The sequence below is a fragment of the Pseudophryne corroboree genome, chromosome 3 (assembly GCF_028390025.1).
Source record: "Pseudophryne corroboree isolate aPseCor3 chromosome 3, aPseCor3.hap2, whole genome shotgun sequence".
In the NCBI taxonomy this organism is placed as follows: Eukaryota; Metazoa; Chordata; class Amphibia; order Anura; family Myobatrachidae; genus Pseudophryne; species Pseudophryne corroboree.
In genome coordinates, this window is record NC_086446.1 from 393,273,656 (window position 1) to 393,517,448 (window position 243,793).

Sequence of the window (243,793 nt, forward strand, 5' to 3'; positions counted from 1 at the left end):
TAGGAGACTTCATCTGGTTGTCCACCAAGAATTTGAAGTTGAGACAGCCATCTCATAAGTTAGGCCCCCCGGTTCATCGGCCCTTATAAGATCACCAGGGTTATCAATCCGGTGGCATTTCAGTTAGATCTGCCCCGTTCATTGGGTATCAATAAAACATTTCATTGTTCCCTTTTAAAACTGGCGGTTAGTAATCCTTCTTCCAGTGGAAGACCTTCTCCTCTTCTGATACGGGGTCAGAGGAAGTTTGTGGTTGAAAGGGTTCTTGACTCCAAGATGGTTCGGGGTCGGCTGTCATTTTTGGTGCACTGGAAGGGGTATGGCCCGGAGGAGCGGTCGTGGGTGCGCAGTTGTGATCTTCATGCCCCCAGACTGATACGCTCTTTCTTCTCGCAGTTCCCCGATAAACCCGGTGGTAGGGGTTCTTTGACCCCTCATCAGAGGGGGGGTACTGTTAGGATCTCCTGCTCTGTGCTGCCACGTCGCCATGGCAACCGGGAGGCAAGTGTTAGCGAAGTAACCTGAGCGCAGCTGATACTCCGGTCCGGGTTTTTATTGTATAGTGGTTACAGGCTCTGTGCACGGCAGGGAATCCGGCGCTGGTTTTGTGCTCACAGTCTGTGAGGTCTGAGTGGGGCGTGGACAGCACCTGCTATATAAACCATCCTCTCAGGCTAGGCAAATGCTGCTGAATCTTTGTTTGTTAGTCAGTTCCAGAGAGTTAGCTAGTACTGTGTGACTTTGTATTTACTTGTTGCTTACTGCGAATAGGCCTTGGGATTCGGTACTTCATTCTGCCAATCCGGACCTAGCAGTAAGACTGGAGTCAGTTGTTTGACCTGCTGGGGTTCTTTTGCTATTCTGTGAACCCAGCAGGTTTGCGGCTGTACTCTCAGACCTGCTTGCTTAATTCTCCCTCACTGTGCAGGGCGTCCAGGTGTCAGTTTAGTGGCAGTAAGCTGAACCTGTGCCCTGCAAGTGGGGGTTAGGATTGTGGATACTCTCCTTGTGTCTATATTTCTACCTCTGACCAAGGAGTTTATTCCCACACCCGTTGGTAACCCTTTGGGGTTTTTTCTGTTGCTCTTAGCAACATCATTTCAGGTGCTCCACATGTGAAATCACTACACATCGCTTCATTATCCGCTCTATTCCATCTGAGCATTCCTGACACTAGGGAGACACCCAATTCCTGAGCCTTTGGGCTTCTCCGTTCACTTTGTGTTTATTAGTTATTCCATCACCTCCTGTGTATGTTATGTTATACTGTCTGTGAGTTCGTTTGCTTCGCTTCCCTCTCTGTTCATACACCGGTATACTCCTGTTAGCACTGGTGTGCGTAACACTGGGTAGATGCATTGCCTCCCGCAGCAAGAACAGCAGCGGTGGCACCAGTAGCAGCATCTCGCAAATGCCAACTCGTTCCTAGGCAGGCTACGCTTTGTATCACAGCTTTCCAGAATAGGCACACAGCTGAAAACCTCTTACGGCAACTGAGGAAGATCATCGCAGAATGGCTTACCCCAATTGGACTCTCCTGGGGATTTGTGACATCGGACAACGCCAGCAATATTGTGCGTGCATTACATCTGGGCAAATTCCATCACATCCCATGTTTTGCACATACCTTGAATTTGGTGGTGCAGAATTATTTAAAAAACGACAGGGGCGTGCAAGAGATGCTGTCGGTGGCCCGAAGAATTGCGGGCCACTTTCGGCATTCAGGCACCGCGTACAGAAGACTGGAGCACCACCAAACATTCCTGAACCTGCCCTGCCATCATCTGAAACAAGAGGTGGTAACGAGGTGGAATTCAACCCTCTATATGCTTCAGAGGATGAAGGAGCAGCAAAAGGCCATTCAAGCCTATACATCTGGCCACGATATAGGCAAAGGAGGTGGAATGCACCTGACTCAAGCGCAGTGGAGAATGATTTCAACGTTGTGGAAGGTTCTGCAACCCTTTGAACTTGCCACACGTGAAGTCAGTTCAGACACTGCCAGCCTGAGTCAGGTCATTCCCCTCATCAGGCTTTTGCAGAAGAAGTTGGAGACATTGAAGGAGGAGCTAAAACAGAGCGATTCCGCTAGGCATGTGGGACTTGTGGATGGAGCCCTTAATTCGCTTAACCAGGATTCACGGGTGGTCAATCTGTTGAAATCAGAGCACTACATTTTGGCCACCGTGCTCGATCCTAGATTTAAAACCTACGTTGTATCTCTCTTTCCGGCAGTCACAAGTCTGCAGAGGTTCAAAGACCTGCTGGTGAGAAAATTGTCAAGTCAAGCGGAACGTGACCCGTCACCATCTCCTCCTTCACATTCTCCCGCAACTGGGGGTGCGAGGAAAAGGCTAAGAATTCCGAGCCCACCCGCTGGCGGTGATGCAGGGCAGTCTGGAGCGAGTGCTGACATCTGGTCCGGACTGAAGGACCTGCCAACGATTACTGACATGTCGTCTACTGTCACTGCATATGATTCTCTCACCATTGAAAGAATGGTGGAGGATTATATGAGTGACCGCATCCAAGTAGGCACGTCAGACAGTCCGTACGTATACTGGCAGGAAAAAGAGGCAATTTGGAGGCCCTTGCAGAAACTGGCTTTATTCTACCTAAGTTGCCCTCCCTCCAGTGTGTACTCCGAAAGAGTGTTTAGTGCAGCCGCTCACCTTGTCAGCAATCGGCGTACGAGGTTACTTCCAGAAAATGTGGAGAAGATGATGTTCATTAAAATGAATTATAATCAATTCCTCCGTGGAGACATTCACCAGCAGCAATTGCCTCCAGAAAGTGCACGGGGACCTGAGATGGTGGATTCCAGTGGGGACGAATTAATAATCTGTGAGGACGGGGATGTACACAGTGAAAGGGGTGAGGAATCGGAGGATGATGATGAGGTGGACATCTTTCCTCTGTAGAGCCAATTTGTGCAAGGAGAGATTGATAGCTTCTTTTTTGGTGGGGGCCCAAACCAACCAGTCATTTCAGTCACAGTCGTGTGGCAGACCCTGTCACTGAAATGATGAGTTCGTTAAAGTGTGCATGTCCTGTTTATACAACATAAGGGTGGGTGGGAGGGCCCAAGGACAATTCCATCTTGCACCTCTTTTTTCTTTTCTTTTTCTTTGCATCATGTGCTGTTTGGGGACAATTTTTTGGAAGGGCCATCCTGCCTGACACTGCAGTGCCACTCCTAGATGGGCCAGGTGTTTGTGTCGGCCACTTGTGTCGCTTAGCTTAGTCACACAGCCACCTTGGTGCGCCTCTTTTTTTCTTTGCATCATGTGCTGTTTGGGGACAATTTTTTGGAAGGGCCATCCTGTCTTGATTGACACTGCAGTGCCACTCCTAGATGGGCCAGGTGTTTGTGTCGGCCACTTGTGTCGCTTAGCTTAGTCACACAGCCACCTTGGTGCGCCTCTTTTTTTCTTTGCATCATGTGCTGTTTGGGGACAATTTTTTGGAAGGGCCATCCTGTCTTGATTGACACTGCAGTGCCACTCCTAGATGGGCCAGGTGTTTGTGTCGGCCACTTGTGTCGCTTAGCTTAGTCACACAGCGACCTTGGTGCGCCTCTTTTTTTCTTTGCATCATGTGCTGTTTGGGGACAATTTTTTGGAAGGGCCATCCTGTCTTGATTGACACTGCAGTGCCACTCCTAGATGGGCCAGGTGTTTGTGTCGGCCACTTGTGTCGCTTAGCTTAGTCACACAGCCACCTTGGTGCGCTTCTTTTTTTCTTTGCATCATGTGCTGTTTGGGCAGTATTTTTTTGAAGGGCCATCCTGCCTGACACTGCAGTGCCACTCCTAGATGGGCCAGGTGTTTGTGTCGGCCACTTGTGTCGCTTAGCTTAGTCACACAGCCACCTTGGTGCGCCTCTTTTTTTCTTTGCATCATGTGCTGTTTGGGGACTATTTTTTTGAAGGGCCATCCTGCCTGACACTGCAGTGCCACTCCTAGATGGGCCAGGTGTTTGTGTCGGCCACTTGTGTCGCTTAGCTTAGCCATCCAGCGACCTCGGTGCAAATTTTAGGACTAAAAATAATATTGTGAGGTGTGAGGCGTTCAGAATAGACTGGAAATGAGTGGAAATTATGGTTATTGAGGTTAATAATACTATGGGATCAAAATGACCCCCAAATTCTATGATTTAAGCTGTTTTTTAGGGTTTTATGGAAAAAACACCCGAATCCAAAACACACCCGAATCCGACAAAAAAATTTCGGTGAGGTTTTGCCAAAACGCGTCCGAATCCAAAACACGGCCGAGGAACCGAACCCAAAACCAATACACACAACGCGAAAAATTTCCGGTGCACATAACTAGTATTGGGAGAGCCAGACTAACAGGGATGTATATATATATATATATATATATATATATGGATGTGGTGTAGACCTAATTATGCGCTATTTGTAAGCTACAACCTTATGACGTACTCTCTGTTAGCTAGAGTACAGATAATAGAATACAAAAATACAGAATGTCAAAGGGAGCTGTTTGTGTTGATTATATAATATACTCTTCCAGATTATGACCACAAAGTGATAAAAAACGCTTGGTTTATTCACATATTATCTATGCACATTAAACTTAGGTGAACATAGATTACCATAAAAAATCAAATAGTAAACATATTTAAAATACAGATTCCAATTTTGCTGAAGACATGATATAATCAGTGTGTTCCATCCAATAGTATTTTATACAGGATGTCTGATGTTCTCACAGAAAAAAACATACCCAGGGTATGGTTTTTTCTGTGAGAACATCAGACATCCTGTATAAAATACTATTGGATGGAACACACTGATTATATCATGTCTTCAGCAAAATTGGAATCTGTATTTTAAATATGTTTACTATTTGATTTTTTTATGGTAATCTATGTTCACCTAAGTTTAATGTGCATAGATAATATGTGAATAAACCAAGCGTTTTTTATCACTTTGTGGTCATAATCTGGAAGAGTATATTATATAATCAACACAAACAGCTCCCTTTGACATTCTGTATTTTTATATATATATATATATATATATATATATATATATTCTGCAGAAAATGGTACGTCTAGGAGTCTAGGAGCTTTTAATAATGAATCCACATAATGGCATGTTGCCTGGTTGGTGTGTGTATATGTATTATATATACACACATATACATACACACACAAACACACTATACTTGCAAACACACATATAGCATACATACACACAACATGCATACGCTATACACACAGAATACATACAAACACACACACACACATACACAGCATACATACAGTAGACACACACAGTAGCATACACACACATACACAAAGACACACAGTATCTATATAGCCAACACACTCATACTATACACACACACACACACACACACACACACATACCTCTTCACATTAAGAAAAATAGCAATTATGCATCAGCCTGGAGCCACCATAACTTACCGGCCAGCATCATTAAAGCCCCCTCTTCCCCCTCACCGCGGCGCACCCCTCCCCTCCCCGTAACATACCTGCAGAGCGTAGATCAGTCTCTCATTAGACGATTACTCTGCACCCAGGCAGCCCGGGCCGGGAATGCCTGAGAGCCGGGGCTGTGCACTGCAGCTCCCTTTCAGGCAGGCAGCCAGCCGGCCCCAGCACGCGTACAAGGGAGCCAGCTCTGACCCGTTATTCCTGCGCTCCCGGAAACCCTCCCTGCGTGCGCGAGTGCCTCCAGAGGCAGCGGCGCGGGCGGGAGACAGGCGGAGGCCTGACAGCGCGTCTTGCGGGATGGGGGGGGGAGAAGGAGAGGCGCTCAGGGACCAAGAGAGACGGCGCTGGACTCTTATAGCGAATGCTTTCGGCCGGGCGGGGGGTGCTGCCGATGGTGCGCCTCCAGTGCATGTGCGCTGTGGGCAAGGCACCATCGGCACACACCTAGTTACGGCACTGGTTGCCATTACTTTAAAAAGACTCATTCATGGTGAGCCCATGTTAATACATTTTCGGGGTTATTCAGGTTTGTTAGCAAACCAAAAGAGCACACTAATGGGCAAAACCATGTTGCACTGCAGGTGGGGCAGATGTAACATGTGCAGAGATAGTTAGATTTGGGTGGGTTATATTGTTTCTGTGCATGTTAAACACTGGCTGCTTTATCCACCCAAATCTGCATGTCTCTGCACATGTTACATCTGCCCTACCTGCAGTGCAGCATGGTTTTGCCCATTAGTGCAATTTTTTGGTTTGCTAACAAACCTAAATAAGGCCTTTTATGCGTTAAATTGCATTTTAAATGCATTCCTTTACGTGATTCATGATATATATCTTTTAAAGGAATTCTTAAAAGGTATCTACTACCTATTGCAAATAAAGTACTTTGTTAATAAAATTAAAGAGTGTTAATTTTCCCTATGTATGGAATGTTCTCACATATAAAGACATAGATTTAATTTTGAACTAACCTAAAAAAAAGTCCTTTTGTATGTTAAGACATATGCCCTTTTTACTATTTTTCATGTGTACCATTACACAAACCTAGCTTAGAATATGCCGGGCTCCCTGATTTATACATGTACACTTTGATTTCCTGCACATTGGTTATGGAAAGCCTGCAAAAAGTATACTTTTTGAATGAGGTAAAAACAAAAGTAATGTACAGACCTTAGTCTACAGCATAAAAAATCAAGGAGACTTGTACAGCACAGGCAAAAAAGTCCCTCCTTGCCAAAATACTGGGTGTGGTTTGTATAACCGGCTTGTGGTGTTATACATAATATCTATTTGTTTTATATTATATTTAACAAAATACATTCAACTCAGCATTGACGTAACATTTCTAATTTGCATACTATAAATATATACAGAGCAGCTGCTTAGTTGCCATGGGCAACAGCTCCATTGGCTCACTTCTCCACTTTTATCACTGCTTAGTACATATCCCCCTTAGTACTGGGTTCTTTGCTTTCACACTAAGCAAAATCCTAGGTTGCTGCGCATGTATGTGCAATGATTTTGCTTCTAGCGCAAAGCCCCTTTCAGACATAAGATACACGTTCACTTGCGAAAACCCTGGCTTTAGGCTTGTATCTGAAAAAGGTATAAAAAGGGTATAAATTATTTTTTTTCCAGTAACAAATGCATACCTCTGATTGTTATACATTACAAAGAGCTTAGAGCCCAAGATACAGGGGTAGACTGAGCCGGGAGACGTGCTAGAACCTGTTCTAAATACTCTGGGACAGCTTTAGGTTTGATAATTCATGAGGCAGACATGATCCACAAAAAAAAGGGGTATTGGGTACTTGAACATATGGCTGAAAAGTCCCTTTTTTTCCCAGTCAGCATTACCGATTGAAGTGGAGCTGTTCTGACTTGGGAATAGCGTGTATCGTTGTGGCTCTGCCAGTGGTGCAAGTAGAAAAAAATTCTTAGTGGTACTGTGTGCGCATGCCTAAGAGGCGCGTGCCAAAAATGGGTATGGCCACATGCCACATGGGGCGTGGTCACTGAAAATGGCGGGAGTGATACATATATGACCCCAACAGTGCAGTGCCAGATACAGATATGCCCCCAATACTGCCAGATACACATATGCCCCCACAATGCCAGATACACATATGCCAGATATGCCTCCACAGTGCCAGATACACATATGCCCCCACAGTGCCAAATATGCCCCCAAGGTGCGAGATATGCCCCAACAGTGCCATATATGCCCCAACAGTGCCAGATACACCCAAACAGTGCCAGATATGCCACCACGGTGCCAGATATGCACACATGGTGCCAGATATGTCCAAACAGTGTCAGCTATACCCTAATGGTGCCAGATATGCCCCCACAGTGCCAGATATGCCCCCACATTGCCAGATATGCCTCCACATTGCCAGATACACATGCCCCCACAATGCTTGATAGGCCCCCACAGTGCCAGATACACATATTCTGCCACAGTGCCAGATATGCCCCCACGTTGCCAGATATGCCCCACATTGCCAGATACACATGCCCCCACAGTGCTAGATAGGCCCCCACAATGCCAGATACACATATTCTGCCACAGTGCCAGATATGCCCCCACATTGCCAGATACACATGCCCCCCACAGTGCTAGATATGCCTCCACAGTGCCAGATACACATATTCCCCCACAGTGCCAGATATGCCCCCACGTTGCCAGATATGACCCACGGTGCCTGATACACATGCCCCCATGGTGCCACAAATGCCCCCAGCAGTGCAACTCACCATTGTTGCTGAAGCTGCCGGCACTGTCTGCTGCTGCTGTCAGGGAGAGGAGAGCGCAGCACGCGCCTCTCCTGCCCCTCTCCTGCCCTCAGTCCACTCCAGTCACCTCCTGAGGCGGTGGTGTCCTGTGTCTCAGACCTGGCGCCAGTCGCAAGCCAATTAGAGCTTGCGGTTGGGCAGCAGCGGCGGCTCCTGATTGGCTGCTGTTCCGTGAGCTCTGATTGGCTCCTGAACCGGCGTTTGAGTGTAACACACGCTACCGCCACCGGACTCAAAGAAGGAGAAACCTCCGGTCACCTCCAGACTCCAACTGACTGGGCAGTGTGCAAGTCAAATTATTTTCTAACAAATATTTAAAATGCCAGCTCTAATATATACTGTGGACGCCTGCGCATCTTATTACCATGTGCTATGAATGTGCACTATACATCGCAAAACACTGCATCCCATAAGAGAAAAACAATACACCCACACATTATCTGAGTTCCAAAGCTCATTGATGTATATATTTGTTATTAAAAGGATAGGTATTCAATATATCACAATGTACAGTATATATATAGTTACATGGTTACAATTTACACAGTAAGAAGTTATTACAAACTAATTCAAATACAGACACGGCCAGCAATACAATTACCATATTTTGCTCAAATGCTCACTACACTCCATATCACTCTCTCTCTCAGTAAAATCATGCAGCCACTGGACAGACAGCATCTCCACCATCATCTGGGACAAAAAGGGCAGCCGGCTCTGGGTGTGATCACCTATACACTGAGGGGTATATTTACTAAGAATCGTATTTTTCTGAATGAGGCTAAAGTGTAATCACGAATGACATCGAATGTGTGATTTTGCAACTTTTTGAATTTATTACGCCTCATTTACTATGCTGTCGTGTTTTGATTATTATCATTTTTCGATGTCGATGTCATTCGTGTTTTTACAAGGTAGAATGCGGCCGATTTTGTGGTTTTGCGGCCGTGTTCTCAGGTTTTTTTTACGATTGCGCCATTTTTCAGTTACGGCAGTGTTTTCCCGTTCCCAGCCTTTTTTTTTTTCTAAGTTTCGTTTTGTCACTCGTCCGTGATTGGTTTGATTCGTGATGGAGGAGTGTCTGTGCTCATTACTATAAAACCGCCCCAAACCGTCCGCACCTCGTGGGTTTAGCTAGTGGAGAGGTGAGAGGAAGGTGTGTTTGGAGTTGGTGAGTTGTTAGGAGTTTTTGGCGGTTTTGAGGAGGTTCTTTGCGATTACTTGAGTGCTGTACTGTGTGTGTAAGTAGTCTTGTCATACTTGTTGTGTAGTTATTTAAAAGTCTGTCTAGTTTTTGGTCTTTGGTTTTTATTTACGTCTATTGTCATTGTTTGTGAGTGAGTGTGTGTGTGTGTGTGTGTGTGTGTGTGTGTGTGTGTGTGTGTGTGTGTGTTTGGTGTGTGGTGGTAGTGGAGGAGTGTGTTTACTGTTTTTTTTTCTCAGTGTTATTTGTTGTTTGTCCTGAATATGTCCCAGTCAGAGGTGAGTGTGGTGGGGGAGGTGAGTGAGAGGGAGGAGGTGAGTGAGGTGGAGGAGGTGAGTGAGGTGGAGGCGGTGAGTGAGACGGAGGAGGTGAGTGAGGTGGAGGAGGTTAGTGAGGAGGAGGGGGAGATTGCTGCTGCGGCCACGACTGATAGTGACAGTGATGGTGCTGTGGCTGCGCAGCCACGCACCACTACAAAGACGGGCCGCAATGTCAAATTCAGCTACGCAGAGAATATGGCATTGGTGCGGGAGCTGATGAGGCATCATCAACAGCTGTTTGGCCATGATGCTGCAAAGGTTTCTTCACGCAGGAAGAGTGTTCTGTGGGGTAAGGTCATTGCGGCAGTTAATTGTGAGGGTGTGGTGAGGAGGACCGAGGACACGTGTCGTAAGCGATTCTACGACATCAAGCGCCGTGTCAAAGCTAAGATGTCTAAGGAGGCTAAATCAGCCCGCCAAACAGGGGGTGGACACCCCTTCCGAGCGTCATATCGGGACTGGGAGGAGCCTGTGCGTACTCTGATTCCGCCAGAAGTGGTTGGTGCGACTCATGTCCGGGACTCGGATCGCCCAAGGCAGGATGGTGAGTTGTTTTTTTTGGTTTCTTTTTAATTAAAACATCTGTGCTTTGTCCTTAGTTGTCTGAAATGTCTTCTAGCTAATTGTGATTGTAAGTTGGTTCATTCTTCTAATGTGTTGGTGATGTAGTTTTGGGTCTGGGACTCCAGGTCGACAACAAAAAGGTCAACACACCTTAGGTCGACACCAATTGGTTGACACACCTTATGTCGACATGGACAAAAGGTCGACAGGAACAAGGTCGACATGGAAAAAGGTCGACATGAGTTTTTAATGTTTTTTTGGTGTCGTTTTTTTCGTAGAGTGACCGGGAACCCCAATTAGTGCACCGCGTCCCCTCGCATGGCTCGCTTCACTCGCCATGCTTCGAGCATGGTGCCTTCACTCCGCTCCGCTTCGCTCGGCACAGATTACCGTTCCAATCGTAGTCCACGTGGATCGTTAAGTATGAAAAGGTTCCAAAAAAGAAAAAAATTGTGAAAAACTCATGTCGACCCTTTTCCATGTCGACCTTGTTCCTGTCGACCTTTTGTCCATGTCGACCTTTTGTCCACGTCGACCTAAGGTGTGTCGACCAATTGGCATCGACCTAAGGTGTGTCGACCTTTTTGTTGTCGACCTGGAGTCCGGATACCGTAGTTTTAATCAAAAATAGTTATGTTTTTATCCTTTGTATTGTCAATTTAGCAGGTGGCCTTGGGCTTTTTCTGGTGTTTTAATACAAAAGTAAATTGTTGTTGGTGTCTTTAAAAGAAGTGTGAGTCATGTGTTTTAGCAATTTTTAAAAAAAAAATTTTTTCAATGGACTTACGGTTATTGGCCCTCATTCCGAGTTGTTCGCTCGGTAAAAATCTTCGCATCGCAGCGATTTTCCGCTTAATGCGCATGCGCAATGTTCGCACTGCGACTGCGCCAAGTAAATTTGCTATGCAGTTAGGAATTTTACTCACGGCTTTTTCATCGTTCTGGAGATCGTAATGTGATTGACAGGAAATGGGTGTTACTGGGCGGAAACAGTCCGTTTTATGGGCGTGTGGGAAAAAACGCTACCGTTTCCGGAAAAAACGCAGGAGTGGCCGGAGAAACGGAGGAGTGTCTGGGCGAACGCTGGGTGTGTTTGTGACGTCAAACCAGGAACGACAAGCAGTGAAATGATCGCAGATGCCGAGTAAGTCTGGAGCTACTCAGAAACTGCTACGAGGTGTGTAATCGCAATATTGCGAATACATCGTTCGCAATTTTAAGATGCTAAGATTCACTCCCAGTAGGCGGCGGCTTAGCATGAGCAAATCTGCTAAAATCCGCTTGCGAGCGAACAACTCGGAATGACCTCCATTGTGTGTTGTTCTGGGTTGTCCTTTGTGTGGTTGATGTGATTTTTCATGCATATTTGTTTTTGATGCTTACAATTTAGCGCATATATTTGAGGATAGTGTTTGGTTGTTAGTAGCAAAAAAATGTAAAATACAGAGCAATATTCTGGTTGTGTTAAGCTATCACGTTTGGGTTTTAAGTAGTATAATATTGTGAATTCTGCACCTTTGTGTATGGATTGGTTGGTGTAATTGTTTCATAATTGAACTATACACACCCAATGAAGTCAGGCAGAAAAGCATAAGCATAGTTTTGTTTACTTCTCATCAGGTTCCTCATATGTTTACATCACAATAAGGATTTTGCATAAACATATAAACATAATAGTATGTTCATAAGGTAATTCTTCATATTTCTACAGTACGAAAGAGACGCAGCACAGCCAGGCCACATCCCACACTGCCAAGAGATGCAGATGCTGGCAATGCAGGTAAGAATGTAGTCTATACAAATATTCGGAAAACACATAAAAAAGCAGAATGTTAATGTTTATGTTATCACATAGGTCCTTCTTCATCAAACCCCCCTCCACTAAGGCGCCCATCACAGGGCTCGGATACTCTCCATAGGATGCCTACCAAGAGACGCCGTCTTGAGGCTGAATCTCCAGCAGCATCCTCACCACCACAACGGCGCATCTCCACAGTGTCGTCCCTGCCACCACAAGCCATTTTGGCCAGTCCACAAAGCGAGGATCCATAATCCCCTCAGCAGTCTGGTGAGTAAACATAAAAATTAATTGTAAATAAGTTAAAAAACAGTGTGGTAGATGTATTAACCTGGAGAAGGCATAAGGAAGTGATAAACCAGTGATATGTGCAAGGTGATAAAGGCAGCAGCCAAACAGATCCTAACTGTTAATTTACAGATTGGAGCTGTTTGGCTGGTGCCTTTAACACCTTGAACATATCACTGGTTTATTACTTCCTTATGCCTTCTCCAGGTTAATTCATCTGCCCCACTGTTTGTGCACAGCCAAAAAAAATGTGTTACAAATAAAAAGTCATCCTTGTAATAATCACCAACAGCAAGCACATGGGGGTAACGTTATTTTTTTTGTTTCATTTTCAGATGTGATGTTGGCCATAGCAACCAATTTAAAAAAAAAAAATATTTGCTAGAAACAGCTACATAAATGTTAACTCTAATCCAATTGTTTTGCATGCCCAACATCACCAGTTCTAAACATAGGCCACCTTAAGACATTTTCAACCATTTTTAAAGATTTCATTTTTTTGCACTATATTTGTTAAAGTTTTGGCCAGACCACTGACTGCCTTGAACAATGTAAGTGTATTGCTCAACACATTTATTGTATTGTGTGTGTTTTACAAAAGGAAGCTTCATACACAATATGTAAATGTAGTAATTTGTAATTGTTAGAGTTCTTCGTGTTCGCACATTAATTATGGCTCAGAGTCCAACAATTCCCTCAAACATTTTTCAACTGAGTAGGGAACGTTAGAAGCCACATATTTCTACAAAAAGGTGAGCTACATAGTTAAGTTTAGGCCACAATCTATTGATCATTTCCAACATGAATATTAAGAAGTAATGCATGTTGACGTAAAGCTATAAAAAGACCAATGCAAAATATTTACTAAATAATGGCTGTCTTCAACCCCATACAGAACCACCCATCATGCCCGAGGATGCCCAGCAGGAATCTGACTTGCAGGATACGTACACACTACACCTGCAAGCGATAGATCCTACCCAGCCAACCACGCTGCAGGACATAACCCAACCACCCCAAACATCCCACAGCCCCCAATTGAGCCCAACACCACCCCAGCAACAAATGGCTCCAGAGTTTTGGAGCAGTTGGGCCACACAACAGGCGCAACACTATGCCTGCCTGAACACCCACACCCAATACCTTGCCAGTCTGCCCCATCATCTGCCTAGATTCAGTCGGAACTCAGGCAGACTGATAGTTCAGGTTGGCAGAATTGCCAATTCAATGGAGCAGATGAGGGCAGACAACAGCCAAATGCAAGCCAATTTGCTACGAATCATGGATGACCAACAGCGGCAGCAACAAGCCCTCATTCAAATTATTCAACACAACCAACTGATAAACGAAAACCTCTCCCGAATTATTGCCAACAACACTGCCGCTAATACACAACTGACTGCAAGCATAAACAACCTGAGCCAAAGCCTTAATGTGTTGGCATCACACCAACTAACCTCAAGCTCGGGAACAACCACACCAAGCCAGACCCCAGTTACCTCCCCAGTTAGACGCTCCAGCAGAACACGGACCAACGAACCAGACCAATCCTCTGCACCCAGCACACAAAAAAATAAAATGATGAAGGCTGCAGCAAATAGTTCTTTACAAATAATGTTTTGGGAATTGTTTCACAAAAAATGCCTGTGTTCAAGGTTTAAATTATTCACACGCAATATGTGTATTGTTTAATTTGCTAATGAGTGACAGTGTAAAGGCCGATACACATTAGACGATGTCACTCTGTGAGCGACATCGTCTAACGTTTCCCCCTCCCGGGCCGGCCGGTCGGCGGCCGCCTGTATGCACTGAGCGATATGACAGCTCATATCGCTCAGTGACGTCACGCCCCCGCCAGCCCTGCATGAAGGTCGTGGACGACAGTCCACATCCTTCATGCATGCCCTACCGACAGCGACGATCGTTGCCGACCCGCGGGGCCGCGCATCGGTCGTCGCTGGCGGCATACACACTTAACGATAAAATGAGCGACGTCGCTCAAGGAGGGGGAAAATGAGCGACGTCGCTCATTATATCGTTAAGTGTGTATGGACCTTAAGTTATACATTTTATTGCCTAACTGTAAACAACATGAGAAATAACAAACAATAACGCAACACAAACATAATTATGACCTATAAAACATTTTATAATAGTGGTTAGGCAAGGTTATTTATGACTAAATAATACTTACCGTTAAAAAAACGCAGATTCACTTCTTGCCTTACCTGCCTCCCTACATCTGTACTCACACTGTCGCCAGGTGTTTCTAAATCACCTACTTGCTGACTGTTTTCTTCATCAACAACATGTGGCAGATGTTTGCGCACACACATGTTATGAAGAAAACAGCAGCAGAACACAATCCTAGTCACCTTTGAGGGACTATACAACAAAAGCCCTGCAGACTTATCCAGACACCGAAACCTAGATTTCAGCACCCCAGAACATCTTTCTATCACATTCCGCGAGGACTTATGTGCATTATTATAATTGTGTTCAGCAGGAGAATCAGGTTGGGACAATGGAGTAAGGAGCCAAGAGTAGCAGCCATAACCACCATCACCTGAAAGACAGATATAGGCAAAATTAGGACATGTGGTTTATGGGAAATAAAATTAAAAAATAAGGAGGTTGAAGTTACCACACATACACACAACACACTTGGAACATACCCAGCAGCCATCCATCAGGCATTTGTCCGGCCTCAAACTTATCATAGAGGGATGACTGACTGAGGATGAAGGAGTCATGGCAGCCGCCAGGGTAACCCGCAACAACACTCATAATTGTTAGATTTGCATCACAAACCACCTGGACATTAGTGGATTGGCCCAGATGTCTATTGGTATACATATATTGACTGCCCCTAGGTGGGCTCAGCTCAACATGTGTGCAATCTATGGCACCCAGCACATTGGCCATGCCAGCAAGCTCACAGAAAGCTACCCTGACTGCATGCCACTGCGACTCCTGGGTAGGGAAGCAGATAGAGGCATCTATGTGGGCATCCAAGACATCCAAAATCTGAGTGGACATTACAAAATATAAGGTGAGTGTCATGACCTGTAATCAATACTATACTGTGTTATATTACATAACAGAAGCACCACTTAGACATAGACGTGTATGTATGTTTTAACTCACCTGAATTAAATATTTTGAAAAGGTGGGCTGTGAGATACCAATTACATCGCCAGTCACAGCCTGGAAGCTGCCAGTAGCCATAAAGTGCAACACAGCCAGGAGTTTGTGCAGGCCTGAGACAGAGCGAGAGCGTGCTATCTCAGGGTCTAGGTGCAGTTTGACAAGGTCATACAGATGGAAAATGTTGTTTCTATTTAGCCGGAACATCTGTATAACCTGGTCATTGGCCAATGCGTTCAAGTTTAAACGCCCCATAAAAAAACGAGGCCTCCGCAGCCTCCGCGGAACCTCTACAACCTACTGACCATGTTCACTTTCCTGGCCCTGGTTTATTGTTGCCTCAGGGAGCAGTCTCAGGTATCCCCCAGCAAACAAGAAATCAGTACTACACACGGCAGCAGCCATTTCAGAGTGAGAGATGTGAAAAATGTTCTTGGGTCTCTTTTAAAGCTCAAAAAATGCAGGTGTGAGTAATGTATAATTTGTAACACATGTAAACACGCTTCTCAAAAGCAGGTCTACTTTTTTTTAGGCTTTTTTTTATGATTTGTATTTTTTCAAGGCCGCACATGCATTTTCACGGTAGAGATTTCAAATACGAATGCATAGTAAATGACCGAGTTCTATACCTAAACAGCCGCGTTTGACCAATGGTGTATTCATTCGTATTTTTACTACACAGCCGTAAAAAAAATACGAATGCCCTCATCACTGCCGAGATTTGAGTTTAGTAAATTCCCGAGATGACACTTTGAACAAAAAACACCAAATCGGTCAAAATCGGCAGCTTAGTAAATATACCCCTGAGTCTCTTACGGGCGTGCACAGATCTCTTGTTATTAAACTAGGGGAGGGAACTTTCTCATTCATGATGAGTCACTGGTCAGTGTTTGGGCTTTTGTTCAAGGTTGCTGGTCGACTGGTTTCCTGTCCATCACATGCTTTAAATGGAATGTCCATTGTTCTCTTCAGAATTGTGGCTTTATATTCCTACATTCAATCATAACTACTCATTGCAATGTGCTACAATCTAACCACAGGCACCAAATTAACACACTCATTAATCTGATTACTTTGACACCAACCACGACATGTCCATCTTGCTCCACTCCAATAATACACATACATGACGTTACTCCATTATATAATTTAAAACATTATGATGTCTGGCACTTGATATGTTCAATTTATGTGCTGTATGAAATATGTGTCAAATCTATCTTTGTGGCATGTCTGTGTAAATGCGTATGTTACCATATATTGCGGTGCGCGCTGTGCGTATTCGCAAGTATAGCGACTCATAATGTGTGGAGTCTGTATGTTCTCTCTATGTAATATTTTTGACTTTGACAGCAGGCAGGAGAGGCGCATGCTGTGCTCTCCTCTCTCTGACATCGTGTCTGCAAGGTGGCGGCCCGGCGGTACTGCATACCAGCTGGGAATTTCTTTACCGGTACGCTTTACCGCCCCGTACTGCCCCGGACCACCATACTTGCAGCACTGGGCTCTATCCTCTAGCTAGGGGCTGCATATGTTACGCCGGCGGTATCCTGACAGCAGCATCCCGCCCGCAAGAATGCTGTCAGCAGGGCGAGCACTAAGAGTCCCCTTGTGGGAATGGTGCAGGCACAGTGGCTTGCTGTGCTTGCCACAGGATCTATTCCCACTCTATGGGTGTCATGGACACCCAAGAGTGGGAATAGCCTTGGTGAGCCGGGATTCCCGCTGTTGGCATTAACGGCTGTTATGATTTCTGCAATGGTATCCTGAACACCAGGATCCTGACAGCCGGCATTTTAACTCTATCCCTTTAGCTAGTGTTATGTCACACTCACACTAGTGTCTTTACTGGCTTTGTCCCATTATACACCCTTGGCGTAGGGTTTTGCATTCACAGTACAGAGGCAGAAGAGCACTACTGCTGCATCCTGCATACACCAATGTAGTTTGCTGCAGAACTGGTGAGTTGGCTCAAGGGCATTGTGTAATAAGAAATAATCATTTTAATTGACAGGTAAAACAGTGCAAGATGTGATAACACAGGTTCAGACAGGCAATTTAATTTACTATAGCAGAGTGTCCCAAACTCCACCTTTACAAGGATATTTACACTTGAGTACAGATGATTAAATCAAATTGATTGAGGTACTAATAAAGACACTCTGTTCAAACATGGATATTCTTAAAATCTGGACTGTAATGGCGGCATTTGGGAAAACAGCAGTGTAGCCCCTTGCATGCTACACAAAAGAAACCAAAATATGCCTTTACGTTGCTTTGATGTTCTATGGCCATTCCGCCAAAGTTTATATGTTGAGTGAAATATAAAATCAACTCTTCATCAAGGATTTTTTACATTCCTTGCGTACATTCTATTTTGTACATTCGCTTTTGTCTTCTCTCCTTTGGGAATATAGTGTTAATTCCAAATAAAAAAAGGATGATCCTCAAGCTTTATTTTGAAATCTTCCTATTATATTTTTTCTACATTTGGTTGGCTCCAAACAGGGAGTGGAGAATCTGACAGCCACAGCATCTGAAAGCTGTTGTACACGTCTCTAATTCACCCACATTATGTACAGGCTACAAGAACTGTACAAAGAAACGCTTTCCCATACTGACTAGTGAAACTCCATTGTGCCGAACATCTGTCCATTGTGATTGTGAATGTAGAATTCGGACCAATTTTCCTCATTACTCGTCATCTCAACGCTGCACACGCGCTCTGTCAGTCCTTACACATATTCATATACAGAATGAATTACGGGATACTTCTACTAGAATTTATACTAGAATATAAAACAAACAACAACTGTGGCCCAACCAACTGTCTTTAGTTGTGTGCAAACATTTTCTATGTTGTGTGACATCCCATTCCATAAGAGTACGCATGATTGCATCATGCAAATTGGCTTATTTGTAAGTAAATATAACTCCCTGTTTCCAAGATTCTCCCAATCTCTAATCACCAGAGAGCTACATGACACCAACCACCACAATTTATCAGGAGTGTAAAATAAATTATCTTATTCTATCCTTATAAGAAATAACAAATGTATGTTAATGAAACTAACTACCACACTGCAAGGTTTCTGGACTATAGATCTACACTAAAAAGGTCTACAGTCAATAGGTCTACCACTAATGGTAGACATGCATTAGGGCGACAGTGTCAAAAGGTTGATGGGGTCAAATGGTCGACATGTAAAAGGTAGTTCAAAAGGTCAACAGAATCAAAAGGTCATCCTGGTCAAAAGGTCGGCATGACAATGCTCGACACACATATGGTAGACAATGACATACGCCGCACCTTGTTTCTGGGGACATATGCAAATCACTCAGAAATGGCCACGCCGCCCATTTTCCTAGTGATTTGTGCCCGCACTGCAGGGCTGTTGCCACGGGACTTCGGAGAGGTAAGTAAACTCTATGGGTGGAGTGTGTGCACTATGCTGCGTGTCTACACGGTTACTCAGAATATCGATGATTGACCAATGTGCGTTCGTTGGTTGCATCATCACACCCAAGCCGCGGGTCTGAGATACTGCCAGCGGGTGTCTCAGTACAAATCCCGGCAGGTGTGACATTTGCATAATTCCGTGCATCTGCTGCGTATGGGATTGCAGCTAGATGGCAATTGCGACTGTCTTTGAATCAAGCCCAGAGACTGAGTATTATATCCTGGCACCTCCTTATTACATTCATTAGACACAGTTTACAAGTATTTTCTTGCACAACTACATTGCCAGCAACCTGGCACTGATAACTGATAACCTGACACTGCAGCATGTGCACATGGCAAGATTTGGAAATCTGGTGTACAACTGTCTGGAAGGACAACACAGCAATATCTGACTACAAGCTTGGTAATTATAACAATGACTTTATTGCTGCACTGGGAGTTGCACTATTCCCAACTGGCTTTTACTTAATGGTGCTTTAAGTGCATTGTTGTTGTGCTTACTGCTAGCAGATGGGAGATAAGTGCTACTACTGTGTATTTATATGGACTTGTATTAGACCCTTTCAAAGTGTTCAAAATAAAAATTGACAGAATAGCTAAGAGTGGCAATAAGAAATTATAATTATGGGATATTAAACCCAATGATTAACAAATGGGTCCGAGTTCCTTATTGAAGAATGATAAACAGGTTTGCCAAAAGGAATGTCACACCCTGGTGCAGCAGCTTATAACCTTTTCACGGGAGGTGGTTGATAGACAGTCAAAAAGGTCGACACCATAAGGTCGACAGTCAAAAGGTTGACAGGATCAAAAGGTCGAAGGCAAAATGCCGACTGTCAAATGTCAACAGGGTCTTAAGGTCGACAGAGTCATATGGGCGACACATTTTTGTTTTAGTTTTCCCATGTTTTTACAACTTTTGTTGCATTTACTATCCATGTCACAAACTATTACCTTTAGTAAACTTGTGGCGAGTGAAGCGAGCCACTGACCCTGAAGCGTGACGAGCATAGTGAGCCCACGAGGGGATGCATTTGAACAAATTTACTATCCATGTCACAAACTTTCACCATTAGCAGCCTTGTGGCAAGTGAAGCGAGCCACCGAGCCCGAAGCATGGCGAGCGAAGCGAGCCTGTGAGGTGACGCATTTCAACAAATAAGGGTAAAAAATGTTTCAAAACACAAATAACATCCAATTTTTGTGTGTGTGTCGACCTTTTGACCCTGTCGGGCTTTGGACTGTTGACCTTTGGACCCAGTCGACCTTTGGATGTCGACCCTATGGTGTAGACCTAATGACTGCCTATCTTTTTAATGTCTATCTTCTGTATCACACCCCCTTTTTACACCGCTGCTTCGACCCAGGAATCCAACCCAGGACATGGTGCAGTGTGAACGGATAACCCGAGTCAATTGACCCGGGCCCCTTTAAAACTCTATGAAGAGCCAGCTCTCTGGCGCTTGAGATGGTGTCATCTCTAAGTGCCAGCAATTGAGAAGAACCGACAATAACCCGAGTCCAGCCTGCAGAGTGAATGGGTAACTGCTGTGACACAGCTTAAAACTAGAGATGTGCACCGGACATTTTTTGGGTTTTGTGTTTTGGTTTTGGATTCGGTTCCGTGGCTGTGTTTTGGATTCGGACGCGTTTTGCCAAAACCTCCCTGAAAATTTTTTGTCGGATTCGGGTGTGTTTTGGATTCGGGTATTTTTTCTTCAAAAACCCCTAAAAACAGCTTAAATCATAGAATTTGGGGGTAATTTTGATCCTATAGTATTATTAACCTCAATAACCACAATTTCCACTCATTTCCAGTCTATTCTGAACACCTCACACCTCACAATACTATTTTTAGTCCTAAAATTTGCACCGAGGTCGCTGGATGACTAAGAAAAGCGACCCAAGAGGGCGACACAAACACCTGGCCCATCTAGGAGTGGCACTGCAGTGTCAGACAGGATGGCACTTAAAAAAAATTGGCCCCAAACAGCACATGATGCAAAGAAAAGAGAAAAAGAGGTGCACTGTGGTCACTGGACAGCTAAGCTAAGCGACACAAACACCTCAATATCACAGGAATTATTCGTTCTAATCAATGGTATTATTGGTCCAAATCACTAGAAGAAAATGACAAAATCACTGGAACTATTCGTTCTAATCAATGGTATTGTTAGGGTCTCCTGCCCTGTGCTGCCACGTCGTCATGGCAACCGGGAGACAAGTGCTAGCGGAGTAACCTGAGCGCAGCTGATACTCCGGTTCGGGTCTTTTGCTGTGCAGTGGTTACAGGCATGGGATCCGGTGCTGGTTTTTGTGCTCACAGTCTGTGAGGTCTGAGGGGGGCGTGGACAGCACCTGCTTTATAAGGCCTCTTCTCAGGTTAAGCAGATGCTGCTGAATCTTTGTTGGTTAGTCAGTTCCTGAAAGTTAGCCAGTACTGTGTAGCTTTGTATTTTGTTGTTGCTTACTGCAAATAGGCCTGGGCATTTGGTACTACACTCTGCCAATCCAGACCTAGCAGTAAGACTGGAGTCAGTCGTTTAGCCTGCTGAGGTTCTTTTGCTATCCTGTGAACCCAGCAGGTTTGTGGCTGTACTTTCAGACCTGCCTGCATAATCCTCTCTCACTGTGCAGGGCATCCATGTGTCAGTTTAGTGGCAGTAAGCTGAACCTGGGCTCTGCAAGTGAGAATTAGGATTGTGGAGACTCTCCTTGTGTGCTGAAATTGCTCGAATTTTGCGTCCCACCACCTGTGATCTGGACCCAGCCTCAACCAAGCTTCTAATAGGTTGTATGGATATAATTGGTCCTGTCTTTACAAAAATTGTTCAATGCTCTTTGCAGACAGGCATTTTTCCTGGACCCCTAAAGGAAGCAATTGTTAGACCGCTTCTTAAAAAACCTAATTTAGATCCCGACTGCATGACCAACTACAGACCAGTATCAAACCTTCCTTTCCTAGGAAAGGTTATTGAGAAAGTCGTTGCAAATCAACTGGAAACCCGCCTGACAACCCATGATATTTATGATCCATTTCAATCAGGATTCAGGAGAAGACATAGCACTGAAACAGCCCTGGTGTGTGTGTTAAATGATCTTCTGATGGCAAAAGACAGAGGTGACTGTTCAATATTAATCCTTCTGGATCTCTCGGCAGCATTTGATACCGTGGACCATGGGCTTCTGATTGAGCGACTGATACATTTCTGTGGTCTGGATGGCACAGTCCTAAGCTGGTTCAAATCATTTCTCACAGGCAGGTCACAGAGAGTATCATCTGGATTATACTCATCACCACCAGTGCCATTGCCATGTGGTGTCCCACAAGGTTCTATACTATCCCCCATGCTTTTTGCAGTATACATGCTCCCATTGGGCGAAATAATCAGGCGCCATGGCCTGGTCTACCACTGCTATGCAGATGATACACAACTGTACTTGTCCTTTGCTCTGGGCACTGATAACCCAATAGCAACCCTAAATGGCTGTCTAGCTGAACTACAGGAGTGGATGAGCGCCAGTTGGCTGCGACTGAACCCGGATAAAACAGAGGTCCTTTTGATACGACCGCAACATCAAAGGACAAGACTGCAGCATAGCCAACCAACTGGACTTACACTGGGGGATTCAGAATTACAGACCAGTGATCGTGTGCGGAATCTTGGCGTTGTCCTGGATGGTGGCTTGACACTTAAACATCAGATATCAGCCACAATCAAATCCTCATTCTTTCACCTGAGGAACATAGCCAGAATCAAGCACTTAATTCCCTCAGATGACATGCCAAAAGTCATACATGCATTTGTATCATCTCGTTTAGACTACTGTAATGCCCTCTACCTTGGTCTACCAGCAAAAGAATTGCTGCCAGGCTATTAACTAACCAGCCCCGTTCTAGCCACATAACACCCATCCTCTACTCCCTTCACTGGCTGCCTGTAAGATGGCGAATCATCTTCAAGATTGGCTTACTGAGTTTCAAAGCATTACATGACCAAGGCCCAAGGTACCTGAAACAGCTTCTGACCCCATACTGCCCCACTCGATTACTGCGATCTGTAGATGAAGTACTTTTAGCAGTACCTAGAATCTACCGTAATTCATCTGGGGGTCGAGCTTTTAGTCATGCGGCTCCGACTCTATGGAACTCATTTCCCCGCACAGTGCGAGAGGCCCCAACTATAGAATCCTTCAAAAGTAGACTCAAGACTTTCCTGTTTACTCAAGCATTTCCATAGTGTCCCTTTTAGTATCTTCATGCTTCTGTATTTTATGAAAATGTACTTCATTATTTTCTGTACTATATTATGCTATGTATCTGTTAAGCGCCTTGAGTCCTATTGGAGAAAGAGCGCTATATAAATAAAATTATTATTATTATTATTATTATTATTATTCCATCTCTGACCAAGGAGTTTACTGCCACACCCGTTGGTAACCCTTTAGGGTTTTGCTGTTGCCCTTAGCAACAGCATTTCGGGTTCTCTACGTATTAAAACACAACATCTTGCTTTTTCCATCTGAGCATTTCTAATACTAGGGAGACACCCAGTTTCTTAGCCTCTGGGCATCTCTGTTCACTCTGTGTTGGTTTTGTTACCCTATCACCTTCTGTGTACGTTATGTCATATTTCCCAGTCTGTCTGTGAGTTCATTTGTTTTGCATCCCTCTCTGTTCAGACACCAGTACATTCCTGCAGGCACTGGTGTGTATAACAGTTCAAACACCAGTACATTCCTGCAGGCACTGGTGTGCATAACATATTCAGCAGCCCAATACTTCTGTTGAAATTTTGTGGGAATATGGAGCATACCCCTCAAAATACGTTGCAACAGGTGGTCGATCAGGTGCAGGTCCTGACTCGTCAATTTAATGATTTGTCCATTAAAATGCACACCTCCCAGGCCGCTGGCGGAGCTCCCGCAGCAGCAGCACCTTCAGGGGTTAAGGAGCCGAAAGTAAATCTTCCGGATCGTTTTTCTGGAGATCGCTCGCAGTTCTTTTGTTTCAAGGAGAGCTGCAAGTTATATTTCCAGCTTAGGCCTCAGTCTTCTGGGTCAGAGATTCAGCGGGTGGGCATAGTGATTTCCTTGCTACAAGGAGACCCACAGGTCTGGGCATATGGGTTGCAGCCTGACTGTCCGTCGCTTAAAAGTGTTGATGCTTTTTTTACGGCACTGGGCATGTTGTATGATGAGGCGATGTACAGTTCCTCCAAGGTCCTATCTCAAGGCTATCTTCTACCGGATTCAACTCGAATGGTCCCCGAATTCATATGGAGAGGAAAAAAAACCATATAGTGTAGTACATACAGGTAACCAGTGATATATAAACTGTGAAAGGTCTCTTCCCAAAGTGACACCTGACCAGTGGTGTACGGAACAGAGACACTAGCCCAATTACCAGATATGTGAATTCAATCAGGCGTGTAACACTATCCCTTTCAATCGATCCAGATGTTAACTCCGCAGAGCCCAAACCCAGTACTTCTCAGAATTTCAGACCTCTTCCCCAAATAGCTCTATACACAATAGCACACTGATAGTGTAAAATGGCTCAATTACCAGACTCAAATGTATATTCAGCATGTGTCAACGTCCTTTGTGATGTTCATGGACGACAATTTCAACAAACAAACCGGCCCGGAACCAGCATCAATTCATATAAATAAAAAATATTTAAAAAAAAACGCATAGCATAATACGTTTTTTTATTTCTTAAAAAGGGGTTAAAACAACTGCTGGACTGATTCCCAATTGGAATCCGAATTTATGGTATATACAATTACCAAATAGAATGTGTGTATCAAACAATTAAAAACTGTATCCTCCGCTCCTTATCCCAAGCTCATCAGATGACATAGGTGACAATAGGATTGAATCAATTACCAGAAGCCACGAGTATATAGGTATGTATACTCTGGATGGTGTGGGGAGAAGATGTCTTCCCAGTTCGCGTTCCGGATCGCTCTCTGGACCCCTCACCTGTCCTGGTTATAAGAAACAAACACCGTGCCACCGTAGCCGTCCCTCCACCAACGCGTTTCAACCCGCACTCGGGTCTTTCTCAAGGTGATGAGCATGTCCCCTCCTTGTCCTGTATTTAAATTCCCTTTATCCAATCAGGGGCCTTCCCTATCCCCCGGTAACTACGCTCAGCTGAACACCCTCCTAGCTCCCCAATCCGTTGTCATGGATACCGGCCTCAACTTCCGGTCAGTCAGATCCGTTGCCATGGATACCGGCCTCAAACTTCCGGTCACCCAAATCCCCGTAATGGCTTCCGGCTGCTTCCCGTGACCGCGGGTCCACGTTGTTCTGAATGTCCCGTCATCTGAAGCTGTCCCTCCCCCTCCTGTTTTCAGACAGCGGTAATCCTTGAATATCCATACATCTTTAAACTTCTTTCTTCATTCGGCATGGTCTCCGTTTACACCGCTTCCGGTTTGGCGTGATCTCCGTCTACGTCACTTCCGGTTCGGTGGTTTCCATGGTGACCGCTCCGTGTATGGTAGAGAGTCCTCCTCCTTTCCTTTCAGTTTCCATGGTGATAACCTTCTCTACTATTATCAGCTTTGCAGTGTGTTGCTGTCGACTTAGATATCTTCAAAATATACGGGGAATCGTGAATACAGAAATCCTATTCCCTTCTTGCTCGTTTTAACTTGATTTTCCTTTCATCAAAGGCTTATCCTCGAGGCAAGCAAAGATGGAAATAGTGATTAGTGACAGGTATGGTGTTGAGGAAATCTGACAATAAAAACCTATTCTAATATGAAGTATGTATGATGTATGTGTATTATGGTCAAGATGGGTAAAGCTATACAGATGAAGTTTTGTAAAGTCACAGAAACCACTTCAGTTCAAAATCTAAATTGAGTCCATGTGGTTTCAATGTGTTCAGTTCATAAATGAGTTTCATCTCCGCCTTGGCCAATTGTGTACCTATGCCTTTTTGCCGGATATGTCCCTCAATAAGTTTGATCCCCACAAATTGTTTGATATGGTTAGTGGAACAATTGTGAGTGTTTTTAAAATGACTTGATAGGGAATGTGTCTCCAATCCCTTCTTGATGTTACGGAGGTGTTCCCCCATGCGAGTTTTAAATGGCCTGGTGGTCCTACCTACATAAAACAAATTACATGAGCACTCTATTGCATACACTATATTACAGCTGTTACATGTAATAAATTCATCTATTCGATGTTGGATCCCGTTAATTCTGATATCCTCTACTTTCCTCTGGTCGCTTTTTATATTTCTGCACCCTAAACACATCCCGCATCGGTGGAATCCTTTGGTGCGGATGCTTCTTTTAATTTGAGGACCCGTGTGGAGGCTTCTCACCAATTTGGAGCCCAGATTTGCTGCTCTTTTGTAAATGAAGACGGGCTTCTCCGGTATTACTCCTCCCAATACTGGATCTTTTTTTAAGATACCCCAGTGCTTCCGGAAGGCTTTTTCCACTACTTTATGTTGTGCTGTGTAATTTGTAATGAATGCCCATCGGAATTGGGTCTGTTCTTGTTGTTCATTTCCGGTTCGTTCTTCCAGTAGTGTGTTCCTATCGATTGTTTTGACTTGATCTAATGCTTTTTCTATGACACTTGGAGCATATCCACTTTTAGAAAATTTCTGTGTTAATGTTTCTGCTTGTTGGTGATAAACACTGTCGTCTGTACAATTGCGTCTGATGCGTTTCAATTGCCCTCCTGGTATGGAGCTAAGCCAATTATTATGATGACAGCTGGTGGAGTGGATATATGCTTGTGAGTCCGTTGGTTTCGTAAACGTTTTAGTTTTTATCTCGCCCCTGTCAATATAGATCGTAAGATCTAAAAAGTTTACAGATGATGAACTGGTGTCAAAAGTGAATTGTATATTGAGCACATTGGTATTCAAGTATTCGAGGAATTCATCCAGTAGATCCTTGCCGCCTCTCCAAATGAAGAGCACATCATCTATATAGCGGACCCAGGTCACCAGGTTCGCCCCAAATGGGTTGTTATTCCATACATGGTCCAGTTCCCACTGGCCCATGAAGATATTGGCATAGCTTGGGGCGAACCTGGTGCCCATCGCTGTGCCCACCTTCTGCAAGAAGAAGTCTCCCATAAACATGAAATAATTGTTATTAAGGATGAAGGAGATCCCTTCAATGATAAGTTCTTGTAGTCCCTTCTCGATGTTACTGGACTCTAAAAAATTTTTAACTGCAGCCACTCCCGCTACGTGGTCTATTATTGTATAAAGGGATTTGACATCTCCTGTAACCAAGATGAGCTCTTCTTCCCATAGAACTTTAGATAGTATCTGAAGTGTATCCCTCGTATCCTTTATATGAGACTTGTTCATGAGTACTAGTGGTTGGAGATGGTGATCTATGTACTCAGAAAGGTTAGCAGAAATGGAATTAACACCTGCCACTATCGGTCTCCCTGGTGGCTGTAGAGGATTTTTGTGTACTTTTGGGAGAACATAAATCACTGGTATTGTGGGTTCCGGGTTCCATAGAAATTTTGTCTCTCCTTCCTTGAGTATCCCTTTCTGCTGGTAATTATGGATCAGGCTTTGTAGTTCCCCCATGATCTTCTTTGTGGGATCATTCCTCAGTTTTTGATACGTGATCCCGTCGTTTAGTTGCCTGAGCACCTCCCCCTCATACCAACTTTTATCCATCAAGACTACTCCACCCCCCTTGTCTGCCGGCTTAATTACTATGTCCGTATTGGATTGAAGTTCTTTGAGGGCTTTTCGTTCTTTATTGGTTAGATTCTGTTTTACCCCTTTACTTTCAATTTTCTTAATGTCATCATGCACCATGGTATAAAAGGTGTCAATCTGACTTCCCTTTATGTGGGAAGGATAGAATATGGACTTTGGCTTGAAAGTACTGACCTCCCTAATATCCGTATCGACTTGCTCACTCTCTTTGGATAGGAAGAATTTTCTTATGCATAATTTTCTTATGTACTTGTTGATGTCTATAAACAACGTAAATTTGTTTATAGTGGCAGTGGGCGCATATTTGAGTCCCTTCCCTAGTAGACTGGTCTCTACCCCTGTTAACACATGCTTACTGATGTTGAAAATTTTGACACTTTCCAGTTGTCCTTTGTTGAGGGACTCTTGTGTTTTGTCCTGCTCTGTTGAGGCGATATTCCCTTTAGTTCTTTTATGATGTTTCCTTCTCTCTTTTTGTTTGATCCTTTTAGTCTCAGCTCCTCCCCTTTTCCCTCTCTTAGTTTTGTTCTTTGATGTCATTAAACCCTGTAAGGGGGTCTCCTGTCTCTCAACCCTAAAAAAGGGGACCTTTCCCTATAGTTGACTAGGGGAGCAAATCTATTGTTCGAATTTCTTTCATTGTAATTGATGTAGGGGTCTTCCATTCTAGTCCTTATTATTCTATCGTCCCTCCAGGATGGTCTATCTCTCCAGTGCATGTTTTCTCTTTGGTTGAACCTCCCTGTTTCGATTTCTGTGGGATGCCTGCGTTGATGGTATGCTGTGGTCTCTTCCCACCTTCTTCTCTGTTGGTATGGGGGTGTTCTCCTTCTTCCTCTCATATTCCTCATGGCGTTCCGTTCCACATTGGATGACTCCCAGTGTACACTAGTTCTTCTTTTCTTTAGCGGAGTGACGTCCCGTTTGTTATCCTGTCTTATCGGTGATGAGGTAATCTCCTCATCTTCCGATACGGAGTCATAGGAACTGTACATCGCCTTGTTATACCGCAATTAAGGGAAGTTTCCATCCCACATTTATTCTCTAGAGTTAGCGCCTACACATCTATTGCTTAACACACATACAAATCTAGAACCAGGGGTTTTGGAGGGATTCCCCTATTTGCAATTAGAGACGGGCTGCTAACAATAAGCGCACATTAGGACAACCCAACATCCTTTATATACACTAAACTTCATAATCCTCCATCAGGGTTGTCCAGACGTGCAGCTAGGATGTTCAAATATAGGGAACATAGAAAAACAGTATTAGAGAAATTATTTGTCAATGAAGGAAACCATATTGAACTCCTAGATGAGAGTCTTGTGGATATCATGGGAAAATTGGAAAAGACCCTCCTTAAAGAAAATAAAATATGGTGGGAGACAGTTACCCTTGAGAAATATATTTCTAACCAAATTATACCAAGGGGCCTACAGATCCACAAAAAAGCATCATTCGAAACGTCATCTGAGCACTTCAAAGAGGAATGGAATAGGGTCATAAAGGAATGCTCGATTTCATTGATGGGTCTTATAGTGGAAGAAAGAAAAAAGGAATTGGCCAAATTAGACGAACAAATTTTAATATACAGAGACCTCGTTATCCCCTATAAAGATATGAGTGAATATAAAGAACTAGAAGACAGAATTGACTACACTATCAAGAAAAATGAAAAATCACTGATAGACAGGAAAGTTAGAAAATTCATCAGGGACAAGAAAGAGACAACCAAACAAGAACGAGTGGGGATAGATCCCTATGACTCCGTATCGGAAGATGAGGAGATTACCTCATCACCGATAAGACAGGATAACAAACGGGACGTCACTCCGCTAAAGAAAAGAAGAACTAGTGTACACTGGGAGTCATCCAATGTGGAACGGAACGCCATGAGGAATATGAGAGGAAGAAGGAGAACACCCCCATACCAACAGAGAAGAAGGTGGGAAGAGACCTCAGCATACCATCAACGCAGGCATCCCGCAGAAATCGAAACAGGGAGGTTCAACCAAAGAGAAAACATGCACTGGAGAGATAGACCATCCTGGAGGGACGATAGAATAATAAGGACTAGAATGGAAGACCCCTACATCAATTACAATGAAAGAAATTCGAACAATAGATTTGCTCCCCTAGTCAACTATAGGGAAAGGTCCCCTTTTTTAGGGTTGAGAGACAGGAGACCCCCTTACAGGGTTTAATGACATCAAAGAACAAAACTAAGAGAGGGAAAAGGGGAGGAGCTGAGACTAAAAGGATCAAACAAAAAGAGAGAAGGAAACATCATAAAAGAACTAAAGGGAATATCGCCTCAACAGAGCAGGACAAAACACAAGAGTCCCTCAACAAAGGACAACTGGAAAGTGTCAAAATTTTCAACATCAGTAAGCATGTGTTAACAGGGGTAGAGACCAGTCTACTAGGGAAGGGACTCAAATATGCGCCCACTGCCACTATAAACAAATTTACGTTGTTTATAGACATCAACAAGTACATAAGAAAATTATGCATAAGAAAATTCTTCCTATCCAAAGAGGGTGAGCAAGTCGATACGGATATTAGGGAGGTCAGTACTTTCAAGCCAAAGTCCATATTCTATCCTTCCCACATAAAGGGAAGTCAGATTGACACCTTTTATACCATGGTGCATGATGACATTAAGAAAATTGAAAGTAAAGGGGTAAAACAGAATCTAACCAATAAAGAACGAAAAGCCCTCAAAGAACTTCAATCCAATACGGACATAGTAATTAAGCCGGCAGACAAGGGGGGTGGAGTAGTCTTGATGGATAAAAGTTGGTATGAGGGGGAGGTGCTCAGGCAACTAAACGACGGGATCACGTATCAAAAACTGAGGAATGATCCCACAAAGAAGATCATGGGGGAACTACAAAGCCTGATCCATAATTACCAGCAGAAAGGGATACTCAAGGAAGGTGAGGCAAAATTTCTATGGAACCCGGAACCCACAATACCAGTGATTTATGTTCTCCCAAAAGTACACAAAAATCCTCTACAGCCACCAGGGAGACCGATAGTGGCAGGTGTTAATTCCATTTCTGCTAACCTTTCTGAGTACATAGATCACCATCTCCAACCACTAGTACTCATGAACAAGTCCCATATAAAGGATACGAGGGATACACTTCAGATACTATCTAAAGTTCTATGGGAAGAAGAGCTCATCTTGGTTACAGGAGATGTCAAATCCCTTTATACAATAATAGACCACGTAGCTGGAGTGGCTGCAGTTAAAAATTTTTTAGAGTCCAGTAACATCGAGAAGGGACTACAAGAACTTATCATTGAAGGGATCTCCTTCATCCTTAATAACAATTATTTCATGTTTATGGGAGACTTCTTCTTGCAGAAGGTGGGCACAGCGATGGGCACCAGGTTCGCCCCAAGCTATGCCAATATCTTCATGGGCCAGTGGGAACTGGACCATGTATGGAATAACAACCCATTTGGGGCGAACCTGGTGACCTGGGTCCGCTATATAGATGATGTGCTCTTCATTTGGAGAGGCGGCAAGGATCTACTGGATGAATTCCTCGAATACTTGAATACCAATGTGCTCAATATACAATTCACTTTTGACACCAGTTCATCATCTGTAAACTTTTTAGATCTTACGATCTATATTGACAGGGGCGAGATAAAAACTAAAACGTTTACGAAACCAACGGACTCACAAGCATATATCCACTCCACCAGCTGTCATCATAATAATTGGCTTAGCTCCATACCAGGAGGGCAATTGAAACGCATCAGACGCAATTGTACAGACGACAGTGTTTATCACCAACAAGCAGAAACATTAACACAGAAATTTTCTAAAAGTGGATATGCTCCAAGTGTCATAGAAAAAGCATTAGATCAAGTCAAAACAATCGATAGGAACACACTACTGGAAGAACGAACCGGAAATGAACAACAAGAACAGACCCAATTCCGATGGGCATTCATTACAAATTACACAGCACAACATAAAGTAGTGGAAAAAGCCTTCCGGAAGCACTGGGGTATCTTAAAAAAAGATCCAGTATTGGGAGGAGTAATACCGGAGAAGCCCGTCTTCATTTACAAAAGAGCAGCAAATCTGGGCTCCAAATTGGTGAGAAGCCTCCACACGGGTCCTCAAATTAAAAGAAGCATCCGCACCAAAGGGTTCCACCGATGCGGGATGTGTTTAGGGTGCAGAAATATAAAAAGCGACCAGAGGAAAGTAGAGGATATCAGAATTAACGGGATCCAACATCGAATAGATGAATTTATTACATGTAACAGCTGTAATATAGTGTATGCAATAGAGTGCTCATGTAATTTGTTTTATGTAGGTAGGACCACCAGGCCATTTAAAACTCGCATGGGGGAACACCTCCGTAACATCAAGAAGGGATTGGAGACACATTCCCTATCAAGTCATTTTAAAAACACTCACAATTGTTCCACTAACCATATCAAACAATTTGTGGGGATCAAACTTATTGAGGGACATATCCGGCAAAAAGGCATAGGTACACAATTGGCCAAGGCGGAGATGAAACTCATTTATGAACTGAACACATTGAAACCACATGGACTCAATTTAGATTTTGAACTGAAGTGGTTTCTGTGACTTTACAAAACTTCATCTGTATAGCTTTACCCATCTTGACCATAATACACATACATCATACATACTTCATATTAGAATAGGTTTTTATTGTCAGATTTCCTCAACACCATACCTGTCACTAATCACTATTTCCATCTTTGCTTGCCTCGAGGATAAGCCTTTGATGAAAGGAAAATCAAGTTAAAACGAGCAAGAAGGGAATAGGATTTCTGTATTCACGATTCCCCGTATATTTTGAAGATATCTAAGTCGACAGCAACACACTGCAAAGCTGATAATAGTAGAGAAGGTTATCACCATGGAAACTGAAAGGAAAGGAGGAGGACTCTCTACCATACACGGAGCGGTCACCATGGAAACCACCGAACCGGAAGTGACGTAGACGGAGATCACGCCAAACCGGAAGCGGTGTAAACGGAGACCATGCCGAATGAAGAAAGAAGTTTAAAGATGTATGGATATTCAAGGATTACCGCCGTCTGAAAACAGGAGGGGGAGGGACAGCTTCAGATGACGGGACATTCAGAACAACGTGGACCCGCGGTCACGGGAAGCAGCCGGAAGCCATTACGGGGATTTGGGTGACCGGAAGTTTGAGGCCGGTATCCATGGCAACGGATCTGACTGACCGGAAGTTGAGGCCGGTATCCATGACAACGGATTGGGGAGCTAGGAGGGTGTTCAGCTGAGCGTAGTTACCGGGGGATAGGGAAGGCCCCTGATTGGATAAAGGGAATTTAAATACAGGACAAGGAGGGGACATGCTCATCACCTTGAGAAAGACCCGAGTGCGGGTTGAAACGCGTTGGTGGAGGGACGGCTACGGTGGCACGGTGTTTGTTTCTTATAACCAGGACAGGTGAGGGGTCCAGAGAGCGATCCGGAACGCGAACTGGGAAGACATCTTCTCCCCACACCATCCAGAGTACACATACCTATATACTCGTGGCTTCTGGTAATTGATTCAATCCTATTGTCACCTATGTCATCTGATGAGCTTGGGATAAGGAGCGGAGGATACAGTTTTTAATTGTTTGATACACACATTCTATTTGGTAATTGTATATACCATAAATTCGGATTCCAATTGGGAATCAGTCCAGCAGTTGTTTTAACCCCTTTTTAAGAAATAAAAAAACGTATTATGCTATGCGTTTTTTTTTAAATATTTTTTATTTATATGAATTGATGCTGGTTCCGGGCCGGTTTGTTTGTTGAAATTGTCGTCCATGAACATCACAAAGGACGTTGACACATGCTGAATATACATTTGAGTCTGGTAATTGAGCCATTTTACACTATCAGTGTGCTATTGTGTATAGAGCTATTTGGGGAAGAGGTCTGAAATTCTGAGAAGTACTGGGTTTGGGCTCTGCGGAGTTAACATCTGGATCGATTGAAAGGGATAGTGTTACACGCCTGATTGAATTCACATATCTGGTAATTGGGCTAGTGTCTCTGTTCCGTACACCACTGGTCAGGTGTCACTTTGGGAAGAGACCTTTCACAGTTTATATATCACTGGTTACCTGTATGTACTACACTATATGGTTTTTTTTCCTCTCCATATGAATTCGGGGACCATTCGAGTTGAATCCGGTAGAAGATAGCCTTGAGATAGGACCTTGGAGGAACTGTACATCGCCTTGTTATACCGCAATTAAGGGAAGTTTCCATCCCACATTTATTCTCTAGAGTTAGCGCCTACACATCTATTGCTTAACACACATACAAATCTAGAACCAGGGGTTTTGGAGGGATTCCCCTATTTGCAATTAGAGACGGGCTGCTAACAATAAGCGCACATTAGGACAACCCAACATCCTTTATATACACTAAACTTCATAATCCTCCATCAGGGTTGTCCAGACGTGCAGCTAGGATGTTCAAATATAGGGAACATAGAAAAACAGTATTAGAGAAATTATTTGTCAATGAAGGAAACCATATTGAACTCCTAGATGAGAGTCTTGTGGATATCATGGGAAAATTGGAAAAGACCCTCCTTAAAGAAAATAAAATATGGTGGGAGACAGTTACCCTTGAGAAATATATTTCTAACCAAATTATACCAAGGGGCCTACAGATCCACAAAAAAGCATCATTCGAAACGTCATCTGAGCACTTCAAAGAGGAATGGAATAGGGTCATAAAGGAATGCTCGATTTCATTGATGGGTCTTATAGTGGAAGAAAGAAAAAAGGAATTGGCCAAATTAGACGAACAAATTTTAATATACAGAGACCTCGTTATCCCCTATAAAGATATGAGTGAATATAAAGAACTAGAAGACAGAATTGACTACACTATCAAGAAAAATGAAAAATCACTGATAGACAGGAAAGTTAGAAAATTCATCAGGGACAAGAAAGAGACAACCAAACAAGAACGAGTGGGGATAGATCCCTATGACTCCGTATCGGAAGATGAGGAGATTACCTCATCACCGATAAGACAGGATAACAAACGGGACGTCACTCCGCTAAAGAAAAGAAGAACTAGTGTACACTGGGAGTCATCCAATGTGGAACGGAACGCCATGAGGAATATGAGAGGAAGAAGGAGAACACCCCCATACCAACAGAGAAGAAGGTGGGAAGAGACCTCAGCATACCATCAACGCAGGCATCCCGCAGAAATCGAAACAGGGAGGTTCAACCAAAGAGAAAACATGCACTGGAGAGATAGACCATCCTGGAGGGACGATAGAATAATAAGGACTAGAATGGAAGACCCCTACATCAATTACAATGAAAGAAATTCGAACAATAGATTTGCTCCCCTAGTCAACTATAGGGAAAGGTCCCCTTTTTTAGGGTTGAGAGACAGGAGACCCCCTTACAGGGTTTAATGACATCAAAGAACAAAACTAAGAGAGGGAAAAGGGGAGGAGCTGAGACTAAAAGGATCAAACAAAAAGAGAGAAGGAAACATCATAAAAGAACTAAAGGGAATATCGCCTCAACAGAGCATGACAAAACACAAGAGTCCCTCAACAAAGGACAACTGGAAAGTGTCAAAATTTTCAACATCAGTAAGCATGTGTTAACAGGGGTAGAGACCAGTCTACTAGGGAAGGGACTCAAATATGCGCCCACTGCCACTATAAACAAATTTACGTTGTTTATAGACATCAACAAGTACATAAGAAAATTATGCATAAGAAAATTCTTCCTATCCAAAGAGGGTGAGCAAGTCGATACGGATATTAGGGAGGTCAGTACTTTCAAGCCAAAGTCCATATTCTATCCTTCCCACATAAAGGGAAGTCAGATTGACACCTTTTATACCATGGTGCATGATGACATTAAGAAAATTGAAAGTAAAGGGGTAAAACAGAATCTAACCAATAAAGAACGAAAAGCCCTCAAAGAACTTCAATCCAATACGGACATAGTAATTAAGCCGGCAGACAAGGGGGGTGGAGTAGTCTTGATGGATAAAAGTTGGTATGAGGGGGAGGTGCTCAGGCAACTAAACGACGGGATCACGTATCAAAAACTGAGGAATGATCCCACAAAGAAGATCATGGGGGAACTACAAAGCCTGATCCATAATTACCAGCAGAAAGGGATACTCAAGGAAGGAGAGGCAAAATTTCTATGGAACCCGGAACCCACAATACCAGTGATTTATGTTCTCCCAAAAGTACACAAAAATCCTCTACAGCCACCAGGGAGACCGATAGTGGCAGGTGTTAATTCCATTTCTGCTAACCTTTCTGAGTACATAGATCACCATCTCCAACCACTAGTACTCATGAACAAGTCTCATATAAAGGATACGAGGGATACACTTCAGATACTATCTAAAGTTCTATGGGAAGAAGAGCTCATCTTGGTTACAGGAGATGTCAAATCCCTTTATACAATAATAGACCACGTAGCGGGAGTGGCTGCAGTTAAAACATTTTTAGAGTCCAGTAACATCGAGAAGGGACTACAAGAACTTATCATTGAAGGGATCTCCTTCATCCTTAATAACAATTATTTCATGTTTATGGGAGACTTCTTCTTGCAGAAGGTGGGCACAGCGATGGGCACCAGGTTCGCCCCAAGCTATGCCAATATCTTCATGGGCCAGTGGGAACTGGACCATGTATGGAATAACAACCCATTTGGGGCGAACCTGGTGACCTGGGTCCGCTATATAGATGATGTGCTCTTCATTTGGAGAGGCGGCAAGGATCTACTGGATGAATTCCTCGAATACTTGAATACCAATGTGCTCAATATACAATTCACTTTTGACACCAGTTCATCATCTGTAAACTTTTTAGATCTTACGATCTATATTGACAGGGGCGAGATAAAAACTAAAACGTTTACGAAACCAACGGACTCACAAGCATATATCCACTCCACCAGCTGTCATCATAATAATTGGCTTAGCTCCATACCAGGAGGGCAATTGAAACGCATCAGACGCAATTGTACAGACGACAGTGTTTATCACCAACAAGCAGAAACATTAACACAGAAATTTTCTAAAAGTGGATATGCTCCAAGTGTCATAGAAAAAGCATTAGATCAAGTCAAAACAATCGATAGGAACACACTACTGGAAGAACGAACCGGAAATGAACAACAAGAACAGACCCAATTCCGATGGGCATTCATTACAAATTACACAGCACAACATAAAGTAGTGGAAAAAGCCTTCCGGAAGCACTGGGGTATCTTAAAAAAAGATCCAGTATTGGGAGGAGTAATACCGGAGAAGCCCGTCTTCATTTACAAAAGAGCAGCAAATCTGGGCTCCAAATTGGTGAGAAGCCTCCACACGGGTCCTCAAATTAAAAGAAGCATCCGCACCAAAGGGTTCCACCGATGCGGGATGTGTTTAGGGTGCAGAAATATAAAAAGCGACCAGAGGAAAGTAGAGGATATCAGAATTAACGGGATCCAACATCGAATAGATGAATTTATTACATGTAACAGCTGTAATATAGTGTATGCAATAGAGTGCTCATGTAATTTGTTTTATGTAGGTAGGACCACCAGGCCATTTAAAACTCACATGGGGGAACACCTCCGTAACATCAAGAAGGGATTGGAGACACATTCCCTATCAAGTCATTTTAAAAACACTCACAATTGTTCCACTAACCATATCAAACAATTTGTGGGGATCAAACTTATTGAGGGACATATCCGGCAAAAAGGCATAGGTACACAATTGGCCAAGGCGGAGATGAAACTCATTTATGAACTGAACACATTGAAACCACATGGACTCAATTTAGATTTTGAACTGAAGTGGTTTCTGTGACTTTACAAAACTTCATCTGTATAGCTTTACCCATCTTGACCATAATACACATACATCATACATACTTCATATTAGAATAGGTTTTTATTGTCAGATTTCCTCAACACCATACCTGTCACTAATCACTATTTCCATCTTTGCTTGCCTCGAGGATAAGCCTTTGATGAAAGGAAAATCAAGTTAAAACGAGCAAGAAGGGAATAGGATTTCTGTATTCACGATTCCCCGTATATTTTGAAGATATCTAAGTCGACAGCAACACACTGCAAAGCTGATAATAGTAGAGAAGGTTATCACCATGGAAACTGAAAGGAAAGGAGGAGGACTCTCTACCATACACGGAGCGGTCACCATGGAAACCACCGAACCGGAAGTGACGTAGACGGAGATCACGCCAAACCGGAAGCGGTGTAAACGGAGACCATGCCGAATGAAGAAAGAAGTTTAAAGATGTATGGATATTCAAGGATTACCGCCGTCTGAAAACAGGAGGGGGAGGGACAGCTTCAGATGACGGGACATTCAGAACAACGTGGACCCGCGGTCACGGGAAGCAGCCGGAAGCCATTACGGGGATTTGGGTGACCGGAAGTTTGAGGCCGGTATCCATGGCAACGGATCTGACTGACCGGAAGTTGAGGCCGGTATCCATGACAACGGATTGGGGAGCTAGGAGGGTGTTCAGCTGAGCGTAGTTACCGGGGGATAGGGAAGGCCCCTGATTGGATAAAGGGAATTTAAATACAGGACAAGGAGGGGACATGCTCATCACCTTGAGAAAGACCCGAGTGCGGGTTGAAACGCGTTGGTGGAGGGACGGCTACGGTGGCACGGTGTTTGTTTCTTATAACCAGGACAGGTGAGGGGTCCAGAGAGCGATCCGGAACGCGAACTGGGAAGACATCTTCTCCCCACACCATCCAGAGTATACATACCTATATACTCGTGGCTTCTGGTAATTGATTCAATCCTATTGTCACCTATGTCATCTGATGAGCTTGGGATAAGGAGCGGAGGATACAGTTTTTAATTGTTTGATACACACATTCTATTTGGTAATTGTATATACCATAAATTCGGATTCCAATTGGGAATCAGTCCAGCAGTTGTTTTAACCCCTTTTTAAGAAATAAAAAAACGTATTATGCTATGCGTTTTTTTTTTTATATTTATATGAATTGATGCTGGTTCCGGGCCGGTTTGTTTGTTGAAATTGTCATCCATGAACATCACAAAGGACGTTGACACATGCTGAATATACATTTGAGTCTGGTAATTGAGCCATTTTACACTATCAGTGTGCTATTGTGTATAGAGCTATTTGGGGAAGAGGTCTGAAATTCTGAGAAGTACTGGGTTTGGGCTCTGCGGAGTTAACATCTGGATCGATTGAAAGGGATAGTGTTACACGCCTGATTGAATTCACATATCTGGTAATTGGGCTAGTGTCTCTGTTCCGTACACCACTGGTCAGGTGTCACTTTGGGAAGAGACCTTTCACAGTTTATATATCACTGGTTACCTGTATGTACTACACTATATGGTTTTTTTTCCTCTCCATATGAATTCGGGGACCATTCGAGTTGAATCCGGTAGAAGATAGCCTTGAGATAGGACCTTGGAGGAACTGTACATCGCCTTGTTATACCGCAATTAAGGGAAGTTTCCATCCCACATTTATTCTCTAGAGTTAGCGCCTACACATCTATTGCTTAACACACATACAAATCTAGAACCAGGGGTTTTGGAGGGATTCCCCTATTTGCAATTAGAGACGGGCTGCTAACAATAAGCGCACATTAGGACAACCCAACATCCTTTATATGTTGTATGATGACCCTGACAAGACGGCCTCAGCCGAGGCTCAGATTTCGATCCTTAAGCAAGGGCGAAGGCCAGTTGAGGTTTACTGTACGGAGTTTCGGAGGTTGGCCCATGATACCCAGTGGAATGACCCAGCCCTGAGACACCAGTACCGAAGAGGTCTTTCTAACCAGATAAAAGACCAACTGGTACAATATCCCTTGCCTGATAGCTTGGATCAGCTCATGCAGTTATCCATCCGGGTGGATAGACGGCTGAGAGAGCGTAGGCTTGAAAGGGAGACCGAGGTTTCCTTCTTTCCCAAGGGAACCTCAGACTCTGAGGAATTTTCCGAGGAGCCTATGCAGATTGGGGCTACCCGCCTCTCCTCGCGTGAGAAGACGCGGAGGAGACAGCAGGGGTTGTGTTTGTACTGTGGGAATAAGGGTTATGTGGTAGTATCATGCCCAGAAAAGCCGGAAAACTTCAGGGCCTGAGGGTGATGGGAAATATCCTGTCAGGCCAGAAGTCAGAATTTCCCAAGAAGACTTTTATCATTTCGGTGACCTTGAAGATCCTCGGTCAAACTGTCAAGACTGAGGCCTTTGTGGACAGTGGGGCCGACGGTGTTTTTATGGACCGCCAATTCGCCCTGAAACACTCTGTTTCCTTAGTACCCTTGGCGTCGGAAATTGAGATTTGTGGGTTAAACGGGGAACCATTATCCCAGGGTAAAATTACCTCTTGCACTAGCCAGATTTCTTTGTTTATTGGAGCCACACACTCTGAAAAATTGTCCTTTTATGTGACTGTCTGTACTTTTGCCCCATTGGTGTTGGGGTTACCCTGGTTAAGGGCCCACAATCCTCAATTTGACTGGGTCTCTGGGGAGATTCTTAGTTGGGGTACTGATTGTTTCAGGAGTTGCTTGAGCCTTCCAGTCAGGCTCTCGCAGCTAAGTTTGCCAGGATTGCCAGGGTGTTATGCAGATTTTGCGGACGTGTTCTCCAAAAAAGTTGCAGAGGTACTACCTCCCCATCGCCCCTATGACTGTGCCATTGATTTGTTGCCGAATGCTAAGCTTCCCAAGAGCAGGTTGTACTCCCTGTCACGTCCTGAGACTCAGGCTATGGCAGAGTACATTCAGGAGAACTTGGCTAAAGGATTTATCAGACCTTCACAGTCTCCAGTTGGGTCGGGGTTCTTCTTCGTGGGTAAAAAGGACGGTTCATTGCGACCCTGCATCGACTTCAGGGAATTGAACCGTATCACGATTAAAAACTCATACCCACTGCCTCTCATTTCGGTCTTGTTTGACCAGCTTCGTACTGCCACCATTTTTTCTAAGATTGACCTACGCGGTGCGTACAATCTAATCCGAATAAGAGAGGGGGATGAATGGAAGACTGCCTTTAATACCCACTCAGGGCATTATGAATATTTGGTGATGCCTTTTGGGCTCTGTAATGCCCGGCAGTCTTCCAGGATTTCATGAACGATGTGCTCAGGGAATATTTGGATAGATTCTTAGTTGTATACTTAGATGACATCCTAATCTTCTCCCATTCCCTGGAGGAACATCGGAAGCATGTACGCTTAGTCCTCCAGAAACTCAGAGACCACCGGCTTGGGGCGAAGCTGGAGAAGTGCGAATTTGAAGTTCAGCAAATCGCATTTCTAGGATATATTATCTCCCCAGAAGGTTTCCAAATGGAAGGTTCCAAGGTACAGGCAGTCCTGGATTGGGTGCAGCCCACTAGTTTGAAGGCGCTTCAGCGTTTCCTGGGCTTTGCAAATTTTTATAGACGATTTATCTCTGGATTTTCGTCTATAGTGGCGCCCTTGGTGGCACTCACTAAGAAAGGGGCGGATGTTGCTCACTGGTCTCGTGAGGCCAAAGCGGCTTTTGCCCGTCTCAAAAGGGCATTTGTCTCGGCCAAGGTGCTGCGACACCCAGATCCAGAGCGTCCTTTTGTGGTGGAGGTGGATGCCTCTGAGATGGGTATTGGGGCAGTGCTCTCTCAGATGGGAGTGTCTGATAATCGCCTTCATCCCTGTGCTTACTTTTCCCGTAAATTTTCGCCTGCCGAGATGAATTATGACGTGGGTAACCGGGAATTGTTGGCTATTAAGGATGCACTCGAGGAGTGGAGACACTGGCTTGAGGGGGCTAAGTTTGTGGTCTCAATTCTCACCGACCATAAGAATTTGACATATTTAGAGTCAGCGAAGCGTCTCAATGCCAGGCAGGCACGATGGGCTTTGTTTTTTGCTCGCTTTAATTTTTTGATAACATATCGCCCTGGGTCAAAAAACATCAAGGCTGATGCGCTCTCGCGGAGTTTTGCTCCAATCCAGGAGACCACCGAGGAGCCGTTGCCCATTGTGTCCCCATCATGTATTAAAGTGGGCATTACCCAGGACCTCTTGTCATTAGTCCTTAGAGCACAGGAGCAGGCTCCTCCAGGCCTTCCGGTAGGTCTTTTGTTTGTGCCTCCTAGGTTAAGACAGCGAGTGTTCCTGGAATTCCATGCCAAGAAGTCGGCAGGTCACCCGGGTATTGCCAGAACTCGGGAGTTGCTATCTAGGGCGGTGTGGTGGCCCTCGGTGGCTAAGGATGTGGATCAGTGGGTTCGGGCATGTGACATCTGTGCCCGAAATAAGACTCCTAGAGGGGTTCCTGTTGGCCCATTACATCCACTCTCTATTCCATCTAAGCCATGGACCCACATTTCAATGGATTTTGTTGTGGACTTGCCCAAATCCTCTGGGATGACAGCCATCTGGGTTGTCGTTGACAGGTTTTCGAAGATGGCGCACTTCGTTCCACTGGTTGGGCATCCATCGGCCAGACGCCTGTCTTAATTATTTATGCTGCATGTTGTGCGCCTCCACGGGTTGCCACTTGATGTGGTCTCTGACCGCGGATCCCAGTTTGTGGCCAAATTCTGGAGGGCATTTTGTTCCGATCTCCAGATTTCTGTCAGCTTGTCGTCAGGCTACCATCCGCAGTCTAATGGGCAGACTGAAAGGGTGAACCAGACCTTGGAGCAGTTCCTCAGGTGTTATGTCTCCAAGCGTCAGACTGACTGGGTTGCTCATCTGTCAATGGCGGAGTTTGCCTATAACAACGCGGCTCACTCTGCTACAGGGATCTCTCCCTTCCTTTGTGTGTATGGGCATCATCCTAAGGCCAATTCTTTTGACCCCCTGGACTCCACGCCTGGTGGTTCCTCTGTCGTTTCGGTCCTTAGAGGTATTTGGAGGAAAGTGAAGAAAGCCCTTGTGTCTGTGTCATTAGTGACCAAAAGGGTTTTTGATAAGCGGAAAAGACCCTGCAGCTTCAAATTAGGAGACTTCGTCTGGTTGTCTACCAAGAATTTGAAGTTGAAACAGCCATCTCATAAGTTAGGCCCCCGGTTCATCGGCCCTTATAAGATCACCAGGGTTATCAATCCGGTGGCATTTCAGTTAGATCTGCCCCGTTCTTTGGGTATCAATAAAACATTTCATTGTTCCCTTTTAAAACGGGTGATTAGTAATCCTTCTTCCAGAGGAAGACCTTCCCCTCTTCTGATACGTGGCCAGAGGGAGTTTGTTGTTGAAAGGATTCTTGACTCCAAGATGGTTCGGGGTCGGCTGTCATTTTTGGTGCACTGGAAGGGGTATGGCCCGGAGGAGCGGTCGTGGGTGCGCAGTTGTGATCTTCATGCCCCCAGACTGATACGCTCTTTCTTCTCGCAGTTCCCCGATAAACCCGGTGGTAGGGGTTCTTTGACCCCTCGTCAGAGGGGGGGTACTGTTAGGGTCTCCTGCCCTGTGCTGCCACGTCGTCATGGCAACCGGGAGACAAGTGCTAGCGGAGTAACCTGAGCGCAGCTGATACTCCGGTTCGGGTCTTTTGCTGTGCAGTGGTTACAGGCATGGGATCCGGTGCTGGTTTTTGTGCTCACAGTCTGTGAGGTCTGAGGGGGGCGTGGACAGCACCTGCTTTATAAGGCCTCTTCTCAGGTTAAGCAGATGCTGCTGAATCTTTGTTGGTTAGTCAGTTCCTGAAAGTTAGCCAGTACTGTGTAGCTTTGTATTTTGTTGTTGCTTACTGCAAATAGGCCTGGGCATTTGGTACTACACTCTGCCAATCCAGACCTAGCAGTAAGACTGGAGTCAGTCGTTTAGCCTGCTGAGGTTCTTTTGCTATCCTGTGAACCCAGCAGGTTTGTGGCTGTACTTTCAGACCTGCCTGCATAATCCTCTCTCACTGTGCAGGGCATCCATGTGTCAGTTTAGTGGCAGTAAGCTGAACCTGGGCTCTGCAAGTGAGAATTAGGATTGTGGAGACTCTCCTTGTGTGCTGAAATTGCTCGAATTTTGCGTCCCACCACCTGTGATCTGGACCCAGCCTCAACCAAGCTTCTAATAGGTTGTATGGATATAATTGGTCCTGTCTTTACAAAAATTGTTCAATGCTCTTTGCAGACAGGCATTTTTCCTGGACCCCTAAAGGAAGCAATTGTTAGACCGCTTCTTAAAAAACCTAATTTAGATCCCGACTGCATGACCAACTACAGACCAGTATCAAACCTTCCTTTCCTAGGAAAGGTTATTGAGAAAGTCGTTGCAAATCAACTGGAAACCCGCCTGACAACCCATGATATTTATGATCCATTTCAATCAGGATTCAGGAGAAGACATAGCACTGAAACAGCCCTGGTGTGTGTGTTAAATGATCTTCTGATGGCAAAAGACAGAGGTGACTGTTCAATATTAATCCTTCTGGATCTCTCGGCAGCATTTGATACCGTGGACCATGGGCTTCTGATTGAGCGACTGATACATTTCTGTGGTCTGGATGGCACAGTCCTAAGCTGGTTCAAATCATTTCTCACAGGCAGGTCACAGAGAGTATCATCTGGATTATACTCATCACCACCAGTGCCATTGCCATGTGGTGTCCCACAAGGTTCTATACTATCCCCCATGCTTTTTGCAGTATACATGCTCCCATTGGGCGAAATAATCAGGCGCCATGGCCTGGTCTACCACTGCTATGCAGATGATACACAACTGTACTTGTCCTTTGCTCTGGGCACTGATAACCCAATAGCAACCCAGCAGGTTTGTGGCTGTACTTTCAGACCTGCCTGCATAATCCTCTCTCACTGTGCAGGGCGTCCATGTGTCAGTTTAGTGGCAGTAAGCTGAACCTGGGCCCTGCAAGTGAGAATTAGGATTGTGGAGACTCTCCTTGTGTCTATTATTCCATCTCTGACCAAGGAGTTTACTGCCACACCCGTTGGTAACCCTTTAGGGTTTTGCTGTTGCCCTTAGCAACAGCATTTCGGGTTCTCTACGTATTAAAACACAACATCTTGCTTTTTCCATCTGAGCATTTCTAATACTAGGGAGACACCCAGTTTCTTAGCCTCTGGGCTTCTCTGTTCACTCTGTGTTGGTTTTGTTACCCTATCACCTTCTGTGTATGTTATGTCATATTTCCCAGTCTGTCTGTGAGTTCATTTGTTTTGTATCCCTCTCTGTTCAGACACCAGTACATTCCTGCAGGCACTGGTGTGTATAACAGTTCAAACACCAGTACATTCCTGCAGGCACTGGTGTGCATAACAGGTATTACTGGTCCAAATCACTGGAAGAAAATGACAAAATCACTGGAATTATTAATTCTAATCAATGGTATTATTGGTCCAAATCACTGGAAGAAAATGATAAAATCACTGGAATTATTCATTCTAATCAATGGTATTATTGGTCCAAATCACTGGAAGAAAATGACAAAATCACTGGAATTATTTGTTCTAATCAATGGTATTATTGGTCCAAATCACTGGAAGAAAATGACAAAATCACTGGAATTATTCATTTTAATCAATGGTATCATTGGTCTAAATCACTGGAAGAAAATGACAAAATCACTGGAATTATTCGTTCTAATCAATGGTATTATTGGTCCAAATCACTGGAAGAAAATGGAATAGATGGATACTTGCAGTGACACAGAGCTGCAAGATACAGCAATGGCCTACTGTACAACTATATACTGTTAGTCACCAAAATGCTGCACTGTAATACTAGAAGCTATAGAAAAGTATATATATTATTGTATATATCAGTACAGACAGAGCGGTGTAACTGTGACCCATGTGTCCTGACAAGCAGTATAGAAGCTATAGAAAAGTATATATAATATTACTGTATATCAGTACAGAGCAGTGTAACTGACACATGTATCCTGACAAGCAGTATAGAAGCTATAGGCGCATCTTATTACCATATACGATAAAAGTGCGCTGTACATCGCAAAACACTGCATCCCATAAGAGAAACAATACACCCACACATTATCTGAGTTCCAAAGCTCATTGATGTATATATTTGTTATTAAAAGGATATGGATTCAATATATTACAATGTACAGTATACCTATAGTTACATGGTTACAACTCATACAGTAATCAGTTAATACATACAGTTACAGCTACAGCTACAGTTACAGTTACAGCATACAATACCCCTCTTGCTGCCAACCCCTCTTGCTGCCACAGGTTTAAACAATTTGTATGTCTGACCCTTTGTTTTCAGGATTTTATCAGACATATCCTTATCCTTAAATTCTGCAGTACCTCTGGTTCAAAGCTGCCCACCCTAGGGAATGGTACCCTATCGTTGTCAGTCATACATACCCATTCATCATAAAACTTCCGTGTGTGAACCATATTTTTCACACATGATAAACCTTGCTGACCCTTTCGGCCGCAATTCTGACCTTCTTGGTCCTAACTCTTCTGCCTGAACCCTGCCTACCATACGTCCCTTAGTTGAGCAACTGGCTCCCATAATTTGTGGGTCTTGCCTTCTCGGCTATTCCCACAAATACCAAAATACTCAATATAAGGCGACGGTGAAAGCTCTCCGAGCGCTTCCACCCACTCTCGCCCACGTTGGCTGGTACTACCAGACACTGTCAATAGCGAAGGCGATGTACCCAACTTAGGGCTCCTATCAGACCTTACAGCACCGTAATTTCTTTCGGTGGAAGCTCTGTTGGAATATTTTCCTGAGAGAGGCAGCAAAAAATTCCTTTTCGGTATCTTTCAACTGGAATTGTTTGTAGGGTGAAAAACAGAGAAATTAGATAACTATCCTTCACCCTTTCCAGTGAAGCCCACCAGGGAGATTTCCCGATGTTATAAAAAAAAACCTTTGTCTATAAAATCATGTCTGCGTATGCTTTTCCACAGCGCATATGACACAATGGTATCACGTTGTGCTGTGCAGAACACACGGACATGCGATGCAATAGCACAGCCTATAGATACTAGTTATCTATATGCCCTACGATTGCTGTAGACCACTTAGCCTAGACCACTCCAGACCACTTAGTTGTATGGGATCACTAAGACCACTAAGACCACTTAGTTCTAATCACGCAAGGTAGCGAACCCTACGCCACCGGGCCTCTACTAACCCAGTGTTACCACTCCAGCCACTTAGACCACTTAGTTCCTGGGTTCAGCTCCACTCACTCCGCTTTCACTCACTCAAATACGCTTTGTTTTTCTGTACAGAAAATTTTCACTCGTTCTGATTGGCAGCTTTACCCCCAGAGGCAATACAGTTTAATCAAAAGTTTTATACTAATCTGCTTTAGAAACCGGGTAGTTTTGTGCTATTGTAGCATGGCTACTATACCACCTTAATTGAACAAATATCGTGTGGTTTTATTATGCGCACACAACCCTACACAAGCTTGCGTAATTACGCAACCGTGCGTACCCCTATGCCACGTGTGCGGCCTTGCGCCACATGCACGTTTTTGTACGCTGTCCTCATGTTCCATACCACGTGTACCAATGTGCGTATGCAATTCAACAAACAACACAGTCTCTTTAAATGTGAGCAATACTAACTATAATCGCTCACTTAACACAACACCCAGTTTTTTCCTGTATAAACCTTTAACGACCGGGCCAGACTTGCATGTTGTGCTTTATATTTACTTCCTTAAACACTGTTATTTCAGTTTTAACTATATAGCAACAAATGTATCCGGTTTCACACAGATCTAAATGAATCTAGCAATAATCAATAATTTAAATGATATGATTCAGATTGGATAGCTATCCTGCAGAACATACACTGATATAAATATACACATAATTATTATAATAATATTATATATATGTACCATTCACTGGTCTCCTATGAGACACCTTACCTCTTATTTGCATATCAAAGCTATTTGCTTTTCACTGCTAAAAAGAGCAGTTACACAGGGTAATTTGCATTTCAATGGCTATCCTATAGCAAACAGAGAGTTAACTAAATCCTGGGAAAGAAGAAGAAGAAAAAAAAAGTATTTTTCTTTTTGTTTTTTTTTGTGTGCAATTTCTTACACCAAGCCAAGCATTTATCTCACCATTTACTCTCACTAGGCCCAATTGAAACTATTTGTAATTGACTATGGCATGGGTTAAATAAATGCACTGGTAACTCATAAATTGTGCTTGATGTGACGTAGGGAAACTGATTGTTCTGAGCAGACTGAAAATCAGCTATTTAGAAAGTGACTTTCCTAAACTGGCCACTGCTCCTCCCCCTTCCACATCCATGAGGTTTACACAAAATGGTGGACAGGCCATGTGGTTAGTCCAAAATGGAGGACAGACCATGCGGCTTCCTTTGTCACAAAGAAATCACACATTATACAAGCACCAGATGTTATTTTAGGCCTGAGTTAAAAAAAACTATATCAAGGCTATGCAGCAACTTTTAAATATACTTTTAAACCTACTTAACAGATAAACAATCCAATCTGAATCAAACACAATATGACTTATTTGAACTTTATTTTGCAACAATAAAAATACATTTTAGCATCTTAAATATTATGAGAAACACATTCTCCCTTGAATTTTCATATCATTGGCTTACTGATAACACAACAGAACACACGGATATGATTTTCTCAGTTTCACGATGTGTCCACCACAAGCTGATCGACCACAGCGTTGCGTTTATAATGTACAGTGCATCATTAAGACCATGATATCCCGGACGAGCACCCATCTGTAAATACCAAATTGCTTTCTAACAAATATTTAAATGCCCACTCTAATATATATTGCAGACACCAGGCGCATCTTATTACCATATACGATAAAAGTGTGCTGTACATCGCAAAACACTACATCCCATAAGAGAAAACAATACACCCACACATTATCTGAGTTCCAAAGCTCATTGATGTATATATTTGTTATTAAAAGGATATGGATTCAATATATTACAATGTACAGTATACCTATAGTTACATGGTTACAACTCATACAGTAATCAGTTAATACATACAGTTACAGTTACAGTTACAGCATACAATACCATTCCTTTCTCATATAAATTCGTCTCTCCATATCACTCTCTCTCTCTCTCTCTCTCTCTCTGTAAAATCATGCAGGAGCTGGGCAGACAGCATCTCCATCATCGTCTGAGACAAAACAGCAACTGAGAACTGTGTCTCTGCAATGTGTTATCTAGTTTTGGGGGAGGGAACTTTCTCAGTCATGATGAGTCACTAGTTTATTTGTATCCTAAACAGGTTCAACCTTGAAGACATCAAAAGGGGCTGGCCTGAGCTTCCTGTCCACCATCCTAATAAGAGTGATTTTAGCTTTTATACATTTAATCATAACTCCTTGTTGCAATGTCCTACAACTTAATAACAAGTATCAAATGAATCTACACATTAATCTGGTTGCTTTAATAGTAAATATGACAGGTCTATCTTGCTTTGTTCAAATAATACACATACATGACATTACTTCATTATGTAATATTAAATCATTATGATGTCTGGCGCTTGATATTATTATAATTATGTACTGTATGAAATAAGTGTTGAATCCATCTCTGTGGCATGTCCATGTAAATGCATTTGTTACCATATATTGCTGTGCTCGCTGCGCGTATTTGCAAGTATAGTGACTTATATGTGTGTAGAGTTTGTATGTTCTTTCTATGTAATATTTTTGACTTCGACACTATAGAAAAGTATATATAATATTACTGTATATCAGTACAGAGCGGTGTAACTGTGACACATGTGTCCTGACAAGCAGTATAGAAGCTATAGAAAAGTATATATAATATTACTGCATATCAGTACAGAGCAGTGTAACTGTGACCCATGTGTCCTGACAAGCAGTATAGAAGCTATAGAAAAGTATATATAATATTACTGTATATCAGTACAGAGCGGTGTAACTGTGACAGATGTGTCCTGACAAGCAGTATAGAAGCTATAGAAAAGTATATATAATATTACTGTATATCAGTACAGAGCGGTGTAACTGTGACCCATGTGTGTCCTGACAAGCAGTATAGAAGCTATAGAAAAGTATATATTATATACTGGTGGTCCCAAGTCCCCACAATGCAGCACACTGATCGGATATTTGCAGCACACTAAGCACAGATATGGAGCGTTTTCAGGCAGAGAACGTAGATATTTTCAGCACACTGAGCACAGATTATTTGCAGCACACTGAGCACAGATATTTTCAGCACACTGAGCACAGATTATGGAGCTTTTCAGGGAGAGAATGCTGCCACGTCCTCTCCGTTCAATCTCCAAAGCACGAGTGAAAATGGCGGCGACGCGCGGCTCCTTATACTTGCGAGAATCCGACAGAGGGATGATGATGTTCGGCCGCGTTCGGGTTAACCGAGCAAGGCGGGAAGATCCGAGGCTGCCTCGGAACCGTGTAAAATGGGTGAAGTTCGGGGGGTTCGGATCCCGAGGAACCGAACCCGCTCATCTTTACTTAAAACCCGTCTTCAGTGACCCATCCTCAGTGACCCAGGCTGGACCTGGGCTCTTGGTTTGATAGGGGTATTTTTGAGCCACCAACCCTTTCTGAGAAAAAGTTGGCCTTACTCGCACAACATGAGTGTGACTGTGTTGGAAAATTAGACCAATCGCACACATTGAAAAAACACTGGGGAGTTACTTCAATAACTGCTTTGTCTGTTTCATATGGATTAGCATTAAGAGGAATGCAGTGAGGAATAGCCGTCACTTAATCTAAATTTCGCATTAGCCTTATAGGAAACAGGTAGAGTGGTAAGAAGAGACAGGAATATACTGTAGTCTGGGACTGTTCACTATCTCATACACTACAAATATTTTTATTTCTTTTTTCATTCAAAAGTAAAGTTTTGGTTGGATTTAACCTTTAACTTAACCTCCTGCTCACCAGTGAACAGGTTACATAAGAGGAGTTTTCCCCAATGAAAGCTGCTGTGAAAGCCACCAAGAAGAACATGCATTCACCAGGGACGTGCGGTGAGGTAAATGGCTCAGGAGGCACTGACTAGTAACAGAGCCAATTTACATACAATATATAAGCCAAAGGGATCATGTGGGCATTATGTAAAGATTCAGCAGTATATACAGCTGGAATTTTGGTGAGTTTTGATCAGAGATGTGCAGAAATGATAGGTGCCTATTTTACATATACTTTATATAGTCAGAATTCTGGTTTAAACGTTAGTATGACAGTAAAGGCTTGGCCTCACCTGCTTCACCTCACCGCACGTCACTGGCATTTCCCTGAAGTCACTGCCGGAGGGTCCTCGGGAGAAAGATCCATTCTAACAGTAATTTGCCTGAGAGAGGCCACTGGATCCTAGTGGAACCTGGTCCAGTGAGGTAGTGGCAATCCCTATGGTTCCTGGCACTGGAGAACTTGAATCGAAAAAGATTAAATCTTGTCTAAATGGAAGCCACGGACCTTTTTGCCTGTTTTTCTCTTTAGTATGTCATGTGCACCGCTCATAGCAGTGACTTAAATTAGCTACCCAAATGATGGCGGAGAGAGGACCCTCAAGCAAGTCCCAGCAGCTGTCACTCGGTCCTTAGGCTGTCCAGTCACGGTGTTCTCTTTCAGAGATATCAGTGTGCCGGGCCCTAAGATTTCTGTTGTTAGCCCTGTTTCTAAGCATAATTTGTAAACATTATATGGGACTGGGGTTACTCTATGGTGAACTTAGATGGCTACCAGGGACGTGCACGCAGGGGAGGCAGTGCCTCCCCTGTGATTAATTATTAAAATTATATAAAGAAGATACTTATGACACATATTCTGTGTCATAAGTATCTTCTTTATTTTATTCTAATAATTGTAGGTCCTTCAAGTACTTTGGGAGGCACTGATAGCAGTGCCTCCCGTGGATAATGGGAATGGGATAGAGCGGGGGGGGGCGGGGCCAAGCACGGGGCTGTAAAAGCCCATAAAAAAATATATATGGAAAGCGGCACTTAAACAAGTGCCTCGCTGACAGGGACACCACCCCCATGTCAGCGAGGCACCTGTGATTGGACAGCGGATCCAGTGCTAGATCCGCCATCCAATCACACACATGCGGCGCTGGAGTCGGCGGGTCCCGGCGGTGAGTATCGCTGGAGGTAGCCGGGAGGGAGCAGTGGCCCTGGAGTGTGTGCGGTTCTCCTCCGTGCTCCCGCTGACTCGAGTGGTGGTGTGCGGCTCTCCCCCTCCCGCTGACCGGAGCTACTCTCCCTCTCCTCCGGCAGCGCACCCCTACATGCGTTGCCTGATACTATTTTTTTTTATTTTAAGTAACTCAGCTGCCCGCACACAAATGAACTATGCTGCCAACGGAAAAACACATTTTTCAAGCTGCACCCCCCCCCCCCCCCCCCCACACACACACACACACACACACACACACCTTCCTGCATATCCCTGTCATTTGGCATGATCCAAACCCCTGGCGGTCCTTGCTGCGTTGTTGTTGAATTACATTGCAAAGTCATTGCGCATGACTCTGCACCAGCCCTTGTCTGCTTTTTCCTGCTGCTGCGACCTGGGCCACCTAAGAAGAGGAGCTGGCAGCCGTCATGGAGAACCGCCACTTGCTGCATCTATTACAAGGTGCTAAAGTGCTGGTTTATTGCTGTGTTAGCCTTTGTGTGTGTGTGTCTTTCCAGCTCAATATCTTTTCCCCGTATTTAATTAACCCCCAGCCTGCCACGCTGTCACTTGCACCTGTTACACGTGACTTATGCATGATACCTGCTCTCATAGGTAGCCTATTGGTCCACTGCGGGCACCGTATGTACGAACGTACAGGACCCATCACCTCCGATCATTAAACAATGGCACATATGCCTGGAGGTGACGGGTCCTGTACGTTCGTACATACAGTGACCGTGGTGGAATAATAGGCTACCTATGACAGCAGGTACCGTGACGAAGAAGTCACGTGTAACAGGCGATGCGGAAGCAACTGACAGCGCAGTAGGCTGAGGATTAATAGAACATACGGGGAAAAGACATCGGGCCGTTAACAGGTTTTACCACTATATTACTGCTTAGTACATCCTGCCCTCACACTCTCTCTCTCTCTCTTTCAGTTTGTAAGTATAATGTTCATTTTTACAGGTACCCTTACCCTATTGGATTCTACTGGACAAGTGGACGTGATCGGCGTGGGATGTAGGTAAGTAATCTCTCTTTCATTTTTACAGGTACCCCTATTGGATTCTACAGGACAAGTGGACATGATTGGCGTGGGATGTAGGTAAGTATGTGTGAGTGTGTGTGTTTTAATAAATTTTTACTTTCACGGTGTGTGAGTTGTGTTTTTATTTGGGTATTTTTTGTTGTTGTAGAACTACAGGTATCTGCGGGCCCGTTATTTCCCCGCATGCTGGTACTCGAGGTTCTCCAAGTACCAGCAAGCGGGGGAGGCTTGCTGGGCCTTGTAGTTCCACAACAAAAAAACAATATTCTTTTTTTTACACACATGGCTATCAGCCCGGCACCCACCGCCCAGGGGTGCTGGGGACAGCCTCGGGCTTCACCTCTGGCCCTTGGGTGCCTGGAGAGGGGGGGGGTGACTCCTTGATTTAAGGGGTCCCCACTCCTCCAGGGAACCCCAGCCAGGGGTGACTAGTTTGGGGGGTAATGTCACGTCCGCAGGGACCTACATAAATGTGTCCCCCGGCTGTGGCATTATGTCCCTGGCTAGTGGAGCCCGGTGTTGGTTTCAAAAATACGGGGGACCCCTACATCTTTTGCCCCCCATATTTTTGGAACCAGGACCGGACTAAGAGCCTGGTGCTGGTTGTCAAAATACGGGGAACCCCTGTCCAAGTTTTTTACCAGTATTTAAACAACCAGGACCAGCTCAAAGAGCCCGAGGCTGGTTATACTTAGGAGGGGGGACCTCACGCATTTTTTTTTACATTTTTTAAACCAATTCAGACCCTTCTCCATTAAGTTAATGGAAGCCCTGGACAACAAAATTGCCAATTTTTTTTTTTTCTATAAAAATGTACAATATACAACAAGTATGATGAGCAGGCAGGCAAAAGGCATTGGCGGCATCGGACTGAGATGCAAATTAGTGGAGGAGGCCTGGGTCAGTTGATGGTGGGCGAGTTTGTAAGCCATTGGCGGTGGCAGCGGGCATCGGCTCAGAGGCAGTAGCGGGCATTGGCTCGACGGCGGTAGGGGTCATCGGCAGGATGTGGCAGACATTATGGCTGTAGTGCCTCACCAGCCACTGACCTCACCGCACGCCACTGATGGCTACCTAGGTATAACATCACTCATCCAGTCTTTTCATGCCCCCCAGAGTACCGCTACATGAAACACTGGTCACTGATATGGAGAAAAAGTAGATGGCCTATAGATTGTAAGCTCCACTGGGGCAGGGACTGATGTGACTGGCCAAATATTCTCCGTAAAGTGCTGCAGAATATGTGTGCGCTATATAAATAACTGGTAATAAATAAATAATGGCATTTTCTTACTTGTGAATGTCATCATTATTCTGTGAGTGTAGTGCTTGGCTATGATGTCACAGCTCAGCTAAGATAAAAGCAATGAGGGTTGGGGTGTGTCCTGCGAACACCCTTGGTCATGCATTGTTCCTGAAATTAGTGTCACTTTGAGTTTTAGTATCCCAAAAAATTTACCACCACAGCTTTTCTTAGAGATAAAGAGTCTATTTAAGGGATACATACTATTTGCCGGCAGACGGCATCCCGGCTGTTATGATCCCGACAGTGGGATCCCATCCGCCAGAATGCCGGCAGCAGGGTGAGTGCTAGAAAGCCCCTTGCGGGCTCGCTGCGCTCACCATGCTGCTGACATGGTGGGTCGCTGCACTCGCCACAGGTTATTTTCTCCCTGTATGGGTGTCGTGGACACCCACAGAGGGAGAATAGCCTGTCTCGCCGGTATTCCGGCGGTGGCATTTCACCCCGTCGGGATTCCGGCAGCAGTATTTTGACCTCCCGATCCCAACTGGCGGTATTGTAACTGCTTCCCATATTTAAGTGTTTGAAATTCTGTTAGCCTTTGCCCACGCCTGTATCCAACCTCATTTGCTTTTTATAAAAAGCTTTGAAACTACAAATTACATAGTCCGTTGAAATGTCTAAACTACTCACTGGATATTTCTATAAACTAGAGATACGCAGGTCCAGTTCTTGGAGAACCGGACCCACCCGAACTGTGGGGTACGGATCCGAGTTCAGCTCGGGGTTTCCCACCAGAGTCAAAGCTCAAAACGAGGCAAAACATTATCATCAGATTCTTGCAGTGTTTTGGATTCTATAAAGGTCCCGGTATTCGGCGCAATTTTCACTCCGGCTGAGGAGAGTGTACTAAATGGACGTATCCATCTCAGTGCTGGGTTGTGTGGTGTGAGGTGTGGGTCATCTGTGTACATCTAGGGGCTGGTGTGTCCTATCAGTATCAGTCCAGGGGTGCTCGGTCTGTCCTCTGCTATATCTGACAAGGGGCTGCTGTCTCCCCCAGGGGTGCTCTCTCCACATAGGGGTGATCTGCCCATACATCCAGGGGCTCTGTTCCAGTGTTAAAAAAATAAAATGTATATTTTATTAATTTAAAAAAGAAAATATATTTAATTTTGTGCTGTACCCCAGTATACATCCAGGGGCTGCTGTGTCTGTAGAGGGGTACTCTGTCCATCCATCCAGGTGCTCTGCCCCAGTGTTAAAATAATAAAACTAATGTTTTATTAATTTTTTTTGTGCTACACCCCAGTATACATCCAGGGGCTGCTGTGTCTGTACAGGGGTACTCTGTCTGTCCATTCAGCTGCTCCGCCCCAGTGTAAAATTAAAATAATAAAAGCTAAAAAGCCTAAAATATAATTATTTAAAAAATAATATTTTTTTTTGTTTGTGCTGTACCCCAGTGTACTATCCAATTTTTATTTTATTTTCATAAGTGCTGTGACACTGCCAGTCAGACTGCAGAATATTATTATTTAGTTCTCATACACATATTGTGCGACACTGTGGGTGAAAGTGGTACCACAGTAATATATTTTATTTTGTACTCATACACATAATGTGACACTGTAGGTGGTACTTTTTTTGTACAAATTGTGGTGTGTGCTGTACCCCACTTGGTTTGTGCTTGTTGATAGATATAGAGGATGAACAATTGACAGGAGAGCAAGAAGCACATACTAGTGCTGCAGGTGCTGCCACCAGTCATGATGATAGAAGTCCATCAACGTCATCTACTAAGGCAGATGCCTAAGGGTATAGACCGCTTAAGTTAGGAGATGTAAAGTCAGAGAAAAAGTAAAAGTCAAATCAGTAAAATTCGGATCAGTGCAATAAACAATAAAATTGATGTCTGTACAATAAAGACCATCACCAATGCTCCCAATGATTCATTTAATTTTTTAGAATCTAACAAATTAAATAAAATTACTAATCAATCCTTCCTTCCACTACATAAATATTCTACCTCCCTTGGGCCCTGATATAGTTAATTAATTAATTAATTAATTCATACAAAAATTAGTTGTGAATATTGGTCAAAAACATACATATTTACAAAATGGTACATACTGTGTGTAAAGCTGGCTGAGGCAACCTAAGGCAGTCCATCCATTGTTGACAAACAATTTCCAGCAGGCCTGGCAAACAGCATGGATCTTGGAAGTTATAGTTCAGCTGGAGAGCCACAGGCTGTTTTTTTCTGATGTAGAACAGCAAATCTTGGTCCCATTATCCCCGACAACCACCCTGAGCACAAAATAAACATCTGTTTACAGTGTTTACTATTAGCACCTCCACAAACAAGGCCACACCTTTCTATTAGATGTACAAAAAATATATAGCATAGCTGTCACTCATTCACACTGGCAGCAGCCATTTATGGTCTGCTCACTGTGGTTATCAACATTCATGAGGAAGTGGCACAAAATGGCTGCACATACTGTATGTTAGCAACAGGTGCTCTGTAGATGGTCAGGTTTCAGATGGTTGGTTGAACTTGGTTAACACAGGATTGGACACAAATTGGCTTCAGTGAGCCTGCTCCAATATACGCCAAACAAGGTACAAACAAGTCAAACAATGCATGTTATCTTCTGACAAACTTTCCACACTCGAATAGCGAACCTTCTCCAGGTCAAAGATGTCTTTCAGGAACAGAAGAACTTAATCCTACATTGACATTGAAAAAATAATTTTAATGGATGATTAGCGAACTTTCTCCAGGTCAAAGATGTCTTTCAGGAACAGAAGACCTTAATCCTACATTGAGGTTGAAAAAAATAATTTTAATGGATGATTAGCGAATCTTTTCCTGGTCAAAGATGTCTTTCAGGAACAGAAGAAGTTGAGCCTACTTAAAGTTGAAAATAATTTTAACAGATGATTACAGCATTTAAACATATAGGGTGAAATTCAAATGTTTGAAAAGTTGGTTTGGTGTCTGTTTTTTCCTGTCTGTGAGATAGGAAAAAACAGACTCCCAACTGACTTTCAAACATTTGAATCTCCCCCATATTGTTAACTGCCATGTGTTTGCTGCCCACTGCTGTTGCTTAGCTTAGTCAAAATGAAAGATAGAGCTGCGTTAATAGAAGTTGTACCACTATGGCTGAAAAAATACTAAAACCGGTTCAATTCATAATGTATAGAAGAGCTGCTTCAAGTCTCCCTCTTCTCTATGTAGTGAGGGAAGGGGCTCCCACCAGTACCATCGGTTCCATTTCCCCCTATAGAGGACACAAAAAGGGCTCCAGGGCTTACTGTATAGTTTTCACGCGGCTCGAATGTCCGGACCAAATGACCGTCCGTGTCTGTGTGTGAATGTGAAGCCGCACGTGTATTTCACCTTGTGTAGCAGATTCCCAGAGGAGATCCGCAGTGAATATGTATCGCAGAAACATGTCTTCTAATGCATTTTGCTCAAAGGAGTTTAGGAAGCCAGCAAGTTTGGTGCAACCTTTTGGCTTAAACTGGATTAAATTAGTATTGTGAGCTGCAAAATGGTCAGAATAGAGAGGAACTGACTGGAATTGAAAATAAATGTTATTGAGGTTAATGATACTGTAGCAACAAAAACAGCCTCAAATTCTGTGATTTTAGCTGTTTTTATGATTTTTTTTTTTAATACAAATCTAAAACAAAAACCTGCAAGGGCAGTTTTGGCAAAATCAATACACATCCAAAACACGAAGAAGATACAGATCCAAAGCCAAAACCCAAATCCTAAGATTTGGGCTGGCACACATCTCTAATGTAAACCAATGATTCGACTGCATCCTCTGGCATACCTATAATGGGCACTTGTTGTGCAGTGCACCCAGGCCCCTGGGTCAAGAACAGATAACCCTGCACTAAAATGGTTATGCCTGCTTGATACTTTCAGAAAAGTTGGTGCCAGTGTATGTGGTAGTAAATACTCTGATACTGTGCCAGAGCCTTTTATATCCACTGTTCATGCACCTTTTCCTGAAAATATCATGGAAGATGGCACCAGCAAAGGTAGGGGTGACCCTTACTGCATGGAGGCAGAAGGGCTCTGCCTACAGACCTGAAGGTGTTAATAGTCGCTGACTACATCAAACGTATAGTTATTTTCTTGACGGTGTACACCAAGCAAAATACAACTGCCAAGTTCTGCAAAAGCTTTATATACATATATATATATATGTATATATACAAAACTAAAGTGTTGGTTTCTTGACTTTAGTAATTTTTCTTTCTCTAATGACTTCAGTAATATGGTTTTATTGATTTCAGGGATATTATTTTTCCAGTAGGCAGTAATGGCTTATCTGTTTTAAGCAAGCACACATATTCAGGAGAACAAAAGTTGTTTAAATTGTGGTAACAGTCACATTGGTATATTAGTATCAAAAATACTCAAAATTATCTTTCATCGATCTGTGATGTCTGACCATACAAATTGTTTAAAAAAAAATGCAGATATTTTGGCAATTCTATCAAAGACAGACCAAATAATTGAAAAAAAAATCTGCATAGGTTTGAAATGAATAATGACTTGGGTTTAAGGACTGTAGAGCAATGCTCTTTATTGCATTCTCTGCCCGTGCTTAAACTGTCTGTTGCTTGGGATGAAGAGTGTAATATTTACATTGGATTCTGGGCATGAGGACAGCAACATGATATAACACAGATCTAACTACTTTCTGCCACTTTGAGCTAAAGTGAAATAGAGTTTGCTGTTCTGGAATAAACCATAGATATATCCTTAGACTTTACATACCCCAAGTCTCTCATCAGCCATCACATAAATCAAAACACTGACAAGTTTATTTTGCATAATGCAAGGTCATGCTCAAGATGTGTTTTGGAAGCAGAAGAGCTTAAATTACATAATATATAATGTGCATCAATTATGCTACGAAAAACCTTTATGAAATATTTCTATTAGTTTTTATGCACAGAACACTTTCCAAAAGGTATGGTAAAATGGTTTGCCAGTATGATAATACTGCTTGGGTCAACATCATAACTATGGAGGCAATGTATCAATCCTCGTGGAAAAACTTGCCTGTAGCAAGTAATCAGATTATCACTATCATTTATCTACAGTGTGCATTTGTTCTCAAACTCTCTAAACAGCTGAGACTGTTTCGATTGTGACTTCTTGGTATGAAGTATTGGAAGGAAGAAGAGGACTTGGAGCTGCTTAATGTGCAGGAAGAGGAGGAGATAAAAGCGTAAATAACAAGCACTTTGAAGGATGCTGTGGTGTATGGTATCATTTCAAAGATCCTGTGTAGCTGAGGGGTGAAGAAGATCCAAGTAGTTAGTAAGCTGAAACAGTGGCGTAAGTTTGCCCCTTTTGCCCGGAGGCAAGATAAATGTTGGTGCCCACCTATATATATATATATATATATATATACACACACACTAACACCATATGTAGATATCCGGTACTTCCCCTAGCTGCAGCCAGCTGTCAGCTCTCTGTGGATATGAGAATAGGCGTGCGCAGTATATTACATTACTGTGTGCAACACTGGAGTCATCAATCCACTATCACACAGCTCTATTCCCTGACACGGAACTTACCTGGATACATCCTATACCTGACATGGCTCTTATCCCTGTCACTGCTTTACCCCCTGACACAGCTCTACCCCTCACACATCTTATACCTGACACGGCTCTTTCCCCTCAAACATCTTATACCTAATACGGCTCTTACCCCTCACACATCTTATACCTAATACGGCTCTTACCCCTCACACATCTTATACCTGATACGGCTCTTACCCCTCACACATCTTATACCTGACACGGCTCTTACCCCTCACACATCTTATACCTGATACGGCTCTTACCACTCACACATCTTATACCTGATACGGCTCTTACCCCTCACACATCTTATACCTGATACGGCTCTTACCACTCACACATCTTATACCTGATACGGCTCTTTCCCTTCACACATCTTATACCTGATATGCCTCTTTCCATTCACACATCTTATACCTAATACGGCTCTTACCCCTCACACATCTTATACCTAATACAGCTCTTACCCCTCACACATCTTATACCTAATACGGCTCTTACCCCTCACACATCTTATATCTGATACGGCTCTTACCCCTCACACATCTTATACCTGATACGGCTCTTACCACTCACACATCTTATACCTGATACGGCTCTTACCCCTCACACATCTTATACCTGATACGGCTCTTACCACTCACACATCTTATACCTGATACGGCTCTTACCCCTCACACATCTTATACCTGATACGGCTCTTACCCCTCACACATCTTATACCTGATACGGCTCTTACCACTCACACATCTTATACCTGATACGGCTCTTTCCCTTCACACATCTTATACCTGATATGCCTCTTTCCATTCACACATCTTATACCTGATACGACTCTTACCACTCATACATCTTATATGGCTATTACCCCCTCACACTTCTATCATCCAGAACTGGAATAAAATAGGTCAATGCAATCAGTAGTTTATGCAAATATTGGAATAATTACATAAAAACAAAGTTGTGCCTAATAAAATGGATGCATGGGATTGGTGACTTACCCACTTATTCTCTAGGACAGTTTTGTTTCTAACATGTAATTAGTAGGAAATGCTGCATTCTGATCCATGCAGCGTTTTCCTACCAATCTTGGGCTCTGCGTCCTGCTCAGTACTCCTCCTCCTCCTCCTCCTCCTCCTCCACCACATGAGGGTCCTGTGTCAGTCCTCACTCCTCTCAGGGACCGTGAGACACCTCAGTGGGCAGCAGGAGAGACAGACGATGTCACTGTGTGCTCTCAATCCTGGCACCAGCGTTAATAGAGTGAGACTGGGGAGGCAGGCAGGCTATGGTCAGTATTTGAAGGTGAGGTGCGGGGAAGTGCAATGACGCCAGGCGTGGAGGTGAAGTGACAGGCGGGGAGGTGCAGTGACACATGGGGAAATACAGTGATTGGCGGGTAGGTGAAGTGACAGGCAGGGGGGTGTGCACTGCAGTGACACGCGGATCGGCGCCCAGCTGGCCAGCCAGGCAGTTTCCTTCCATCTGAAAGTTCTGCACAGAATGTGTACAGGCAAGGTGGCCCAGCTGGCATGAGGGGGTGCCCGACAAACCCCCTGCGCCAACCGCTGGAAACGAGGAGGCAACTGCTTTTTTTCCTCCATTTGAAAAAAAATTATTAGACAAAAATAAGTTGAGGCGATGGAACAGCGGGCAGCGGGAGACAATGAAGGAGATGTGCCCCCTTCAGGGCAGGAGCCCGGCTGCAGCCGACTCCATTGCCTCCCACAGTTCCGCCACTGAGCTGAAATCATTAAAGAAACAGTGCAAATCAATAAATCATTAAAGATCATTAAAGAAATCATTAACAAAACAGTATTTTATAGAAACAGTATTGTGAGCCAAAAAAGTGTACCCTTTAAATGACAAAACACTAAAAAAGCAGGGCAGACCCGACTTACAGTATGGGCCTAATTCAGTAAGGCCTGCATAAGTGCTGAAATCGCTATTAGGCGATTTCAGCACTTCTGCGCATGCACGCACACAGGTGCGCACATGTGCAAGGTCTTAAACTGGGATCACAGGCGATCACAGTCTAAAACCTGGAGATGGCGGGAACGTGGAATCGATGCCACATTTTGTGGGCGTCGATGCTCCATTTAATGGGCGCAGTCCGAACAACGTAGGCTTGTCCGGACCATTTGCTAGGACAGACCTCGATGGCTGACGTCACATGCAGCTGCTGCGACCCAAAAGATGGCGGCCCTCTGACTGCTCATAGGCAGGGGGTTATCTTAATCATGAGAGCTCGAATGTTAGCAGGGGTGCAGGACACGGCATGGGGGGTGGCATTGCCCTGTGCTGTGCTGGGCAGCCCCCCGCATGTTAGAGAAGCGAGTTGTAGTTTTACGATTTTTTCGCAAAACTATAACTCAAGCTGAATTAGGCCCTATGTCTGATAGGGGTTAATTTGGGAATTTTGCGGGTCTGAGGTAATTTAATTCTCCACCTAGCTAGTTACAACATTACCCTTTTGATACATAACAATGTTTATTAACAGTTTATCTAATAATACAGATACACGTTTGAAGGGTAATTCTTCCAACATAATGCTAGTGCAGCTGTGTACAAAACTATTATAAAGAAACTGCACTGAATAGAAGACCCAGGGGAGACTGAAGTGGTAAATCCGCTCAATGGGCAAGGTGCAGGAGAGACAGAAGAGCTTTGCAGGCGGTCCCTCAGCATTCCTAGTCCTTTCATCCAGCTACCCCTCTGGTGTTACATCACACCTGCTGACACAGATGTCACATGATTCATCTATAATGAACATTTTGTTTTATATATATATATATATATATATATATATATATATATATATATATAAAACCAGAATTGTGAATAGATATGAGTGATTTGATTTCCAGATTATTTGTTTCATTTATTATAAAAACTTAAGCCCAGATTTATCAAGCCTTGTTCAGTGATAAATTGCATGGTGATAACTTGCCAACCAACCAGCTCCTAATGGTCTTTGTCATTTTTTTTTTTCAAACCCAGCCTGTAACATGGCAGTTGGGAGCTGATTGGCTGATACTTTATCACCGTGCAATTTATCAAGGCTTGATAAATCTGGGCCATAGTTCAGACTGGCACACTAGTTGCTAGTTCATTGGTAAAAGAAAACCAGTATTTTCCCACAACCCTAATAGAATATAATCTCAGCTATACATAGAAGTTTTGATGGCTGAGAATATACACTAATAATGCCAAATTATTTACCATTTTCCTTACATGTAACACATCATACACATACATTTATTTTATTAACAGTTTCTTATATGGCGCAGCAAATCCCATTACACTTAACAATTGGAACTCACTAACACACTGATACTCAAAGACCTATACATTAACAGGCTGCAAGGATGTTACCATGCTGCAATAAATTATACTTCATAGACACATGTAAAAAAGGAGAAAAAAAATAAAATTAAATAAAAAATAATAATATATATATATTATATATATATATATATATATATACACACACACAGTGTATGTATATATATATATATATATATATATATATATATAATTGTATGAAAATATTATCTCCTCCATACACATTGTGCAGTATACAGGGCAGTAAATGGGTTAAATAAGCTGGTCACTCATTATTAGCCATGACAGTAACATTGGGATGCGCCAACTGTCTCCATGGTAACACAGCATCGCAAGCAGGGACAACGCCTGCGGCCTTGATAGAGGAGGCATCCAGAGGGGCACTGTCTCTCTGCTTGAAGCTGGCAGGAGACATTTGTCAGGGGCTAAACAGCAGGGAAGCTGTCATCTCCCTCATGCTGTCCAACACAAGGACAATGTAAGAGAATAAATAATAAACAGGTTGATATAGAGAAAACATCTAAGACCTCGCCACATAGCCTGCAGCTGGCCCTTTCTAACCCGTGTCTGGTGAATCAGCGACTATCCTGCATATCCATTTGATTTGCATCCTGATCATATCTTGAAGACTTGGGTTAAAGAAAATATACGCAAGAGGACAGTTCACATTCTAGAATATCTTTTTTATTTTTTTTTAGAAAGGAAAAAATGCAGTAAGAGCACAATGGAAAATTCATTCTTATGATGAAAACAATTTATTAAATATAAGATTTCTTCAGCTGTGGCATTAACCATTATTGCAATAGTAAAAATCAAAGAATTTATTATGCTGTATATAAGCTTAGTTACACTCTTTACCAGATGTATTTGATTATTTTGAATTTCCCATGTCGTTTTTTCCATAGTGATTCAGTCATCTATCATTTCCTAATGTCATCTTTATTATATTACAGTCAGTAAACTAATTCTATGTCCATAACTGTGTACTATTGTCAGTAAAGAGGATCTGTTACAATGTAACAGTCTTGTGTTTCTCTACACGTTTACAAACAGTCACAGACATGCTCTTATAAAACAAAAAACATTCCCCTGACTTAATACACATGTGGACAAGATTTTAGATGCACATGATCATAAGAGACACGGCACCTAACTGCACACAGATATGTAAAGCACACTAATAAACAGGGCTGAACCTATTACATACTGCAGGGAACAACGGGTGTAGTATGGTATGCCGGCGGCCGGGCTCCCGGCGACCAGCATACCGGCGCCGGGAGCCCGACCGCCGGCATACCGACAGTGTGGCGAGCGCAAAGGAGCCCCTTGCGGGCTCGCTGCACTCGCCACGCTGCGGGCACGGTGCCGCGCTACGCGCGCCACGCTATTTTATTCTCCCTCCAGGGGGGTCGTGGAACCCCACGAGGGAGAATAGCTGTCGGTATGCCGGGTGTCGGGATCCCGGCGCCGGTATACTGTGCGCTGGGATCCCGACATTCGCCTTACTGAAGACCACCCGGGAACAACATCAACAGGAATTTCTGTATTCTTCAATAAGAATTCAGAAGTAGATTTCTTAAGCCTGGTGAAGTGATAAACTGGAAGGTGATAAAGCACCAGCCAATCAGCTCCTAACTTCCAGGTTACAGGCTGGATTTGAAAAATGACAGGAGCTGACTGGCTGCAGCGTTATCACCTTCCACTTTATCACTTCACCAGGCTTAATAAATCTGCCCCTCAGTTCAGTGCGATGTGCCACCATTATGGTCGTCTGCACACATTTCAGCTTAATATGGTAGTCAATAATAATATGGTAGCCAGACATCTTACACAAGTATATGGGGTAAAGGAAAAATCAGTGATATTACCGGTCACAAATTGCCTGTGCCCAACCATTCTGAAGGCACGTCACAGCAATCTGAATATAATCATTCCTTTACAGAGATATACAGAAGCCCCCAGGTTTGTCCTGGGGGTCCTGTATTTATTTAGTAGGCCAGATTCCCTAGGGAATAGAGCCAATGTGGACCATAACTATCATAGTCTAGTGCAGGTACCAGTAATTCTGTGGGGGCCGACCCACACACTTTCCATCTCCCCAATGTTGCTAATACCAGCCTACAGCAGGCTAGCAGCACTATAGCTTGGTTTTCCTTTTTTGGTGACAGTGAGGGGAAAGCACTTTTTTCTTTTCTTTCAGTTCAGCGCAGCGTGTTCCTGGACTGCACACATATTGGAAAATTATGGTAGCCCTGGCATTGCTGGTTTTCCTACCCAACTCTATAGGATACTAGGGGAGGGGTGTGGTTCATAGGGTTGACCACAAATAGGTCGACAATGTATAGGTTGACCACTATTGGTCAACAGTGACTAAGTCGGCACCAAAAAAGGGTCAACAGAAGTATTAGGTCGAAATTAGCAATGTCGACTTGACAAAAGGTCAAAATGAGTTTTGAAAAAAAAAATTGTGTTGTTTTCTCCGTAGAGTGACCTGGAACCCCAATTAGTGCACCGTGTCCCCTCGCATGGCGAGCGAGCTTTGGGCAAGGTGCCTCGCTCCACTACCACTGCGCTCGGCACAGGTTACCGTTACCAATTGTAGTCCACGTGGATCGTAAAGTATAAAAAAGTAAAAAAAATGTATAAAATTGTGAAATACTCTTGTCGACCTTTTGTCATGTCAACCTAGTACATGTCAACCTAGTGACCATGTCGACCTAGAAACCCTGTCGTCCTAATGCATGTCGACCAATAGTGGTCAACCTAATGACTGTCGACCTAAGTGTGGTCGACCTAGAGACCGGATACCCTAGGGGAGACTTGTCCTGTATAGAATTCCCTCTTGTTTTAAAAAATGGAAAAAGCTTCCCAACGCCTGATCTTCCAGCATAATGCTTTCCACTTACTTGCATTATACTGTAGAAATGTAGTTTGTTACATAGAATTTGCGCAATGGACTACACAAATATGTACTGTTCAAAATGGGATGTAGTCAGCATACCAATGCCGGGATCCCGCCACCAGGATACGGGCAGGGGGCCCAGGGCTATTCCCACTCGTGGGTGTCCACGACACCCATAGAATGTTTCATAGGACCTGTGTCGGGGGGCGCAGCAAGCCACTAAGCCTGCAGCAAGCCCGCAAGGGGCTTTGTTGCGCTCGCCCCCCTGCTGGCATCCTGGCGTCACCCCGGTCACCCAAATCCAGCCCGTTCAAAACACCTCTGTATGTGAATGATAATATAAAGATTACGATTAGTCAAGGGAGACCCAACTCAAATTTTTCATGTCCATAATAAAAATAGGCTATGTATGCTGCGTAGGAATAGGCTTGCACAGGTTCTGTGGTTGGCTGACTACAAGACTGCATTTCACCTGGTTTTAATCAGCCACAGAACCTGTGTAATCCATGAGCATACACAAAAAAACGATGGGATGGGAACCTACTTGCGGCGCAAAAAAACAAATTGTGTGGTTACCTAGGCACAGCCGAAACAGTCAATTGTCCTTTACAAACAGTGGTGGAGAATCCAGGAACTTCTTATGAGTGGTTCTCATGAATATCCAAAGTCATAAGGTTATATGCAAAAAAACACAAATAGTATACACCAGTTCAGAAAGCAATCCCAGATTGATATTTCTAATAATAGTAGCTTCTTCCAGGGTTCCTTGTATTATGGTGTCTAAGGGAGGTGTTGTTCTAACTGTACAGGTTCACCTCGGTGTGGAAGGTAATAGGAGCTCCTCACATGTATGCTTACTTTCACATACCCCCAACAAAACCTATAAAGGTTTCTATAGAGCCTTTAAGTGAAAACTTATTATGCCTAGTAGCAGATGTTATCATAAAATCCTTAAAAGTGAATGCTCACATTCGTGCTTACTTTGAAAGACGCCGTTCTTCCATGTAACGGTTTCTTTATAGGCAAGCCATCCTGTCGTACTCATATACTTCCTCGCTTCGTATTAGGCTCGGTAATAAGCATACAAACGAAGGGACGTATGAGGATTCGTATAAATTTATTATAAAAATTATTTAAAAATTGTTAAAAAAACAAACAAATAGGTAGAATTACCACAATCAAGAAACCAGTGATACAGATCTTATACAGCACAGTCCGACAGTGAAAAAAAGATGTTACCCCGGGAAATCTCACCGCTTTCTAGCTGGAAAAACTGGTAACAGTGGTATAAGATCTGTATCACTGGTTTCTTGATTGTGGTAATTCTACCTATTTGTTTGTTTTTTTAACAATTTTTAAATCATTTTTATAATAAATTTATATGAATCCTCATACGTCCCTTCGTTTGTATGCTTATTACCGAGCCTAATACGAAGCGAGGAAGTATATGAGGACGACAGGATGGCTTGCCTATAAAGAAACCGTTACATGGAAGAACGGCGTCTTTCAAAGTAAGCACGAATGTGAGCATTCACTTTTAAGGATTTTATGATAACATCTGCTACTAGGCATAAGAAGTTTTCACTTAAAGGCTCTAAAGAAACCTTTATAGGTTTTGTTGGGGGTATGTGAAAGTAAGCATACATGTGAGGAGCTCCTATTACCTTCCACACCGAGGTGAACCTGTACAGTTAGAACAACACCTCCCATAGACACTATAATACAAGGAACCCTGGAAGAAGCTACTATTAATAGAAATATCAATCTGGGATTGCTTTCTGAACTGGTGTATACTATTTGTGTTTTTTTGCATATAACCTTATGACTTTGGATATTCATGAGAACCACTCATAAGAAGTTCCTGGACTCTCGACCACTGTTTGTAAAGGACAATTGACTGTTTCGGCTGTGCCTAGGTAACCACATGATTTGTTTTTCTGCGCCGCAAGTAGGTTCCCATCCCATCGTTTTTTTGTGTATATTCCCTTTAGGTGTGTGTGGTGACACATCAGGGTAGGGCACCACTAAAGGCTGCAATTAGAGTGCGCAGGATTTTACCTTTAATCATATTTTAGTAATCCATGAGCATTCCAGTTTAAAGAGATAGTATGGTAAGTCTACCTGGGAAGCCAATATTTAGGTATCACAAAAAACACTAAATGAGTGATAAAATAATGTCATATTGTCACTCATAAAGAGCCTGATTCAAAGTGGGATGCTGTGTCTGCTTAAAGGCTGATGTTTCAGTCTGCACATGCATCCAAGCCACACTGTGCATGTGTCCCAATAGTTAGTGCTCTGAGACACAGATCGCAATTGCATACAGATCCATGCAATTTCTGGGTGGTAACTGAGGGATAGTGTACAAGGCATGGGCATGGTGGACTAGAGCAGCCTGGTGGGGTGTACAAGGCATGGGCATGGTGGACTAGAGCAGCCTGATGGGGTGTGTAAGGCATGGGCATGGTGGACTAGAGCAGCCTGATGGGGCATACAAGGTATGCGCATGGTGGACTAGAGCAGCCTGATGGGGTGTACAAGGCATGGGCATGGTGGACTAGAGCAGCCTGATGGGGCGTACAAGGTATGGGCATGGTGGACTAGAGCAGCCTGATGGGGTGTACAAGGCATGGGCATGGTGGACTAGAGCAGCCTGATGGGGCGTACAAGGCATGGGCATGGTGGACTAGAGCAGCCTGATGAGGCGTACAAGGCATGGGCATGGTGGACTAGAGCAGCCTGATGGGGCGTACAAGGCATGGGCATGGTGGACTAGAGCAGCCTGATGGGGCATACAAGGCATGGGCATGGTGGACTAGAGCAGCCTGATGGGGCATACAAGGCATGGGCATGGTGGACTAGAGCAGCCTGATGAGGTGTACAAAGCATGGGCATGGTGGACTAGAGCAGCCTGATGGGGCATACAAGGCATGGGCATGGTGGACTAGAGCAGCCTGATGGGGCATACAAGACATGGGCATGGTGGATTAGAACAGCCTGATGGGGCATACAAGGCATGGTGGATTAGAGCAGCCTGATGGGGCGTACAAGGCATGGGCATGGTGGATTAGAGCAGCCTAATGGGGCGTACAAGGCATGGGCATGGTGGACTAGAGCAGCCTGATAGGGTGTACAAGGCATGGGGATGGTGAATTAGAGCAGCCTGATGGGGCGTACAAGGCATGGGCATGGTAGATTAGAGCAGCCTGATGTGGTGTCTCAGTAGTATGCCCACTGGCAGCAGCATTAGCATAAAGATGCAATAGCGCTGTGTCAAAAGAACCTCTGGAAAAGGCCCAAAGTGTTTTTAATGTCCCTGCAACACTACCACCACACAGAGAGGCAGATGCTGACATAAAGGAGAAATAGGCAGCAGCTTCCTATCTGTGAAGCTGCTGCCTTCTGCTCCTCTGTGTCAACATTACACAGGGATTGTGGCACTTGACTATATATCAGCGAAGCACCACACATCAGGAGGAGAGAGGAGGTGAACCCCCAATGGTAGGATTAGCTCTGTATGTATGGTATTGCAAACCAGACTTTGGGCCTGACTCAGATTTGTATGGTATTGCACAGCCGTAGGGAAGCAGAAAATGTAAGTGTAGCAGGTGGCATCTATTTCCTACAGATGCCTCCTGTGCATTTGCAATTGTTATCCGAGTGGTGCGTCTGAATATGCAGCATCGGATCACTATTAGAACCCCTCTGCCAGGTCCAGGAAGTCTATATCTAACAACCACAGTACTGTAGAACACTCCCGGATGCCACCCCCCAAACACCACAGAATGTCAGTCATGCTGCTTCTAGAGGGTACTGCAAGCAATCATACAAGACCCGTTCTGCACGGATGCACAGATCTCAAACCATCAGCTTTGTATGTAAACCACCGGGCTTGTTACAAATACAAATCAGGCCCTTAGTTGGGTAAAGTATCCACAGAGCAATATACTGTATAAAACAAAAGATAATGCCTTAAAACAATTCATGGTATGAAACAGAGGCATACGAGGGGCGTGCAATAAGTTTCTGGATGCACTAAAAGTATTTTCATTTTTTCTAAGTATTACATTACATTTTTTCAAAGTATTCATAAAGGAGTCTATACAAAGTTGCATGCGCTCAAACCACATGGTGAAGCTGCTGGAACAGTCCAAAGCAGGTATGTCTTTTATATGCCGGATGAAGGTCTCCACTGCAGCTTCTGGTGACTCAATACCAATCCCATGCATCTTGAGCTTGATTTGTAAAAACATGAAGAAGTCACAGGGGGTCAGATCTGGACTGTAAGGCAGATGACCAAGCTCCTGGATGCATTCATGGGCTACACAATCCACCACTTTCCTGGACTTGTGGGCAGGTGCACAGTTCTTGGACGGCACCTGGAAATGTCTTCCAGCACTTGCAGCTGGCATTGGTTTGAGTATCAGTCCCCAGTGACAGTGCACTGCTTCACTAGTGGTACGGTTGCTGTATGACCAGTCTTAGCTCAAAACTAGCCACCATCTGTTTGGCCACGCTGTTCACGTCAGAACTTCTGTGGTGAAGCACCCCCAAATGGTTTCCACTGAGCCAACCTTTGGTCTCGGGGTCAAAACTGTAGTTCCAGGATTCATCACCACTGATGATCTCCCAGGCAGACTTTGAACAACTGCAAACAAACCTGGCCAACATGTTGCGTCACCAAGTCACCCGAGCCTCCTTCTCTGTTCTCAGCTGATGGAGCGTGTAGAAACCTTGCTCAGGTCAAGATTTTCATAGTGTCAAGCGGATGGATCCCGGTGAGATGCTTATCTCCTTTTCTAACATGGTCATCCACCTCCACTATGGTCCGCATGGCAGTAACGTTGTCCTCGGTGATGATGGACACAGGTCAGCTGCATCGTTCTTCATTTTCCAGGAACCACCTCCTGCGCAAAAATTCTGTAAATCACTCAAACACAGGGGGTGATTCAGAGCTGATCGTAGATGTGCTAAATTTAGCCCATCTACGATCAGTTTCTCTGACATGCAGGGGGACGCCCAGCACAGGGCTAGTGCACCCCACATGTCAGGCCCTAGCTCCTCCCACACGGGTGCGAAAGCATTACACACACCCACCAAGTAGCTCCCTAGCTGCATAGCCTAGCTGCGTTGGCAGGCGGCTATCCACTGTATTCTGGGTCACAGCGGCTGTGTGTGACGTCGCGCAGCCACCATGGCCCGCACCCACTGCGGTCCGGACACGCCGGTGTTGTCCGTACCATGCCCCACTAACGGCGTTCTAATGCCGTTGTCACGTCCCCCTCCCATCCCGCGACTGCCTCTGCCATTGCAGCGATCGGGTCTGAATTAGGCCCAGAGTACTTACTCCCCAAAAGCAGCTCACAGTCAGTCAAAACACACCTGCTGTCACAGACCACTCTTGTATTCGTAGAAGATCCAGTGGCCTCTGTTGAGCTCCCTAATAAGTTTGTGAAGGTAGTGAATATGCTGACTTCTTTGGTGTGCAGTGCTGCTTATATACAGTTCTGTGCTTTGATATTTCACAGTAGCTGGTTGGCTGGTACTTTATCTCCATCCACTTTATCTCTCTCCAAGGCTTAGTACATAGACCCCTCTCTGCACATTTGAAATCTGCCATACCTGGAGTCGGTGGCGTAACTTCATCCTAGTTGCCCGGAGGCAAGATACATTTTATTAGTATTAAAAATTATTAGTATTTTAACTGACTCCTCTACACCCGCCACTATATTACTGACCCCTCAATACCCGCCACTACATTACTGATCCCTCTGTAATCTACAAAAAAATCACCTCCTACACTAAATTGCCGACACCTCTGTACCCTACACTACTTTCCCCCATTATACCCGACGCTACATTACAGACTCCTCTATACCCTACATTGAATTGCTGAACCCACTGTAGGTAAGAATGCACACAAATTGGCACAGATAGGAAAAAAATAACACACACACCCATTGGCACTGACAGAAAAATAATAAAACACATATGCCCCAACAGGAAAATAATAAAACACATTGGCACTGCCAGAAAAATAATACAGTACATAGACCACCACAGGAAAATAATACAGCACATAGGCCACCACAGAAACATAACATAGCACATAGGCCACCGCTGGAACATAACATAGCACATAGGCCACCGCTGGAAAATTATACAGTACATAGGCCCCAGTAGGAACATAACACATCACATAGGCCACTGTAGGAAAATAGTACAGCATATAGCCCCCCACCGGAACCTAATACAGCACATAGGCTGCCACAATAAAAATAATAAAACACATTAACTTCACATGAAAAATAACCAACACATTGGTGCTGATAGGGGGAAAAAAGTACTACATCACTGAGCCCTCAATACCTGCCACTAAATAACTGACCCTTCAAACCCTGCCACTACATAACTGACCCCTCTGTTACCCTACACTAAATGACTGACACCTCTATACCCTACACTAAACTAAACTATTGATCCATTTATACCATACACTAAATAACTGACCCCTCTGTACTCTACACTGCATTACTGACCCCATACATTACAGACCCCTCTATACCCTACACTGCATTACTGACCCCATTGTACTGTAGGTAAAAACACATACAGTGACGCTGCTAGGAGGGAAAAAACACACACACATTGGCACCGATAATTTTTGAGCTTTGTTCGTTCATGCCTGCCACAGAGCTAACCAATCAGTGTGAAGAGGAGGCGTTCCCCGGCCAAGTTAGGGTGTCCTTGCAGGGTGTCTTGTACTAAACTTCACCAAATAATAGCTGTTTGTATTTTGGCTGCAGCAGTGGCCATTTTAGCCCGCTGGAGACGGCTAGCACGAGCCGTCATCTGACATCCGGGAGAAGCCGCCAGCGGGGGAACAGCTCACAGTACAAAGCGGCTAGCATCAGCTAACCGCCGCACAGGTACAAAAGTTAGGGAGAGGTAGAAATAACCAGTACCTGCTTGTCTATCAAAGGCTTTCAATTGGAACCCCCTGTCTTCATGTGGACTTTTCTCAAAACCTCTTAAAAGAGCTGTAAACATGCTTTTACTTAACCTTTTTCTTTATGCCCCTTCCCCTGGCCCCTCTGTGAGTCATGACCCCATTCCTGCCTGTGTCTCTCAGTTACACCCTGCACCTCTCAGCCACACCATGATCTCCTCCTTGTGCCTCACAGCCACAGCATCATCTCCCGCCTGCATCTCTCAACCGCACCATCATCTCCTCCCAGCATCTCTCAGCCACACCATAATCCCCCCCCCCCGCTTCTCAGCAACACCATCTTATCCTCCGAGTCATCTCTCAGCACAAATCCTGCTCCCCATTCACTCTGTGCCTGCCCCCTTCACTCTGTACCTTTTAGCCTGCAAACCTTCACTCTGTGTCTCTCAGCCTGACCTCACCCTCACTCTGTGCCTCTCAGCCTATCCCCCTTGACTCTGTGCCTCACAGCCTGCCCCCTTCCCTATGTGCCTCTCAGCCTGCCCCGCTCCACTCTGTACCTCTCAGCCTGCCCTCTCCCTCACTGTGTACCTCTCAGTCTTACCCATTCAGTTTGTTCCTCTCAGCCTGCTACCTCTATCTCTCAGCCTGCAGCCTCTCCTCCCTCGCTCCCCTCTGTCTTTCAGCCTGCATCTCACCTCTCTCTCTCTCACCAGTGAGCCAGCAGACACACAGTGAGGGCAGCCACCACATCTTCTCGACAAGATCAGATAGGGCAAGGATCATGTGTGGCTGTGATGTAATGCGGCGCCGCGCCCCCATCTAACGGCAGCATGGCATGGTAAGACTAGGGGAAGCAGCGGTAAGGCGGTGGGCCTTGCAGTGTGCAGCGGGGCTGAACTTTAACCACTGGCCCCAGCCTTAACATTAGCATACCCACGCTTGCGTGTGGTGTACATGAAGGAGTCACGTGCCCCCTTCAGGTCTGGAGCCCGGCGGCAACTGACTCTGTTGCCTCTGGGAGTTCCGCACCTGCCTGGAGTGCATCATGATTCTATCATAGTGCAAAATTGCGCCTTCTTTTTGCTTTGCTTCCTAATCTGAATCAGACCTATGGTGTGTATATATAGGCATGATATGTTCAGCAGTGGCAAACACAGGATTTAGTGAGGGGGGTTTCCGTGGGTGGGTGGGTAGGTGGGTGTGTATGTATATGTGCAGGTATGTGTAATAAATATATATATAGATATATACACACAAACATACATATATATGTATGTACGGAGGCAGGACGGCACTCATTGAGACTGGTAAACCATAGAAAATCAGCACAGGATGCTGAAGCTGTTTGTCAATGTTTCAGAGTTAGACTCCTTTAAAAGAGTCTAACTCTGAAACGTTGACATACAGCTACAGCGTTCTGTGCTGATTTTCTATGGTTTACCAGTCTCTATGAGTGCAGTCCTGCTTCCATACATATTATCTGATTCTGACGGGCTCCGGAGCATGTTGTGCGGTACTAGTAAGGAGTGCCATTCATCATTTGCAGATATATATATATATGTATATATGTATATATTTGTGTGGTTGTCTGGCACTCTGGATGATAAAAAGCAAAGATGCCAGGGTGCCCTCCTGAAATTAATATAACCGGTAATCCTCCTTGGGGGGTTCACTACGGCTGGCCGGCGGTCGGGCTCCCGGTGACCAGCATCCCGGCGCCGGGAGCCCGACCGCCGGCTTACCGACAGCTTGGCGAGCGCAAATGAGCCCCTTGCGGGCTCGCTGCGCTCGCCACGCTACGGGCACGGTGGCGCGCTACGCGCGCCACACTATTTTATTCTCCCTCTATGGGGGTCGTGGACCCCCACGAGGGAAAATAATTGTCGGTATGCCGGCTGTCGGGCTCCCGGCGCCGGTATACTGAGCGCCGGGAGCCCGACCGCCGGCAAACAGAAGACCACCCCTCCTTGGGTCCTGTGATAGGACCTCTATTGAAGAAAAATAGGAGGGCACTCCAAGGACTTAAATAAAGTCAAACTGTATTAAAAAAAAAAAAAATTATGGCGCAAAATAACAACGTTTCAAGGCTCAACAGCCTTTCCATCTGGTTATGCATTATAGGTGAGGTGAAAAAAAACAGAGGTATTTTGTTTATTGTTTTTGACCTCACCTATAATGCATAACCAGATGAAAAGGCTGTAGAGCCTTGAAACGTTTTTTGCACCATGAAATTTATTTTTTGAATACAGCTTGACTTTATTTAAGTCCCTGGAGTGCCACCTATTTTTCTTCAATAGAGGTCCTATCACAGGACCCAAGGAGGATTACCGGTTTTATATATACATATACATCACACATTTATATATATATTCACAAAATCACACATGTAAACACACATACATACACTCACACATGTAAACACACATACACACATACTGTACATACACAAGCACACACACAAACCCACATACATACATACATACATACATACATACATACATATCATACAAAAACACACTTAAACAATTATTTAAAACTTACATACAGAGGGGCAGCCGCGGCAGTGTGAGGACAGAGGAAGCTGCTGTGGCTGAGCATGCGCAGTCAGCAGCTCCCCCGGCACCCGGGACATTCTCTAAGCAGAGAGCTGCATAGCTCTCTGCTCTTGCTTCAGCTCTGTCCACGATCGCGGTCGCGGCTTTTGCTTTTGTTGAGATGGAGACAGCTGTGTCTCCATCTCAAAACATTTTTGGGGGTCATCAGGAGGGGTTTGCAGGTACTCGGAAACCCCCCCTGCGTGCGCCACCGCTCAGCCAGAGCTGAGGTCACTGCAACATCTCTCAAAATAGAGATCATTAATGACTAAAGTGAACCAACGTTTCTCCAATGCTTGACTTTTAGACACAACAAGCATCAGGCAGGGCCGGCTCAACCATTAGGCAGCTTTAGGCAGCTGCCCAGGGTGCCTGTATCTGTGGGACACCACTGAGTCTGCCTATCACAAAATTAAGGATGTCTCTGGAAGAAACTTCCTTGTACTTAATGCAAGTGGTGGCCGTGGCTGTGAAAATTATTAGTCGCACTTTCCTCTGAAGGGCTGGGAAGTGGGAATTGGTATTGGTTGGGGGTAGTAGACTAGTCTGAAGTTTTACCTAGGGTGCTGGGAAACCTTTCATCCGGCCCTGACATCAGGGGTACAGTATGTACATATAGAGGGTCTGCAGAAAGCGATTCTAGGAACCACTTGGGTTACACTACACAATAACAATTGCCTTATTTTCTGAATTACTTTACAAATGATTCAGTGAGTAAGTGACTTGCTGAGATCTGGATACCAGATTTGTTACTGGGAGGAGCGGAACTAGTAAGACAGTGCCAAGAATTAAGGAGGGTCTGGTGTCTAGAGACTGTTACATGAGCTTTGGGTGGATCATGATTATACTGAGCTGAACACGATGAAAATTGAGACGAGGAAAAGATATACATAAAATCTTTAAAATGATAGAGATAAAAACTTGGATATGATAATAATATTAGTATATGAAAGTTAACAAAAGTGAGACTAGCACAAAGGTATAATGTACAAGCTGCTAATTTCTATTACACAATGTCAGTGTTGTTGACGTGTCAAGTCATTGGTGTACATTTGGAATGCATTTAAGGAAGCCAAAATAAATAGTTAATCTAAGGTACTAGAATCAATGTCTATTTACCATATAAATCTATGAGGCAGTGTGCTAGGGCACAATTGTTCAGAAGGGGATGTAATCATGTTACTGGTGGTTGGGATCCCGCCGGTCAGTATACCGACCCTGGAATCCTGATCGGTGCACTCCCTCCCCCCCCCCCCCCCACACCCTTCCCGCCAGTGATCTGGCGACCGGGATCCCGTCATCGGTATGTTGACCACCGGGTTTCTAACCGCCGGTCACCCGATCCCAATCCTTCAGAAGGAAGCATAAAAAGCTTCATATGTGTTTCTTTAGCTTTCTGTTATTGTGCCAGGTGCAAAAACTATTGTCGTTAAGTCTGAAAGTGAAATATGAAAGCTGGGGTTACACCTTTTGTACATTACCCGACGAAGGTCAGATAAAGCAACAGGCAGCCATTGTTGGTATACAATGGCTAGCACTTGCATAAGTGAGTAAAACTCTCATTGTCTTTCCCCAAACAAAAGTATTCATTATATTAACAGTTTTTCTTTAAATTACACCTAATTGTGTCAGTGGGTATTAGTATACTTACTGTACCCTTGCAAATTCTTCCCACATAACTGGGATTTGAGCTGGGTATACAATTGTCCAACTCTCATCCAATCCAACCTCAGACCAAACAGTCAGACATTGGGGGGTCATTCTGACCTAATCGCACGCTGCGATCAGGTCAGAAGTGCGCATGTGCCGCAGTGCGCCAGCGCATGGCTGACAGCCGACGGCTGTCATTGTCTAACGATCACCTCTGCCTGATTGACAGGCATAGGCGGTCGCTGGGCTAGAGGGGGGCGGCGCGGAGGCATTCGGCTGCGGTTTTATGGGCATGGTCCGGCCAATGCAGGCGTGGCCAAACCATGCGGGGGCAGGCTGCAGCGGCTGCTTGACATCACACGCAGCTGCTGTGACACGTGCAGCGACGAGTAGCTCCCGGCCAGCACGCAAAAGCTGCGCTGGCCGGGAGCTTTTCCTGAAGTGCAAAAGCAGCGCCGCTGTGCGATGCTTTTGTACTTCTGCAGAGGGGGGGGGGGGCGGGCCTGACATGCGGGGCAGACTAGCCCTGTGTTATGCTACGATCAGGTCTGAATTAGGCCCATTGGTAGAGTGTGTACGCTCACACAACCTCTGGTTTCAGCTTGGTCGTCTGGTCTTGTCAAAAGATTTTTAAACCTGATGAAATATCAGGTGACCAAATCGCCAATCATCAAACCTATTTAGATTAGTGTATATGTTTCTGAGACTGGTTTGTCCAATTCTTCTCCTAATTCATTCATTCAGCTGGTCTGCCAAAGATTGAAAGAGTGTGTACGTGAGATACAATCCTTTCTACAGATTGTTTTTGCAGATGCAAATTGAAGATCTTGCACAAAATAGGAAAAGATTGGATGTAGTATCTGTGACTAGGCCTCTAGTAGGATTTTATAAACATCTGGTCAGGAGTTGGATTCCTGAAGGATTTGACAAGTGTGTATCCAGCTTTAGGCATGATAATCTAACTATTTCTGATTACCACAACTGCTTCACTGTGTGTTCCAGATAAAAGACAAAAGGCAAGTTTCACAAATTCACATTTGTACCCATCATTACATTTTACTTGTGCAAATACATCTTTATATTTGCCTTACATATATAGTGGTGCATATTTATATTATTATTTTGGAATTGCCCATGGAAATAAATTTTCACCTGCATGTACTCTTGCATGTCCAAAAGAAACGTGTGTAGAAAAAATTGTAGATATGTCCGGCCTCTACAATTTGCATTTTGCCCACATAAAATACTGCTAAGTTTGAGGGAACATTGGAACTTTATAAAAGTATCACTTCTTTGTGTTTGAATAATTTTTTTACATGGGTATTTGTGTACAGAAAAGTGCATGTTAGATAAATCCACCAATAACAGCCTGGAAACACAATTTCTTGGACACTGCACATATCCCTATCGCCTGGCCCAACTATGCACCACTACTGTACAGATGGGTATGTTGGGCCAAGAAACCGCAGCGACAGCTAGATGAAATGATGTCATACAATCCCTGCTTGACTTTGGAGGCCCTATCTTTCTTCCACTGAACTACTAAGGACTTGTCCTCCAGTATGTATAAAGTATGGATTGTTTCACCTACCCTGGGGAAATTATCCTATGATACCAATTGGCAACAGGAGACTGCAGTCACCCTAAACCACAAGAATTGGACAACAACGTGCCAAGACCTACCTAAATAAAATAGCTTTGCTCAGATTAAGGAAAATATCCACATAATATACTATAGGTGATATCTTGTGCCACTACAGAGGTGTTCCTTGTAAAAAAAAAAATATAAACATCACATTAAAGTCTAAGAAAGTTAGTGTTGCCTCTTTCAGTAAATAAAAATGCATAATTTATGGTTTAAATTAATCATGAGAATCAACGAGCGCATATTGGGACTGATATACATGTTTGATTTTTGCATATTGGAATATTTTATAATGGGCACAGTAATATTCTTTTGTGAAATGCAAAATGCATTCCATTAAACGTATAGGATGAGATGCAATCTGAGCTGGTACAAAGTTCAAGTGTAGTTGCAGAGTGACTTTGGCTAAACTCCCTTCTGAATACCAAGGAATGACCCTAAAAAACAAAAGCACTCTCTGACCAGTGCCCACCTTTATTTCATTTGTAAGAATCTCCTGCCACAAAATGAAATATTGTCTTTGCCAGGACTTGGAGCACATACTGTGTACAGCTTCTTAGCACAAGCGTTTTCCAACCAACCCTACCGTTTGTCACATGTAAACTCCTACCTCCCTGTTAATACTATTATGCAGTTTGACAGAAATCGAAGTTTACCACTGCAAAACAATGGATAAAGTAGTCACAAAAGAAGATTTTGCCCGGCAACTCAACTGTTCGGCATTTCATAAATGAAGCCCTAAATGTTCAGATTGGTGGTGGTATTTATGTCTTTTATTGCCAGGTTTTGCTACATTTCTAGTTTACTGCACCCTCCAATCTCCCACCTCAAATATTCATCTGGTACTAACATTGAACTCGTGACAGAGAGATATAAGATACATTGAGGGAATGGTATTGTATGCTGGCATGTAACTGTAACTGTATGTAACTGTATGTAACTGTAACTGTATGTAACTGTAACTGTATGTTTTAACTGCTTACTGTGTGAGTGTAACCATGTAATTATAGGTATACTGTACTTTGTAATATATTGAATCCATATCCTTTTAATAACAAATATATACATCAATGAGCTTTGGAACTCAGATAATGTGTGGGTGTATTGTTTTCTCTTATGGGATGCAGTGTTTTGCTATGTATAGTGCACATTCATGGCACATGGTAATAAGAGGTGCAGACATTTACAATATATATTAGAGCGGGTATTTTAAATATTTGTGAGGAAACAATTTGGCATTCACAGATGGGGGCTCTTACGGGATATCAGGGTCTTAATGATGCACTGTACATTACAAACGCGGCTGTAATCGACCGGCTCCGATGGACGCATCACGAAGCTGATGAAAATAACATTCACGTGTATTGTTGTGTTATCAGTAAACCAATTATATGAAATTTCAAGGGACAATGCGTTTCTCATAATATTTAAGATGCTAAAATTTATTTTTATTGTTGCAAAACAAAGTTCAAATAAGTCATATTGTGTTTGATTCAGATTGGATTGTTTATCTGTTAAGTAGGGTTAAAAGTACACTTAAAAGTTGCTGCATAGCCTTGATATAGTTTTTTTTTTAACTCAGGCCTAAAATAACTTCTGGTGCTTGTATGGTGTGTGATTTCTTTGTGACAAAGGAAGCCGCATGGTCTGTCCTCCATTTTGGACTAACCACATGGCCTGTCCACCATTTTGTGTAACCCTCACGGATGTGGAAGGGGGAGGAGCAGTGCCCATTTTGGGAAGGTCATTTTCAAAATAGCTGATTTTCAGTTCTGCTCAGAACAATCAGCTTTCCTTGGTCACATCAAACACCATTTATGAGTTACCAATGCATTTATTTAACCCATGCCATAGTCAATTACAAATAGTTTCAATTGGGCCTAGTGAGAGTTAATAGTGAGATGAATACTTGATGTAAGAATTACACACAGATATAAACAAAGTTTTTTTTCTTTTTCCTCCAGGATTTAGTTAAATCTGCTTGCTATAAGATAGCCATTGAAATGCAAATTAACCTGTGTAACTGCTTTTTCTTAGCAGTGAAAAACCACTTTTACAGGCAGGCAAAAGCACATAGCTTTGATATGCAAATTAGAAGCACTGAATGGGTAAATGAGTCTCATAGGAGACCAGTGAATGGTACATATATATAATATTATTATAATTATGTGTGTGTTTATATCAGTGTATGTTCTGCAAGATAGCTATCCAATCTGACTCAGATCATTTAAATTATAGATTATTGCAGTCATTATAGATCTGTGTGAAACCGGATACATTTGTTGCTATATAGGTAAATTTGAAATAACAGTATTTTAAGGAAGTAAGCGTAAAGACACAAATGCAGGTCTGCATAAAAGTTTATACAGAACAAGTTGTGTCTAGTGGGCAATAGTAATTAGTATTGTTCACATTTATACTTAGAGCTGTGTGATTTGTTTTATTGCGGACGTACGGTTTTGTACACGTGTCTCAGACAAAGTACAGGACTGCGCATGCAGCGTAAGAGACACGCACGGTTGCGTGTTTACGCAAAGTGCGTAAGAGTACGGGTGCTAAGTACAAATTACACAATAGTGTCGTTTAACTAAAAGGTGGGACAGTAGCCATGCTACAATAGCACAAAACTATCAGATTTCAAAAGCAGGTTACTCTAAATTTACTCCTCGCCTGTGGAAGTAATGCACTGGGGAGACGTCACATCCTGTAAGGGCAGACCATGAGCGATTCTGCAGAGTGCGGGCGGAAGTGACGCGGCCGTGATCGGGTCGGTTCGCGTCACTTCCGGTAAACAAGTGATGCGCCCGCGATCGGGACGGTCAGCGTCACTTCCGGTATACGGAAGTATACAATGCAGTGCTTTTTAACACTGCTAGTGTGAAAGGATCAAAGGGATGTTACCCAACTGATCCACCCACGGAGCTACCAATGTTTTTGTTCATTAAATAGTGTATTTTAAAGATTTATGTCCGTCTAGTCCACTTCCGGTTCCGGAAATGACGCGAACCGGAAGTGATTACAGTAACAGATAGACAACAGCTATAAATATGTGCATGTTGCTTGACATTGTATTCTCCTGAGGAAGCCTGAAGGGTGAAACGCGTTGAAATTGAGAGACCTGACTGAACATTCAGCCTACCTACCTGTATCACTAAGCTAAGCCTTTTATGTTTTATTTCTATGTATTAAAAATGTTATTCTTATTTTAATACAAGGGAGTCTTCCATTGTTTGATACGGATTGGATAAAGGTTTATTTGACACGTGCAGGTTAAAGATTTGATTTGGTACGCATGATTTATAGGGCTGGGACCCCTGGTTGATACACTAAGATAGTACACTATATGGCGATGTTCTATGTCTCCTGATATATAGGTGGAGAACAGCCACTGGATAAGGAATTGATAGGCCTTGACACAAGTTGCTATCTGGTACGGATCTCTCCATTATTTGTGTTTGTAAATACACTATTAACAAAATTACTGCACCATAAGGCGCTTGTTCTTCTTTCCTAGTACCATTTACTCTAAATTTAGTTTAAAAACTGTATTGCCTCTGGGGGTAATGCTGCCTATCTGAATGAATTGAAATTTTCTGTACAGAAAAAAACAAACAAAGTGTATTTGAGTGAGCGAACGTAGGAGTAAGTGGATATTCGAACCCAGGGAATTCGGGATCCCGTCGTGTGGTACATCAAGTAAGTGGAGGCTTGGTGGCGTGAGGCGGCTAACTCACGTTAGTATAAGGTTTAATACGCAAATCGTGAGGTGATTTGCAGAGGAGCATGATAGTGCATAGTATTGCGAAGTATTGAAGTAAAAAAAGGTTTTTGTATTACGCTCCGGGCTGAGGGTCGCAGTTTGTACATCGACCCGTGGTCGTACGGCAGTTAGGTAACAAGTACCTATACGCTGTGCGATTGGACCGCGTGTTTGTGGGTGTGATATATACAGCGCAACTTGATACCCCTTTTATGAGCTTTTGCGTAGAACCGCGGTATCAGTAGTGCTGTGTAGAGCATACGCAAGCGTGATTTGTGTATAAGTGTATAGGGAGTTTTCGCTGGTCTCTCTCAGGAAAATCTCCAGTGGTGTATATTCACTGGAAAAAGTAAGTCACTCCTAACACTTCCAGTGAATAGAAACCAATTAGGGACCTCACTGGGTACGCGGTGGTCACTATTGGAGTGAGTCATGGTACTCAGCGGAGAAGGAGTGGGTGAAAGCGCTCTAAGAACTTTCACCGTCTATTTGTATTGTGCATCGGGGATTGCGTAAAAAGGGGAAAAAGTCCGCGATGGGATCCAATTGCACAAGCGGTGGACGTTTTGTAGCCAGGGTTCAGGTTGAAGTGCCGCGGCCCAAGGGGTCAGCGAGGTTTGTTATGTGTGGAAAATATGGTTCACACACTGAAGACTTTTTGTCTGAATGGGTATGTATGACTAACAAAGATAGGGTACCATTCCATAAGGTGAGCAGCTTTGAACCAGAGGTATAGCAGAACTTAAGGATAAGGATATGTCTGATAAAATCCCCAAAAAAACAAAGGGTCAGACATACAAAGTGTTTAAACCTGTGGCAGCAAGAGGGGTTGGTGAGTTTGATCCTAAGGTATTGCAGGTGGTATGTCTAACCAAAGTCATATAAGACAAGAATGGAAATATAAGAACTGTTTGAACTTGTAGCAACAATAAACAAGTAGAAAAAAAAAAGAGAGAATGCAAGTACACCGCCATATGTAGATGTGGAAGCAGTTACGGCTGGCATACAAACTATAGAAAATAATAAAAATATGAAAAATATGACTGTAACCTATATATGTACTAATGAATGTTGAAGTTTTATTTAGGAGGAGAAGGTGACCTGATCGTTTTCAGCCATTTCTCATGCACCCAGAGGAGTATCCAACCGGTAAAAGAAGAGTGTAGCCTGTGGGGGAAGTGGCTGAGACCAGTGGAACAGGTAAGTATGGTATCATTCGTGTACATATATAGTAAAACCCAAAAATAAAACAAAAAATCAAGAAAGTAACGTCAGAAATGGAGAAAAACCTGTCCGCACATTAGTATTTGCCAGTAGGAAAGCGGACAGAGACAAGGTAACCCCAGGGTATTTCTTTCAGTTACCATATAAGAAGTATTTATTCCTAGTAATGCCCCTAGTCAAGATGAGCTTGGAAATGTTTGTTGGACCATGTACAGACCCTTAGTACAGGATGAGAAGGATTGAATGAATACTTCGCATGACCTAGAAGCTTGTTAAAGTTTTTTTTTGTTTTTGTCTCTTGCAGTAATAGAAAACTCTCCATCTGGATAAGACCACTGGTAAACACTAATTCGGCAAATGGGAGGTGGCTGTCTCTGTGCAAATGGACGGGCTCAATAAGGCATTGAGTGTCAGGGTGCAGACTTCTTTACAAAATTGGAAAGGGGTCACAGTAGCTAATCTTAGATAGTGTGCTATTGAACATCACAAGAATAGTGCTAGGCGCAGAGAACAACAGGTGGAAAGGTTGAGGACGGTAAGTATACTGGCACATACAGGAAAGACCCATCAGTCCAAACCCCAGATCCCTAATGGTCAATAATATGTTACACTTGTAGGAAGGAAGGGCATTTTGCCAGAGATTGTAGGAGTAGTAGGACACATAGTCAATATAGATCCCCTAGACAGAAAACACAAGCCACATTATTAAACACATAGACGGGACCAAGGGACATATAGTAAGGAATCATAAGCCATATAGAAAACACAGATTCAGCTAATGGGAAGAACAAAATAAATGCAACATTACCCTTTGACAAAACTTGAAGACTAATGTCACATTCTACTGTTCTAGATGCATGTCCATCACAGGTAGAGAAAATTAACTCACAGATACCGGGTTCCCTATGAATTTGGGATTGACAGGACACTGGATTGATGGCTGGGATAGTCCCAGTAGAGATAAGACACACAATTTTTTTTTATGGGTATAGACCAAGTAGAGAATCACTTCCCTGTAGTGCCCAATCCAGTTGTCAAATTTTTATAAAATCTTCTTCACCTCTCCAACCTCATCTGTCACCAGCCTCTATTCTGTTTCTCTACAGTTTCCTCTTCATCTTTTGCGTTCACACAGGGTGGTACAATACATGGACCCAAGTACAGTTCAAACTCCACATGCCTAGGTCTTTCAGAGTTCTGCCCAAACCCAGTATATCTCAACAGCACGATGACACCAGTATTACTGCAGTGTGCTTGTCATGCACAAAGGGTGGAGAATGGGAATACTGGTGAAGGGAAATTTTGTATAGACACTGATATGCCTGTTGGTGAATGGCAAACCTGACATTTTCATTTCCATTTTCTTTTTCTTTCTCTCCTCTAGAGATGTTTCTTTTTTTTTTTTTTTTTAGTTATGCTCATGGTACTCTACATTGCAAACACACGATAGTAAATTAAGATACAAAAATGTGTGTTCCCTACAGGAAAAGGCAGTCTGGAGGACAAAGGGGTATGGCCAGGAGTCCTCAGGACTGTGGGCAGGTGGACACGGTAAGCCATTAGCCCCCAGAGCATACCTTCCAAGTCTAGCTGAGGTGGCACACGGTCTGACTCATCTAGGCAAAGAGGATAGGTGCAGGCTGATGAGAGCCTACTGGTGTGCGCCAGGATTCTATTCTCATGCAGGTAAGAGAGCAATGACCTGTCTTGCTTGCTTGAGGAAGAATATTGGTAAAGCAATACCAAGAGAGCCATCCCATATCCCTCCTGCAGACGGATCTTTTCAGGAAATACAAGTCGACTTCGTACAGTTAACACCCTTTAGGAATTATTGTTATGTATTGGTGTGCACTGATGTTTTCTCAAACTTGGTAGAGGCATTTACTGCCACCACGGATGCTGCTGTGGTTACCGCAAAGAAAAATTGCGCCGAAATTTGTGCGTAAATAATGGTACCCCAAGAAGTAGGAGCAAAGTTTGAAATTGTACTATTGTGATCATAGATACTGCCACGAGTACTATGTAGCTTCGGAACCACTCCCAGATCTTCACTCAATAAATCACCCTCCTCGAAATTTGTTTTTGTTTTGGTATTTGTGTCTTTTTGGTTGTTTTTGGAAGACAACCTCATCTCATGATTGATCCGCACAATGATCAGAAATACACTGTGAATGCCAAATTGTTTCCTCACAAATATTTAAAATGCCCGCTCTAATATATATTGTAAACGCCTGCACATCTTATTACCCTGTGCCATGAATGTGCACTATACATAGCAAAACACTGCATCCCATAAGAGAAAACAATACACCCACACATTATCTGAGTTCCAAAGCTCATTGATGTATATATTTGTTATTAAAAGGATATGGATTCTATATATATTACAATGTACAGTATACCTATAATTACATGATTACAACTCACACAGTAAGCAGTTAATACATACAGTTACATACAGTTACATACAGTTACATGACAGCATACAATACCATTATCCTTAAGTTATATAAATTCGTCTTTCCATATCACTCTCTCTCTCTCTGTAAAGTAATGCTGGGACTCCATCTTCCTCTGAGACCAAAACAGGAACTACCTTCCTGTGTGATCAGCAATGTGTTATCTAGTTTGGGGGAGGGGACTCTCTCTCATTCATGATGAGTCACTAGTTTCTTTGTATGTGCTAATCAGGTTTGCTTTAATAGTAAATATGACAGGTCTATCTGGTTTCGTTCAAATAATACACATACATGACATTACTTCATTATATATAATTTTAAATCATCATGATGTCTGGCGCTTGATATTATTATAGTTATGTACTGTATGAAATAAGTGTTGAATCCATCACTGTGGCATGTCCGTGTGAATGCGTGTGTTACCATATATTGCTGTGCTCGCTGCACGTATTTGCAAGTATAGCGACTAATATGTGTGTAGTTTGTATGTTCTCTTTATGTAATATTTTTTACTTCAACAACACCAATGAGGTGACAGTACAGTACCTTATTGAGATGAGCCAGCATTTGAGAACTTGACAAAAGAACTTGAAACTGTTGATTGCTGTATGCCAAATACTAACTGTCTTGATTGTGAACTAAGAGACTGTGTGATTGTTCTTACGCTCAGGTTGCCTAATAGACAGGTGGGAAGGACCATACCAAGTTTTGGTGACAGCACTAGCCCAGTGAATGTAGCCGAAAGAGAGACTTGGGTCCACTCGTCCCACTGCAAGAAGGTCGCTGACCCGGAGAGAACTCGTGACAAAGTAGTTTATTGCTCACATTCATCGAGTTTGTGTAGTTTGGTAACTGTGTGTTCGAAGTGAACTGTGTGTTCCAAGTGAACTGTGTGTTCAAAGAGCAAGGTGGAGAGCAAAGTGAACTGTGTGTTCCAAGTGAACTGTGTGTTCAAAGAGCAAGGCAAAGAGATCGCAAAAGTATCACCAGAGACTCTGTTCCGTGAAGACTGAGATGCGGAACTGTTGAACACTACCTGAGCATACTAAGGGACTGCAGAAAGACCAGTCATTGTAATTGATTTGTTATGAACAAGAGTTGTTTTGTTCTATTTCTCTTTTCTCTCTTTCCCGCTGACAAACATTTTCTTTCAGGATATTCTATTTTTGCGAGGTTTTTCTATGAGGAGTAGGGTGTGGGACTGGAACTGGTTCTGTAGGAAGGAGTGATCTCCTTATAGGATCCCAGGATTAGCCGATCAGTTTGTTAAAATCAGAGAAAAATCAAAGTTCTAGTAGTTATGGAGTTCGGAGGTAATCAGGAACAATCAAACAATGGCTATTCACACATTGCAGATAAAGAACTCATTAATATATGTGGAAGAAAGGTTTATGAGTGGCTCTCCCCAAACTCCGAAGGTTTATGTTATTTAGGAAGGACACTACTTATAACCCTTGTTCAATGATTAAACAGACCTAGCATACGTTCCAGAAATGGAAACAATGTTCAGAAAATGATAGGAATATGTAGATCATGAAAATTTTATATGTCACTGTCACGATTTGTTTGTGTCTTCTTCATCTACTCAGCAGAACCTCAATCGAATCCAAACATCAGTGTACAAAGACGTAGGTACATGTATGTGTGAAATGTTCGTCGCAAATCAGACATTATAGGCCAAAGCACTATCCTAGCATACTCTATAGGTTGAATGTTGTCCCACATCTAACCAGTGGTCCCGTGACCGCCGAGTGCATATAGAGGATGTCTCGTCCTCCTCCCTGTCTTCCCCAAATATAGTCAAGTGTCTGATTTGCGAAATGCATACATACTTGTGTCTGGGTCACCGATTATTGTATGAAATATTTTTTTCTTATGTTAATAATTGATGGCAGTTATTGTTTGCTGCCAAAGTAAAAAATATTACGTAAAGAGAACATACAAACTACACACATAAAAGTCGCTATACTTGCAAATACGCGCAGCGAGCACAGCAATATATGGTAACACACGCATTTACACGGACATGCCACAGAATTGGATTCAACACTTATTTCATACAGTAAATAACTATAATAATATCAAGCGCCAGACATCATTATGATTTAAAATTATATATAATGAAGTAATGTCATGTATGTGTATTATTTGAACGAAACCAGATAGACCGGTCATGTTTACTATTGAAGCAACCAGATTGATGTGTAGATTCATTTGCTGCTTTTTATGAAGTTGTGGGACATTGCAGCGGATAATTATGATTAAACGTATAAAAGCTAAAATCACTTTTATTAGAACAATAGATATTCCAAACAGGTGGTGGACAGGAAACTCAGGCCAGCCCTTTGGATGTCTTCAAGGCTGAACCTGATTAGCATATACAAAGAGACTAGTAACTCATCATGAATCCTTCCCCCAAAAAACTAGATAACACTTGCTGATCACACAGGAGGGCAGTTCCTGTTTTGGTCTCAGAGGAAGATGGATAGTCAGCATTACTTTACAGAGAGAGAGAGAGATATAAGATACATTGAGGGAATGGTATTGTATGCTGGCATGTAACTGTAACTGTGTGTAACTGTATGTAACTGTATGTTTTAACTGCTTACTGTGTGAGTGTAACCATGTAACTATAGGTATACTGTACTGTGTAATATATTGAATCCATATCCTTTTATTAACAAATATATACATCAATGAGCTTTGGGACTCAGATAATGTGTGGGTGTATTCAGTGGCGTAAGTTTGTCCCAGTTGCCCGGAGGCAAGAAAAATATTGGTGTCCCCCCCCCCATATATCATCCGTAATCCAATAAGATGCCGTTTTGAGATCCGAGTAAAACCGAACCCGCTCATCTCTAATTCTAACTATATAAATCTACTACAAAACCCATTGCAACTAGGCAGATCTATGTAGGGGTCCAACCACACAACTACATAGATCTGCTCAGTCACTCACAATGCTGATTATTTCTCTGACAATTAATTTGCAAGTGTCATACCCAGTATTAGAACCCACAATCTTTTACACTGGAAGCATGCATCTTACTGGTGGAGATATTTGCTCTTGCATATGAAGTATGAGAATTCTAACTATATGAAGTTACTGTAATTGTCAGAGAAATAACTTCATACAGTTAGATTTCTCATGTTTCCTTTATAGGAGCAAATAGCTTCATCAGTAAGTTGTCTGCTTCCAGTGTATCTATAATAAAGAGGGTGTGATTTGTAAGGTGCAGTGACTAGTGGGGAAGTCGGCTACGGAAGAGATACCGGCTGCTGTCAATTAACTTAATTGATGAATGTCGCTGAACAAACGGAACAGGAGGAGAAGTGCCCCCCTTCAAAGCAGGAGCCCGGCGGCAGCTGACTCCGTTGCCTCCCAGAGTTCTGCCTCTGGGTGTATTGTTTTCTCTTATGGGATGCAGTGTTTTGCTATGTATAATGCACATTCATGGCACATGGTAATAAGAGGTGCAGGCGTTTACAATATATATTAGAGCGGGCATTTTAAATATTTGTGAGGAAACAATTTGGCATTCACAACATATACAGAAGTAGCAACTACTGTATAATAGAAGTGACATTTGTGTGAACCATGAAGTTGTAGCATTAGAATTTTAGCATTGTGTTATAATTGTGTCTGTCTGACCCGATGTATAAATCTGCTCATAGTGTTTGTGTGCCTTGCATGTTTTTATTGTATCAATATCTGTTTGTTTGTTTGTTTGTTTGTTTGTTTGTTTATATGCATGATGTTAACCTTTTTGGTGTTATAACACAGCTACAAACACACCTGCTATGTTATAAAAATTTTAACCACCAATGTTAGTACAATTTGAATGACTGAAAACTAAGTACATTTAAACCCACAATGTGACTTTACAAAATTAACTAAAATAGTGCTCACCTATGTAGTGCTCATCATCTTACCTGATTACCTGAATCTTTTCCTCTGACTCGTAGCCTGCAGAATTCTGGTTTCCACCACCATTACAAGTTGCCCGCTTCTTTTACCCAGCTTTAGATGCTCACCACTTCCTACCCAGCTCTGGATGCTCACCACCTCCTACCAAGCTCTAGATGTTCACCACCTCTTACCCAGCTCTGGATGTTCACCACCTCCTACCCAGCTCTGGATGTTCACCACCTCTTACCCAGCTCTGGATGTTCACCACCTCCTGTTCAGCTCTGGTTGTTCACCACCTCCTGCCCAGCTCTGGATATTCACCACCTCCTGCCCAGCACTGGATGTTCACCACCTCCTGCCCAGCTCTGGATGTTCACCACCTCCTGTTCAGCTCTGGTTGTTCACCACCTCCTGCCCAGCTCTGGATATTCACCACCTCCTGCCCAGCACTGGATGTTCATTACCTCCTACCCAGCTCTGGATGTTCATTACCTCCTACCCAGCTCTGGATGTTCACCATCTCCTACCCAGCTCTGGATGTTTACCACCTCCTGCCCAGCTCTGGATGTTCACCACCTCCTGCCCAGCACTGGATGTCCATTACCTCCTACCCAGCTCTGGATGTTCACCACCTCCTACCCAGCTCTGGATGTTCACTTATTATCCCTCAACTATTTTGCAAGACATTTGCTATATCACCTCTAAATATATGTGATACACCATGATAATGGTTGGCAATCACTGTATACTTATGACTATAACTATGTGAGTGGAACCTGAATCAGTGTATGTGTATGTACACTTGTATTGAAGCAAATGAAGCACAGTATGCCCCAAACCTGTATTGTATTATTCTACTGAATCATAATACAAAAGATTTTGTAAAAACAATACCAAGACCTAACTTACATATTAACATTAAGTAGGGAGGTACATAAATGCTATTAGGACTGTTTTTAGTGTAATGAACTGCTATCCCTGTTGCTTGTACAATATTTTTTTGTATTGGCTAACTAAGTCATTACAATCAAGCCACATATAAATGTTCTGGGTGGCATCTATCTATCTATCTATCTATCTATCTATCTATCTATCTATCTTTCTATATATTTGAGATCTGTGACTTTGTACACAGTGCCTTTGTATGCAGCTTTGTACACAGTGGCTGTGTGATAATATGCCAATGCTCCAGGAGGCATCTTGGGTAAATAGATGCCTCCTGTCGTCTTCTCTGATCCACATCAGATCATCCGCCTAAACATCCGTCATCTGAATAATGCTGGGCATACACGTTACAATTATCTGGCCAATCTGCCCGATATCAGTGGATCGGCCAGATAATTGCAGTGTGTATGTGGACAACTGATCCGGTAATATCAATTGGAGGGACATGCCAGATCGTCCAGCTTGTCCCTCTGCATCAATATTTTGAAAGTTTCAAGTTGGCTACATCGGGCAGTGTGTGGCTTGCCATGGCCGACCAACAGACATTTCCTCTGTTCCTCCACATGGGAAGGAATAGAGAAATGTCTCCTCCCCGGAGGCGGAGCACCAATATCATGGCCATTACACTGTGAAAGATCTCACAATGTATGCCTGTGATATCTGCAGAAGCAGAAAAAATGCTTATCGGTCTGACAACATTTTATCTGCCAGTCTATGCCCAGATTTACCCTCATTTACTCCAGATGGCAGGTGAATTCATGCTGCTGAAGCCAGTGAAGCTGTGTCCTTAACACTGGTGCCAGCATGCCCAGAAAACAGGGCCCTCAGTTCTGTAATGCAGCCTGTTGCAGCCCTCACTTCACACCCAAATATCAGCAGCATGCCAATCTTGCTGTGGCTTTGGGTCACTGTGAGTGACATCGCAGCTCCGAATCTGCACATGTGGAGAGCCAAAGACATCAGAGACATTGGATTTACGTACATTTCTGAATTAGGCCTGAATGTGTACTGGCATAATAGTAGGAATCTGTGTGTTCCATATTTTCTAGCTGGAGACAAAATATAACAAAATATAAAATAACATAGAAATTGAACATAAACATAAATGAAGGTGTAAGACACTTCATGCATAAGCTTTTATTAATAAGTATGATGTCTTATCCTCCTTAGTAAATGTATCTTGATTGGGGAAACAGATACATTGTCACATAATAAAAAAAAACTAATCAAACTTGGTAAAATCAAATACAATTTACTGTAACAACCTTACTAATCTCTTAGTAAATACCTAACCCCTAAACATTTGAATACACTTTATTTTTCTTTTACAAATCACCATTCTACAATATTCTGAATTTAAAGAATCTTTAGTTCGCCCACTGATTTTAGAAATAGAAAATGTATAAAAGATACCAGAATACAACACAATGGAACATTTAACTGATTTATTCTAGTCTGACCCAATGGAATAATCTTTGGCCATTCTATTCATCACACCTATACACAGTAGCAGTAATCCGGTCCTCTGCTCAAATAATTGGTTTAATAAAACAATTTTCACATAATATTTAACTCCATACACATTAATATATATGGAAATACATACTGTAGTCATGGCTCAGATTGGCAGGTACTGTATGGGAGGAAACTATGAAATTAGCCTTGGTGTGTGACTGCTGACCTGTCAGTATAATTGTGTCCCTGTGCCAGCTGTATAAGGGGATCACTGTATGTATGTATGTATGTATGTATGTATGTATGTATGTATGTATGTATGTATAGTATGTGTGTATATATGTATATATAGTATGTAAGTATAATGCACTGTATCATGTCTCTTTAATCGGGCGGAATAAAAGGCAGTCAGCTGGCAGCTCCCAGACTCCTCCTCTGTCTCCCTGTCTCAGCTGAGAGCCGGTCACTCCCCACTGGGCTGCTGCTGTTCTAATCATTGTACTGAGCCTGTCTCCGGGATAACACTGCGCTCCCCGCATCCCAGCGACCATGTCTGCAGGAGAAGAAGCGGCACCAGCCCAGCCAGAGCAGCAGCAGCCGCCGGCGGAGGAGCAGCAGCAGAGTCAGGCTGCAGAGCAGAAGAAGGAAGAGTCGCCGGTGCAGGAGGAGCAGAAGCCGGCAGAGGAGGCAGCAGCAGCCGAGGCGGCGGCAGAGCCAGCAGCGCCCCAGCAGCCTGAAGTCACATACAAGTCCCTGGTCCTCTCAGCGCACGGGGGCTATGACAAAGTCAAGCTGCAGATTAAGAAGGGAACCCCCAAGCCCAAAGCTGGGGAGCTGCTCATACGGGTGAAAGCCTGCGGGTTGAACTTCTCCGACCTGTTTGCCAGACAGGGAGTGTACGACCGCCTGCCGTCCCTGCCAACCACTCTGGGCATGGAGTGCGCTGGCATCGTGGAGGAGCTGGGAGAGGGGGTGACCGACAGGCAGGTGAGTGGCAGCATCGCTGTATACATGGGCTGTAGGAGTGGCGCTGCCCTGATGTACATGTACTGCATGGCTGGCATCCAGTGTTCTGCTGCTGTATGTATGATGAATCATGTGGTGTAATCAGGTACTGTGCAATGCATCACAACCTGCCACAGGGCTGCAATACATTGGCACTGCCAGCATCTATAGTAACACTTTACCTACCAAATGGAGCTAAGGAGGGTGTGTCGGTACGGGGAATGATCACTGTGGGGATACAGTCTGATGTGATTTGATGTAGCGTCACATTTTCGGAAGGTGGTAATAATTGCCGCAGTAACTGGCGCTGATCTTCAAGTGACGCTACTACATGGTATCTGTGTGTAATGCAAATGAGAAGTGAGTTCTTGCAGCTGAGGTGTGCTGGCGCTGTCCCTGTGTAGCCCCACGAGGGGGCGCTGGTGCTCCCGTAGTAACGGTACCGCACAGCATGGCCCTTTGCTTGGCTGTTAGTACTGGCAAATTCTTCCCCCTTTTTTATTTATTTGTATTCTGCCTACAGTCGCTGTGTGACCCTCCCGCTTTATGTCCAGGTCTAGAATAGATGACCAGTAATTGGTTACTGAGCCAGTCCGGTGCCTATTGCTGCTTTCAGCTTCATGCCTTCATCCTGTGATGATGCCTTTGTCTGGCGACCACACCCTAGTATCTTGCATTGTCTCTGTATGGGTGCCTTATTGCTCTGCACTGTAGGATAAGCCAAGGAGGACACTTCCAGCCTAGTAAGGTTTTTAGTGCACATACATCGGGTCTGAAAGTGTTTCAGAAGCTGTGCTATAAACCTGTAAAAATGTACTTGTTCCCCCCCCCCCCCCCCCCCCCCCCCCCCCCCTCTAGTAATGTAAAGTGGTGTAAGTCTGTCTGTAATGCTTGCACTACAACCAAATAAAACAGATCCTTGGAGGCGGTTTATTTATTAAATTTGTGACAACCCTTTGGGATTATGGTACAAACCTTGGTACACTAATAAAAATTGTGCTTGCAGCAAAAACTTGTTGAATAAGGAACCTGTCCTCCTTGTGAGCCCAATTAGCCAGTAAAGGGACACGTAGAACCTTGTTAATGTAGGCCACTTCACAATGTTTGTGGATGGCTCCCAGTGGATTCTACAGTATTTTTCTTTATTTTTAATACATGTTCCCAGGGTGTAGCATGGAGTTCTAAAACTGCAGGTTCCATTTTGGCAGAAGATGAGGTGCATGTTCTATTTTATAGAACTAGTTGCATCACTATAGAGGGCAGATGTACCAAGCCTTAGAGAGCGATAGAGTACCAATTACTTTGTAACTGTAAACTTACAAACATGGCAGTTGGAGGTGACTGGTGTTTTTCTCTTTCCAAAGCTTAGTTCATATGCCCTAAGTGTAAAATGCAGTGTTATGGCTAACAGTATGGCATTCTCCTAACAGCCTACATTTTTACGCTAGGTGCGCTACAACAGCTGAAATACTGGATCTCCATACAGGCCTCTTCCTGGCAGTATTTTGCTATATATGTCTAATTTGCTATCCCATGGAACTTTAGGGCACGCAGTAGTGACTTGGTGGGTGTGGCTGCCGATGGTGTGTTAAAACGTTTCAAGCTCATTTTTGTCTTTGTAAAAGCTCTTTGGTCCATGGATTAGTTTGTAATTGTGCACGAAGGGCTATAATTTGTTTTTCTCACCACAGTAAAGTGTGTTTAAAACGTGGGATTCCAGGAGCCTTGTAGCTAGATCAGATGCTTGCTTCCCATAACCACACCTCTTCTGAAAACACAACTGGGCTCTGCAGTAGGGCTTCTATGTTTAAAAATACTCAGTGTATGAATAGGAGAGGCTGTGGTTTGTAACCTAAAAGCATAATTGATGTAACTTGTGGCATTCTGTGGCTTACAGATGCCTCAGTTTCTACGGGTAGTCATAACTACTTCCTTTGCCAATTGCTGTAGTGTTTTTCATAGTTGTGGTTTATTGATGAAGCAGTACTGTGAATTGCTGGCACCCAATAAACAAAGGCTTAAATGTATATACTAACATAAAGGGCAGGATGTACTAACGGGAAAATGCGGTAAAACCCCCTTTCTCAGGAGTTTGACCGCATCTTCATATGTACTAACCCCCGGCCACTGCATCTTCACTGCACAGTATAGAAGCCTCTGGGCTTCTTGCCACCGCTGACCCCCCCCCCCCCCCCCCCCTCCTCCATCTAAGCAGCCTGGACCCAGAAGTAAAAATCCTCCTCCCCCCTAGCAGCACAGCTGGACATCCTTGTGGCTGCAGGGAGGAGGTGCCCAGGACAGCCTGCTGCTGTTTCCCAGCCTTGGAGGAGTGTGGAGAGCCCAGGGGTGTGACGGAGACCCCCCGCACACCACCTCACAGGTATTGCGAGGGGCCTCCATCACTGCATTGCGATGTTAATCGTATATTAGTACATATGCGATTAATATCGCTGTGATGTATGTTAACACATCCCGCCCAAAGTGGCTTAATTACACTATATACATGAATTCATTATACTCTGTGGCAATTTTGTCTAAACCATTGATGGCTTTTAGTAGCTAATTTTAAACTCTGGAGTATGGATGGTGTAATGGTCAGCATTACTGCCTCTCATCACGGAGGTCATGGGTTTGATTTCCACCATGGCCCTAACTGTGTGGAGTCTGTATATTCTTTCCATACTTGCGTGGGTTTCCTCCCACACTCCAAAAATATACTTAATAGGTTAATTGGATCCCAACAAAAAAATTAACCCTAGTGTGAATGTGTGCGTGTAGAATATTGATTGTAAGCTCCACTGGGGAAGGGACTGATTCTCTGTAAAGTGCTGTGGAATGTGTGTGCTATATAAATAACTGGTAAATATTCCATATTCTGTTAAACTATGTAGCAGTTGCTGGTTTTAGACCAGATATTGGAACATCAACTATCCCTTGTACTATAGTTTTCTTTGGGGTCGTCTTGCTTTATACACTGCAGCAGAACTGGTTTATGGGTCTATCTACATTTTATATAGTCTTTAAATTATTCTAGGGATTAACAATGTAACTGGTTATCCAAAGTAGTTCATGGTCTGCAGCAATCTGGTATTCACAGGAAGTACTGATCTGTCCTGATCATTCTGTGCAGCGGTAAGAGCTGAAAATGTAACAAACTAGGGGATTCACACATACTGTACCTTTCATATCTCTGAAGTGGTTTCTCTAACATGGCAAAGGCACAATTGTCCTATATGTATATACAAGCCTTCCTCCCACTCCACTATCTTGACTGCAGCAACATTGTATAATGCGTAGAGATGAGCGGGTTCGGTTCCTCGGAAACCGAACCTGCCCGAACTTCAGTTTTTTTACACAGGTCCGAGCGACTCGGATCTTCCCGCCTTGCTCGGTTAACCCGAGCGCGCCCGAACGTCATCATCCCGCTGTCGGATTCTCGCGAGGCTCGGATTCTATATAAGGAGCCGCGCGTCGCCGCCATTTTCACACGTGCATTGAGATTGATAGGGAGAGGACGTGGCTGGCGTCCTCTCCGTTTATAGAGTGAGACTACTAGAGTAGCGAGAGACACAGTATTTACTTTAGTAATTTTGGGGAGCATTAGGAGGAGTACTACTACTTGCTGAAGTGATAGTGTGACTGTATATCTGACTTGTGGGGGAGACAGTGGGGAGCAGTTGGAGTCTGAGAGCAGGAGTACATATTTTAACGTACAGTGCACACTTTTGCTGGCACTCTGCTGCCAGAGTGCCACACTGCCATTGTGACCACACTGACCACCAGTATATATTGTGATTGTCTGCTTAGGAGTACTACTTGCAAGTTGCTGATAGTGTGACCAGTGACCTGACCACCAGTTTAATTAATCACCACCAGTTTAATAAAAATATATATATATATATATATATATCACCTACCCGTGTTTTTTTTTTCTTCTTGATACATACTACTATAGTAGCAGTCTGCGGTGCTGCTGAGCTGACAGTGTCCAGCAGGTCCGTCATCAGTCATTACATAATAAATATATATACCTGTCCGGCTGCAGTACTAGTGATATTATATATACATATATATTAATTTCATCTCATTATCATCCAGTCTATATTAGCAGCAGACACAGTACGGTAGTCCACGGCTGTAGCTACCTCTGTCGGCAGTCGCTGGTCCATCCATAAGTATACTAGTATCCATCCATCTCCATTGTTTACCTGAGGTGCCTTTTAGTTGTGCCTATTAAAATATGGAGAACAAAAATGTTGAGGTTCCAAAATTAGGGAAAGATCAAGATCCACTTCCACCTCGTGCTGAAGCTGCTGCCACTAGTCATGGCCGAGACGATGAAATGCCAGCAACGTCGTCTGCCAAGGCCGATGCCCAATGTAATAGTACAGAGCATGTAAAATCCAAAACACCAAATATCAGTAAAAAAAGGACTCCAAAATCTAAAATAAAATTGTCGGAGGAGAAGCGTACAGTGATCGCAAAAACGCGCTATAGCGCATATTTTACCCTGAAACTGTCACTTGGGACCCACTTTTAGAAAATGAGCGGGTCCCATAAGACGCGCTCATTGTAAAGATCTGTGTGTCAGCGCCCTAGCCAATCAGCGGCACACAGGAGGTGACTGGCTGCTTCCCCAGCCAGTCACCTCCTGTAGTCTCCAGAGCCTGCGGTGTCTCCTCCTCATTGGCCGCCAGTCCGGCACGCTGTTGCAGCTTTGAATCCTCCTCCCGCTGCGCGCTGATCCTAGGCACCGCTGCCGGCATGTATCTGTGCTGCAGCACTGGCAGAGACTGGCCCCGCTCACCCAGCAGTGTCACCAGCGCCCTCCTCCTCTGCAACGGTGAGTGCCGCTCGAGTCTGTCACTGCTCCATGCTGTGCTGTGTCCATGCTGAGAGACAGCATGATACTCTGTGCTTTTGCACTGTCCCGGCCGGCATGCTTCTCCTACCTATAGACTGTGCCCCTGCATGGTAAGATGGGAGCGCTGCAGGGGGTAGGGGCACTAGTGATTGTGTGTGCTGTGGGGGAGCGCCGGTGACAATGTGCTGGGGGGGGCGGCGGAGGAGCGGAGTACAGCAGACTATAGGGGGGGGGGGGGGCGGGCGGGCAGCGGAGCGCAGCAGACTATATGTGCTCTCTGGCAGGGGATGTCAGGGCTGAGAGCTGGTGCCTATGTATGTGCTGCGGGGAAGGGGGGGAGTGAGCGCCGGTGACTGTTTGTGTGTTGTGCGGGGGCAGAGGTGAGAGCTGGTTGCTTTATATGTGCTGGGTGGGAGGTTTAGAGCAGGCTCCTACATATGTCACACAGGGCTCAGTGGCCTTCGCTGCAGCACCAGCGCAGGAAGAGGACCAGAGCTGCTGCACTACATGTCAGTCATCACTCCTCCCCTCGGCACCCCCACTGACACCCGTGATGACTATGGACACGCCCCTTCCCGCGCAATCACAGTGGACACCACCCTCCACCGCTGACACCCACAATCACAGTGGACACCACCCTCCACCGCTGACACCCACAATCAGTGGACACCACCCTCCACCGCTGACACCCACAATCAGTGGACACCACCCTCCACCGCTGACACCCACAATCACAGTGGACACCACCCTCCACCGCTGACACCCACAATCAGTGGACACCACCCTCCACCGCTGACACCCACAATCACAGTGGACACCACCCTCCACCGCTGACACCCACAATCACAGTGGACACCACCCTCCACCGCTGACACCCACAATCACAGTGGACACCACCCTCCACCGCTGACACCCACAATCACAGTGGACACCACCCTCCACCGCTGACACCCACAATCACAGTGGACACCACCCTCCACCGCTGACACCCACAAGCACAGTGGACACCACCCTCCACCGCTGACACCCACAAGCACAGTGGACACCACCCTCCACCGCTGACACCCACAAGCACAGTGGACACCACCCTCCACCGCTGACGCCCACAATCAGTGGACACCACCCTCCACCGCTGACGCCCACAATCAGTGGACACCACCCTCCACCGCTGACACTCACAATCAGTGGACACCACCCTCCACCGCTGACACTCACAATCAGTGGACACCACCCTCCACCGCTGACACTCACAATCAGTGGACACCACCCTCCACCGCTGACACTCACGATCACTGTGTCTGGGGATGACAATGGGGGGGATCAGAGATTGTGGCTACAATGTGTCTAAATGGTCACCTGGTGCAATGTGTATAACGCGCTGTACCCAGTGCAATGTGTATAACGTGCTGTGCCTGGCGCAATGTGTATAACCTGCTGTGCCTGGCGCAGTGTGTATAACCTGCTGTGCCTGGCGCAGTGTGTATAACCTGCTGTGCCTGGCGCAGTGTGTATAACCTGCTCTGCCTGGCGCAGTGTGTATAACGTGCTCTGCCTGGCGCAGTGTGTATAACGTGCTCTGCCTGGCGCAGTGTGTATAACGTGCTCTGCCTGGCGCAGTGTGTATAACGTGCTCTGCCTGGCGCAGTGTGTATAACGTGCTCTGCCTGGCGCAGTGTGTATAACGTGCTCTGCCTGGCGCAGTGTGTATAACGTGCTCTGCCTGGCGCAGTGTGTATAACGTGCTCTGCCTGGTGCAGTGTGCATATTGTGCTCTGCCTGGTGCAGTGTGCATATTGTGCTCTGCCTGGTGCAATATGTATAATATGCTCTGCCTGGCGCTAAGTATATAACGTGCTCTGCCTGGCGCTAAGTATATAACGTGCTCTGCCTGGCGCTAATAACGTGCTGTGCCTGGAGCAATATGTATAACGTGCTCTACCTGGTGCAGTGTGTGTATAGGAGGTTCTACCTGGTGCAGTGTGTATAAGCGGCTCTACTGTGTGGTATAATGTGAATTGGTACTATTATGTGGCCACGCCCCTTCTCCATTAAGCAATGCCCCTAATTTTTTTCGCGCACCTTCGGCGCGCACTGCCTATACTTTCGGTTCTCCATCTCCCAGAACCTTTTCACTTTCTGCCAAGGGGCACCAAAATGTCTAGTTACAGCTCTGGTGCAGGGTGTCCTGCATGCTACACAGCCCAGCAGCAGTCACCCCCATCCCACCACCTTACAACAAGATTAAGATTAATAAAAACCTTCATTCCGATGGGACCCAGAAAAGGACCGGTAGGACCCCAATTTGTAAAAGTGAGGGGTCCCTGGGACCCACTTTTTTTTGGCCTCAGCGCGATCACTGGCGTAAACTTGCCAATATGCCATTTACCACACGGAGTGGCAAGGAACGGCTGAGGCCCTGGCCTATGTTCATGGCTAGTGGTTCAGCTTCACATGAGGATGGAAGCACTCAGCCTCTCGCTAGAAAAATGAAAAGACTCAAGCTGGCAAAAGCACCACAAAGAACTGTGCGTTCTTCCAAATCCACAAGGAGAGTCCAATTGTATCGGTTGCGATGCCTGACCTTCCCAACACTGGACGTGAAGAGCATGCGCCTTCCACCATTTGCACGCCCCCTGCAAGTGCTGGAAGGAGCACCCGCAGTCCAGTTCCTGATAGTCAGATTGAAGATGTCAGTGTTGAAGTACACCAGGATGAGGAGGATATGGGTGTTGCTGGCGCTGGGGAGGAAATTGACAAGGAGGATTCTGATGGTGAGGTGGTTTGTTTAAGTCAGGCACCCGGGGAGACACCTGTTGTCCGTGGGAGGAATAGGGCCGTTGACATGCCTGGTGAAAATACCAAAAAAATCAGCTCTTCGGTGTGGAAGTATTTCACCAGAAATGCGGACAACATTTGTCAAGCCGTGTGTTGCCTTTGTCAAGCTGTAATAAGTAGGGGTAAGGACGTTAACCACCTCCAGAACATCCTCCCTTATACGTCACCTGCAGCGCATTCATAATAAGTCAGTGACCAGTTCAAAAACTTTGGGCGACAGCGGAAGCAGTCCACTGACCAGTAAATCCCTTCCTCTTGTAACCAAGCTCACGCAAACCACCCAACCAACTCCCTCAGTGTCAATTTCCTCCTTCCCCAGGAATGCCAATAGTCCTGCAGGCCATGTCACTGGCAATTCTGACGAGTCCTCTCCTGCCTGGGATTCCTCCGATGCATCCTTGCGTGTAACGCCTACTGCTGCTGGCGCTGCTGTTGCTGCTGGGAGTCGATGGTCATCCCAGAGGGGAAGTCGGAAGCCCACTTTTACTACTTCCACCAAGCAATTGACTGTCTAACAGTCCTTTGCGAGGAAGATGAAATATCACAGCAGTCATCCTGCTGCAAAGCGGATAACTGAGGCCTTGGCATCCTGGGCGGTGAGAAACGTGGTTCCGGTATCCATCATTACTGCAGAGCCAACTAGAGACTTGTTGGAGGTACTGTGTCCCCGGTACCAAATACCATCTAGGTTCCATTTCTCTAGGCAGGCGATACCGAAAATGTACACAGACCTCAGAAAAAGTCACCAGTGTCCTAAAAAATGCAGCTGTACCCAATGTCCACTTAAACACGGACATGTGGAGCAGGGCAGGGTCAGGACTATATGACTGTGACAGCCCACTGGGTAGATGTATGGACTCCCGCCGCAAGAACAGCAGCGGCGGCACCAGTAGCAGCATCTCGCAAATGCCAACTCTTTCCTAGGCAGGCTACGCCTTGTATCACCGGTTTCCAGAATACGCACACAGCTGAAAACCTCTTACGGCAACTGAGAAAGATCATCGCAGAATGGCTTACCCCAATTGGACTCTCCTGTGGATTTGTGGCATCGGACAACGCCAGCAATATTGTGTGTGCATTAAATATGGGCAAATTCCAGCACGTCCCATGTTTTGCACATACCTTGAATTTGGTGGTGCAGAATTTTTTAAAAAACGACAGGGGCGTGCAAGAGATGCTGTCGGTGGCCAGAAGAATTGTGGGACACTTTCGGCGTACAGGCACCACGTACAGAAGACTGGAGCACCACCAAAAACGCCTGAACCTGCCCTGCCATCATCTGAAGCAAGAAGTGGTAACGAGGTGGAATTCAACCCTATATATGCTTCAGAGGTTGGAGGAGCAGCAAAAGGCCATTCAAGCCTATAACAATTGAGCACGATATAGGAGGTGGAATGTACCTGTCTCAAGCGCAGTGGAGAATGATTTCAACGTTGTGCAAGGTTCTGCAACCTTTTGAACTTGCCACACGTGAAGTCAGTTCAGACACTACCAGCCTGAGTCAGGTCATTCCCCTCATCAGGCTTTTGCAGAAGAAGCTGGAGACATTGAAGGAGGAGCTAAAAGGGAGCGATTCCGCTAGGCATGTGGGACCTGTGGATGGAGCCCTTAATTCGCTTAACAAGGATTCACGGGTGGTCAATCTGTTGAAATCAGAGCACTACATTTTGGCCACCGTGCTCGATCCTAGATTTAAAACCTACCTTGGATCTCTCTTTCCGGCAGACACAAGTCTGCTGGGGTTCAAAGACCTGCTGGTGAGAAAATTGTCAAGTCAAGCGGAACGCGACCTGTCAACATCTCCTCCTTCACATTCTCCCACAACTGGGGGTGCGAGGAAAAGGCTCAGAATTCCGAGCCCACCCGCTGGCGGTGATGTAGGGCAGTCTGGAGCGACTGCTGATGCTGACATCTGGTCCGGACTGAAGGACCTGACAACGATTACGGACATGTCGTCTACTGTCACTGCATATGATTCTCTCCCCATTGAAAGAATGGTGGAGGATTATATGAGGGACCGCATCAAAGTAGGCACGTCAGACAGTCCGTACTTATACTGGCAGGAAAAAGGGGCAATTTGGAGGCCCTTGCACAAACTGGCTTTATTCTACCTAAGTTGCCCTCCCACAAGTGTGTACTCCGAAAGAGTGTTTAGTGCCGCCGCTCACCTTGTCAGCAATCGGCGTACGAGGTTACTTCCAGAAAATGTGGAGAAGATGATGTTCATTAAAATGAATTATAATCAATTCCTCCGTGGAGACATTGACCAGCAGCAATTGCCTCCACAAAGTACACAGTGAGCTGAGATGGTGGATTCCAGTGGGGACGAATTGATAATCTGAGGAGCGGGATGTACACGGTGATATATCGGAGGATGATGATGAGGTGGACATCTTGCCTCTGTAGAGCCAGTTTGTGCAAGGAGAGATTAATTGCTTCTTTTTCGGTGGGGGTCCAAACCAACCCGTCATTTCAGTCAGTCGTGTGGCAGACCCTGTCACTGAAATGATGGGTTGGTTAAAGTGTGCATGTCCTGTTTATACAACATGTGGGTGGGAGGGCCCAAGGACAATTCCATCTTGCACCTCTTTTTTTCTTTCATTTTTATTTGCGTCATGTGCTGTTTGGGGAGTGTTTTTTGGAAGGGCCATCCTGCGTGACACTGCAGTGCCACTCCTAGATGGGCCAGGTGTTTGTGTCGGCCACTAGGGTCGCTTAGCTGTCATCCAGCGACCTCGGTGCAAATTTTAGGACTAAAAATAATATTGTGAGGTATTCAGAATAGACTGAAAATGAGTGGAAATTATGGTTTTTGAGGTTAATACTTTGGGATCAAAATGACCCCCAAATTCTATGATTTAAGCTGTTTTTTAGTGTTTTTGAAAAAAACACCCGAATCCAAAACACACCCGAATCCGACAAAAAAAATTCTGTGAGGTTTTGCCAAAACGCGGTCGAACCCAAAACACGGCCGCGGAACCGAACCCAAAACACAAAACCCGAAAAATTTCAAGTGCACATCTCTAATAATGCGCTTCAATTGTTGTAATGTGTGGGAATAATGTGCATGCTGATCTGTTCCCACCATATGGGTACCGGTCCTCTTAAAGTAATTATAACAAATATAAATACTTTATAGGAACAGACAACGATTTATAACTTGTCTAGATTAGGGCTATGTCTTTATTTCATTATTAGAAGTGACTTGTTTAGAGAACTGGAGAAGTTCTGGTAATGCTAGTCTTTGGAGTTGGGGTGGAAAAAGTTGGTGGCTCTCAAAGAGTTTCTAGATCATGACTACATTGTAGTGTCCAGGAACAGCTAAGGTGCGCATTCTTGGTTCTTGACAGGAATTGTCCACCTGGGAGGCTTCCTCCATTTTTAAGAGGAATGTGTAATTCTTGTTGAAAATGCTTTTTTTTTTTGGGGGGGGGGGGTAGTACTCTATTACATGTGAAACATCGGACGCAAAGTCTGTTTCACCCATACAGTTGTGGTCATAAGTTTACATACCCTAGCAGAGTTTGATTTTCAGGCCATTTGTCAGAATATGAATAACTCACAAACTTTTCTTTCACTCATGGTTAGTGGTTGGGTGAAGCCATTTATTGTCAAACAATGGTGTTTACTCTTTTTAAATCATAATGACGACAAACTACTCAAATGACTCTGATCAAAAGTTTACATACCCCAGTTCTTAATAACGTGTATTTGCCCCCCTTTAACATCAATGACAGCTTGAAGTCTTTTGTGGTAGTTGTGGATGAGGCTCTTTATTTTCTCAGATTGTAAAGCTGCCCATTCTTCTTGGCAAAAAGCCTCCAGTTCCTTTAAGTTCTTGGGCTGTCTTGCATGAACTGCACGTTTGAGATCTCCCTAGAGTGGCTCAATGATATTGACGTCAGGAGACTGAGATGGCCACTCCAGAACCTTCACTTTATTCTGCTGTAGCCAATGACAGGTCGACTTGGCCTTGTGTTTTGGATCATTGTCATGTTGGAACGTCCAAGTACGTCCCATGTGCAGCTTCCGGGCTGATGAGTGCAAATTTTCCTCCAGTATTTTCTGATAACATGCTGCATTCATCTTGCCATCAATTTTGGCCAAGTTTCCAGTGCCTTTGTAGCTCACACATCCCCAAAACATCAGCGATCCACCTCCGTGTTTCACAGTAGGAATGGTGTACCTTTCATCATAGGCCTTGTTGACTCCTCTCTGAATGTAACGTTTATGGTTGTGGCCAAAAAGTTCAATTTTGGTCTCATCACTCCAAATGACTTTGTTCCAGACGTTTTGAGGCTTCTCTGTGCTGTTTGGAGTATTGTAAGTTGGTTGCTTTGTGGCATTTGCGTAGTAATGGCTTTCTTCTGGCGACTCGACCATGCAGCCCATTTTTCTTCAAATGCCTCCTTATTGTGCATCTTGAAACAACCACACTACTTTTTTTTTTTTTGTCTTGTATTTCAGCTGAAGTGATTTGTGGATTTTTCTCTGCATCCTGAACAATTTTCCTGGCAGTTGTGGCTGAAATTTTTGTTGGTCTACCTGACCGTGATTTGGTTTCCACAGAATCCCTCATTTTCCACTTCTTAATTAGAGTTTGAACACTGCTGATTGGCATTCTCAATTGCTTGGATATCTTTTTATATCCCTTTCCTGTTTTATACGGTTCAATTACCTTTTCCCACAGATCCTTTGACAATTCTTTTGCTTTCCCCATAACTCAGAATCCAGACACGTCAGTGCAGCACTGGATGAAAGATGCAAGGGTCTTTCAGGTGTCCAGAAACTCACTGACCTTTTATATACACACACTGATTACAAGCAAACAGATCACAGGTGAGGATGGTTACCTTTAGTATCCATTCAAACCCATTTGTGTCAACTTGTGTGCATGTTATCAGGCCAAAATCTCCAGGGTATGTAAACTTTTGATCAGGGTCATTTGGGTAGTTTCTGTTGTCATTATGATTTAAAAAGAGTAAACACAGTTGTTTGACAATAAATGGCTTCACCCAACCACTAACCATGAGTGAAAGAAAAGTTTGAGTTATCATTCATATTCTCTGACAAATGGCCAGAAAATCACATTCTGCTAGGGTATGTAAACTTATGAGCACAACTGTGTGTTTAATTTTTTACAGGATATCTTATTTGGTAAAAAATACATTGGGGTATATGCAATTGCGGTCGAATTGCCGCAAATGTCGAAAAACGGCATTTTCTACACAAAAAATTCGACAATGCAATACAGTACTTTTCGACAAAAAAATGGACGTTTCAGATTCGACTTTTTGAAATTCGACCGTTGTTAAATTCAACATGTCTGCAATCGTAAAAATGCGTTTTTTTGACAAAAGTATATTCAATTGAAAATGTCGATTCGACAACATTGCTTTTCGACAGTCATTTCGTCAATTTCAGTCCGCCTCATTTTGCTGGCGGAATCTAATAAAAATGTTTAAAAACATGTTTGTTTTTGTTGCTAATAGCATATCTATTTATATTAGAAGGGATTATCTACTTGGTTTGTCTATTAGGAGCCACAAGTATTTATATATAATTATTAAAATATATATATATTTTTTTTTGCTGACTAAAATAATATGGAGAGATCAGAGCATGTTTTTTTAGTGGGAATGGGTTAAAAATCACAAATGCGTGGGGTCCCCCCTCCTAAGCATAACCAGCCTCGGGCTCTTTGAGCCGGTCCTGGTTGTAAAAATAGGGGGGGGGGGAAATTGACAGGGGATCCCCCGTATTTTTACAACCAGCACCAGGCTCTGCGTCCAGTCCTGGTGCAAAAAATACATGGGACAAAAAGCGTAGGGGTCCCCCATATTTTAACATCAGCATCGGGCTCCACTAGCTGGAGAGAATGCCACAGCCAGGGGGACACTATTTTTTTTTTCTATTTTTTTTTCTCCTTTTTTTTTTATACTGGTCCCTGCGGCCGTGGCATTAAATCCCCAACTAGTCACCCCTAGCCGGGGTACCCTGGAGGAGTGGGGGCCCCTTAAATTAAGGGGTCCCCCCTCCAGCCACCCAAGGGCTGGGGGTGAAGCCTGAGGCTGCCCCCCCATCCAAGGGCTGCAGATGGGGGGCTGATAGCCTTGTGTCAAATAAAATATTGTATTTTGTAGCAGAACTAAGTCCCAGCAAGCCTCCCCCGCAAGCTGGTACTTGGAGAACCACAAGTACTAGCATGCGGGGGGAAACTGGCCCACTGGTACCTGTAGTTCTACTGTAAAAAATACCCAAATAAAAACCGTACACACACCCCGTGAAAGAAACTTTAATACATGCATACCGACACATACCTATGTTGACACTAGGTTCGGTCCACTTCTCAAAGTAGAATCCACAGTGTACCTGAAAATAAAATTATACTCGCCAAAATCCTGTGTAGATCGGTCCTTTTCTGTTTTGTAATCCACGTACTTGGCAAAAAAACAAACCGCATTACCCGGACCACGCACTGAAATGGGTCCCATGTTTACACATGGGACCCCTTTCCCCGAATGCCATGACTCCTGTCACAGAGGGTCCCTTCAGCCAATCGGGGAGCGCCACACCGTGGCACTGTCCTGACTGGCTGTGCGCGTCTGAGCTGTCAGACCGCACAGCCGCTCCATTATCTTCAATGGTGGGAAATTTGTGGTCAGCGGTGAGGTCACTCGCGGTCAGCGGCTGGTGCTCCCTGATTGGCTGAAGGGACCCTCTGTGACAGTCACGGAGGGTCCTGGCTTTTGGGGAAAGGTGTCCCATGTGTAAACATGGGACCCCTTTCAGTGCGTGGTCGGGTAATGCGGTTTGTTTTTTTGGCAAGTACGTGGATTACAAAACGGAAGAGGATAGATCTACACAGGATTTTGGGGAGTATAATTTTATTTTCAGGTACACCGTGGATTCTACTTGGAGAAGTGGACCGAACCTAGTGTCAACATAGGTAAGTATGTGTGTGGCAGTATGCATGTATGTAATAAAGTTTTACTTTCACGGTGTGCGTGTACTGTTTTTATTTGGGTATTTTTTTGCAGTAGAACTACAGGTACCAGTGGGCCTGTTTCCCCCCCGCATGCTGGTACTTGTGGTTCTCCAAGTACCAGCTTGCGGGGGAGGCTTGCTGGGACTTGTAGTTCTGCTACAAAAACCAATACTTTTATTTGACACAAGGCTATCAGCCCCCCATCCGCAGCCCTTGGATGGGGAAGGGGGGGTCAGGACAGCCTCAGGCTTCACCCCTGGCCCTTGGGTGGCTGGAGGGGGACCCCCGGGGTGACTAGTTAGTGATTTAATGCCAGGGCCGCAGGGACCGATATAAGTGTTCCCCGGCTGTGGCATTATCTCTGACTAGTGGATCCCAGTGCTGGTGTTAAAAATACAGGGGACACCTATGCTTTTTGTCCCCTATATTTTTTGGACCAGACGCAGAGCCCGGTGCTGGTTGTAAAAATACGGGGGATCCCATGTCAATTCCCCCCCTATTTTTATAACCAGGACAGTTTCAAAGAGCCCGGGGCTGGTTATGCTTAGGAGGGGGACCCCACGCAATTTTTTTTTTTTTTCTGGGGTTTTTTAAACCCTTTTGTGACGTCCAAAAAGTCAAATCCAGGACGCACATATCCGTCAATTGGTCCGTTTTTCGACAGCGGGACTGTCGAATCCGTTTTTTATTGAATGTCAAATTTGGGTCCCAGCGGCAGGGTGTCTGACTGTCGAATTAAAAAAACGCAATTGCATATACCCTATTGTCTCCTGGACACACAGGTTCAGTGAAATCTGTTTTTAGCTAGAAACAACCAAAAACGGGGCTGTTTCCAGGGATTTGGTTTCGGCTGCCTGAGGCAAGCTGTCGCGCTGTGGCTTTATGGGGCTAATTGAGTAACCCCAGGCGGGACAGTTAGCCACAGTAATTAACTGTGGTTAATTGGATACCCCCCCCCCCCCCCCCTTAGTCTCCTTATACACCAGGGTTTTGTTTTATCACTTGCCAAATAACTTGTATCAAGATAACTGTTAGCAACAACTGAGCAGTCTTTCAAGGCACAGGACACAGGTTTAAGCATGTCGGCACCTACACTCCACCCCCATGTATTGCTGTGTAGGAAGGCTGTCTGTGTGCACTTTCATAACTGTTCTGTGTAACAGCCTGGCAAATGCAATTCAGGTGCTTCAAGTGTTTTGCATATCTTTCTTTTTTCTTTCTTTCTTTCTTAGTTTGCATATAGACCCTTGCTATTGAAAGTCTGTTACAGGTTTAGTATACCTACGATCAAAATCCCAGCGGTCAAACTACCAACAATTGACTGATGGTCAGAATCCCAACATTTAAAACGTTGACAGTGCAAAGTCGACACTTTTTTTTTCTTTCTGCGTGTCGACATGGACACAGTAAGTGTACTGCGTCTCCTTGCATGTCTTGCAGCTTTGGGCACGGTGCCTTGCTGTGCTCAATACACTATAGTACCCCTCCAGGTCCACTGGGATGGTAAAGTATGAGCAAGTTGGCTTCAATGAAAAAAAAAAAAAAAAAAATCATGAAACTGTTTTTTTTTTTTTTTTGTTTTTTTTTTGTTTTTTTTTTTTTACCTTATTTTAAATGTTGGTATTTTGATCATGTTGGGGTTTTGACCTTGTTGGTATATGAACTCCCAAAACTCATATTGCTAATGAGTGCAATAAACAAACACAAGCTGGCAAGTGGGTACCATAATACATGTAAAACACAGCATTATTCCTGAGCCTCCGTAGAAAAGTGTAGAGCTCCTCTGGGTTTATAGGGAAAAACAAAAGCAGCAGGACTGATCCATGGCGTTGTTTAAAGGGCCCCATACACTAGAACGATAATACAAGATTTCAGCCATTCAGGCCGATATATCGGATGAAATTTGTCATTTTGGATGTGGTTTACATCCGATCCAATGCGTGGTCCCGTGAGCATCGGATCCCCTAGATTGACTGTGCTGCACTAGCGACATGTTGGGCCCTGCAGACATGGCTGGGCTCGCGCAAGATGCATCGTAAGCAAAAAGACCGCATATTATGCGATCTTGCCACCCGGGAGGTTGCCAGGGTGATTGCCTGCAACATGAGGGTCCGACATGTCGCATTAGTGTATGGGGCCCTTTACTCTGTTTGCTTTGGTTCTGTGACTGGCTTACAAGCACTGCATAGTCTCTTCAGTCGCTGTCCCTACCATTCTTCAATTAGAACGATCCCCCTCCCCTTTAAATGTTCTGGATTTGAATCCTCAGTATCTATCATCCTATGATGAACCATTAGGTCTACAGTTTTCTTGCCACTTGTCTGCCAACCATATCTTAACAGATGGCAAGCAGTCTCAAAGTGGCAATGGTGCCATCTTGTCTCTTTAAAATAAGAATTTACTTACCGATAATTCTATTTCTCGTAGTCCGTAGTGGATGCTGGGAACTCCGTAAGGACCATGGGGAATAGCGGCTCCGCAGGAGACAGGGCACATCTAAAGAAAGCTTTAGGATCACCTGGTGTGCACTGGCTCCTCCCCCTATGACCCTCCTCCAAGCCTCAGTTAGGATACTGTGCCCGGACGAGCGTACACAATAAGGAAGGATTTTGAATCCCGGGTAAGACTCATACCAGCCACACCAATCACACTGTACAACTTGTGATCTGAACCCAGTTAACAGCATGATAATAGAGAAGCCTCTATAAAAGATGGCTCACTACAACAATAACCCGAATTTTTTGGTAACAATAATTATGTACCAGTATTGCAGACAATCCGCACTTGGGATGGGCGCCCAGCATCCACTACGGACTACGAGAAATAGAATTATCGGTAAGTAAATTCTTATTTTCTCTGACGTCCTAGTGGATGCTGGGAACTCCGTAAGGACCATGGGGATTATACCAAAGCTCCCAAACGGGCGGGAGAGTGCGGATGACTCTGCAGCACCGAATGAGAGAACTCCAGGTCCTCCTCAGCCAGGGTATCAAATTTGTAGAATTTTACAAACGTATTTGCTCCTGACCAAGTAACTGCTCGGCAAAGTTGTAAAGCAGAGACCCCTCGGGCAGCTGCCCAAGATGAGCCCACCTTCCTTGTGGAGTGGGCATTTTAAGATTTTTGGCTGTGGCAGGCCTGCCACCGAATGTGCAAGCTGAATTGTACTACAAATCCAACGAGCAATCGTCTGCTTAGAAGCAGGAGCACCCAGTTTGTTGGGTGCATACAGGATAAACAGCGAGTCAGATTTTCTGACTCCAGCCGTCCTGGAAACATATATTTACAGGGCCCTGACCACGTCAAGCAACTTGGAATCCTCCAAGTCCTTAGTAGCCGCAGGTACCACAATAGGTTGCTTCATGTGAAATGCAGAAACCACCTTAGGTAGAAATTGAGGACAAGTCCTCAATTCTGCCCTGTCAGAATGAAATATTAAATAAGGGCTTTTATATGATAAAGCCGCCAATTCTGACACACGCCTGGCTGAAGCCAGGGCTAACAGCATCGTCACCTTCCATGTGAGATATTTTAAGTCCACAGTGGTGAGTGGTTCAAACCAATGTGACTTTAGGAAACTCAACACAACATTGAGATCCCAAGGTGCCACTGGAGGCACAAAAGGAGGCTGTATATGCAGTACCCCTTTTACAAATGTCTGAACTTCAGGCACTGAAGCCAGTTCCTTTTGGAAGAAAATCGACCGGGCCGAAAATTGAACCTTAATGGACCCTAATTTTGGGCCCATAGACAGTCCTGTTTGCAGGAAATGGAGGAAACGACCCAGTTGAAATTCCTCTGTAGGGGCCTTCTTGGCCTCCCACCACGCAACATATTTTCGCCAAATGCGGTGATAATGTTTTGCGGTTACGTCCTTCCTGGCCTTGACCAGGGTAGGGATGACTTCATCTGGAATGCCTTTTTCCTTCAGGATCCGGCGTTCAACCACCAAGCCGTCAAACGCAGCCGCGGTAAGTCTTGGAACAAACAAGGCCCCTGCTGTAGCAGGTCCTTTCTTAGAGGTAGAGGCCACGGTTCGTCCGTGAGCATCTCTTGAAGTTCCGGATACCAAGTTCTTCTTGGCCAATCCGGAGCCACGAGTATCGTTCTTACTCCCCTTTGCCGTATAATTCTCAGTACTTTTGGTATGAGAGGCAGAGGAGGGAACACATACACTGACTGGAACACCCACGGTGTTACCAGAGCGTCCACAGCTATTGCCTGAGGATCTCTTGACCTGGCGCAATACCTGTCCAGTTTTTTGTTGAGGCGGGACGCCATCATATCCACCTTTGGTTTTTCCCAACGGTTCACAATCATGTGGAAGACTTCTGGATGAAGTCCCCACTCTTCCGGGTGTAGATCATGTCTGCTGAGGAAGTCTGCTTCCCAGTTGTCCACTCCCGGAATGAACACTGCTGACAGTGCTATCACATGATCTTCCGCCCAGCGAAGAATCCTTGCAGCTTCTGCCATTGCCCCCCTGCTTCCCGTGCCGCCCTGTCTGTTTACGTGGGCGACTGACGTGATGTTGTCCGATTGGATCAATACCGCCTGACCCTGAAGCAGGGGTTTCGCTTGACTTAGGGCATTGTAAATGGCCCTTAGTTCCAGAATGTTTATATGAAGAGATGTCTCCAGGCTTGACCATAAGCCCTGGAAATTCCTTCCCTGTGTGACTGCTCCCCAGCCTCGCAGGCTGGCATCCGTGGCCACCAGGACCCAGTCCCGAATGCCGAATCTGCGGCCCTCTAGAAGATGAGCACTCTGCAACCACCACAGGAGGGATACCCTTGTCCCCGGTGACAGGGTTATCCGCTGAAGCATCTGAAGATGCGACCCGGACCATTTGTCCAGTAGGTTCCACTGGAAAGTCTTGCGTGGAATCTGCCGAATGGGATTGCGTCGTAGGAAGCCACCATTTTTACCCAGAACCCTTGTGCATTGATGCACTGAGACTTGGTTCGGTTTTAGGAGGTTCCTGATTAGCTCGGATAACTCCCTGGCTTTCTCCTCCGGGAGAAACACCTTCCTTCTTTCTGGACTGTGTCCAGGATCATCCCTAGGAACAGAAGACAAGTCGTCGGAACCAGCTGCGATTTTGGAATATTGAGAATCCAATCGTGCTGCCGCAACACTACCTGAGAGAGTGCTACACCGACTTCCAAGTGTTCCCTGGATCTTACCCTTATCAGGGAATCGTCCAAGTAAGGGATAACTAAAATTTCCTTCCTTCGAAGGGATATCATTTCGGCCATTACCTTGGTAAAGACCCGGGGTGCCGTGGACCATCCCTACGGCAGCGTCCGAACTGATAGTGACAGTTCTGTACCATAACCTGAAATACCCTTGGTGAGAAGGGTAAATTTTGACATGAAGGTAAGCATCCTTGATGTCCCGAGACATCATGTAGTCCCCTTCTTCCAGGTTTGCAATCACTGCTCTGAGTGACTCAATTTTGAATTTGAACCTCTGTATGCAAGTGTTCAAAGATTTTAGATTTTAAAATCGGTCTCACCGAGCCGTCTGGCTTCGGTACCACAATAGTGTGGAATAATACCCCGTTCCCTGTTGCAGGAGGGGTATCTTGATTATCACCTGCTGGGAATACAGCTTGTGAATGGTTTCCAAAACTGCCTCCCTGTCAGCGGGAGACGTCGGTAAAACAGACCTTTGGAAACGGCGAGGGGGATACGTCTCGAATTCCAATTTGTACCCCTGAAATATTACCTGAAGGATCCAGGGGTCTACTTGCGAGTGAGCCCACTGCGCACTGAAATTCATTGAGAACGGGACCCCACCATGCCTGAACTTGTAAAGCCCTAGCGTCATACTGAGGGCTTGGCAGAGGCGGAAAAGAATTTCTGTTCCTTGGAACTGGCTGATCTCTGCAGCCATTTTTCTCTCCCTCTGTCACGAGCAGAAAAGAGGAACCCTTTTGTCCGCTTGCCAACCAGGACTGCGCCTGATAATACGGCGTCTTATTTTGAGAGGCGACCTGGGGTACATCCCCTTTTTTGTTAAGGCAATACTTCCAAATGCCGTTTGGAATCCGCATCACCTGACCACTTTACTGGTATAATTGGACAATGCACTTATACTTGATGCCAGTCGGCAAATATTCCGCTGTGCATCATGCATATATAGAAATGCATCTTTTAATTGCTCTATAGGCAATAATATACTGTCCTTATCTAGGATATCAAATTTCCAGTCAGGGAATCCGACCACGCCAACCCAGCACTGCACATCCAGGCTGAGGCGATTGCTGGTCGCAGTATAACACCAGTATGTGTGTAAATACATTTTAGGATACCCTCCTGCTTTCTATCAGCAGGATCCCTAAGGGCGGCCATCTCCAGAGAGGGTAGAGCCCTTGTTCTTACAAGCGTGTGAGCGCCTTATCCCCCCTAGGGGGTGTTTCCCAACGCACCCTAACCTCTGGCGGGAAAAGGTATACTGCCAATAACTTTTTAGAAATTATCAATTGTTATCGGGGGGAAACCCACGCATCATCACACACCTCATTTTATTTCTCAGATTCAGGAAAACTACAGGAAGTTTTTCCTCACCAAACATAATACCCCTTTTTTTTTTTTTTGGTGGTATTTATATTATCAGAAGAGTGTAAACTTTTTCCATTGCCTCAATCATGCAATGTGTGGCCCTATTGGAAATCACTGTTGTCTCTTCACCGTCGACACAGGAGTCAGTATCCGTGTCGGCGTCTGTATCTGAGGTAACGGGCGCTTTAGAGCCCCTGTATGAGACGTCTGGACATGCACAAGCTGAGTAGCCGGCTGTCATGTCAACCACTGTCTTTTATACAAAGCTGACACTGTCACGCAATTTCAACAGTACATCCACTCAGGTGTCGACCCCCTAGGGGGTGACAACACTATTACAGACACTCTACTCCGTCTCCACATCATTTTTCTCCTCATACATGTCGACACAAACGTACCGACACACAGCACACACACAGGGAATGCTCTGATAGAGGACAGGACCCCACTAGCCCTTTGGGGAGACAGAGGGAGAGTTTGCCAGCACACACCAGAGCGCTATATATATATACAGGGATAACCTTATATAAGTGTTTTTCCCTTTATAGCTGCTGTATTGTTTATACTGCGCCTAATTTGTGCCCCCCTCTCTTTTTTAACCCCTTTCTGTAGTGTAGTGACTGCAGGGGAGAGCCAGGGAGCTTCCCTCCAACTGAGCTGTGAGGGAAAATGGCGCCAGTGTGCTGAGGAGATAGGCTCCGCCCCTTTCTCGGCGTCCTTATCATCCGTTTTCTTGTATGTTTTGGCAGGGGTTAAATGCATCCATATAGCCCAGGAGTTATATGTGATGCATTTATTTTAGCCATAAAAGGTTTTCTATCGATTTATTGTGTCTCAGGGTACTGCCCCCCCAGCGCCCTGCACCCTCAGTGACCGGAGTGTGAAGTGTGCTGAGAGCAATGGCGCACAGCTGCGGTGCTGTGCGCCTACCTTTATCTGAAGACAGGAAAGTCTTCTGCCGCCGATTTTTCCGGACCTCTTCGCTCTTCTGGCTCTGTAAGGGGGCCGGCGGCGCGGCTCCGGTGACCCATCCAGGCTGAACCTGTGATCGTCCCTCTGGAGCTAATGTCCAGTAGCCTAAGAAGCCCAATCCACTCTGCACGCAGGTGAGTTCGCTTCTTCTCCCCTTAGTCCCTCGATGCAGTGAGCCTGTTGCCAGCAGGTCTCACTGAAAATAATAAACCTAAACTAAAACTTTCACAAAGAGCTCAGGAGAGCCCCTAGTGTGCACCCTTCTCGTCGGGCACAGAAAATCTAACTGAGGCTTGGAGGAGGGTCATAGGGGGAGGAGCCAGTGCACACCAGGTGATCCTAAAGCTTTCTTTAGATGTGCCCTGTCTCCTGCGGAGCCGCTATTCCCCATGGTCCTTACGGAGTTCCCAGCATCCACTAGGACGTCAGAGAAAACTTAATACACTTAATTATGCAATCCTAAATTAGGAAGTTGCCCATATTTGAGAATTACTACAGACAAAAACCGTGTAATGCACGATCATACAGCAGTTACCCAGCACAACCTGCTGGTCAACTGATGCCTCGGCTTTGTTTTAATGTTGGCTGTCTATCTGATATGTTTTCTCTTACAGAGCTTATGTAACACTGCTCATAAGGGGGACTATTAAACAATGGTGGTTGTACTCAGATTTTCTGCTCTCTCAATATAGAGCACCTTATTACTTCCCATTCCCCCCCCCCAGCTGGCTAGGAGATGAGTGACCACGGGGTCTTGGTAATGACAATGTATCTGTTGCTGCAGCTTGGCAAATCTAATGGTTTCTCAGGAAGGGAGACCATGGATTACATGGCAGTCATATAACTATATGGAGTTAATAGTATCTATGGGTGGATGATGTGCTGCCTAGGAACTGTTTAAAGTGGAAAAGTTACTACAGAATGAGTCACAGATGTGCTTTCACTGCAGGGTGAAAGGTCCAGAAAAGGAGCCTGTAGGTTTGTCTTCAGTGATTCAGATGGTGTAAAAAATGGAGGGTAAGAACTTCTCACATGAGCAGTGAGTGTGCTTAGTGACACTTAGAACATGTGGAAGTCTTTCAGTTGGTGGGCGAGCTAGGAAACCATACAATACAGGTAATGCTTAAGCATGTGTAGCAATTAGATTAAGGTTCTTTCAATAAGAATTTACTTACCGATGATTCTATTTCTCGGAGTCCGTAGTGGATGCTGGGGTTCCTGAAAGGACCATGGGGAATAGCGGCTCCGCAGGAGACAGGGCACAAAAAGTAAAGCTTTAGGATCAGGTGGTGTGCACTGGCTCCTCCCCCTATGACCCTCCTCCAAGCCTCAGTTAGGTACTGTGCCCGGACGAGCGTACACAATAAGGAAGGATTTATGAATCCCGGGTAAGACTCATACCAGCCACACCAATCACACTGTACAACCTGTGATCTGAACCCAGTTAACAGTATGATAACAGCGGAGCCTCTGAAAAGATGGCTCACAACAATAATAACCCGATTTTTGTAACTATGTACAAGTAATGCAGATAATCCGCACTTGGGATGGGCGCCCAGCATCCACTACGGACTCCGAGAAATAGAATTATCGGTAAGTAAATTCTTATTTTCTCTATCGTCCTAGTGGATGCTGGGGTTCCTGAAAGGACCATGGGGATTATACCAAAGCTCCCAAACGGGCGGGAGAGTGCGGATGACTCTGCAGCACCGAATGAGAGAACTCCAGGTCCTCCTTAGCCAGGGTATCAAATTTGTAGGATTTTACAAACGTGTTTGCCCCTGACTAAATAGCCGCTCGGCAAAGTTGTAAAGCCGAGACCCCTCGGGCAGCCGCCCAAGATGAGCCCACCTTCCTTGTGGAATGGGCATTTACATATTTTGGCTGTGGCAGGCCTGCCACAGAATGTGCAAGCTGAATTGTATTACACATCCAACTAGCAAAAGTCTGCTTAAAAGCAAGAGCACCCAGTTTGTTGGGTGCATACAGGATAACAGCAAGTCAGTTTTCCTGACTCCAGCCGTCCTGGAACCTATATTTTCAGGGCCCTGACCACATCTAGCAACTTGGAGTCCTCCAAGTCCCTAGTAGGCGCAAGACACCACAATAAGCTGGTTCAGGTGAAACACTGACACCACCTTAGGGAGAGAACTGGGGACGAGTCCGCAGCTCTGCCCTGTCCGAATGGACAAACAGATATGGGCTTTTTTGAGAAAAAAACCACCAATTTGACACTCGCCTGGTCCAGGCCAGGTCCAAGAGCATGTTCACTTTTCATGTGAGATGCTTCAAATCCACAGATTTGACTGGTTTTAAACCAATGTGTTTTGAGGAATCCCAGAACTACGTTGAGATCCCACAGTGCCACTGGAGGCACAAAAGGGGGTTGTATATGCAATACTCCCTTGACAAACTTCTGGACTTCAGGAACTGAAGCCAATTCTTTCTGGAAGAAAAATCGACAGGGCCGAAATTTGAACCTTAATGGACCCCAATTTGAGGCCCATAGACACTCCTGTTTGCAAGAAATGCAGGAATCGACCGAGTTGAAATTTCTTCGTGGGGCCTTCCTGGCCTCACACCACGCAACATATTTTCGCCACATGTGGTGATAATGTTGTGCGGTCACCTCCTTTCTGGCTTTGACCAGGGTAGGAATGACCTCTTCCTGAATGCCTTTTCCCTTAGGATCCGGCGTTCCACCGCCATGCCGTCAAACGCAGCTGCGGTAAGTCTTGGAACAGACATGGTACTTGCTGAAACAAGTCCCTTCTTAGCGGCAGAGGCCATAAGTCCTCTGAGCATCTCTTGAAGTTCCGGGTACCAAGTCCTTCTTGGCCAATCCGGAGCCATGAGTATAGTTCTTACTCCTCTACGTCTTATAATTCTCAGTACCTTAGGTATGAAAAGCAGAGGATGGAACACATACACCGACTGGTACACCCACGGTGTTACCAGAACGTCCACAGCTATTGCCTGAGGGTCTCTTGACCTGGCGCAATACCTGTCCCGTTTTTTGTTCAGACGGGACGCCATCATGTCCACCTTTGGTAATTCCCAACGGTTTACAATTATGTGGAAAACTTCCCCATGAAGTTCCCACTCTGCCGGGTGGAGGTCGTGCCTACTGAGGAAGTCTGCTTCCCAGTTTCCATTCCCGGAATGAAACACTGCTGACAGTGCTATCACATGATTTTCCGCCCAGCGAAAAGTCCTTGCAGTTTTTGCCACTGCCCTCCTGCTTCTTGTGCCGCCCTGTCTATTTACGTGGGCGACTGCCGTGATGTTTTATCCCACTGGATCAATACCGGCTGACCTTGAAGCAGAGGTCTTGCTAAGCTTAGAGCATTATAAATTTACCCTTAGCTATATTTATGTGGAGAAAAATCTCCAGACTTGATCACACTCCCTGGAAATTTTTTCCTTGTGTGACTGCTCCCCAGCCTCTCGGGCTGGCCTCCGTGGTCACCAACATCCAAAACTGAATGCCGAATCTGCGGCCCTCTAGAAGATGAGCACTCTGTAACCACCACAGGAGAGACACCCTTGTCCTTGGATATAGGGTTATCCGCTGATGCATCTGAAGATGCGATCCGGACCATTTGTCCAGCAGATCCCACTGAAAAGTTCTTGCATGAAATCTGCCGACTGGAATTGCTTCGAAGGAAGTCACCATTTTTTTTACCATGGCCCTTGTGCAATGATGCACTGATTTTAGGAGGTTCCTGACTAGCTCGGATAACTCCCTGGCTTTCTCTTCCGGGAGAAACACCTTTTTCTGGACTGTGTCCAGAATCATCCCTAAGCACAGGAGACTTGTCGGGATCAGCTGCGATTTTGGAATATTTAGAATCCACCCCTGCTGTTGTAACAGTATCCGAGATAGTGCTACTCCGACCTCCAACTGTTCCCTGGACTTTGCCCTTATTAGGAGATCGTCCAAGTAAGGGATAATTAAGACGCCTTTTCTTCGAAGAAGAACCATCATTTCGGCCATTACCTTGGTAAAGACCCGGGGTGCCGTAGACAATCCAAACGGCAGCGTCTGAAACTGATAGTGACAGTTCTGTACCACGAACCTGAGGTACCCTTAGTGATGAGGGCAAATTTGGGACATGGAGGTAAGCATCCCTGATGTCTCGGGACACCAGATAGTCCCCTTCTTCCCGGTTCGTTATCACTGCTCTGAGTGACTCCATCTTGATTTGAACCTTTGTAAGTGTTCAAATTTTTTTAGATTTAGAATAGGTCTCACCTAGCCTTCTGGCTTCAGTACCACAATATAGTGTGGAATAATACCCCCTTTTCTTGTTGTAGGAGGGGTAATTTAATTATCACCTGCTGGGAATGCAGCTCGTGACTTTTTCCCCATACTGCCTCCTTGTCGGAGGGAGACCTTGGTAAAGCAGCCTTCAGGAGCCTGCGCAGGGGAAACGTCTCGACATTCCAAACTGTACCCCTGGGATACTACTTGTAGGATCCAGGGGTCCTGTACGGTCTCAGCGTCATGCTGAGAGCTTGTCCGAAGCGGTGGAACGCTTCTGTTCCTGGGAATGGGCTGCCTGCTGCAGTCTTCTTCCCTTTCCTCTATCCCTGGGCAGATATGACTCTTATAGGGACGAAAGGACTGAAGCTGAAAAGACGGTGTCTTTTTCTGCAGAGATGTGACTTAGGGTAAAAACGGTGGATTTTCCAGCAGTTGCCGTGGCCACCAGGTCCGATGGACCGACCCCAAATAACTCCTCTTCCTTTATACGGCAATACACCTTTGTGCCGTTTGGAATCTGCATCACCTGACCACTGTCGTGTCCATAAACATCTTCTGGCAGATATGGACATCGCACTTACTCTTGATGCCAGAGTGCAAATATCCCTCTGTGCATCTCGCATATATAGAAATACATCCTTTAATGCTCTATAGTCAATAAAATACTGTCCCTGTCAAGGGTATCAATATTTTTAGTCAGGGAATCCGACCAAGCCACCCCAGCTCTGCACATCCAGGCTGAGGCGATCGCTGGTCGCAGTATAACACCAGTATGTGTGTATATACTTTTTATGATATTTTTCCAGCCTCCTGTCAGCTGGCTCCTTGAGGACGGCCCTATCTATAGACTGTACCGCCACTTGTTCTGATAAGCGTGTGAGCGCCTTATCCACCCTAAGGGGTGTTTCCCAACGCGCCCTAACTTCTGGCGGGAAAGGGTATACCGCCCATATTTTCTATCGGGGGGAACCCACGCATCATCACACACTTCATTTAATTTATCTGATTCAGGAAAAACTACGGTAGTTTTTTCACATCCCACATAATACCCTCTTTTGTGGTACTTGTAGTATCAGAAATATGTAACACCTCCTTCATTGCCCTTAACGTGTGGCCCTAATAAGGAATACGTTTGTTTATTCACCGTCGACACTGGATTCAGTGTCCCTGTCTGTGTCTGTGTCGACCGACTAAAGTAAACGGGCGTTTTAAAACCCCTGACGGTGTTTTTGAGACGTCTGGACCGGTACTAATTGTTTGTCGGCCGTCTCATGTCGTCAACCGACCTTGGCGCGTGTTGACATTATCACGTAATTCCCTAAATAAGCCATCCATTCCGGTGTCGACTCCCTAGAGAGTGACATCACCATTTCAGGCAATTGCTCCGCCTCCTCACCAACATCGTCCTCATACATGTCGACACACACGTACCGACACACAGCACACACACAGGGAATGCTCTGATAGAGGACAGGACCCACTAGCCCTTTGGAGAGACAGAGGGAGAGTTTGCCAGCACACACCAAAAACGCTATAATTATATAGGGACAACCTTATATAAGTGTTTTCCCTTATAGCATCTTTTTTTATATATTTCTAACGCCAAATTAGTGCCCCCCCTCTCTGTTTTAACCCTGTTTCTGTAGTGCAGTGCAGGGGAGAGCCTGGGAGCCTTCCCTCCAGCCTTTCTGTGAGGGAAAATGGCGCTGTGTGCTGAGGAGATAGGCCCCGCCCCTTTTTCGGCGGCCTCGTCTCCCGCTCTTAACGGATTCTGGCAGGGGTTAAATATCTCCATATAGCCCCCGGAGGCTATATGTGAGGTATTTTTAGCCAAAAAAGGTTTTCATTTGCCTCCCAGGGCGCCCCCCTCCCAGCGCCCTGCACCCTCAGTGACTGCCGTGTGAAGTGTGCTGAGAGGAAAATGGCGCACAGCTGCAGTGCTGTGCGCTACCTTAAGAAGACTGAGGAGTCTTCTGCCGCCGATTCTGGACCTCTTCTCGTTTCAGCATCTGCAAGGGGGCCGGCGGCGAGGCTCCGGTGACCATCCAGGCTGTACCTGTGATCGTCCCTCTGGAGCTAATGTCCAGTAGCCAAGAAGCCAATCCATCCTGCACGCAGGTGAGTTCACTTCTTCTCCCCTAAGTCCCTCGTTGCAGTGATCCTGTTGCCAGCAGGACTCACTGTAAAATAAAAAACCTAAGCTAAACTTTTCTAAGCAGCTCTTTAGGAGAGCCACCTAGATTGCACCCTTCTCGGCCGGGCACAAAAATCTAACTGAGGCTTGGAGGAGGGTCATAGGGGGAGGAGCCAGTGCACACCACCTGATCCTAAAGCTTTACTTTTTGTGCCCTGTCTCCTGCGGAGCCGCTATTCCCCATGGTCCTTTCAGGAACCCCAGCATCCTCTAGGACGATAGAGAAAAAGAGTTTGTAAAGTCATTTTATGTGCAGAAGATTGATAAAGAGCACCTTTATAAATATGGGAATACAAAAACAGAAGTGCCAATCTGTCTCATGATCAGGTATTCATCTGTGGTCAAATATTTGTTAGTTACTAACAGTTCAAGTATGACATGGTAACAATCTGGAATGTTGCGTCACATACGACCAGTATGTGCAGTCTGGTATTGGTGATGTCCTGCAGAAATTATCCCCCACCCCCCCTGTGAATTCCCTTATCTATGTATCCCTTATAGTTATTGCAAGGACTCGTACGTTCAACAGTTTCTCAGAGTAGCTAGTAACATAAATGGCAGAACAGCTAGGTAGAATACAACCAAAGGATTGATTTATTCTTTTTTTTTTTTCTTTTTTTTTTCTTATTTAAAAGATCAAAACTTCCAACCAATGTCCTTACTCAATTATTGTAGTGTCTTTCTGTGACTGTTACAAGGGCTAGCTGTGATCTTTAAGATGCAGCCTCTGGGTTGCTCTGTACCCTGTAATTGACAAATAGATCTATAGATGAGGTAGGTGTGAGGGGTACAGCTAAGCTTTCATTTAAATAAAAAAAAAATGCTATAAGGGTTTATGTTCAGAATGACTTATGGGAAAATAAATACATCACAAATATGACGATGTAATGTGCTAGCTTGGCTGCCTCCTTATCTAGTATGTGGAGTCTCGTATTGGTGGGGCATTCTGGGAAACTGGTTTCCACGGTGACTGAAACCAATTACCTTGGCAAGCTGTCATCTTGGCAGTAAACATAAAAGGTAATTTTAGATGGGATGATGAAATGTGATTTATTCAGTGATGTCTGCATGTGGATCTGATTGTTTTGTAGATTCTTCCTTTATGGGATATTTTCATTTAAACAAAATGTAACTTAAATCTGTAATAAAGGACTATATTGCAGGTCTTTGGAACTGGCTTGATGTCTCTAAATGGAACGGTTTTAGGAGCATATTCAGGCTGGATTGCAACTCACAAGCCAACTGCAAAAAAATACAATGATGCATGCGCAGGGCCTGTCCTGTGCCTGTACCCACCCTGCAGCAAATGCCTCTGCCTGTCAATCAGGCAGTGGAGGGAGGGGGTGGCAACGCAGAGCACTGCGGGGGCGGCATCAGGGAAATGGGTGATGTGGTTGCGTGCCGCGCAGGCATCCACAATTTCTGCAATCACGCTGGGAGGCCTTTTCCTACGATGGGTGGCCCCCAGCAAGCAACCAAAAGGTTTGCAAATTCTGCTAAAAAGCAGGCTTTGCAATACTTACTGAATAGGGTCTTAATTCGTAGTGATCAATGTGCTACTCAGAACTTATTTTTCACAAAATAACTTGGAAAGTCCACGTATTCCAGAGAAATACATTGGTCACAGTTGGAGGATCTCTCCCTGACTAACACCATTATTGGGCTCGGTCACGTTGACCATAACAAAGGAAAAAAAGCTGCGGCAGCTTCCCACAAATCCTCACAGGCTTGAAAACCTTTTATATAGAATAATTCAGTGGGGGGTGCTAAATACTGCATTAAGATTGTTTTTGGGTCTAGTACGTTATGCCAGTGATTGTGTTTAACTGATTAAAAGTTTACCTCTTGCTACATGACTCATTTTAAACTTCTGAAATATCGTTTAATGCACTGAAATGTCCCCTGTTTTGGAAAGTATGTTGGGTATCCTGTAAGGTCTCGAGCAAGACCCTCTGCATTCTCATGTGAGCACTTCTGTCACCCTTGACTGTACTTAACTTGTGTTTTCATGTAGGACTCGGAACTGTCATTATGTGGTGTCTCACTAATGAGTCGGACTGGTCTTTCAGTAGTTAATGCCTAGAATGCAGAAACTGTAACCCTTAACTTTGTTGCTAGAATTCCTGCAAGCCCTGTTTCATAGACTCCTTTACTTGTTCGAGTCTTTCACACATTTTCAGCTTTGAGGTGGTATTCAATTCTCTTCACCCCCTTCCACACACATTCTGTTTCTGCTCTCTGGGGCATGGTATCATTTCAGCTGGCTACCCCTGGGGTAGCAAGGCACACAACCCGTTAGCAGCTAAACCTGATTTCTCTTGCGTCCTAGAGGATGCTGGGGACTCCTTAAGGACCATGGGGATAGATGGGCTCCGCAGGAGACATGGGCACTTTAAGAAAGAACTTTAGGTATGGGTGTGCACTGGCTCCTCCCTCTATGCCCCTCCTCCAGACCTCAGTTTACTATTGTGCCCAGAGGAGACTGGGTGCATTACAGGGAGCTCTCCTGAGTTTCCTGAAAGTATTTTCGTTTTTTTTTTTTATTTTCAGGGAGCCTGCTGGCAACAGCATCGAGGGACTGAGGAGAGGGAGAAGCAGACCTACGTCTGCGAGTTTCAAGGCTCTGCTTCTTGGGCTACTGGACACCATTAGCTCCAGAGGGATCGGTATGCAGGTCTCCCCCTCGCCGTCCGTCCCAGAGCCGCGCCGACGTCCTCCTCGCAGAGCCGGAAGATGGAAGCCTGGTGAGTATGATAAGAAAGAAGACTTCAGAGGCAGCAGAAGACTTCAGATCTTCACTGAGGTAATGCACAGCAGTAAAGCTGTGTGCCATTGCTCCCACACAGCACACACAAACGGCGGTCACTGTAAGGGGGGGCGCCCTGGGCAGCAATAAAACCTTTTTCTGGCGTGTGTATGTATCCCCAGCCAGGTTTTTTCGATATCTGAGCAGGACAGAAGCCTGCCGCCGAGGGGGCGGGGCTTCTTCCTCAGCACTCACCAGCGCCATTTTCAGCACAGCGCTGAGAGGAAGCTCCCCGGACTCTCCCCTGCTTATCCACAGTGAAAGGGTTTTAAATAAGGGGGGGGGGCACATAATTGGCGCAATATACAGATTACAGCGCTATCTGGGTAAACATATCGTGTGTTTTTTCCTGGGTCATTGGTGCTGGGTGTGTGCTGGCATTCTCTCCCTCTCTCTCCCTCCTCCCCCTTGTGGGGGGAACTGTCTTCAGATAAGAGGATTCCCTGAGTGTGGTGTCAGTATGTCTGAGGTACATGTCTGAGGTAGAAGGCTCTCCTAGGGAGGAGATGGAGCAAATGAATGTGGTGTCTCTGTTGACAATGCCGACACCTGATTGGATGGATATGTGGAATGTTTTAAGTGCTAATGTGAATTTATTGCACAAAAGATTAGACAAAGCTGAGGCTAGGGAACAGCCAGGGAGTCAACCCATGTCTGTCCCTATGTCGCAGGGACCTTTGGGGTCTCAAAAGCGCCCACTATCCCAAATAGTAGACACTGATACTGACACAGATTCTGACTCCCGGGTCTACTACGATGATGCAAAGTTACAGCCAAAACTGGCTAAATGTATTTGATATGATTATTGCAATAAAATGTTTTGCATATCAGAGGAACCCCCTGTCCCTGACACGAGGGTACATATGTATAAGGGACAGAAACCTGAGGTAACCTTTCCCCCTTATGAGCTGAACGAGTTGTGTGAAAAGGCGTGGGAATCTCCAGACAAACTGCAGATTCCCAAAAGGATTCTTATGGCGTATCCTTTCCCGGCTAATGACAGGATACGGTGGGAATCCTCCCCTAGGGTGGACAAAGCGTTGACACACTTATCCAAAAAGGTAGCGTTGCCATCCCAAGATATGGCTACCCTAAGCGATCCTGCTGATCACAAGCAGGAGGTTATTTTGAAGTCCATCTACACACATTCTGGTACTTTACTCAGACCGGCTATTGCGTCAGCTTGGGTTTGTAGCGCGGTAGCAGCGTGGACAGATACCTTATCAGGGAAGATTGAGACCCTGGATAAGGATACCATCTTATTGACCCTAGGACATATATAAGATGCTGTCTTATATATGAGATGCTCAGACATTGCTTTGCTGGGTTCTAGAGTCAACGCTATGTCAATTTCTACTAAACGAGTCCTATGGACCCAGCAGTGGACAGGTGATGCCGACTCAAAAAGGCATATAGAGGTTTTACCTTACAAGGGTGAGGAATTGTTTGGAGAAGGTCTCTCGGACCTGGTCTCCACAGCTACAGCTGGTAAATCCAATTTTTTTGTCTTGTATTCCCTCACAGCCTAAGAAAGCGCCACATTATCAGATGCAGTCCTTTCGGTCACAGAGAAACAAAGTACGAGGTGCGTCCTTTCTTGCCAGAGGTAAGGGCAGAGGAAAGAAGCTGCACAACACAGCTAGTTCCCAGGAACAGAAGTCCTCCCCGGTCTCTACAAAATCCACCGCATGATGCTGGGGCTCTGCTACGGGAGTCTACCCAGTGGGGGCACGTCTTCGACTTTTCAGCCACATCTGGGTTCACTCACAGGTAGATCCCTGGGCAATAGAAATTGTTTCTCAGGGGTTACAAGCTGGAATTTGAAGAGGTGCCTCCTCGCCGGTTTTTCAAATCGGCCCTGCCAGCTTCTCCCCCAGAAAGCAAGTTAGTGCTAAATGCACTTCACAAATTGTTTCTTCAACAGGTGGTGGCCAAGGTTCCCCTACTTCAACAAGGGAGGGGTTATTACTCAACCCTGTTTGTAGTCTGTCAGACCCATTTTAAATTTAAAATCCCTGAACCTATACTTGAAAAGGTTCAAGATGGAATCGCTCAGAGCGGTCATCGCCAGCCTGGAAGGGGGGATTTTATGGTATCCCTGGACATAAAGGATGCTTACCTTCATGTTCCCATATATCCACCTCATCAGGCATACCTGAGATTTGCGGTACAGGATTGTCATTACCAATTTCAGACGTTGCCGTTTGGGTTTTCCACGGCCCCGAGGATTTTCACCAAGGTAATGGCGGAAATGATGGTGCTCCTGCGCAAGCAGGGTGTCACAATTATCCCGTACTTGGACGATCTCCTCAAAGGCGAGATCAAGAGAGCAGTTGCTGAGCAGCGTGTCACTTTCACTGAAAGTGTTACAGCAACACGGCTGGATTCTCAATATCTCAAAGTCGCAGCTGGTTCCTACGACTCGTCTGACCTTCTTGGGCATGATTCTGGATACGGAACAGAAAAGGGTTTCTTCCGATAGAAAAGGCTCAAACTCATGACCCTGGTCAGGAACCTATTGAAGCCAAAAAGAGGTGTCAGTGCATCACTGCACTCGTGTCCTGGGAAAGATGGTGGCATCGTACGAGGCCATTCCCTTCGGCAGGTTCCATGCGAGGACCTTCCAATGGGACCTACTGGACAAGTGGTCCGGGTCACATCTACAAATTCATCAGTTGATCGCCCTGTCCCCCAGAGCCAGGGTATCTTTCCTGTGGTGGCTACAGAGTGCTCATCTTCTAGAGGGCCGCAGGGTCAGCATTCAGGACTGGGTTCTGGTGACCACGGACGTGAGCCTCCAAGGTTGGGGAGCAGTCACACAGGGAAGAAACTTCCAAGGTCTTTGGTCAAGTCAAGAGGCTTGTCTTCACATCAACGTCCTGGAGCTGAGGGCCATATAAAACGCCCTTCGTCAAGCGGAGACCTTACTTCGCAACCTACCAGTTCTGATTCAGTCAGACATCACCGGGGTGGCTCATGTAAACCGCCAAGGCGGCACAAGGAGCAGAGTGGCGATGGCGGAAGCCACCAGGATTCTGTGCTGGGCGGAAAATCATGTAAGTGCACTGTCAGCAGTGTTCATTCCGGGAGTGGACAACTGGGAAGCAGACTTCCTCAGCAGGCACGACCTGCATCCAGGAGAGTGGGGACTTCATCAGGAAGTCTTTGCACAGATTGCAATTCAGTGGGGACTGCCCCAGATAGACATGATGGCGTCCCGCCTCAACAAAAAGCTAGAGGTATTGCGCCAGGTCAAGAGACCCTCAGGTTGTGGCTGTGGACGCCTTAGTGACACCGTGGGTGTTCCAGTCGGTCTATATTTCCTCTTCCTCTCATCCCAAAGGTGTTGAGACTAATAAGAAAAAAAGGAGTACAGACAATTCTCATTGTTCCAGATTGGCCGCGAAGGGCCGGGTATCCGGATCTGCAGGAGATGCTCACAGAAGATCCGTGGCCTCTTCCTCTAAGGCAGGACCTGTTGCAACAGGGGCCGTGTTTGTTCCAAGACTTACCGCGGCTGCGTTTGACAGCATGGCGGTTGAACTCCAGATCCTAGCGGAAAAGGGCATTCCGGATGAGGTCATTCCTACTCTGATAAAGGCTAGGAAGGACATGACGGCTAAACATTATCACTGTATATTGCGAAAGTATGTTTCTTGGTGTGAGGCCAGGAATGCTCCTACGGAAGAATTCCATCTGGGCCGTTTCCTTCACTTCCTACAAACTGGAGTGAATTTGGGCCTACAATTAGGCTCCATTAAGGTTCAGATTTCGGCCTTATCCATTTTCTTTCAGAAAGAATTAGCTTCTCTTCCAGAAGTACAGACTTGTGAAGGGAGTGCTACATATTCAGCCTCCTTTTGTACCTCCAGTGGCGCCTTGGGACCTGAATGTGGTGGTGTTTCCTTAAGTCGCACTGGTTTGAACCACTTAAAACGGATGAGTTAAAATATCTCACTTGGAAGGTGGTCATGTTAGCCTTGGCTTTGGCTAGGCGAGTGTCTGAGTTGGCGGCTTTGTTTCATAAAAGCCCCTATCTGGTTTTCCATATGGATAAAGCGGAATTGCGGACCCGTCAATTTTTGCCTAAGGTGGTGTCCTCTTTTCATATGAACCAACCTATTGTGGTGCCTGTGACTACGCGAGACTTGGAGGATTCAGAGTCCCTTGATGTGGTCAGGGCTTTGAAAATTTACGTGGCCAGAACAGCTAGTCATAAAAACAGAAGCACTGTTTGTCCTGTATGCAGCCAACAAAGTTGGCGCTCCTGCTTCAAAGCAGACTATTGCTCGCTGGATCTGTAACACGATTCAGCAGGCTCATTCTACGGCTGGATTGCCGTTACCAAAATCTGTCAAGGCCCATTCCACTAGGAAGGTGGGCTGGTCTTGGGCGGCTGCCTGAGGGGTCTCTGCACTACAGCTGTGCCGAGCTGCTACTTGGTCGGGTTCAAAAACCTTTGCAAAATTCTATAAGTTTGATACCCTAGCTGAGGAGGACCTCCTGTTTGCTCAATCGGTGCTGCGGAGTCATCTGCACTCTCCCGCCCGTTTGGGAGCTTTGGTATAATCCCCATGGTCCTTGCGGAGTCCCCAGCATCCTCTAGGACGTAAGAGAAAATAAGATTTTAAACCTACCGGTAAATCCTTTTCTCGTAGTCCGTAGAGGATGCTGGGCGCCCGTCCCAAGTGCGGACTACTTCTGCAAGACTTGTATATAGTTTTGCTTACTAAAGGTTTGTTATAGTTTCATCTGTCTCGGACTGATGCGTTGTGTTTTCATACTGTTAACTGGTTAGTATATCACAAGTTATACGGTGTGAATGGTGTGGGCTGGTATGAATCTTGCCCTTGGATTAACAAAAATCCTTTCCTCGTACTGTCGGTCTCCTCGGCACAGTTTCTCTAACGGAGGTCTGGAGGAGGGGCATAGAGGGAGGAGCCAGTGCACACCCATACCTAAAGTTCTTTCTTAGTGCCCATGTCTCCTGCAGAGCCCGTCTATCCCCATGGTCCTTACGGAGTCCCCAGCATCCTCTACAGACTACGAGAAAAAGATTTACCGGTAGGTTTAAAATCTTATTTGCTATGGGTGTGATATGTGCAACAACGGGGATAATCTGAGAAAGGAGATTGGTCGTTATGTTTGAATAATGCTCTTGATATACTCTGGCCACTGTAGCTCTTAAATAAGGTATTCTGCAGAGAGGCTTCATCCACCAAAACTGTTGCTATTGTGGTCTTATCGCTAATATCTGCTTACATGTGTAATTGGATAGTAAAATAAATGAATAGTAAAAGCCTATGCTGCAGTGCGTGGGAAGGGAGGGTGGGGTTTGCATTTTTATGCACAAGTGTATGTAGAAGGTAATTTTGACTCCTGTTGCTGGAAAATGTTATGATTAAAATTTCTTTAGTGTGCCTCTGAGGTGTGCTGCTGCTTGGCCTTTTTAATGTAGCATGTACACCTTTTTAGTTCTCTGCTCCCATTTGCCAAAGGCCTTCAGCCATTAACTGCTATTCCTGAGGACACTAGAACAAATATCCTCTTGGTGCTGTTTTACCTAACCTTCTCTCCAGAAAACTGCAGCTGTGAGTATTCCTTATGGGCCTGTTAATAAATTAAGTCACTAACATTGTGTAACATGCTGTATCCTTGTGTTTGAGTTAGGTATCCATAAAATGTACTTTAAAGAGTAGGATATCTCCTCCTGCTTCTGAGAACTCTAGCTCTCACATCAGTTTTCCCCATAGATCTTTCTTACGTAGGATAACTACCCTAAATTTATGAACTGAACCTTTTTATTTTTATTTTATACCATGGTTGTTTATGAATATGCAGTGGGATTAGGATACACACGAGGAGGCTGTATCTGAGCAACGAAGACTCCAAGTCTGTATACAAAGTGCTATGCTGCTGCAGTAACTGCATTTTCCCATGCCAAGTTCTGTTGGGCTTTATACAGAATTTTGCACACAAACGTGTCTCGTATCAAATTAATAGGCATAATCTCCTTGTGCTTCCTATACCCCCTTTCACACAGCACAAATAACCTGGTATCGACCCAGTATATTGCTGGGCCACTGTGCGATGTGAAAGGGCCCATGGTGAATTCCCAGGTCACCTGACCCGGTAATTCAGCTTCATAATAAAGTAGTTATTCTTGGGTTCAGGGGCAGTGTGAATGGGTTGCCGGGTCTATTCGACCCAGGACCCGTCCACTACATAGGGAGAGGCAGCGTGGAGATGAGCGCATCCCAGCGCAGCCTCCGCGCCTGGCTCCACCCCCTGCCGCTATGGTAACCAGACCTGGCATATTGCCAGGTCAGGGAGCCAGTTGTTAGGGTCCAGTGTCAGGTCCCACCTGGTAAGGACCAGTTTACAATTACCAGGTGGGTCCTGGCATTTGCAATGTGAAAGGGGTACTAGTTGCATCGTGTCGCTACTAAAGGTGCGTACACAGTGCGATGCAGGAAATGCCCAACATTGCTTATGTGATGTTGTCAGAGCCTGGCACCACAGATGGTCAAGATTGGCTTGTGGTTTTTTTTTTCTCTCTCAGGAACGCTTATCTGCATTGCAAGCTATATGCACTATATTTTCCTGCAATATGGACTATATAGGCCATATCCCAAGGAAAATCGCGGTCTATGCATCTTGAAATTCATTTTTGGCAAAGTTTCCTGATGCTAGTGGTGCTTGCGAGGGACCTGGTGGTTCATTCTCACCAGGCATTTTGCATGGTGTATTAAGACCAGATGTATGAGGACACATCTGCATTTCTTAGAGTATTGGACTCTATATGGACTCTATAAACAATGTAGTGTTTAGCCTGGAGGTAGAGGAGAATTACTGGTGGGGTTGTAGTGCCATCCTGTCTAATCAGTTAATGATAAATAAGCATAACTGCTGCTTCAGAAACAATGCATTATTCATTTTTTGAATGGCTCAGCCACTAATGGGATGGATTGGTCTTGCCAACCAGCTGATTCAATGGTTTTGTGGGCACCCCATTTTCTCTGACGTCCTAGTGGATGCTGGGAACTCCGTAAGGACCATGGGGAATAGCGGCTCCGCAGGAGACTGGGCACAAAAGTAAAGCTTTAGGACTACCTGGTGTGCACTGGCTCCTCCCCCCATGACCCTCCTCCAAGCCTCAGTTAGATTTTTGTGCCCGGCCGAGAAGGGTGCATTCTAGGAGGCTCTCCTGAGTTTCTTAGTGAAAGTTTAGTTTTAGGTTTTTTATTTTCAGTGAGACCTGCTGGCAACAGGCTCACTGCATCGAGGGACTAAGGGGAGAAGATGCGAACCTGCCTGCTTGCAGCCAGCTTGGGCTTCTTGGCTACTGGACACCATTCGCTCCAGAGGGACCGAACACAGGCCCAGCCTCGGAGTCCGGTCCCAGAGCCGCGCCGCCGGCCCCCTTACAGAGCCAGAAGCAAGAAGAGGTCCGGAAAATCGGCGGCAGAAGACATCAGTCTTCACCAAGGTAGCGCACAGCACTGCAGCTGTGCGCCATTGCTCCTCAGGCACACTTCACACTCCGGTCACTGAGGGTGCAGGGCGCTGGGGGGGGGGGGGCGCCCTGAGCAGCAATAGAAACACCTTGGCTGGCGAAAATACATCACATATAACCCCCAGGGCTATATGGATGTATTTTAACCCCTGCCAGAATACAGCAAAAAGCGGGAGAAAAGGCCGCCGAGAAGGGGGCGGAGCCTATCTCCTCAGCACACGGGCGCCATTTTCCCTCACCGCTTCGCTGGAAGGACGTCTCCCTGACTCTCCCCTGCAGTCCTGCACTACAGAAAAGGGTAAAACAAGAGAGGGGGGCACTAATTAGGCGCAGTATAAATAAAACAGCAGCTATAAGGGGAAAAACACTTCTATAAGGTTATCCCTGTGTGTGTATGTGTATGTATATAGCGCTCTGGTGTGTGCTGGCATACTCTCCCTCTGTCTCCCCAAAGGGCTAGTGGGGTCCTGTCTATCAGAGCATTCCCTGTGTGTGTGTGCTGTGTCGGTACGATTGTGTCGACATGTATGAGGAGGAAAATGGTGTGGAGGCGGAGCAATTGCCTGTAATGGAGATGTCACCCCCTAGGGAGTAGACACCTGAGTGGCTGAGCTTATGGAAGGAATTACGTGACCGTGTCAGCTCTTTACAAAAGACTGTTGATGACATGAGACAGCCGGCTACTCAGCTCGTGCCTGTCTAGGCGTCTCAAAAGCCATCAGGGGCTCTAAAACGCCCGTTACCTCAGATGGCAGATACAGACGCCGACACGGATACTGACTCCAGTGTCGACGAAGAGACGAATGTGACTTCCAGTAGGGCCACACGTTGCATGATTGATGCTATGAAAAATGTTTTACATTTCTGATAATACAAGTACCACTAAAAAGGGTATTATGTTTGGTGAGAAAAAAAACTGCCTGTAGTTTTTCCTGCATCTGAGGAATTAAATGAAGTGTGTGATGAAGCGTGGGTTTCCCCCGATAAAAAACTGATAATTCCTAAAAGGTTATTAGCATCATACCCCTTCCCGCCAGAGGATAGGGCACGTTGGGAAACACCCCCTAAGGTGGATAAAGCGCTCACACGTTTGTCAAAACAGGTGGCACTACCGTCTCCTGATAGGGCCGCCCTTAAGGAACCTGCTGACAGAAAGCAGGAGAATATCCTAAAATGTATATACACTCACACGGGTGTTATACTGCGACCAGCAATCGCCTCAGCCTGGATGTGCAGTGCTGGGGTGGCTTGGTCGGATTCCCTGACTGACAATATTGATACCCTAGATAGGGACAGTATATTACTGACTATAGAGCATTTGAAAGATGCATTTCTATATATGCGTGATGCACAGAGGGATATTTCCCGACTGGCATCAAGAGTAAGTGCGCTGTCAATTTCTGCCAGAAGAGGGTTATGGACGAGGCAGTGGTCAGGTGATGCTGATTCCAAAAGGCATATGGAAGTATTGCCTTACAAAGGGGAGGCGTTATTTGGGGTAGGTCTATCAGACCTGGTGACCACGGCAACTGCTGGGAAATCCACATTTTTACCCCAGGTAGCCTCTCGACATAAGAAGACGCCGTATTATCAGGCGCAGTCCTTTCGGCCCCATAAGGGCAAGCGGGCAAAAGGCTCCTCATTTCTGCCCCGTGGCAGAGGGAGAGGAAAAAGGCTGCAGCAAACAGCCAGTTCCCAGGAACAGAAGCCCTCTCCCGTTTTCTGCCAAGTCCTCAGCATGACGCTGGGGCTTTACAAGCGGACTCAGGCACTCCCCTAAAGTCTGCTTTACCGACGTCTCCCTCCGACAGGGAGGCGGTATTGGAAGCCATTCACAAGCTGTATTCCCAGCAGGTGATAATCAAGATACCCCTCCTGCAACAGGGACAGGGGTATTATTCCACGCTGTTTGTGGTACCGAAGCCGGACGGCTCGGTGAGACCTATTTTAAATCTGAAATCCTTGAATACATACACAGGTTCAAATTCAAGATGGAGTCACTCAGAGCGGTGATTGCGAACTTGGAAGAAGGGGATTATATGGTGTCTTTGGACATCAAGGAGGCTTACCTCCATGTCCCAATTTACCCTTCTCACCAAGGATACCTCAGGTTTGTGGTACAGAACTGTCCCTATCGGTTTCAGACGCTGCCGTTTGGTTTGTCCACGGCACCCCGGGTCTTTACCAAGGTAATGGCCGAAATGATGATACTCCTTCGAAGGAAGGGAGTTTGTTATCCCGTACTTGGATGATCTCCTGATAAGGGCAAGATCCAGGGAACAATTGGTAGTCGGGGTAGCACTATCTCAAGTAGTGTTGCGGCAGCACGGTTGGATTCTCAATATTCTAAAATCGCAGCTGATCCCGACGACACATCTTCTATTCCTAGGGATGATCCTGGACACAGTCCAGAAAAAGGTGTTTCTCCCGGAGGAGAAAGCCAGGGAGTTATCCAAACTAGTCAGAAACCTCCTAAAACCAGGCCAAGTGTCAGTGCATCAATGCAGAAGGGTCCTGGGAAAAATGGTGGCTTCCTACGAAGCAATCCCTTTCGGCAGATTCCACGCAAGAACTTTCCAGTGGGACCTGCTGGACAAATGGTCCGGATCGCATCTTCAGATGCATCAGCGGATAACCCCGTTACCAAAGACAATGGTGTCTCTCCTGTGGTGGTTGCAGAGTGCTCATCTTCTAGAGGGCTGCAGATTCAGCATTCAGGACTGGGTCCTGGTGACCACGGATGCCAGCCTGCGAGGCTGGGGAGCAGTCACACAGGGAAGAAATTTCCAGGGCTTGTGGTCAAGCCTGGAGACATCACTTCACATAAATATCCTGGAGCTGAGGGCCATTTACAATGCCCTAAGCCAAGCAAGACCTCTGCTTCAAGGTCAGCCGGTGCTGATCCAGTCGGACAACATCACGGCAGTCGCCCACGTGAACAGACCGGGCGGCACAAGAAGCAGGAGGGCAATGGCAGAAGCTGCAAGGATTCTTCGCTGGGCGGAAAATCATGTGATAGCACTGTCAGCAGTGTTCATTCCGGGAGTGGACAACTGGGAAGCAGACTTCCTCAGCAGGCACGACCTCCACCCGGGAGAGTGGGGACTTCACCCAGAAGTCTTCCACATGATTGTAAACGGTTGGAAATAACCAAAGGTGGACATGATGGCGTCCCGCCTCAACAAAAAATTGGACAGGTATTGCGCCAGGTCAAGGGACCCTCAGGCAATAGCTGTGGACGCTCTGGTAACACCATGGGTGTACCAGTCAGTGTATGTGTTTCACTCCTCTGCCTCTCATACCCAAGGTACTGAGAATTATAAGACGGAGAGGAGTAAGAACTATACTCGTGGCTCCGGATTGGCCAAGAAGGACTTGGTACCCGGAACTTCAAGAGATGCTCACAGAGGACCCGTGGCCTCTACCTCTAAGAAGGGACCAGCTCCAGCAAGGACCCTGTCTGTTCCAAGACTTACTGCGGCTGCGTTTGACGGCATGGCGGTTGAACGCCGGATCCTGAAGGAAAAAGGCATTCCGGAAGAAGTCATTCCTACCCTGATCAAAGCCAGGAAGGATGTGACCGCAAAGCATTCTCACTGCTTTTGGCGGAAATATGTTGCGTGGTGCGAGGCCAGGAAGGCCCCAACGGAGGAATTTCAACTGGGTCGATTCCTGCATTTCCTGCAAACAGGAGTGTCTATGGGCCTAAAAATTAGGATCCATTAAGGTTCAGATTTCGGCCCTGTCGATTTTTCTTCCAGAAAGAACTGGCTTCAGTTCCTGAAGTTCAGACGTTGTCAAGGGGGTGCTGCATATACAGCCTCCTTTTGTGCCTCCAGTGGCACCTTGGGATCTCAATGTAGTTTTGGGGTTCCTAAAATCACATTGGTTTGAACCGCTTAAATCTGTGGATTTGAAATATCTCGCATGGAAAGTGGTCATGCTGTTGGCCCTGGCTTCGGCCAGGCGCGTGTCAGAATTGGCGGCTTTATCTTATAAAAGCCCTTGCCTGATTTTTCATACGGACAGGGCAGAATTGATGACTCATCCACAATTTCTCCCTAAGGTGGTTTCAGCGTTTCACCTGAACCAGCCTATTGTGGTACCTGCGGCTACTAGGGACTTGGAGGACTCAAAGTTGCTGGACGTTGTCAGGGCCCTGAAAATATGTTTCCAGGACGGCTGGAGTCAGAAAATCTGACTCCCTGTTTATCCTGTATGCACCCAACAAGCTGGGTGCTCCTGCTTCTAAGCAGACTATTGCTCGTTGGATTTGTAGTACAATTCAGCTTGCACATTCTGTGGCAGACCTGCCACAGCCAAAATCTGTAAAAGCCCATTCCACAAGGAAGGTGGGCTCATCTTGGGCGGCTGCCCGAGGGGTCTCGGCTTTACAACTTTGCCGAGCAGCTACTTGGTCAGGGGCAAACACGTTTGCTAAATTCTACAAATTTGATACCCTGGCTGAGGAGGACCTGGAGTTCTCTCATTCGGTGCTGCAGAGTCATCCGCACTCTCCCGCCCGTTTGGGAGCTTTGGTATAATCCCCATGGTCCTTACAGAGTTCCCAGCATCCACTAGGACGTCAGAAAATAAGAATTTACTTACCGATGATTCTATTTCTCGTAGTCCGTAGTGGATGCTGGGTGCCCATCCCAAGTGCGGATTGTCTGCAATACTTGTACATATTTATTGTTAACTAAATCGGGTTATTGTTGTTGTGAGCCATCTTTCCAGAGGCTCCTCTGTTATCATGCTGTTAACTGGGTTTAGATCACAAGTTGTACGGTGTGATTGGTGTGGCTGGTATGAGTCTTACCCTGGATTCAAAATCCTTCCTTATTGTGTACGCTCGTCCGGGCACAGTGTCCTAACTGAGGCTTGGAGGAGGGTCATGGGGGGAGGAGCCAGTGCACACCAGGTAGTCCTAAAGCTTTACTTTTGTGCCCAGTCTCCTGCGGAGCCGCTATTCCCCATGGTCCTTACGGAGTTCCCAGCATCCACTACGGACTACGAGAAATAGAATTATCGGTAAGTAAATTCTTATTTTAAAGTACAGGTTAGGGTACCAATACGTTGCAGTTCACATAGTCTCAGCTTGCGCCTCAGGAGGCTGCAAGCTGAAATGAATGTCTCCCTGCTGCATATGTGCTCAAACGGAGTAACCATCCAATTGCTTGGTTTGGTGCCATCTAGTGATGGCCAGGAAGACCAGCAATTGAACCCCACCCTCTCAAATTGTTAAGACAACTTGGAATGTATGGAATCTGAGCTTGGTCAGCAATATTTTAACTCCATATCCCAGCACATAACAGAATATTTAATCCTCCATATCGGTCCCTGCCCCAGGGGGTTTTACAATCTATGCTACGTACCACGTGTTCACACCAATACTCTGGGGTCTTGGGTCACAAGATGCTAGTGTTGCATGTAGTTATTTTCCCATAAATGACATAATTTCGCTCCCTATTATATTAGTTTTAAACTGGTAACTGGCTATGGGGGTAATTCAGACCTGATCGCTGCTGTGTGCAATCGGGTCTGAACTGCATATGCAATGCGCAGGCGTGACTGACCACAGCAACGGGGATTGCTGGTCAGCGACAGGATGGTGCAATAAATTCGATCGCACAGGCGTTTGCAAGGTGATTGACAGGAGGAGGAGGTTTGTGGGTGGTACAGATGGAGCCACCTTTATCTTGGCCTTTAATAGAATTAACTGAGCCAGGGCAGTCTGACTTAATCCTCTGCTGTAATTACTTAATCCCCTGATGTATTCTATCTGTATTGTATTGCAGCTGAGAACAATAGATGAAGGGCTTATGTTAATAAACCATGGTGTACCTAGGCACAGCGCAGAAGCCTAGATAACTGTGGCTCCATCTGTAACTGACAGTTTCCAGGGAGTGTCCAGACAAACGCAGGAGTGTTGGTGTCTGACGTAGGCACCAGCCCCGATCCGCAAGAAGCAATCACAGCAGCTGAGTAAGTCCTGGGCTGAGCAGAAACTGCACAAAATCTGTTTGTGCAGCTCTGCTATACATCCGTACGCACAGTGAATTCACCCTCCCCTCTGTAGACGGCGACTTTCTGATCGCAGGGCAGCAAAAATGGCAACCCAGAGATCAGGTCTGAATTATCCCCTATGCTTTTTTCCCCTCCCAGACTACCCATGATGGCAAGCAAAGCCCTTAAGCGGCTGAAACATGATGGAATACAGACTGCTCCCAGACTGTTAATAAAGCATTGTGATTTGGAGCATACCCAGATGAAACGTCACTGTTGTAGTTTGTGATAACTTTCTATTGTAAAAGAACATTATTGCAAATATTCTTTGGTTAAATGCATGTATTGTACTATACTGATGAATCTTCTGCACACATATGCAACAAAACACCAGAAATAAGACCTTGAGTTTAACTACGCTGATGTTTGCGTGACTGGCTTGTCTTGATCAACACAGATCACATGCAAATGTTTAAGTGGTGAAGCTGCAGTCATGGGATACTTCTGTACCACAAGCCCTGTTGTGGTCTCTGGATGAGTAAAATGTGAAGAAATGAACAGCAGCAAAATGGGGGAGGAGGGTGTAATGTGTTCTTCTCCTGCCATGGCGAAAAGGTTAAACAAGAACATGTCCATACTCTTGGCTCCTAATTATTTACTACTCTAATAGTCACTTGACTGGAAGCAATTTTGGATTAGTAGATACTTGGCAGTACAGTAGTTATCGTTACAGACTGTTAGATTGTTTTGAATGGGTGTCTAACGATTGAATGTTCTTCCCACGCTTCGGAGGACTATTGGTAGGTTAACTGGCTTCTGACAAACTAAACCATGTGGGGTAGGGAATACAGTTTAGGGGCTTGGACAGGGTCTGATGTGAGATCAACTTTTTCATAATGTTATACAGTGCGTAGGGAAAGTATTCACAACCCTTCCCTTTTCCCATGTTACATTACAGCCTTATTCCAAACTGGAATAATTTTTTTCCCCTCAAAATTCTACACACAATACCCCATAATGACAACATGTAAAATTACTATGAGATTTTTGTAACTTTATTAAAACTAATCTTATGTACATAAGTATTCACAGCCTTTGCTCAATACTTTGATACACCTTTGGCAGCAATTACAGCCTCAAGTGTTTTTGAATATGATGCCACAAGCTTGGCACACCTATCTTTGGGCAGTTTTACCCATTCCTCTCTGCAGCACCTCTCTAGCTCGATCAGGTTGGATGGGAAGCGTTGGTGCACAGCCGTTTTCAGATCTCTACAGAGATCATTTGGATTCAAGTCTAAGCCATTCAAGGACATTCAGAGTTGTCCTGAAGCCACTCCTTTTGATATCTTTGCCGTTTGGCTAGGAACAGTTGCCCCAGTCTGAGGTCAAGAGCGCTCTGGAGCAGGCTTTCATCCAGGATGTCTCTGTAGATTGCTGCATTTATCCTTCCATCTATCCTGACTAGTCTCCCAGTTCCTGCCACTGAAAAACAACCCCACAGCATGATGCTGCCACCACCATGCTTCACTGTAGGGATGGTATTGGCTTGGTGAGCAGTGCCTGGTTTCCTCCAAACATGCCTGGCATTCACGCCAAAGAGTTCAATCTTTGGCTCATCAGATCAGATACCTGTCTTCTGGTCAGTCCTTCAGGTTCATTTTGGGGAAACTCCAGGTGGGCTGCCATGTATTTTTTAACTAAGTGGTTTCCGTCTGTCCACTCTACCATACAGGCCTGATTGGATTGCTGCAGAGATGGTTGTCCTTCTAGAAGGTTCTTCTCTCGCCACAGAGGAATGCTGTAGCTCTGACAGTGGCCATCAGGTTCTTGGTCACCTCCCTGACTAGGGCCCATTTGCCCCCCCCCCCCCCTTCCCTCCCGATTGCTCAGTTTGGATGGATGGCCAGCACTAGGAAGAGTCCTGGTGGTTCCGACCTTCCATTTACAGATGATTGAGGCCACTGTGCTCATTGGGACCTTCAAAGCAGCAGATATTTTTCTGTACCCTTCCCCAGATTTGTGCCTCGAGACAATCCTGTCTGAGGTCTACAGACAATTCCTTTGAGCACAAACCAAGCATGAAGTCAGACATGCACTGTTAAGTGTGCCTTTCCAAGTGTCCAATCAACTGAATTTTCCACAGGTGGACTCAAATTAAGCTGTAGCAACATCTTGAGGATGATTAGTGGAAACAGGATGCACCTGACCTCAATTTTGTGCTTCATGGCAGAGGCTGTGAATACTTATGTAAATAAAATTTAAATGTATTTTTATTGCAGAAATCTGACTTCACGTTGTCATTATGGGGTATTGTGTAGAATTTGGAGGGGGAAAAATTAATTTATTCCATTTTTGGAATAAGGCTATAACATAATGTGGAAAAAGTGAAGCGCTATGAATACTTTCCATATGAACTGTATGTAGTTCCTATACTAATAAAGTGAACACCATTTTTATTTAGTTCTTAAAATGAATAACTGGTACATGGGCAAATAAGTGTTGCTGGCTCTTTGCTAGAGGTGTTCAGATTTTGTATTTGCATTTAACAGCTGGGCTTCTCCATTGCTGCCTATAGTGGGTTTTTTTTTTTTTTTTTTTTTCCAGCGGAAGAAATTAAATGAAGTTGGAATAAGGATTAGTCTAACACTTCATTTAACAAGATGGTAGCCTAATGCTGTCTCTGTTCAAACACGATGCCCCTCTGTGACAGGGCATTGTAGAGATGAAAATCTTCACTAATTCAACTGTTGATCCAATCGTTGAATATATGTACAGGCTTTTGTAAATGTAAGGCTATTGAGGGTGGGTAATCTGAATGCCCTTTGTTAGGTTTTGTTGGGATATCCAAGGTGACTGAGATGAAGTCTAATGGGGGGGAAAAAAAACTTCCCGAGTGGATGTAGAGCACAAGGAAGCCCAGAGGTGGTCCTGTTTAGTTTCAATTGCAATGTACATCCCTGATGTCCTGTGAGCAGGAAAGGCAATTGCCTGGCTTGAAATGTTAAGCATAGCCTATTGTCAACACTTGCATTTAGATTTCTTGGAGATGTATAGCTGGCTCCAAACACAGCAGGGGCAAGTACTCCAATCATAGGAATGTGAAGTCTGTACACGGGTCTGATGTGATTTGAGTTACTTATGCTGGGTACACAGAATGGATTATTTGTTGCTTTGGGACAAATCGGAACTACAAATCCACTGTTCAGTGTGTATGCACTGTTGCTCTCCTGTATGTTTTGTTGAATCTTCTCATCTGCCTGCAGTGCAGGCCAATCTGACTATAATCAACTTTTATTCAAATTGTGCAGTGTACGCACTTCCTACATATACACCTCATATCATTAATGACCTTCCGAACAAAACACAATATATCTTTCTGTCATTTGACAGATTGCACAGTGTATGCACTATATCCTTTTTCCAGGAGTTCAAGGGAAATCGGACGACCATCACATCACTTGTCTAATGTGTACCCAGCTTAAGGCCCAATTGTAAAGCGCAATGGAATTTGCTGCGCTATAGAAGACTAAGTAAATTAAATAATAAAGGCTGACTTCAGGTAAATTGGGTATCTAGCCAATTGCACAAAACAGTCTTTCTTACACTCATACAGCTTAATTGATGTGAATGTTTCACATTTCAGTGGCTATTACCCTGGGAAAATCATGTACAGTTATTTAAATGGAGATTACGTTTTGTAGGTGGAAGTGGAACCTGGGTTAATTGACAAGCCAGCTAGTCATCAGGAACTTGGTGATGGCATTTGGGGGGTGGTTTATTTTATTTTTTCCCCAAAAGGTAACCCCCCCCAATACCAAAGTTATGCCAGGATTATTGCTAGAAACAAGGGGAGGCCAAGTGTATCCAGGAACCTGCACTATTATGTGTACGGGTACATGTGGCCCTTTGTTTTCCACAGTTGGTAGCAGGAAAGAGGTGTAATGGGTAGAGTGATGGCATATTCAGTGGGTATTATATTACTCTGCCCTCACTAAATCAGGACTCTGGCTCTGTGCCATCAGTCCTAATGCTAGTGTAGTGCCAGTCGTGGTGTTAGACTCTGACCGTAGTCTTGGTGCAATTCTGAGATTCTGAATAAATTACATGCCTACTAGTGCACTTCATATACAAAGGGGCCGATTTAATTGTTATGTGGCCATCCAAACGTGTTGGGCACCCATATTCATGCCCATTAGTACCAGGTTTATCTATGCAAAGCGGCCAAACCCATCCCAAGTACAGCTTTGGTCGCTCGAGCACCAAAACCATGACTAAGCAGATTTCAGCTTGCACTTCAGAAGGCTGCGAGCTCAAACGTTTCCCTGAATAGAGCAACAATTGAATTGCTCTATTGGATGCCATCTAGAGGTGGCCAGGGAGACTAACAATTGAATTGGCCCCAAAGTGCCCACAACTGTTTAAATTGTGGTCTTTTGAAGTCTATACTTCTGCTTAACCTTTAATTTTCTATTGAAGAGCTTAAAACACTATCCATGGTTAAGGGGCTGTGAAAATGGACCAAAAAGCACATTTGATATTGCCAGATTTGCAGTAACTGGTGTAGATCCAGACACAAATCTCTTGGCTGGGATGATTATGTAAAGTGTCATACAGGAAATCTTATGTTCTCTGGATCATTTCAGCTGTTTCAGGAGTATCATAGATCGCTCCTGATCTTTATAGTGTGTATACTGTACAGGTTAAGGCTCGAACAGTGAACTATAGCCCATATTTATACAGTTTTCCACATAGAGGTTATCACAGACTTTTAAACTATAAGGTGGTTCTCTACTTGCTCTTTCATACTCTGGTACAGGGACTGTAGTCCTGTTAAATAACACAGTAGCAAGAGATCTTACCACTGTTTTAGTTGGGATCTGGTCTCTAGGTCGCCAAGACTTGGGTCGACAGTGTCTAGGTCAACCACTATTGGTCAACAGGGACTCTAGGTTGACATGACAAAAGGTTGACATGAGGTTTTTCTCATTATTTTTTACTTTCATACTTTACAATCCACGGACTGTAATTGGGAATGGAGCGAGGCACTTTGCCCTATGCGAGGGGACATGGTGCACTTATTGGGGTTCCCCATCACACTATGAAGAAAACACCAAAAAATGTAACTCGTGTCAACCTTTTTTTTTTTTTTTCAGGTCTACCTAGTCACCATGTCAACCTACTTACTGTTGACCAATAGAATAGACTTAGGTTGACCACTAACATACCACATCCATTTTAGTTAACCTATATCCAGCAATAGATGGATTTGGCTTTAAAGTCCCCATTTCCGATATCTCCAATCCCTGCAGGGTTGAAGTGGTATGCACATGCATAGACTTCGGTCTCATGTAAATGTGACTGTAACCTGACTGTAGTTAGGCTCTTGCTGAACAGGTAAGTGGTACTCTTATTCATGATCAATGCAGTGATACTAAAATATATTGGAGACAGCTATTTCAAACTATAAATGAAGCCCCAAGTCGACCCTACTACACAGCTATTCAGAAGTGAAAGCTCTAATTTCTCACTTTCATACGAGGTCTGCCATCATATAGCATTTGTGGACCAGACCAGATCTCTGCATGATAACTGACACTGCAAGCAGGCTTTAAATTTGTGCCACAAACAGTGTTCGAAATAGTTCAGTAGCTTGTCCTACAGAGCCAACACAATAAGAAAATTGGAGCTTTATTTATACTATTGTGTAGTCCTAATTAAGCTATCTGTTTGCTTGATATCTGATTAGAGCTCGCCCACTTCTATTTGCTTTATTAAGGCATGATCCATCTGTTGAGCTGTAATAATGTCAACAGATCTGTGCAAAGTACTTTTCAGGGGTAATTGGAAGGCAGCTGTAAGGTATTCATTACCCCATGAAAGTGGTATCTTGTATTTTTGGTGAGTAGAGGTCCCTTTTTTAAGCAGGTCTGATGGGTATATCTTTGAACCTGCAGCTGTATGGGACCATACATGATTCTAGCTGGGGGCTGCACACAATTGTTGAGAACAGGGAAAAGAGTAATTGGAGATTTAGGAACTCAATCTGGGGGTGAATTAAGCTTCAAAACCAGTAACTTAGAACCAGGGCAGTTGAGAGCCTGGCTGGGTCCGGGTACTCTTCAGGAGTGTGGCCTAATCACAGGAGGCGTGGTCATGCACCCTTAGAAAAAATGCAGAAGAAAAGGTATTAAGTGCCTCCATGGCCACACTACAGCTGTGCTGGTGGAAGAGAAGAGCTGCAGCTCCCAGGCAAGGGGAGTGTAATTTGTACCCCCTCTCTCTGCACCACTGCCTAGAACCCACTATGGTGTATTTTAAGCGGTACTGGCCTGAATATCAAATTTTAAAATGTGTTGTGTTTTTTTTTTTTTTTTTTTAGCTGGAACACTACTGAAAACTACGTCATAGTTAATCAAGTACTGTAACTAATGGAAACTACTTGGGTACTTTAATCTTCTAAGGTGAAAATATTAGGAAATGGCGAGTATAACTACAGTTCTCATACCACCTTACGGTTCAGACTAGATGGGCCAAGTGGCTCTTATCTGCTGTCGGTCTGTTTCTACCTTGTCTTCTATCCAATGTGCCAAATCTGGCCTGGAAATTCTAAAATAAGCACTGTACCAATATGGCTTCTGCCTAACAAGATGAGCAAATAAACCTAAACATAGTGTGGTGCAAGGGCTTGTCACCACAATTGCCCACATTCTGGTGATATCGGCTCCCTCCAAGGGAGTAGAAAACAAGACCTGCACGTTCTTGGGGCTTTCTGAATTGCACAGCTGCAACTGGAGAAACGGGTCTGGGTTTTCCAGCTCACCCAGAGACTGCAGGATGTCAGAGTCAGGAGAGAAGCTTAAGTCCTGTTCACCCAATGCACAGGTACTGTGGCCTGTTAGAGGAAATGAGTAGGGAACAGTTTGCAGTGCCAGGTACTGTGGACATTGGCCATTCCAGGAGAGCATGGCATGTGTGGCTGAAAGCCACTGCACCTGACTTAACTATTGAGTACAAGGAGTGCTAGTACTTTTTTATGTTTGCTCATTTTCAGTTATATACCTGTGACCAGGGTTAAGCCTGTGTATGCTTTGCAAAGCGTCTAATGCCAGTAAAGACACGGTCACTGGGAAGACCTGCCTCACGAGTCCATATTTCCAGTACCTGTTTTACAATACATATATAGAATTTGACTGCAGGTAAGAATACAGTCTGCCCTAAACACGTGTACACATCTACAGGGTTAACTTTTGTCATTAAGCCAATTACCCTATCAGTGTAATTTTTGGATTGTTTGTGGAAACTCGCACAAGTGTGGGGAGAATATACAAACTCAACTTAGGGCCTGTGTTGGGAATCCAACCCATGACATCACTGCTGTACGGTTAATGTACAGGCTGTGTGACTAACATCTCTTATGAAACACTGGTATAAACTATAGTGTAATACTTGTTGACCAATGAAATATACACAACTCAACACAAACTTTACATATTAAAGAGGAAAAAAAATGGGTGTTATCTGGATCCTATGGTAAGAGCATGTGCTAGTGTAATACATAGAAGTGTATCTCTTTGAAAGCTAATGTCTTGCTCCTAGTTAGATTTCCCATGGTACATGTGTTACAGATTGCAAAGTGCAGTAAGTGAACTACTCCAAGCTCTGCACTATTCTATGACCCAATTGGTCATAGCTGAATAAGTAGACACCCTAAGCTAATGGAATTTTCTGCTACACTGATCTCATTACGTACTTGTCAGTGGAAGAAAGTATTTGGAAAGTAAGGAATGGCTTTGTCTAACTCCAGCCTACAAAAATGATCTCTTGGCAAATTTATACAGGAAGTGTGTTGGCAGAGGATTGTTTCTTATAGGTGTGTGGGTTTTTTTTTTTTTTTTTTGGGGTGGGGGAGGAGGAGAAGAAGAGACTCTTGCAGACCGCTTAACACTTTCCCTGACTTTGTTTTTACTTTATTGACCTGTTTAGCAGTTAAGTTGGCAATTTGATCCAGTGTGTTAAACAAGCGGTGGGCAATTATTTCAGCTGGAGGGCCACTTAACACTTCCAGTGAGTATTCGAGGGCCACACACTATCTTGTATATGCAATATCGATCGGGTCTGAACTGTATGCACCGCAATGCTCAGGTGCATTGGTCTGCAGCAACAGGATGGTGCAAACAAAGCAATTGCACGGGCAATCGCAAGGTGATTGACAGGAAGAGACCGTTTGTGGGTGGCAACTGACCGTTTTAGAGTAGTGTCTGGAAAAAACGCAGGCGGGACCAGGCGTTTGGAGGGAGGGTTTCTGATGTTTGCTACGGCCCCAATCATCGCACTGGAAGAGTAAGTTCTGGACTGTGCAGAGACTGAACAAACTTGTTTTGTGCAGCTCTCTGCACTTGCGATCACACCTGCACAGCAAATACCCCCTCCCCCTGTAGGCGGTGACTACCTGATCGCTAGCAGGCTATTTTTGCACAGCTGCAATCAGGTCTGAATTAGGCCCATAGTTATGTACATAACTAGAAAATGTAGTGTGTAATGTGTATGTGTATAGATAGTGTATGTCAGTCAATATACAGTACATACTTTTTTTTGTTTACAGGCAAAATACAAATGTCAAACCCCCACAGTAATCCAGTAATATAAAGAAATACAGTTCTGAAAACAAACGGCATCCTGTGTAATCTCTCTCTCTCTCTCTCTCTCTCTCTCTCTCTCTCTCTCTCTCTCTCTCTCTCTCTCTCTCTCTCTCTCTCTCTCTCTCTCTCTCTCTCTCTCTCTCTCTCCCCCCCCCCCCCCCCCGAACATGAATAGCAGTCAATACCCTTTCCCCTAAGCACAGATCCCTTTTTACTTTTTTCTGGGAGCTGTGTAGCACAATGACAAGCGTCTCAGCCAGTCAGGCTGCTTGTCATTGCACACTGGTGGGGGACGGGCCTGGCAGGATCGGTTCGCGGGCCGAATGTTGCCCACCCCTATGGTAAATTCTGAATACCCGCCCCATCCTCACTAGAATTGAGTTGCCTAGTGTGTTCTCCATTGCAGGTGAGGTTGGCGGCAGTGCGTCCACACTGCGATATGCAGACGATATCGCTCAGTGATGTCATGCCATGGCCATGCATGCAGTTTTTGGACAACGGTCCAAATTTAACTGCATGCACAGCTGACGGCGAGGGTCGTTCCGCACATTGCTCGGCAGCGGCATACACACTTGGTGATTAAAGTGAGCGACATTGCTCAGGAAGGGTTAAAAATGATTGATGTGGTTTTGTTTATCACCAAGTGTATACCCACCTTTAAATCAATATTTGGTGTGACAGAAGGCAGTTTATGACGGTGAAGCATTGTGGAGATTCCCTGCAAGGTTGGGGCTGCATTTCAGCAAATTGAGTTTGGGATTGGTGTCCTCAAAGCTGAGAAATACAGGCAGGTACTATTCCATCTGATTGTCCTACTGTAGAATACATTTGGAACCAATGACCCCAAACAGCCAGCCATTGTCCTAAAGAACTATATTCCACATATAGAACGAGGAGTCCTGGAAGTGATATGGCCCCCACAGAGCCCTAATCTCGGCAACATAGGGCACGATTCAACTCAGAGTTGAATAGCGCTGGGAATTGGGTCCCAGGGCTAATCAATACAGTACCCTTTGACACCAGCGATGGGATTTCTTCTCTTGCCCGTGGTGGGATGTGAGCAGATATCTGACAAGTGCCGTTGCAATGCTGATTTCTGCTCTTAGCGCAGCTGTAACTGCATTGCGCCAGGCACTTAAGTATGAATGCCGGTTCGCCCGGTTTAGTCCGGGAGAACATGCATTCTGACTTACCATTGCGCTGTATTGAATAGCTCCAGGTGCTCATTCCAGTGCTATTTAACTCTGTGAATTGAACTGTGCCCATAGTCTGTCTGGGACTGTGAATATACAGAAGGATTTTGAGAGAGCCTACATCCACAGAAGATCTGTGGTTAGTTCTCAAAGATGTTTAGAACAACCTCCCTGCTGAGTTCCTTCGAAAACTCCGAAAGTGTACCTCAAATTATTGCTCATTTGAAGTCAAAGGATCACACCCATTTTATTTTTGGGTTTTTCTTCTGTTCATTCACTTTGCATCTTAATTCATAAAAATACTTAATACTTCTATTTGAAAGCATTCTTGCTTTACAGCATTTTCCACCCCTGCCTAAAACTCATGGTATACTTTTTACCTATTTTCTGAAATGTCTGGAGTGCAGCAGCCATTATCTAGTTTAGTTTCCCTCCTGAGATCTTCCTAGAGGGCATTTAGTAACTCCCGATGGGCTGATTCTGTACAGAATCATTCTGTTAAGTGATACGGAGCTATTATAGGTTAAGCTGATCTCAAGGTTGCTGCTGTTCTGTAAACACTATACAATTATACACTGGAATATCTCGAGCTGCAGTTGTTTGAAGCTTGTTCATTTGCAGATTGGGTTGAGCTTTAAATGTGTTTTTCTGCCAAATATTAATCTGCAATATCTGGAACAGAACTTGTTTTAGAAAACTTGGGCCTACTAATCTGTTCTCTAACCTAGTAAAACAAATTTGGTACGAGTCCTGCAAATAAAAACAGATTTACTTGGGAATTGAATGTTTTAAGTGTCGCTTCTGGTTATCTGTGCCGTAACTAAGCATTTCAGTGCTGTGTGCAAGAAACTGCATTGGCGCCCCCCCCATGCAAGTTAGGGGCAGTGCATGCCAAAAATACATAGGGGTGTGGCTTCATGGGGAAGGGGTGTGGCCACAATGCCAATTCATACTACAGTGCACAGTAATCTCCATTATTCAAATTACACAGCACAGTAGCGCCACTACACCAGATAGAGCCTCCTTTTTGCACATTACAGCAGACTGCGTCCCCCTTTTTGACCAATAATTACCATCTCTCCTTGCTGATGCAGGCTTCACGCAGCAGATCCCGGGAGGGGGACTGGAGCTGCAGCAGCGCTATGTAATTGGTAGTGGCGCCACTGCAGCTGTCCATCTCCTTCCGCATTGGCTGCCCGACGCCGCTGTGAATGCTGGGATGAGGGAAGCGCTTCCCTCATCCCAGCATTCACAGCGGCGTCGGGCAGCCAATGCGGAAGGAGAGGGACTGCTGCAGTGGCGCCACTACCAATTACATAGTGCTGCTGCGGCTCCAGTCCCCCTCCATCCTCTACCTCCGGAGCTGCTCCTCTCCTACAGCACGGCGTGCACAGGCAGCTTGTAATGAGTCGATTTGACTTAATACAAGCCGCTGGACATTGCACCCTCAGGGCATCTATGCTGTGTGCCAGGCACACACAGTTACGGATCTGGGTTATATATACTAGGTTTAACAGGTCAGATGTTGCCTGATGCTGGCTAATCTTAAACTTGAATCCAGTTTGCCTCTGAGCCAAAGTCTAAAGGGCCCCATACACTAGAGTGATAATGCCCGCTTTTCATACGATTTCGGCATTCGCCCCAAAAATCAGATGAAGTCTGGCATTTTGGAGGTGTATCCGATTCGTTGAGTGTTCCCCTGAGCATCAGATCGGATCCTCCAGATTGAATGTGCTGCACATTCAATCAGGTCCGACCTGGGGGCATGGCTGGGATCGCCCAAGATAGATCGTATGCAAAAGGACGGCATACAATGTGTTTTGGGCAATCCTGCCCTCTGGGAGGCTGCCGGGGTGATCGCCTGCAGCATGTGGTCTCAAGTGTATGGGGCCCTTTACTCAAATTTAGTTGTCTTGGGAGGACTTCTGTACACAAGCTGTTTGCTTGACATAACCATGAACTGCAAACTGGCTAGTTCATGAAGTCCATTTCACATCCCTGCCACTTGGCGTGGACGTTAGTCTAGCTGCCAATAAACTTGCTGCTTGAGTATGCTTACTCTGGTTAGGCAGACCCTATGTGCCTCTTCAAGGTATCTCATAAACTGCAATTTCTCTTGACCCCACTACTTATGCCATATGGAGTATTGCTAGTAGGCAGTAGGATTACATGTTTAATGGCAGACAGGATGCTGGCAGTATACCCCTCTGCAGCACCTTATTTGTGATTGTTACAACCTAAATGAATTGTGTTTCTCGGATTACTATGCTTAGCCTGATGCAGATTCAACTTTTAGTATTATCTGAACACAAAGTAACCTGGGTGCCTCAATCACATATTCTATTCTCTGTACACTGTTTATAAGGGAGCTGGAATGTTGCATCACACTTTGGCTTTACAGCAGTTCTGGAAATGGAAACGGTCTGTGTGTGGCCAAATGAACTCTGACCAATGACAAATTCCCAGCACTCTCCTCAACATGCTGTCTGGCTCTACAAACGAGTGCTTTTAGAAGTGGTCCTTTATTAGTAAGCCCTTAAATAACAGAATGGGGTGTAGGGTCCTAACACTGGGTTTCAAACGTTCATACACTAGGCTGTAAGTGAAATGTTGCTTTTCAACACTGCAAAATCTAGGTGAGGTAAAGTTACAATATGAACTGTCCTCTTTAAGAGACTTAAGGTGTAGGGGCCGGTTTCAAAATGCGTTGGTGACCACTTTTTTATTTTTTATTTTTCTTTCCAATTCTGTGGTGCTTAACTTGACATGTGTCAGCGTTAATGCTTGGCTGCACTAGAAAACCTAGCACTTAACTGTGCATGTCTGAGATCGGCATGCATAATCTGACATATAATTTCTTCCATGAATTCATATTTAGTTATGAAACCCTTAAACAGGCTAGATTATTCAAAGGGGGTGTGGATCATCAAATCGACAGTGTCTAGGGCAACAGTCACTAGGTCGACAGGGTTGGAAGGTTAACAGGGTTTCTAGGTCGACAGGTTAAAAGGTCAAGTGGTGTTTTTTTTTTTTTTTTTCTTCTTCTCTGCGTAGTGACCGGGAACCCAAATTAGTGCACAATGTCTCCTTGCATGGCTCTCTTCGCTCGCCATGCTTTGGGCAAGGTGCTTTGCTCTGCACAGATTAATGTTCCAATTGTAGTCCACGTGGATCGTTAAGTATGAAGGTAAAAAAAAAAAAAGAGAAAATGTGAAACTCATGTCGACCTCTTGACCTGTCGACCTAGCACATGTCAACCTTCCAACCCTGTCGACCTAAACATTGTCAACCTTCAGACCGGATCCCATTCAAAGAATACAGCCTTTATAAGAATTGTTATTGCAATCCTGAAAGTGGTAGAATGGTGTGGGAGGGGAGGGGGGACTAAAACTGGGTGTATGGGACAGCAAGCTGGGGAGATGGGGATTGGTGTTAGTGGTAGTGCTATTGCCAGAAGTAACTCCTTGTTGTGCTGCTTGAAGAAAATGTGACTAATATGAAAAGTGGCCATGCTAGTTACTTGTTATGCGCTTACCAGTCCCGTTGGTGTGTAAGATTCTGGTTTCAGGGCTCAGACCTCCAGTGATTGCGCAGGATGAAAAAAAAAAAAAAAAAAAATGTGGGTCCCAGGAAACCCTTGCTTTGAAATTTTGGGGTCCTAATTTCTGGGTCCCATAATAGAAGGGGGTGAGGGCATACATAGTTGGGATAGTGGGGTCAGGTGGCAGCTTGGGATAGAGGGGGTTAAGGGTAAGCAGCAGTTGTGGTAGAGCGGAGGGTAGAGGCAGAGAGAAGTTGGGGTGGAGGGGACTAAAGAACAGACAGGGTTTGGGTGGGGTGGGGGGCTTAGTGCAGTTAATTGGTGGTTTTCTATTTATCAATTCTATAATGTATGCATAAACCCTAAAAACAGCTGTTTTTATAGAAAAGGGAAATCCAACACTATGAACGGTGTATAATTAAAATGCAGCTATATAGTATATTATGTTAATCATTAATACACCATGTATTGCGCAACAAATTGGAATGTTACTTTAAGTAAGTCACCTGCTCACCTCCATCCCCCCCGGAGCACATACACCCTGTGTGCAAACCTGTACACAGTGGCATATCTAGAGGGGACCTGTGTGGAGTCTCCATGTGTGGGCCCCCTCCTCTCCGTCCCCTAGCCATTAGCATTCTGAGCGCTAGAGGCTCTGGCATAGTGCCTGTCTACATTGCATGTGCAGGTCTCCGAAAAAATGGCTGCTGCGCCTGTAACTTCGGCACTATGCCAGTCTCTAGCGCTGGCGGCTACGGGACAGAGGGGGTGACCACACAGACTGCACACAGGACCTTTCTCAAGATATGCCGCTGCCATAAAAGGTAAGTATAGAAGAAATGGGTGCAGTGTGGGCTCCCTCTGGACACGGGCCTGTGTGCACAGCGCGCACTCTACTCTTGATAAATACATCACTGCCTGTACATTATACACTAAAAATTGTAATTCAAGCTGTGCTACTAAATCAGACTTTAAAATAAAGCCTGTGGTAGATGCCAGTCCAGCTGATCCAGTTTATCATACAAATTAATTGTTGCTGTCGGATTTTTATTAAAAACATCCATTGTAGTTAATTTGCCAGGACTGAACCATAATTAAATTTACATTTTCCTAAAGTTAAATTAAATTTTTACTCCGATATCTTAGACCTGAATTATTTGAGGCTCAAGAGTGAACTCTGTTGCCACAAAGTTGCTAGAAGGCCATTCGCCATCCTCTCTGAACCTTAGAGCTTTCTTGCTAGTGGAATGAACTACATTCTACAAGATTACATCCACTTTATTCAGTTTTCACACCATCCTTATAGAATAAAGAGCTGCTGTGTCTAATTGAGACAGTTCAACAGTCTAATCTATTTAAAACTACACGTATTAAATATTTATAGAAACATCCCATATGCCCACATTATCCTAATGCAGTGGTTTTCAAACTGTGTGCCATGGTGCCCTGGGTTAGTGGTCAAGAACCGATTCAAATTCTGGTCAATGTAATAGGCAAAACCAGTGCTGGTGGCTCTGTCATAAAATATGTGGACAAACAGAAGCAAATCTTGTCCCTTGCCACAGAACTGACCCTAAGATGACATATAAACAACTTAATGTAATTATTTCTAAATGTCTCAATAAGAAACTTTTGGCATAGGGGTGTCATGAAGAAAAATTCGGATGCTCAAGGGTGCCGTGATTCAAAGTCTGGGAACCACTGTCCTAATGTAGAGTTCTATGTACGATGACAATAAATTGTAACTTCTAGCCGCTGTGCTCACAAATACCTATTCATTTGAACAAACTTGCAGACTTCTAGGCCAGCTGCTGGTATATACACACAGGTACTAGCAAGTCTTCCACAGCATAATGGCACTTGTAGAGCAGACACTGATTAGTATAGTAGTTTAATGTAAAAAAAAAAACCTACCTATCTTTCACCAGTTTATTACAAAATGGCTCATATTCTCCATTTTAAAGTAGCATAAGGCATGCTACTTGTCAGAATTAAAAAAAGCCAAACATTTTCTAGTGTTCAGCAGAGCTGCAACAAATGTGACTGGGTGACTACATAGAAATGAAGGGAAGTGCAGATTGGCTGAAGTGTGTATGGTGTTACAATCTTAGCATTTATAGACAGATGATGGCTGAAGATCACGTTAGATTGTGTACGTGTATACACTTTTTCGGCACTCTGGTCAGGACTTCCGAACAGAAGTGAAATAAAGTAAAATCGTGGCTGTGTACCTAGCCCAGGTTGTTATCCAGAGAATATATCTACACGGTCTACATAAATGCTTGTAGGTCAAAAGGCCAACATGACCATTGACCAAAGTGGTTTTTTTTTTTTGCTTGCTTTACCATCCACATGGACTAGAGTAACCTGCACTGACAAGGCACATTGCTCGAAGTGTAGCGAGTCTGTCAACTTATTGGGACACAAATCGTGAAACCTAGAAGATGACACCAAAAAACTAATGTCGGCCATTCCACGTCTACCTTTTTTACTAGTCTACCTTTACACCCTGCTCACTTTATGGCTGTTGACTTAATTTATGTAGATCTTCTATACCAAACCCAAATAAATCAAAAGGAATAACAATCTGGCTCATCTGTTTTATCTTGGACAAACAACTTTCCAAGGCCCCGTGAGAAAAATTGTCCACGTGAACAACCAAGGCTGCTTCCTTAACTTCAAAAAGGAGCTTAATGGCCAGTACTCACTGGCCGATGTCAGAGATGTGTGCGCTCAGCACACATCTCTCCCGGCGCTCAGCACAGCGCGATCTGTGCGGGGGGAGACGGGGGGGCCGCTCACTTCACCCAGCGGGTGAAGTGAGCGACCCGCTAGATTGGCCTGCATGCAGGCCAATCTAGCAGCAGCGATAGCGATGCGCAGGGCTGCGCATCGCTATCGCTGAGGGGGCTACACACGGAGCGATCGTGCTTAAAATCTAAGCAATCTAGTCAGATTGCTTAGATTTTAAGCAGCGATCGCTCCGTGAGTACCCCCCTTAAGGCCAGTGCACACCAGAGACATGTGCTGAGTGATCTGTCCAACCACTCGGCACACCTCTCCCCTCAATACGGGGAAGAGGGGGTGCTCATTTCAAATGAAGCAAGTGAAATGAGCGATGTGCTAGCACCAGCAATAGCTATGCAGCTGTGGGGCATACACACTAGAGATCTGTGCTTAAAATCTGAGCAATCTAGTCAGATTGCTTAGATTTTAAGAACAGATTTCAGTGTGTACCCCCCTTTAGACTTCAAAAAAATATATACAGGCTCAAATAGCACCCCTTACAACCTAAGTGGATATTATTTTCTATGTATGCGTCTGTCTATCTTTCCAGGGCATGTTTCCTTTGTAAACATTGGCTAGAAGCTTTCTGGGTTTCTTAGGGGAAAACACCACTGGTTACTTCACTGCAGGTATTAGAGGATTCCATTAAGACTTATTTGACTGTTTTATGTGGGATGTAATCAAGGTACCAGTGGTTGGGAACCTGCCGGTCAGTATACATATTCTGGAAATTCTGACAGAACCTGTGGTGAGCCTGCTGCATTGCCCCCACCCCCTGGAATTCTGGCTGCCAGAATCCCAGCATCTGTATGCTGACTGTTGTTTGGACCACCGGTTACCCTATCCAAGCTGTTTTTAATGCGTACATTTCATACTGCTTTACAGAGAATCTATAGCCCTTCACGTCAGTCACCCTGCCTCAGTAGAGCTTACAATCTATATTCCCTACCACATACAAACTAGGGTTCATAAGTTTAGTCAAATTGACCTACTAAGTATATCTTTGAATTGTAGGTGCAAACCCACGTAAATGTGGGGGACTATACAAACTGAATAGTTGGGGTTTCTTTGTCTTGCAGCTCCTTAATAGTTGTGGGAATGAGAGGTTACAAAACTTTTTTTCCCCCCCCTTCTCAGCGTTCTTGTACAATGCATGCTGCAGATGTGACACGTCATGGTTACAGTTTAGATGTTGCCTGCACGTGATAGGACTGCTATTTCCTGGCCAAAACTCCTGACATTGTGTTCATTTCCTCTGCTGCAGCATTAACTCTAACAAATCTTTGCTATATTTTCTAGACCATTTCTAAAGATAGCTGCTGCAATCACATTTTGTTAAAAAAAAGGTTTTTACGCCTTAAAATGTTTGCTATTTTCCCCTTAAACTGCAGCCTTTACTGTTATACGCCCTACACACGGGCCGATAACATTGAAAAGATATGAATGATCTTGTTACTTAATGAACAAGATCGTTCATATCTTTCAGTGTATGTACAGCCCTGCGCTCGTTCATTGTTGGTACCGGCTCGTTTAAATATGCAAGCCAATATGGACAATCTCTTCCATATTGGCATGCAGTGCTATGGAGCCCATCTCCCCTCCCCCTCCTTCCTTCCTGCTGGGTCAGGCACCTCGGCAGCACATCACTGTGTAGGGCCCATAAGAGTGTATGCAGATGCAAGCTGCATAAGACTGTTGTACGCTTCTAAAATCTCTTGTCTGTTAGGCACATAGTCTAATCTTTTGGGCACCCGCATCATAGTACAAGTGTCTCATCCAGATGTTCTACGGACTCCCTCTATGCCCCTCCTCCAGACCTCGGTTAGAATCTGTGCCCGGACAGAGCTGTGTGCATTTTAGTGAGCTCTCCTGAGCTTGCTAATGAAGTGTTTTAGTTAGGTTTTTTATTTTCAGAGAGCTTCTGCTGGCAACACTCTCTGCTACGTGGGACTGAGGGGAGAGAAGCAAACCTACTAACTGCGGCTAGGTTTTGCTTCTTAGGCTACTGGACACCATTAGCTCCAGAGGGATCGAACACAGGAACCTAACCTTGGTCGTCCGTTCCCGGAGCCGCGCCGCCTTCCCCCTCGCAGAGCCAGAAGACAGAAGCCGGCTGGTTGAAGCAAGAAGATGTCAAAATCGGCGGCAGAAGACTCCGGTCTTCATATGAGGTAGCGCACAGCACTGCAGCTGTGCGCCATTGCGCCCACACACTCCGGTCACTGTAGGGTGCGGGGGGGGGGCGCCCTGGGCAGCAATTGATTACCTCCTGGCAAAAAAGCAGCATATATACAGCTGGGCACTGTATTATGCATGAGCCCCCGCCATTAATTTTACACAAAATCGCGGGACAAGCCTGCCGCTGAGGGGGCGGGGCCTTCATCAGCACTCACCAGCGCCATTTTCTCTCCGCAGAGTGGAAGCTCCCCAGGCTCTCCCCTGCAGACTCACAGTAGAAAGAGGGTAAAAAGAGAGGGGGGGGCACATCAATTTAGCGCATTAATCATATATACAGCAGCTACTGGGTAAACACTAAGTTACTGTGTGATTCCTGGGTCATATAGCGCTGGGGTGTGTGCTGGCATACTCTCTCCCTCTCTTCCTCTCCAAAAGGCCTTGTGGGGGTCCTGTCCTCATATAGAGCATCCCCTGTGTGTGTGGTGTGTTGGTACGCATGTGTCGACATGTTTGACGAGGAGGGCTATGTGGAGGCAGAGCAGGTGCAGATGAATGACGTGTCTCCGCCGACGGCGCCGACACCTGATTGGATGGATATGTGGAAGGTGTTAAATGATGATGTAAACTCCTTGCATAAAAGGTTGGATAAAGCTGATGCCTTGGGACAGTTGGGGTCTCAGCCCATGCCTGATCCTACAGCGCAGAGGCCGTCAGGGTCTCAGAAGCGCCCACTATCAAATTGTTGACACAGATATCGACACAGATTCTGACTCCAGTGTCGATGACTATGATGCAAAATTGCATCCTAAAATGGCTAAAGCCATCCGCTACATGATTATAGCAATGAAGGATGTATTGCACGTATCAGAGGTAAACCCTGTCCCTGACGAGAGGGTTTATATGTATGGGGAGAAAAAGCAAGAGGTGACTTTTTCCCCTTCACATGAGTTAAATGAATTATGTGCAAAAGCGTGGGATTCCCCCGATAGGAAAGTGCTGATTTCCAAAAGGTTACTTATGGCGTACCCTTTCCTGCCAACGGACAGGGTGCGCTGGGAATCCTCCCCTAGGGTAGATAAAGCTCTGACACGCTTATTTAAGAAGGTGGCCCTGCCGTCACAGGATACGGCCTCCCTAAAGGATCCTGCCGATAGGAAGCAGGAAAGTATCCTGAAGTCTGTTTATACACATTCAGGTACTCTACTGAGGCCGGCAATTGCGTCGGCCTGGATGTGTAGTGCTGTAGCAGCATGGACAGATACTATAATCTGTCTGAGGAACTGGATACCTTAGACAAGGATACCATTTTACTGACCCTGGGGCATATAAAAGACGCTGTCCTATATATGAGGGATGCCCAGAGGGACATTTGCCTACTGGGCTCTAGAATAAATGCAATGTCAATTTCTGCCAGAAGGGTCCTGTGGACTCAGCAATGGACTAGTGATGCCGACTCCAAAAAGCACATGGAGGTTTTACCTTACAAGGGTGAGGAATTGTTTGGGGACGGTATCTCGGACTTAGTTTCCACACCTACGGCTGGGAAGTCAAATTTTTTGCCATATATTCCCTCACAGCCTAAGAAAGCACCGTATTACCAAATACAGTCCTTTCGATCACAAAGAAGCAAGAAAGTCAGAGGTGCATCCTTTCTTGCCAGAGGCAGGGGTAGAGGAAAGAAGCTGCACCATACAGCTAGTTCCCAGGAACAGAAGTCCTCCCCGGCTTCCACTAAATCCACCGCATGACGCTGGGGCTCCACAGGTGGAGCCAGGAGCGGTGGGGGCGCGTCTCTGAAATTTCAGCCACCAGTGGGTTTGCTCACAGGTGGATTCCTGGGCTATACAGATTGTCTCAGGGATAAAAGCTGGAATTCGAAGTGATGCCCCCTCACCGTTACCTAAAATCGGCCCTGCCAGCTTCCCCCATGGAAAGGGAAGTAGTGTTAGCGGCAATTCACAAGTTATATCTCCAGCAGGTAGTGGTAAAGGTTCCCCTCCAACAGGGAAGGAGATACTATTACACACTGTTTGTGGTACCGAAACCGGACGGTTCGGTCAGACCCATATTGAATTTAAAGTCCCTGAACATTTATCTGAAAAGATTCAAGTTCAAAATGGAATCGCTCAGAGCAGTCATTGCAAGCCTGGAAGAGGGGGATTTTATGGTGTCTCTGGACATCAAGGATGCTTACTTGCATGTCCCCATTTATCCACCTCATCAGGAGTACCTCAGATTTGTGGTACAGGACTGTCATTTCCAATTCCAGACGTTGCCGTTTGGGCTCTCCACGGCACCGATAATATTTACCAAGGTAATGGCAGAAATGATGGTGATCCTGAGAAAGCAAGGAGTCAGTTATCCCATACTTGGACGATCTCCTCATAAAGGCGGGGTCCAGAGAGCAGTTGCTGATCAGCGTAGCACACTCTCAGGAAGTGTTGCAGCAGCATGGCTGGATTCTGAATATCCCAAGTCGCAGCTGATTCCTACGACGCATCTGCCCTTTCTGGGCATGATTCTGGACACAGACCAGAAGAAGGTGTTTCTCCCGGCGGAGAAGGCTCAGGAGCTCGTGACTCTAGTCAGAGACCTCTTAAAACCGACACAGGGGTCGGTGCATTACTGCACGCGAGTCCTGGGAAAGATGGTGGCATCGTACGAAGCCATTCCCTTCGGCAGGTTCCATGCGAGGATCTTTCAGTGGGATCTGTTGGACAAGTGGTCCGGATCGCATCTTCAGATGCATCGGCTGATCACCCTGTCCCCGAGGGCAAGGGTGTCTCTTCTGTGGTGGCTGCAGAGTGCTCACCTTCTCGAGGGCCGCAGGTTTGGCATACAGGACTGGGTCCTGGTGACCACGGATGTGAGCCTCAGAGGATGGGGGGCAGTCACTCAGGGAAGAAACTTCCAAGGGTTGTGGTCATGTCAGGAGACTTGTCTGCACATTAATATCCTGGAACTAAGGGCCATATACAACGCCCTGAGTCAAGCGGAGCCTCTGCTTCGCAACCAACCGGTGCTGATTCAGTCAGACAACATCACCGCAGTGGCTCATGTAAACCGCCAGGGTGGCACAAGAAGCAGAGTGGCGATGGCGGATGCCACCAGGATTCTTCGTTGGGCGGAGAATCACGTGCAAGCACTGTCAGCAGTGTTCATTCCGGGAGTGGACAACTGGGAAGCAGACTTGGCATGACCTCCACCCGGTAGAGTGGGGACTTCATCACGAAGTCTTCACTCAGATTACATATCGATGGGAACTGCCACAGGTGGACATGATGGCATCCCGTCTCAACAAAAAGCTACAAAGGTATTGCGCCAGGTCAAGAGACCCTCAGGCGATAGCTGTGGACGCACTAGTAACACCGTGGGTGTTCCAGTCGGTCTTTGTGTTTCCTCCTCTTCCTCTCATACCCAAGGTGCTGAGAATCGTAAGAAAAAGAGGAGTGAACAATACTCATTGTTCTGGATTGGCAAAGAAGGACTTGGTACCCGGAACTGCAAGGAATGCTCAGAGGACCCATGGCCTCTGCCTCTCGGACAGGACCTGTTGCAACAGGGGCCCTTTCTGTTCCAAGACTTACCGCGGCTGCGTTTGACGGCATGGCGGTTGAACACGGGATCCTAGCGGGGAAAGGCATTCCGGATGAAGTTATTCCTACGCTGATAAAGGCTAGGAAGGACGTGACAGCAAAACACTATCACCGTATATGGCAAAAATATGTTGCCTGGTGTGAGGCCAGGAAGGCCCCTACAGAGGAATTCCAGCTGGGCCAGTTCCTGCACTTCCTACAGTCTGGAGTGACTATGGGCTTGAAGTTGGTGTCCATAAAGGTCCAGATTTCGGCCCTATCCATTTTCTTTCAAAAGGAACTGGCTTCTCTTCGTGAAGTTCAGACGTTTGTTAAGGGAGTGCTGCATATTCAGCCCTCTTTTGTGGCACCTTGGGATCTCAACGTGGTGTTGGGTTTCCTGAAATCCCACTGGTTTGAGCCACTTAAGACCGTGGAGCTAAAGTATCTCACGTGGAAGGTGGTCATGCTATTGGCCTTGGCTTCGGCTAGGAGTGTGTCAGAATTGGCGGCTTTGTCATGTAAAAGCCCCTATCTCAGAGGTTCCCAAACTGTGTGCCGTGGCTCCCTGGGGTGCCTCGGGACACTTGCAGGGGTGCCCTGGGTTGGTGGTCCAGGACCAATTCAAATTATTCATGGTCAATATAATAGGCAAAACCAGTGCTGGTGGCTGCCAGTCATAAAATATGTGGCCAAACAGAAGCAAATCTTGTCCCTCACCACACAACTGACCCTAAGGATGACATATATAAACGTGATCTACTTAATGTAATATTTCTTTCTAAATTTCTCTAAGAAATTTTTGGCCTAGGGGTGCCGTGAAACAAATTCTGATATTCTGGGGTGCCATGATTCAAAAAAGTTTGGAAACCACTGCCCTATCTGGTTTTCCATATGGACAGGGCAGAATTACGGACTCGTCCGCAATTTCTGCCGAAGGTGGTGTCATCTTTTCATTTGAACCAACCTATTGTGGTGCCTTCGGCTACTCGTGACTTGGAGGATTCCAAGTTGCTTGATGTAGTCATGGCTTTTAAGATCTATGTAGCCAGGACTGCTGGAGTCGGGAAAACTGACTCGCTGTTTATCCTGTATGCATCCAACAAGCTGGGTGCTCCTGCTTCAAAGCAAACCATTGCTCGCTGGATCTGTAACACGATTCAGCAGGCTCATTCTGCGGCTGGATTGCCGCATCCAAAATCAGTGAAAGCCCATTCCACAAGGAAAGTGGGCTCTTCTTGGGCGGCTGCCCGAGGGGTCTCGGCATTACAGCTTTGCCGAGCAGCTACTTGGTCGGGTTCAAACACATTTGCTAAGTTCTACAAGTTTGATACCCTGGCTGAGGACCTTGTGTTTGCCCATTCGGTGCTGCAGAGTCATCCGCACTCTCCCACCAGTTTGGGAGCTTTGGTATAATCCCCATGGTCCCAGAGCCGGCCCTAACCAATATGATGCCCTAGGCAAGATTTTGGCTGGTGCCCCCTAGCACCGCCGCTAGTTCTGCAGGAGATGCCTGGCATGAGTCAGCTGGCAGCTCTGCTAATGTCGGGCGCCTTTTGGTTATGAAAATGCATCTTATTTACATCACTATGTGGCTAGGATGCACAAGCAGCTTCTGCTGATTAAAATGATATGCGGCATGCCTATATTCTGTGTGTGACTATGGCTGTATCTGCATACGAAATGCTACATTACAGTGATATCCAGGAATACACTCCAACGTAGCATTTCGTATGCAGATACAGCCGCAGCCACACACAGAATATAGGCATGCCGCATATCATTTTAATCAGCAGAAGCTGCTGGTGCCCCTAAGTATACCAAATGCCCTAGGCATTTGCCTAGTTTGCCTATGCCTAAGGCCGGCTCTGCATGGTCCTTACGGAGTCCCCAGCATCCACTAGGATGTTAGAGAAAATAAGATTTTACTTACCGGTAAATCTATTTCTCGTAGTCCGTAGTGGATGCTGGGCGCCCGTCCCAAGTGCGGACTTTCTGCAATACGTGTATATAGTTATCGCTTAATAAAGGGTTATGTTACGTTGGCATCCATTGTTTGATGCTCTGTTGTTCATACTGTTAACTGGGTATAATATCACAAGTTATACGGTGTGATTGGTGTGGCTGGTATGAGTCTTACCCTGGATTCCAAAATTCTTTCCTTGTAATGTCAGCTCTTCCGGGCACAGTTTCCTTAACTGAGGTCTGGAGGAGGGGCATAGAGGGAGGAGCCAGTGCACACCAGTAGTACTAAATCTTTCTTAGAGTGCCCAGTCTCCTGCGGAGCCAGTCTATTCCCCATGGTCCTTACGGAGTTCCTAGCATCCACTACGGACTACGAGAAATAGATTTACCGGTGAGTAGAATCTTATTTTTTTCCCGAAGGTTTTATTTCACTTGGCATGTTGCAGTTTGATGAATTATTAAATTACCACATACCTTCTCCTTAATCTATGGGGGAATTCCATTCAAGAAGTTCCACTAGGTATGGCTGCAGGGCCTGGCTGCACACCGTTAATTACAGTACAGTACAGTGACGTGCGGTGAGGTGGTGCCAACACTGCAAGCTGCCCATTCATGTTGTGTTGATGTCTCATTTGAAGCCCCCATTCTATTTTCAAAGCCATTCAGTTTTCCCAGTTCAGTAGCAAGTAGGGTCTGACATCTAGCATTTGAACACGTGTCCGTTATCTTGACAGTGGTTACTATAGAGACTAAACTTGATTTGAGAAATTGATTTGATTTTGTCAGTGTCTTACAGCCCTGTTCTACAAATGTAGAACCAGTTTACACTGCATGTCTAGTTTAAGTTGCACCTTCAAACTTGTGTAATTCACTAGCTGCATAAATTGCTAAAGATCTATATATGGAAAGCTGACTTGCATGGATGCTTGGAGACCAACTATACCTGGCACCTGTGCACTTGCTGTATATTTTAAACTGTGACTGCAGTAGTAGAGCCAGCTTTTGACAGGAGGGGAAGTGAAAAGGAAATACAACTTTAATTAAAAAAAAACTTAGACTCCTAAAATTATGAAGATACAGCCTGTAAGTTATTTAGATGTGCCTCTAGTGTCTGGCATTTGCTGCTCGTTTGCCTGTCTCACTATTATGGGGGAAATTTGTCATCCCCTCTAAAGAGGAAGAAATGGAGGTGGTGACTGTAGCAACCAATCAGATTCTAGCTGTGCTATAGAATGTACTAGATAGCTAGAATATCTCATTGCATTTCTAAATGAATATGAACAAATTATATTTTTTACTTGTTAGAACGTCATATAAAGCAGTAGATCATAAAAAAATACTTCAAGATTATCAAAGGAATTTCTTTCAAAATAGACATGCATGATAAACAAAGTAGAAATAAAAAACATACTTCCCTTAATACTTCATATATGCAAATTAGGATCCTCAGAGGAATTCCATATAAAAAAGAGCAGATCAGTTCTAGAAGACCTGGAGAAATTAGATAAAGTAAGAACAAAGAGGTGGAACCTATCAAAAAAGGAACGTACAACCCTAAAGATCCTACAGAAAGATGAAAGCATAGTCCTAAAACCATGTGATAAGGGAGGAGGGGTGGCAATACTGAACAAGGAGGACTATGTAAAGGAGATCCACCGTCAATTGAATGATGGGAACACATACGCGAAGTTAAGGAGTGACCCTACCAACAGAATAAAAAATGGCCTAAATCAACTTCTGAAGACATACTTAAATAATAAAACAATCTCTGAGAAAGAATTTGAATACATAAATGTCACAGATCCAGCTATAACGACCATATACGTGCTACCCAAAGTGCATAAGAACCCTGAAAAACCTCCGGGTAGACCGATCATCGCGGGAATAGGAAGTTTAACAGCAAATCTGTCGGAATTCATCGATGCTCACCTGCAACCCTTAGTATCCAAAACAGATTTTCACCTTAAAGATACGACTGATGTATTACAGAAGATCAACGTACACGAATGGCTTCCGAATACCTGGATGGCAACAGCTGACGTAGAAGCACTATACACCAACATACCACATGAAAAAGGACTGGAAGCTGTGAAATATTACCTTGACAAGACGGAATATTCAGAAAATAAAAAAGAATTTCTACTGGAAGGGATAAACTTCATACTCAAACAACTACTTCGATGGAACATATTACAATCAATCAGTCGGGACTGCGATGGGTACGAAATTCGCACCAAGTTTTGCAAACTTGTTCATGTCGTATTGGGAAGAAAAGAACATAAAGCCAAGCCAGGAGTTCGGAAAGGAACTCACCTTTTGGTATCGTTATATCGATGATATAATTTTTTTCTGGAAAGGCAACAAAAACACCCTTGACAGTTTCTCGGAACATCTAAACCAAAATGACCTGAATATTAAATGGAGTATCACAACCAGCCAAACAGAAATTAACTTTCTAGACTTAACATTATACACGGAAGAAGGAAGATTGGAAACAAAATGTTTCAAAAAACCGACAGATGCAAACAATTATATCGATATGACAAGCCAACATGTCAACTGGCTGACCAGTGTCCCAAAAAGCCAATTCTTGAGACTAAGGCGGAATTGTAGCGACAAGAAAGTATGTGAGGAACAAATTGAGAACATGAAGAAAGGCTTCCTGGATAAAGGATATGAAGAAAAAAACGTAGAAAAATTCAAGAATGAAGTTCTCCAACAAGACCGCAAAGATCTTCTAGTAAATTCTAAGAAAGAAAAAATAGAAGATAAGAAAACCCAGTTTGCATTCATCACTCAGTATAATCACCAACACAAAAAAATGGAATCCATTGTACGAAGGCACTGGCATCTTTTATTAAAAGATCCGGTTCTCAAAGAAGCTCTACCACAAGCACCCAAATTCATCTACAGGAAAGCACCAAATCTTAAAGATAAACTCACCAGAAGTGCCTTACCATACCATGACAATCACCCTATAAGAAACAAAGGTTTCTTCAGATGCGGAGCATGTCAAGCATGTCGAGAGATTAAATCGGAGCAATCCAAATTTGAAGATTTCACAGTAAAGAACAAATACAAGTTACAACAATTCATGACGTGTCATACTACCAATGTAGTATATATGATTGAATGTAGCTGCAATCTTATCTACATTGGCAGGACCAGCAGAGCCTTAAAAACCAGACTTGGTGAGCATCTCCGGAACATCAAAAAAGGACTAACTACACACTCATTATCAAATCACTTTAAAGAAAAACACAATTGTTCAACTAAAAACATTATCCGTTTCCTAGCGATCGAAAATGTAAAAAACAATTGGAGATACAGAGACGAAGCAACCCGGCTGGCCAAAAGCTAAATGAAATGGATACACAAAACCAAAAGCCTTATTCCACATGGACTCAATGAAGACTTTGAAATAAAATGGTTCCTCCAGTAATATTCCTCTCTTTTTCAATTATCACCACTCCCACCTCTGTCCATGTATAGGCTATATATAGACATAGAGACATACATAGTGTTCACATCTATTCTCGTCACCTTATAATAAGAAATTTTTCAAATATTATGCAGATATTGGGTATGACACCTATTTAGATGAATATTTGTCTTGACTCTAATTTGATTTTATTTTAAATTAACAATAGGGACATTGTGGCCCACCATCTAAAAGAAACCATCAACGAGTGAATGAGTCACTGGAAATATTGTTACGTTTAAGAATGCAATTTGAACTCACATCCAGTATAGATCCAAAAGACTTTCCATGTACAAAGTACCATGACTTTAACAGGATGCCATGGCAGTCTGATCGATTAAAACTGTATACATAACCTTCTAAGACATTTAAACTTGAAGCTGCCATATTTTATTTTTCAATTTTATTTTTCAATTTTATGTTTATTGCGGTCTGTTCACAACGTTCCAAACAAGATTATGTGCATTATTTACTGGGATACAGGCATGACCTCTGAACTAGAAATGTGTACTACCCACTGGTATCAATAACAGGGACGCTGTGCTCCATTACGTGCTTGCTAAGGAAGTGCGTCACCGGAAGTATCTATGCGGTTCAACATGCGTTCCACCGCACGGAAGTTAATACGGAACCTTCCATGGAAGATACACGAATTTTAAGTGGACTGACAAGTAAAGGAGGACCCAGTGTTATCCTCCAACATTGATTTACAACTAAGCAGAAAAACTATAGATGTATGAACCTCATGGCCGCAACCGGAAGTTTCGTAAACGTCACTTCCGGTGATCAGGACGCGGCTTTTATAATACATAACCAGACGAAATTTAAAGTTTTGAACAAGCTATATAAGAGAATTATGTCATATGTGAAGTAGATGGGATCGGTTTAGTGAAAATATGTATTTATGATGCATGCTCAGATATGACCCCTGACCCGGAAGTAAATGAAATCAATGGTATAAATAGGATACCTGTACACTCCACACTCACTGCCTGATGAAGGGTTGATCCCGAAACGCGTAGCAGCAGGAGTTTGGAGATTTGGATGAACCACAGAAAAGGGGAAAGGCTGACCAGACGTATGTGACGTGGACGAGGGAACCAGGTTCCGGAGCCAGTTACCCTAAGGTTACATCTGAAACGCCCACTATACACTTCCTTCTGGTAATCCTCCACCCTTATAACCCCCATTTGGGAATCATTTTTTTAGAAAAGGATTATTAATTTTTAAGTGTATGTTACTAACTTTTATGTCAATTTTTAATTGGATGTCATAATAAATCTTCCTTATTCAAATATACTACACTATATGCTCATTTATCTGCTCTTTTTTATATGGAATTCCTCTGAGGATCCTAATTTGCATATATGAAGTATTAAGGGAAGTATGTTTTTTATTCTCACGTTTAAGCAATCTATTTGCCACGTCTTAGATTGATCTCTGAAGCGCACCCTATTGCACTAATTCCATAAATACTCACACAGACACCTTGGTAATAGGGATTACCTTTTGGTGCAAAGGGGGTAGCTGCTTTACACTGAAGTTGGTGCCATATTAGCTCTCTATACCTTCTATACAACAAAGTAGAAGAAATGTTTTTAGACTATAGCTGCCTCCAATTAGAGCTTGGTAGGCCATTACACGTTATACCCATGCCTGGATCAGAAAATTCCAATGTTTGAATCCTTGATCGTCAACCAAAAAAATGATCTGGAACGGCGGTTCTGATTTCTGACATGCTGCTTTGTGCAAATTCCATAACTGATCGGGCGGTCTTTGTATGGCATGCATCCACAAGGAGATTGAGGACCTCTGTCCATGATCATCTTTGAAGTATCTGCATCAGCAATGGAACGGTGTTTGTCTAATACTGTGTGAGCAGAGGTTGTACCTCAACTGAATATTGTACATACAGTAAAATACCTTACCTATCAATACAATGTAGTCTGTTTTGTAGCCCCCCACCATCAACCTGGTGACGCATGTCAGAGCTGAACATCTGAAACTAGCATATACCTGGTCTGCTACATAGGTATAACGTAATCACCTTTTTATAGCATTATTTCAATGGCCACTAAACGAAGATAATCTAAACCTAAATTCTTCAGGCAACCCTTACAGTGGGTTAATTTCTTTCTGACTTATAGAAACTAATGTATAAAAACTCCCCAGATGTTATAACCTCTCTCCTCCAGTGTGACTTTACAAGACTGAGCCCATTTAACAATGATTCTTACAAATTGTTTTTTTTATTTATTGCTGTGATAACAAATATGCAGTTTTAGTTACCTCTTCAATGTACAACAATGCTTCCTCTTTGGCAGCTTCTTCCTTGCTGTTGCTGGCAGCCTACTACTTGCTAGAGACAGGCTGCAGAGTCATGCGCATTAGCCAGTGTACACATGACTAGTCGTGTCATTGTTTGCCAACAGGGACCTGGCAGTGACTGGAAGACTTGCCTGAAGCTAGTAAGGTTGCAATGGGGACCATGTCAATCGCTATCTCTTGATGGCAAAACAGACAGTGAGAAACACTGGCTCTTAAGGCGTGTACACATGGTGAGATTTATCTGTCCAATCTGTCTGGTGAGAGCAAAAATCTTGCAATGGATGAGAGCAAATAACAATCAACCATTTTCTCCCAAACACTGGAAAATGTATTAACTATTGATTAAACACATTTTTCCAAACAAACGGATTTAACCTATTTGTTTGAACAACCATGGTCTATATTCCAGTGGTTGGGAGCAAATGGTCTATTGTCATTTGCTCTCATCCATTACCAGATTTTTGTTCTCACCAGGCAGATTGGACAGAGAAATCTCACCATGTGTAGACACCCACTTTAGAACAGTTTGCATACTGAAAGGTGGACCTAACTACTACTAAAGGTGTTGTCTCACGTTTTAATGGGACCCTTTTTAGCTACTAAGGTTCTGCAGTGCAGGGGTTTTATGTTATTGCTATCTGTGTGATGCACCACATGCTGATTGCAAGCTGGGAATGTGCTGCTATCCAGGATACACAAATATCTTCCCTCCAGGAGAACTGGATTTCTAATAGGATCTGAAATGGAAGATGTGCCCAATAAGTTGGGGAAGCTGGTAAATCGGTCTACAATAGCATAGAAGGAAACCATTTGAAAACCAGATGGAACCTAATCCAAACAGGCTGAAAAAGCACTTGCTCATGGTAAGGCCCTACAATAATGTGCAATGGATGCAGGCAGTTAAATTGGCAAAGTTTCCCCCACTTTCCTTGTACAAGCCATCGGAAAGAAGGAAAGCAAGTTGAAGGTTGTAGTTTTTGGCAGATAACACTACCTTTCTGAATGGCTGAAGGAACCCTCTATCACTAAAGATATTTTGTTAGACATGGCATTTAAAAAAAAAACCTACCTTTTTTATTATGGTTGGCGTATTCTAGTGCAGTGGTGGTTTCCCAATCACCATTGGGTCTTTGAAATGTCACAGGTTGACCATGTACCTGTGCCCAGCTAGGTGACATGGAAAACATGAACTGTGTGGTGTCCGGAGGATAGCATTTGAGAACCACTGATCTTATGTGTAGTTGTGTGGTGATGTTGAAGAAACACCTAAAGCTGAAAGCATCCAGACTTATGAAAAGATCCATATTGGAACAAAATATCCCTTATTCCCTTTCTGGGGATTGCAGCTACAAAACCAAGTTTTCACAGCACACTAAGGGGGGTGGACACTATCTTGTACATTTATCCATTATGGATGGTCAGCATTACTAATATCTTTGACATTGACTATCAACCTTTTGACTACATCCCTACAAAAGTGCTGGTGGCCTCATTTTGAATTGCTGCCAAGGCATAGCTGTACCTTGATGACATCCTGGTGATAGACTCAACTGTATGGTCTTGGTATTCATAGCATATTCTGTTAACTTCATTGCAGAAACTTGGAATATTGTTAACAAAAGAACTTCATAGCAAATGATTTCTGAAGTTAAATACCATAGAGGCCCAGATTTATCAAGCTTTGGCGAGATAAATTGCATGGAGATAAAGTACCAACCAGCTACTAACTACCATGTTACAGGCTGTTTGGTTGGTACTTTATCACCATGCAATTTCTCTCTCCAAGACTTGTCAAATCTGGACTAGAGTAAGGTAACTCCGTTAGAGGAGCGGTTTCAAAATGGCACTTGGCGCGTCAAGTACAGATCCATCAAATATTAAGTGCTTTAACTGGTGAGTATTTTCCGCAAACATAAGGCTAGTTCCTGGGGCTAGATTGCATATGCAGTGTTCAGCTACAACGGTTTTACTTTTTGTCTGGTAAAATTCAGGCTTTGTTGGATCAGTCTGCTCCCTTTTTTTTTATTTAAATTTTTTTTATTTTTGGTGGCAAGATTGAGAGGTTGCACAAAATGGAACACTCCTATGCAGAGGAAAAAGTAAACTAATGGATCCCACAAACCTATTCAATGAACGACTGTCTGATTTGGCAGTTCCCGGTATCCCGTCCTGCTTGCTGTCCGTGCCGGCCAGGGAGTGCAGTGGGGATGCCCTGCTATAGAGATACCTGTGCCCCCGCCACCCGATCTTCTCCTCCAATCAGACTTTAAAAAAAAAAAAAGGCAGTCTGAAATGGGGCGAAAAGCTGTCTAATTTGGCCCCGTTAAATTCCACCAATCCACATGCTTTCCGACAACTCAAAATGCCCGGCTTCCGAGAAAAAATGGGGTATATTGAATAGTCTGGAACCCCTTCCGACCGAAGTCAAACTGCAGTCTTTCCGAGAAGACGGCAGTTTCGACTGTAATTGAATATACACCATATTTGGACCGATGGAGACGGCACTCAGTCTTCAGTAGTGTAGCAGTGATCATGCATGTTTCCAGGTCACAACCCTATCATACTGACTGCTAATTCTACAGCCAAGGGTCTGTTAGTAAGCAGAATGATCCAGCACTCTCATTTTAAGGGCTGCCATGGACTGACTTGAAGAAAATTAGTTATCCGTTAAATGATTAGCTTTTTTACTTTATTCAGTGAGTCTACAACATGGTTTACTTTTTAGACGCTTACTGTACATTAAATATAGTGACTGAATTAAACTTCAGAAGATGAAACATGGTGAATTATCTGTAAAAGTGTCACCTTGATTCCAGTGTTCGGTATCCACTGGGTTACTAATGTTCAACTGGGCAAACCTCCTTAGGGTTAATGGTCCTGTTCCCGCTGACAGGACACTGAGCTGCTGAGGGTCCTATTTGCAAGCCCCACCAAAGCAAGCATACAGACCTACAGCACGCCGCCTCCCCTAACAGAGCCAGAAGTGAGTGAGTAGGTGGCCGGCTTCCTGGTTAGCAGGTCGCAGGCTGTAATGGCGGCACAAGGGTAGGAGCTTCAGAGACACCGTTACCGCTGTAAGGGGGGAGCCACTAATGATACCCACACTGGCAGTACACTACAGGGGTTTTTAACCCACTATAGAACAGAATATTTACCTCAGCCAGTATAAAACACCTGGGAAGACTGCACACCATTAAGGGGGCAGAGCATCACTATTAGCGGATCCAGCAGCTCACCAGTGCCATTTTTCCCGCTGCAGCTATACACAGCCAGATTAGCAGGGAAGTGCAGCTCCTCCACAAGAACTCCAGAACACCTCAACAGTACCAGGGGGTCACAGCAGGGGGAGCAATATTTGGTGTACTAAGCACTATTAAGGATACTTAGTTTGCGACCCAGCTAAACTTGTTTAGCTACAGGAGCACTGTGGCTGGCCCCGTTATACGATCGCCCTGGAAGGGCTCTGTATGGGTTAACTGTGCTTTTAACCTATATTCCTGTGTTCTTTCACATTTACTATGTCAAAGGAGTGTGTATCATGCGCAGCAGAGTGTTTTTCTCAATCTGAGGGATCACTGCAGTGTACTCAGGATAGTACACAATCTCAGGCTAGTGGCTCTGAACCAGTATGGTTAAAGTAAAGGGGATTTCAAATATTTAAAATTATCCCAAAATGAAAAGGAGATGCAATACTTAAGGCAATCTGTTGATGACATCATGAATAGAGATTCAGTGGTCATTCCAGCATCTCAGACCCCTGCCATTTGTCCACAGAAGCGTTCTCTGGCCCAAATCATGCAGCCTGATACCGATGATGCATCAGACCCAGAGGTGGACTCGGGAGGGGGGATGCAGCTTTTGCCACGGGGTATACAGGCCCTGATAGAAGCTGCTAGATGTCCTGCACATTCCTGATAAGGTGTCAGGACGAGGAGGAATCTTATTTTAATATGGGGGGGGGGGGGGGAATCCTCTGCTAATTTACCTGCATCTAAGGAATTAAATTCCCTGTTTGAAGCAACTTGGGTAAATCCTGACAAGAGGTTTCAGGTCCCAAAAAACGGTTACTCACATCCTCCCCGTTTCCTCAGGACGATGGGGGGGGAGGGGGAGGAGGAGAACCCACCGATAATTAATGCATCAGTTTCTAGGCCGTCGCGTAAGATAGTTTTACCTGTTCCTGGGGCAGCTTCCTTGAAGGATGCTGCGGACCGTAAGATTGAGACCACTCAAATCTCTGTACACGGCTATGGCAGTGGCCCAGAGACCCACTATAGCTTGTGCATGGATCTCTAGGGCTATTGCAAAATGGTCAGTGTAATCTAATTGAGGGGTTAGATTTCTTATCCGTGGGGAGATAATTTTACTCCTACAGCGTATACAGGATTCTACTAACTTTATGGCCTTCACCATAAAGGAAATTGGTTTACTCCAATGGACGCACCACTGCTATGGCAGTGTCGGCACACAGGGGCTTGTGGCTACACCAGTGGACTGCAGATTCCAGAAAAGGTGTGGAAAGCCTACCTTTCACAGGTGAAGCCCTTTTTGAAGATTAACTGGATACGTGGATATCCAAGGCTACGGTGGGTAAGTCTACACTCCTTCCGCAGCTCCCCTGGCTAGAAAATCCTACACTGATCTAACTCTGCAGTCCTTTCGGACAGCGAAGTTTAAAAACAAAATCAAAGGTTCTTCTACAGCCTTCAAAGGCAATAGAGGTAAACCCTGAAAACCAGCAACTGCAGGTTCACAGGAACAGAACCCCAGTTCTTCCGCTAAGCCTTCAGCATGACGGTGGACCGCACTGCCTGGAAGACAGGCAGTTGGGAGTCCTTTTAAGATTCTTCAGTCGTGTATGGGAAGCGTCATGCCAGGATCCCTGGGTCAAAGATCTTATAGCCCAGGGCTACAGACTGCAGTTTCAGGAACTCCCCACCTCAGATTCTTCAAATCAGACTTACCAGCTTCTCAAGAAGCAAGTATGACTTTACAGGAAGCAATTAAACTGGTACAGACTGTCATTTTTCCTGTTCCACTTCAGCTGCAAAACCGGGGTTATTACAACCTGTTTGTAGTACCGAAACTGTATTGTTCGGTAAGGCCCATTTTAGATCTCAAGTCGTTGAACTTATGGGTATTCAAGTTCAAGATGAAGTCTGAGAGTGGCCTCTGGTCTGGAGGAGGGGGAATTCTTGGAGTCTCTGAATATCAAGGATGCATACCTTCATATTCTGATTTGGCTGCCTCATCAGGCTTGCCTTACAAGACTGTCACTACCAGTTCCAGGCCCTGCCATTTGGCCTCTCTGGCACCGAGGGTGTTCATCAAGGTTATGGCAGAGATGTTTCTCCTCCGCAAATGGGGAATGAACATCATTCCGTACCTGGACGATCTGCTGATAAAAGCACCATCCAGGGAGAGGTTGTTAGACAACATTGCGCTCTCAACCTGACTACTCCAGGATCACGGGTGGATTCTGAACCTTCCAGATGAGATTTTGGCATCAACACGGAGGCTTCCGTTCCTGGGAATGATGCTGCATACGGAGGCACAAAGTATTCCTTCTGTTGGCAAAGGCATTGGTGATCCAGTCAATGGTGCGGGATGTTCTGAAACCAACCCGGATATCTGTACACCTATGCATTTGCCTTCTGGGGAAGATTGCAGCTGCCTATTTCAACTGGATCTGTTTGACAAGTGGTCCGGATTGCATCTATACATGCACCAGAGGGTCCGTCAGTCCCCAAAAGCCAGGATTTCTCTTCTGTGGTGGCTTCAGACTTCTCACCTGACCGAGGACCAAAGGTTGGATTCAAAATTGGTTTCTGCTAACCACACAAGCCTCAGAGGTTGGGTAGCAGTCACCCAAGGGGAACATTTCCAAGGAAAATGGTCAAGTCAGGAAGCCATGCTTCCGATCAGACCTTTTTTTTTTTTGAAGGGGGTTCTGCACATCCAACCGCCCTTTGTGCCTCCTACAGCACCTTTAGGATCTTAACGTGGTGTTGCAGTTCCTGCAATCTGGTTGGTTTTAGCATTTACAGGATGTAGACTTCAAGTTTCTTACGTGGAAGGCCGTCACACTGTTGGCATTGTCTTCTGTGAGGCGTGTGTTGGAGCTTGGGGTGTTTTCTCACAAGAGCCCCTATTTGATTTTTCATGACAGGGCTGAACTCAGAAATCGTCAGCAATTTCTTCCAAAAGTGGTGTCTGCGTTTCATATTGACCAACCTATTGTGGCTACCGACACTTCTGTGACTTCAAAGTTCTTCGATGTTGTGAGGGCTTTGAAGATCTATGTGAAGCAGACGGCTCATCACCGAAAATCTGACTGTTCTCTATGATCCCAATAAAATTGGGTTTCTGGCTTCAAGGCAGACAATTGCACGCTGGATCAGGCTTTCTATCGGCAGGTTTGCCTTGTCCAAAATCTGCACAGGCCCACTCTACTAGGTCGGTGGGTTCTTCCTGGGCAGCTGCCCGGCGTGTCTTTGCTTTACTGCTTTGCCGAGCAGCTACTTGGTCAGGTTCGAACACGTTTTCAAAGTTCGATACTTTGGCCTCTGAGGACCTTCAGTTTGCTGAGGTTCCTGCAGAACGGATTGACCACTCTCCCACCTGATTTGGGAGCATTGGTACATCCCCCATGGTACGAATATGGACCCCAGTATCCTCTAGGACGTAAGAAAATAGGATTTTAATTACCTACCAGTAAATCCTTCTCGTAGTCCGTAGAGGATACTGGGGTCCATATTAGTACCATGGGGTAGACTGATCCACTAGGAGCCGTAGGCACTTGATAGTGTGGGCTGGCTCCTCCAAGTGCCTACGGCTCCTAGTGGATCAGTCTACCCCATGGTACTAATATGGACCCCAGTATCCTCTACGGACTACGAGAAAAGGATTTACTGGTAGGTAATTAAAGTTTTATGTGATGGATCTGCACAAAATAGTTTAAGTTGGTAAAGTGAAATGAGAAATTTATATATTTTTGTAAATATGTGAGAATTGGCATGTGCATATGTTTTCACCCCCTTTGCTATGAAGCCCCTCAAGTTCTGGTGCAACCAATTACCGTCAGAAGTCACATAATTAGTGAAATGAAGTCCACCTGTGTGCAAAATAAGGGTCTCATGATCTCTGTATAAACGCACCTTTTCTGAGAGGCCCCAGAGGCTGCAACACCACTAAGCAAGAGGCTTCACACCATGAACACAAAGGTGCTCTCCAAATAGTCGGGGACAAAGTTGTTTAAGTACAAGTTAGGGTTGGGTTATAAAAAAAAAAAAAAAAATCCAAATCTTTGATCCCCCGGAGCACCATCAAATCAATCATCTTCAAATGGAAAGAAAATGGTACCACAACAAACCTGCCAAGAAAGAGCCAGCCACCAAAACTCAGACCGGACAAAGAGGGCATTAATCAGAGGCGGCACAGAGACCAAAGGTAACTCTGAAGGAGCTGTAGAGTTTCACAGCAGACACTGGTGTATCTGCGCATGTGACCACAATAAGCTGTACATTCCATAGAGCTGGGCTTTATGGAAGAGTGGCCAGAAAAAAAGGTATTACTTAATGTTAAAAATAAAGGCTTTGAGTTTGCCAAAAGGCATGTGGACGACTCTCCAAATGTATGGAGGAAGGTGCTCTGGTCAGATGAGATTAAAATTGAACTTTTTGGCCACCAAGGAAAAAGCTACAAGATGTCTGGCACAAACCCAACACATCTCATCACCCCAAGAACACCATCCCCACAGTGAAACGTGGTGGTAGCATCATGCTGTGGGAATATTTTCAGCAGCAGGGACTGGGAAACTGTTTCAAGTTGAGGGAAAGATGGATGGTGCTAAATACAGGGATTGAGCAAAACCTGTTTCAGTCTGCGAAGCATATTGTTAAAGCGACACGAGTGGTTTAAGGGGAAACACTTAAATGTGTTTGACTGGTCAAAGCCCAGATCTCAATCCAGATCTGTAGTCAGACTTGAAGATTGCTGTTTGCAAGCGGAAACTATCTAACATGAAGGACCTGGAGCAGTTTTGCAGTGAGGAATGGGAAAAAATCCCAGTTGCAAGATGTGGCAAGCTCATAGAGACTTATCCAAAGTGACTTGCAGCTGTAATTGCCACAAAAGGTGGCTCTACAAAGTACTGACGTTAGGGGGGTGAATAGCTATGCACGCTGAAGTTTTCTATTCTATTATGCTTGCTTCACATAATTAAAAAAAAATCTTCAAAGTTGTAGGCTTGTTCTGTTAATTGAAATGATGCAAACCCTCAAACAATCCTTTTTAATTCCAGGTTGAGGCAACAAAACAAACCTGCAAATGAGGGTGAATACTTCAGCAAGGCACTGTATGTAAAAATGTCTGCGCTCCACAGATGTATATACAATGCAGGGTACAAACAATTCACAATCTGTAACTCCCAAACTCCCCCCCCCCGCCATTCAGGTGAATTTGGATACTCTTATATGCAAAAATTATATTCTTCAAGCAAGCCTCACACGGACAGGCTATTCTCAACTTAATACATGTAAAGAGATTAAAGTCACACAGTGTAGGAACTTTCTACAGATTTAGCTCAACACATTTGCCACTCCCTAAACATGTATCAATATTTATGGGGTGGCGATTCTGATGACTGGTTTAGAGGGTCAGCAAACGATTCTATCCAAATGTGGCTTCTCTTTTCTTACATGACAAAGAGGTGGTACCTGTATAGAAGGTATCTCTCCTTTTAAAAATCGGGTGCCCGCACATCAAGGTATCTTTATCACCTGATATGATCCTCGTCCAATATTCAAGGTAGGTAAAAAATACTTATGTTTGAATAAAACAAATTCTCCAGTAAAAAGGCAGACAACCAGTTCATTTAGAGGGAGTCACTGTTATGTCCATCTCTACATGCACCGCTGGTGCTGATGTTAATGAACTGGATGTCTGCCTTTTTTTTTTTTTTTTTTTTAACTGGAGAGCTTTATGTTGGCATAAGTGTGGGATGGTTGGTTTGTTTGTTTTTTTGTTTTTTAAATCTACACTAATATTATTGGACGAGGATCATATAAGGCGATAGATACCTTGATGTGATAAAAGTAGTAAGCTTTCATGTGAGGACCCGATTTTTAAAATAAGACCTTTTATATGTACCACCTCTTCATGTGAGAAGCCATACTCTGATAGAATCACGTGCAGTGACTCTCTAAACCACAGGTTCTCAAACTCTGTCCTCAGGACCCCACATGGTGCATGTTTTGTAGGTCTCCTCACAGAATCGCAAGCGAAATAATTAGCTCCACCTGTGGACCTTTTAAAATGTGTCAGTGAGTAATTAATTCACCTGTGCATCTGCTGGGTTACCTGCAAAACATGCACTGTGTGGGGTCCTGAGGACCGAGTTTGAGAACCTATGGTTTAGAGTCTAAACCATAGGTTCTCAAACCTCTGTCTTCAGGACCCCACACAGTGCATGTTTTGCAGATCTCCTCACAGAATCACAAGTGAAATAATTAGCTCCACCTGTGGACCTTTTACAATGTGTCAGTGAGTAATACACCTGTGCACTTGCTGGTTTACCTGCAAAACATGCACCGTGTGGGGTCCTGAGGACAGAGTTTGAGAACCTCTGCCCTAAACCATTTGTCAGAATCGCAACCCCATAAATATTGCATGTTTAGGGAGTTGCAAATGTGTTTAGCAAATCGGTAGAAACTTCCTACACTTTTTTTTTTTTTTTTTTTTTTTTTTTTTTTGTAAAATCTCTTTACATGTATTTTGAGAAAATTAGCCTATGTTTGATATGATTTCTTGAAGAACAATACCATTTTCGCATATAACAGGAGTATCAGAACTCATCTGAATAGGGGATTATGATTTACAGATTAAATGGTTTGTACCCTGCATTGTATATCATACTTGCCTACCTGACCCTCTCCATGAGGGAGAAAATGCTGTTCCTGGACTTTTCTGGTACTGTATGATTGCCATCACCTGTGGTGAGCTAGTTAATTGATAAGAAAGGTGTTTCACCACAGGTGATGGCAATCATACATTACCAGGAAAGTCCAGGAACAGCATTTTCTCCCTCATGGAGAGGGTCAGGTAGGCAAGTATGTTGTATATTCATCTGTGGAGCGCAGATATAACATTGTTACATACGATATTCCTTTTACCAGGTAGTGATAGCACCTGACGATATTCTCAGCTGTGCCTTTCCTGCGCAACAGAGGTTCATTTCTATCTACTCCCTTTTCTACTACCTTCACTGCTTACCTGTAAAAGCGAATAGTTTTAAAGATTGGCTTACTCAATTTCAAAGCCCTAAAGGACTAGGACTCAAGGTACTGGAATCTGGTTCCTTACTGTCCCACTCAATTATTATCCTCTGTAGATGGACTATTAACAGTACCTAGAATCTCCCTGAATTCATGTAGGGGGTCAGCTTTCTGGCTCACTCTATGCAACGCTCTTCCATGCACCATTCATGAAGCTCCACTCTAGAATTCTAACTTGAGAGTTGCCTATTTACTCATGCATATCTGTTAAGTATGTGTGTTTTTTTGTTTTGTTTTTTGTGCTGTAAAGTACTTGAGCCATATTAGGAGAAATCTCATCTACTTGTACCTGTTCAGAATTCAACCATTGAATGTGGGTAGAATGAAGTACAGGGAGTTGATGGACTAATTTCTCAATCTGTTACAGGAGTGTACCTATACTTGGGCTAAAATCAGGGCCAACTGCCAGTGGACTACGAGGCCTTCACATGTTCTGTAAAGAAGTATTGTTTATCAGTGTTCTCCCACCATTCTGTGGTGGTTATATTCAACTTGGTTTATATGGAGTAGCAATTTGGTGCCTAGCTGTCAACCTACAAAGACCCACTTCTATTGGAGGTCACAATTCTAGCATTCCCCTATAGAAGTGCTGTTGATTAAGATATTGACTAACTTGGACACCCCCAGTGGAAAAAATGTACATTATTCTTACCCTGCTGGTAGTGTCATGGCACTGTCTTATGGCCATCAAGCTTCACAATGCTTGGTCCATAATTTCAATCCTTATACCATTGCAGCACTGCAGCAGGATAAGATTTTCTACTTCATATCCCACAATTACAATGTTAGGATGAAATGTTTTGGTTTGCTGACTTTAGCTGGTTACTAGTTTTGCTATCTGGTAGCAGTCTTAAAATGGCTTTGTCCATTAAAATGAAAGCCTAACTCTGATACTTGACTGCATTACACTTAACTTGCAGTTATGGCAAATGCTGTGTTAGAGCCGCTCATAGGACAGTTGTGCATTGCAGCACAGAGGTGATGTGGATACATGAGCTCCTTTTTGTAGTTGTATGTACTATGCGTGTTTCAGGATTTGCGTTTCTGAATGGTGATGGGTGTGGCTTCTCAGATGCAGGCATGTCGCAGTAGCTTCTGGATCACAACCTTTTAGCAGTGTGCATTAAGGAGTTTTAAATTAAGTCTAAACCTGGTTTCCAAGCTACTGGGGGATGCACATAATTCACTTGTCATTTTTTCCTTTATTTCTGACTGTAGTACACTTTTTAGAATACCCCTGATCAAGTGATAAAATCTGCAAATTTAAACTAACCTTTGTCTTGCTGACTTGAAGTTTATATCTAATGCCTTCCATAGGGGAAATAGACTTTGCTGTATAATACAGACGATGCTAAAAATCATTTAAACTTGAGTTAGTAAATGTCTTGTGCGGGTTTTTATTGTATGCTTTCTTTGAAAATGTTGATATAGATGGTCTAGAGAAAATGTACATCTTCAACTTAAGTTCATGCATACTAAAAATTGAAAACCTTGATGAAGGTATTGTGCTGCATTTAGATAGTTGAAGGTAAATTATTAGTATTTAAGTTTTGGACGTGGCACTTCCCAACTATCTTTTTAATAGACTACAAACACTTAAAATAACATTACTAGGATACCTAAGTCATAACGGCTTCATCCATTTAAAGTCTTCATCCACACACCTTTAGTTTTAAGAACATGAATATTTAATTTGTTACGGACATTGTGTGAAAATTGTTACATAATGCCTTCCCACTCACCTCATCAAGTACTGCGATGAACAGACCTTTCTAAACTGGTTCTCTTTTTTGTAGTTTTGGTAGTTGACAGACCTGTGTATCTAACTAAATTGGGACAAAATGTATTTCACCAGGTCTCTACATCAGTGGTTTGCAAGCTGGGTGCAGTGTAGGACTAGGGCATTAAGGGCCTACAGGGGAATACAGTGCCAGCTGACTGGTTTGCCTAACCAGTATAGTGCATGAGCTGGGCCCCTTGCTAGTACATGGATCTTCATGTACCAGGATTAACACCAGAAATGCATGGTTGAAAATACTTCATAGTCCTTTACAGTATAATGTAACAAATGCATAGTGCAAGTGCACAGACTGGGACCTGATCCCTAGAGGATCAGGTCACCTTCCCAACCCCCCCCACCCCCTCTCCCCAGCAGTGAGGCCCACCAGGGTTTTCCACAAGTACCCCTGGTCCAGGACCAATTCAAATCTATGGTCCATTTATTAATATCCAATACCAGTGCTTGTTTCTTCCAATTTAGAAAATGCGGTCAACAAATTAATTCTGTTCCTCACTATATAATTGATGCGAACGATGACCTATAAACACTATTTAGTTTAATGTTTTTTGTTTTTTTTTAGCCTGGGGGTGTTGAGAAATATTGATGCTCAAGTGATTAAGAATTGGGAACCACTGCTCTACAGTACTGTATTCTGACGCGTTAATCTTTGGCTTTTTTCCAGGTTGGAGATAATGTGTTGGTGTTCAGCCGGTTTGGTTTATGGCAAGAATTGGTCACTGTACAAGTCAACCACACATTTATAATGCCGGAAGGCATGAGCTTCCAGGAAGGTGCGGCCTTGCTGGTAAACTACATCACTGCCTACATGATACTGTTCAACTTTGGCAATCTTAGACCGAAACAGAGTGTCCTCATCCACATGGCAGCAGGTAAGATTTGAGTGTGTACTTGCAGTGGTGAATGATAGGACAGCCAAGCTATCATGGGACTTTAAATAAAGCTACTCACTTCACTGGTTTCCTGGTTGGTGGAAAAATGTCCATGCCTCAACTGTAGTTATATTGAGATTACATGTGGGTTACCACCACTTCCTGCTAAAGCTAGTATTTCCATCTATGGACATACATGGCTTCTGGTTTTGACCCATTAAAATGTTTAGAATTGCATCTTGTAACATCCTTCAGTAGTATGTATTGGAGCATTCCAACAATTGACATCAGTTCCTGCTGTTTAATAGCAAGCAGTTAACATGCTTCCTTTCTCTTTCCTGCGTCCAATGATCTCTTCCTGTCTGAAGTAGAATTCCTGTTTAGGTTAAAGCATTGTATTGTGACTAATATGAGGAAGGTATTTAAACAAGTGAATGGTCCCTTGATTTATCTTGTGCAGTCCAATAATGGTTTTTAATCTGTAGTAAATCTTTGAGGTCAGCTGCTACCATACACAGGGTAAAAAGTCTTCAAAGTATTCTATTAAGTGTCTATTCATTCTAATCATGTTAATGGCAGTTTGTCCTCATTTCTACTGCTTATCACTAGTCTACTAAATTAAGTCTGCCATATTGTGACTATAGGATCAACTCACAATATTAGTGTAGGCAACAAGTACACTTTAAACTAAGGCTAGAATCTTCTAAACGGATGTCCATTTTTGACTCCCATACAATCTAGCTATGTGGCTTATAGATTTACCATACCATTCCTTTTTAACTGGGATCCTCATGGATTACACAGGTTCGGTGCCTTATAAAAACCAGGTGAAATTCAGTGTTGAAGTCATGAATTACACAGATTTTGTGGCTGCCTGAGTGTCACAGTTTAAAGGGATGGTAAGCCTACCTATAAAGGACTTGGTAGCTTGGTAATTATTAAAAAAAAAAGTTATTCATCCAGTGTTTTAAATGGCTAAAGGAGGACCAAACGATTGAAATTGTGACCATATAAACCAAACTTTGCTCTGAAACACCCACATGGGCTCAAAACATGGACCTATTTGAGGTTCCCCCAACCCAAAAACCCCCCACAATTGTAATGCCTCATCCAAAAGCAGTACAGTAGGGAAGTTTTTAAACTGTAACACTTTAATTTGAGTATTAATGAATGACCCTATGCTGACTTATCTGCAATAAAAATTGCTTGACTTGTATTGACAGAGCAGTATTCAATTCTTTCCACCCCCTTCCACACCCATTCTGTTTCTGCAGACTGGTATGGTATAATTTCAGTTTGCTACCCCTGGGGTAGCGAGGCACCCAAACCTTTATGCAGCTAAACCGGATTACTATGGGTGCAATATGCGTGGTCATGGGGATCATGTTAGAAAGATTAGACGTGATATCGTTTTATATACAGCCCTTAAGGTCCCATTGTGCTACATAGAATGTGACAATCTTGTCTTATTTAAATTTGTAGTCTTGTATGTTAGATCTAGAACTGTAACATTTGGGTATGCATTTCCTAAAGTGCAGGTTTACAAATGTTGCATTGTATCAATTGCAAGCAACAAAATTCAATTTATTTTTTTTACAATGTACCAGATGATGGAAGATTTTGATTGGCTGCTATGGGTGAGAACTCTTATGTAAATTAACTCTCCATTGTACCCTTTATTTCTCTAACGTCCTAAGTGGATGCTGGGGACTCCGTCAGGACCATGGGGTTTAGCGGCTCCGCAGGAGACAGGGCACAATAATAACTTTAGGATCAGGTGGTGTGCACTGGCTCCTCCCCCTATGACCCTCCTCCAAGCCTCAGTTAGATTTTTGTGCCCGGCCGAGAAGGGTGCAATCTAGGTGGCTCTCCTGAGCTGCTTAGAATAAAAGTTTAAGTTAGGTTTTTTATTTTCAGTGAGTCCTGCTGGCAACAGGCTCACTGCTACAAGGGACTTAGGGGAGAGAAGTAAACTCACCTGCGTGCAGGATGGATTGGCTTCTTAGGCTACTGGACACCATTAGCTCCAGAGGGAGTCGGAACACAGGTCTCACCCTGGGGTTCGTCCCGGAGCCGTGCCGCCGACCCCCCTTGCAGATGCCGAAGTTGAAGAGGTCCAGAAACAGGTGGCAGAAGACTTTCAGTCTTCATAAGGTAGCGCACAGCACTGCAGCTGTGCGCCATTGTTGTCAGCACACTTCATACCAGCGGTCACTGAGGGTGCAGGGCGCTGGGGGGGCGCCCTGGGCAGCAATGTATTATACCTTTTTTTATGGCTAAAATACATCACATATAGCCCTTGAGGCTATATGGATGTATTTAACCCCTGCCAGATCTCACAAACTCCGGGAGAAGAGCCCGCCGTTTTAGGGGGCGGGGCCTATTCTCCTCAGCACACGGCGCCATTTTCCTGCTCAGCTCTGCTGTGAGGAAGGCTCCCAGGCTCTCCCCTGCACTGCACTACAGAAACAGGGTTAAAACAGAGAGGGGGGGCACTTATTTGGCGATATGATTACATATGTGAAAATGCTATAAGGGAAAACACTTGTATAAGGGGTTGTCCCTGTATAATTATAGCGTTTTTGGTGTGTGCTGGCAAACTCTCCCTCTGTCTCCCCAAAGGGCTAGTGGGGTCCTGTCCTCTATCAGAGCATTCCCTGTGTGTGTGCTGTGTCGGTACGTGTGTGTCGACATGTAGGACGATGTTGGTGAGGAGGCGGAGCAAATTGCCTGTATTGGTGATGTCACTCTCTAGGGAGTCGACACCGGAATGGATGGCTTATTTAGGAATTACGTGATAATGTCAACACGATACAAGGTCGGTTGACGACATGAGACGGCCGGCAAACAAATTAGTACCTGTCCAGGCGTCTCAGACACCGTCAGGGGCTTGTAAAAACGCCCTTTTACCTCAGTTGGTCGACACAGACACGGACACTGACTTCAGTGTCGACGGTGAAGAAACAAACGTATTTTCCTTTAGGGCCACACGTTACATGTTAAGGGCAATGAAGGAGGTGTTACATATTTCTGATACTACAAGTACCACAAATAAGGGTATTATGTAGGGTGGGAATAATCTACTTGTAGTTTTTCCTGAATCAGATAAATTAAAGTGTGATACGTGGGTTTCCTCCGAGAGAAAATTATTGGAGGTATACCCTTTCCCGCCAGAAGTGAGGGCGAGTTGGGAAACACACCTTAGGGTGGATAAGGCGCTCACACGCTTATAAAAACAAGTGGCGTTACAGTCTCCAGATACGGCCGCCCTCAAAGAGCCAGCTGATAGGAAGCTGAAAAATATCCTAAAAAGTATATACACACATACTGGTGTTATACTACGACCAGCAATCGCCTCAGCCTGGATGTGCAGCGCTGGGGGGGCTTGGTCGGATTTCCTGACTGAAAATATTGATACCCTTGACAGGAACAATATTTTATTGACTATAGAGCATTTTAAGGATGCATTTCTATATATGTGAGATGCGCAGAGGGATATTTGCATTCTGGCATCAAGAGTAGATGTGATGTCCATATCTGCCAGACGATGTTTATAGACACGACAGTGGTCGGGTGATGCAGATTCCAGACGGCACATGGAAGTATTGCCGTATAAAGGGGCGGTCCATCGGACCTGGTGGCCATGGCAACAGCTGGAAAATCCACTTTTGTTACCCCAAGTCACATCTCGGCAGAAAAGGACAGTCTTTTCAGTCTCAGTCCTTTCGTACCCATAAAGGCAGGCGGGCAAAAGGCCAGTCATATCTGCCCAGGGTTAGAGGAAAGGGAAGAAGACTGCAGCAGGCAGCCCATTCCCAGGAACAGAAGTCCTCCACAGCTTCTGCCAAGTCCGCAGCATGACGCTGGGGCCATACAAGCGGACTCAGGTGCGGTGGGGGGTCATCTCAAGAGTTTCAGCACGCAGTGGGCTCACTCGCAAGTGGACTCCTGGATCCTACACGTAGTATCCCAGGTGTACATTGGAAATTCGAGACGTCTTCCCCTCACAAGTTCCTGAAGTCTGCTTTACCAACGTCTCCCTCCGACAGGGAGGCAGTATTGGAAAAAAATTCACAGGCTGTATTCCCAGCAGGTGATAATCAAAGTACCCCTCCTACAACAAGGGAAGGGGTATTATTCCACACTATATTGTGGTACTGAAGCCAAACGGCTCGGTGAGATCTAAAAGATTTGAACAATTACATACAAGGGTTCAAATCAAGATGGAGTCGCTCAGAGCAGTGATAGCGAACCAGGACGATATGGTGTCACTGGATATCAGGGACGCTTACCTACATGTCCAAATTTTGCCCTTCTCACCAAGGGTATCTCAGGTTCGTAGTACAGAACTGTCACTATCAGTTCAGACGCTGCCGTTTGGATTGTCCACGGCACCCCGGGTCTTTACCATGGTAATGGCCGAAATGATGATTCTTCCTAAAAGAAATATGGACGCTTTCCTGATAAGGGCAAGGTCCAGAGAACAGTTGGCGGTCGGAGTAGCACTATCTCAAGTAGTTCTACGACAGCACGAGTGGATTCTAAATATTCCAAAATCGCAGCTTTTTCCGACGACACGTCTAATGTTCCTAGGAATGATTCTGGACACAGTCCAGAAAAGGATGTTTTCTCCCGGAGAAGACCAGGGAGTTATCCGAGCTAGTCAGGAACCTCCTAAAACCAGGAAAAGTATCAGTGCATCATTGCACAAGGGTCCTGTGAAAAATGGTGGTTTCTTACAAAACGATCCCATTCGGTAGATTTCACGCAAGAACCTTTCAGTGGAATCTGCTGGGAAAATGGTCCGGATCGCATCTTCAGATGCATCAGCGGATAACCCTGTCTCCAAGGACAAGGGTGTTTTCTTCTGCGGTGGCTGCAGAGTGCTCATCTATGAAAGGGCCGCAGATTCGACATTCAGGACTGGGTCCTGGTGACCACGGATGCCAGCCTGAGTGGCTGGGGAGCAGTCACACAAGGAAAAAATTTCCAGGGAGTGTGATCAAGTCTGGAGACTTCTCTCCACATAAATATACTGGAGCTAAGGGCAATTTACAAGGCTCTAAGCTTAGCAAGACCTCTGCTTCAAGGTCAGCCGGTATTGATCCAGTGGGACAACATCACGGCAGTCGCCCACGTAAACAGACAGGGCGGCACATGAAGCAGGAGGGAAATGGCAGAAACTGCAAGGATTCTTCGCTGGGCGAAAAATCATGTGATAACACTCTCAGCAGTGTTAATTCCGGGAGTGGAAAACTGGGAAGCAAACTTCCTCAGCAGGCATAACCTCCACCCGGGAGAGTGGGGACTTCAGCGGGAAGTCTTCCACATGATTGTAAACCGTTGGGAAAAACCAAAGGTGGACATGATGGCGTCCCGCCTGAACAAAAAACTAGACAAATATTGCGCCAGGTCAAGGGACCCTCAGGCAATAGCGGTGGACGCTCTGGTATGTGTTCCCTCCTATGCATCTCATACCAAAAGTACTGAGAATCATAAGAAGGAGATGAGTAAGAACGATACTCGTGGTTCCGGATGGGTCAAGAAGGACTTGGTACCCGGAACTTCAAGAGATGCTCACGGAAGAACCGTGGCCTTTACCTTTAAGAAAGGACCTGCTCCAGCAGGGGCCTTGTCTGTTCCAAGACTTACCGCGGCTGCGTTTGACGGCATGGCAGTTGAACGCCGGATCCTGAAAGGGCATTCCAGATGAAGTCATCCCTACCCTGGTCGAAGCCAGGAAGGATGTAACCGCAAAACATTTTCACCGCATTTGGCGAAAATATGTTGCGTGGTGTGAGGCCAAGAAGGTCCCTACAGAGGAATTCCAACTGGGTCGTTTCCTACATTTCCTGAAAACAGGACTGTCTATGGGCCTAAAATTAGGGTCCATTAAGGTTCAAATTTCGACCCTGTCAAATTTCTTCCAGAAAGAACTGGCTTCAGTGCCTGAAGTTCAGACGTTTATAAAAGGGGTACTGCATATACAGCCTCCTTTGTGCCCCCAGTGGCACCTTGGGATCTCAATGTTTTGAGTTTCCTAAAGTCACATTGGTTTGATCCACTCACCACTGTGGAATTAAAATATTTCACATGGAAGGTAAAGATTCTATTAGCCCTGGCTTCAGCCAGGCGTGTGTCAGAATGGGCGGCTTTATCATATAAAAGCCCTTACTTAATTTTTCATTCCGACAGGGCAGAATTGAGGACTCGTCCTCAATTTCTCCTTAAGGTGTTTTCTGTTTTTCACATGAACCAACCTATTGTGGTACCTGCGGCTACTAGGGACTTGGAGGACTCCAAGTTACTTGACGTTGTCAGGGCCCTGAAAATATATGTTCCCAGGACGACTGGAGTCAGAAAATCTGACTCGCTGTTTAGCCTGTATGCACCCAACAAGATGGGTGTTCCTGCTTCTAAGCAGACGATTGCTCGCTGGATTTGTAGTACAATTCAGCTTGCACATTCTGTGGCAGGCTTGCTACAGCCAAAATCAGTAAAAGCCCATTCCACAAGGAAGTGGGCTCATCTTGGGCGGCTGCCCGAGGGGTCTCGGCTTTACAACTTTGCCGAGCTGCTACTTGGTCAGGGGCACACCCTGACTGAGGAGGACCTGGAGTTCTCTCATTCGGTGCTGCAGAGTCATCCGCACTCTCCCGCCCGTTTGGGAGCTTTGGTATAATCCCCATGGTCCTGACGGAGTCCCAGCATCCACTTAGGACGTCAGAGAAAATAAGAATTTACTTACCGATAATTCTATTTCTCGTAGTCCGTAGTGGATGCTGGGCGCCCATCCCAAGTGCGGATTGTCTGCAATACTTGTACATAGTTATTGTTACAAAAATCGGGTTATTCTTGTTGTGAGCCATCTTTTCAGAGGCTCCTTCGTTGTTATCATACTGTTAACTGGGTTCAGATCACAGGTTGTACGGTGTGATTGGTGTGGCTGGTATGAGTCTTACCCGGGATTCAATATCCTTCCTTATTATGCACGCTCGTCCGGGCACAGTATCCTAACTGAGGCTTGGAGGAGGGTCATAGGGGGAGGAGCCAGTGCACACCACCTGATCCTAAAGTTTTTATTATTGTGCCCTGTCTCCTGCGGAGCCGCTAAACCCCATGGTCCTGACGGAGTCCCCAGCATCCACTACGGACTACGAGAAATAGAATTATCGGTAAGTAAATTCTTATTTTAATAGACTGGTTGTCACAAGTACTTGATGAATGGCCTCCCCAATGCAAAGCATTGGTAGACTAATGCCATGGAGTGCTAGTGTTGCTGGTCACCAGTGCTGCAAGTATGGCAGTACTGCGTACTGGTAAATTGTCAGCCGGTACCCAAAACTGCCGGCCCAACCTTCATGCTTGCAGCCGCTGGGCAGCGCACGCCCTGCCTGTCTCTGGTGGCGTGTGTCTGAAATGAGGCGCCGGTTCGTGAGCTAATTGGAGCTGGCAGCTGCAGCTCCTGATTGGCTGCCGGTCCGAGATCTGATTGGCTCACGAACCGGCGCCTCATTTTGAGACTCCACCGGAGGGACATGAGAGGCGCGCACTGTGCTGAGTGGGGCCGCATGTGTACCTGGCACTGTGGAGGCATGTGTATCTGGCACTGCGCTATTGAAGTAATGTCACACGTTTTCACTGCCCACGCCCATTTTTGGGGCATGCACACAGTACCACTAGAAGAAAAAAATTATTTTGCACCACTGCTAGTCACGGACCATGTCTGCTGCAGGTATTCACAAATTAATAGATTGAATAAAGATTTTTTGCAAAGTCTCTGCTCTTTAAAACATACAGCCATGTGTACGAATTTTTTGTAGTGTAAAGGGGGTCATTGCATGTTCAATATTGTCTGAACATTGGTAATTACTAATGTATTCAGTCAAGTGCGGTGCCAGAGATTTAAATTACCATGCTTTGTAGTAAGCTGGAAGTCTTGTTTTTACAAGGACAGTGCAAGTATGATAAAAGTATCAGATGAAAACATAATCTGCATTCTTTCTGGCTTCACACAATGTATGTATTTTCCTCCCACACTTACAGGGAATGTGAATTCCAGGAATTTATAGAACAGATGACATAAATGTGGTTCTTGTGCAGAAACACAGCAACCACTTGTGTTAGACAACTGATCTTTCCCTCCATATCACTTTTTTTTTTTTTTTTTAAAGAATGGTCAGGATTTAGGGAAGGACTTGTCAGTTTTGAAGTTAAAAGGTCAATTAGTCACAGCATTTACCACTCCCATATAACCATTTACAGCATGAAAGCTACCCATTTTCTGTTTTGGACTAAGGGACCTCTACTAAGCAGTGAAAAGAGTGGAGAAGTTGCCCCATCAACCAATCGGCAGCTCTGTATAATTTCATAGTATGCAAATTATAGGTGTTTAGTGCTGATTGGTTGCCATGAGCACTTCTCCATTGGCTCACTTCTCCACTGTTATCACTGCTTAGTAAATGTACCCCTCGGTCAGGATGTGTATCCCAGCTGACCTGAGGACCAATGGTATATCACACAGCTGTACACTGACCGTCTGGTGTAAGGCCACATGATATACCATTACCTGCTGCATTACCCTGCATACAGTCAGTGGGGTAGACCCATGTGACATGTAGCACATCAGATGGGACAACCCTGATAATGACTGCTGGAGAGTGCAATTGCAGGTACACACGGAACAAGATAGATATCATTCAGCGATTGTGTTGCAATGCTATATTGATCAATATCTTGCCTGATGTGTGCCCGGCCTGTAGGAAGCTGTATGAAAACTTCTGTAAAGGGAAGACTGCTGCCAGCTAGCCAGTTTTCATTTTCTAGTGTTAAAACCAAAATACCTAGTATTCCTATTTGGAAAATCAGGCTAAATAGTTCTGCACTAAAATCTGCCATTCCACTAATGGCCTCTTCAACTTTTGACTTCCCTACATTGTCAACTAGGGAGTGGCTAGCTTATTTCAGTGGGTATCAAATAAGCATTAAAGCAAGCAAAACTCCTATATTATATTTATCCTATAGTATTATAACTCCTGAAGGCTGGGGCAAATCCACTAAACATTGGGGACAGAGCACCAACAAAGATGTAGACTAAACTTCTACCTTTTAAGCTGGGTTCAAAGGGTCGGCAGTCTGCTGACCAATCTGATTAGTAAGTGCAAACACACTTGCTGCTCATTGTTCCGATTTGTGTCTAGCATCACAACTGGGTGGGCATTTACATGCCAGTCACCAGCAGACCCTGCAGCAAATGTATGGGCAGTCAGCACGATGCACAGATATCTGCCATGTTCTGACATACTGGGGGGTACACACCTGCCGCTATGTCAACAGCTGTTCAGTTGAATGGGCAATATATCAGCCAGTGTACCCAACATGAACATGCACCAAGTACACCTATAGAAATGCTTATAGGCATCGTCTTAATCTTGCATATGGAGAGATGAGCTAGTAACTATCAACATTATAGGCCATGAGCCTTACTGCAGGGTTGCACCCAAATTTGATTCCCAGTGTAACTCCGATTTTGGAGGTGGTATGCATAAGGTATAAATCATGTCTTTAAGTGGGGTGGTCTTCAGTATGCCGGCGGTCGGGCTCCCGGCGACCAGCATACCGGCGCCGGGAGCACGACAGCCGGCATACCGACACTTATTCTCCCTCGTGGGGGGGCCACGACCCCCCTGGAGGGAGAATAAAATGTGGCGCGCAAGGGGCTCATTTGCGCTCGCCACACTGTCGGTAAGCCGGCGGTCGGGCTCCCGGCGCCGGTATGCTGGTCGCCGGGAGCCCAGCCGCCGGCATATCGTAGTGAACCCCTTTAAGTGGACTACTGAGTCATTGAAAGGAGTTTAAGGGACAGCAAAGGGTAATAAAATATTTCAACTGGAAATAGGGGTGTGGTTTTTGTAGTGTCCCACCCCCAATCTGTGAAGGAAAAATGTATAATGCAAATCACCCTGACTTGTACAGGTATCCTACTCCATGATATCCTCAAATCTGAAATTTTTAATTTTTTTGGTCTGGTAGTGGAGTACAGAGCCTGGGTGGAAAGGATAAATTGTCCCACAGAGGGAGTAAGTTCACTGCTGAGAGGATACAGAAGAGAGGCACTTAGTGAAGATTTCCCGACAGTCGCATGCAATTTTTGCAATTGTGTGTGGGGGAAGGGGGGTGTCCTCCGCCTAACCTAGATGAGTAGATTAATAATATAGTAATATCTGGGAAATGCTGCTAATTTGTCTGAGGACTTTGGAAACTAGTCCTGGGTACTTTTTTATTTTTTTTCTTCCATGCAGTGTCTGAACAGCAATATTTTTTTTTTTTTTTTTTTTTTTTTTTTTCTAATACATATACACATTCCACAGGTGGTGTTGGCACTGCAGCAGTACAGCTATGTAAAACAGTGGAAGATGTCACAATATTTGGAACTGCATCTGCATCTAAGCATGAAGCACTTAAGGAGCATGGAGTTACTCATCCAATTGATTACAAGACAAGTGACTATGTTGATGAACTTCGGAAAATCTCACCAAAAGGTACACCCTTTAATTTCTTGACCATAAAGTCTGTTTATTCTAAATCTTCATTTCCATGTAGAATTTAATAATTTGCATTTTGGTAATCCTATTTGGTAATTCCAATTGAATGCCAATATTAGATCTAAATACAGTTGAATGCCTCCACTTAAAGTGGCATTAATACTAGGTTATATAGTGGAGGTGTTCTAGACACTTTGCTAGTGCTGCTCCAGAGCATTTACTGGCCTGTAAACTTCCAGTTTCTGTATTTCTTCATTGCTCCGTTTATTGTGCAAGAACGTAGTTTGGGTTGTAGGCCATCAAACTGTAGAAAGTATAGTAAAGCTTGTTTTCTGCACAAAAGCACATGCTCTATACACCTGTATCACTATAGTTCTCCCAATCAACTAACACACAACTCCATTTGTTATCTTAGGCGTAGACATTGTCTTGGACCCCTTGGGAGGATCCGATACTTGTAAAGCATACAACCTATTGAAACCTATGGGAAAGCTGGTCATTTATGGTGAGTATTTCATTGAATGTGCAAAACTTTTTTTTTTTTCCTTTCATCCCAGTCACCCTCTATTGGTATTTTGATTTACTCACTGAAATTACTACATAACTAAACTTACAACATGTCCATTGCTATAATACCCAACGTTAAATACCTCAAACTTGTGAAATGTTAACCAGTTTTCTCATTCGTCCTAGAGGATGCTGGGGATGACTTCAAGACCATGGGGTATAGACTGGATCCGCAGGAGACATGGGCACTCTAAAGACTTTTCATTGGGTGTGAACTGGCTCCTCCCTCTATGCCCCTCCTCCAGACCTCAGTTTTAGAAATGTGCCCAGGTCGACTGGATGCACTCTGAGGAGCTCTACTGAGTTTCTCTGAAAAGACTTGTTTGGTTTGTTTTCAGGGAGAACTGCTAGCAACAGACTCCCTGCTTCGTGGGACTGAGGGGCAGAAGTAGGAACCAACTTCCTGAAGTTTCAAGGCTCTGCTTCTGGCTGACAGGACACCATTAGCTCCTGAAGGGAACTGAATGCTAGCCGTGCCTAGATGCTCACTCCCACAGCACGCCGTCGCCCCCTTCACAGAGCCAGAAGACAGGTGAGTAGAAGACAGATCTTCTAAGAAAAGTGATGGCTGAGGTACAGCGTGGCTGGCGGGAGCGCAGCGCGCCATTGCTGCCCACACACAGGCACTGCATGGTGCATGGGGGGTGCCCTGGGCAGCAAACACCTCTATAAACTGGAAAAAAGGGGGCATAAGATGCCCAGGCACAGCCCTACCCTCACCTGTGTAAATATTATGAAGTTTCTGAGGTAAAAAGGGTGGAGCTTCTTCCTCAGGCAGCCAGCACACTGCTCAGTGCCATGTTCTCTCTCTCCTCAGGCTGCAGAGAAATCGCTGGTCCTACTTCACTTCTGACCTACAAGTATCAGGGTGCAAAACGGGGGGGGCACAAGCGAATTTGGTGCTTTACAAGTGTGTTTTTACTGTGTAAAAAGCACTGCATGTCAGTGGGCATTCTGTGTTCACAGGCATTAGATACTGGCGCTGGGGTTGTGAACTGGTTGCTCCTAAACTGTGTCCCTCTGACAGATTTTACTGTGGGTCTGTCCCCTAATAAGTCCAAGTGTGTCTGTGTTGTACACGTGTGTAAGACATGTCAGAGGCAGGGAGTTCCTCCCCGGAGGAAATCATTTTAGGGACACAAGTGTAATGTGGTGTCGCTGCCGGCACATCAAGAGCCTGCATGGGTGAAAGAAATACGTGATAGTATGCATCATATCAATAGGCGATTAGATAAGTCTGAATTTCGTGCTGAGTGCTGGAGAAAATCTGTGGAGGATGTGATTTTTCAGGGCTCTGTTCTTCCATCCGCAGGCGACCCCTCTGGGTCACATAAGAGACCATTTGCAAATATTGTGAATACTGATACCGACACGGACACTGATTCTTGTGTCGATGATAGTGACTCCAGGGAAATAGATCATAAATTGACAAAATATACAATGATTGTGGCTATAAGGGAAGTTCTGGAAGTCATGGAAGCCACTCCTGTACCTCAGGAGAAGGCTTATTTCTATAAAGAAAAGATATCGAAGGTCACTTTCCCTCCTTCCCACGAGCTTAATACACTTTGAAGGGATGTGGGTGAATCCCGAAAATTTCGTATTCCCAAGAGAATTCAGATAGCTTATCCTTTCCTGGTGGAGGACATTGAGAAATGGTCAAAGCGTGTCATCAGAAATTGACACGATTGATAAAGATGTGATACTCCTTAAGTTAGGGAATATCAAAGACACTGCCGCATACATGCTAGAAGTGATGAAAGATATTGGACTCTTCACAAGCCGCTACCATGGCAGTATCGGCTCGGCGGGCGTTGTGGATTCGCCAGTGGAACGCAGATGCAGATTCCAAAAGAAATATGGAGGCTCTCCCATATAAAGGTGAGGCCTTATTTGGCGATAGACTGGATGCGTTAGTCTCTGGCTACCGCAGGTAAGTCAACATTTTTGCCCTCTGCGCCTGCACCAGCAAAAGACATATCACCCGCACATGCAGTCCTTTCGGCCCAATAAATACAAAAAAGCGAGAGGTTCCCCCTTCTTTGCGGCTAGGGGAAGGGCAAAGGGAAAAGTCCACAGCAGCTTCAGGTTCCCAGGAGCAGAAGTCTACCCCTACTTCTGCCAAATCTTCAGCATGACATTGGGGCTCCTTTGCGGGAGGCCGCTCGGGTGGGGGCACGTCTCAAACTGTTCAGCCAAGGTTGGATTCTGTCTGACCTGGATCCCTGGGTGTTGCAGATAGTGTCCCAGGGATAAAAGCTGGAGTTTCAAGACGTTTCCCCATGCTGATTTTTCCAATCTACCTTGCCAGCTTCTCTTCCAGAAAGGGAAGCAGTAACAGCAGCAATCCAAAAATTGTCAGGATCAGGTCATAGTCCTAGTACCTTTGTCACAACAAGGGGAGGGGTTTTATTCAAGCCTTTTTTGTAGTTCCCAAGCCGGACGGCTCGGTCAGACCGATCCTGAAAAATCTGAATCTCTACTTGAAACGATTCAAGTTCAAAATGGAATTACTGAGGCCAGTGATTTCCAGTCTGGAGGAAGGGGACTACATGGTGTCACCAGGCTTATCTGAGATTCGCGGTTCAGGATTACCATTACCAATTCCAGATGTTACCTTTTCGGTCTCTCCACGGCGGCGAGGGTATTCACCAAGGTGATGGCGGAGATGATGGTTCTCCTGCGTCAAAAAGGAGTCCATATAATTCCTTATCTAGACGATCTCCTGATAAAGGCGAGATCCAGGGAGCAGTTGTTACAAAACATCACACCCCCTGTCAATTCTCCAACAACACGGTTGGATCCTAAATTATCCAAAGTCACAGTTGGAACCGACTACAAGATTGTCTCTTTTCTCGGGATGATTCTGGACACAAGTATTTTTTCTGGTGGAAAAGGCTCTGGAAATCCAGAAAATGGTAAAACAGATATTGAAACCATAGTGTCGATCCATCAGTGCATTCGGTTGTTGGGGGGAGATGGTGGTGGCCTACGAGGCAATACAGTTTGGCAGGTTCCATGCCAGGGTATTCCAGTGGGACCTGTTGGACAAGTGGTCGGGATCCCACCTACACAGGCACCGGAAGATAATCCTGTTGCCAAAAGCCAGGATTTCGCTCCTGTGGTGGCTACACAGTTCTCACCTACTAGAGGGATGCAGATTCGGGATTCAGGACTGGCTCCTGGTAACCGCGGATGCAAGTCTCCGAGGCTGGAAAGCTGTCACTCGGGGAGAAAGCTTCCAGGTAAAATGGTCAAGTCAGGAAGCCTGCCTTCACATAAACGTGCTGGAATTGAGAGCCATTTACAACGGCCTTCTACAAGCGGTACATCTTCTTCAAGATCATCCCGTGCAGATCCAGTCAGACAATGTAACAGCTAGGGCGGAACGAAAAGTAGAGCGGCAATGGCAGAGGTGACAAAGATACTCCTCTGGGCAGAAAGACATGTAAAGGCTCTGTTGGCAATTTTCATTCCGGGAGCAGACAACTGGGAAGCAGACTTCCTCAGCAGACATGATCTCCATCCAGGAGAGTGGGGCCTACACCAAGAAGTCTTCACAGAGGTGACAAGTCTTTGGGGAGTTCATCAAGTAGACATGATGGCATCTCATCTCAACAAGAAGCTTCAGAAATATTATTCCAGGTCAAGAGACCCTCAAGCAAATAGCAGAGGATGCGCTGGTGGCCCAGTGGGTGTTCTAGTCGGTGTATATCTTCCCTCCCACTTCCGCTGATCCCAAAAGTGCTCAGGATCATAAGAACAAGAGTTCGAGCAATCTTCATTGCCCCAGACTGGCCAAGGAGGGCTTGGTACCTAGATCTTCAGGAGTTGCTCATAGAAGATCCTTGGCATCTTCCTCTTCGCGAGGACTCGCTGTAGCAGGGGCCGTGCGTGTATCAAGACTTAACGTGGCTACGTTTGACGGCATGGCTGCTGAGTGCTGGATCCTAGCCCGAAAGGGTATTCCCAAGGAAGTCATCCCCACCCTTATTCAGGCCAGTAAAGGAGTAACGTCGAAACATTACCACCGTATTTGGAGAAAATGTGTCTTGGTGTGGATCCAAGAAGGCTCCTACGGAAGAGTTTGAGTTGGGACTACAATTGGGATCAATCAAGGTCCAGATTTCGGCCTTGTCAGTGTTCTTCCAAAAACAATTGGCCTCTCTTCCAGAGGTTCAGACCTTCGTCAAAGGGGTTCTGCACATCCAGTGGCACCAATGAACCTTAACGTGGTGTTGCAGTTCCTTCAATCAGATTGGTTTGAGCCTCTACAAGAGATAGAGTTGAAGTTTCTCACTTGGAAAGTGGTGATGCTATTAGCATCCGCGCGGCGGGTGTCTGAATTGGGGGGCCTTGTCTCACAAGAGCCCTTACCTGATCTTCCATGAAGATAGGGCAGAGTTGAGGACTAGTCAACATTTTTCTTCCGAAGGTGGTTTCATCTTACCACATAAACCAACCTATTGTGGTGCCAGTAGTTACTGACACGTTCACGGAGTCAAAGTCTCTAGATGTGGTTAGGGCTTTGAAGATTTATGTCACTAGAACAGCTTGAATACGGAAAACAGTCTTTGTTTTGTCCTGTATGCTTCCAACAAGATTGTGTGTCCTGCTTCCAAGCAGACTATTGCGCGTTGGATCCAAAGTACGATTCAGCACGCTCATACTACGGCTGGATTGCCGTTACAGACGTCTGTGAAGGCCCATTCCACTAGGAAGGTGGGCTCATCCTGGGCGGCTGCCCGAGGGGTCTCTGCATTGCAACTTTGCCGAGCAGCTACTTGGTCAGGGTCAAACACATTAGCTAAATTCTACAAGTTTGACACCTTGGCCGATGAAGACCTCAAGTTCGGTCAATCGGTGCTGCAGGGTCATCTGCAGTCTCCCGCCCGTACTGGAGCTTTGTTATAGACCCCATGGTCTTGATGTGATCCCCAGCATCCTCTAGGACGTATGAGAAAATAGGATTTTGATACCTACTGGTAAATCCTTTTCTCCTAGTCCGTAGAGGATGCTGGGCGCCCGTCCCAGTGTGTACTTTACCTGCAGTTTAGTTATTAGAATTACACAAGTTGTTTTATCTTAGTTTTCAGCATGTTGCTGCAATTGGTTCATGCCTGTTGGTGTGTTATGTTGAATGCCATGTGTGCGGCATGGTTGAGGGTGTGAGTTGGTAGAGATCTCACCACTAGTTTAAGTAATTCTTTCCCTCGAAGTCAGTCTCCCTGGGCACAGTTCCTACAACTGAGGTCTGGAGGAGGGGCATAGAGGAGCTAGTTCACACCCAATGGAAAGTCTTTAGAGTACCCATGTCTCCTGCGAATCCAGTCTATACCCCATGGTCTTGATGTCGTCCCCAGCATCCTCTACGGACTAGGAGAAAAGGATTTACCGGTAGGTATCAAAATCCTATTTTATATAAATGTATGTAAACTGGTTATACAGTGGCCTTGTTGATCTAGTTTCTGATGCAATTCTATGCACTTGTCACATGGCACACAATATATGAAAAAAATCACTGGCATACAAAGTATTGATGGGTCTTAACACACCTAAAGAAATTTACTACCATGCATTCAGATTTGGGAACTAAGGTTTCTCCGCTCAATTACTACAGCTGACCGATGCCCCAGATGTGTCTGGTACTAAAATTGTAACCGTTTTCAGATTTGTATTGGCATATTCTATAGGTATTTATATGGATGCATATGATGTAACGGTCCATACACTAATGGCAGTCAATCCACACAATAGATAACTTAACTACTGTATGTCTTAAGTTTATTAACCAGGCAGAACACCAAGCACTAACTTGTCTACAGTGGTGGTGACACTGGAATGTGTAGTGTCTCCTGTATGAGAGCGGTATATCTGGAGACTCTCTCAGGGCTTGTCCTTCCTCTATGGAGGAATGAGTTGTAATAAAAACAAATATACATTACTTTAGAAGATGACTGACTTTGAATAAGAAAAGGTTTTTGTTCCAGTACCATGGTTAGACATACTGTGTAGTCTGCTCTACTTGTTTGACATGATCTATTTATGAAGGGGGACGGCTTATTACTGTGATGGAATAACTTGACCATCGTTGTTTACTAACCAGCAGGGACAGGTACAGTGACACAGCAGCTATGCAGTGTACACAGCAGCTATATGTACGCATGCGCAGTAGCACCTTCAGTCTGGGGTCATGTCCGTGTGACTCTAGACAGCTTGCAGAGCTTACTTGCTCAACACATTTCAATTAACACAGCTGGACAGGGATCCAATGGGCACACAGTCCTAGTATAGAACTATTATTATAAGGTGCAATTTAGGAGTAAAAACTCTCATATATTCAAAAAGCATAAACTCTGCCAGATGCTGTGTATAAAAAAAAAAAAAAAAGAATAAAAAAAAGTACACAATGTAAACCTAATGCGTTATTGTACATGGCTTTATTGGAGCCAACATAAGGTCATGTGGAGTATTTAAACATCATAAACCAGATATTAACAGTTTACATTTTCTGTATAAAAGCAGACTTCTCACTGTGCCAGTATATGAAGATAGAAATGCCTGACTATGATTTAACCAAATATATCTGGGTTTATCTAGAAATTATAGCTTTAAGCCTGTACATGTATATTTGAATATGTATGGCAATTATAAATGCCTGCTTTTTATATAGTTACAAAAAACAAATGGTTGATAGTATTAGTCTTATTACAAATCTGTTTTTTAGCAACATGAAAGCATGGGGTATTCTGCTCCATTCAACACCAGTTTGCTTAGTGTGGGGACCTGAAGTGTGCATGCACCCAAAGTGTAATTGTCATTGTGAAGGCTTAACTATATTTAGTCCTTTACCATACAGGAATCCTAAGCAATTCACTGTTTTGTTAAAGTTTCAATGACTCTTTACAGTTGTGTATCCTTCAGGTGTCTGTCCAGTCTTGTAGGTCTGCATGTAGTCATTTACTAAATGTTTGCCTGTATTAACCTATTGCTTAATGTAGATGCACCTTGTAAATGAGCTTGCTCAATAGTGTGTGCATGAATAAATTCGTACTTGGTCACATTCAAGTCAGTTCAGACTCCTGCATTCTGAAATGCTGTTTGCAGGCTTGTTTGGCAAAGTAGCCAAGAAGTCTTTTACTGAAAATGGAAACTGCTGATTTGTAAATTGTTCACAGAAAAGCTTTGGCATTCTAGCCATGCATTCAGATTTGGGTACGAAGGTTTCTCAGCCTCCATATTGGAACACCTGAGTAAACCTAGCTAAAGAAAACATTCACATTAATGCCTAATTTTACAGTGGAGAAGTTGTAACTGTCTGTTGGAAAACCTTTTTCTGCAGGGGCTGCTAACCTGTTGACCGGACAAAAGAAGAACCTCATGGCTCTTGCCAAATCCTGGTGGAATCAGTTCAGCATAAATGCCATGCAGCTTATTCCTTCAAACAAGGCCGTGTGTGGCTTCTACCTAGCCAACTTGGATAATGAAACTGAGATGATTACGGATGTTGTGAATATTCTGTTTGATCTCTACAAACAGGGAAAGATTAAACCCAGAATTGATAGTGTGTACCCCTTTGAGCAGGTAAGTTGGATAACCATACTGCAGTAGGGGGGCTGGGAGCAGATTTTGGTTTACATCTTGTGACTTAAACAAATAATAATAATAATGAATAAATTAAAAATGAACTTACAACCTTGTTACTTGTCCCTATAGGATTCATTAGGCTTCTTGGGTGGTTAAACTGCATAGGAATGGGCCTGTTCTGCCCCAATTTTTATTTTATGCACTAACCATAAGTGACCTCTAACTGCTTAATGTTACTAAGGACATAGTAAAAACTACTTTGACGTTATTACAGCATTTACATAAAATGACAAGCAGTTGGTTTGAAAAGCAGTTATAGCTGCTGGTGGGTTTAAGTTTCTGAAGCCTTTTCATCCAGCAATGCTAATGCAGGAATTTAATTTTTAAGACCATTTAAGTATTTTATGGTAGTAAAACTTAATCAAGAAATACTGGTTAGTCTCAGACTTCCCAGGATGAACCTTCAGGTGACAGCCATTTTGTGCTGCTATCGGTGTGCAACAGTTGGAATGAATGAGTTTTTTTTTTTTTTTTGTTTTTTTTTTTTTACTAGATTTGATGACATGCCTGCAATATGTTGGCATAATGTGGTAACCCAGCAATGAATTAAAATTTTAAAAGGTAGACTACCTTATGAAATGAGGACACCTGTTTATTGATGCCATGATGTCTCTCACATCCTGGTCTGACCATGCTGTAGTCTCCAATTTTAGATATTCCCGCTATTTGTGCAAAGTTGACAGGTCTTGCATATTTATTAAAGGAACATAGTGTCTCAAATAGATTTTATTTCTAAGTGGGCTCCTCCTGCTCTGTGGTCACCTTGGATGTGGAACAAGCCTTCCCCAGAGCGGATTGGTTATTCATGTGCCTCAGTCTCAACTTTCAGTTTCCAGGGTATCTACATGTCATTGCCAAGCGTGACACAGAGGGGATGAAAGCTGCAAACTGCTGTTTGCCCAATTCCCAATCAAGAACAGTGAGACTGGGGTTTTGTTTTGGCTCATCATGGAGCCTGTTGCTTCTAAGGTACAATTTTTAACTCTAGTCTCTCTGGTATATGCGTTGGCTCCAGCATTCACAAGTTTGCTCTCTATGCTGATGATCTGCTCACTCTCACCAAGCCCATTAACTCACCTATGGCAATCGGTAATTTTTAACACTGATTAAAACGAAGACTTTGCCCTTAAATCTGGAGCCTTCCACATTGCAGTGACTCAAGTCACCAATTTCAATGGCACGCAAACTTGGGTGTTTGCCTCACTAGCTCTCATGATCCTCTATGCAGCAGTTTTTTCCTGCTCATGGAAAAGGTGAAAAGATCTAGCATCCTGGCAATATCTCTACCTATCATGGGTAGCGAGAGTCAACACAACAAATTAACGTACTTCCAAGGTTACTCTGTCCTTTTCAGAGACTCCCTGTACACACTGCGTCTTTCTTAAACTTTAAATTTAGAGTTTGTTGGTCAGGTAGCCTACAAAGTTTCTCATACATCCTAGAGGATGCTAGGGTCACATCAAGAACCATGGGGTATAGACTGGATCCGCAGGAGACATGGGCGCTTTAAGACTTTCAAAGGGTGTGAACTGGCTCCTCCCTCTATGCCCCTCCTCCAGACTCCAGTTTAGAATCTGTGCCCAGTGAGACTGGATGCACTCCCAGGAACTGAGTTTCTCTGATAAAGACTTGTTAGGTTTTTTATTTTCAGGGAGTACTGCTGGCAACAGTCTCCCTGATTCGTGGGACTTAGGGGAGAGAATTCAGACCTACTTCTGTGAGTTTAAAGGCTCTGCTTCTTTGGCTACAGGACACCATTAGCTCCTGAGGGTCTGATCGCTAGGTACGCCTAGATGCTCATTCCCAGGGCCCGCCGTCACCCCCTTGCAGAGCCAGAAGTCAGGTGAGTAGAAGAAGAAAAGACTTCAGTGACAGCTTCTGAGGTACCGCAGCACTCGCACGCTGCGCGCCATGCTCCCACACACAGCGGCACTACAGGGCGCAGGGGAGGGCGCTCTGGGCAGCATATGACCTCTATAAGTAACTGGCAAGAGCAGACATAGTGCCAGGGCCATTCTAGGACTGTGGGGAGATCCTGGGCTGCATACCGGACAAAAGGTGGAGAAGGCGCTGCGGTTGCCGTGGAACATTTTCTATTCAAACGCTCTTAAAAACTGTCGTGAGACAGTTCTCACCTTCCTCCGGTAATTACCCATATTGGACTCCCTGTATGGACAGATCATTCGTGGCTATACACATTGCCTTTTGTTATATCCATATGCTGCTATCATTCTGGTCTATGATTTTATGTGACCATTTCCATTTGCTGATATTGAGTCTACCTCATGTCATAACCAGAGGCTGTCACTTTTAGAACTTGTTGTGATTTTAATTTGAATAAATGTTTCCTATTATGTGAACATCCTGACACTTTATATAACTGTGCTTCACTATATGCACTTTTTTCTTTCTTCCTCTGGGATTACATTCAAAACCTGTGGGAATGGACTACTGAGCTTGGCAAGCTCTGGTTTTCAACAGTTCCTTATTGTTACGCGCTTAGTCGTATGTACTGGTACCATTTTTTCTTTGCATTTATCCTATCTAATAGGGTGGAGGTTTTCTTCAGGGAGTTGCCTCTGAGTCACCATTGTATGTTACTAAGCTGCTATACCAGTGCGCACCTACCAAAGGATCCATATTGCAATTTTTTCCATAGTGCCAGGGCACTGTCTGGACCCCCGCCAGTATAAAAATCTATTTGAAAAGAGCGGGTCTGAAGCGCGCCATTACGGGGGTGAAGCTTAGCCCTCACAGCCCGGTGCCATCTTCTCTACACAAGGCTGCAGAGACGCTGATCCTTCCTCACACTGCTGCATGAAAATCCGGGTGAAAACGGGGGGGGGGGGGGGGCATTATTTTGGCGCATTATATGTTAATTATAAAAGCGCTGCAGGTCTGGGGCATTTTCTGTGGCGTTTCAGACCGGGATTGAGCGCTGGGGTGTGAGCTGGCAATAACTCCCTCTGTGTGTCTCTGACAGGCTTTACTGTGGGTCTGTCCCCTATAGGCCCATTGTCTGTTGGGTGCACGTGTGTCGGCATGTCTGAGGCGGAGTGTTCTTCCCAGGAGGAGACTGTTGGGGACACAAACGGCTGTGGGAGTGACCCTGTCGGCACCACCGACACCTGATTGGGTGAATGTTTTGAGTGCTTTGAATGCTAATGTGGCTCTGATAAATAAGATTGGATAAATCTGAGTCTCAGAACCAGGCATGGAAGAAATCCGTAGAGTGTTACAAGTCCAGACCCCCTCGGGGTCACAAACGTTTATTTGCCCAGCTGGCAGACACGGACACTGACTCAAGTGTTGACTATAGTGATGCCAGATTAGATCCAAAACTGGCAAAGAGCATTCAGTACATGATTGTGGCAATAAGATTTATTACATATCACTGAGAACCCTACTGTTCCTGATACTAGGGTCTGTATGTATAAAGGAAAGAAACCTGAAGTAACGTTTCCTCCCTCTCATGAACTGAACACGCTTTGTGAAAAGGTTTGGGAAAATCCTGACAAGTTTCAGATTCCCAAAAGGATTCCAGTAGCGTATCCATTTCCCTCTGGGGATAGGGAAAAAGGAGTCCGGGAGTCGCCGCCCCCCCCCCCCCCCAATTGTGGACAAAGCACTATCACTGCTGTCCAAAAAGGTGGCTCTTCCATCCCCTGACACGGCAGCCCTAAAGGATCCTGCGGATCGTAGGCAGGGAAATACATTAAAATACATTTGTCACCACGGGTACGCTACTCAGACCAGCCATTGCATCTGCGTGGGTGAGTAGTGCTATCGAAAAATGGGCAGATAACTTGTCATCTGAAAGATACCCTGGATAGGGATAGCGTTCTTTTGACACTAGGTAGACTGCAGCGTCCCTGATATAACCTAAAGTAAGTTGCGAGGGATATTGGCCTCTTGGGTTCAAGGGCCAATGCCATGGCAGTCTCTGCTAGGAGAGCATTGTGGATTCATCAATGGAATGCTGATGCTGACTCTAAGAAAGCTATGGAGTCTCTAACGTTTAAAGGTGGTGTATTGTTTGGTGACTGCCTCGCTGATTTGGTATCTACGGCTACCGCGTGTAAGCCATCATTTTTACCTTATGTGCCTGCACCACAAAAAGCACACCACTATCAGATGCAGTCCTTTCGGCCCAATAAATACAGAAAAGTCTGAGGGTCTTCCTTCCTTGCTACTAGAGGAAAGGGAAAAGGTAAACGATCACTGGCCGTGGCCAGTTCCCAGGAGCGGAAGTCCTCCCCGGCTTCTGCCAAATCCACCGCATGGCGCTGGGGCTCCTCTGCGGGAGTCCGCACCGGTGGGGGCACGTCTCAAGCCCTTCAGTCAGTACTGGGCTCGTTCAGCCCTGGACCCATGGGTTTTAGAAAGTGTCCCAGGGGTACAAACTAGAGATTCAAGACGTTCCCCCTCACCGATTTTTCAAGTCTGCCTTACCAGCTTCTCTTCCGGACAGTAAGGTGGTATGCGCTGCAATACAAAAATTGTCACAATCAAGTCATTGTCAGGGTTCCCCCGTCACAACAGGGAGAAGGCTTTTATTCAAGCCTGTTTGTGCTCCCGATGCCAGACTGCTCAGTCAAACCAATCCTGAACCTCAAATCCCTCAATTTCTACCTGAGAATTCAAATTCAAGATGGAATCTCTCCGGGCAGTGATCTCCAGTCTGGAGGAGGGGGATCTTATGGTGTCGGTAGACATAAAGGATGCCTACTTACATGTTCCCATTTATCCTCCCATCAGGCTTACCTGAGGTTTGCAGTTCAGGATTGTCATTACGAATTTCAGACATTGCCGTTTGGTGAAAACCCTCGGAGCTGTGGACAGACCAAAGTAATGGCCGAAATGATGGTTCTCCTGCACAAACAAGGAGTCACAATTATCCCATACTTGGACGATCTCCTGATAAAGGCGAGATCCAGGGACCAATTACTGCAGAACATTATGCTCTCCGACCATTCTGCAGCAACATGGTTGGCTCCTAAACTTGCCAAAATCACAGTTTGTTCCGACGAGACTGCTGTCGTTTTTTGGGAATGATTCTGGACACCATTTTTCTTCCAGTGGAAAAGGCTCTGGAAATTCAGAACCTGGTCAAACAAATTCTGAAACCAGCAAGAGTATCGATCCATCAATGCACTCGATTGCTGGGGAAGATGGTGGCGGCCTACGAGACCGTTCAGTTTGGCAGATTCCATGCCAGAGTGTTTCAGTGGGACCTGTTGGACAAGTGGTCCGCGTCCCATCTGCACATGCACCGAAGGATAACCCTGTCTTCTAAGACCAGAATCTCACTCCTGTGGTGGCTGCACAGCTCTCACCTCCTAGAGGGATGCAGGTTCGGGATCCAGGACTGGATCCTAGTGACCACGGATGCGAGTCTCTGAGGCTGGGGAGCAGTCACACAGGGGTAAAGCTTCCAGGGAAGATGGTCAAGCCAGGAAATTTGTCTACACATAAACGTTCTGGAGTTAAGGGCCATTTATAACTGCCTTCTGCAAGCGGAACATCATCTTCGCTATCGGCCCGTCTTGATTCAGTTTGACAACATTACAGCAGCAGTGCACATAAACCGCCAGGGTAGAACAAAAAGCAGAGCGGCAATGGCAGAGGCCACAAAGGTTCTCCGCTGGGCGGAAAGGCATACAAGCGCTCTGTCGGCGATCTTCATTCCAGGAGTGGATAACTGGGAAGCAGACTTCCACAGCAGACACTTACTCCATCCAGGAGAGTGGGGTCTTCATCAAGAGGTCTTTGCAGAAGTGACAAGTCTTTGGGGAATTCCTCAAATAGACATGATGGCGTCTCGCCTCAACAAAAAACTTCAGGTCGAGAGACCACCCTCAAGCAATAGCAGTGGACGCCCTAGTGACACCGTGGGTGTTTCAGTCAGTGTAAGTGATAAAGATCATAAGAACAAAGGTTCAAGCGATCCTCATTGTTCCAGACTGGCCAAGGAGGGCTTGGTATCCAGATCTTCAGGAATTACTCATAGGAGATCCCTGGCCTCTTCCTCTGAGGGAGGATCTGTTACAGCAGGGGCCGTGCGTGTTCCAAGACTTACCGCAACTTCGTTTGTTGGCTTGGCAGTTGAACGCCGGATCCTAGCCCGAAAGGGTATTCCCAAGGAAGTCATCCCCACTCTTATTCAGGCCAGAAAAGGAGTAATGTCTAAACATTACCACAGTATTTGGAGAAAATACGTGTCTTGGTGTGAATCCAGGAAGGCTCCTATGGAAGAATTTCAGTTAGGATGTGTTCTCCATTTTCTACAAGCTGGTGTGGATACAGGCCTAAAGTTGGGCTCCATTGAAGTACAAATTTCAGCCTGATCGTTTTTTTTCCAAAAACAATTGGCCTGCCTTCCAGAAGTTCAGACTTTCGTGAAAGGCGTGTTGCACATCCAACCTCCCTTTGTGCCCCCAGTGGCACCGTGGGATCTTAACGTGGTGTTGCAATTCCTTCAGTCTCATTGGTTTGAACCTTTGCAGAAGGTAGAGTTGAAATTCCTCACTTGGAAAGTGGTCATGCTGTTGGCCTTGGCATCCGCAAGGCGGGTGTTTGAATTAGCGGCCTTGTCTCACAAGAGCCCTTATTTGATCTTCCATGAAGATAGAGCAGAGTTGAGGACTCGTCGGCAATTTTCTGCCAAAAGTGGTTTCGTCGTTCCACTTGAACCAACCTATTGTGGCGCCAGTGGCTACCAACGCCTTGCTGTAATCGAAGTTTCTTTTTTTTTTTTTTTTTTTAAGTAAGAGCTTTGAAAATTTGTCACCAGAACTGCTCAGTTTAGGAAAACAGAGGCTCTGTTTGTCCTGTATAATCACAACAAGATTGGGGCTCCTGCTTCCAAGCAGACTATTGCGTGCTGGATCTGTTATACGATTCAGCATGCCCATTCTACGGCTGGATTGCCGTTACCAAAATCAGTGAAGGACCATTCTACCAGAAAGGTAGGCTCGTCCTGGGCAGCTGCATTACAACTTTGCCAAGCGGCTACTTGGTCGGGTTCAAACACCTTTGCAAAGTTCTACAAGTTTGATACCCTGGCTCAGGGGTGTCAAACTCAAATTCATCGGGGGCCGCATCAGCAGTTTGGTCCCCATCAAAGGGCCGGTTGTATCTGTAGGTCTATCCAAAATTTACTGCTCCACCTGCCTTATGTGCCCAGCCATCTGCCCCCTTTTAAAGTGCCCAGCCATGTGCCCCCTTTTATAGTGCCCAGCCATGTGCCCCCTTTTATAGTGCCCAGCCATGTGCCCCCTTTTATAGTGCCCAGGTCCCCATTTTACACATTGCGGCAGGCACAGGTCCCCATTTTACACATTGCGGCAGGCACAGGTCCCCATTTTACACATTGCGGCAGGCACAGGTCCCCATTTTACACATTGCGGCAGGCACAGGTCCCCATTTTACACATTGCGGCAGGCACAGGTCCCCATTTTACACATTGCGGCAGGCACAGGTCCCCATTTTACACACAGCGGCAGGTACAGGTCCCCATTTTACACATTGTGGCAGGCACAGGTCCCCATTTTACACATTGTGGCAGGCACAGGTCCCCATTTTACACATAGCGGCAGGTACAGGTCCCCATTTTACACATTGTGGCAGGCACAGGTCCCCATTTTACACATTGTGGCAGGCACAGGTCCCCATTTTACACATTGTGGCAGGCACAGGTCCCCATTTTACACACAGCGGCAGGTACAGGTCCCCATTTTACACACAGCGGCAGGTACAGGTCCCCATTTTACACATTGTGGCAGGTGGTGGAAGGAGGGAGAGAGAGAGGAAGGGAGAGGGGCTGACTTACTTTTGAAGCGGTTCTCGCCGCTCTTCAGCCGCCTCTCCCTCCTCGTCTGCGCGGCTCCCTTCTCCCTCCTCCGACGGGGTTTCGTTGAATGACGCATTTGCGCCGTGACGTCACGACGCAATCGCGTCATTCCGCGAAACCCCGCCCCCCCCGAGCTGGGCACTCGGGAGAAGGGGGTTTCATGGCGGCGGCACCGCGGGCCATCAGACGAGGTCTGGCGGGCCGGATTTGGCCCGCGGGCCTTGTCTTTGACACCCCTGCCCTGGCTGATGAGGACCTCATGTTTGGCAATCGGTGCTGCAGAGTCATCCGCACTCCCACCCGTTCTAGAGCTTTGGCGTAACCCAGTGGTTCTTGATGTGACACCAGTATCCTCTAGGACGTATGAGAAAATCTGATTTTAATACCTACCGGTAAATACTTTTCTCTTAGTGCGTAGAGGATGCTGGGCGCCAGTCCCAGTGTGTACTGTATCCGGTTTTTTTGTTACGTTTTGACACGTTGTGTTAAGTCTTTAGTCAGCCTGTTGCTGACGTTGTTCATGCCATTGACTTGCTTATGTTGAATGCCATGTTGTACGGCGTGCTTGAGGTGTGAGCTGGTATGTATCTCACCTTGGCTTAACAATAAATCCTTTTCCTCGAAATGTCAGTCTCCCTGGGCACAGTTCCTATAACTGGAGTCTGGAGGAGGGGCATAGAGGGAGGAGCCAGTTCACACCATTTGAAAGTCTTAAAGTGCCCATGTGTCCTGCGGATCCCATCTATACCCCATGGTTCTTGATGTGACTCCAGCATCCTCTACAGACTAAGAAGGATTTACCGGTAGGTATTAAAATCCTATTTTCTCTAAAAAAGATGCAAGGATGGTGGTCTGGGACTACCCAAACTTTTAGAAGTACATGCTTGTATCCAGTCTCCCAAGCTATTCTATCACTAATACCAACCTTAGAATCTGGGCAAATCTTGAGGCACACTTTATCTGGATTTATTCTCTATCCTGGTCATACCCTGGGTGTAGGCCCTAATCGGGAATCTTTATCCTATCCTTAGATTCCCTCTGTCAATCTGGGACTATTGTGTTAGGATCTTTTACCGTAAACTAAATCCTTAAGGTGTGTTCCTTCTGGAATAACCTGCAGTGCCCCCCTCGGATTGGACCCGTCTCAACTTGTCTTGAATCAAAAACAATATTTTCTTGAGGGACATGACTTCATTTGTGGTGTTTTCTGAAGTTCTTAGCTCTTCAAGATCACTTTCATATTGCAACCCAGTAGTCTTACCAATACCTTCAGATCAGATCTTTATTACGCTTTGCTAGTTGGCACGGCTGTCGGAACCCAGTACTCTCCTGGAATCGTTGTTTTTAGTGCTCGCCATTTTAGGGCTTGATCTCCCTATTATACGGTAACGGATCATGACTGTCATTGGGGGGACTGTCTCTAACTGACATTTCATTAATAATTTAGGGGTTGATTTATAAAGCATTGAGGAGTAGAGAAGTTGCCCATAGCAACCAACCATCTTTTATCTGATAAATGCTTCAAAAGTGGTTACTATGGGCAACTTCAGTGGGGTTTTTTTCTACTGATACATCAACCCCTTAGTGCAGTGGTTCCCAAACATGAGTAGACATGTAGGGACATTCAAACTTCTGTATAGTGACTACTGAATGGAAAATGGTTTGCTTTTGTTTGTGGAGGAAGTAAGATGGAGCTGGTAATGTGCTCACCTTATGTTCATACAGCGGTGTGCATTCTGTTACTAGGCAGGAGAATGCTGCTCTGAAGTGGACACAATAAATGGCTTTTCTTTATGATCTGGACAGTGCTTTGTAGAGCAGCATTGCTGTAGCTGTTCATCAGTTTTCTCAGCAAGGGGATCTGTTAATTGCAAAACTAACTAGATGCACAGTTAAAATCTGGTAAATGCTCATCTACACTTGTAAACATTTGGGTAGTATATACCTTCCCAAATAGTGTAGAAAACAAAAAAAAAATGTGTATATATATTTTTTTTTTTTTTTTGAAGTATTGAGTAGACGATATAATCCTGCTTTTTACATGTTTGGTGTTTTGGGTTTGGTGTGGGGTTTTTTTTTTTTTTTATATCCATGTGCACTGTTAGGCTAGGATGAAGCATGTGGCTGTCTTCAGATCGCAATTAGGTGGGACACTACATGTATGTAGTAAAACCCTGATGTGATCGGGATCAGAGTCCTACTTTGGTCATGTTTAATGCTCCCTTCAGCACCTTATCTTGGTCATTTGTTGCAGGTAGTCTCAAGTTGCCCAGGGGTAAAAGATGTGCACTGTGAAGACTCCCGTGCACACTAAATAAAAGCTTGAAGCCAAAAAAGCCTCTGCTTACATTTATGTACAGTGCAATGCAGGGGCGTTTTAAGAGGAGAGGACTCGCGTGCAGCCTCCATCACTCAGAAATGGCTGCAGCGGCCATTTTCCAAGTGATTTGTGGCCGCACAGCAGTGCCACCATCGCGGGACTCTGGAGGGGTAAGTGATGTGTGGGCCCCCCTGGACCCAGGGGCCCGTGTGCACCGCACACTGCACCCATTATAGAAACTCCAATGAAGCAATGCTCTAAAACATTGCAAAAAATGTAAAACTGGTTCATGTTTATTGTCCTGTATTTTTAAAGGGGATACTGATTGCAATGTTACCTGGTATTCAATGAAATGTTTCTTCCCAACCAAAGTACATTCTGTGATATCTGGAACCTTACAATTTATTTTTTATTTCTCCGACGTCCTAGTGGATGCTGGGAACTCCGTAAGGACCATGGGGAATAGCGGCTCCGCAGGAGACTGGGCACAAAAGTAAAGCTTTAGGACTACCTGGTGTGCACTGGCTCCTCCCCCTATGACCCTCCTCCAAGCCTCAGTTAGATTTTTGTGCCCGGCCGAGAAGGGTGCACACTAGGGGCTCTCCTGAGCTTCCTAGTGAAAGTTTAGTTTTAGGTTTTTTATTTTCAGTGAGACCTGCTGGCAACAGGCTCACTGCATCGAGGGACTAAGGGGAGAAGAAGCGAACCTGCCTGCTTGCAGCCAGCTTGGGCTTCTTAGGCTACTGGACACCATTAGCTCCAGAGGGACCGAACACAGGCCCAGCCTCGGAGTCCGGTCCCAGAGCCGCGCCGCCGGCCCCCTTACAGAGCCAGAAGCAAGAAGAGGTCCGGAAAAATCGGCGGCAGAAGACATCAGTCTTCAACAAGGTAGCGCACAGCACTGCAGCTGTGCGCCATTGCTCCTCAGGCACACTTCACACTCCAGTCACTGAGGGGTGCAGGGCGCTAGGGGGTGGCGCCCTGAGCAGCAATGTAAAACACCTTGGCTGGCGAAAATACACCACATATAACCCCCAGGGCTATATGGATGTATTTTAACCCCTGCCAGAATTCACCAAAAAGCGCGAGAAAAGGCCGCCGAGAAGGGGGCGGAGCCTATCTCCTCAGCACACGGGCGCCATTTTCCGTCACCGCTCCGCTGGAAGGACGTCTCCATGACTTCCCTGCAGTCCTGCACTACAGAAAAGGGTAAAAAAGAGGGGTGGCACTAATTTGGCGCAGTTTTGATAATAACAGCAGCTTATAAAGGGAAAAGCACGTTATATAGTGGTATTTCTGTCTATATATAGCACTCTGGTGTGTGCTGGCATACTCTCCCTCTGTCTCCCCAAAGGGCTAGTGGGGTCCTGTCCTCTATCAGAGCATTCCCTGTGTGTGTGCGGTGTGTCGGTACGATTGTGTCGACATGTTTGAGGAGGAAAATGAGATGGAGGCGGAGCAATTGCCTATAATAGAGTTGTCACCCCCTAGGGAGTCGACACCTGAGTGGATGAGCTTATGGAAGGAATTGCGTGACAATGTCGGCTCTTTACGAAAGACAGTTGACTATATGAGACAGCCGGTTACTCAGCTTGTGCCTGTCCAGGGGTCTCAAACGCCATCAGGGGCTCTAAAACGCCCGTTACCTCAGATGGCAGACAGACACTGATACTGACTCCAGTGTCGACGATGAGACAAATGTGACTTCCAGTAGGGCCACACGTTACATGATTGAGGCAATGAAAAATGTTTTGCATATTTCTGATAATACAAGTACCACTAAAAAGGGTATTATGTTTGGTGAGAAAACTGCCTGTAGTTTTTCCTGTATCCGAGGAATTAAATGAAGTGTGTGATGAGGCGTGGGTTTCCCCCGATAAAAAACTGATAATTCCTAAAAGGTTATTGGCATCATACCCTTTCCCGCCAGAGGATAGGGCACGTTGGGAAACACCCCCTAGGGTGGATAAAGCGCTCACACGCTTGTCTAAACAGGTGGCACTACCCTCTCCTGATACGGCCGCCCTAAAGGAACCTGCCGACAGAAAGCAGGAGAATATCCTAAAATGTATATACACTCACACGGGTGTTATACTGCGACCGGCAATCGCCTCAGCCTGGATGTGCAGTGCTGGGGTGGCGTGGTCTGATTCCCTGACTGAAAATATTGATACCCTAGATAGGGACAGTATATTACTGACTATAGAGCATTTAAAAGATGCATTTTTATATATGCGTGATGCGCAGAGGGATATTTGCCGACTGGCATCAAGAGTTAGCGCGCTGTCCATTTCTGCAAGAAGAGGGTTATGGACGCAGCAGTGGTCAGGTGATGCGGATTCCAAAAGGCACATGGAAGTATTGCCTTATAAGGGGGAGGAGTTATTTGGGGTAGGTCTATCAGACCTCGTGGCCACAGCAACTGCTGGGAAATCCACATTTTTACCCCAGGTAGCCTCTCAACATAAGAAGACGCCGTATTATCAGGCGCAGTCCTTTCGGCCCCATAAGGGCAAGCGGGCAAAAGGCTCCTCATTTCTGCCCCGTGGCAGAGGGAGAGGAAAAAGGCTGCAGCACACAGCCAGTTCCCAGGAACAGAAGCCCTCTCCCGCCTCCGCAAAGTCCTCAGCATGACGCTGGGGCTTTACAAGCGGACTCAGGCACGGTGGGGCCCGTCTCAAGAAGTTCAGCGCGCAGTGGGCCCACTCGCAAGTGGACCTCTGGATCCTTCAGGTGGTATCTCAGGGGTACAAATTGGAATTCGAGACGTCTCCCCCTCGCCGTTTCCTAAAGTCTGCTTTACCGACGTCTCCCTCAGACAGGGAGGCAGTATTGCAAGCCATTCACAAGCTGTATTCCCAGCAGGTGATAATCAAGGTACCCCTCCTGCAACAGGGAAAGGGGTATTATTCCACACTGTTTGTGGTACCGAAGCCGGACGGCTCGGTGAGACCAATTTTAAATCTAAAATCCTTGAACACTTACATACAGAGGTTCAAATTCAAGATGGAGTCACTCAGAGCAGTGATTGCAAACCTGGAAGAAGGGGATTATATGGTGTCTCTGGACATCAAAGATGCTTACCTACATGTCCCAATTTACCCTTCTCACCAAGGGTACCTCAGGTTTGTGGTACAGAATTGTCACTATCAGTTTCAGACGCTGCCGTTTGGCTTGTCCACGGCACCCCGGGTCTTTACCAAGGTAATGGCCGAAATGATGATACTCCTTCGAAGGAAGGGAGTTTTAGTTATCCCTTACTTGGACGATCTCCTGATAAGGGCAAGATCCAGGGAACAGTTGGAAGTCGGGGTAGCACTATCTCAGATAGTGTTGCGGCAGCACGGTTGGATTCTCAATATTCCAAAATCGCAGCTGATCCCGACGACACTCCTATTCCTAGGGATGATCCTGGACACAGTCCAGAAAAAGGTTTTTCTCCCGGAGGAGAAAGCCAGGGAGTTATCCGAGCTAGTCAGAAATCTCCTAAAACCAGGCCAAGTCTCAGTGCATCAATGCACAAGGGTCCTGGGAAAAATGGTGGCTTCCTACGAAGCAATCCCATTCGGCAGATTCCACGCAAGAACCTTCCAGTGGGATCTGCTAGACAAATGGTCCGGGTCGCATCTTCAGATGCATCAGCGGATAATCTTGTCACCAAAGACAAGGGTGTCTCTCCTGTGGTGGTTGCAGAGTGCTCATCTTCTAGAGGGCTGCAGATTCGGCATTCAGGACTGGGTCCTGGTGACCACGGATGCCAGCCTGAGAGGCTGGGGAGCAGTCACACAGGGAAGAAATTTCCAGGGCTTGTGGTCAAATTCTCCAAATTTGATACCCTGGCTGAGGAGGACCTGGAGTTCTCTCATTCGGTGCTGCAGAGTCATCCGCACTCTCCCGCCCGTTTGGGAGCTTTGGTATAATCCCCATGGTCCTTACGGAGTTCCCAGCATCCACTAGGACGTCCGAGAAAATAAGAATTTACTTACCGATAATTCTATTTCTCGTAGTCCGTAGTGGATGCTGGGCGCCCATCCCAAGTGCGGATTGTCTGCAATACTTGTACATAGTTGCTGTTACAAAAATCGGGTTTTTGTTGTGAGCCATCTTTTCAGAGGCTCCGCTGTTATCATGCTGTTAACTGGGTTCAGATCACAGGTTGTACGGTGTGATTGGTGTGGCTGGTATGAGTCTTACCCGGGATTCAAAATCCTTCCTTATTGTGTACGCTCGTCCGGGCACAGTATCCTAGCTGAGGCTTGGAGGAGGGTCATAGGGGGAGGAGCCAGTGCACACCAGGTAGTCCTAAAGCTTTACTTTTGTGCCCAGTCTCCTGCGGAGCCGCTATTCCCCATGGTCCTTACGGAGTTCCCAGCATCCACTACGGACTACGAGAAATAGAATTATCGGTAAGTAAATTCTTATTTTCCCCACTAAAGACTTACAGGAATGCAGTACAATACAAACCCGATACACTGATGCAGATCTGAAACAAATGACTACAACTTTCCTTCCGCTCTTATGTTGGTGGAAGTTTGAGTCCATTATCAAAGTAAAGCATTCATTCTCAATAGCTGCTTCTGACTGTGGGAGACTAGCCAAGTTATCTGGGCAACTAGCAACAATAGTAGCTAGAATGGCCCTCTGGTTACGCCCCTGTGCAGCAAAAACCTTGCCAAAGTTGCATTGTCATCTGAAGAGACCTAGAATTTGTTGAAGCTTCACTGTATTCCTTTGCATACTGGTACAGCCACCTTCTACCCATAATCTGAGCGCATGGGAGCCTGCATTCCTCAAGGGGGGGTGTCGTAATTATTTTTTTCTGACATGGTTATTTCATTTATACCCGTGGACGTGTTCTTAGTTTTTTGACATTGGCAAAATGCCAGGCAATGGCTAGATTCCTCCAGAAGCATTACATATTTTAACTCCTCAAATAAGTCCTTGGTGATATTTTCATTCACGTCATGGGATTGTTCTGGAGGTTGGCTTTCTATGTTTTTCTTGGATATCTACACTTGGCACAAAAGATGCCCCGCTGATATCACCAGACTGATGAACATGTTCAGCCAACTAAAAATGTAATTGACTACGTCAACAAACGCAGGCTTGCTGTTAATCAGCCTGCGTTCGCCTAGCGATCAAAAAAGCAGGATTTTTTTTTCCCTGCCGTTTGGCCTTGTGCTTTACAATCCATACACGTGCAGTCAGTCTGCTGCTGTCTGATTTCGCACAACAGCGATCAGGTCTGAATTAGGCCTATAGTGCATATACACTATACGTTGTGAACTTATTGTTATGAATCGCCTCATATCTATAAATATTGCATAGTGTACTTTGCTTTAGAGTGCATGGTCTGGGGACCTTCAAGAAAAGGAATGGATTCCCTCCCTAGCTGCCATTTTATACAGCATAATGCTATACTGTATAATGCAATACAGTTTGAGTAGGAGTTCATGTTTTATTAATGCACTTAGAAGAAAAATATACAGAACTCACACTGAATCACTAATGTCTACCCCACCTGCGCCTCACTATCCACTGGCCTGGAAGGTTCTGCTGGGGCTGTGCTGCGCCGGCAGGAAGTACCAGCTCCACTACAGTGGAGACTCCAGTTTCCTAGTGTGGGTGAGTCCACCGCGTGATGTCATGATACGGCGTTACATCCCTTCCCCCACAGGGTTCCTCTGGGAACGGAGCCCAGAAAAGTCTGATTCCACAATCCGGCTGAGGCCCTCTCCTTCCATGCTTGCAGCCACCCGGTCAGTCAATAGCTGACTGCCCAGCTGCGGAAATGAGCGGCAAACCACTGCCCAGCCGCCATGGTCCCATAGACCCTGCCCCCCTCCGACAAAAATGGTATGGCTATAAACCATCTGGGCCCACCAGTGAATCCTCGGCGGGCCAGTACAAGCCTGTAGCCATACTTCAAAAGCACTTTGCTGTCAGGGTCTCTTTGAACAGTGTTCTCTGTCCTGGTCATTGTATGCCCAGATTGGGCATCACTGTGGGCAGTTTGCCAACCAGCTCAGTTCAATCTGCTGCCCTCTGATTTGCTGGCAAATAGGGAGGCCAATCCCAGGATCGGGGTTGGCGGGATCTCGAGACTTAGGCCAAAGTCTGGGATTCAATCCCAGGATTGTAAGCTCCAATACTAGAGATTGCAGGAGTTGCCTGCCCCATTGTGGTGTGTGTGTGTGTGTGTGTAGGGGTTAATGCCAGGCTACATTGAGCATCCTCAGGAGGCTCAGACGCTGCCACGCTCCTTTCTCCCTGCCCCTGGCAGTGCATACTGCGCAGCATGACATAACAACGGTCATGCTGCCCAGTCTGACTGCAGCTGCCCGTGAGACCTCTCACCCACGATGGTGAATCTGACACCAGCTGCCCGATCTACTCCTTGCCACCCACAGTCGGTGAACCCAGCTCCCACCCACAATGGTATTTGTGTGGGCTGGACGGGTCTTCAATCCCAGGTATCCCAGGAATCTTAGTCTTGGGGGGGAAAAAAAATTAAATCCCAATACCAGGATCGGGGAAAAAAAAAGCCTGGGATTGGCCTCCCTACTGGGAAAGGTTAACAGCCCATTGGCATGCTCAGACTCGCGGTGGACATGTCTGCTGGACTAAAACTAGCTCAAGTCTGCTGCAAAAATGGTGGGCCCAATATTTCACAATAATTGAAAACCAATTTATAGGTTAGAAAAAAAAAAACATAACCCATGTAGAGAACTTTATTGGATGATTAAATAGTCTTATAAAGATTTACTGTTCGTAGAATTACTGTAAAGCTTGTGTCCTCACTATATCCAGCATTTGAGAGTAGAGTTGGTGAACTTGGCAGTAGATCTTTGCTAGCTCTTGGTATGCACTGTGGCTACAAGGGAAGTATGCAATGAGCATATTGTATGTTTAAAAGGGATGACTCCAATCTCTGGCAGCAAAGGTGCAGTACCATAGAAACTTGTGCTTTTAAACCTTTTATTGGTCAGACCGTGGGGTTTTCTGATTTGAAGTCTTTAATTCATTCCATGGTTGACGCCATCTTAGAACAATGTGTTCCACAATCGCATCAATCTGCCTATTTCCTCTGGAAAACTTCAAAGGAGGAATATAGTGGCTGGTGTTTTCCACCTCTTCTCTGGAGGCTAAGACTTGTTATCTATATTGCTTCACTTCTTGCGGACATCTGGCAACTGCTCCGAGGAATTTGACTATCAAGAGGTCTTTACTTTTGGGACACTCCTCATGTTATGAGAATTAGTTTGTAACACTCTCTCCCATATGCAGTTTAGCATTTAGCACTGTTTTAAAACCACTTTCCCCCTTGGCACTGAAATTTAATGGAGAAGTTATCAGAGTAGACTTGTTTAACACACAACACCTGTCCGTTTTCCAAGCTGAAATTTTATCTTGCTGTCTACAAATGTGAATGTCTCCTGCAGAGAGGGCAGATGTAAATATTTGATCAAGAATGATTTGTGAGGAACTTGTTGTTACACAGGACATAGACAGTCTGTAGGCTGACACCAGTGGCCGGATGTAATGAAGTCTGTGACCGGAGGTGCGTGTCCCCGGCCAAACTCGGATGTGGGTTTGTTTTTAAAGCAGCAAGCATGTAGAAGGCAAAACCATGCCTAGTAAATCCATTGGCGCTTTAAAAAAAGTTTGTACAAAAACCTGCGCCTCCGGCCAACTTGGACTTTACAGCCGGCCCTAGATTGATAAGCAGTAGTTCGGCAGACGACCTGGTCAAAGGGTTGAGGTTTTTTTTATTAACCGTAACTTTTCCCTGGTATCTATCCCCATCCATCCCCTTCTGCTAAAAGTAGTGAAACTAGCGATAGTCTATACAGTTACTATATGATAGACCAGGGGTGGCCAACCCGCGGCTCTCGAGCCGCATGCGGCTCTCTCCTTGTTGTGATGCGGCTCCCGCTCTCTTTCATTCAAGTGACTCATTCATTCATTCATGACTCGCACCCGGCACTTGTCTCAGCCTTCCAACAGCCTGCCTCCTTCACAGGAGGCTTGGGAGGCGCCGGCACTGCTCCGCTCTATGCGGGATGTGAAGTTAGGACGTCACATCGCTTAATGAGAGGCGGAGCCGCTGCCACAGGAGAGGATGCAGTTGCGGGACTCGTGGACGCTGCTGTAAGTATGCATTCCGGTCTAGGCTGCGGGTGATGTCTAAATGCCACAGCGGAGGAGGGGGTGGTGGTGGAGCCTGGAGCCTCTCTTGAGAGCCTATCTGCATGATGAGGGGGACCCAGGCGCCGATGTCATCTGTGCGGTGAGGGCGGCCCAGCCAGCACCACGCGCCATGCGGTGAGGAGATCAGATGCTAAATACCAGCGGGGAGTGAGAGGGGAGGAGGAGGGAATACTCGGGTCTTGGATATTAGGCTGTGTTTGGAGCTGGGGGGGGGGGGATGCTGGCTACTGTGTGTGGAGCTGGGGGGGATGCTGGTTACTGGGTTTGGAGCTGGGGGGGATGCTGGCTACTGTGTGTGGAGCTGGGGGGGAATGCTCACTACTGTGTGTGGAGCTGGGGGGGAGGAATGCTGACTACTGTGTGTGGAGCTGAGGGGGGTGCTGGATAGCGGATACTATGTGTGGAGCTGGGGGGTGGGGTGCTGGATAGTGGATACTGTGTGTGGAGCTGGGGGGGGTGCTGGATAGTGGATACTGTGTGTGGAGCTGGGGGGGGATAGTGGATACTGTGTGAGGAGCTGGGGGGATGCTTGCGACTGTGTTTGGAGGTGGGGGGGGATGCTGGTTACTGTGTGTGGGCAGGGAATGCTGGCTACTGTGTTTGGAGCTGAGGGATACTTGATACTGTGTGTGGAGCTGGGGGGGTGCTGGATAGTGGATAAGGTGTCCCCTGTCACCCCACCTATAATCCGTCCCTGGGATGGAATGACATGGGAGGGGGCTGGAGTGACACATGGAGAGGTTGACGTGTACTATGTGAATCTGAATTTTTCGATTAATTTATGTGGTTTTGAATTTCAAAATGTATTTTGTGTTTGTGGGTTTTTAAAAAACATTTTATGTAGAAGTGTATTTTTCAAGTGTATTTTCTTGGAGTGTATTTTATGTGGAACTGGCTTTTTTCGGTGTATTTTCTGTTGATCTGGCTTGTTTCAGTGTATTTTATGTGAATATGGCTTTCTCTATGTTTGCAAAGTAAAAAGGTAAACAAAGTTTTAAACTGGGAAGATTGTGTGCAGATGTATTATTTTCTATGTACTGAGCTCACTACCTGCGTGACTAAAAATGGGGGAGAACGACACACAGTCATGCTCCTACAAACATCATACTGTAGGCATGCACACAAAAAAGGGGCGTGGGTTTATGCCAGCTAGGCCACGCCCCATTTTTTGCGCGCACCGAAGGCACGCGCATGACAGTGGCTCTTTAGCTTGACTACAGATATTTTTTGGCTCTTTGCCTCTGACTGGTTGGCCATTCCTGTGATAGACTGTATATGGTAAAGAAGATGCATTTATTTATACCACAATAAAAATAATACAATCAAAAGGTATCTCCTGAGGAAGCTGGGTGAGCACAGTACAGGGAAATGTGTTGAGCTCATGTATGTGGGCTCCTGTTACTCCACTGGGCTTCTGTTTTGAACTTGGAACACTGTGCAGTGTTCTGGATACCTGGTGGATGTTCCTTCAGCCCATTCATCTGCAAGTTTGGTTGCTAAAGGGACTGTTTGGACATACAAGATTTATGTACTGGTAATACCTTGCTGCAAAATATTGGATCTCTTATGGATACAAAGGGGAGTCTTAATTTAAACTCTTACAAATACAAGAGCCAGTCTGATATTACGTGACCCCCAATATACCAATACACCTGTGGCCTAGTAAGTAATTGCTTTTCTCTATCGTCCTAAGTGGATGCTGGGGTTCCTGAAAGGACCATGGGGAATAGCGGCTCCGCAGGAGACAGGGCACAAAAAAGTAAAGCTTTACTAGGTCAGGTGGTGTGCACTGGCTCCTCCCCCTATGACCCTCCTCCAGACTCCAGTTAGATTTTGTGCCCGAACGAGAAGGGTGCAATCTAGGTGGCTCTCCTAAAGAGCTGCTTAGAGAAAGTTTAGTTTAGGTTTTTTTTCTTTACAGTGAGTCCTGCTGGCAACAGGATCACTGCAACGTGGGACTTAGGGGGAAAGTAGTAAACTCACCTGCATGCAGAGTGGATTTGCTGCTTGGCTACTGGACACCATTAGCTCCAGAGGGATCGAACACAGGCCCAGCCGTGGAGTCCGGTCCCGGAGCCGCGCCGCCGACCCCCTTGCAGATGCTGAAGCGTGAAGAGGTCCGGAAACCGGCGGCTGAAGACTCCTCAGTCTTCATAAGGTAGCGCACAGCACTGCAGCTGTGCGCCATTTTCCTCTCAGCACACTTCACTGGGCAGTCACTGAGGGTGCAGAGCGCTGGGGGGGGGCGCTCTGAGAGGCAAATATAAACCTTATACAAGGCTAAAAATACCTCACATATAGCCCATAGGGGCTATATGGAGATATTTAACCCCTGCCTGACTGGAAAAATAGCGGGAGAAGAACCCGCCGAAAAAGGGGCGGGGCCTATCTCCTCAGCACACGGCGCCATTTTCTGTCACAGCTCCGCTGGTCAGAACGGCTCCCAGGTCTCTCCCCTGCACTGCACTACAGAAACAGGGTAAAACAGAGAGGGGGGGCACATTAATGGCTATATATATATATATTAAAGCAGCTATAAGGGAGCACTTAATATAAGGATATCCCTTGTATATATAGCGCTTTGTGGTGTGTGCTGGCAGACTCTCCCTCTGTCTCCCCAAAAGGGCTAGTGGGTCCTGTCTTCATTAGAGCATTCCCTGTGAGTTTGCGGTGTGTGTCGGTACGTGGTGTCGACATGTATGAGGACGATATTGGTGTGGAGGCGGAGCAATTGCCAAATATACAGATGTCACCCCCCAGGGGGTCGACACCAGAATGGATGCCTTTATTTGTGGAATTACGTGATGGTTTATCTTCCCTTAAACAGTCAGTTGAGGACATGAGGCGGCCGGACAATCAATTAATGCCTGTCCAGGCGCCTCAAACACCGTCAGGGGCTGTAAAACGCCCTTTGCCTCAGTCGGTCGACACAGACCCAGACACGGGCACTGATTCCAGTGACGACGGTAGAAATTCAAACGTATTTTCCAGTAGGGCCACACGTTATATGATTTTGGCAATGAAGGAGACGTTACATTTAGCTGATACTACAGATACCGTAAAACAGGGTATTATGTATGGTGTGAAAAAACTACAAACAGTTTTTCCTGAATCAGAAGAATTAAATGACGTGTGTGATGAAGCGTGGGTTGCTCCTGATAAAAAGTTGATAATTTCAAAAAAGTTATTGGCATTATACCCTTTCCCGCCAGAGGTTAGGGCGCGCTGGGAAACACCCCCTAAGGTGGACAAGGCGCTCACACGCTTATCCAAACAAGTGGCGTTACCCTCTCCTGAGACGGCCGCACTTAAGGATCCATCAGATAGAAAGATGGAAGTTATTCAAAAGAATATATACACACATGCAGGTGTTATACTACGACCAGCTATAGCAACTGCCTGGATGTGCAGTGCTGGAGTAGTTTGGTCAGAATCCCTGATTGAAAATATTGATACCCTAGATAGGGACAATGTTTTACTGTCGTTAGAACAAATAAAGGATGCATTTATCTATATGCGTGATGCACAGAGGGATATTTGCACACTGGCATCTCGGGTGAGTGCTATGTCCATTTCAGCCAGAAGAGCCTTATGGACACGACAGTGGACAGGCGATGCGGATTCAAAACGTCACATGGAGGTTTTGCCGTATAAAGGGGAGGAGTTATTTGGAGTTGGTCTATCAGACTTGGTGGCCACGGCTACTGCCGGGAAATCCACTTTTTTACCTCAAGTCACTCCCCAACAGAGAAAGGCACCGACCTTTCAACCGCAGCCTTTTCGCTCCTACAAAAATAAGAGAGCAAAGGGCTTGTCGTACCTGCCACGAGGCAGAGGAAGAGGGAAGAGACACCAACAGGCAGCTCCTTCCCAGGAACAGAAGCCCTCCCCGGCTCCTGCAAAAACCTCAGCATGACGCTGGGGCCTCTCAAGCGGACTCGGGGACAGTGGGGGGCCGTCTCAAAAATTACAGCGCGCAGTGGGCTCACTCGCAGGTAGACCCCTGGATCCTGCAGATAATATCTCAGGGGTACAGGTTGGAATTAGAGACGGATCCTCCTCATCGTTTCCTGAAGTCTGCCTTACCAACCGTCTCTTCCGAAAGGGAGAGGGTGTTGGAAGCCATTCACAAGCTGTACGCTCAGCAGGTGATAGTCAAAGTACCCCTATTACAACAAGGAAAGGGGTATTATTCCACTCTATTTGTGGTACCGAAGCCGGATGGCTCGGTAAGGCCTATTCTAAATCTGAAGTCCTTGAACCTCTACATAAAAAAGTTCAAGTTCAAGATGGAGTCACTCAGAGCAGTGATAGCGAACCTGGAAGAAGGGGACTTTATGGTATCCTTGGACATCAAGGATGCGTATCTACACGTTCCGATTTACCCCGCACACCAGGGGTACCTCAGGTTCATTGTTCAAAACTGTCACTATCAGTTTCAGACGCTGCCGTTCGGATTGTCCACGGCGCCTCGGGTCTTTACCAAGGTAATGGCCGAGATGATGATTCTTCTTCGAAGAAAAGGCGTATTAGTTATCCCATACTTGGACGATCTCCTAATAAGGGCAAGGTCCAGAGAACAGCTGGAGACAGCTTTAGCACTATCTCAAGAGGTGCTAAGACAACACGGGTGGATTCTGAATATTCCAAAATCCCATTTAATCCCGACAACTCGTCTGCTGTTCCTAGGAATGATTCTGGACACGGTTCAGAAAAAGGTTTTCCTTCCAGAGGAAAAAGCCAAGGAGTTATCCGATCTGGTCAGGAACCTCCTAAAACCAGGAAAAGTGTCAGTACATCAATGCACAAGAGTCCTGGGAAAAATGGTGGCTTCTTACGAAGCAATTCCATTCGGCAGATTCCATGCAAGAATATTCCAAAGGGATCTGTTGGACAAATGGTCAGGGTCGCATCTGCAGATGCACCTGCGAATAACCCTGTCACCAAAGACAAGGGTGTCACTTCTGTGGTGGTTGCAGAAGGCTCACCTATTAGAAGGCCGCAGATTCGGCATTCAGGATTGGATCCTGGTGACCACGGACGCCAGCCTGAGAGGCTGGGGAGCAGTCACACAAGGAAGAAACTTCCAGGGAGTATGGACGAGTCTGGAAAAGTCTCTTCACATAAACATTCTGGAACTAAGAGCAATCTACAATGCTCTAAGCCAGGCGGAACTTCTCCTGCAAGGAAAGCCGGTGTTGATTCAGTCGGACAACATCACGGCGGTCGCCCATGTAAACAGGCAGGGCGGCACAAGAAGCAGGAGTGCAATGGCAGAAGCTGCCAAGATTCTTCGCTGGGCGGAGAATCACGTGATAGCACTGTCAGCAGTGTTCATCCCGGGCGTGGACAACTGGGAAGCAGACTTCCTCAGCAGACACGATCTTCATCCGGGAGAGTGGGGTCTACATCCAGAAGTCTTCAACATGTTAATAGACCGTTGGGAAAGACCAATTGTAGACATGATGGCGTCTCGCCTCAACAAGAAACTGGACAAATATTGCGCCAGGTCAAGAGATCCACAGGCAATAGCTGTGGACGCACTGGTAACTCCTTGGGTGTACCAGTCAGTGTATGTGTTTCCTCCTCTGCCGCTCATACCAAAGGTATTGAAGATCATACGGCAAAGAAGAGTAAGAACAATACTAGTGGTTCCGGATTGGCCGAGAAGGACTTGGTATCCGGAACTTCAAGAGATGCTCACGGACGAACCGTGGCCTCTACCTCTGAGAAGGGACCTGCTACAGCAGGGTCCCTGTCTTTTTCAAGACTTACCGCGGCTGCGTTTGACGGCATGGCGGTTGAACGCCAGATCCTAAAAGGGAAAGGCATTCCAGAAGAAGTCATTCCTACCTTGATTAAGGCACGGAAGGAAGTCACCGTGAAACATTATCACCGCATTTGGCGAAAATATGTAGCGTGGTGCGAGGATCGGAGGGTTCCGACGGAGGAATTCCAACTGGGTCGTTTCCTACATTTCCTGCAATCAGGATTATCTATGGGTCTCAAATTGGGATCCATTAAGGTTCAAATTTCGGCCCTGTCAATATTCTTCCAAAAAGAATTGGCCTCTGTCCCTGAGGTCCAGACTTTTGTCAAGGGAGTACTGCATATACAGCCTCCTGTGGTGCCTCCGGTGGCACCGTGGGATCTAAATGTAGTTTTAGATTTCCTCAAATCCCATTGGTTTGAACCATTGAAAAAGGTGGATTTGAAATATCTCACATTGAAAGTGACTATGTTACTAGCCCTGGCCTCTGCCAGGAGAGTATCTGAATTGGCGGCTTTATCTTATAAAAGTCCTTATCTAATCTTCCATTCGGATAGGGCAGAACTGCGGACTCGTCCGCATTTTCTCCCTAAAGTGGTATCAACATTTCATCTGAACCAACCTATTGTGGTGCCTGCAGCCACTAGCGACTTGGAGGACTCCAAGTTGTTGGACGTTGTCAGAGCCTTAAAAATATACATTGCAAGGACGGCTGGAGTCAGAAAATCTGACTCGCTGTTTATATTGTATGCACCCAACAAGTTGGGCGCACCTGTTTCTAAGCAGTCGATTGCTCGTTGGATTTGTAACACAATTCAACTTGCACATTCTGTGGCAGGCCTGCCACAGCCTAAAACTGTAAAAGCCCACTCCACAAGGAAGGTGGGCTCATCTTGGGCGGCTGCCCGAGGGGTCTCGGCATTACAACTCTGCCGAGCAGCTACGTGGTCGGGGGAGAACACGTTTGTAAAATTTTACAAATTTGATACCCTGGCAAAGGAGGACCTGGAGTTCTCTCATTCGGTGCTGCAGAGTCATCCGCACTCTCCCGCCCGTTTGGGAGCTTTGGTATAATCCCCATGGTCCTTTCAGGAACCCCAGCATCCACTTAGGACGATAGAGAAAATAAGAATTTACTTACCGATAATTCTATTTCTCGGAGTCCGTAGTGGATGCTGGGCGCCCATCCCAAGTGCGGATTATCTGCAATACTTGTACATAGTTATTGTTAACTAATTCGGGTTATTGTTAAGGAGCCATCTTTAAGAGGCCCTTTCTGTTGTCATACTGTTAACTGGGTTTAGATCACAAGTTGTACGGTGTGATTGGTGTGGCTGGTATGAGTCTTACCCGGGATTCAAAATGCCTCCCTTATTGTGTATGCTCGTCCGGGCACAGTACCTAACTGGAGTCTGGAGGAGGGTCATAGGGGGAGGAGCCAGTGCACACCACCTGACCTAGTAAAGCTTTACTTTTTTGTGCCCTGTCTCCTGCGGAGCCGCTATTCCCCATGGTCCTTTCAGGAACCCCAGCATCCACTACGGACTCCGAGAAATAGAATTATCGGTAAGTAAATTCTTATTTTTATAACTTGTGATTTTTATTTTTTATTGTGGCTTTTTTAAATGTGCATTTGCTTTCCCATTTACCATCAATCATATTAATTGTATATACTGCTAGTTTCACTGTTTTGGTATTTGTAGGGGCTAACAACCCCTTTACTGGCTACTTTGTGACAGCATGCTAGGTATTCGGTTCGATAACGAACCTTTCTTAAGACCGGCCAAACATGATCATTCTATCAACATAATTTCATAGGCTTGAAAGAAATCTAGAACAAAAACAAAAAAGCATTTTAGGAGACTCCGCCTCCCAGGCCATATGACACTCAAATCACATAATACCCATCAATGTATATAATTAAATGGCCGTGTCCACATCAGAGCCAGTCACCGTCTAGGTCAGTAAAACAGCAATACACCTATAGGTTACAACACCCCCTTCACCTGTGACATAGCCTTCCATTCACCTCAATGGGACCCAACTCACCTGAGGTTAATTAGACCATATTATGTAAAAAGGAGGGTGGGCTGGTGTGTACTCCAAAGCAACTCTCAAGCTTATGGAGAATACTAATGTCTCTGGAACAATGGAGACAGTATAATCAACCATATGACGAAAGAGGAATTATATGTAGGCAGAACACCTGTGTGTGATCACTACAACATACCTGTGAGTCCAGCCACTGTTACCCAGATGTAGCAACAGGGTAGAGATGGTATATACAGCTGAACAATCAATGTAAAAGAATATCAGCATATGCCCAAATAAAATAAGTGATGACTCATAAGGGTAATTTACTGGACTGTAGCGGTTCTGAAACGTTCCTGTGCTGCATACCTTTTGCCAGCCACAGGACGTCAATTTAAAGCTCCCGGACCGGAAGTGGCCGGAAGTCCACGGTGCGACCAAGAATAATAACCCCACCAACTTCAAACACTACAGTAGGGGCCAACACCACAACAATACATAAACGAGGCCTCAGACCAGCCACCCACAGGAAGACCCACATGCACTAGAACGCATGGCGCAGCGAGAACACCAGCGCCGCTATCGCCGGACCGGAAGCGCATGCTTTCCACCTACCGGAAGTCATGCGTTCCACCAGTCCGGAGGCATACGGCGCATTAAATTCAACAGAACAAGTCACTCTTGGTGGACTAAAATAGCCATAGTGCCCAAATATACACATACTAAGCCACAATGCCATAGGAATACAGTGGAAATGCGTATATAGGTAAATGGTAATCCCAGTTAGCAAGGTGACCAAGTTGGAATATTATGCGTTCCACTGGTCCAAAAAGGGGGCGGGGTCTGTGTTCCACAGGCAACAAGAGCCTCCCAGTCGAAGGCAATGAGCTATAACAATGGCCACAATTAAAACCTAGGAGATCATTAAGTAACCATGATCTAATCTAGTAGGACAATGACCGGCCATAGTACTGATGTGGATAATGGCAAATACTACCGGTATGGGTAATAAATTCATTCCAGAACTTATACATCTAGATAAATATTAGTCCACATGAACAACTGTATTAAGTAAGATACATTCATATACCGTGTCATTCACGGCTGAAGAGTGTCTAGGCCTGGGAGAAAGCTCACCTGGGTGCAAGTCACAAATATTCATGGGCTAACACTAATGAACTTGTATAGACACATTCTTTTATCAATGTGCCACTCGTATAGGCATGTCAAAAATACAGAAAATTAAATGCAAACTTAACGGAAAAAATATTAAAATGAAACCTAAACAATAAAAAAATTATTATGAATACATACTGGAAAAAAAAAAATAACAAAAATAATTAACACACAATATAATAAACAGTCCCATTGTACCGAGACAGTATAAGGTAATCCCAATCAGTCCAATGCACTAATGACATACTGATACCCAAACTGGTAAAGCTAGTCCCTTTTCAAATAAGCAGATTTAAATTCAGAGAAAAACATTAAATGTGTTGGATTCATTAAGCCCTCTAGGTGCTACCGTATCGAACTGGTGTATCCAGTAACTTTCCTGTCTCTAATGAAATCTATCTATCTATCTATCTATGATCTGAATGAATGAAATATTCTTATTAAATACTTTGTTCTTTACATAGTTGAATGTGCTGACAACAATCACACAAATTTTTCAATGGAAATCAAATTTATTAACCCATGGAGGTCTGGATTTGGAGTCGCACTCAAAATTAAAGTGGAAAAACACACTACAGGCTGATCTAACTTTGATGTAATGTCCTTAAAACAAGTCAAAATGAGGGTCAGTAGTGCGTGTGGCCTCCACATGCCTGTGTGACCTCCCTACAACCCACACAAGTGGCTCAGGTAGTGCAGCTCATCCAGGATGGCACATCAATGCGAGCTGTGCCAAGGTTTGCTGTGTCCTGTCAGCGTAGTGTCCAGAGCATGGAGGCGCTACCAGGAGACAGGCCAGTACATCAGGAGACGTGGAGGAGGGCAACAACCCAGCAGCAGGACCGCTACCCCCGCCTTTGTTCAAGGAGAAACAGGAGGAGCACTGCCAGAGCCCTGCAAAATGACCTCCAGCAAGTGACAAATGTGCATGTGTCTACTCAAATGATCAGAAACACTCCATGAGGGTGGTATGAGGGCCCGACGTCCACAGGTGGGGGTTGTGCTTACAGCCCAACACCGTGCAGGACGTTTGGCATTTGCCAGAGAACACCAAGATTGGCTAATTCGCCACTGGCGCCCTGTGCTCTTCACAGATGAAAGCAGGCTCTTGCTGAGCATGTGACAGACGTGACAGTCTGGAGACGCCAAGGAGAACGTTCTGCCTGCAACATCCTCCAGCATGACCGGTTTGGCAGTGGGTCAGTAATGGTGTGGGGTAGCATTTATTTGGGGGGCCACACAGCCCTCCATGTACTCGCCAGAGGTAGCCTGACTGCCATTAGGTACCGAGATGAGATCCTCGGGCCCCTTGTGAGACCATATGCTAGTATGGTTGGCCCTGGGTTCCTCCTAATGCAAGACAATGCTAGACCTCATGTGGCTGGAGTGTCAGCAGTTCCTGCAAGACTAAGGCATTGATGCTATGGACTGGCCCGCCCGTTCCCCAGACCTGAATCCAATTGAGCACATCTGGGACATCATGTCTCGCTCCATCCACCAACGCCACGTTGCACCACAGACTGTCCAGGAGTTGGCGGATGCTTTAGTCCAGGTCTGGGAGTAGATCCCTCAGGAGACCATCCTGCACATCATCAGGAGCATGCCCAGGCATTATAGGGAGGTCATACAGGCACGTGGAGGCCACACACACTACTGAGCCTCATTTTGACTTGTTTTAAGGACATTACATCAAAGTTGGATCAGCCTGTAGTGTGTTTTTCCACTTTAATTTTGAGTGTGACTCCAAATCCAGACCTCTATGGGTTAATAAATGTGATTTTCATTGATAATTTGTGTGATTTTGTTAGTTGAATGTGCTATGTAAAGAACAAAATAAGAATATTTCATTCATTCAGATCTAGGATGTGTTATTTTAGTGTTCCCTTTATTTTTTTGAGAGATAGATATATTTATTTTTTCTCTGACGTCCTAGTGGATGCTGGGAACTCCGTAAGGACCATGGGGAATAGCGGGCTCCGAAGGAGGCTGGGCACTCTAGAAAGATTTATGACTACCTGGTGTGCACTGGCTCCTCCCACTATGACCCTCCTCCAAGCCTGTCAGATCTTGTGCCCGGCCGAGGTTGGATGCACACTAGGGGCTCTCCTGAGCCCTTAGAAAGAAAGTATAGATTTAGGTTTTTTATTTTCAGTGAGACCTGCTGGCAACAGGCTCACTGCAGCGAGGGACTAAGGGGAGAAGAAGCGAACTCGCCTGCTTGCAGCCGGATTGGGCTTCTTAAGCTACTGGACACCATTAGCTCCAGAGGGATCGACCGCAGGCCCAGTCCTTGGTGTTCGGTCCCGGAGCCGCGCTGCCGTCCCCCTTACAGAGCCAGAAGCAAGAAGAGGTCCGGAAAAACGGCGGCAGAAGACATCCGTCTTCACCAAGGTAGCGCACAGCACTGCAGCTGTGCGCCATTGCTCCTCATACACACTTCACACTCCGGTCACTGAGGGTGCAGGGCGCTTGGGGGGGAGGGGGGCGCCCTGAGCAGCAATAACACCTTGGCTGGCAAAAATACCACAATATATAGCCCCAGAGGCTATATATGTGGTAAATACCCCTGCCAGAATCCAGAAAAAAGCGGGAGAATAGGCCGCGGAAAAGGGGCGGAGCTATCTCCCTCAGACACACTGGCGCCATTTTCTCTTCACAGTGCAACTGGAAGAAAGCTCCCCAGGCTCTCCCCTGTAGTTTTCAGGCTCAAAGGGTAAAAAAGAGAGGGGGGGCACTAAATTTAGGCGCAATATTGTATATACAAGCAGCTATGGGGGAAAATTCACTCAGTTATAGTGTTAATCCACTCATTATATAGCGCTCTGGTGTGTGCTGGCATACTCTCTCTCTGTCTCCCCAAAGGGCTTTGTGGGTCCTGTCCTCAGTCAGAGCATTCCCTGTGTGTGTGCGGTGTGTCGGTACAGCTGTGTCGACATGTTTGAGGAGGAGGCTTATATAGTGACGGAGCAGATGCCGATAAATGTGATGTCGCCCCCTGTGGGGCCGACACCAGAGTGGATGGTTAGGTAAAAGGTATTAACAGACAGTGTCAACTCCTTACATAAAAGGGTGGATGACGTAACAGCTGTGGGACAGCCGGCTTCTCAGCCCGTGCCTGCCCAGGCGTCTCAAAGGCCATCAGGGGCTCAAACGCCCGCTCATTCAGATGGCAGACACAGATGTCGACACGGAGTCTGACTCCAGTGTCGACAAGGTTGAGACACAATCCACTAGGAACATCTGTGACTTGATCCCAGCAATAAAAATGTGTTACACATTTCTGACATTAACCTCTAAAAAGGGGGTTTTTATGTTTGGGGAGAAAAAGCAGGCAGTGTTTTGTTCCCCCATCAGATGAATGAATGAAGTGTGTGAAAAGCGTGGGTATCCTGAAGTCTGTATTTACACTCAGGTACTAGACTGAAACCTGCAGAGCGTGCTGCTGCAGCGTGGTCGGTGACCCTGTCAAACATACTAGTTTGCTAACATGAGAACATATTAAAGACGTCGTCTTATATATGAGGGATGCACAGAGGGATATTTTGCCGGCTGGCATCCAAAATGAATGTAATGTCCATTCTGTCAGGAGGGTATTAGAGACCTGTCCCTGGACAGGTGATGCTGACCTTAAAAGGCGCATAGAGATTCTGCCTTATAAGGGTGAGGAATTATTTGGGGATGGTCTCTGGGACCTCGTATCCGCAGCAACAGCTGGGAAGAAATATTTTTACCTCCGTTTTCCTCAGACTAAGAAAGCAATGTATTATCAGGTACAGTCCTTTCGGCTTCAGAAAAGCAAGCGGGTCAAAGGCGCTTCCTTTCTGTACAAAGACAAGGGAAGAGGGAAAAAGCTGCACCAGTCAGCCTGTTCCCAGAATCATAATTCTTCTCTCGCTTCCTCTGAGTCCACAGCATGACGCGGGGGCTCCACAGGTGTAGCCAGGTACGGTGGGGGGCCGTCTCAAAAGTTTCAGCGATCAGTGGGCTCGCTCACAGGTGGATCCCTGTTTCATTCAAGTAGTATTTCAGGGGTACAAGCTGGAATTTGAGATGTCTTCCCCCCGCCGTTTCCTCAAATATGCCTTGCCGACAACTCCCTCAGGCAGGGAGGCTGTGCTAGAGGCAATTAATAAGCTGTATTCCCAGCAGGTAATACTTAAGGTGCCCCTACTTCAACAAGGACGGGTTACTATTCCACACGGTTGGGGTACCGAAACCGCATGGTTCGGTGTGACCCTTCTTTATATTTAAAATCCTTGAACACATGCATAAAAAATTCAAGTTCAAGATGGAATCGCTCAGGGCGGTTATTGCAAGCCTGGACGAGGGGGATTACATGGTATCCCGGGACATCAAGGATGCTTACCTGCATGTCCCTATTTACTATCCTCGTCAGGAGTACCTCAGATTTGTGGTACAGGATTACCATTACCAAGTCCAGACTCTGCCGTTTGGACTGTACATGGCACCGAGGGTGTTACCAAGGTAATGGCCGGAATGACGATACTCCTTCGAAAAAGGGGAGTTTTAATTATCCCGTACTTGGACAATCTCCTTATAAGGGCGAGGTCCAAGGAGCAGTTGCTAGTCGGGGTAGCACTATTTTGGAAAGTGCTACAACAGCACGGTTGGATTCTAAACAGTCCAGAGTCACAGCTGGTTCCTACGACACGTCTACTGTTCCTGGGGATGGTTCTGGACACAGACCAGAAATAAGTGTTTCTCCCGGTGGAGAAAGCCAAGGAGCTGTCATCTCTAGTCAGAGACCTCCTGAAGCCAAAACTGTTATCGGTGCATCATTGCACGCGAGTCCTGGGAAAAATGTTAGCTTCCTACGAAGCAATCCCATTCGGCAGGTTCCATGCAAGAACTTTTCAGTCCGGGTCGCATCTTCAGATGCATTAGGCTGATACCCTGGTCCTTGGAGACAGGGTTATCTCTACTGTAGTGGCTGCAGAGTGCCCATCTTCAAGAGGGCCGCAGGTTCGACATACAGGACTGGGTCCTAGTGACCATGGATGCCAGCCTTTGAGGCTGGGGGGCAGTCACACGGGGAAGAAACTTCCAGGGACTTTGGTCAAGTCAGGTGACTTCCCTACATAATATTCTGGAACAGAGGGCCATTTACAATGCCCTGAGTCAGGCAAGGCCTCTGCTTCAAAACCAGCCGGTCCTGATCCAATCAGGCAACATCACGGCAGTCGCCCATGTAAACCAACAGGGCGGCACAAGAAGCAGGATGGCGATGGCAGAAGCCACAAGGATTCTCCGATGTGCGGAAAATCATGCGTTAGCACTGTCAGCAGTGTTCATTCCCGGAGTGGACAACTGGAAAGCAGATCTTCTCAGCAGACACGACTTCCACCCGAGAGTGTGGGGACTTCATCCAGAAGTCTTCCAAAGAATTGTACACCATTGGGAAAGGCCACAGGTGGACATAAAGGCGTCCCGCCTCAACAAAAAGCTATAAAAGATATTGCGCCAGGTCAAGGGACCTTCAGGCGATAGCTGTGGACGTTCTGGTAACACAGTGGGTGTACCAGTCGTTTTATGTGTTCCCCCCTCTGCCTCTCATACCAAAGGTACTGAGAATAATAAGAAGGCGAGGAGTAAGAATGATACTCGTGGTTCCGGATTGGCCAAGAAGAGCCTGGTACCCAGAACTTCAAGAAAATGTATCAGAGGACCCATGGCCTCTGCCGCTCAGACAGGACCTGCTGCAGCAGGGGCCCTGTCTGTTCCAAGACTTACCGCGGCTACGTTTTGATGGCATGGCGGTTGAACGCCGGATCCTGAAGGAAAAGGGCTTTCCGGAGGAAGTCATTCCTACGCTGATTCAAGCCAGGAAAGATGTAACTGCAAAACATTATCACCGCATATGGCGGAAATATGTTGCTTGGTGTGAGGCCAAAAAAGGCCCCAACAGAGGAATTTCAACTAGGTCGATTTCTGCATTTCCTACAAGCAGGAGTGTCTATGGGCCTAAAATTAGGCTCCATTAAGATACAGATCTCTGCTCTGTCGATTTTCTTCCAGAAAGCATTAGCTTCAGTACCTGAAGTTCAGACATTGTAAAAGGAGTGCTGCATATTCAGCCCCCGGTTGTGCCTCCAGTGGCACCTTGGGATCTCAACGTGGTGTTGAGTTTCTTAAAATCACATTGGTTTGAACCACTAAAAACCGTGGATCTAAAATATCTCACGTTGAAAGTGGTCATGTTATTGGCCTTGGTTTCGGCCAGGCGTGTATCAGAATTGCTGGCTTTGTCATATAAAAGTCTTTATCTGATTTTCCATATGGATAGGGCAGAATTGAGGACTCGTCCCCAGTTTCTCCCTAAGGTGGCATCAGCTTTTCACTTGAACCAACCTATTGTGGTGCCTGCGGCTACTAGGGACTTGGAGGATTCCAAGTTACTGGACGTAGTCAGGGCCTTGAAAAATTATGTTTCCAGGACGGCTAGTCAGAAAAATTGACTCGCTATTTATCCTGTATGCACCCAACAGGCTGGGTGCTCCTGCTTCTAAGCAGACTATCGCTCGCTGGATCTGTGACACGATTCAGCAGGCGCATTCTGCGGCTGGACTGCCGCATCTTAAATCAGTGAAAGCCCATTCCACAGGGAAGGTGGGCTCATCTTGGGCGGCTGCCCGAGGGGTCTCGGCTTTACAACTTTGCCGAGCTGTTACTTGGTCAGGGGCAAACACGTTTGCAAAATTCTACAAAATTGATACCCTGGCTGAGGAGGACCTGGAGTTCTCTCATTCGGTGCTGCAGAGTCACCCGCACTCTCCCGCCCGTTTGGGAGCTTTGGTATAATCCCCATGGTCCTTACGGAGTTCCCAGCATCCACTAGGACGTCAGAGAAAATAAGATTTTACTCACCGGTACATCTATTTCTCGTAGTCCGTAGTGGATGCTGGGCGCCCATCCCAAGTGCGGATTGTCTGCAATACTTGTATATAGTTATTGCCTAACTAAAGGGTTATTGTTGAGCCATCTGTTGAGAGGCTCAGTTATATTCATACTGTTAACTGGGTATAGTATCACGAGTTATACGGTGTGATTGGTGTGGCTGGTATGAGTCTTACCCAGGATTCAAAATCCTTCCTTATTATGTCAGCTCGTCCGGGCACAGTGTCCTAACTGAGGCTTGGAGGAGGGTCAGTGGGAGGAGCCAGTGCACACCAGGTAGTCATAAATCTTTATGGAGTGCCCAGCCTCCTTCGGAGCCCGCTATTCCCCATGGTCCTTACGGAGTTCCCAGCATCCACTACGGACTACGAGAAATAGATTTACCGGTGAGTAAAATCTTATTTTTACTAAAACCAGCACCAATCTGAACCAGCCAGGGGAATAATGTCATAGCAGGGGGGAGGATGCTCAGTCTGGGGTCCCCCTGCCATTACATTAAACACCCCCTCCCCCAAAACCAGTCGGCCCAAGGCTGTAATTCCTTGGAAAGTGGGTGCCCCTCCCTTTCAAGCAACAGTGCTATACACCACACCCATGGTGGGAGTGGGGTTCATGGTATGGATATAATCTTCACAAGCAGCCTTCAGGTTCCAGCAAGCATGCTGACACTTGAACTTCAAGTGCCTGCATTCCTGGACATTAAGGGCCCACTGGTACCTGTAGTGTAATAAGAATATTTAAATACAAAACACAATTTATTTTTTAATTTTTTACTATACAGGGTCTTTACCTTTTGGGGGCGGGAGCTTTGAAGCTCTTTGGCACAGCTGCCACCTCCCCCAGGGCTTCTGGCATCTATCTTCATGAGCTCTTGTACGCTCCCTCCCTGGAAATGGACTGTTAGCCGCTGGCTTCTTTAAACTAACCGAGCGGGGCGATTATGCAGTGAACTTATGCGGTGGCTTGTGGCGGCCATAATATATTTCAAAAATGACACTAAAGCGCCAGTTGTGAAATTAGAACTGCTTTGCTCCTGAACTCTGCAAAATGACAGGCAGGGACTGAATCCTCTTGGGGGTAGCTGGCATGGCAGCAGGCCTAGATCCAAGTGCTGCTTACTGTCACATCTCTGCTGCATAATACGCTACCTACACAGTGATGACAGCAGATCCATCATTGGACAGCTGTATCCAGTGATGAATACGCTGTCCAAACATATCTGCCTCACTGACCAGGGAGTGCTTTAATGTGGACTGAAAGCCCGTCCCTGTCAGTGAGGCTCTTTTTTTTAAATGGGTCTTTATTGCCTGTGGCTTGGCCCCATCCCTGCTTCTGCTCCTTTCCCACTGTCAATGGGAGGTACCACTATCTGTACCTCCCAAACTAACGTTGTGTAAAAATCATTTTAATATAAAGCAGGAACTTATGAGTCTTTGTATTTTAATACTTAATGACTTGCTCTGCCTCCCCTGAGTAAATATCCCTGCTTCAGCAGCCTAACCCTCACCCTCTGCCAAGTGCTTAACCCTGAGATTCCTAAACTGTTTTGTTTTTTCTTTTTTAAATCCCTGCGCCCTAGAGTATCGCCTTCACGGCACCCCCTAGGCCAGTGATTGCTAACCTTGACACTCCAGCTGTTGAAGTACACATCTCAGCATGCCCTGCGTCCGTTTTAGCATGGCCAAATAAAACTGTAGCAGGGCATGCTGGGATATGTATTTCAACAGCTGGAGTGTCGAGGTTAGCCATCACTGCCCTAGGCCAAAAGTTTCTTGAGAAATTTTGAAAGAAATATTTAAATCAAGCAAATGTCATTCTCTGGTTCTATTGTGTGGTGAGGGACAGGATTTTATTCTGTTTGTCCACATATTTATGATTGGCAGCCACCAGAACTGGCTTTGCCTATTACATTAGCCATAAAAATGTTGAATTGATCCTGGACCACCAATCCAAGGCACCCCTGCAAGTGTCCTGAGGCACCCCAGGGTGCCATGACAGTTTGAGAACCATTGCCTCTGGCAGTCTAACCCTAAAAGGCATGAAAAGCAATGTCAACCATTTGCGTGTTGCCTTTTAGACCCTGTCCACCTATTGACTATTTATGTACGGTCTATCTACCAAAAAATAACTAGCAAGAGTGGAAGGGAGTCTTATACTTTTTTTTCATCTGACCTTGTTTGTTTGTTTTTATTTCCTAATTTTTAATTACAATGAAATGCTATTCTCTCTATAGGTTGGTGATGCCATGAGGCAGATGCAGGAAAAGAAAAATGTTGGTAAAGTGATCTTGGTCCCTGAAGTGCCAAAGGAAGAAGAGAAAAAGGAAGAGAACTAAAGTGATGTTGTGCAGAAGGGAACACAGTATCCTGCAGATTGTGAAAACTGTCCTACTAATGTGTGTGTTTGGGGGAGTGACTGAGCCCTGTTGATTGTGTATAACTGTTACTCTTGCTTGCCAGGAGGGCTGTACTAGCACTTGGCGAGTGGGTTACACTTTAATAGCAACAGTATGTGCTGGGAAGTGATAAATCTTGCTTAAAATCTGTAAACTGCACAAGATTTAGCAAAGAATCCTGAGCCAAGCTGCAGGGAATTGGTTTTTGATTTGATCTGTTGCAGTTTTGATTTTCTGAAAATGATTTTCATTGTCCTCTTGGGTCTTTTATACAATAACATTCCAGGTATTGGTTGCAGTCTTGCTGAGAGCGGCAAAGTTTTCTATCCTGTCTTTCCACCATCAGACAATTTTGTAAGACACTCAATACTGTAAACTCTTTGTAAAAACTGTGGTTGCTGATATCTTGTTTCATTAAATAAACGTACTCCTCTGACTCTGCCAGTAGTGTTGTTACAATCTGGACACTATATCTGTGGGATATATAATATCCTATGACCTTGCAGGCAACCACTTAACACATTGGTCTCTTTGAGGAAATTGATCTTAAGCTTTAAATATCAAGTGTCAAAACAACCAATGCAAACTTTAAGCAGAAGTTTTAAAATGAACAAATTAGATCCATATTGTGTAATGAAGGCTAGCATTAATGGTGGTTCAGCAACACTAGATATTAACATGGCCCTATAACAGTTTGCCAAAGTGACATATGGTAATGGAGTACTGGCCTTTTTTAAAGTGAACAGTCGTCTGAAGATGTGAAGCCAGTGCAGGTGACCTTCCATTGTATAGTCTATGGCAGTTTCCCAAACGCCGCCATTAGTCAGGTTTTTAGGATATCCATTCTTAAGCAAAGGTGACATCATTTAGTACCTCATTCAGTTTGATACATCTGTGCATAAGCATGGATATCCTTGAAACGTAGACTGTAATGGTGGAGTCTGTGAAACTCTGGTCTATGGGAAGATTATTCTTGGCAGGAATTGGACCATGTTAATTTCTTCAAATTTCCAAGGTGTGTATTTGCCCAGCATTTCTGTACCATGTAATAAATGTGCCAATGTAACTGGTCCATGGTGAAATCGTGATAAGGAGCTCAAATATCCAACTGTTGTATATGAAATCGTAGATATACTTTTTAGGTTCTTTGGCAGTTAGGCAGGCTTTAAAAGTTAGGAATTGTTGCAGGAAATTAACTTGGAATTCATAACCTTTGAGTCTTCCATGATGTAGGCAGAGCCTCGTGGGAGAAATGGTTTAGGAACGGCTGTGGGACCAGCTGGTCTTTGTACCAAGGAAACTGGGAATTGTGCAGAAAAGTTACTTAAAACCGACCTAACTTTAACGTATTGTTCTTGGTGTATCTCAGCTTGACCACTGTGCTGCATTAACCTTCTAGCTGTACCGTAAAACTATTTTATTGTTCAACAAACTATCCATATAGCTCAATGTAACTTGTAACTAGTTAAGTGCATTTGAAGGTTAGCATCACATGATTACATTAAGGCTGCCCAAAATATGGAAAGCTCTAGTATCTGAGCAAGTCTGTCAATACATTGGATGTGAAGCTTTAGATATTTATGAGCTGTTTTGCTGCCTTCTGGCTTATTTCATATAAACTTAGTCTCTTGGTTTTTCATCCAGAAAGTCTACTCGAGCTGTTGTAGTTTATACGCTTTGTATTTAAACAATAATTCCCTCATACTCACTGGTTGCCTTATTTCCAAGTGCATTCATTAACACGTGTTTTCATAGGACAGATTATAGCTGGACCACTGCCAGTTGTTTACCAACATACCAATGTGCCAACCCACTCTTCAGTGCCAACACAAGTAACTGCTTGTCTAAACTTAATATAGGTTTTGTTTTTTCTAATTTGTGACCATTAAGTCTCTTGAACCCTTACTAGTTCTGCACTGCAGATGACAAAACCAGTTACCCCAGAATCTTTCTAAGGGCTACATTTCTGCAGCTTTATGCCAAAAAAGGCTTCAGACTTCATAGAATGGTGGCTCCATACTACTTTAGTATATAGATCAGTAGAGTAAATCTTTAACTTGCTGCATTGCAATGAAGTTTCACTTGACCTAGGCCAAATCTGTTTAAGCACAAACATGTCTAACGGACATCTGCTTTCATGGTCAGTGATCCATAGCAGGAGTGTTGGGTTAAGACCAGTGCCCCAGTCTTGCTGGTGTTTACAAAATGTTAACTTTTTTTTGGGGGGGTGTAATTCTCTACTGAAGATGAAAAAAGCTTGGTTATAGAATGTTTTCTACACTAGTCAGCTTGTATTCAATTGCTGAACATTTTGTCTTGTATTTTTGTCAGTCATGGAATGGCAGGGAGTGTACCGTAGATCAAAGCACAACGGGTAAATGTATTTTTGTTCTAAACTTGCTATAGTTCAGGAATTGTTGGTGATACTAGCTTGTCTTTGATCTTAAGACAATCATGGTTCCCCAAAATATTTTAAGGTTGGACTCGAGAATCCTTCAGCCAGTTTTGAAATGTCTTTATCATAGTAGATGGTATGCCATATTTTAACAAACCCATTTTGACACCTGAGTTTTAGGCATGAAAAATGGCTTACTGGTTCACTGATCCACCTGAGAACTGGCACCTGTTTCTTTCATACAATGTTATGTTGGGAACCCCCCTCCTGTTCTCTACCAAGGTAGTATAGTGTACTAGATAAAGTTAAATGTGTGGGTGTTGTAGACTAGTCCTAAAGTGCTACTGTACTGAGATCTTAGTGTTGAGACCATGGCATAAGCACTGTAGCTTGCTCTGGACCAGGTCTGTTCTTTGTATAGTTGATGGCTTTGTTTGGTGATAAACAGATTTCCTAAATATGAAGGTTTTTAAAATGCTCAGAAGAAGCTTTAGTGCATTCATCCACAGAACTTAACATATCTGGCATAAACAGAAGTGGACATTAAACGATTATGCCCTTCTGAAGGTAGAGGAATTCCCATTGGAAATTGGAGGAGTAACTTAGTGGACAAAATTAGCCTCCTGGTTAATGGTATAGGTCATAGCCTCTACACCGATATTCTATTTGGATTTTTTTTTTTCATAAATGAACAGCAGTTAAGTCACCACCAGTGCTCCAGATGTGGGCCTGCAGCGCTGTCCAAAATTTAAATGGAGTCACACCAACTGCCACCTCAAACACTGCCAAACATCGCTGGCTGGGACTCTCTGGCAGTTGGTGCGACTCCCCTATTTGATTTTTCAACAGTGCTGCAGCCTCACCTCTAGAGCTGCTACTGGTCACCACCTTTTTAAACCATTACTGGTGGAGAGCAAGGCCTTCTAGCTGTGCCAGAGCAGTTATCTATTGAGAGTATGGGGTGGGTGGCAATCTTCTGAAGGTCTTGGCCCCTACCATTCCACTAGGAAGTGGTGGTCACCAATAAGGGTATGTGAACTTCTCAATATAAGACTAGGCGCAATATGGGCAAAGCATGCATTGCATCTCCCTGGTGACATACATTTTTTTTTTTTTTTTTACCTCAGATGATAGACTGGTCCTTAAGACTAGATAATCCATTCTTGTTGCTCTTCAGTTGGCAATCTATGCTTTACTGTGATAACATTATGCAATTTGGTATAGTCTTAACATTTACAAATAGATGGTTTTCTATTACACTGCAGTCTATACCTAGCAAAATCCTGTCTTTAGCCCCCCTTTATCCTATAAGCACTGTTTTTTTATAGTTCCTTCCTTCCATGAATGTTAGTAACTTGTATCCGAAGCAACCAAGAGTTAGAATATATTAGCTAAAACCTTGTATGGCTTTTTAATCTGCCATTGTATTATGAACATTTATAATTGGGAATGGGGAGTTCTTCAAATGCTAAATTAAGAGTAGTGTCAGACAGGTTCTTTGTGCTTGGTTTTAAGCATAAACAATTGCAGTGACTAACTGCTGACGTACCTGCCCATAATGAATGACTGTAGGAACTGCACCTGCGAATTAATCGTATAAGAACTAGTAATCTGCAATAACCCAGGCAGAGAAATGTAGAGTTTTAAAGGTCTTGGCTTGAGCGCTGGTACATTTACATTGCCTTCTAATTGATTAATTTACAGCTGGGTTGCATAATGCTTGCATGTACTGCATAGTTCATGGGTTCCATCTGGCAGGGTCTGTTAAAACACAAACTAATTCATGGTGTAAGGTTGGGGTATTTCATTTTTGTCCCTCCTTTCATATCTGACACACATTCTAACAAAAGGGTTTTGTAGTCAACTGGAATCCATATGCATTTCAGTATGTCGAACAACAATTTGATCAGCTGATCAGGGAACAGTTCCGTGGTAAAGATTTGATTGAAACTGATCTTACACCAGGGGCCCTTCACCTGTTCATTTACAGTTCCTAGCAGGTCTTGGCAGCCTGACACACAGGTTACCGAAGCCTGTGGCTTTTTTTTTTTTCCCTGTTTTTTTTTTTTTGTTTTGTTTTTTTTTAACTCTAAATTAGTATCTGATATAAGTAGGCATTTAATGTACTTTTAAAACTCCTGCATACTAAGGGACTGAAACATAAACATTTATGTAACATCCTAAATTTTAGAAAGCCCTAAAACCATTTACCATTAGATAAAAAAAAAAACCTGCATTTGATGCCCATTTTAAAACCAGGTGATAAGAAAATGCCATATTCACATGAGCTACATTTTAGTTTCCTCTATCTCTATCTATTCTCTGTAAACAGTCCTATCTGACTGTTTTAAACCTGCTTTCATTATCAAAGGTTTTTGTTAATATTTGTCACTGGGGCACCGCTAAGCTGTTCTTACAGTGAACAGTGTAGCTATTGTGGTTGGGTAGCTATTAGCTGAGGCAGCTCACCTCCTTTTAATAGCCCTGTATAAATAGCATTTAGTTGCCAGGACCTGAAGGACCACACATTGTCATGGTTGGAATGGGTTCTGGCCTAATACTCTCTAACGATGTGCTCTCAAAATGATAAACATTTGGTTTGCGTGGACTTGGATTCATAAGTCTTTGCCATGTTTACAAGACATTTTCTTTTCAAAATTGTAAACTCTTGAAGTATTTCAATAAATAGTAAATTGGCAAAGATATGGACAACTGGCTGCAACACTGACCCAGTAGCCATAAAGTCCTTGCACCAGTTTGTTAGACATTTATTTAGCCCTGCTTTAAAGGCCATACACCCTGGGCGATTTTGAGCTGAAAGCAGGTCACTTTTGGTGTGTTGAGCTGCTTTCAGCTCAAAGCCACCCAGTGTGTATGCCCCGGCGATGAGCAATGATGTGCGTTCCTCATTCATCGCTGGCGGTCGCCGTTCATCTACTGGTATTACCTGCTGAAATCGCTGGGCAGCGGGGAAAAGTGCTTGGTGTGTATGCATGGAGCGCTTTTCAGCCCAGCGATGTCTGATAATCGTTGTGCATACATGCTGGGCAAAAACACCCAGTGTGTATGGACCTTAAGTTTGCAGCACATTTAATAGGAAAATAAGTGTCTTCACATCTGTGAAGTTTTCCAAAGACTTTGGTTTTCATGTGTGGTTAAGACCAGCTTGACTGATGTATCTGCTGCAGCTAGTGAGTCAAATTTAGCGTGAGCTAACTTTAGTTTAACAATCTAATTCCCAATTTTTTATTTTGAACAAATGGTAAGCAAATGCATTCATCCCACTTCTGCTGAAAGTACACCGAAAAATGTGACTGCTTGTCAATTCCCTGCTTTGTATGTAAAAGTTGAACAAAAGTTTTGTGCCAATGCTGTTTACATGAAGTGTAATGCTTTTCTGCCTAATTTTTGCCGTATGCCTTACATGTTTCAAATGTTAATTAAAAGCATAACAAAACTCTTCACTGGGTGTGGTTATTAATACTTCAGATCACAACTATGAAGATCAGTAGATTACTGGAGAAATATGGGACCCAGAATACTGATATGTGAATTGCCCAGTCTCGGGAGGGGAAGCTGTTCATTTCATACTATAGCATTCACTGTTTATAGTGGGTGGTTTTTGGCATACAACACTACACATGGACTGACCAACGGCCAAACATATCCTCTACATTCGATCACTGAACCCTTGTTATGCTGCAGTTAGGTTTTTGGGAGTAGTCCATGACCAAATCTCAAGTTTTAGAATTGGGCTATATTCTCTTGTCTACATGAATTGTAAATGTTACACAGTGGATAGAACAGGAGACGGGGTATATTAAAATAGGCCATATTAATGGTAAAATTTCATATGGTAAGCTATCTGCTATAAAATTTTACATTGGACAGCGTGGCATCTCCTCTCAAAGGAATACATACGCGTTACCGGCGGCCGGGATCCTGGCTGTCGCAATCCAGACAGTTGGATCCCGTCCACCAGTATGCTGTCAGCAGGAAAGCACTAGAAAGCCCCTTATGGGCTTGCCACGCTGTGGGCATGGTGGCTCGCTGCACTTGCCACAGGGTCTTCTCCTTCTATGGGGGTCGTGGACACCCATAGAGAGAAGCCTGTGGTGCTGGTATTGTGGCGGCATTTCACCGCCTATCAGGATTCCTGCGTAGGCATTGACTGCCAAGATATCTCGTGATTTGTTTCCTGCTCTCAAATCCTATCCAGAGGATTTAATGCATTAACTATAAAGCAATTCTACAGTAAATTACACCCATGTCAACAGTTTAATTCTGACAGTTACTGCATCCCATCTGCACAATGTTTGTGAAAAATAAATTGGCCCCAATTATAGAATGTGTAAGTTAATTCTCAAATCTTAAACTGAGCAGTGTGCCACCACTGTGCTATTCTAGCCTAGAGAACAAGGCATGCAATCAGCAGATCTTTGGTATCTCATAGAACATAGGCTCTCATGAAGATGAGCAATCTTACAAGTTGTGGT

The 243,793-nt window shown here is 45.0% G+C and overlaps 1 protein-coding gene across 1 annotated transcript; it reads left to right on the plus strand.

Annotated features, from left to right (window-relative positions):
* The first annotated feature begins 93,178 nt into the window (after positions 1 to 93,178).
* VAT1 (vesicle amine transport 1) lies at positions 93,179 to 242,759 on the plus strand. The gene is made up of 6 exons (XM_063960074.1): positions 93,179 to 93,749; positions 181,267 to 181,474; positions 191,845 to 192,015; positions 192,434 to 192,523; positions 199,928 to 200,169; positions 236,741 to 242,759. The coding sequence occupies exons 1-6, from the start codon at positions 93,312 to 93,314 to the stop codon at positions 236,840 to 236,842; spliced, it is 1,251 nt and encodes a 416-aa protein (XP_063816144.1). The 5' UTR covers positions 93,179 to 93,311; the 3' UTR covers positions 236,843 to 242,759.
* Positions 242,760 to 243,793: the final 1,034 nt, after the last annotated feature.

Coding starts and splice junctions, on each gene's coding strand:
- VAT1 (XM_063960074.1), top strand. CDS start 93,312: ATGTCTGCAGGAGAAGAAGCGGCACCAGCCCAGCCAGAGCAGCAGCAG. Junction 192,016..192,433: donor TCGGAAAATCTCACCAAAAG/GTACACCCTTTA, acceptor TTGTTATCTTAG/GCGTAGACATTGTCTTGGAC. Junction 200,170..236,740: donor GTGTGTACCCCTTTGAGCAG/GTAAGTTGGATA, acceptor TTCTCTCTATAG/GTTGGTGATGCCATGAGGCA.